The sequence below is a fragment of the Urocampus carinirostris genome, chromosome 3 (genome assembly GCF_059441175.1).
Source record: "Urocampus carinirostris isolate Australia breed hairy pipefish chromosome 3, RoL_Ucar_1.0, whole genome shotgun sequence".
Lineage (NCBI taxonomy): Eukaryota > Metazoa > Chordata > Actinopteri > Syngnathiformes > Syngnathidae > Urocampus > Urocampus carinirostris.
Genome location: NC_142351.1, coordinates 23,424,214 through 23,712,571, shown reverse-complemented (window position 1 = coordinate 23,712,571; position 288,358 = coordinate 23,424,214). Strand labels below are relative to the sequence as shown.

Genomic DNA, 288,358 nt, shown 5'->3' with positions numbered 1-288,358 from the left:
TTCTTACTTTTAACATTTTCATGCTACACTAACAAAAAAACACAGGCTTAATGTGTTGCCGTTCTCAAACTGTGTTGCCTAAGCGGTGGGTAAAAAAATATTAAGTCTAATTGAACTCAGTTGAGCATTGTCAACACATACTTAAGATAAAATATTATACTTTCAACTTTTTAAGGATACCTTAAACGACGCTCCCCCCTTGAACTTCTCATAATTGCAACCTGACAATAGCATAGTAACAACATAACAACTTAAGTTGCTATTTTAGAAAAATGTGTAAAAATAGTAGCTATTCGCGCCAATCAGTAACAAAAAAGTAGCTCTCAGTTTCAAAGGTTGGTGAACCACGGTCAAAGGTTTTAGGGGGTCTTTGTGTTGTGTCTACAGTACTGAACTTTTGATATCAAGCAAAACACGATTGCTCCACCTGACATGAGATCACTTTGTCCAAATTACCTTCCGAAGGTTAGAACGACTTGCGAAACAACCCAAGATAATGAAACTCCGAGTGGTTACGTGACTGTCAGCAACTTGGAATTGGAAGCCAAACGACTTGCAGTCAAAACCGCACAACAGACTCTTTTGCGTTTGGATGCATTTTCAAAATATTCAGAATGCTTGCATGGCTTATGGTTTACTTCGTAGCTGGGCTTTACTTAAATATTTGACTCTGAATGCGGTATGTGTTCTTTTATTGCAATATTTGATCGTTTTAGGGTGGTTAAGAGCCTTATTAGGTGTAAATGGAAGTGCAACACGAGAGAAACAAACAAAATACTGTACTATACAGCGACCTCGCGTTAGTTCTATTGTGGAACGACCCAATGACTCAAACCATCCAAACAATACCAGTATCAGTGTACAACGAAATTACAGACATATTTATGTTGGCCATTTTGATGGTCATTTTAGTATTTCTATTGTCACTCCTACTCCAGGGCAGTAGAGTGCCTGGTGATATGCCAGCGCCCGAACAACGCTGGTACACAAGACGAAGCAGCAAAAGGGATCGACTCACCTGGTGAATATAAATTGGCCAGTTCTCGCGCACCGGCGTGCTGGGGACCCCACCTGGCGGCACCGCGGTCGGGTCCTTGCCGCCCGGGGTTTTGTAACTCTTCTCTACACCCGCTCTCGTCCACCATTCTCGCCATTTCTCCACTTAGGGCCCAACCCCTTTAGTTGAGTTTGCCTGCTCCTCGTCAGGAGCCAACAGAAACGTCAACTTCTCAGCCCACGGGAAGTGTCACGTTTTTGGACCAATTGGCTGCGACAAGCCCAAACCGCTAGCCAATTATCAAGCGCATAGGTGCCGGCTTGCGACCAATGGTGTAGCAAATAGTGGAATGACTTCCTGAGTATGTGTGACCCCACCCGACCGGTTTCTCCACATGACGCATTTGCATAATAAATACGGCAGATGGCGACAAAGCCCTGTCTACGTATCGTCTAGAGCTCAGGGCTAACCGACCTTTGTGACCTTTTGCGAACCAGCGATCCATAAAATGGGTCATTGTGATTTTCCAGGAAATTTTATTTCTAACTGCTACAATGTGTCATGGTTTACCAGGCCTATTCGAAACTCTAGTAACCACAACCTGGTAAGAACATGGTAATAACGTAGTCATAATAATAGTGATAATAATGCATACCAATGGCCTCAAAAGGGGTCTCCATAGTGGTGCCCGCGGGCACCAGGGTGCTCCCTTAGGACAGTTCAGGTGCCTGCAGACCTGTTCTGAGAATAGCTCACCAGGTCTGGGTCAATATGATATGCTAGTTAAATGATTACTTTTTTGTGCTAGTCTATTTAACTCTGTTATAATAAATAACTTGGTAACAACATAGTAGTAACATGATAAGTTGTTATTTTTGAAATTCTAATACAATTCCAATTCATGGACAAACAATATATTGAAGTATTGATATTTTTTCTATTCATGTACAGTATTAAACAATTGCATATATTCATCTTTAGATTGATTTGTTTTACATGAAATACAGCAAACTAAATTTCAACTCATGGGTTTTATAAAGCGAAAGAGCAACAAATGTGTTATTCTTTTTTTAGCTAGCTATCTGGCTACCGTTTTAGCTTTGTCGCCAGCTATCTTCCTACCTTTTTAGATGTTTAGCAAAAATTCCAGCTAGCTTTTTACATTTTTTTTGCATGTAACCAAGCTAACATTTTAAAATTTTGCTAGTTATCTAGATAAATTTTGGGCTCCTTTCTAGCTAGCCATCTGGATTTTTTTTAGCTTTCTATCTGTTTTTTTACTCTTTTAACTATCTAGCTCCGTTTTAGCTTTTTACCTATTTACCTTTATAGCTAAGTATCAATCTACCCTTTTAACTTGTTAGCAAGCTATCTAGCTAGCTTTTTACATTTTTTGCATACTATCTAGCTAACATTTTGTCATATTTTCTACCTATCAAGCTAAATTTGGGGCTCTTTTCTAGCTTTGATTTTAGCTTTCCATCTGACGATTTAGATAGCTTTTTACTCTTTCGGATAGTTATCGAGCTCCCTTTTAGTTTTTTACCTTTTTAGCTGACTACCGAGTTACCTTTTTAGCTATTTAAAAAGCTATAGAGCTAACCTTTTACATTTCTTGAATGCTATAAAGCCAACATTTTATCTTTTTTGGTAGTTATCAAGCTAAATTTAGGGCTATTTTCTAGCTAGCTATCTAGCTTTGTTTTTAGCTTTCAATCAGATGATTTTGATGGATCTAGCTCCCTTTGTGTTTTTTACCTGTTTACCTTTCCAGCTAACTACCAAGTTACCTGTTTAGCTACTAAGCAAGCCAACTAGCTAAGTTGCTCATTAAGAAATGTATATCAAAGTGGGTGCCCTTTGCGCTAATTACTAACAAAAAGAAGTTCTCAGCTTCAAAAAGTTTAAAGTCCTCAGATCTATTCCAATTGAGTTGCGCTAGCAATGGCGCCTAAACAGATTAATACTGGGAGTTACCATTAACCTCATTACACATCAGTTAACTCTCCTACAATTAAACACGAGATAAATGGGATCCGATCTCACAACCGTTTGGTAATTTGATGTGAAATTTAATAAATATTCACGAATGATTTGTGTCAACGATTTCTCTTTTTTTAGAATTGATGACGGTAACATGTATTTAATTTTTACACCACAAGATGGCAGTAATTGCCTCAGTTAAACTTTGCATGGAGAGAAACACTGGGTCGCTAGACTCGCTATTAACGACTTAATTATCTCATAATGTCAGCGTTTGCAATCATTTCATAGTCATCGTGAGTGTTGTAAGAAAACGAACAGTTGGCAAGAAACAATGAGACATTATTTTCCCACGATCGAAAATGGCATCCTAGGTATTTTTGTTTTTGTCTTGCTCAGTTGAATGTAACACTTAAATAAGATTAGGTGTTGAGTGGGAATATTGTATCATAATAGAAAAAAAACACTCGGGAACTTTTTAAAATATGAATTCAGGCCCATTTAATAACTAATCCAATTAAATATTTCTGCATTATAGTGTATAAATTGTGTCAGGTTTTTCCCCCCTTAAAGCAGATGTGGGCAAACGATGGCCCGCAGGCCGCATGTTGACCATCACACTTTTTATTCCGGCCCACCCAACAAAAATGGTTGGAGTAAAATGACAATATATATACTATACTATACTATACACACACATATATATATATATATATATATATATATATATATATATATATATATATATATATATATATATATAATAAACACAGTACTACTAAAAAAGTTTTTTTGTGCTATATATTTTTTGCCATTGTACCTTGTGTATCTACAACAAAAATACTACAACAGAAATACTAAAAAAAAACTACACAACTACATGTAAAATTTCTGCTTGAAAACATGAACAAAAATATGATTTTGATTTTATTCTGAAAATTAAAAAATCTACAAAAGTACGTCAAAATCAATGCAAAACGAAATATCAAATTTAATGCTCAAACACATAGACCTACTTTATTATTTTGCTTTTATTCTAGGGTAAAAAAAACATACTACAGAAATACAACACAAATACTACTACAGCAATACTATACAGTAATGCATAAATCTACAGAAATACTACATAAACACTAAAAAAAATACAAATGCAAGAACAGTATTACATTAAGTATCAATATAAGTGTCTAATACAGGAAATTGATATATTATTTGGCATTTATTTTCAAAAAAACTATTACGACGGAAATACTACAAAAACACAGCTACAGTAATTCTATACATAATACATAAATACTACTACAAAATATTGAGAAATACTCCAGAAATACTAGGAAATAGTATGACAATCACACTACAGAAATACTACAAATACCCTTACACAGAAATTCTACAAAAACATTACAAGAATACAAGAATACAGTAATACTATACAACTAAACATCAATCGATATAAGTGTTAAAAACAGGGACAAAATATATTATTTTGCTTTTATTGAGTACTTCAAAACCAAGTTGATGACACGAATCTTAATAAAAATAAATAAAGAGCAATATAACGTGTAGATGTCTACATGTACATCATATTTATTCATAAATGAAGAAAAAAATGGAAAGGTCTCCAGGACCTTGAGCACATTTTTATACCCAAATGCGGGTATGGGGTTTGCTCTCAAGACATCAGAATTGTAGTTTGACATACAAAGAAAACACACAAAAGTCATAAGCAAGTAACATTAAACAAGTAATAAATAAATCAAACCTGTTTATTTTGGATGCAATCTGGATCGCGTCTTGTGCCGACGTCATAGCTACGCAGCGCGTAAAAAGCTTTTTGACCGCCTGGTGAAATTTTCCATGATGGTCTTTAGAGGGCGTGATGGGACCAACTGTCAACAAGTGTTTTGACTCGTCTTATTTTCAAAGCTGTGCGATCAAACAATGATCAATTTATGCAGGTAAACTTTTAAGGTCAGACTAGGAATGTTTGAAAGCAACAATAAATAGTGAAAGGAATTTTGTGGGTGCAGGTTTTTGAAAGTATGCCCTTTCAGTCACGTCACACACCTGCCGAGCTAGGCCACGCCCCTTGCCTGCAATAAAACTTCTCAGCGACAGGAAGACCTGTCAATTCCTCCCAAATCCACGGCGAGAAACAGTCTGAAGTGCAACACGCACTGGTGAAAACAAAAAAAAGGCGACGACGACGACGACAACAACAACAACAGCATTGAAAAAACATTGCGACACTCGAAGATTTTCCCGACGTGGGCGCCTCATCAGCCCTCCATGCTGGTGCAATCCGGCGGGTGTTAAGATCCATGGAAGTGGCAGGTTTCTACGACGAGGGCGGCTTTGCTATCCACGCGAGAGACGGCATCATCAACCCAGGCGGCTCCTACTGGAGGCTCGGTGACTCGATGACGGAGTTGGGCATCGAGGAGCGGGAGAGAGCAATCGACTTCAGCTTCTATTTGGATCCGGCGACCGTGCACTGCCCGCAGGTTGCGGCGGCGCACCCGCACCCTCCACAGGGCGACGTCTTCTCAGACTTCTTGGCCGAGAACAAGTTGAAAAGATCGAACAATTTCAAGAACTACACGTTTCTCAGCGAGCTGGAAGCGACTCAGCGAGACGGGGCGCGGGACCCTCGGGGGGCTCCTTACGGGATCAGTTACGCAGACCTCCAGGAGACCCGCGAAAGCGTGCTCGCCTCAGAGCTGGCCCGCTACCGAGCCACGGGGAGGAACGACAACCAAGAGGACGTGAAGATGGAGAGCGGTTCGTCAGCTTTCGACATGCGCCCTTATCTGCAGTACCAGTCAACCGGGGGCAGCATGGGCAACATCTCCACGGCGTCGTCCACTTGCTCCAGCCCTCCCGGAACCCCTGCACCGGGGCAGGAGAGATCCCCGAGGTCCCCATCTCACGGTGCTAAGCTCTCCAGCGGGAAAGCCAAAAAGCGCCTGGACAAGGACAGCGAAGAATACCGCCAAAGGCGCGAGAGGAACAACCTGGCCGTGCGTAAGAGCCGTGACAAAGCCAAAATGCGCAACTTGGAGACGCAACACAAAGTTTTGGAACTGGCGGCGGAGAACGATCGTTTACAGAAAAGAGTCGAGCAGTTGTCCAGGGAGCTGGCCACTTTACGCAACCTTCTGTCAGCCACTGGTCAGTGTTAAATGCCCCCCTTCCTTCACACCCCCAAGATACTCCCTCTGCGGACTTACAGGGATAATTCAGAGGTGAGCACCCCGATCCTCATGGGACGCATTCCCTGCATTATTTTGGAGGTTTCCCTTCTTGAACTATAAGGTGATACAAATGATCAGATCTTAAGTAGGCTGATATAGGCTCGTTAACGAGTCTGGTGATTGGAAAAACAGGCATTGGAGCAAGAAAAACCTCCAAGATCATGCCAGACATGCGGACCTCGGGGACTGGAGTTCCCACCTCTGGTAATCAAAGGGGTCGTTTGGGGTGGCGCGGTACGGACTACAAACCAGTTTACAAAGACACTATAAAAAGACTGAAAAGGTGGCTTGTGCATATTGCGCAATCACTCAGACACCACCCTCCCCCTACCTTGGAAAACCATGGCGTGTTTTTCGTTTAATTAATTGTGCGTATGCAGTATTTTTGTGCATTTTTGACCAAAACACGTAAGTGAATTCCGACACGGAATGTGTCGAAGTGGAGCAGCGGCTGCTTGTCAAGCAAAGAGTTGTGCTGCAGTGAAATGATGCAACTCTTCGTAATAGTATGGGCAATGAATGAAATAAGTGGAATTATTTAATATTGACGAGGTGAAATGCATTAATTGTACTTGATATTTTATGGAATTAAAACCATTTCTACTTTTGTCTAAAGGATTTTATTGGGACATCTTTATTTTAAGCTGTTTTCACGAACAAATCGTGTCGACTGTTTTGAGACATCATGTCTGCCATCTTAAAAACTGTGAAAAATGCATACACCTTATTTAAATTGAATTGGCTTTATTGCCGTTGATATCAACATAGTCAAACATTGGATGCAATGAGATTAGACATGCCACTCCAGGATAAACATGTAATAAAGAGAAAATAAGATAAAGACTGTCGGGGAACATACAGACAAAAATACACATAGTGCTTAGAGACTGGCCCATAGTATGATAATAGTGCAATGAAATTAATTAATTCAGTAGAAAACAAACAAATGTTTTTAACAAATTACATGAATGCACTAGTCAGCATTGTTGTGCTCTGTTATGATTCATAATGCCAAGCATACATTTTATTACAGTAAATTTAAATGGCTGAGGTGTGCATGCAACAGTTATTACAAAGCATTTTAAAACCCTCAAACTAACAAAATAGTGAGTTACCCTCATATTTACACATTGATTTGACGCAAACGTCCTCAGATCTTTGCAGATTATAGCCGTGGCGATAGTGCTGACAGCAGCAACTAAAAAAAAGAAGAAGAAAAAAGTCGTCACGCAGTGCAGAAATGTTAGCTTTATCTGCAGCGCACTGCTCTGTCAATAGTCTGCCGGGTCCACTGGCCCGCAGAGGGGGGTTCAAGGTTGTAGGCAAATTAATCAGCAACTAACCTCACACCAACTCAGGTCAGGCTTCAGCCGCCCGACGTGAAACATGCTAATTTTTTGTGTTCCTGAATGCTTCTCAAATTTTACGAGTGAGAAAGGCAGACGCTAAAAACTTGCATGCAAAATTTTGTTTGATACTCTAAATCTATGATCTATACTTTAGCCTTCTCGTACACGGACCTGAAAGTAGATGTGAAGGATCTCAAACAAACACCCTCAATATGGTCCCTTTCCTCACGACTACTGATTTTGTATTGACAAAAGGCCATTAAGGCAAAAGGAAACATTTAGCAGTATGACAGTAATACTGGTATGAGGATGAGTGAGGGAAAAATGTGCAATATTGAAGGTGGATGTCGCCTAAATCAAACAAGTGTGTCCTTGTGGAAAACCAAGCATAACGTGAATGGCAGTAGTAAAGGCTCAAAACATTTACTCATTTATTATAGTTGTTTACTGAATAGACCTAATCTTTAAATCTAGTACAGAAATACTAGGAAGACCATTGAGGAACCTATTTCCAAATGGGATTCCAATAGATCTTTGGAGCATTTATCAATTTAAAGAGGCTGCGAACACAGGGAAAATAGTGAAAAATAGATTATCAGTTATGGTCTTTCTACTACTAAACAAACCATTAGTTGATTAGGCCGAATGATTTTACTAGCACTAGTACGTAGACCTTGAATCAAAGACACAGAACTATTTTCTGAAACGTAAAGAACGATATGCCCGAAAGTGGCATAATAAAAAAATATAAGAAACAGTTGGGCTACTAGTAGCTGGATAGAGCTAGTATTCAAAACTAGTGCATGGAATTGAAGTTTGATAACAAGTAATTCATACTAGTTGAATAGGCCCAATGATTTTACTAGTACCAGTTCATAGACCTTAAATCAAGTACACAAAACTACTTTCTGAAACGTAAGGTATGGTATGCCAAAAGTGGCATAATATAAAAATGTGAGAAACAGTTCGGCTACTAGTAGCCGAATAGAGCTGGTATTCAAAACTATTACATGGAATTTAAGATTGATAACAAGTAATTCATACTAGTTGAATTGGCCAAATGATTTTACTAGTACTAGTATGTAGACCTTAAATCGAGTAAAGAAATGAAATGATCTGCATTTTTATAGCGCTTTTCAAGTCAAGACTTCCCAAAGCGCTTCACAGTGTGCTTCACATTTCCCAATAGCGGCCGTGCAGCCATGTAAGGCGCTAACCTGCTTATTGGGGGTATTAGGGGTTCAGTGTCTTACCCAAGGACACTTAGACATGAAACACGGAGGAGCCGGGATTCGAACTGCGATCTCTTGATCCCAAGACGAGTGTTCTACCTCCTGAGACACTGCCGCCCCCATGTACAAAACTGTTCTCTGAAACGTAAGGTATGGTATGCGGAAAGTGGCATAATATAAAAATGTGAGAAACAGTTGGGCTACTAGTAGCCGGATAGAGGTGGTATTCAAAACTAGTGCATGGAATTTAAGTTTGATAATAAGTAATTCACTTTAGTTGAATAGGCCCAATGATTTTACTCGTACTAGTACGTAGACCTTAAATCGAGTACACAAAACTATTTTCTGAAACGTAAGGTATGGTATGCGGAAAGTGGCATAATATAAAAATGTGAGAAACAGTTGGGCTACTAGTAGCCGGATAGAACTAGTATTCAAAACTAGTACATGCAATTTAAGTTTGATGACAAGTAATTCATATTAGTTGAATAGGCCCAATGATTTTACTAGTACCAGTACGTAGACCTTAAATCGAGTACACAAAACTATTTTCTGAAACGTAAGGAATGGTATGATGAAAGTGGCATAATATAAAAATGTTCGGCTACTAGTAGCTGAATAGAGCTAGTATTCAAAACTTGTACATGGGATTTAAGATTGATAACAAGTAATTCATATTCCCTAAAAACCTTTAAGCATTTAGCCAACTTAATTTATGACAAAGACAGGTTTAAGTAATGGCTAAACATTACTTGTATATCACTGTATTTCTATTAGTGTCTGAAAGTCTAATATATTTGAGGGGCAACTGCATACTTTTACAACAGCCCAAGAAATTGGTATCAAGGATTAAGCGTAACATTTATGCAGACACTACTATACATGACATTTCTACATTACACATTGCAAAATAAGCATAGACATTAAAATAATTTCAAAGCAATAATTAGATGTCGTCTTCAAGAAAATCTGAGTAATCTACAGTTATTAAAATGTTATATTCAGAAGACTAGTGAATTATTTATCTTTTTTTAACAGGAGTCGTATATATATATATATATATATATATATATATATATATATATATATATATATATATATATATATACACCGGTATATGACTATGATATTAACAATTTCTCAACTTTAGTTGGTTCCTTACATATCTCCCTTATTCATCATGTCTCTGGAGGTAATGTCTTAGTTGCAAATATTTATAAAAATCCTTTTAAGACAGGTCAAATATTTGTTGAAGTTTTTAAAAATATTTCAATACCTGTCCTTAAAACATCAACATCAATCTCTTTTTTGACCAATTTTCAAATCCAACATCCATAACTAAGTATAAAATCTGGGCTTTTCGCTATTTTCGTAGCCCTACTCACGGACCTTGATATTTTTAATTTATTTTGTCTTGTTGACCATGCTTTAAGAGTTTCTTTAATCCATTCATTCTGGAGTTTTAACTTCTTCCACATTGCTACTGATATGAATGGTAAGGATTCCACAAGCACATTTGGACAAGACCGCTGCTCCATGTCCACCCATAGTGTATCTTTGTCTTTAGTAATCCACATATAAAGAGCTGTAATCTGATCTTCCTAATAATAATTTCTGATATTGAGTAGATTCGAGCCCCCTTTATCTTTGGTTTCTTATTTTTCCAAAGGAATTTTGATATCAATTTATTCAAAACATTAAATGTGGAGCCTGGAATCACAATCGGAAGAGACTGAAACAGAAATAGCAGTCAATCGAATTGTTTTTACCCTCCCAATAAGACTTAAGGGCAAAATTTCCCATCTTTCCAAATCCTTTTTAATTTCTTACATACATTTCCCATAATTTGCACAAAACAGCTGTGTGGAATGTGGTGTAATAATCACCCCCAAATATTTAAACCCTTTATTTGTCAATTTTAGTTATATATTTTATTTTAAAAGATATAAAATATGTTTTTTTAAAAAAGGCCATCACAAAAGAAATCCCTAAAATTTGATAAATCAATGGTATATTAATCAGTTTTGGGCTCGTTGTTGTTTTTTTTTGTTTTGTTTTTGTTTTTGTTTTTTAAATCACGACCTAAAATGCTTTGTGCTGGTTATAAGTATTGTGCAAAATTGTTTATATACATTTCCCAGGGTGTCAATCAATTAAATAAAAAGGTCTACTGCAGTCAACCAGTGTGCTGGGACACAGTAATCGGCCGTGATGTGCCACAGTAAATTGCCTAATTTTATCTTTGTAAAACAAAATGCCATTGTTCAGTATCTTTGATTTCTTCTAGTGATCATCGGAGTAACTGGAGCATTCATTCTCATCAGTGGCAGCAGATAATTATTTTTTGATAAACTTATTAATGGTATTTGCTCATGTGGTAATTCATTATATTAATGGACTAATTTTGTTAAAGATTGCACAGCAAAAAATAAATAAAATAAAATAGTACGTAAATAAAACATTGCCTGAAAATATTTTCTCAGTTTGAGTCTTATATTTTTTTTCTAATAAAACAAAATCAAATCAAATACAGTAAAACTTTGAAAATGAGTAAAAATGTAATAAAATAAAAATAAAAATACTGACGAAATAAGCAAAATAAATAACTTGTATTACCTCCTGAGGCAAGGTTAACACTACTTATAAGAAATACTTAAACTGTCAATTAAGGAAACAAAATAATTGCAGATAAGAAAAAGTAATGCCAGGAATGAATTTTTAAACATTTTTGGGACAGCTTCAAAATTCTTTAATGAAAAAAAGTGTGCCTTTGCCTAAAAAAAGCTTGAGAAACACTGGTCTGGTTCACAACTGTTTCTTAGTTATTTTACAAATACTCTTCACTAGTGATGGTAAAGCGCTTACCAGTGAATACTTAAGAGGGACATTGATCCAGTAGATGTGTTTCTTTGGAATTTTGCAAAACCTCCCACGTAGGAAAATGGCCTGAAACACTATTTGTCACGTCTGCGCAAAGCTCTGACAGAAGATAAAGCTGCAAATGTGGGGGTGTGTTGGGGTGTCCGTGGTGGGATGCGGAGGTGATCCAGGACAATTCCGAGTGGGGAGCGTTGACAACTTCCAACCCAGCAGGGAGGAAAAAAACACCTTTGCTAGTTTTTCAAGAGAGGCCACTTTCACCTTAGGCCTGCAACAGGACCACGTTTGAGTCCCCAAATAAATCAAGCACGGCTTGTTTCTTCACGAATTGCGGGGAGAGTTCTACTCTCAGCAATGAACAGCTCTGAGCTCTTGGGCAATACGCTCCCCACCCACATTGGAAGAAGCTATTGTTCTACTGCATGCACTGGGGGGAAGAAAAGCTGTGATCAACTTGGTTAAATCTCGGGTCGAATGTGAGAAGAGTTCAGTAAATAGTAGTTGGGTAGGACAATGTTTGTCTTTGGAAATTGGGAGTTGAGAGTAGTTTATAGAACGAAGCAAAAATGTCCATTTTATTTGCGCCTCGCAGCACCTCAAAGACTCGATTTTCGAGTTTTTCAACAGTGAGTCCGGGTCCAGCTGATTTATTTTTTGCTCTGACTTGCTCTATACTGGCAGTGAACTCATGTCAACTCACTTCACTTGAAGCAGCATTCTAGAGGAGGGTGAACAATTGTAAAATAAAAAGAAAGAGAGAGAAAGGTTCGAAGCTTTTAATGCCACTCCCTGTTGAGACTAAACATAAAACAAAGACAATTACGTATTGTGTATTGAAAAATACCAGTAAAGTTCACCTAAAGTTTAACACTACAAAAAAGAAAATTCCGCAGATACACTGAGCAATAGTCACAGTGCTATAACACATCACAAAGTACAGCAACGCGTGAAAAATCACTACACTCTCTTAAACACCATTTTTTAATCGTCTTTGAGGAAGTTCTACGTTGAGTTCTCGATTTACGCCATACATGACCTTAGCAGTTTTTAATCTGAGACATCACGGCCTCGTCTTCCATTAGTTCCTCAGCACCGTAATGTTTGTTGGTAAACAATTTTTTTCTCGCTTTTTTTTCTAGGAGTTAAAACTTATGACATGGTTATGTGCAGCAGTTTGAGTACTGTTGGAAAAATCAACTCCTTTTGACTTAGAAGCTTCACCATAAGCATTTCTTCTTGTTCTTAACATATAGGTAGAGTGCATTGTTTGAGGGATCCTCAAAAAGTTAAAGCAAAATATTTTCTCTATGTACTGTTTAAATTAGGCTTAAAACAAGCTTCTATTCTCTAGCTTATGAATGATCTATATTTCCTGTTGACAATATATGTGTATTATTTGTTATTGCCACATCCATTGTAACCTGGTCATTGTGGAAGGGGGATTATCTAATGTGTAATGGGTGAAGCTTTCTTCATTTTCTTCATGTAGAGGTTCTTGAGTTTTTCCTTGCCGTCCTGTAGGTTTTAGATCAGGGGATGGTGTCATAATAGTCTGGGGGAGTGCTGAAAAGTGACACCATGCTCGTACCCCGCAGTTATTTTTTCTGTCTGTTTATCAGTGTGGTATGAATATGGTAGAAAAAGGCCTGATTATAGTAAAGCTTAAACGTCAATCAAAACCGCAAGAAGAATTTAAAAAAGAAGCGTTTATTCTAGTCAAATGGTTGCATGTTCTTACACGCGCATAATAAATGAGCTGACTGAGGATGCATTCATGACTTTAAGCCAGGAAATGGTGGCAGAGAGTAACAATGTTCCACATGCCATACAGCTCCTTTGATAAGCATATAGGAAAATAATAATATTTTGCTCTTCTACACATCATTCTATGTTGAAGTCGAGTGTGTCAAAATTATAACTGTTACTTGAAAACAAGTATTAACTCGTACGCCAGAAACAAGCGATATATTCTGTGCTGAAAACAAGGATTGTTGTCTTCCACATTGAAAGGTAGTTATCCTTTCAATCATTTAGCAAAATACTTTGATTAAAAATGTTTTTGATATTCAGGTGCCACTCAGTACAATGCATTATTTATGCCTTTTATGTAAAGTCATTGACGTAAATTTCAATTCAATTTAAGAACATTTTGGTTACAGTGCTGGTTAAGTCAAGTCAAGTCATGTTTATTTGTATAGCCCTTAATCACAAGGAGTCTCAAAGGGCTGCACAGACCACAGATTATTGTAAACCACAGAATATTATTACACTATGCCCTGATCTAAAACCTACACGAGGGCAAGGAAAAATTTAAAACTTCATCTTGCGGAAAATGAAGAAACCTTGGAAGGGACCGCACATGAGGTAGTCCAGGATGACCAGGCTGCAACAGATGTTGCAATAACAAATAATACACAGATATTGTCAACGTGAAATATAGGCCATTCATAAGCTATAGAATAGAAGTGTGTTTTAAGCTTAGATTTAAATAGTTCCACTGAGGTTGCAGATTGAATGTCAGTGGGCAGAGCATTCCACAGCATCGGGGCCCGAATGGAGAATGTTCTCGAACCTGCGGATCTCTTCTTGGCTCTTGGGATCACTAGTAGACCAGCATTTCGAGAGTGATTGATCAGGACCGGAACATAGTGGGAAATTATATCTCGGTGTGGGGCTGCTGTCATGGCAACGCCAATGCGGCTCGTCTCAATTGGCCTCGGACGTCAAGCACAAAACTAGTTCACAAATGACTTTTGTTTTTTTATCTTGAGTTTGGAGTTATTGTTAAATAGTGATAGAAATAATGTAGCACTGTGATTTATAAGACAACATTATCACCTCTAATTGACATGTTCTATTTAATTTGGTGAATAATACAACTGTTAAGAAATTCATATTACCAAAATGTTTGCCTTTTTCATTATGGTGGAAGAACTGAATGGCCTCTGCATTCTTTTTAATGGCAAAAGGTAAGACAAGGTACAGTTTAGCCAGTTACTCTACCTATAAATGGCCGAATAGAAGAAACTGGTCGTTTTCGATCATTGTCGTAATTTTTATGCATCAATACATCCTAATGAAAATTTTAATATTTGGTCTGTTATTGTTGCTTTCATTTTTGCCGATATATATTTAATGATAGGTATTGGTTTTCTCTTCATTGTCTTTGCTTATGAGTTCTGTCAAGACAGTAATCATAGCCATGACATGGCAAAGTAAACGATAGCTTGCAATTAAAGCAGATTTTAAAAAGCACATTATACTGCGACGTGAGTGCATGGCTCCGGTTCAAACATTTCAGGAATTTCATTTTTTTCTTCTTCTCCTGTATGCAATGACCCCCACTTGCGTTCCCTCAGATCCCCGAGCTATCTTTTTGCTTGCTTCTTGCTCAAATTCTGACAGGAGACAGGGAAATTCCCACACAGAATGACCTCCTTGCTTCAAAGTTTAGCCCGGCCTCCTCTCCTCATTTTACCGTCAGTGGGCAGTGTTTGTCCGTAACCTAGAACATTGCATCACAGCCCTTCACAAGCCAACTAGTCTCCCAAAAAGAAAAAAAAAAATCTGACAATACAGTCGCTGCAAACAGACAAAAGGACACCTGACATACTGTGTTGGGAAGTTATGACGAGGAAGATTTTTTACTTGTACAAGCTTGTTTTTTCCAAAATACCTAAATTATTAAACTGTAGAGATAAATAGGTAGATAGATAGATAGATAGATAGATAGATAGATAGATAGATAGATAGATAGATAGATAGATAGATAGATAGATAGATAGATAGATAGATAGATAGATAGATAGATAGATAGATAGATAGATAGATAGATAGATAGATAGATAGATAGATAGATAGATAGATAGGTAGGTAGGTAGGTAGGTAGGTAGGTAGGTAGGTAGGTAGGTAGGTAGGTAGGTAGGTAGGTAGGTAGGTAGGTAGGTAGGTAGGTAGGTAGGTAGATAGATAGATAGATAGATAGATAGATAGATAGATAGATAGATAGATAGATAGATAGATAGATAGATAGATAGATAGATAGATAGATAGATAGATAGATAGATAGATAGATAGATAGATAGATAGATAGATAGATAGATAGACAGGTAGGTAGGTAGGTAGGTAGGTAGGTAGGTAGGTAGGTAGGTAGATAGGTAGGTAAGTAGGTAGACGGACGGACACATAGGTCGATAAGTAGATAGACATCTGGATGGATGGAAGAATCGTTCGGATGTCTAGTGACCAAAGATCAAGCCTGTAAACATGGCGTTTGTGAGCAGTCGATTAATTGGGCAAGCACGAGTGCCGCAGTTACAAAAATAGAAGTTCTTTACACCTTTAACTTTGACATCAAATAGATTATGATTTTATTTATGTCAATTACAATAATCAACAAAGTACCAAGGCTTCTTTCCCCCTTCTTCCAAAAGTGTGGTCCATTTCTGCATCCTGAGTGATTACATGTCGATCTCATATGTTGCTTGCCACAAGCATGGACTTACTATGTATGTATGAATAAAACTGTGGCATCTTCTGCCGTGGGAGCAGCAAATAAAATGGAAATGTCCCCGAAAAATACACGAATACACATGTGACTTGTTTGATTGGTCAGCCGGAATTGGTGTGTGTCATCCGTTTCTGTACTACAATTCCACACTTCTTCGCGACGCCAACAAAGAAAAAAAACATCGGGTGGGTAAACTGCGCATGAGCAGTAACGCAAACAAGCAATCAGACCATTCAAATTGGTATACGTTGAGAAAGAGTAATCAGAAAGTGAAAGGATTATACGAACCGTTTCAATCGGACTATTTCCTGCATGTAAGTGTAGCCATTGCTCCAGTAACTAACTAAAAATTGACTTCTGGGAGAAAAAACTATCACACTTCTGCACTTACGTTTGGTTTCCTCTCACTCTCCGTCTCTCTCGTCTTTCTTGGGTCCAACTTCCACCCCACATCTGGTGTCAGTTGTCCTGATTACCCTCCAATCACAGCTCTCCCTCTTCACTATCGCGACGGAAGCTATCAGTTCAGGGGGAGACATAACTTTAAAAAAATATTTATATTATCTGCATCACTAATCCTCAGTACGGTCACAGGGTTGCTGGAGCCCAACCCAGCTATCTTTGGGAAGTGGGCAGGGGACACCCTGAACTGGTTGCCAGCCAGTCCCAGGGCACACAGGGACAGACAACTCACTTGCGCAACCAAAGTAAGGGACAATTTGGACCAGCCAATTAACCTGACTTGCATGTTTTTGGAATGTGGAAGGAAGCTGGAGTGCCCGGAGGAAACCCACACAATCATGGGGAGAACATGCAAATTCTACACAGTAAGGCTGGTAGCTGGATTTGATCTCCCATGACCTTAGATGCGCTAACCACTCAGCCCTTACACACACACACACACACACACACACACACACACATATATGTATGTATATATATATATATATATATATATATATATATATATATATATATATATATATATATATATATATATATATATATATATATATATATATATATATATATATATATATATATATATATCATCTCATCTCATTAGCTGCACCACTTATCCTCAGTAGGGTCGCGGGGGTGCTGGAGCCCATCCCAGCAATCATCGGGCAGTGGGCAGGGGACACCCTGAACTGGTTTTATAATAATAAAAAATATGTATATATATATATATATATATATATATATATATATATATATATATATATATATATATATATATATATATATATATATATATATACATATATACACTTGTTTTTTTGTTTGGTAAAGGGGTGAGAGCTTATGAGCTATGCTTCTGCTAACTCATTTCATGTATGTATTACATGTATTTTGTTTTCTCTTCCTTCGTTTTCTGGTGTATGTAGCGTCCTCATTATTTTCTTTTTTTTTTGAGAAAGTGTTTGACAATTATACGGAAGCCTTACAGTACTTCTAGTTTAACTGTACGGGTCAGGTGTATCGACATTTCGTTCTATGTGCATGGTTACAAAGAATGTCAATAAAAGTAAATTCTATTCTTTTCTATTCTATTCTATTCTATTCTATTCTATTCTATTCTATTCTATTCTATTCTATTCTATTCTATAATAAATGACAACAACAACAACTATCCAAAGACTTTGTTTTCTCTGCCTCAGTGCTAGTACGTTGCCTATCTTGTCACATCCTAAACCTTCTTGTCTGAGTCTTCTGTTATCCTAGTGTACTGAACCTCTTCCTGCCTTTCTGTATCTCGAGTACTGCCTGTTGGTCCTCTTGCCTGGCTCTTGGACCACGGCTGCTGCCTCTGGTGTTGTAGATACTGTTGTCTTGATATCTGACTCCCCGTGTTCCGAGACCTGCACGAAATAAAGACCCCTGCACTCAGCTCTTTTTGCATTGTGCTTCTGCACCCTGACCGAGGCCCTGACAAACTAACTTTACTGCAGTTTACTGAGATGTTGTGACCATTCACCAAGTGTGTTGGTCTAAAATAAATAAAATGATTTTAAAAATATTAAGGGAAATTTCTTTTCAGTGATGAACATTTTTTGTTTGTAAATAAAAAGCACCAACGGCAATGGTTTAAGATTATAATTCAATTCAGACTACTTCATATTCTGACGAAATCATAGCAAGCATAATGGTGGCACTCTACATGTGGAGTCCATCAAATATCTGTTATTTGAATTTGTATGTCTAAATTCTGCCTCTGAATCCCATTTTAATTTAATCATATTAGTTGTATTCGGCAGCATGGCAGCGCAGTAGTTAGCGCATGTGCGGCACAGTTCTGAGGTCATGGGATCAAACCTTCCTGTGTAGAGTTTGCATGTTCTCCCTGTGCTTGTGTGGGTTTCCTCCAGGAACTCCGGTTTTCTCCCATAATCCAAAATCATGCTTGTCAGGTTAATTGGCCGGTCAAAATTGTCCCTAGGTGTGAATGTGCGAGTGAGTTGTCTGTCCCTGTGTCCCTTGCGACTGGCTGGCAACCAGTTCAGGGTGTCCCCTGCCCACTGCCCGAAAATAGCTAGCCTAAATGACTTCTCGTTTCGGTATTGGCAAGCGGATCGAATAGGTTTTGAAAACGGGGAGTTTTTTTTTCTTGACATGTGGGTACACATAAAAGGCAGCAGTGTTCCCAAACAACATAAAATGCTAATTGGTTATTGGAAAATGCAATGTTAAATTAAAGCAAAGTAAATATTCTTTAAAATACAAAATTATGTCAGTCAGTCAGTCAGTCAGTCAGTCTGTCTGTCAGTCTGTCCGTCAGTCGAACTTTAAAAATTGTGGTGTGGGTGTTGTTTGCTTGTTTCATGGTTTGGGCTCTGCAGCAGACATTTCTATTTTTAAGTCTTAAGTACACGTTCACGTGGGAGAAAAATATTTTAGGAGATTGATATTTGATCACATATTCAACTACACATCCCACACAATATATAAGAAAGCATGCGGTAGATGATAATATAAGGAAATTGTGGGGGAAAAGAAATGTTAAATAGGTTCCCAGTAGTATTGTGTTTGTTCATATTTTCACTTCCATTTAAGGCAGATCGATGGACACACAATGAAAAGAAGAAAATTCTTTTCATTCTTCATTAAGAAGCAACTGGTGAATGCAACAAGCCGACCTTTATCCATACACAGGGCAGTGACTCATCTAACCTTCGTTTTAGAGAACTTGCGGTTCAATGAAATGAGTTTTCCAATGATGAGGGCATTTAGGTTACTTGACCTTAAACGGAACATGAATTAAGAATTCCTCCCTGGTTTTTAGGACTGACTATAAAAAAATGCCTTAGCTAAACGCTAACATGAAAATGTGTCGCAACATGTTTGGGACACGCTGTTTCTAAACAGATGAGGGATTTGGTGTTTTGCCTTGTTCGATTGCAGTTTCATGCGCAAAATGAAAGGAGCACTGGACATCCTGAACAAGGCTTGTAACGGGAAACTGGAGCGCCTGAGCTACGGTAAACGGCCACCAACATGATCTGTCTTGAAGTCAACCAAAGTTTCAACATCACTATCCACTTCTGCTATTTGGCCGAAGACGAGTGCTAGAACACAAAACTGGGGAGCAGAAGTGACTTGCGGTCACTAAACAGTACGCGGCAAACATTTCTTGCCCACTGATTGTGCAACATCGGACCATATTTGCAAAATGAACGTTAGTTTGAATATCCAAGAACCGTGCTTAGCTTGATTTCTGCACACGCTCAGTGTGTGTATTGTCTTATTTTCAATAATAAGCCTTCATGTAGCGAGCAAGGTATTGAAACTATTTTGTTTAAAATATATTGGCTGTTATGTTTTTATGGTTCCCCGTCAGCACTATTAATATTTACATTGCGTTATTTATGGATTTACCGGATATTTATTGTGGACATTTATTCTCTGAATTTTGTATTTTCTTTAAATTTAGCAGATGAATGAATGCTCCAAACAAAGTTTCATTGGTCTTTGATAATGATAATAATTAACACAATTCCTGTAATGTGAATGTTACGTGCAAAAGAAAAAGACAAATTTGGAAAAATGTAAAATGTTTTTCTTCCACTACTCATAAGGCAGTTGAACTTAGTAAAAGGAGAAAAATGGATTCCTAAAATTTGTAAAAGATCTCAATCATTTTATAGTTATAATCAAATTTTCTAAATGTACTATTTTAGATAAATATGGCTCATTTGATGTTTTTTATTTCATTTTTCAAGAACAGTACGTTTAAAATGAAGCAACATTTGGAAAAAAATATATTTATGTTGTTTTTTTATATTTCCACCTGCTTTTTCTCCAAAATAGGGGTTTTAACAAAAGAATCATGTAAAAATTATTAAGATGAGATAATAACACAAAAATGATTTGCCACTGAATTTTTGGGCAGTATTTAAAGATGACATACATAAACAAGAACATTAAGAAGCTGAGCAAGATTTAAGATATTTTGGTTTGTCTTTGTTTTTCCAGGATTTTTAATGGGGTTTCTGTACCATCTGCCAGGAGCCAAGCTATTTTAAAGAGGTGTTCAGGTCAAAATGGACAGACAACCAAATTGAAAATAATTAGCTCCAAGCCAAGGGCCGGATTGAATTTTTTCTAAATGACGCATAGTCATCCATCCATCCATTATCCTCAGTAGGGTTGCGAGGATGCTGGAGCCCATCCCAGCTATCTTTGGGCAGAGGGCAGGGGACACCCTGAACTGGTTGCCAGCCAGTCGCAGGGCACATAGGGACAGACACTTCGCTCGCTCATTCACACCTAGGAGAAATTTGGACCGGCCAATTAACATGCATGTTTTTGTATTGTGGGAGGAAAACGGAGTGTGCGGAGAAAACCCACACAAGCATGGGGAGAATATGCAAACTCCACACAAGAAGGTTCGATCTCATGACCTCAGAATTGTGCCGCTAAGCAATGTGCCACCGTGTTGCCCCGCATATAGTCAAGTTACTCTTATTGGGACGTAATGAAAATGACGTAATGAATATTATCCAATATGATAAGCTAAATAAAGCGATATTTGGTATGCCTCCATCTAAAATCTGGAATTTTCAACAGGTACAAAAATACAAAGTCCCCGATATAAAATCCCCATAACATGAAAATAAAATTGAGAAATCTGCAATTACCCAGGCACCATCAGTAGCTGAACATTTCTATTTTAATGAAAGGAAATAACCATCCAATTTTCTATAATTCACTCAACTGAAATCTTTTTCAAATAGAATCGGATTGAAATACAATAAAATTAAATCAAAACATTTACTAACCGAAACAACACTTTTGTATAAAACAGGAATGAAACCAAGATTATCTAAGGGGCCATAGAAAATGTATGGCCACGTCCGGCCCACGGGCCTTGACTTTGACAAATGTCTTTTAAAAGTTCATGAATGTGGGTCTGTTTCTACCTTTTCAAGGTATATTATATATTATTGGCTGACCAAGGGTTAGCGTGTCAAAAGGTGTTTACCATTGCATGTTAAAAGTCTTAGCAGTTGTTTGATGGTTTTAGACACACGGCTTGTGATTTTTTGTCTTTAATTTTTGTTCTTCGCACTTTACTTCATCTGAGAGTTTGCGACAGAGTGCTCTTTTTTGCAAAGTGAATTGCCAAACATTGCTTGTCTATGCAAAAAAAACAAAACAAAAACACTGAGCACAAATATCATCATGGGCTGATATTAAGACAGACGTACTGCAACAGATACCTGCTAAATCTATTGCACCCTGGTAATCCTGGAGGGGGATTAAAACTTGTGAGGCCCCTCCTCAAGGTTTCTTATTTTCCTTGTGCTGAGGTTTTGAGTTTTTCCTTGCCAGCATATTGGTTTACAATCAAGAGATGTTGTAATTGTAACCTGCACAATCCTTTGAGGCATTTTGTGATTAAGGGCTGTACAAATAAATGTGACTTGATTAGACTTTACCTGTGATTTGCCTTCAAAGTTTAATTGATTCACCCAGGACCGAGGTTGGCAACCCAAAATGTTGAAAGAGCCGTAATGAACCAAAAAAATAAACAACAACAAAAAACAAATATGTATGGAGCTGCAAAAAAATGAGAAGCCTTATCAAAACCTATTTTTAGATTTCAAATAAATGTGATGTCGAATCCTTGTTTTAAAGAAAACAATACATATTTATTTCCGTCCCCCATCCTTTTCCAATTTCAAACATTTCTGAAAGGTCTCTAAGGAACCACTAGGGCAGCGCTAAAGAGCCACAATCAGCTCTTGGGTCACAGGATGCTGACCCTCGACCCAAGACAAAAGCAAACGATGTCTTTGGGCTGGAAGGGCGATTGAAAATGGTGATAAGGGAGTCTAAAGGGAACACTCCGTCATCATCGACATTAGTCAACGTTTGCGCAAAAAAATCATTCCAATTTTGACTGTTCCAGTGAGGTGCGGTCCCTTCTAATGAAGAAAACTCCAACGCTCAGCACATACTATATGAATCAACAGTGAATGCCGATTTGTCATTCAAACTTTATGAACTGTAGGCTGACATGCACAAACTAAAAGCCAAGATCGTTGCTCTTTTCCTTCTTAATTTTCTTTTCCTGAATTACCAAATGGACAATGCAATGAATGAAACATCCTGTTTTTGTTGTTTAGTTGTTTTTAGACAAGCCGACCAGATTGACTACAACTTTTATGGAAGTGAAAATGTATCTTGTGTGAAAGAAAGAAGGAGAAGTATGTCTGTTTTTTTGTTTGTCACAGGATTTTATTAGATAGAAAATCTCATTAGAGCAAATGAGCAAATAATAAATCCGAAATGTGTGACCCTTCCCTTAAGCCAGATAGGCAGATTCTGAGTTAGAATATGAGTGCCCAAAGATAGGTGGGATGTGCTCCAGGATCCTCTGCAACCCTAGTGAGGATAGGTGGTGCAGAAAATGGATGGATGAATTAACTTTCTACAGGGATCAGAAATTAATACTTAAAATAAGAAACAAAATCACATTAGCTACTATCTCTCTGCGACCCTAGTGTGGTTAAGCCTCGTAGAAAATGGACGGATGGACGAATGGATTATCCACTATCTACCACACCAGACACTTTAGCCGATTTTAGGTGTTATTTTTCCTGTTACTGGTAGTAAAAATTCAATTAAATTTAAGTATAAGTTTGTGAAATTTTCAACAACAGGTGTTAGAACTGTAAAATGTTTAAACGATTAAGTAGCAAAATGTGTAACAAACTCCCATGAACTGAGACGACATATATTTTTTTCAAAGCTGGTAAAAACATGGTAAAAGCCTTGTGATAACATGATAACTTGCTATTTTAAAATCTAACTGAGTGCCCTTTGTGCTAATTATTAACAAAAAGTAGCTTTCAGCTTGAAAGAAGTTGGAGATCACTGCTTTATATAGTCACAACAACCTAAATCAATAACTGAACTCGGGATAGCTTCAAATTTAGCAATGTTCAATAAATATCACTGAAAATAGCTCATACTCCCTCCTCTGGTTGATTGTTATACTGCTTGCTTTCTGCGTGGGGAGGTGCAAATTTATGGACTCCAGAACATGTCAAAAGCCCAAAGTATCCAGAGTGCATGAAAGACAAAAAAGAGAGTGGTGGGTGAGCGTGTGCATAGTTTAAAGAAAAAAAAGCTCCTTTTTACAATTACAATACATGTCGCAACAGCAAGCGACCTTCATGTTTTGTTTAACAGAAACGTTAACACAAACGAAAATTGTATATTTGAATATAAATATAGATTAGATATAAATAAGGGTCAATCTTCCGCAAGATGCAATTTGATATATTTTGGAAGTATATGCAAATTTGGAGGGGAAGGCGTCTTAGAAATGGCCCTTAGGGTGCTGCCACCCACAAGAGAAAGGAAAAGCAAGCGTTCTGAACGGATGTTTGGAAGCTCACTTGTGGTTTCAAACAAGACTTGGGCATGAAATGGATTTCTGTTTTTCATTATTCAGCTGAGGTTCCACTACGATAGTGCCATTGTTGACCTTATTATTAATAGAGGTACAGCAAGACCTTACTGGCTAACCAAAAGTCTTGACTCAATTAGCATAATAATATTTACGAACGTTGACACTTGAGTTTATGTATAATTTTTTCAAAAGAACAGAACAAAATACAAGGCATGCATTTCAGGCAAAGATATGAAGGCATTTTTTTAAATGTACGGCTTAGTTTTTTTTAAAACGGGCAGGAGTATGCATGTATTCTTTCCTTTTTTTAATTCATATTATTTGTTCATTATGGTTGCGTTTTCCTAACCAATAGCAACATTACCATTCATTTAACTATGAGTCGATAGCTTTTCTGTCAGGACCGGAACAGAGACCCACTTGTGTTGCGTTTCTCACAAGTTTTATTAGAAGAAAGCAAAAGGGTTGCGCCCACGATCCGGGGATTGCTGGACGCGGGAACCAGGTCACTCTAAAAGCAGAAGTGGATCTTCCGTGGTGTGCGATGGCGTGTCGGGACCGGAAAAACGGGTCAGTAGCCGGGACAGGAGAGCAAAAACGTGGTCGGGGTCGGACGCGAGTCGTAATTCCAGGAAATGAGAGTATACGTAGTCGAGGACAAGAGAGGTTGAAAGCCGGGACGGGAGGGTAGACATGGTCAGGATCAAAAACGGGTTGAAACCGGGACAGACAGGAGCAAAAGACAGGTGGGAGTCAGGGTCGAAAAAGGCTTGCCTGGTGTTATTTGAGGTTCGCAGACGGACCAACAAAAGGGGACAGATAGGAGTGGGTTTAAATAGGAACAGGGAGCCAATCAGAGTCCGAGGCAGTTGGCGCCAAAGGAGCGGGTACAAGTGATTCCCATCGGTAATCATGACATTTTCTTGGAGGGGTCCCTAGGCTAAGTGTGGTTTAGAACATGCTGTGTGACAACGTAAACCATCAAAAATCTTTTCTCACTTCAGACTGATGTAGGATATAAAAGAAAATTGTCACTAAACGATACAAAACAAAAAATAGTTGAACTATTTAACACAATCTTTAAAGCCGGGCCTGTTGATTTGAGCATTGAATTGTTTATACTCACACAAGACCAAGTGACAATTTTAAATAAATAAACCAAAATAAATGGTAAAATGTGACTATTTTAGTCACGTGTACAAACAACTCAATTACAATTACGCACAAGGCCTAAAATCTTATTACCACACTGTAAAAGTATAAACCCTCAGCTTAATGTCAAAATTTGAGCTAATTCAAAGTATAGTTTCCTTATTTTATTTTTGATAAAGTGAGAACATGTATGATTGTAACAAGCAACATTTTCTATCTCGCAGCAACTAGATACTTTTATTAATTTTCAGTATTTTTTCAAAACTTGAAAAGGAGCAAACTTATCTAACGTTTGTAAAAAAAATTCTTTCTAAATTTTGTGAGAAAACCGGGTAATAAGAATGAGAATCATACTTAAAATTATCAAGAAGAGTAGAAAAATTTTTTGCAGTTCACTGCTCGCAACTTAAAATGTATAAAGGCTAATTACAATGCTTTGTATTATAATAGTAACCCTACGGTTATTAATTCATAAAAATCGTCATATAATGGGAATGAGAAACCTCAAAGTCAATGAGGCAGAACAAAGATTTCTTTATTTAGAAGTATTATTTCAAAAATGGACGTTTTGTCACGGTTGCCCATGGCGCCCAATTGGACCCGCCCGTTTGGCGCCAGTTGCGGCTTGTTGACTGATTGGCATCCCTCCTATTTAAGCTCAGTGCTCTCACTCACCCTTTCTCAGTCCGTCAACGAACCTCTGCATCCACCAGATGTGTGTTCTGACTCTGTCCCATATCCTGTTTGTGTATCCTGTCCGGTATTGAACCCGTCTATTTCGTCCTGATTTGATATCGGTCTACGGTCTCCAGTCTCTGGTATTGTCCCCGTCTATCTCGTTCTATCTAATCTATGTCTCCAGTCTCCTACATCTGTTATTAATCCTGTCAGTCCCGTTCTGTCCAGTATCGACACTATCTGTCTGGTATCGGCTCGTGTAACTGGTATCGATCTCGTTGGTCTCTGGCTTCCTGTTGTTCCACGCCAGACTTCTGTCTCTCTTCTTCCGGCCAGCGATCGCCGAATCACTGGCGTTTGTGTTAATGTACATGACTGCCCCATTCACGTAAAATAAAGCTTGTGTGAGAAACGTTACGCATCTGGGTCCTCCTCTTTTTCCGGTTCCTAACACGTTTAATTGAGGAATAATCTAAAGATTATAAGGGCAGCCCAGCAGCACAGTGGTTAGCGCGCGTGAGGCACAGTTCTGAGGTCATGAGATCGAACCTCCTGTGTGGAGTTTGAATGTTTGCACATGGGTTTCCTCTGGGCACTCCGGTTTCCTCTCACATTCCAAAAACATGCATGTTAGGTTAAGTGGCCGGTCTGAATTGTCCCTAGGTGTGAATGAGCGAGCGAAGTGTCTGTCCCTGTGAGCCCTGCGACTGGCTGGCAACCAGTTGAGGGTGTCCCCTGCCCACTTCCCGAAGATAGCTGGGATTGGCTCCAGCTCCCCCGCGACCCCACTAAGTATAAGCGGTGCAGACAATGGATAGATGGATGGATGGATAAACATTATAGTACTGTTCAGACACCGAAATGCAACTTAAAGTGCTGCATAAAAACATTCAATGTAAAATAAGATGATGTCAGACAAAGTAATTGCATTTTTCAATATTGCCTCTGTTTTTTTGCGCTTGATCAAAAAAGTATCTTACATATTTGCAGGTGTATAACATACATTTTTACTAATTTTTGTTTACTTTTACACTATTCGATAAACACTTGGATTTTGTATCATTTATATAATAAAACATTCTGTTGTTTTGTGCACTATTTTTCTATCCGTGCAAAACTATTTAAATGGACATTTAAAAAAAAAAAAATTCAAATCCGATTTAGCGATTCATCAAATCTATAATCAACTGATTCCTCGATAATTAAAATAATTGTTAGTTGCAGCCCTAGGAAAAGCACTCCTTAGCCTTGTTTATTTTTAGACCCTCAGACCTCTAAAACTTTCGTAGGCCGATTAAAATGATGTGGCGAACCACATTTGGCCCCCAGACCATGACTTTGACGCATGTGTTCTACATTGTCTTTGATGCTGTGAGTAAATAAGCGCTGTGTTGTGTTTGTAAGGAGCATTTTAATCTTTAATAAGGGCAGCAGTTGGCTGAGGTTCATAGGTATGAAGAAGGGTGGCTCCATGATGATGAAGACACTAACAGAGACACACAGACTTGTTTGTATTAAATTGTCAGACCACCGTACTAAAGCCTACATCAGGGGTGGCCAACCCTGTCCTCAAAAGCCGCATGTCATTCATGTTTTGGAAGTTTCTCTTCTTCAACTCAGGAGCTTGATAATGATCCAGGTGATTGGAATCCCCTGTATTGGAGCAGAGAAACTCCGAAACCATAAAGGACATGCGGCTCTTGAGGACCGGGTTGGTCACCCCTGGCCTACATTGTGGGAACCACCCTTTCTGAACACGGTACAGCCCTGAAAAAAATCGTGCGTAGCTTAAAAGCTTGTTAAATACAAAAAACACTTCAAATTAAGTATAAGTCAAAGTTTAGGGTACTTGACCTGACTATAACCAACCTTATTGGAACATGTTAGTTTTTTTTATCACTTTTGGGGTCACTATCTTTACACTCCATCTAGTTTGTATGACTTCCTGGGTACCAAATACAAACTGTTTTTTCTGTCATATTGGGAATCACTCACAAAACCTCCAAGCTTTAATGCCTTCCTGGGTACAACATACACACAGATCGTATAATTCAGATGAGACCTATATTGTGGAATCAGTTCACACTGGTCACTTCAAAACAGTGCTTTGGATCAATCCACACACACTATTGCACACAGATAGGCTATGTAACCATGTTCACGTTGAATCTGTCTCCTTTCACATCATCACTGAATGCCAGCGAGTCAGAGACAATATAAGTTCATGCCTCTCTCGAAGAACCCGCAGCGTATTACCGCTGACTGTCCCACGTCTGTTGTTGTGCTCCAAAATACATCATCAACAAGCTCGAAAGAACACATCAGTGACATAGGCTTTGTTTACATGCGGTCCGCACCAGCGTCATCACTCCTGACTGCAATCTGCAAAAGGAAGGATGCGGGACCCTCGAAGCGCACCGTTGGGGGAAGCACCGGCGGTAGTGAAGCGTTGACCTACATGCACAAATGTAATCTGCGGCAACCAAAGTATAAATTGTCGCACCAATATCTGTGCATGACGATCGGCCCTCGGCGCGGTCGAAAAGACTTGGACAGGAACTGCGCAATCTCTAACTTTTTAAAAGACGCAAGTGAGCCATGAGCAAGGAAAACAACTTTCTTCTTTATCTTTGCATTTAAGGCCAAAGTCAGAATAAAATCCTTGTGTCAGATTGCGTAAAACAAAGACTGTCATTTGTGATTACACACTTGTGAATCAAAGGCTGTACTGGTGGTGACATGGACTCAACAGGCTTGCCCAAAAGAAGACACATGACGCAATATTCTTCTCACAAAAACAGCAGTTGTTTGGTCCTTCCACTCTATTATTGTAATGAATCTAAATGTATGAAATATTGTCGTCAATTTACGATTCCATTCTAGTTTTTGAATGTCATCTAAATGTGAGCCGAAACTGTTATCGATTACCATTGCAAACGATGATACCTTAAAAAGACTGGTATCGGCACCTGGTTTCTGTACTTGCCCATTCGACAAAAAAGTCATTATGTAATTATGTATGTAAGGTTGAATAAAAAAAAACTATTTCCTTTTTTTTTTAAGGACAGCACCCGTTATTGGTAAGATCAAAATTAATTACTTAAAAATATTTATGAATCTAAATTAGAGGAGAACAAAAAACATGAACTATGAATATGCTTTTTTAATGCCTGTAGGTTGAACATTTTTAATTTATTTTACATAACATAAGGCTCCCCTAGAGAGAGCTGACATGATTTTCTGCTATCCCGCTGCAACAGTTACCCGAAAATCCAAAACCCCCAAAAAGTCTGGCCAAAAAATGAAGAAGAAGAAAAACAATGCCGTTTGGTCACTTTGGATCTCCATAGCTTGTATTCTTCCTTGTGGTTTTTAGCACTCGTTTTTGGTTGCACTGCGCAATACAGCAATGTCCAATAAATAACATACTTTGTCTCTTCAAATAACACCCCAAAACCAAATATTATTTGCGCTGGTTGAAAAAAGATTTCACTTTGTGTTCAACCCCCCCCCAAAAAAAGTGAAGAATCACTGTCCTAGACCCTTAGCGGGGGAATCTTAATGAGAGGTGGTATACTATTGTTATTGTTTTTATTTTGTGTCCTTATATGGCAGCATGGTGGCTGTCTGGTTAGCACGTCAGCCTTAAGTCAAGTCATGTTTATTTGTATTGCCCTTAACCACAAGGAGTCTTAAAGGGCTCCACAGAGCAGATTATTGCAAGTTACAGACTATTATTACACAGTCCCCTGATCTAAAACCTACACGAGGGCAAGGAAACCCTCACAGTAAGTCCTGGGATTTTGCTTTCCCCTGTGCCTGAGTCGTTTTTTCAAGGGAATCGAGTTTCCTCCTACATCCTAAAACTTGAAAAACTGATTGGCAGGTCCACAGTTTCTTTATGAGCGAGAATGATTGTTTGTCTCTGTATGCCCTGCGATTGGCTGGCAAGGAGTCCAGGGTGTCCCGTGCCTACCGCCGAAATTAGCTGGGATGGACTCCAGCACCCCTGCAAACCTTGTGAGGACAATTGCCTAGAAAATTAATAAATGAACAAATATTCTTATTTGCTGTCTGTCTTGTTGTACGTGATGCTGTCTCTTGGCAAGGTCACCCTTGCAAAAGGTCTTGATTTAAAGGTTTGTTTTCCTGGTTTCAGATCAATTCAAAAATAGATTTAAATTCTTAAAGGTGGGGTGCGTCGTTTGAGGTGTTTGAGAATATTTAAGTATATGTAAACAATGCTTAACTGAGTTTAGAGAGCCTTTGACATTTTTTTCCTTCATGGCTATCCGCTTTTATCTTACTTGTAGCAAGGCTGTTCATTTCGCGGAACACATAATGTAGGAGAAAAGAGGGAAATGGGGAAGAGAGGCTTTATGCTCGTCACTACAGTTTTTTGTTGGTGTAGCATGAAAATGGGGAAAGTAAAAAAAGACCTGTTTCATATGCAGTTGAAATGCCAATCCAAACCCCAGAAAAAAAAAAAGAAGAGTTTATTCGAGCGGGTCTAAGTAATGCACGTACTTATAACATAAGGAGCTTGAGAGCGGCTGCAATGGTGACACAGGCCAGGAGATGAGGTCAGCGAATAAAATAGTTCCAACTTCCATACAGCACCTTTAACCTGTTGTTATTTTCAATCACTTAATTTGTTGTATTTGATAAAATTATCTCATCTCATCTCATTAGCTGCACCGCTTATCCTCAGTAGGGTCGCGGGGTGCTGACGCCCATCCCAGCAATCATCGGGCAGTGGGCAGGGGACACCCTGAACTGGTTGCCAGCCAGTCGCAGGGCGCTAAAATTATCATTTCGTTAAATTTATCCATCCATTATCTGCACCGCTTATCCTCAGTCGGGTCAAGGGAGTGCTGGAGCGCATCCCACATATCTTCGGGCAGGGGGTAAGAGAAACCCCGAACTGGTTGCCAGCCAGTCGCTAGGGACAGAAAGAAAGACAACTTTCTCGCTGGGGACAATTTGGACCGACCATTTAACCTGGCATGCATGTTTATGGGATGTGGGAGGAAACCGGAGTGCCACACAAGAACAAGGGGGAACATGCAAACTCTGCACAGGAGGGCTGGTAGCTGGATTGGAACCCATGACCTCAGAACTGTGCCGTGGACAGGTGCTGGTAGCTGGATTGGAACCCATGACCTCAGAACAGGTCACAGGTGCCGTGCCTCCCCCGGTAAATCCTAGATTAAATGCAAATTCTATTCCTTTTATTCACTTCTTACATCTTGGGCTTAATGCCATGGGTGTCTGCAATAACATACTTTTTTTTAAATCCCAATTTGAAACAAAACCGCAATGCAGTGAAAAGTAAATGACAAAATAGAAAAAGGCGACTGTATTTTTATGATTTTATGTTATCAGTCCAATCCTGGCACTTTTCTGGCACACCTTGATGTATACGAACCGAACAGTTACTCATCAACGGCGGCAGTTGTCTTCTTCTTTTGAAATGTTGAAATAAGTGTCGCGGGGCATGAAGACACATGCTACACATGACAGCAAAACTCACACTTCCTGGTACAAATGAGCTTCCGCCATACTGCACGCGCGGAGTGACTCTGACTCACCATTTGCACAGTCACACTTGGAAAGACTCTTATTGCATACAGGAATTTCCTGATCCCGGCTTCCTACGAATAAAGAATTGAAGACTTCATGGAGGCCGGACCCATCCCTCCTTACGGGCCTGAAATCTATCGGGAAGTCCCAGGTTGAATGACCAAACAGCTAAAAACACACAGAGTGTGTTTGTGTGTTGGGGGGTGGCGGGTGGCGGGTGGTCTTCGGGTGGTAGGGGGTCAAACAGGTTGGGGAAAGCTCCCTTTTTAGTTTAACTTAGGACAGTGATTGGCAAACAGGTGTACATGTAACCTTGGATGTACGGGAGAGATACATAGTATGAATGTGGTCTGCAGAAAGCTAGAATACTAAAAAAAGTAAGACATAATAGAAACCCAGTTAGGGATAAGAGAAGACCCATTCACTACTTGTTTTAATTTGTAAAAAAAAGGCTCACTTATGGAAGGATTGTGGAGAAAAAAAACTTACAAAGTAAAAAACATTATCCATTTTATTTGAAATAATACCCAGAAAAAATGCTTAAAACAAACTAAAAATAGAGTGTCATGTACCCCAGTTAAAACTAGGTAGTTCTAGTAATGAAAACATAAAACTGAGATATTTGATTCAGTGAAATGGTTAGGAAGACAGAATATAGACAGACAGACAAGCAGGCAGGAAGTTAGGCAAGCACAGACGGATGGACCGACAGAGACACAGACAGACAGACAGACAGACAGACAGAAACAAAGAAAGAAACAAAGAAAGAAAGTAAAAAGATAGGAACGAAGAAAGAAAGAAAAAGAGAAAGAGAAGGAAGGAACAAATAGACAGAAATGAAGAAAGAAAGAATGAAAGAAAGAACTAAAAAGACAGGAACAAAGAAAGAAAGAAAGAAAGAAAGAAAGAACTAAAAAGACAGGAACAAACAAAGAATGAAAGAAAGAAAGAAACTAGAAAGAAACTAGAAAGAAAGAAAGAAAGAAAGAAAGAAAGAAAGAAAAACAGAAAGAAAGAAAGAAAGAAAGAAAGAAAGAAAGAAAGAAAGAAAGTAAAGGGAGGAACTAGAAAGAAAGGTAAAGGTTGAAGAGAAGTGTTAAGCACTTTGTGGCTTTTGAGATGACTTCCGGTCCCCGGTCACACCTTGATTGTAGTTTTCCTACTGCAGATGAGTTCAGCCTGTACAATCTTGCAGCCTTGACGTCAGCAGAGGGGTGGCGTAGAGCGCTCCATTACTCACTGTGTTTGACTTGCATTCCTGTACAGCGCGTACCAGCGTCTGCCTCTTATTTCCCAAACAGGAAGTTATAGATTGCCAAATCCCCCGTTGAGGACTGGGGAGGGGGCTCGACTACAATGCAGCCTCCCCCCACAATGCGGTGGTTGGTTTGAGCCAATTTGAAATCGCACGTCAAGTGGTGAGCGCGGTTTTTTGTAATGAAATGGGCAGCTGTATTTTGAACAGTTGTGTTCATTTGGCTTCAATGGCTGTTTATTTGTGTGCCTTGCGTCATCTAAATTAACTTTATGACTGCGCTGTATTGTCAAGAAGCACAAAATGATTGAACAAAACCACCAGGCACAGAAAAGTGTGGGCAACGTTCAAACGCCTGCATAGCGCACGGCTCAACGGCGCCACCTTATGATTGTGGGTAACCGAATAGCTTGTCAGATTGAAAAGAAATAGTTGGTTGCTACTTTTGACGCATTTCAAGTGCAACTAATTCAACTAATGGACTGGTGATTTTATATATTTCATTCATTCAATGCTAATTGTGCGGGTGCCAGCCAATTTTGCCATTACGACTCATTTTTGAAGGCCTACAGAAAATCTAGCTCTAGCAATAAGAATTGATTCGATGTATATTTGTTTGTTGGTGGGTTTTCCTTTTGGCACAGCACAAAAAAAAACAACAACATCAAGCATTAACTTACAAGAGGAAACAATTAACTATTTGTCAAAAGTACAATTCCCAGAAAAATGTTACTTGAATAGAATTGCATCGCTACTGATCAGATTTCCAGACTACCAGGTGGACATGAATATGTTTCTAGATTGTCCTATTGTTTAGTAAACAGTAGTTGAACATTGCTAGGTTTCATGAAAATACTCGTTTCCCCCCACCCAAAAAAACTTTCTGGGAAAGGTTGCGTTTTAAGCAGAAAGAACTATAACTTCAGTGCTTTTTTCATATTTGATACCTCCAATATCTAAACAATGCTTTCCATAATCACAAGGACACTTTGCTTGCAAAATAACATTTAATTGCAAAAAAAAATGCATGGACTTTGCAAGAGCCTTTCAACGCCCCAGGTTTCCGGTGCCCACCCACTTACGGTCAATCGCTTGATAGAAGAAGCAAAGCAAAACAAAGAAGTGGGGGGCTCCTCGATATGTGGACAAAGATCTGATCCAAACCCATTTTTGCCATCTAATGGGGATTTATCATAGTGAAATAATTCCCAGAGACGTGATTGTTACTGATCAGCAGTGCCAACACTGAGAATATTTTTTTTATAAACAAAACAAAACAAAATAACATTGCTTCTGAAAACATATATGTTATGTCACTGAATTAGTAACTTATGTGCTTCTACCAAGAGTTTAAAAGTGAGGTGCATCGTTTGAGATGAGTTATATATTCTTCCTATTAAGTATGTGTTGACAATGCCCAACTGACTTCATTTCTATCTTTATTGTACTTCCGTAGTGCAGATGGAAAGATTTGTTGGGCTGGAGAGGGATGAGTGCCACCAAGCTGTACTTGCCCAAGACACACCATAGGAAATGGTGCCACTACAGCACTAGTGGTTAAGGCATCCACCACCTATGTGCATTTATCTTACTTTTGGAAAAGCTGTTTGGGGCGGAACACATTAGGTAGGAGTGAGGGGTGGGGGTGTCGGAGTGACTTCATGCTTGTCACCCCAGGTTTTGTTTCTATTTGTGAGTGTAGCGTGAAAATGGTGAAAGGGGAGGCCTTCAAGTATAGTACCAACAGCAACCTAAACCCCAAGAAAAAGAACAAAAAAAGTGTATTCGAGTGCGTCTAAAAACTGATTGTACCCATCGTGAACGAGCAATGATGACACAAGCCAGGAGATGGCTGCTGCAAGTAAAAATGTTCCAAATTCCGTACAGCTCCTTTCAAGTCAAGTCATTTTTATTTGTATAGCCCTTAATCACAATTAGTCTCTAAGGGAAATTGTGTATCATTTTGCAAACGTCAGTAAACTATTTTGATTTGAATAAACAAAATACGCAAACCATCACACAAACGTGCATTGGTTTGCTCGTAGGTCGAGAAATCAGGTATTATTTTACATAAAACTCTCCCAGAGGGAGCTGATATGTATCTTTTATTAAAATATTCCCATCCTTGTAAAAAAAAAAAATGGCCAAAATAATCAAAAGTAAAATTGTGAAGTTTGGTAATTTTAAGTCTAGTGGTTTGTTTTCATTCATTTTCGGTTGCATTACACAATACAGCAACATCCATCCATCATCTGCACCGCTTATCCTCAGTAGGGTCACGGGCGTGCTGGAGCCCATCCCAGCCATCTTCGGGCAGTGGGCAGGGTACACCCTGAGCTTGCCAGCCAGTCGCAGGGCACACAGTTACCGACAATTCACTAATTCATTCACACCTAGGGACAATTTTGTCCGGCCAATTAACCTGACATGCATATTTTTTGGAATGTGGGAGGAAACCCACGCAAGCGCGGGGAGAACATGCAAACTCCACAGAGGAGTTCCCATCTCATGACCTCAGAACTGTGCCGCCGTGCTGCCCACAGCAACACCTAGTGGAAAGACATTACACAAAATGTGATGAATATATATTTTTTAAAACATTTCAAATTCAAACATATATTTTGGACCTAGTCCTAAAAAAAAAAGATCAAAAAGTAGTTTTGTTTCACGTAAAAGGTTTCTATTAAAAATTGAATGTAAAAAATGAAACTGATTTTGCATTATATTTATTTGAAAAAGCTGACAAATGTACATTTAAAAAAAATACATTTTTTTGAGGTCAGGATATAAAACAGGAGAATTGAGGTGCTGAGGTTCAACCCCTTACCATAACGAAGCTTATTAGTAAGAGCGTGTCGAACAATTGGACAATTATACATTCTAAATACAATTGTATACAGCCTACTCGTTTTTGCTGAATGTTAGCAGCGTAAGTACTGTAATGCCAATTTAGAACACACCTGTTGAATCATGAATGCAGCATGCCAAAACTTAACATAATGATTCAAAACATTTCCAGCTTAGATTTCCATCCAAATATTAGTACAGTGTTGTTTTACCTCCTGTGCTGGTGTTGGCTCTTTTTTTTTAATGCTTGGTTCCCTGCTTGAAACAAAAAAGCGTCAGAACAGGACGAGTTTGTATTGCTGGCAAATAGTTAGGCTCCGTTTGCTTCACTCCATCTATATGTTACATATGAGTCAAAATGTAACATTAATGACCCTCATTCATCCCATCATTTTTTTAGACATCATCCTGATTTGATCGTCACGAGTAACTGAAGTACATGCTGGATTAACTTTGAACAAGTGACGAGCGCCAGTCACTTTTTGCCCACCCATGACAACTAGAATATGCGGAAGGAATACAAAAAACCACAGGGCAGCCAGGTTCGCATTGGTTTTGTTTAAAAGTCCCTGTCAAATGAAATTAAACTTCTTGGAAATATGAACAAACAAAGAGTAGTTCACAACCCTGACAAGTTTTTAATGATTAAAAAACCTACATACATCAAATGCAGCTTAAACATCCAAGCACGTGCGTCTGCTTTCAAAACCCTCCCACGTTTAACTGTCAATCTAATCCTAGTTCCATGAGCAGGAACATGGATACCACTTCATCTAGCATCTTTCCAATGCCTACAATTGACTCCACATTTAAGCGGCTGGTGGATGAACTAATCATCGAGGCCTCTTTCAAACCACAGGGACAATAGCTATAAAGCTGCCATGACATCTACTGTGTCTGTCTCTCTGTCTGATTATTAATTAGAAAAACATCCAGCGAGTAACAACAAAATGTGCACACATTCACTGCAGACAACAGGGAACTGTCATGTGGCCACTGATGCAAACAAAGGCGCATGAATTCTTATTAATTGGTTGAGAAAGGGACAAGACATGTCCAAGCCAAAACGTTTCAGAATTTTCTGGGGCCACACTCCTACTAGCATGGGAAAGATAAAGGAAAAAAAAACACACAAGTGCTGTAGTTGAGTTCTTGTAGATTTTTTAACAACCTACTAAAAACAAATATATCTCTGAATTCACTTAACAGGGTCTTTGAGTCTTCCCTAAATTTGTCAAGAATCAGTTGAAGGTGCCGAAATCTACATAGCTAATGACACACATGCTGCATGAGGCCACGTGTCCGCAAAAACCTATCACGGGCCATCGACAGGGAACAAACAGATAAGTCACCTTTAGAATTGAGCGCTTATCTAAGGGGCACACTGGTGCTTCCCTCCCACATTTCTGCACTCTATCTTATGGCTGGAACTCGGACCTCTCTGATTGGTTTCACACTCGAGTCTGATCGCTTTGAGATTTAAAAAAAATAATAATGTAGAACATATGATGAAACAATTTAACGAATGAGCTGCTAGATGAGGCATAGTTGAACTTCGTGCTGCATGAGTCACATTGATCACAATTAAGAAAGAATATTTTTGCCACGTTAAGGGGAAAAATGTTAAGTCTTAACTTTATTCGTGTAGGCTTATTTCCCTTAGTGTGGTGTTTCTTTCCTACATGACAGATGTTTGCAAACATCAACAGCTGAGATCCTTCATCCAGCCTAAAGCGTTAACCTTTAGATAGGATCAGTTATTCTTTCATCAATATTTTACTGCCGTCTTTTGTCATCTTCCTCCAAATACCCAACAATATATGTGGCTATATTTACAGGGACCTAATATACTGCGAAACTGGCATATTCAACATGTGGTGCGAGGTCGGAAGCATCTCACTGCAGCAGTGGAGCATGAACATAGTTTCTGCTCAATCAATATGATAACTTGTAGTAATATTTGAGGTGCAATTACCAATAAAGTGGAGTCCATTCCAAAAATTACAACGTACATTCGTTGCACTGAATTTTGCAGATCAAATATTGCTCCGTTGGCATTTCACAGCTGCCGTAGGAAATACAGTACGTGCATGGTCCCATAAATATAGCCTCAAACTCTTATCCTAGGATTACTAAAGCGCTTTGTCAGAATGGCGCAACTTTGCGTGTTTACGTCCACCAATGAATGGAGAACGTGATACCTTGAAAAGGCCCTGAGCTTCTGGGACTGAAATATTTGGCCTGGCTGGCTAGCAGGGTAAAAAGAATAAGAGGGGCCAACATCAGTGGTAAAAGGCCCGGTAGCAGACATAAACGCTGAGGGCTAGCGCTGTGCATAGACACACGTTGGCAAGGAGGGGGGACCAAGTCTCTGGCTCTGCAGGAGTTTCCACTAACTGCTGAAGGTCCTTGGCCACTTCATGTTGTTCCAAGTTGTGCTGCAGCTGGGCTTTGGTTTCAGGTATGGAGGTTGAACATGGGAAGTCCATGTGATTATCAAGATCACTAGCTCCATTGACCGGAGGCTGTGGGGAGACCGTGGTTCTTTTCCGCAGGTACGAATCTTGAGAGGCCCTGCAAGAAAATGGCAAAGTATTAAATACTTCACATTTCTATCATGGTCGACCATATCTGGCAAACACTGGCCTTATTTGAGGTAACCACATACTAGGTCTTGAGCATTTGTTTTGTGGCCAGTCTCCATAAGGACAGTAAAAACTTGGCAGGCAAAATGTATATTTGACATGCAGCCATATAAGATGTGATTTGTGTCATACAGTGCTTATATGTGGCCAATATTATAATTAGTGGGTTTATTGATAGGTTATTGCTATTGATTAACAAAATGTTCTTTTGCTAATTATTTTTACATGACATTTTTTCTCTATATAAAAGTAATCTATGTTCATCCTATGTTGTGCATTAAATTACTTACATTAATAAATATATTCCTATAATACTTATACTTAGATTTTCATCGAGTATGACATTTCCCTGTTTTCATTGGTTTAGAAAATTAGAATGTTCTTATCTAGAAGTGTACTTGCTAATGGTGGCCCATTAAGCAGCTTGACGTTCTCTGTCAAACGCCTTCTTGAAATCCTTTTTGAAGCCGAGAGCGACTTTTTTGTTACCAGTTAGAAATCTAATTTCCCCCTCAAAAAAATCCTAATGGCCCATCACAGGCAAGTTATTTTCAGAACCGGTTTGGGGACTAAGGTGTTCTTAGGGGGTGACCTGGTGCGCGCAGGTACAACACTGAAAACCCCTGATCTAGCACCTTCAAAGAGAAGTGATGTGAAAAATAGTCTTTACAACAAGGGCCTCCAACCTTTTTGAAGCTGAGAACTAATTTTTGTTACCAATTACCGCAAAGGGCTGCCAGTTTGATGTGCATTTCAAATATAACTTGTTATTCACGGTTCACTTAACCGCAAAATCATTGACTCAGCACAGGTAAGCTACTTTCAGAGCCAGTCTGTGGGCTACTCTCAGAGGTTAATAGGGGGCTACCTGGTGCCCGTGGGCACCACGTTGGAACCCCTGCTATACAATATATGTCTTTGCCTTCCCTCGTCCAAACAAAACATTCAGACTAATACTGCATTTATGGAGCATGAATCAGACAGCAAAATTTAGACAATTTAGACAAATTTGCCTTTTGATGACGTGGGTGAAAATGTTTGTGTAGTATACTCTACTATCTTCAATGTGAGTGGGCCAGCCCATAAGGGTTGGGACTTATGACAGACATGTGGGACAAAAAATCATGTATTTCTTTCAAAACAAAATGTTAATAATAGGATTTTCAACATTTACACATTCCCTAAAATAAGATAATTTCATGTTCATTGTTTTAATTTAAAATTAATTCAACAATATAATTTAAAGAGAATATGTTTTTAATTCCTATGCTTAGGAATTCAGTAGTTCTATGGGGGCCCTCAGTGGCACTGAAAAACAAGTTTGAGCCCTCCATTGATTTTAGTATTCCATTTCTGTGCTACTCAGTGACCCTGTACATTAAAGTCCTCGAAAAAAAACACCCGAAAATATTCCTTATGAGTCACGCTACAACCCATGATCTTACCCACTTCCTGTTTACCAAAACAATTCAGTTTTAAAGCAATTTCCTTCTGTCATTTCCAAACAAACGACTGGCCAGATAATTAATTTGGATTGCTGAAAAGGGTTTAATTTGTCCACCCGGTGCTTGTAGGAAAAAAAACGTGCATATTATAAAACACTGGAAATCAAATCGAGTGATTACCCCAGAGTATGGATTTGAACCGGACGGACAATCTCTTCAATCTTGGGTAAAAACAATGGCTCAACTTTGCCATTGTGAGGGTCTCTTGGAGGGGGCAAAGGCGGAGGAGGGGTGAATTCAGGAGGATCATCTTCCTCATTTGAGAACTCCCTCCATGACTCCTAGCACACACAAAAATCTGGTAAATATTTATAACATTTATTGAATCAAGATGTTTAAAGGATGCTGCATAAGTAAAGTAAAAGCCCTTGCCTGCAATGACAAATCCCCCTTAAGGTATTTAGCACCTTCAATAACAGCAAGGTAGGAGAAACGGAGTTGATCTGCAGTCTGAATCAAGCCCATACGATGGCGTCTCATCTCTAGCAGTACATCACGGATGCGCACAGAGGATGGGTCTTTGCGGATGGACATCTAAAAAAAATTTTTTTTTTAAATAGAGAAAAAAATGTATTCATTTGTAATTCAGTTAAAGAACAAAACATAAATTAAAGAACGATACAAATTTTGCCTTGGGACCAATCTTTAAGTTTTATGTAGATGTAAAACTTTAACCTGTTAGGAGAGAAGAGTTCTGTTAAAATGTTAGCCTTTTTCTTTAATCATTTTCTTTAAAAAAAAAAAAAGAAGGAAAAATTGTCAGAAATGTGTAAATTAGTTAATAACAAACCTGTTTAAAATATAGTGATGAAATCTAGAACAGGGGTCTCCAACCTTTTTGAGCCCGAGAGCTACTTTTTTGTTACTGATTAGTGGTAAGGGCTACCAGTTTGTAATGCATTTCTACAACTTATGGTATTACTTAGTTGTAACAATGCTATTAACAGACACAAACACGAGAAAATCACTGTGACACATAAATGATGGGCTATTTTCAGAACAAGTCCGCAGGCTACTATGGTGCATTTAAGATAGTAGTTCTACAAAGTAAATTATTTGTGAAATGACATTTTGGCCATATCGCCCACTCCTACTGTCCCTGTTATTTGGTCAGGCTACATGGGCCATCTCCCATTTGTTTTCATACATTCAGGATGGAATCATAGGAGATGATCAATTCTAATTGTCGTTACTAACATTTTTTATTCTGTCTAGCAAATGGTGACTTCACAAAGGACAAGCAGTGTTGTTTTTCTTCTTAACTACTCTAACTCCCAAAATCACAGCTCCCTTTGAGCCACCTATATTTTGCTTTTTTCCCATGTGTTATGAAGTTCTTGTGTGCACTTTAACTAATCAGTGGCCTGTCAACCTGTACGTTTTTGCCGTACAAAGTACGTTTATTATGCATTTTAAGACGTGTACGACGTACAAGAAAATCTGTACGGAAAAACGCAAATTTGTCAATTATGGGTACCATCCAGTAAACACTGACTATCACGAAACGGCAAATCAATCAAGTCTAACGGGTTTGCTGCGGGAGCCTCTATCTCGGAATCGGGGTTTTTTTCCGGTTGCAAACGAAGCGAGCGGTTTGATGCTACTGTCCGCTTGCGTCTGCCGCCTGGGGATTTCCCATCATGCATAATTCCGGAAAAAAATGTGTACGATTATTTTGTATGGGAAAATGTGTCAGTTTGTACAGGAATGGAGCCGTGGAGGTTGACAGGTATGGTGGCTTTTCAAGGCACCACCATTTTTGTTTCAGATTGACAAACATTTTAAATTGTTTTATTAAAATATTAATGTCTGCACATATATAAGCTCAGTACAAACCAGTAATAAGCATGTGTCCACAAGGCAGAAGGTTCCAGAGCGTCCGATGCCAGCGCTGCAGTGCACCACCACTGGACCCCGGTCCGAATTCATACAACCTGATTCCCGCACTTTGAACAAGAAATTAAGGAAGGAAGCTGGAGACTCTGGTACCCCAAAATCAGGCCAGGTGGTATAGTGAAAATGTAAAATTTCACGTGTCTCTAGTGTCTGTGGGGAAGAAGTCACAAAAACCCATTGAGGCAACAAAAAGAAGAAAAAAAAACATTAGGTGGCGCGCAACTTACTGATAGATTTTCAAGCTCTAGATGACGGACTGTGTAGTAGGATTTGATATCTTCGGAAACAAAAGTCAGCTTGAAGTTGCAATCCTCAAAGACTGCATCCCTCTCTTCTTTGTGAGGCCAATATTGTGCGCATTTAACCTACAATCAAGTATTGGTTAGAGAACATTTGGGCAGTAATCTGCAGTTTACAAATGTGCACAAAAGAACACTGAAATTGCTTACAGATCCTTTCTCAATTACTCTGTTTAGCATCACTACACCACAGCTCTGCTGCTCCCAAACCATCTCCCAGAAGTGACCACAAGTGTTCGGCAGGGGTCCCTAAAACACGTTAACAGCATGAAGTCAAGTCATGTTTATTTGTATAGCCCTTAATCACAATAGTCTCAAAGGGCTGGACAGACCACAGATTATTGCAAACCACAGACTATTATGACACCATCCCCTGATCTAAAACCTACATGAGGGCAAATAATACACAGATATTATCAACATAAAATATAGGTTATTCATATGCTATAGAAGTGTGTTTTAAGCTTAAATTTAAACATTTTCACTGATGTGACTTTTCTTTCCCAAACTTTTTTAAGTCATACCCCTGTGTGTAATTCCAAAAAGATGTTTACCTGAGTAAGAATGTAGTTTCTCTCCGCCTCTTCCACTGTTATTAGACTGGCATTAATGTAGTTATTGGCACTCTGTTGCAGACATATTCTACTGTGGTCAACTGGAGAAAATAAAAAAATAGGATTCAATAGGTGTTGGGAACTGAAATCACGATGAATTGAATGCACCTTTTTAACACAACATATTTTGTATTCGAAGGGCAAAACAACCGTTGTTTACCTAAAAAAGAAAATGATCAAAAACTAGAGACACGAGAATACCTTCTGAGTTCATTCATGTTCATACCATTTATCCTTAAAAAGGGTAACAGGGACCTTCTAAGATCAACCCCCCCATAACATCTATTAAGATTAGTTGCGACGATGTGGATCGACTCAGTAAAAAGTTAAGAAACACGAGAGGGACTTCAATTCATACGTGCAAAACTGAGAGCCAACTTACAGGGGCTTACATCCCGATAGCGGTTCCGACTTTTATTCTCAGGTAATTTGGCCACCTTGCAGGGCAGTTCACATGACTGCTGACGGATCTCCTGGAACACAACCAACAACATTTTTGATACAACTTTGAAAGCCTGATGTGTTGATCACGGGGGTGTTTAAATAGAATCATTGGTGATCAGTGAGTCACATAACTAAGTGTCTCCTAAGAGTTTAAAAGAAAAGATTTAATCTTTATGGTGATTACTCTGTCCATAAACAGTCAAAAAAGGACAGAAATATCTACATGATCGTCGTCCTTGCAAAGAAGCACACATTTACAAATGTCTTACTTTGATCATGCTAAACCATAATCAACCTCAGGAAATGAGAAAATTTAAAAACTGGTTCTTGAGAGGAAACAGCAAAACACACGAACAAATTTCCAGTTATTTAAATATGGACAATTTATTTAATTAGACCTAAAAAATAATATCAATAAAAATGTAAAAGCAATTTGGGACATGCAATGTCATGATGATAACTTAGACCATTGGGTTTTTAGACAATAGTATTTTTAAAAGTGTTTTAAGACATTTTAGTCATAATTGTGAGGTATTAGATTAGAATATACCTTTATTGTCATTGTTACAAAATGGGTTAGCATATTGTGACAACGAAATTGGGCATGACACTCCAGTTTCACACATTCACAGTGAGGTAAAAAGCCAAGAAGATAAAGGAACAGAGAAGATATTGTGTGCTATAGAGATACAACAATTAATCGATTAAATGCAATTAATCAATCGATTAGTCATTTAGATACCTGTTAAATTAGAAATGTGCTAAGTCTTCAGAATTCCAGCTTCTCACAATAAATTAACATTCAACAATTTTATTATTGTATTTCATGAGTAAAAATTCATCATTTTGCTAATGTCAGTATGCTATTTTTCAATAATCCTTAATAGTCAATCTTCAAAATTAGCTTTTTATTCTTTACAAAACGTTGACTGATATTAGGGTATTGTTAAAATATGTTATTTTGGAGGTAGTTCAGTTGGGCTCTGTGGCCAGTTCCCCACTTGTATTTCACAGACGGGCCGGATCTGTAAAAGAGTGTCAACCAAAAAGGTTTTAGCTTTAGTTTTCAGTATGATGCCTTAACATTCAGCCTGCTTTGGTAGCCTACCCTACATATTATAATCATGGATGGAAAGGGGAACACATTTATTCACAAACAATGGGAAAAAGATTATCTTCATGTTTGGCATTGAATGCAGTAACTGGTGTTTTCTAACAGTTGAGTGAATGAAGTTTTACACCGGAAACAACTCACCACACTATACAAACTCAAATAAGAGCCACAAAGAAAATATATATTTTTACTTTAATTGTCATACAGGTTTGAAATGAATAAAAATAAATGCAAAATAAAAGTTTAGCAGTGCATAGGCAATAAGATTAGACTACATCAGATAAAATTACTAGGCTGGGCCTACTAAAACTGAGAGTATATACTTTACTGCCCTCTAGCGGCCAGAGGGAACAGATGTCTAGAATTTATTTTCAAAATCATACATTTTGACGGAAATTACCCTAAGAATCACTCCTTTTTATGTACTCGGAAATGTAATGCGGCTGGATTAAATCAGCCAACGCACGGGCCGCATGTTAAACAATGTGTGGTAGAGGCTTCAGCATGACTCCAAGCCATTTGCTTTTACTTTGGAAAGCAAAGATCGGTTGACATTTATTTTTGCAGATCAAAGTATTTGCCTATTACCTGACACGGTTTTGACCAAATAGATTGCAATAGCAGTTAAATTTGTTTCAGAGCACATGGAATGAAGTAAAACTGTTTTAGACTAGTACATCCGACTGATCGAGAAAATAACCGATAACTAGATTTTCTGTACTAAATAGGGAAATGTGGTGGGTTTTAATTAGTACACGTCCGAACAAAATAAAATGGATAGAAAATGAGTTGATTATATCCGCAGCTACATTCCAATACAAACTACATTGAAGGAGGTGCAAAGTTAGTTCTGCTCGCTGTGCACAGTGACTTTTCGAACGCAGATAAGACTAAATCAGCAGTGAGATAAATGTATACACCCCCCTAAACCACAAAAATATCCTTAAAGGTGTATATAATGACTAACTCCCAAACCCCCTGAAATCTCTTTTAAATAAACTCTACCTGGTAAATGGCGCTCCATATCCTGTTATCATCGATTTCCCGAAACTCAGCTTCCATGTTGACGATCCAGCGGCTTGCTCGTTCTTCCCCCGCCGTGAACAACCTCGCCTTGCTTCCAAGTAGATCCTCCTTAGGCTCCAAAAATTTACAGATATTGGCAAAGAATTATCCTCTTCCTGTATATTTGTTTTCAGTAGAGAAACATAAGTGACTTTGATTAAAAAATGCTCTACTGCTGTTAGCGGAAACAAGCCGCAGGCACGCGCCTCCTACGCGGAGTAGCTTCGAGCTAGCTACTGTCGTTGTCGGCGAAACACAACCAGGCAAACACGTAACTCCTCCGCAGTCTTTCTTTGGTAAAGACGGGGTTTTAAACACCGAGATAAATAACTTTAATTAGAAGAAGGCAACAGTGAGTCACTTCACCATTTTCACGGCAGCTGTGTAGATAGACAAGCGGGAGCGCGCACGGAAGGCATATTGGTGCTCGTGCTAGCCGCAGCGTGAGCGCGCACGCGCGACGTAGAGTGTTTACGTTCAGCCAGTGGATTCTGACTGCAATTACTGGACCGAGTAGCTACAGTCGTTAGCTTCCTTTTAAAATGTTCAATTTTTTAATGTGCATTCGACAAAACTCCACCACGGACTGACTGCAGTTTAAATGTTTTTTTTCCAGGCTGTCTCACAGAATCAACTGAAACAGGAGACTTTGTGCTAAAGATAGCTAGCAAATCAACTTAGCTTGACGCTTTTCTGCAGCTGTAACAGAGCGACAGGTACTATGTACACTTATGATCAGCTCCCCCGTATGTGTCGCTTTATGTATTGTCTTCTTCTGGCGGTCGTCTGTATTTCTTAAACGGATGAATAGCGTCTACATCAGCCATCAGCTGTTGTCTGCTGCTAGCTGATGTGCACCTTTAGTTATTGCCTCCCACTGGTGGAAAAAGTATTAAAATCTTTGAACGGTAAGTCATGGTGCAATGCTAAATTACACATTTTCCAAGTTAATCAACGTTGAGAGGTGTGAACAACAATACCAGATAAATTAAAATGGAATTGAAATTCAAAAATAATATAGATTTTTGTCCGTCTATTTTCCTCAATTAACCCAAATCACATGTTGACCAAAGGTGCATGATTTATTCACACGAGTGCATTGCTTGTAGTTTATGCCAGCCTGTTTTAGATGTGTTAAATCGCATATGCAACCAATCAAAACTAAATGGGATTCCTATATTATGTATAAAACATTCCTTAATTTTTAGAATAACAGTTATTAGAGAAAGTAAGATGACTCCCATTTGATCAGATTTTCTTCAAAAAGGACTACAGTGCTCTCACCCTGGCTACCACCTTTTAGACCTGTTGCCCTCTGGTAGTTGCTTCAAGTCTACCAAAATTAGGACTCACAGGCTTAAAGACAGTTTCTTCGCCATCTTAAACAAGCCTACACGTCTGAAAAATATATAGCTTGGCCAAATCAAATCCTATAAATTAACATGTTTGGAATTTTGTTGCTGTTATTGCACTATTTCTTATTGCACTTTTGTTTTGATGCACGTACAACTTAGGCAGGTCTCCAAGCACTACGTCGACAATATTTTTGCAGGTTCATCCCGACATTCTTTTTTATCTTATTTTTGTATTTTAAGACTTTATGGTGTGTTTATCCCTGAATGCCATGTATAATCTTGTTGTAAACAATGATCACTACATTGTTGTCAATGACAGGGAAGACATTTCTAATACTAAAATATCGAAACTAAAATCACAAATTCATCCAGTCTAGTGGCAGTCCAAGACTATGATGAAAAGTAAACATATGTTCTATTCTCTAGGATATTTTCTACCCAAACTTTATAGAACTGTGGCACATAGATTACATTTGAAATAAGGTTACAACACACCACCATATGCATACGTCAAAAAGAAAGTGAATACAATGATTAAATACCATCTGCAACCTAATGGAAGAAAACACAATGATATCACACATATTTCATAAAATCTTTTAGTTTCCTGGTGATCTCTGGTTGTGAATTACGTCTACAGGGCAGATGCTGTGTAAACTGTATGTGGATATATATATATATATCTGTGTATATATGTATGTGTGTGTGTTTATTGGTCAATGTTTGTGATTTTCCTCAAACTCACATCAATTTTGTGTTGTCTGTCATTTAGATTCCTTGAACAGCTTGAGAGCACCGAGTGACCCTCAAGGCGGCATGGCGCCGAAGGACATCATGACCAATTCCCATGCCAAATCCATTCTGAACGCAATGAACTCTCTTCGCAAGAGCAGCACACTCTGTGATATAACACTAAGGGTGGAAAATGCTGATTTTCCAGCTCATAGAATAGTTTTAGCAGCCTGCAGTGACTATTTCTGTGCAATGTTCACCAGCGAGGTAACTTCTTAGAGATTCCTACCATGTCCTATTTTTTATTTCTATTTTCCTTAAAATGAGTATGGCATATTTGAGAGTAAATAAATTACTTAAATAAATAATAGATTGATTAATTAACATAAAGAGATTAACAGTTTAAAATGTATATCAAGATTGCACTGCCTATCAGAGAGCCACATCGGTTTTTATCAGAAGAGCAAATGGAAAAACCTCGTAATCAGTCATTAATCTGATGTTGGCTGCATAAAAACGTATGTAAATTTTCTGTACCATTTGAAAAGTAAAAGTTATTTTATTTCACACACAAGTACTGAATGAAGTTGGAAACATGAGCACGCTTAATGTTAAATTAACAAAGGGAAATTTTGAAAACACAATCCTTGGGACTAAGAACAATAAGTGACAAAAAGAAAGCTTGAAAAAAATGGATTAAAGTTGTAAGATAAAAGAGTAAAAAACACTATTGTCTTAGCATGACTTATTGATAAGCTATCTGAGATTGAGGTGACGTTCAACTGGACCATAAACCCTATTTTGTTCATTTAGTTTTTGCGCCAACAATGCAAAAATTGTGCTGGCTTGGCTGAAGCGCAGGGTTCGATAGTCAGAGGGGACAAGGCTTTATAAAGGTTAGGTTGCAAACCCGATTCATAAAAAAGGGGATCGGTTAGCGGTAAAATGCCCTTCCCGGCCCAGGAATTGCAGCTTGCAATCCTGAAGTCCACTGATTTTCTGCAGCAAACGGTTCAGTGTCTCAACAGCACCAGTGAAAAAGCTGGAGGTAATCTGGTCAGAATGGCAGCTTACTAAACTTGGTGAGTGATTTTTGTTTGTTTGTTTGGCCCTGCCTGTCACTGTTGTGATTGTGGCTTGTTTGGCAACACTAGAAGTACGCATTTTAAGCGTATAAAGAGCTCTTAATGAGCGAATAATTACTTGGAAGACAACAGAGTATAAGACACTTGGTCAAACGATACATTAATCCCGTCTGTTACATTTTGGTTTTGATTTATTTAATTTGGTTTTCCCCGGAAAAATTGTTCAACCTAGTGTTTAGTTACAGAACAGAATGGGAACAAGAGACGAGTGAACTACACCAAATCCTATTTGTCATACAATATAGTCCACTGAATAAGCTTGTTAATGGGAGGAAAGACTTTGTGTGGTGGTCTGGCATTATTGTTTTTGACATTTTCGGTAGGGCATCGAAAGACTGGTGGTCTGCCAACCTGCTAAAGCTCTGGGGTAAACCCTACTAGTCTTGAATGTGATTATGCATGTATCCTATCAATTATAAATTTAAAAAAATGTAAGCTATCAAAATGCAATATTCTGATTAAATCCCCAAATGTGTGTTAGCTTGCAGAAAAGGGAAAATCTTTTGTGGATATCCAAGGTCTGACTGCATCAACTATGGAGATTTTGCTGGATTTTGTCTATACGGAGACAGTGCTGGTTACAGTAGAGAACGTGCAAGAACTTCTTCCTGCAGCATGCTTGCTGCAACTTAAAGGTTAGTTTTTCTGTCTGAGTGAATCACTTCAAGATTGTTGGCATGTACGTTTCAGAGTGACTTATTGAAGATGGCCGGGTCTCCAATTCTGTTTTATCTTTACATTTTATTCTCCTCAGGGGTTAAAAGAGCGTGCTGTGATTTTTTGGAGAGTCAACTTGACCCATCAAATTGTCTGGGTATCCGTGACTTTGCAGAAACGCACAATTGCCTGGACTTAATGCAAGCAGCTGAGCTCTTTTCCCAGAAGCATTTCTCTGAAGTGGTTCAGCATGAAGAGTTCATGCTGCTGAGCCAGACTGAAGTGGAAAAGCTTATAAAATGTGATGAAATCCAAGTAAGTTAACCAGAGAACGTTATTGCCAAACAGTGTGCTATGCTATGATGCCCTATACTTTGTAACAACAGTTGCCTTAAAAAAAATCCTGTATCACTCGTGTAGGAGGAACAGGAGCATGTCTTTTTGATTAAGCAAGGGTTTTCTAAAGCCTTGGACAATCAAATGTTTTAATGATGCCAAGTATAAAACTACAGCTCAGAAACCGAAAGGTTGAAGAGAGAGTTTTCTAAGAAGCCCAAAAGTGTTTATACTCTATACATAAATTAACAATTGAAATATAGCAATTTACAAAGAACGCGATACCAAGAAAATACTTTACAAAAATAATGTTTACCATTGATTGAAAAATCGCATCGTTGCTTAAACATGGTTAAGTAACATCTGCTCAGTTATTACAATAATTCAGTAATATCATGAAATACACATGTTTCCTTCTTTTGAAAAATAAAAACACTTTGAATAGAAGCAATGAGTTCTTAATTCAAACAAGTACCAGAATATGTGGTAATCCCAGCCTCTTATTGATGACCGTTAATCGCAATGATCCCAGTATTGGCTTTCTTCTAGTGGCCATTAAACAATCAATCCAAAGACAATTTTAAGGAAACTAAAAAGTTATAGTTTCTTTTTAATATTTCTTTAACCCTTTAACGGGTTGCTAGACTGTTGATGAACAAATACGATTCTGTACGATGTCATCAGTCACTGACATGTCTTGCCACCTTTCATTAAAAAGTTTAAAATCTTGGGATTCAAGATATGATGACCACTTCAAAATATACTCATCACAGAAACAATCCAATCAGTCTGAAACAAGATACTATAAAGCTGGCGTAACTCACCAGTTACATCCCCTGGCCGTCATAAAATTAGTTTAATGACTGCAAAAACAGTTTCTTTACATCCAGGACAATCCAGAGAATCCAACTGTGTAAAATATTTACTCAAAAACACACAATATGGTAGTCAGCCTCTGACCCTTTGATTGACACTACTCTCGGCCTATAGCAGGCTTTTTTTTTTCACGGTCCACAGCCCGCTTTAGCCTTTACAGGCCTGTTTGATAAAACGGGACAGCCTCCTATAGTTCCAAATACCTTCAGCCTGTAGTAACAAAATCGAATGATGATTGACACATTTGTTAGCCAATAAAAGTCCCAACACAATTTTATACCATTTTCTTGGTGTGTTTTCAAATCAGGGCCGAAAATAAACGTCCGCAACACAATTCGTGATTCATTTTCACGCACCATTATACACGCAAGTGTGCACAATCTTTGATTGACTTCTGGAATAAGAAGTCAAACATCTAACACTCTTTCAAAATGTCTAAAATATTTGGCAAAGATGAAATACACATTTGCAAAGGTTTTAGTGTTGTAAACTAGTTATCTCCAACTGGCCACTTTTGGAAATGCCTAAACCTACCCTTGGAAAAATATGTAAAATGCAATGTTTAGTTTTTCAGATTGTGATCAAATTTGACAATTTACTAGGTAAGGTTTCAAGCTATTATCTCACCTGTTCTCCAGCTAGGATTCACATACCACACTCATCTGCAGGCATTCAATTGCAAAAAATAAAAATCAAGCGAGTATAAAAACCTATTTCTGTGTGTTCCCACTCAAATTACTCAATGTTAATAGGAAAACTTCAAAGTCTTACCTTAAAAAAGAGGCCATCCATATTCTCCAAATGGTTCAAGAACAGCATTAAATTTACTTAGTTTAGTTTAATTTACTTAATCAACTTTTTCAAAAACCCCTTTAAGCATGCAAAACAACTGCTGGCACACAAAAGGAGTGGAAAGCTGGAGATCTCAAAGGAAGAGCTTGAGGAGCATATAAGGGAACAATTCAGCGACCCAGCAAAAGCCATCCCGCTGGATCCCCGGGGTATGTTCCCCAGCCATCTCCCCCAGTCATCCCCTTCAACACTGCTCCCCCCAAACTGAGCAAGGTTAGGGAGGTGGTTCGGAAATCAAGAGCAGCCTCAGCCGCCGGCCCGAATGGCATATCATACAAGCTGTACATGTACTGCCCGGGCGTCCTGAAAATCCTGTGGAAACTCCTGCAGGTGGCATGGAAGAAGAACATCATCCCTTCAGAGTCGCAGAGAGCGGCTACGATCTTCATCCCAAAGGAACAGAACTCTAACACAATCGGACAATTCAGGAGCATTGCACTTTTGAACGTGGAAGGAAAGATCGTTTTTTCCATTATGGCCAAGAGGTTGAACAGCTACCTCACAAGTAACAGCTATATAGACATCAGCTGCCAGAAGGTTGGTGTCCCAGGATTTTCAGGGTGTGTGGAGCACTCTGCCATAATTTGGGAGCAAATACAAAAGGCAAGGAGAGAGAAGTGCGACCTCCATGTTGTGTGGCTGGATCTTGCCAATGCGTACGGGTCCGTCCCGCACCAGCGGATCAGCTTCGCCTTAGACTTCTTCCACACACCAGACTTCATTCAAGGCATTGTGGCCAAGTACTTTGCAGACTTGCAGATGTGCTGTGCTCACCAGGACTTTACTACAGGATGGCAGCAGCTTGAAGTGGGGATAGCAATGGGATGTTCGATACTGTTCATCGCGGCCTTCGAAATCATCCTCATCGGAGCTAGGAAGATGGTTGGCGGAGTGAAACTGCCATCTGGCCAAAGGCTACCACCGTTGCGAGGCTTCATGGATGATGTCACCACCATTCTCCGGACAGCAGCATGCACATCAAGACTGCTGAAGAGGATTGATGAGCTTGTAGGCTGTGCAAGAATGAAGATCAAGCCATCTAAGTCCCGAAGCCTGTCCCTAAGGAAAGGTATCAGGGACGACCATACCATCTTCACTGCAGGAGGAGAGCAGATCTCGCTTCTATTAAAACAACCCATCCGTAGCCTGGGGCGCTCCTACACAGCAGACCTCTCAGACAAGCAGGCGGCAGAAGCAGTGAAGAAACAGCTTGCGGATGGCCTAGCCAGGATTAATCGAAGAGCCAGCTCCCAGGCAAATACAAAGTTTGGTGTTACCAGCACATACTATACCATCAGGTGATGTGGCCTTTGAAGAGGTTCTTTCCTCACTGGCAAGCGAGCTGGATAGGCTGGCAAACTCTTATATAAGGAGTTGGCTGGGGCGGCCAAGATGCCTCTCAGATGTGGGCCTCTTTGGTCGGAACATACTCCAACTGCCGCTGCATTCCATCAGCCTAGGATACAAGAAGGAGAAGGCCCGGATGGTTATGGATTTGAGAGAGTCCTCCGATCATCTTGTTAGATCAGCGGGCACCATGGTTCAAATAGGAAGAAGGTGGAAGGCAGAAGAAGAGGTCGACCAGGCAATTGGCAGGTTAAAACATCGTGAAGTGGTCAGCAGGGTCCAAGTAGGGCAAGCAGGTCTTGGTTGGAGCGACGTGCTCCTCTTCTGGTCAAAGGCTTACAGGCGGGAGAGGCAAGAGATGGTGGTGACGGAAGTGATAAGGACTGAGCAGGAACGCCATACCCTCAAAGCGATTTCCCAGAGCAGACAGGGCATCTGGACAACATGGGAAGGGGTCATGGACAGGCCTTTGTCGTGGCGCGACCTGTGGAAGATCCCTCAAACCAGGCTCAGCTTTCTGATCCGGGCAACCTACAACACACTACCCTGCCCCCAAAATCTACATCTGTGGTTTGGCACTGATGTGATCTGCCCCCTCTGTAGTACCATCAATGCGAGCCTTCAGCATATCCTCTCAAGCTGCAAGATGGCACTTTCCCAAAGCCGCTACAGGTGGCGGCACGATGCCGTTCTAAAGAAGCTGGCAGAGGTAGTCGAAGGTTGCAGACAGAATGCAAACAGTCAGCCAGCTCCTCCATCAAATCACCTCATCCAGTTTGCAAGGGCTGGCGACAACGTTCACAAAAACACCAATGCTCCTCACCCGTTACACTCTGGAAGGCTCCTCTCGCCAGCCAGCGAATGGAGAATGAAAGTTGACCTCAAAAGACAGTTGCAGTTCCCCAGGGAGATCGCCGAAACATCATTGCGGCCAGACATTGTGCTGTGGTCTGTAGCCAGCAAGGCGGTCCTCCTGGCTAAGCTCACTGTCCCTTGGGAGGAGGGAATAGAGGCAGCATACTAGAGGAAACAGGCAAAGTACGAAGACCAGGCAGCCGAGTGCAGGGAGGCTGGCTGGAAAACTACAGTATGCCCAGTGGAGGTTGGGTGCAGGGGTTTTGTGGGCTCCTCAACCTCCCACCTGCTCAGAGACCTTGGATGCACAGGAGCTTGCAACTGGAGAGCAACTAAAGAGCTGTCAGAAGAGGCGGAAAAGGGCAGCTTCTGGCTGTGGCCGCTGGGGAATGATAGGAACTGGGGGGCTTCACGCAACACCTAGGGCATCAGTGGGGTTGGCAGGGAGATTTCACAGCTATCGCTCCGCCATCGGGAGATGTCCTGGGGTTAAATGAGCGAAACATCAATGGTGGTCCCCAGCTGATGACCCAGTCAGGCCTCAGTGTTCAGGGCACACGAGCATTCCAAAGGCGCCGGAGAATGCGCGTCAGGCAGAAATGCCCAGCAGGAAGACCACCATCCTGTATTTCCATTTGTAGGGTACGTCTTGGATTGGGATTTTAGATGAATTATACAGGAATGTTGCGGGGTTAAAACTGAGTCGTTTTTGTAGGAGAAAGGTAATTTTATGTATTATTGGTGTCGGTGTGTCAGTAATGATTACTACTCAAGATTTACAGTGCCCTGAAAAGGTTTTTGTCCCTTTCCTGAACTCGTTTTTTTTTGCATATTTACTACATCAAACCAATTTTAAAATCACACAGAGACAATTCAAGGAGATACAAAATGCCATTTTGAAATGTTATTTTCATTTATTAAAGCACAAAACAATTAAAACCTAACCGGCCCTATGTGAAAAAGTAATAACCCCCTAAAACCGATAGGGAGTTGAGCCACCTTTGGCAGCAATATCAGAAATCAAACGTTTGCGATAATTGCTAATGAGTCTTTCACAACGCTGTGAAGGAATTTTGTCCACAGAATGTTTGTACAAAAGTCTTGACAATAGAAGATGCTATTTGGCAATTGTGAGACGTCACTTTGTGTCCTTTTGTGACAGAAGGGTTTTTTATCTCAGAACCCCCCAATGAATGCCATTTTTGGTCAGTGTTTTCCTTTAAATTGAGTCATAAACACTGACCTTAACAGTCAGTTTTTGCTAGAAAACCCTCTAATCAGGCAGATTTAAATCAATTTTGCAAAGAAGCGTGGTCCAAAATTCTTCCACAGCGTTGTGCAAGATTCATTACTAATTATTGTAAACGTTTGGTTTCTGTTATCGCTGCCAAAGGTGGCCATACTCACGATTATGTTCAGGGGGCCATTACTTTTTCACTTTATTTGAGTGAGCCTCGTGGTCACGGATAGGTCTTTTAAAAATTCTAAATTGAATTGTCTTTATTTTCTTTAATATCAACGTCGTGAAACATTGTATGCAACGAGATTAGAAATGGCACTTAAAGGTGAAACAATTAATAAGGACATTGAAGAGAGAAAAGACTATCAAGATAATTAGTGTGCCTCAATAAATAGATTCAACAAATTTAAAACTGCATTTTGTATTTCCTTGGGTTTCTGTGTGATATTGAAATTGGTTTAATGATCTGAAACCTTTGTGAGTGATAAATATTCAAAAACACATAAATCAGGCTTGATTTAGGCTTGAACCAGCGACCTCCCAGTCTCGGAGCGGGCGCCCTACTATCTAGGCTACCGAGCTGGTAGCCTAGATGGTAATTGTAATTGGTAATTGGTTAATTGTGAGGAAGATAACAAAATAAATGCTCATGAAATGGGGGATCCAGATCACATAATTGTTTCAACTACAAAGTTTTAAACACGCATCTAGGTCCCCAAACTAATTAAGCCTGTCATGTATCTTTGCTGTAAAAAATATTGTACTACGCAAAAGGAAAACCACAATAGCGAGAAGTTGGTCTACGGAGGCAAAAGAGTTTAGCAATATTTTGTCATTCGGTCCTAATTATAATTCTTTAAAGTTGAATCATTATTCTGAATCTGCTTTGTTTGCAGGTGGACTCAGAAGAGCCTGTTTTCGAAGCTGTGCTCAACTGGGTCAAACACAACAGAAAAGAGAGAGAGACGTATTTGCCGGACATGCTGGAGTTTGTCCGAATGCCGTTACTGACTCCCCGTTACATCACAGACGTCATTGATGCTGAGGTGAGGCGTTTTTATAATCCGATTATGTCTTTATTGGAGTGAGCCTCGTGGTCACGTAGATTTTGGCTTGTTCTAGCCTCTGATTCGATGCAGTCTGCCCTGTCGAGATCTTGTTGATGAAGCCAAGAAATTTCACCTGAGGCCTGAGCTGAGGAGCGAGATGCAAGGCCCACGCACGCAAGCAAGATTAGGCAAGTTATTTCTTTTAACATACATTATTGCAACCTTTTTTTGCTTTCACACTTTTAGGTCATCTTCCATTTTCAGGTGCCAAAGAAGTCCTTTTGGTCATTGGCGGCTTTGGCAGCCAGCAGTCACCAATTGACATAGTGGAGAAATATGATCCAAAAACTCAGGAGTGGACCTTCCTCCCAGTGAGTACTGACCTGAAGAAAATATTACCATATTTTCCTGACTATAAAGTTTACTTTTTCTTTTTTACAACCGCATAACATTGGATCCAATAGGAATCAAACCCGGTTTGCAGCAGGAGAACACCAGATACTATACACTAGACCACTAGGGATACAAACAACACTTATTTCATTCACACACTATTTTAGTCACGTGGCAGATATGTTAGTGAAATGAGAAAACAGTAAGTGCTTAATTTCACTTCTTCCCAGCTCCAACTAGACACTGTAAGTGATAAACGTTTAGCGTATGTGAGGCCATTCATTTATTTATATATTTCAGAACGACTGAATTACTTCTTACAATGCCTTTCCTTTCATTCAGTCCATAATTTTGTGTGCTTCGTAAAAACTTTGCAAGTCTGCGATACAATACTGTATTTCAGTGGTTCCAACGACCGGTTTCATGTCTGACACTCTAAAATATAGTGTGATAATGAGATGAATCCTAATGCATCCCTGGTTGTTTATTAACTATGATTTCGCGCGCTCGTCCCCACGATCCAGGTTTAATTTCCCGTGGCGTCCAATGTTATGCAATCATTATCAGTGATATAAAGTCAGTGATGATCGACTGATCATTCTATGCACAAAATACAGTACTTTTTAAATTTATGTTCAACCCTAAACTTTACTGTAGTTTTGATTCCATGCAGCCTATGTGTGAAAAAATATCACAATACACAATTTTTGGGGGGTTTGATTTATAAGCTGGTGCACCTATTCGTTTGGAAAATACGTTAATTTGAAATTGGACTGAAGAGCACTGAATTCATTCAACAGTCTTAAAGAATGTGGTTGCACTACACTGCCAAGTAACTGGAGCTCTGTGTCTAAATGACACAGTCTCATGTGCTGACAGTTTCACTAATGAGCGAATGTTTCACAGAACATCGCGAGGAAAAGGCGTTACGTTGCCACAGTGTCTCTTCACGATCGCGTTTATGTGATTGGAGGTTTTGATGGACGGTCGAGGCTGAGCTCTGTGGAGTGTCTGGACTACACGGCCGATGAGGATGGCGTTTGGTACACTGTCGCCACCATGAATGTGCGCCGTGGCCTAGCTGGAGCCACAACACTTGGAGGTGAAGCTTTGTTTCTGCTCCTAAAAGATAGCAGAGCTTTTATAGGGCTGGGGCCTAAATTCAGCTCTTTTAAATCATGAACAGCACCTTTTGTGAAAAAGAGTTTTATGACACAGATAGACAATATAACAAGTTGTATAATACTTTTACACCTTCAGAACAATCTATTCAAACCAAAAGAATATTTGGTGTTTGTCTTAGCTAGAAGTGGGACCTTTTGTATCCATAATCTCTGCTCAGTAGGAACAATTGCTTTAGATATATTCTCTCTAAATACGCCATGTTTTCCGGTGCAATTAATGGAAGACAACTTTAACTTGAAGTGGCTTGGCGTAAGAAATCACATTTTGGAAAACTACTTCCAATTATTTAACTATAGTGGGGTAAATATATATACTTGAAAAGAAAAATGTTAAGTTAATGTATTCCAGAAAAAAAAAACATTCAAATCAATGTATTTTGGAGTCATTAGAAAAGCCAACAATTTTTTTAGTTTGGACTTTTATCTCAATCTTTTTGTTTACAACTCAAAAGAGGACATACACTAAAGTTTGAAAATAACTGACGTCATTAGAATACCATATTTATTGGTCCTTAAATCGCACTCGTGGGCAACACAAACCCATTTCTTTTATTAGAAATTGATATAAAATGTTTTACTTTTACAAATGGTTTACAAATTCTCAGCTCAAACCTGACATTGTAAGTGACAGAAAAAATGTTGAATATGTGCAGCCATGATTAAGATAATATATTGACATGGTTAAATATGAACACAAAAACAACATTAAATGTTCCAAAAAACTTTATGTCCTAAAAAGTCAGATTTATCATCAGATATACCAAAGAGTTGTTTCCCTCATCATCCATTTTTTGCATTTATTTATATTTTTCAGGACGACAATCTGTTTTATCCATTTGCTAACATTTGTCTCTGGTACTGTGAATACAAATAGTGATGGTGAATTAAAATCTAATGCCTTTACATATGTCATCTTTATAACGGGTGGGCTAGTGGTTAGTATTTGGAGCTCTCACCGCCGCGACCCAGGTTCAAATACGGTAATACAACACTGTAAAACTTTGTGTGTAATGTGCACCCAAACTTTTAGGTCTTATTTAGTTTAAAAAAAACTAAATGTGCGTTATACATGATCAAATATGTTAGTTTTTCTCCCAAAAGTCTTTGAGCACAACCTCTGTACTATGCATTATGGTTTAGGCATAATCTATGTTTCATCTCAAAATTTTCAATTTTGTCCTACTTATGACTCAGACATGATTTATGTTGCCGGAGGGTTTGACGGCAGTCGCCGCCACACCAGCATGGAGCGATATGACCCAAACATCGACCAATGGAGCATGCTAGGAGATATGCAGACAGCTCGAGAAGGCGCTGGTCTGGTCGTGGCAAGTGGACTGATATACTGTCTTGGTATAATATATATTTAATCAGTCACACATTGATATACACACATCTCATTCTCAAGTTGTAATTTAATATTTCACTTCCTTTTTCCTTAAGGAGGTTATGATGGACTTAATATACTAAATTCAGTGGAACGGTATGACCCACACACGGGCCACTGGACAAGTGTAACCCCAATGGCCACTAAGCGCTCAGGTAAGTTTTCAAGAAACTATCACTTTAAATTGGTTTAACTAAACACTGTCGAAATCCTTTAATTCTAGGAGCAGGCGTTGCATTACTCAATGACCACATTTACGTGGTTGGAGGCTTTGATGGAGTTTCCCACCTAGATTCTGTTGAAGTTTATAACATCCGAACTGACTTTTGGACCACTGTGGCCAGCATGACCACACCTCGATGCTACGTAGGGGCAACTGTCCTCAGAGGACGACTCTATGCCATCGCAGGGTAAATTTCCCGGTTCTTGACAACCCCTTTAGCTAAACCTTGTGTAGTATTCACCCGTGGTGAAATGTAATAAACTAAAAGTATTTTGTTACAGTACTTAAGTACAGTTCTACTTCGTCCCTAAGGACCGCCAGGGGCGGCTCTTCACCTTCGTGCAAGTCATTTGTATAACCTGCGATCGTTAGGAATTTCTACAAATTCTGGTCACACTCGCATGTAAGCCTCTTTTGATTTTCCTGCGTTGCGGGGGCATACTGCTATTTTCCGCTTGAAGAAATCGGCATTTTCACCATCCCTATTGCTTTTGGTCATGCGACTATTTTTAGCAGAGAAGGCCGCTTGGGGTATGCTGCTTGCGGCTCGCCTTCAGGTTTACCCTCGCGCCCCTTCAGGTTGCCGAGTGTGGCCTTTCGTTCGGTTTTCGCCACTTGTCATGGTTGTTTTGTTTGTTTGGCCAGCTCCGGGGGTAGCCTGGCTGGTTGCTGCTCCATGCTATCTCCGCATTCGTGTTTGGCCTCTGAGGGGCCCAGTTTGGAAATGTGTGGCTGTACTGACCTATAAAGGCACACCATCCTAATGCCAGGGCGCTGTCTACTCAGTTGCAGTATGATAACAGGTGGAAGCTGTTTACAGCATGGTGTAGGGGCTGTGATCTGGACCTGGTGTCCTGCTCGGAGCCTGCTGTTTTGGACTTCTTGTAGTCCCTCCTCAATGAGCGCCAGGCTCAGTCTACACTGAGGGTATACGCGGCCGCTATCTTGACTCAACACTCTACGTTCGATGATGTTTGTGTAGGGGGCCATGGCCTGGTGTCCTTCTTTCTCAGGGGCACTCAGCAGCTGCATCCCCATACTGTTCCTCCTGTTCCGTCCTGGTATCTCCAACTGGTGCAGAATGGCCTGCGTCTGCCTCCCTTTGAGCCACTTGCTGAGGCAGACCTTCAGTGGGTTTCCTGCAATGCTGTGCTCTTGTTCGCCTTGGCTTCTACTAAGCGCGTTGGCGAGCTTCACGCGTTGTCCATTTGCCTGCATGCCGTAGCACTCAGACGGAACTGGCGTCTCGTTGTGGCCGGATGCCGCCTTCATCCCCAAGGTGCTTTCCGGCTCCCATTCTAACAGGCCTTCCCCCCGACTCATGCGTTCAGCTTCTCCTCCAGGTCAGAGTGGAAGGAGGTCGGAGCTCTTGTGACTTGTATGTTGCGTTACATCGACGCAACTTCTTCTTCGAGTCAACATTTTTTTTGTTGTGGTGGCACGTCTCGGGGTTCTGCCTTGTCTAGACACAACGCCTGTTACAATGGGGTGTGGGGGCCATTTGCTTTTCTTCCGACCGCTGGCGGCCTATGCCTCCAGGAGTGCGTTGCTGTTATACCAGGGCCATTGCCACTTCCTGGGCTGCCCTGAAGAGGGTGTCCCTGGAGTACATATGTGCTTCCGACCCCTGGGCGCCGCTTAGCATTTTCGGCAAGTGATACGAATAACTGATTTGGTATGCATTTCTCGAACTGCGCATGTGCGAAGGTAACAGTCTGTGCTTGAAGTACCACCCCTGGCAGTCGTACGGGAATCACTTTTGTTTTTATGTATCTTTACCTGTGGACATTTATTAAGGGATATTTTTGCTTTTTAACTTCATTACTTATTCAAAATGAAACCATTGTAAACTGTGTTTTATTATGCTGTTTTTCTAAATATTTGTCATGACGGACATCCATTTAAAGGGATGCTCAGCTTCGTATAAAATGCATGTAGTGACGGCATAGTGAGGAACCCATCACAATATTTTGTCTACACCAATGTAAATTACCGTATTTTCCGCACTTTAAAGCGCAACTAAAAGTCTTAATTTTTTTCAAAAGCTGACCATGCGCCTTATAATACAGTGCGCCTTATTCATGGAACAAAATTAATTCGCAGTCTTGCAACTAACTTGCAGCCGCCGACTAGATTTTCCCCCGAACGCAAAGTAGTCCGCGGTGTATGCTGGGATTTATTTACCAGCGTTTCATTGGCTAACCAATGTGTCAATCATCATTTGAATCGATCACTATTGGCTAAAGTTATTCGGAGCCTCGGATAGGCTAGAGGGCCGAAACCAAAACCTGCAATTGGCCGAAAAAGATGTGTCAATCATCAGTTAAATCGATCACTATTGGCTGAAGTTATTCGGAGCCTCGGATTGGCTAGAGGGCCAAAACAAACCCTGCAATTGGCCGAAAAAGATGTGTCAATCATCCGTTAAATCGATCGCTATTGGCTGAAGTTATTCGGAGCCTCGGATTGGCTAGATGGCCAAAACAAACCCTGCAATTGGCCGAGTTTAGCAATGGCGTAGCAAGCTTAGCAAGCTGGCTAAAGTACGCCATAAAGAAACATGTTTCATTAGTCTGTATTTGTACATATTTTACTCTCCTGGATTTACTTCACTCACGGTTGTAAGAAGACCATGATTGCGTATCATTATTGAACGTGAGAACTTAGGTGAGCTATGCGGCTTTATATTTTCCCGGTATCTTGTTTTAGAACGATCTTGATGTTGCTGTGATGAGTTGAGTGAATTCAACTCAATTCCAAGTGTTTATTGTCATATGCACAGTAAAGTTGCGAGCGAAAAAGAAAATAAAAACTAAGAAATGTTTGGCATTTCTTGAATCCCAAGACTTTAACCTTCCGAATGATATTTGAAATTACGCATTTAAGTGACATAGTACGGACACCGCATCCGCACGAGTTCTTGACACGTATTTGCTTCTTTGCAAGCTTTGGGAATGTTAAGGGGGTAATCAGTTGGACTGAATCATCTGACTGTTTTGTCGACGTTCCCATTGTAGCGCCTTATAATCCGGTGCGCCTTATCTATGGAAGATTTAGGACCAAAAACTATTTTTTGGGGGTGCGCCCTATAACCCGGTGCGCCCTATAGTGCGGAAAATACGGTAGGTATTTACCATCAACTAGCCAAGTACGTTTTTTGTTGAAACGCTACGATTCTAAGGGAAAAAAATGAACATAATCTTTGTTTTTGGCTTTTTAGCTAATCAGTGCAAGACCCTTTTAATTTTGCATGCACATTTAAAATTAGGTATCTTTGTACTTAGGACCTATAATAGTTAAAGTGAAAGTCAACTCAATAAAACTCCTAAAACACAAATATAATTGGTAATTTCCAGAAGACTGATAATTAGTGATTGTCATACTCACTTAAAAGCATCCTTAAAATAGATGCCCCAGAGATGGATGAAAAAACAGGTCGATACTGCTTCTTAAATCCGATTTAAAAACATAAAATCTTATTTTAAACTGGCATATTAAAGTTTATGCAACCTAATATTGCTTGAAAATTGCTTGAGTACAACTTCAAATATTTTTTTATAGCTGGATTTATACTTGGGTAGAAACTCAAAATAGTCTTTCATCCATCATTGACTAACAAATTTTTGTTTCACCAATCACAATTTTAAGCAAGTAGAACATTTGATGTGTTTAATGAGATAACTGCCTCATTTGAAAGTGCTTTTAACTCAGGATAATAGTTTGGATCTAGTTTGCTGCGTCTTTATGAATTGAGAAAATCAATTTCAGGTAATAAATGCCATTTATGTTATTGTGTCATTTGTGAATTTAAACTGAGTTCCTCTCACTTTGTCATTGGCAGGTATGATGGGAACTCTCTTCTCAGCAGTATTGAATGTTACGATCCAGTGATCGATTCCTGGGAGGTGGTTACGTCTATGGTGACGCAGCGGTGCGATGCAGGAGTCTGTGTTCTACGAGAAAAGTGACATTTACTTGAGAACTCTGTGAACCTAAGTGGGACAGTGCCATGAAGTAAAAGCAGGCAGTTACACATGGACATATTGCCACTATAATTGTCTGGCAGCCCAAACAAGGGAATTTCCAAAAACTGTGCTTTCATCCGCCGGACGTAAAACCTTCCATCACTTCAGAGATAGAACGAGGATGCGGTCGATTTTAAGAAAGTCCCACCGCCACTTGCATTGCTCTCTCTCTAGTGGCACTTGTTACTGGTCTGTGATGTTATTTCTTTTCTCCAAGTGCAATATACAGGTATTTGTACACATCATCAGAAAGAGATGGTGAAATGCCTTATGATTCTAGCTTGCGTCGCATTGTAAACATTCACGTTGCCTTTCGGTTTAACGGGCCATTTGCTTGTGGTTTAGCAATTGCCACCTTATGAGCAACCTACTTTATCATTCTCTTCGTAAGAGTTGCTTTTAGACAAAGATTCCTTGGTGAAATTACTTCAAAAACATTTAGAATGGAATATTCCACACAGTTGGGATTGTTTGTTTCATTCTTATCCTTCATTTAAGGTACATGTCATGGTATTCCTCATTTTGAATTTGTTCACTTAAATGATTACTGCTACTGGGTAAGACAATAAACACAGAAATGAAACGTTGTCGTTCAGTTGTACAGACATTTAGTCAGTGGAGGGGTCTCCAACCTTTTTAAATCTTCGAGCTGCTTTCTATTATCAGCATAAACGGAACCGAGTTTAATATGCATTTCTGAGATCACTACTTATGTTGCAACTATGTTATTACCGGATAAGTTATTGGAAATAGAGTTTAAAAGGCTGTCATTTTCAGATCAGGTACGCGGGCACCTCAGCTATCCACAGGGGGCACCATGGTGCCCGTGGGCACCATGTTGGAGACTCCTGGGACAGAGACTCACAAAAAACAACATTCTGGAAAGGCAGGCAAGGGAGGTAATCTCCCATGATTAAATAATCGTAAAGTCCCAGTGTATAATATTTGACCACTAAATGGCAATGTATTGTCGAATGCAAATGAAAACCAGTGCCAAGAGCACAGCGTGGAAGTAAGATGCCAGAAAAACATGGTGGTGATGTCTAGGTAGGGATTCTACTATGTAAAAGAAATACAAATTTTTCGACATGAATTTTATAAAAATTAACAGTGGTATGATAGTTCATAAATTTTTACTTGACATTTAAATCTTTTTTTTTTTGCTGTATACAAGTTTTTCTACCACTAGATATACACTGTCCCATTAAAAAAGTGGCTTACTAAAATCTACTACACAAAATCCAGTACTTAAATCTCTTACAAAAAAAAAATTATGTCCATCTGTGTCGCCTTTACTAGACAGCCATTTTATAGTATTTCAAATATTGGTTTGAATAATTAGGAACGGTTTACAAGACGAGACCAAACAGTGTCCAGCTATTCTCTTGTTCAGGTTTAGATACAAAGAAACTTTCCTTCGGAATACAGAGATGAGGAGGGTGGGGTATGAGTGGTGCGGGAGATTGGGAATAGTGCGTCTAGTTAACTTTGTGTTATTGTTGCTATTCTTATATCATAACTTATTGATAATATCATTACAATTGTTGTTATAACATTAGTGTATTTGGTGGGGAAGATGAAGGGGTAGGAAATATAAGCATTTGCTTCTTACTACCTTTTCGAACATTATGTAAGATTATTTTGTTTTTGAGTTATCGTTTTTGTTCTTTTTTATTTTGATGTTCGAATAAAGCTTTCATTCATTCATTCAATTAGAAAAACAAAAATTCACCCATTTTGCCGCTGATTTTAATTGGATACTACATTTCACTAAGAGCGTTGAATTCCATCAACGAGTTGAAGACATTTCTCTGATTACGCCTCGTTGTTCAAATGTATGCGCACTGCTGTTAAGGCTATTGCTCTAAATGCATGTTGGAAAAGCCATCGTTTTTTGATGCTGTATAAATATACAGTAGAATACAGAGATGCGGACCGTTTGTGGCCATAACAACTTTTACATTTCAAACGTAGAATCCTAAGCTAAAAGATACACATATTTATGTACGTCACTGCCACAACACTTAAGTAATTGTGAGCAAAGCATAAAATGAACTATTTTGAGCTTGGATATATATTTGTTTACAATGTTATGAATTAAATGAGTTTGACGTAACGAAACGTGCACGGCAATCCTCCAATAAAAAGCCTCTATTTAGAGGGGAAAAGGTGTCACCTGAAAGGTATTCATCCGCTTAAGTATGAACCGAACACAATCGACAACGAAAATGTTGACTCATTTGAGTTCATCAAAACAGACCATTGTACCCGTTTCTCTACATAATAATTGTTATGGGACAGTAAAAGTATAATAACTCAAAGAAAAAGCAAGTCAACGTGTTGAGGTTTACATGCCTTCAAATTTCTGAACAGATAAAACCTTAACTGCCTAATGGCAAATTGGTGGTTCAGTTGACAATCATAAGCGCTTGGTCATCACTTTTGTGAATATATATATTTTAACTATTACAGTTTTTACGTGAATTCTTGCAAATGGTTTCAAGCGCAAACATTTACGTTATGGGTAGGTGACGTCACATGTAACCCTTAGGGTAACAGAAAGGCATTCAGAGGGTAGATAGAGTACGTGAGATTTTGAAATACATTTTAAAAGGTAAAACTAAAGCAAAATAATGGTATTTGCTTCCCGTTTACCCATTATAATAATAAACTTGCAACATAGGTAGGTAATTTGTGTATTTTTTACTACATCTTTAAACTGTTCTTTTAGTAAACCAGGGATAACAATACTAAAATGGAGTCACATTATCTGATACAGCAGATGACATATAATTTTGCTTATTTTAGCAAGTATTTAAAATAGAATAGAACTGTCTTTTTGTCATTGATAGCAACGTGGTGAAATATGCAAAGAGATTGGACATGACACTCCAAGATAAACATGTAATAAAGACTTTAAAGAGAAAAAAAGATACAAGACCGTCAGAATAAATAGGTAAAAATATTGACAACACAGTGCTTGAAAACTGGCCCAAGTTATAATAATAGTGCAATGAAAGAATAGTGCATTGTGACATATAGTGCACTGAAAAGTAGTGAAATAACAATGATAGCAACAGTAAGTCCTAAATAATTTGTAAGGTATAGACCAGGGGTCTCCAATATGGTGCCCGTGGGCACCAGGGTGCTCCCTAAGGATAGCTGAGGTGCCTGCAGACCTGTTCTGAAAATAGCACACCAGTGCTTGGTCATTGTGATTTTCTCGAAAATGTTTTAGTAGGTTGACTGAGTCTAATCAACTCTACTTCCAACAATTAATCTGTTAATAATATATTAACAACCTAGTACCATGATATATTTGTTATTTTAGAAACATATCAAACTGGGTGCCTTTCATGCTGTTTAGTAACAAAAAGTAGCTCTCAGCTTGAAAAAGTTTGGATACCTCCTGTATACATTATATGATGACTTCAAAATGGTCTACATCCCCACCAATATCGAGTGTTCACTTTAAAAATATACTGTCTCCACCAATGCCAAAACCAAACCTATGCCCTTGAATTAGGGGGTACATGAGATCATAATTTACAGTTTAAAAAGTAGAACCAATGCAAAATTAGAGTAATTGCTTCCTGTTTATCCCCCAGAAATAATAATCTTGGAACAAAGGCAGGTAATTTGGCTCATTTTAAGTGTTATTTTAGTCATTTTACGACAATTTAAAACTTTTATTTCTACAAAACTAGGGGAAAATACTCAAAAGAAGCTTAATTATGTGGTTTTGCAAATAGTAGATTAATTGAGTATTTCTTACCAAAATGATAAAATATGAATTATGTGTTAAACAAAATAATAAAGCAAGATATTAATTAATATATATTTTTTAAAAATCACACAATAAAATGATAAAACATGAATATACATGTTTTAAAACTGGAACCCTGTACTATCTGTTTCATGTGGGGGAGCAAACCCTTACCTGAAAAAAACAGCCTGGAGAGGAATAGGTACTGCCAAGCTGTACTTGCCCAAGACACACCACAGGAAGAGGTGCCCCTTCAACTTTCGTGTTTAAAGCAGTGGTGTCCAAACTTTTCAGAAAGCGAGCCAAATTTGGTCAGCTAAAAATGTGTGAGGGCCGACTGTTCAGCCTGGCAGACTTCGAACAATCTTTAATAAATTCACCCTCCATAAAAGGTTTGCAAGGCTTGGCGAACAGCGTCGCGACCCCGACCAGCGTCGCGACCAGCTACCTCATTTGTGTCATTTTCATTTGACTCGCAGGGTCTCCTGAAAAAGCACTGCTGTGCCATTAAAACACCTTTAAGTTGCTACACCTGTTCACAGCGTTCGTTTCCAGTTAGCTTTCTCTAGTCAGCATTATTCGTCTGGCAGCGTCTCTTGGTATTATCCATCCATCCATTATCTGCACTGCTTATCCTCAGTGGGATCGGTGGGGTGCCGGAGCCCATCCCAGCTATCTTTGGGCAGTGGGCAACCCCTGCAGGCCAGTCGCAGGGCACACAGAGACAGACAACCATTCACTCGCTCATTCATACCTAGATAGAATAGAATAGAATAGAATAGAATACAATACACCTTTATTGTCATTGTTACAAAATGGGTTAACATATTGTGACAACGAAATTGGGCATGACACTCCAGTTTTACACATTCACAGTGAGGTATGAGCCAAGAAGATAAAGGAACAGAGAAGATAAGGTTATAAAACAAGGGGGATAAGGCTATAGTTATAATTTACATGGTATTTACACAAGAAATGTCGGCATGTGGGATGTTACATACAGTGTTGTCGTGATACCGTTGGTATCGTAAGGGTTGTGCAATATTGCATTTGGTGCAAAGTCATCATAGTGCAAAAAATAGTCAGCATATGCATTGGTGCAAACATAGACAACATAGTGCAGAAAAAAGGAAATGGTCAGACATTGTGCAAGGTGAGCAGTAAACGTAGTGCAGTCGACATGTGCAAGAACATAGACATTAGTACCATTATATTCGTATGAGGTAGTGTTGGCACAAGTTTTCAGGTTTTTTGTGCTGTGTCTGTTTTGAGCAGTGAACAAACATAGTGCAGACAGCATGTACGTGAGTACCATTTTACATTCGTGTGAGGTAGTTTTTTGCAACAGTTTTCAGTTTTTTTGTGCGGTGTCTGTTTAGGGTGGTAATGGCTGTGGGGAAGAAGCTGTCTCTGAGTCTGTTTGTTTTTGCTTTGTGTGACCTGTAGCGCTTGCCGGAAGGCAGCAGGTCGAAGAGGTGGTGGCCGGGGTGAGAAAAGTCCATGATGATGTTTTCTGCTCTGCTGAGGTAGCGAGAGCAGGCAATGTCCTCCAGACTGGGCAGAGAGCAGCCGACGATTCTCTGGGCTGTTTTGATGATCCTCTGGAGCTTTTTCCTGTCTGCTGCTGTGCACCCAGCATACCACACCGTGATGCAGTATGTTAGGATGCTCTCCACTGTGGCTTTGTAGAAGGACACCTGCAGCTGCTGTTTTAGGTTATTTTTCCTGAGCAATCTCAGGAAGTGCAGTCGCTGCTGGGCCTTCCCTACCACCGCTCTGGTGTTTGCAGACCAGGAGAGGTCGTCGGATATGTGCACACCCAGAAATTTGAAAGAGTGGACTCTCTCTACACAGTCTCCTTTTATGGTGAGTGGTGCTGGATTCCTGCCATTCCTTCTGAAATCCAGAATCAGTTCTTTTGTTTTTGTGGTGTTCAATATGAGGTGGTTTTCCGAACACCACGTTGAAAGTGACTCCACCTCATCCCTGTATGCCGCCTCGTCCCCTTCAGAGATGAGGCCGATCAAGGTGGTATCGTCAGCGAACTTAATTATAGTATTTGTGGGGTGGGTCGGTGAGCAGTCGGAGCTGTAGAGGGTGAAAAGCAGGGGGCTCAGTGCACAACCTTGGGGGGAGCCAGTGTTCAGTGTTAGGGTGGGAGAGACGTGGGTACCGAGTTTCACCGACTGTGGGCGGTTGGAGAGGAAGTCCATTATCCAGTGGCAGATGGAGGGAGAGAGTCCTAGGTGTGCAAGTTTCTCCACCAGGATCTCCGGGATAATGGTGTTGAAGGCTGAGCTGAAGTCCAGAAAGAGCATTCTGACGTAGCTCCCCCGGTGGTCCAGGTGTTTCAGCACGGTGTGAAGTGCTGTGTTTATGGCGTCGTCAGTGGAGCGGTTTGCCCTGTAGGCAAACTGGTGGGGGTCCAGTGTGAGTGGCAGGGAGTTTTTGATGTGCCGGGACACTAACCTCTCGAAGCACTTCATGACCACAGGCGTAAGAGCTACAGGCCTGTAGTCGTTGAGGCTTTCCACTGCTGACTTTTTGGGGATGGGAATGATGGTGGAGGTTTTGAGGCAAGGTGGGACGGTCGCCTGTGACAGGGACCGGTTGAAGATGGTGGTGAAGACCCCAGCCAGCGGATTGGAACAGTCCCTGAGTACCCTCCCTGGTACTCCATCCGGGCCAGTTGCCTTCCTGGGGTTTATGGTATTCAGCGCACGCCTAACTTCGCGCTCCTGAAATGTGAGAGAGTTGCTGCTGGTTGTTGGTAGGTGTGATGTGGCTGTTTGTGGCCTACCAGCTTCAAAGCGAGCGAAGAACTGATTAAGGTCCTCAGCTAGTGAAGCCTCAGCCTCAACAGCTGCCAGGTTGTGGCCTCTGAAGTTGGTGATGTGTTGGAGGCCCTGCCACATCCTCCTCGGGTCATTTCCAGCGAAGAGGTGCTCGATCCTCCTTGTGTAGACTGCTTTTGCTTCCTTGATGCCTCTCTTCAGGTCAGCCCTGGCCACCCCGTAAAGAGCCTTGTCTCCAGACCTGAAGGCGGTGTTGCGGTGTTTGAGGAGGGTGCGCACCTCGCTGGACATCCAGGGTTTTTGATTTGGGTAGTTTTTGATTTTTTTATATACTGTGACTTCATCCGTGCAGTAACGGATGTAGGATAAAACCGTGTCAGTGAATTTCTGGAGGTCATGGTGTTCAAATACCTCCCAGCAAGTTTGATCAAAACAGTCCTGCAGCTTGGAGAGGGCTCCCTCAGGCCACGTTTGTATTGTCCTCGTTACAGGTTTAAAGATGGGCCAATTTCCCTGACCTGCATGTTTTTGAAATGTGGGAGGAAACCAGAGTGCCTGGAGGAAACCCATGTAAGCATGGGGAGAACATGCAAACTCTGCACAGGAAGGCTGGTAGCTGGATTTGAACCCATGACCTCAGAACTGTGCTGCGAATGCACTAACCACTCAACTGCCGTGTCGCCCCTCTTGATATTATATCCTTTGAAAACGGACAGTCTCTTTGCAATTTTGGCAGTTGTTTCAAATTTCTGTGAAAAAATACTCAAATTTTGACTTGTCCCGGAAGCGGTGGCCCTCACAATCAACTTTCCTTTTTTTATTTACAGTCTCCACGTCGGAAATGGGGTGTGCTACAATTCTCACTGAAAACCAAAGGCAATGTGGCCAAAGGGCAACTGCCATCACCTGGTTAAATGTTTTTTGTTTTTTATCACGGGGCGTAATTGGCCCCCGGGCCGGACCTTGGAAGTACATAGGTTTAGGAATCCGTGAACAGTGATATCTCATTTCATCTCATTAGCTGCACCGCAGTAGGTTCGCGGGGGTGCTGGAGCCCATCCCAGCAATCATCAGGCAGTGGGCAGGGGACACCCTGAACTGGTTGCCAGCCAATCGCAGGGCACACAGGGACAGACAACTCACTCGCTCATTCACACCTAGGGACAATTTAGACCGGCCAATCCACCATGTCTTTGGAATGTGGGAGGAAACCGGAGTGCAAGCACGGGGAGAACATACAAACTCCGCACAGTAAGTCCGGTAGCTGGATTTGAACCCACACAGGAGGTTCCCAAGACCTTAGAACTGTGCCGCACACGCGCTAACCACTGCGCCGCCGTGCTGCCCGAACAGTGATATAATAGTCGAAAATAGTCAGTGAAGAACAATTTCAGGTGATACTTGTCTCATAATGTTTCGCTGAGAGTACATACATAAATAAAAATAAATTGATAAAACATCGCACTTGACACCAAAGCAAATTGGTGTCTAGTTTTTTGGGCGGACGTGCTCACTGCCTTGGAACATTCTCTTCACTGTGCGTGGACGTGAGTGCGCGTGGACGCGTGTGTTTGTGTGTGTCAGCTGCCTCATCTCGTGTCGATGTGGACGGGCTGCCACTGGGCCTTTACGGTTAATAACGGGATAAAACAACTCAGACGCACACAGTTACCGTGACCTGCCCATCACAATGAACCAGCCTCGACCGGAGGAGTTCAAGCCACCCCCGGAGTGCCCAGTGTTCGAACCGAGCTGGGAGGAATTCGCAGACCCGTATGCCTTCATCAATAAGATTCGTCCCATCGCTGAGAAAACCGGAATTTGCAAAGTTCGGCCGCCTCAGGTGAGCGTGCTTGCAGAGGTTCAAGGGGCGCTTCGGACGTGGATGCTCCCTTTCGTCGAGACGCTTGTCGGAGGATGAAGCGCACGGGGATTTAAAGGGACTCCTCAACATGGCGGATGAACGGCTAGGCTCATTCTTTGTGCAGTTGCGGTGCTCGGCTTCGTTTTCGGTAGCGTCAGGGTTGTGAGAAGTCCGCTTTAGCCTCTGCTTTGGACGTTTTGCAAGTTCGACAAGCGTGTCCCGAGTGGGGTCGTGTTGTTATTCGTCGTGTGTCAACAAAGCCTCGGCGCTTTGGTCAGTTGTTGAGCTGGGGTGCTAATGCTAACTAGTAGAAGCTGTCATGATGGAGCGCACGGTGCTGTTGTCCGAGGACCTAGGCGGATATGCGGAATGCATCCTTGTGCGGTCTACGAAAAATATGATAACAAAGGATACTATCGCCCTTTAGCCAAGATCAGCCAATAAATGTCTGTGTGAATTGTATGATGTATTCACTATAAAGTAATGCGCTGTGGTAATCCTGTCATCACTCGACATTAATAGCCACTTTATTCACATTTTCACAACAAGGCTCCGTATACATGTTGCTGTCAATTAATGAATGCACACTTTTCAATATTTCCAAAGCGATCTGCTCAAACTGCTGCGAGTACAGTGGGTTATAAACAATGGTGCATAATTACTACATTTATAAAACAATCATCCCCATCTAAATGAAAGTATATTTCTTCGAGCAACACAACCGAGACGGGTTGGTTGCAGTTTTTGTTTTTCGAGCAACGTTTCTTGCAAGAAACTCAAGAACCAGTCTCATTGGGTGTTGGCCTCCATGTTTGCTTTGTGGTAATCTGGCCCAGTGACTGAGAGTCTTCCATCTGGCCATTTTGTGTGGCAATGGGGGGGTATTCTTCTGACTTGTAACAAAAACTTGGGCCTCCCCTTTTAAAGAAACCCTGAAAATTTAGCCTTTTCCCCCTGCCAGTTACAAACTGAGAAAGGTCAGAGTCTTGCTTCTCAAAAGCACTTTCGTGTCAAAGTTGGTGTCCAAAATAACATTAAATTCTTTGTCATCAGTAATGACACAATTCAAGTGAACAAATCCATGTTAAGAGGAAGAAAAATAAACTGCCCCCTTTTCTAGCCTCAGACAAAGGTTCATGTGCTGATATTGCTCTATTACTGTTTAGGGTTGGCAACCTCCATTTGCTTGCGATGTTGACAGACTCCACTTTGTCCCTCGGATCCAGAGGCTCAATGAATTGGAGGTGAGTATAAGTCTCTCCTTCCTGTCATAAATTTGTCAATTTAAATTATGGGTGTGTTTTTCCGTTTCTACTTTAATTGGGTAGGATATAGAATAGAATAGAATATACCTTTATTATCATTGTTACAAAATTTGTTGAACATATTGTGACAACGAAATTTGACGTGACGCTCCAGTTACACATTTTGACTGTAAAGATAAAAGATTAAAAAAAGATAAAATAATTTGGATATATATGAACAGCAAATATTTACACAAGAAAGTGTGTGCATGTAAAAGCAGAAGATGGTGTGTTACATTGGGTGTTTACTTACAGGGGATGTTGATCGTAGTAGTGCAATATGCAGTAGTACAAATAGGCAACAACTGTGTCTATGTCCCGTGACAGGACATCATTACTAAAGATGTTCGGCAGCAGAAGATGTCGACTAATATCTTAGTTTGAATTTAACCAAATGAAATTTATAAAATGCATTGACTGGGAGGTCGCTGGTTCGCGCCTCGGCCGAGTCATACCTAAGACTTATAACATTGGTAAAATGGCGGCGCCCTCTGTTGGCTGCGGCTGCATCAGCTCGCTACAACGGGTCAGGTGTATCGACATTTCGTTCTGTGTACATTGTTACAAAGAATGACAATACAAAGGAAATTATTATTATTATTATATATTGCTGATGTGAATGGCAAACACATTTACTTAGGCTCATTTTGGGGATCGATAGTTATATATTTCTCCCAGCTTTGAAATTTGTGTTCAAATTATTTCAAATCATTTCTATTTCCTTTTAGGCTCAAACGAGAGTCAAGCTCAACTTTTTGGACCAGATTGCCAAATTTTGGGATTTGCAGGGATGTTCCCTGAAGATTCCCCACGTTGAGAGGAAGATTTTGGATTTGTACCAGCTAAACAAAGTTGGTGTCGTGTAACTTGGCCAATTATAACTGTTTCAATTCCCTGCTTTGAAAAAAACCTTCCCGTTATTGTTATTTCCCCGTCACAGTTAGTAGCGGAGGAAGGCGGATTTGACATAGTCTGTCGGGACAGGCGATGGACAAAGATTGCGATGCAGATGGGCTTCGCCCCAGGCAAAGCTGTTGGTTCACATCTGAGAGTGCATTATGAGAAAACCCTCTACCCATACAATCTATTTCAAAGTGGTGCCAATCTACTTGTAAGTTGCATCTCATGTCAACATTGTTTTTTCCTGTTCAAACTGATGTGTATATATAAACAGTGGTGCCTTGATTTCTATGTTTAATTGGTTTCTTTCACTATTCTTGAAACAGTTTTATCTGAAACAATTTTCTCCGGTAAAATGTTTTGTGACAGACTCTAAAGTATCCCAGGACAATTGTTTTCATGTATTTGAACTTTATTGTACTAAACCATCAGTATTGATACAAACGGAATTCTCTTTGGACATAGTGCAGCTCCTTCTGGTGGGCCAGCCTTGGCCACCTGTTAAGGTGTATGGTACAGACATCCAATCTTACATACACCAGACTGTTGGCTGCAGTGATTTTTACTATTTTAAATATTACGTCTGTGTTTTATGCATGGTAGGACAGTGAACTTTAAATGGGAGGTTTGTTTTTTGTTCGTTTGCTTTTGTAAGAAATGTTCACAATTCACGAAAAGCTTGTTCATTACAACCACTTAATATTCAAATCTCAATAAGTACATAAAACAATCTGGTCAATAGTACCGTATTTTCCGCACTATAAGGCACACCTAAAAGCCTTTATTTTTTTCAAAAGCTGACCATGCGCCTTATAATACAGTGCGCCTTATTTATGGATCAATTTTAAAATTGCAAAGTTTTCCAACTAACTTGCAGCCGCCGACTAGATTTTCCCCCGAACGCCAAGTAGTACGCGGTGTATGCTGGGATTTATTTACCGGCGTTTCATTGGCTAACCAATGTGTCAATCATCATTTGAATCGATCACTATTGGCTAAAGTTATTCGGAGGTCAAGGGGCGGATCATATTTATCATGTACAGGCTGGCATTGGCTTAAACGGCAAAACAAAGCCTGCAATTGGCCGAAAAAGATGTGTCAATCATCAGTTGAATCGATCACTATTGGCCAAAGTTATTCGGAGGTCAAGGGGCGGATCCTTTTATCATTTACAGGCTGGCATTGGCTTAAACGGCGAAACAAAGCCTGCAATTGGCCGAAAAAGATGAATGTGTATAGCACGTGGCTGACGGCATAGAGAAAGCATTTTTTTCTATTCTGTATTTGTAAATATTTTATTCTCCTGGATTTACTACCCTCACGAATATAAGAGGACATTGGCTGCACATTATTATGAACATAACTACTTCGGTGAGCTACTCCGGGTTTTATATTGTCCCTGTATCTTGTTTCAGACTGAACCCAATGTTTCTGTGATAAGCGGTGCAGATAATGGATGGAATGGAGTGTCTATTTTTAAATTAAACTCAATTCCAAGTGTTTATTGTCATATGCACAGTAAAGTTGCGAGCGAAAAAGAAAATAGATACTAAGGAATGGTTGGCATTTCTTAAATCCCAAGACTTTAACCTTCCGAATGATGGAAAGATGCATTTGAGTGACATCGTACGGACACCGCATCCGCACGTGTTCTCGACACGTATTTGCGTCTTTGCAAGCTTTCGGAATGTTAAGGGGTTAATAAGTTGGACTGAACTATCTGACTGTTTTGTCGACGTTCCCATTGTAGCGCCTTATAATCCGGTGCGTCTTATGTATGTCAAAAATAGGACCCAAAACTATTTTTTCGGGGTGCGCCCTATAACCCGGTGCGCCTTATAGTGCGGAAAATACGGTACTTTATCTCAAGGCACCATTGTAAATACAAAACTGTTACTGTAATTGTATGCATAATGTTTTTTTTGTGTCTCCTTATTACAAAGTGTTAACGGGACGCCTCTAATTGTGTTTTGGAGGAAACAGTCTTTCAATGTGCTTTTAATGCTTCAAATTGGGTGTCCTTTGGAATATTCAGCTCTTAAAAAGACACCTAGTCAGAAAGTGATCGTTTGAGTCTTCTATAAAGAAAATTATTTGTGCTGCATATATTGAGAGCTTATTTTTGGATCGGTAAAGCATGACCACCTAGAACAGGTCACTTGAAATAGTTGAATTACATCAGCTCTCTCTTGCCTCAGACACCAGAGGCAGCTTCCAAACTGATGCGTTTGGAGGCTGATCCAGAACTTGACAAGGTAGGCGTGCTCTACAGTGAACAACGTATCTTTAGATTAACAATATGCATGTTTTTTTTTCCTCTGGGTTAGGAAATGTTTTATATAACTTGTATATATTTTCTTAACTTACAATTATTAGGTTAAAAAAAAAATCTGTGACAGTATTTATCTTTTTCCTCAAATATGCACTGTACTCCTTTTTCTGTAATTAGTCAGTCTGACATAAATGAGTTCTGTTCAAGTGTATCACAAGGTTTTTGGAACCATGGCATCCATCGGTTATTATCAAAACATTGAAGGCACAACACTCATTTTTGAGGGGGTTGGGGGAGGTAGTTAATGTACTTATTTTGAAATATTCAAAATGTAATAGATTTCCTTTTTTTGCCTTGACACTGCTGCCTGATTTCAAGTCTGGCCTTCACTGGTTTGCATGCTGCTGCATTGTTTTTCTTGCACGCTAACCACATCCTACTTTTGATCTTTGTCTCTCTCCTGGGTCTACATTTTACTTACGTTGTTGCTGTATACTCCACAACTTACTATCGATATGGACCACAACAGCTAGTCAAAAAACGGGTAGCGCTTTGAAAATTCGATAATAGGTTTCATTTTGATATGGAAATCAGAAAGTTTTCAGTGGTTTTATTTAAAAAAATAAATAAACAATAGAATACAAATAAAAACTTTGCAACTAATGTTTGAACCAAAACAATATTACATTTATCCTAATGAACACAGCCTTATGCTGACATCCTTTTTAGACCACACATCTGTGGCAACTTAACAGCAATAACAACTAAATTAATTTCCATCAACTTCATATTTTTTTACTTAATAGTGACCTATAACTTAAACCTGTCCATTTTGTGCTTCAGTGTGTTCAAAAGCCACTATCCTCAGAGGAGACTTCTGAAAGTATGGATCTGATTGATACAAAAGATTCTAAACTGCCCGAGTCAATTCCAAGACCACCTGTCCAGATGCTCGATTCCTGCCCAGCTGCTCGCAGAGGAAAACGTATGAAGTATGAGGTAGGGGTTTATCCCTAAAATGCATATTTAATCACTCTCCTCATACATTCTAAAAAGTACACAATTGTTAACATTATGATTTTTTTTTGTGATGGGGAGAAAAACATAACCAAGGTGAATTATATTAGAACGGTTTTGATCATTTATGTTACCTTTAACCTGTACATCTTGTACTGAGGAGGTAAACAAACCTGCTATAATCTGATCATATATTTGTCTACCTCCTCTTATTGGTGTGATTCGGACCTTTTTCAGTTTAACCAAAAGCTTGAAAAGTCCAGGAGTCCTAACACACTTGCCATAATTTCGGGTTTTTATGCTTCCTCTCAAATTACTTTTTCTTATTTGGTAAAAGCCTGAATTTGTTCTTTTGTTTTGCCAATGCCGACTGATTTTTGGAAGCATTTATTATTTCAAATTCTGTGTCAAGGCCTAAGAGCCACCAGAATCAAAACTACCCAAGGCATTTGAATGTCACTGCTATGCTTCATCTTGTACTTTATACTTCAACCGAAATAAGTTTTTGGTGCCAAACGCACCTCATGGTCTTAAAGCGTTTACGTTGATTCTTGATTTCAATTCTATAGAACACATATAAAATAGGGCAGCACGGCGGCGCAGTGGTTAGCGCTTGTGCGGCACAGTTCATGTCATGGGAACCTCCTGCGTGGGTTCAAATCCAGCTCCAGACTTACTGTGCGGATTTTGTATGTTCTCCCCGTGCTTGCGTGGGTTTCCTCCGGGCACTCCGGTTTCCTCCCACATTCTAAAAACATGCATTTCAGGTGAATTGGCCGGTCCAAATTGTCCCTAGGTGTGAATGAGCGAGTGAGTTGCCTGTCCCCGTGTGCCCTGCAATTGGCTGGCAACCAGTTCAGGGTGTCCCCTGCCCACTGCCCGAAGATGGCTGGGATGGGCTCCAGCCCCCCCGCGACCCTACTGAGGATAAGCAGTACGGCTAATGAGATGAGATGAGACATATAAAATAGTATCCAATCAGAGATAGACTAAACTTTTTTTGGCCAATCCAATAGTATGTGTTTGGCACTAACCCAACTCTGCCTTTCACCCCAAAACCATTTTATCAGTTTTGTCTTGACGTTTTCTAGCCATTATCTGTCACAGTTAACCTTTTTCAACTACTAACATTTTCTATCTTTCCTTTAGTCTTTTTGCGTGAAGACTGAACCAGACGAGTCAGGTGAGAGTCGACCAAATTTGAGAAGAAGGATGGGCTCATTTGTTGCCAAGCCAGAACCAGGTTTGCTTCTGCTTTGGTACATCAACAGCTTTGGTTAGTTTTGAAACAAACAAATAAATGTATCTGTCATTGTTGCCTGTCTTACAGAGAAAGAGATTCCTATTCAAGTAAAACAGGAGCCAGTAGAATTTAAGGAGCCTGAATTTGTGGATGACAAACTACAACACTACAAAAAAAATAGTGCACCTGTTCCTCCAAATCCTGTAAATACAAACCTTCTTTGCGTACATGAACACTCCGTTTTTCCAACCCCATAAAACGAGGTTTTCAAATCTTTAAATTAAATTATTCTTAAAAACTAAATACTGTCAATTCCGGACTATAGAGCGCACCTGATTATAAGCCGCACACACCACATTTTAAAGGAAAACCGATTTTGTACTTACACAAGCCGCACCTGTATATAAGCCGCATGCGCCCACATTAAAGAATGTAACACAAACACAAAATTAACCCAAACCCGACTAAGTCCCGTGATTGAAACTGAATGTCCTTCATAAAAGTACACGGTCCAAAAATCACAGCCGGCAAAATGAACAGAAAATAATACCAGTACTCAAGGTTTGATGCAGACCTGCAGAGTCCGGGTCCCGTTGAAAGTAATCCAAGGAAAAAAGTGTATATTTCCAAAGGTAAGGGTGGGAAGAATATATATCCACTATTGTCTGCCGCATCCACAAACACTCACCTTTACTGGTCCCCACTTCCCGCCAGCCCGCGTTTTTTTCGCCCCTTCTTTTTTATTCGCCCGTGGGAAACATAACAGAATAAGTGTCTTAAATAAAGACATTACAAAATTATACAGTTGCAAATACATATTATGCATGGTTACACATATTTACAAAGAAAGACGGTACACCGAGTTTTCAAAGCTTTAATAATAATATCTTTCATCCCAAACGGTGCCTGTAACAGGTAGCAACACCCGAGCAACACAGTAAACGGGTCTGTTAGAAAAAACATACTGTACTTGTAAAAATCACGGTAAACCGTCCTCATCTTCTTCCTTTGAACTGAAGCCATCCAAAAGCAACTTTGTCATATAGACGTCGTCCCACGCTCCCTTATTCCAAAACACGCTCGCAACACAGTAAACGGGCCTGGTAAAAAAAAACATACCGTACTTGTAAAAATCATGGTAAACCGTCCTCATCTTCCTCCTTAGAAAACTTTGTCATATAGACATCGTCCCACGCCCCCTCTTTCCAAAACACGCTGGCAACACGCTCGCTCCTTCTTTATCGGACTGCTCGATTGCTTTTAGCTTAAAAGCTGCGTCATGTGTCTTTCTTTTTGCATTTTGCATGATGAAGGTATGTTTACGCTAATTTAATTTACTGTACGCACAAGCCAAGAAGTTGCAGTCTTCCTCTGCGCATATATTCCACCGGTCTAAATCTTACCTTTTGTACTCGAGCAGCGCTGGCGGCCGTTAGAAAAATTACATAAATTGGCCGCATCACTGAATAAGCCGCAGGGTTGAACGTTTGGGGAAAAATGTAGCGGCTTATAGTCCGGAATTTACAGTACACAAATAACATGCATAATAGCATGCACTTTGAACCCAGCAAAGGACAGAGAGGACTGCATGTTAAAGTAATGTTTCTTTGACACAACTGAAAGATTTTTTTAACTCTTATATAGAAACCATATCAAAAGATCAGGGGTTAATGTTTAAATGTTTTTAGTTTTCTCTGCCCACTCTTCTAATGCTTCTCACTAATAACATTTTCCTTTTTCTATAGGTGGACCTGGTTGTGTGTATGGTTTGTGGGAGTGGAGGGCATGAAGACCGCTTGTTGTTATGTGATGGTTGTGACGACAGCTACCATACATTTTGCCTCATTCCTCCTCTCACTGATGTTCCCAAGGGAGACTGGAGGTGCCCCAAGTGTCTGGCTCAGGTGAAGATCAAGCATGTCACCGATATCAGGGAAGAAAAAAAGCTGGAAAATAAACTGAATTCATTTTCTTTTTTTAGGAATGTAGCAAGCCTCATGAAGCATTTGGCTTTGAGCAGGCCTTCAGGGATTACTCTTTACGCGGTTTTGGTCAAATGGCAGATGCATTCAAATCCGATTATTTTAACATGCCAGTTCATGTAAGTCAAATATGGGTTGCACGAAGCATAATTGGAGTTTTTTTCTAGCAATATGTTTGGGGTTTTTTTGTGTGTATTTTGTAGATGGTACCTACAGAGCTAGTGGAAAAAGAATTTTGGCGCTTGGTGGGAGCCATTGAGGAGGACGTTACTGTTGAATATGGCGCAGATATTGCGTCAAAGGAGTTTGGGAGCGGATTCCCTATTCACAATGGGAAACTAAAGCTTTCTCCAGCTGATGAGGTAGAAGAATTAGCATCATCGAAATCGATTTAAAAAAAAAAAAAGAAGATTTGATTGCTCTAATTCCCTGTTTGTCTGCATGTTTATCCTCCATGCAGAAATACCTCAAGTGTGGCTGGAACCTCAACAACATGGCAATGATGAATCCATCTGTCCTCACACATGTAACAGCAGACATCTGTGGAATGACATTGCCATGGCTTTATGTTGGCATGTGCTTCTCCTCTTTCTGTTGGCACATCGAGGACCACTGGAGCTACTCCATCAATTACCTCCACTGGTATATAACACATCCTGAAACGAGCAGCACTCTATCTTTGACAAGAATACAAAGAAGAGAGTTAAATTATTTTTGATCTATTCACTCCAAGGGGGGAACCCAAAACCTGGTACGGAGCTCCTGGCTTTGCTGCAGAGCAGCTTGAGGAAGTGATGAAGAAACTGGCACCGGAACTGTTTGATTCTCAACCGGACCTCTTGCACCAGCTGGTCACAATCATGAACCCCAATACCCTGATGGCTCATGGTGTCCCGGTATATTTTCTACACTTTCAACATAGCCTAAATAAGTGCATAATATGGATTTTAATTTTTGTTTGTGCTTCAGATTTATAGAACAAACCAATGTGCTGGTGAATTTGTGGTCACCTTTCCAAGAGCCTATCACAGTGGCTTCAATCAAGGCTTTAACTTTGCAGAGGCAGTCAACTTCTGCACTGTTGACTGGGTAAGGGGAGATTTATTTTGGACATCTTGACATATACAGGGCCTTCCAAAAGTCATTGCAGTATTCCCTTATTTACCGTGCGGGTTACACTCCCACAGAAATCCGTGATAGGCAAAGTTTTTGAAGTAGAAACTTTTATTTTTTACAATTTTTACACAATCATGCTGGTTTAAGATCAGGTAATTGTGTAATTTTGTAATTGTAATCCTGTGCAGTCCTTTGAGACATTTTTGTGATTAAGGGCTATATAAATAAATGTGACTTGACTTGACTTGAATCAAGTTCTTTGTTGTACACCTAAACTAAAGAACAGAGCATTTTAAAGGCTCAAGCATTTTTTAACAAATTAAAACACTGTATATATGTCAAACAATAATAAGTGGGGAGACTGTTTAGCCAATCAAAATGCAGAACACACAGCACGATGAAAATATGTGAAGTTGCAAAAACATAAAAAGTAAACCGCCTTTTGGCGAGGGATTACTGTAAATACTTCATGTTTGATTTCAGGCATTATTTGGACAGTCGTGAAGCATCACCATTTGACGGCTGATGCATTTTTACAAACATAAAATACAATCTTGTTGCTCCTGGTTAAATCATTGAAATCAATTTTGTCGCATGGCAAAATATTCTCTTTGCCCATATGGAGTTGCACAGGTTTCCGTCCTATCCTTACACTAGGGATTACACATACAAAATCTGCAAAACCTTTAATGTCAAATTTTCCTGGCCTCATCTCTGTCCCAATAGTCCTTCATATGAAAAATAGTGCAGAAACTTTTACACATATTTGATCACATTTTTTTCCGTTCGGAAAATGTACACTTTCAAGAAATTTGCAGTTGTCTTTTTCTGTTGTTCTAGATGTCTCTTGGTAGACAATGTGTCAATCACTATCGCACACTACACCGGTACAATGTCTTCTCTCACGATGAGATGGTTTGCAACATGGCAGCAAAAGCAGAAACACTTGATGTTGTTTTGGCATCTGCTGTTCACAAGGACATGGCCATCATGATCCTGGATGAAAAGGAACTCAGGGAAAAAGTGACGAAAATGGTGAAGTAACATTAACAAGGAGGCACACTTGAATATGTCCTTAACTGCTCATGATTGGTTTGGCCTTCACATTTATAGGGGTTGGTGAAGTTGCAGGAAGCAAAATACGATCACCTCCAGGATGATGAGCGACAGTGTGCTAAGTGCCGGACCACCTGTTACCTTTCTGCCATCACCTGCCCTTGCAGCCCAGGAGTACTGGTCTGTCTTTATCACATTAGTGACCTGTGCTCCTGCCCAGTCACAAACTATACACTGAAGTAAGTCTGAAGTATGTCATTACTCCACAAATCCTACTTTTGTGTGAATGTGTGAATAATGTTTTGACTTTTCGTATTTCCTTTTGTAGCTACAGATACACACTGGAGGATCTGTTACCTATGATGAACGCCTCTAAGCAGCGTGCTGAACAGTACGATGAATGGGCCACTCGTGTGACCGAGACACTGGAGGCTAAACTCGAAAAAAAGAAAAGTAAGCCAACAAGTGGATAAAAAAAACAATATTCAGACCAGTGGTCTCCAAGGTTATTTTAGAAATGTATATTAAAAAGTGCTGCTTTGCGCTAAATTGGAACAAATAGTAGCTCTTAGCTTAAAAAGGTCAGAGACACCTGAATAAGACAATCCTAATCATAGTTGTCAAATCTGATAGTAAACTGAGTAACACATGCTCTCTTTGCAGGCTTGACAGTTTTTCGAGCTCTTATTGCTGAATCAGAATCGCAGCACTTCCCTGAAAACGACCTATTGCGCCGGCTGCGTTTGGTCACCCAAGATGCGGAGAAGTGCTCATCAGTAGCGCAGCAGCTGTTAAACGGCCAACACCAGACCAGGTATTTTTCTTGTTAATCCATTAACAATGTAAAAGTCATCAATGTCAATTAATGTTCATGAAGCTGAATTGACCTGTTTTAAAGGTATCAATGTGGTATTGTGAAATCCCGGAGCCAGTTGACTGTGGAGGAGCTTAGATCATTTGTACGGCAGCTGTATAACCTCTCCTGCAGCCTCACTCAAGCCCCCTTGCTAAAGGTATATTAAGGTGTACTTTCTTGTCACAGGACTTTGTATAAAGAGTTTTTACACTCTCTTTTAAGGAATTATTAAACCGCATCGAAGACTTCCAGCAGCACAGCGAGAAGGTCCTGGCTGATGAGGCTCCTAGTGTGACTGAGATTGAGAGCCTGTTAAATGTCAGCTTTGACTTTGAGGTGGATCTGCCTGAGATGCCACTTTTGAGAGAGCGCCTCGAGCAAGCACGCTGGCTGGAGGCAGTGGAGCAAGCCCGCATTCAGCCCACAAGCCTGACTTTGGAAACCATGCGTAGACTTATCGACCAGGGCATAGGCTTGTCACCACACTCTTCCGTGGAGAGAGCAATGGCACGCCTTCAGGAGCTGTTGATGGTGTCAGAGCACTTGGAGGACAAAGCAAGCACTCTTTTAAAAGCAAGGTAAAGGCCACAGATCAAACACTGCATTATGGTCTTTTCATCGATTTGCAAGGGTGCAAACACTTTCCATGCATGGGGTGCATATTCTAGCTCCATTATTTAAATGTACTTATAATTCTTCTTTGTAATACCAGTCATGTCTAAGGCTTGGCCTGGGTCTTTTCAATGATTTTCTCAATTGTTTCACATGATGTCAGTGCACCTGATTTTGCTTCATTTTAATTGCAGCTAGTACAAAAAGCTGTGGCTAGAATATTCAACCAGATCAACAAAAAGTGAGCATCATGTTTAGATCAGCCCTTATATCACTGGTGCTGTTAAGCATTTACTGTCACAAGTTGCTTGTAGAAGCATGGTTGTTAAGAATGTGCATCTCTCCATCTGAACTTAGAGCCTTTACTATATTTTTGATGTTCATTTGCCATTTGTAGTCTCCATGCTTAGTTCTGACATTTGAGTTCATCATATCAGGTTTTGCAAACATGTTGCTTCATACAAACAGATTTCAATAGATTTTTTTAAGACAACTGCAATTTTAGGTCCAGACCTTTACCTGTCTCTATCTTTACTTTCCTTGTGTGAAACGGTTATCCATACTCACTTTCCAGTAACAATCCTGATCATGTATAATTGTATACTGTTTTCCCGTCAGACCACCACACTCTGTTGAGACCCTGAGTGCTGCTGCTGAGGAATGTTCTGGCTTTTCTTCTCACCTCCCAAACTGCCTCCTTCTCAAAGACACCATCAGAAAAGCTGTGGAGTGGCTCCAGGAAGCCGAGGAGCTGGTGGTCAGATCACACTACATGTTTTAACCTTATTCTTTTTTCACACTCACGTGTAACTCACAATCATGTTGGTTTTTAGGGTAATGACTCCCTGCCTTTGGTGGACGACTTATCTGATATGGTGCTCCGAGGTCAAGCCATTCAAGTTCACCTGGAGCCCTTAGAGAGACTTGAGTCTTTAATGGCAGAAATAGAAAACTGGAAAGAATCTGCTGCTTCCATTTTTCTCCAGAAAGATGCATGCCATACCCTACTTGAGGTAAGGCCTCCTTCCATGCATCTCCCAAAGAAATCGGCACTACAGCTATTTGAAAAATGTGATGCTCAATATTGTTTTGGTTTTTTTCAATTACAGGTTTTGTGTCCAAGATGGGAAGTTAGAAATGAATGTTCTCCCAAGAGAAAGGGCAAAAAAGCGAAGGACTCGCCTAAAAGTAACAAGAAGAAAAGGTTTAACACTCTTGGTGATTTGGAGAAAGCACTTTCAGAGACCAAGGATTCTGCATCTGTTGTAAGTGGCTGTTAACTAAAAAATCCATTAATTGCCAATTTTGTCTTTTTTATTCATAATTCATATTCCTAAATACTGTCCTGCACATTAATCCTTCCTCTCCCTTCAATACCTTATCTTAAATGTATTAGGTAAGAGGTCATTGAAATGCTTTAAAGCCTTCTCTTAAAAAAATCATATTTGATGGCACTTCAGGACTTTTTTAGAAGTTATAAGTCTTTTGTATACATAACAACTTTGAAAGTTAGTCTATCACGTTAAATAATTTTGGAAAATTATCAAGTCCCCCAACAATGTAACTGACAGAAGTTAATATATTTCTTACATTATCTATTATTATAATATATATTCCTTTTTTGCTACTGCAGTAAAATTGACGAAATCTTTCCTCATACTTTCTGAATGGCTATTCTTTATTTTTAGAATGCCACTCTAGAGGTTCTGCGGGTCAGGGAGATGGAGACCTTTTGTCATCTGAGAGAAGTAAATGAGTCAAAGCTTCTCCCCACTGCAGACTGCACCGACTTGAAGGTGTGCATCTGTCAGAAGACGCTCATGGGAGCGATGCTGCAGTGTGAACTCTGCAGGGATGCCTTCCACAGTGTGTGCGTCAGGGACAAATCAGATCTCATCGATACATCACCATGGCTGTGTCCCCATTGTCAGAGATCTAGAAAACCGCCGTTGAACAAAGTTTACCCTCTGCTAGCATCTCTGAGACGTATCAGGGTTCGACTACCGGAGGGTGACGCGCTACACCACCTGGTTGAGAGGACAGTTAACTGGCAGTGTCGTGCACAACAGATTCTACAGCAATGTCGTTTGGCCGAATTGGAAAAAGGATCCGAAACTCCTCCAATTCTGACCCTTTGTGCATCAGACTCCTATGAAACGCATAGTAACACTCAGGTCAATCATCGTACCCTTGAGTTAATTTCGTGTTTAATTTTGTACCCTTTTTTGGTGATGAACTTTTTTTTTTAAATACAGGCCCCCTGTTTGACTCCAGAGTGGAGCAAGACAAATCATGCTCAGACTGTCTTCTATACTGAGCAGAGATGCATTCCACTCCAAGGTTAGCAATCACTCCTTTACATGTAGGTCAGAGCCAACGAAAGGAAAACCTTGGTGTCATGTATTTATCTGACAGGCTTGAATCAGGACCTTGAACAAGTGATGGTGGAAGGGCTCCTTCTGCAGTTGTCACTGCCAGAAATCCAGACCCTGCACCATGTTTTATTGGACAGAGCCATGAACCAGCACGCAACGTCTCCAACTCGGGACCATTTGACAGATTGTGATTACCGTGTTCAGTTACACTCTCAGGGAACAAATCTCAACCAGGTAAATAAATAAGCATCAAAGAGGTTTCAGATTCCTCTTTAATGGGTGTATCAATGAGCCCCTGGACAGTAATTTATTTCACTATTTTAATGGTCACTTTCACGTTTTCCGTACATGTGGTATTACTTAAGATATACAAATTTGTTTGCCAATATGTTTAGCCTGCGTCATGACCTCTAACTATCAGCTATAATGTGACATGAATAAGTGTTAAAAGAACAAAATGCTAATTACATATTTTTTCAACCTAAGTTTTTTTGTATGGGAAGTACTGAACTGTTATGTACTCTTTTCTGTACATGCCTTGAAATTTAATGATTTTAATATTTTGCTTCAGGTTGGGTTTTTTCTCCATTTAAAAAAAATCTTAAATAAAGAATTTGGACTACAGGAAAACATATTTTCCTTTTTACTGACTTTATTAATGTGTTTTTATTTCAGCATGCAAAAGTTCGAGAGGCTTTGACGGTCCCCGACAAGAAAGCTAAGAGGCATTTGGCGCAAGATGAGGACCGCAGGGCACGTGACAGAAAACATTCTCTCAAAAGACAGAAGATTAATCAGAAAGAATTAGCACGCAGACCAGCATCAAACTTGTCCTCGCCGCGGTCCGATATTTCGCCTTCTGATGAGTCTGGGGAGGACATGGCTGTGTGTCCCGCAGACAGATGTCAGCTCCCTGAGGGAAATGAGGTGGGAATATGTTCTCTAAATGATTAAATACATCAAATGTGAACATTTGATTACATTTTCTTCTTTTTTTCAGGTGTACTGGGTACAATGTGACGGAAGCTGTAACCAGTGGTTTCACCAGGTGTGTGTTGGGGTCACGGCTGAAATGGCTGAGAAGGAGGACTACATTTGTATCCGATGTACAGTGGGAGGCGTACACATGTCTAAATGAAGAGATTTTTCCCCAATCCCCCAAATGACAGTTGTCGGGGTTCCACCAGTCTAACCCTCACCTTTGGCCCATTTGTCCAACCCTTTTGTAACAACGGTGCTATCTTCTCGTTCACTTGTTGTCCAGAACTTTAATTCTTCTGTTCCTTTTTTTTGTATTTTTACATGCATATTATACATATATAAATATTTACTTCTTAAGAATTGTTTGTGTTGGTGAACATGGAACAAAAGCAGGATGTGATGTGTAGTGCATGGAATGCCATTACATATGCACAAGGGAGTCTTATACACCCAGTAAACTAAAATGGTTTATCTGGGGTTGATATTCTCTTCTCTCAAGCCTCATTGCATGCGTAGCAAGATTTTATGATGCTGGAGCCCAAGTTTTCTCCACACCTTCCCCCGTTTTGAATCAATTGTTTAGTACATGTATCTTAAATATGAACATTGCCAGTTTTGTAGAATAGTTTTATTTATCTGAGCAATAATTTCTGTCCTCATAAAATAGATCACTGGTGTTACTGCATCAGCAATGGTGTGATGAAAAGAGGTGTATGCGTGGCAGCTGTAACAGTAGATTGAGAGATGAAACAGCTCACACAAAATGACAGTGTGTAACTTGGTATAGCTTACTCTGTGTGGACATGGCATAGTTTATATTGTGGAATAAATTCATTTTGTTCTATGGATACGTCTGTTTGTGATAAAACATTAGTTTTGTTGTTTGTGTATTGCAACAAAACAGGGATTTGATTTGTTGCATGAAATAATGTTGTGCCCATGTAGATTACAAAAGGCTGGAGAGGCGGGGAATTCACCCGATACTCGTCTGGTCAGTCTAGCAATCATTTTTCATAAAGGTTCAATGGTGATAGTCGCTACAGTTTCACCTCCACCTCAAATTCCCAGTCACATGATCCACAAAAGTCATCACTTCATATTTTGCTGTGTTGTGTTTTTTTTCTCTGGGGTTTCCTTGCTAGAGTCGTTCTTTAAAAGAGGAAATCCAACCACAGAGTCAAGTCATGTTTATTTGTATACCCCTTAATCCCAAGGAGTCTCAAAGGCCTGCACAGACCACAAATTATTGCAAACTGCAGACTACACCATCCCCTGATCTACAACCTACACGAGCGCAAGGAAAACTCTAAACCTCAACACGAGGTAAATGAAGAAACCTTGAAAAGGGACCGCGCATGAGGTAATCTCCCTCCGGGATGACCAGGCTGCAACGGATGTTGCAATAACAAATAATAAAAAGAGATTTTGTCAACATGAAATATAGGTCATTCATTAGCTATAGAATACAAGTGTGTTTTAAACCGAGATTTAAACATTTCCACTGAGGTTGCAGATCAAATCTCAGGGGGAAGAGCATTCCACAGCACCGGGGCCCGAATGGAGAACGCTTTCAAACCTGCGGATCTCTTCTTGGCTCCTAAGATTGAGTGGTTGTTTAAAGTTTTTCTCGTGTGTTAGGTAGATACTACGTTGCTCAGCATTATTTGGCACACCTAACAATGTTTGAAAGATCTGTTTTTTTTTTTGTTTTGTTTTTTGCAAAATCAGGAATACTGTACTGCAAATTACCACAAGAAATCTGGGATATTAGTTGCCAAACACAATTGGAAATTGTAACAAAGTATTTTTAAACAGATTTGAATAAGAATATTTTGCAAAATAATACATACTCGGAAAATAGCATAGTGGGCATGCCACTATTAAAGTCACTGGGGTAAAAGAAAATACCGTACTAGATTTAGTTCTATTTGTTGTGGTATGAATTATAATTTATACATTAGATAATTTGATGAATCTGAATTTTTGTAATTGTTTTTTTGTTATCAAACCTACGATTGTCTTGTGAGCTGAACACAGTCTTAGAAGTTTCGGATCAGTCGACATTTTTTAAATATTTCCTAGTTTTTAATGATAATCAAGTAAAATATTGTTAACGTTTAATAATGTTAAACGGGTCATTTACTAATATGTGATGCAGCGGGCATGTTTCACCTTGTGCCATGATATTTAAGTATTGTAAAATACGTGCGATGCAATTTAATTAATTTAAATGCACAATTGCTGACTGATGTAAACTGATAACGTTCGTGATTCGTCCTATTTGATAATAACCAGTTGTCAGACACTGATTTATTACCAACGACAGAGAATTCCATTTATATCGATACCATTAGTTTGCAGCTGAAAGTAAGTATATTTAAAGGGACGCTGTAACAAGTGACCACGAGATGCGATGCATTTTATAGTGCAACCGAAAACAATACAAACTACAGACACTCAAAGTGAAAACCGCACAATTTTTCCTCATTTTTTTGCCCATCCTTTCACAAGGCTTTTGGGGGGTATTTTTAGCAAGAAGGTTGTGGACAATCATGTCAGCTCCCCTCTAAGTTAGCCTCATGTTATGTAAAATGGATACAAATTCCCCAACTTTTTTTTTAAATACGCATTTAAATAAAAGTACCGTATGTGTTCTTGCTCATTCAAATCATCATTATTTTCTCTAAATGAATAACGTTTTTAACTACTAGGAGAGGTTGAATAATGCACAATGTCCCTTTGTAATTGGTAGCCCAAATCAGTTTCAAGAGCCTGTCAAATGGCCACAAAAATTCACCAACCTGAAATTGAAATAATGGTAAATTGCCATGAAATGTATCCTATATTAATGAAAGACTATGGTTAATTGTTACTTGCGACCGCAATCTCCTGGCTTGTGTCATCATTGCAGCCTCTGTCAAGCTCCTTATGTTGCACGTGCAAGTATGTGCATTTCTTAGACATGCTTGAATAAACTATTCTTTTTCATCTCTCTTGGGTTTGTGTTTGGACTGAACTTGAAACAGGCCTTTTCTTATTTTCACATGACCGTCAATCTCAGCCAATTTCTCCCTTTACTAACTATTAAAATCCCCCTTATTAAGCAATAATAAACTGTATATACACAAAGTGGCACCTATCTACTCAAACAATATTCTATCATTCAATATGAATTCCAGTTAAATAAACATTAATAACGGTAATAATGTTATTGTTTTTGTGATAATTGTAGACACAGAAATTGAGGCACGGTCGGATAAAGTAAGCAGGGCAATGAGAATCGCGGAAAGTAAGTCATTACCTGTTTGTTTAACATAACACTGAACTCCAACTCCCTTCCTGCGACTCTTATCCCTGCCCCTTGTGTCATACGACTCCCCCTTACTTTCTGTGCTTACATAATAATTATTATTATCATCATTATAAAAGATCTACTAGCAAGCACCAGTAGGCTAGTCGCATACTTACAGTCTATAATAGGCATAGGTCTACATGGACCACAAAAACACACCAAAAAAAATGTGTCTGTGTCGCTATAAATAAGATAAAAGCCTTAAATAAGCCTTATAATGAATGCAACACACGCTACATGTATCTATATTATCTACATCAGGTTTCACAAGTGTGCTTTCAAAATAGTTGACAAATAAGGGGCAGAACACAAATTAGATGATGCACTTGCAACATCCACTGCAGCCTGGTCTCTCTGAAAGGAGGATTATCTCAGGTTTTGAGTTTTTCCTTGCCCTCATGTAGGTTTTAGATCAGGGGATGCTGTAATAATAATCTGTAGTCTGTAATAGTCTGAGGTCTGTGCAGCCCTTTGAGACTTCTTGTGATAAAGAGCTATACTGTACAAAGAAACATGACTGGACTTGACTTAATGATGTCTTTGGTCCAGTCAGTTAATTTTCATGGCTTGCAGTCACATACAACTCCTACGTTGCTTTTTCTCTTGGAATTGCAGAAAAATTGTGTTCCTTAAAATTGCGATTCGTGCACCCGTAATCACAACAGTAGGGCGTGTTTTTTGTTATTTGCTAATTGGTACTCTAAAAACACAACTCAATATAAAAACCAAGTCTCGCTTTACTCAAACTATTACCACTACTCCCACTGATTTGGGTCGACAATTCGTGCGCATACTGTCCTGATCAGGTGATGACGTAGGCTGGAAAAGGGTCTATACCGCATACATCATTTAAAATGATCAAAACCATATAAAATACAGGGAACGCGTATGAGTTGATAGTGTAGCATTGAAATAGTGAAAACATACCTAACAAATACTGTAGAAACATTAAAAAACACAAGGGTGAACATGAACCTACCCTCCAACCGACCCATGTCAACACCGGTCCTCCTATCTAATGTGTTTCGCCCCAAACAGCCTTGCTAAAAGTAAGATAAAAGTACATAGGCGTGGTGGGAAATAAAAATGATAAGGGCTCTTTGAACCCCGGTTGTCATTGTTAACACAAACTTAATAAAGAAAATATTCTACTTTCAACTTTTTAGGGACACCTCAAACGATAGACCCCAGGTTTAAGCTATTTGGTTGGGATTTCATGAATGAAACGAGCAATTTTTTGCATTATGTTATCGCTAAAAAAATACATCCTTAATTTCTATTTAGTTTCTATTTCTCCCACATATTTTACGTTTTGACTATATAAACACTGCATATGCAGTATTGAGAAAAAAAAAAGATTGAAACCAAAATCCAGCACACAGTAAGTGGACATTTAAATGAGCGCATGAACATGGAGAGCTGCAATTGGCTGATCTTGAGCCAATCACCGACAGCTGTCTCCGTTCTTCCGCACAATTGCCCAGTATGATTTAGGACACCTCCAAATACACGCAGCGAACCTCAGTGAGTATGTTCTAAAGCTCCCGTGGGGTCGAATTCGGCGTTTTTTAACAAGTTTGTTTGGTTTTCAATACAAGTATTTATTAGTTCATGAGAGTTGACGTTTCCAGCGCGGAAAAGAGTTACCGTTCGATGGCGTGGGAGTTTTTCTCCTGCGGAGAGGAAGTGTATTAGCATACAGGCTGCTAACCTTAAGCTAATGATTAACTATACAGTACAGTTGTTGGCGACACAAATACCCTTTGACAAGTGAATCTGTGTTGTGTTAGTCGACGAGTCGCTAATTTTCTTGCATAAAGTATTCCGTTTTAGTTTCGTAGTTCGCGAAATGCTGTACAGTACAGTGCAGTGCAGTATAGTACACTGAAATAGTTTTGACATTACGCACAAAACTTGGCATTTTCATCCATGACGTCATTCCAAAGTTCTGTTCTGTTGCCACATCGAGTATTCGCTATTTTGCGAGGCGATTTTGATATTTTATTGTAGACAAATGCAAGTTTGGGAAACTAAAAGCCACACCCTTCCTTTTCGTGAACGGGTTGACTAAAATAAAGTACTACTGCTCGTGCTTTAATCTGATATATTTTCAGATTTTTTTCCAAATAACTTGAAATGTAATCCAAATAACATGCATGCAGTTATAATCTGTATACTATGCAGTTGTTGAATGATTGACATCATCAGCTGAATTTAGAGAAATGTTTCAATTTCTGATTAAGGGCTTCCAATTTCAAGCTCTGTGGCCCCTGCGGACCCTTCACCACCTTCTTTTGTCATTTGCACACCCAAAGATCTCCCAGATGTAGAGGGAGTTGACGTCTGCAGCGGCTGTCTACACAGTATGTGTTTCCAATGCATATATATCTTCAATGATTCCCGCATGAAGTTTTTAAAGAAATATTAATCCACATTCAGGGGAAACCTGAGCCCCCAGAGGAAGTCATGAAAAGAAAGTCAAGTCACATTTATTTGTATAGCCCTTAATCACAAAAATGTCTTAAAGGACTGCACAGGATTACAATTACACAATCGCCTGATCTTAAACCAACATGCGGGCAAGGAAAAGCTCAAAACCTCAGTGTGAGGAAAAAAGAAACCTTGGGAAGTGGTAATCCCCCTTCCAGGATGACCAGGGTGGAATAGCTTTAGCATTGACTTACAGTACACAAACCTAGTAAACATCAATAAAAGAGAACACTAGATAACATGTAGAAAGTGCTTTTACATTGCACTTAGAAAACTGCATTAGCCCTTTTAATAACCCACTCATTCTGTATATAATTGTTCGATAAATTGTTAAAAATGCACATCAGTGGGCTCGATTTAGATTGAATTTATTGACTACAGCTGTCAGTTTAATATATTGTTTAGAAAAAAACTACTTATGTAATTCAATGGCCAAGATATTCACTGGGCACTTTAAATCCAAAGCATTGTTGTGGACTATGGGCTCACTTGTGCCGTGAATGATTTGAATGTCACAGTGGTGCCTGTAGCCTGCAATCTCCATTTTCAGTTGTTACATGCCCTTGAGTGGGGTGATCACAATGAGTCATTGTGGAGCCGTCCTTGCAACCATTGGTGGTGTATCGCACGTCACTTTTAGAATTGCAAATGCTGCCCAAATGCAACAGAGTGTATTTGTATATTTCCACTTTGACAAGAGCCACGAAGACCTAGGATCTGTGCGTGCACTTTGAAATAAGTTCTAAATGTATTTCTCCCTTTATCTCTTCGTGACAATATAATGCTAATATTCTACATCATGCGTCACCAAATTAAGGGGTTTTGGGCATGACGTGACTGCTTGGCGCACAAGAAGGAAGGAGAAGAAGAACCCTGTCCAAACTGGAGATATGACAGATTGGTTTTGCTGTTTCAGTATTTCGGCCAAGAGTTTTTAGATTTTAGGTATTTCAGCTAAGCATTACACATGTTCAGTTTTAGGTTTCTACCCAAATATTTTCATTTTGCTGCTTCCCTAATAAATACATAAACTTAATCAGTTAAATATTACACAGCCAGCAGGGATCTGTCTGTCTCTTGAAACATTTGTAATATTGTCATCCTTATCAAATATATTTCCTTTAAAATTTTGGTGACAAGTTTTAAGATGGAGTGAGAAAAAAGTGTGAAAAAATTTGAAAGTGATTCAGGAAGTAGATCCTAATAATTATTTCATAATTTAAAATTTTCATTTATATTTTTTGTAGAACTTTCACTTTATTTTCAATTACAATTCTAAAGACTATTCTTTTAAAACGCTACTTTTTTGAATTTTCAGCTTAGCCCTGAAAACAGTTCATTAGGTTGACAATGGTCACAATTTTCTTGTGGATTTAAAAAAGAGTAACAAACCCTTTATATGCCTTAACATTTTCACAAGATATCGTGATTTGGATAGGTTGCATAAAATCCCCATAAATAACCAATCATACAGTCAACTTATCTCATAATTGGTGTATCACATTGTTTGCAATGTCGAGGCAAGAGATATTGTGTAATTTTGACGAATTGATGTGGACAAACTTGGCTTTTAAGTTTATCAGAGTTTTTTCAGAGGACCACACTAATTCATATCTGTTGTTGTGACTCCTTATTGGCTAAGCAGTTTGTTTTGTGTGAGTTTTTAAAAAAATGTTACATAACTTTGTCTATTTGAATGCAGACCAATTACCATTTATTTGCAGGGTTGTCAACAGATTATGAAGCTTCAAGAGGTCCTGGAGGACCTTTGATCTTATTCCTATCATTTTTCTGTTAGCTAATTAGCATAGGTTTCAATGCCCTGCCATACAACAATTTCACCTTCCTTACCTCAGAACCAGTTCATGTTGTATACTGGGAGTAATTACGTCCATTTTGTAGCTCTTCTGTCATTGCTACATGGTGCGTTACTGCTATATAAATGCAGACCATTTACCATTTATGTCAACCTTTTTTAACATTCAGTGGCATTCACTGCTAAAACATCTTGGATCCATTTTAAATGGGCTGCCATTGACGGATAATAGAAGAAGAATTTACTTTTATTGTCATTCTTTGTAACAATGCACACACAACGAAATGTCGATACACCTAACAGGGCGCAGCCATTTTAGTCATTAGGTGACCAAACCCCCCAATTCCAACCCTTAATGCTGAGCGCCAAGCAGGGAGGCAATGAGTACCAATGTTGTAAGTCTTAGGTATGACTCGGCCGAGGCTTGAACCAGCGACCTCCCAGTCTCGGAGCGGGTGCCCTACCATCTAGGCTACCGAGCTGGTAACACCAAAGATTTATTTTAAATTGTCTGGCAGTGAATGAATTCAGTCACAATCTTAAACCTGAATTTTAAGAGCTATTAAAGTTACTATCGAGCATTTTCTTTTCAAGAGGCAACTCCCCATCATAACAATTCCCATGGCAGTGGGTGGGGAAGGGCTCGTTTTAGTAGCCAAGAATGAGCCAATACAAGTTGTGATCTTCATCGTTGTCATATCTTCTTCGTCGACCTGTTGCTGCTTTTGCGTAAATGTCTTTCGTGGCTGTCACACAACCCATAAATGCACTTCCCGTTTTGGGGGGAGTTTTTTTTTTTCTCATTTGTTAAAGTGAATTTTGCTCTACGTATATTTTTCTGCGGCTGAACATATTGCACGCACCCTGTGACTGACAGTGTCTTTTGGCAGACCCTCGCGGTGTCCACCGAAGTTGCTCACCATGCGCGAGTACAAGCTTGTGGTGCTGGGTTCAGGAGGCGTGGGAAAATCTGCACTGGTGAGGGAAAGATGGTGCCACTTCCACATCAGTGTTGTTTTCTTTTAATGCTTGACTAAACTGTGATTGTTTTTTGAACAAACATTTATAAAGGCACACGAGCCGAAAATATGGTTTTGAAAAATTCTGAAACTTGAATCTTTTTTTGTAATTGGTTGAAAATGAACAGACACTAGTCAACAGGAACCTAAGATTTACATGCGTTTTCACATTAAAGTGGCAATGCAAAGGCCCATTTTATTCATACGTATATTTTTTCAGTGGAAACTTTTGTTTTGGTGATAAATTCTGCCAGCAAGTCAGACTAAAACGGGTTCGAACAAAAATCATAGCTATTTTTTTTGGCTGTAGGAAATATCGTGCATCTGCTGAATCCTTTATAAACAACAAAATATACTTTTTGAGATTAACTATAATTTGCTGTGCAAATAACAGAATTGCCTCAATCATTTTTGTCAACTAACATGCAGATTGTGACGCTTTCTATGGGAAATCTCAATTTGATGTTAGTCTGAGGATTTTTCAATCACAAAAAAATCGTCCAGTTTCATTCTTTGCATGTCCCACCACTTTATAATATTTTATAAAGAAATCCTACATAAAAATGTTATTTTTCTGCCTATTCCCATTTGTATAAATACAATACAACATTCTGGTTAATTGCAACAATTGAAATGGAGTAAAGCAAGTAAAATGTACACGTTTTCTAGTACAATGATCTTGTTACTCTGGGAGATTAATTTCCTCGTTTCTAATATTGTTCTTATTTTAAGAAAAATTTGTAGTCAAGCAATATATACTTAACATGAGTGAATTTATCAAATTGTGTAATCACAAATAATTTGCTCTTCTTAAATAGTTTTGCCATTAAAAAATAAAATCTGGAAAAATACTAATAGTAAGTTTTTTTTTTTTTTTTTTTTTTTTTTTTTTTTTTTTACATTGATCTTATTTTAATTGTGTACTGACTTTTGTGTACGCCTTTTTTTTTTTTTTTTTGTCCACTCCAGACGGTCCAGTTTGTGCAAGGGATTTTTGTGGAAAAGTATGACCCTACAATAGAAGACTCCTACAGAAAGGTAGAATGTATTGAAAAAAATATGCTTGTTATACTTTTATATTATTTTTAAATAATGGCCAATATGATTTTTGTGAGCTGTCACGTGTATCTTTGTGTACTTGATGTAAATGTACCCTCCAATAATGCAGTGTGTTGACTTATGAGAGTATTTCTAAATCACAATTTTATTTCTAATTATGACTAAAGACTTTGTTTTCTTTGGCAGCAAGTGGAAGTTGACGGACAGCAATGCATGTTGGAGATCTTGGACACAGCTGGTACAGTACGTGGACCCCAAACCACAAATTCTGCAAAGTAAAATTGAGCAAGTGCGTTGACGCATGTATGTTTGGCATTGTCGTGCTCTGCAGGAGCAGTTCACGGCCATGAGGGACCTGTACATGAAAAATGGGCAAGGTTTTGCTCTCGTCTACTCCATTACGGCGCAATCGACCTTTAATGACCTGCAAGACCTTCGGGAGCAGATCCTGCGAGTAAAAGACACTGAGGACGTGAGTGTGTTACATTGAAACCTGTAAAGCCCATTTATTTTATAAATAAGGGAATCCACTTTACACATTTAATTGATCAAAAATGCCCACAACCTCACTTTTAACCCACAAACGCTAGAGGAATCATGTAATGCACTGTTTAAGAAATATCTATCTATCTATCTATCTTTCTACCTTGGTCATATCCCTCAAGAGGGGTGACTGACAGCAAGACACACACATAGATTAACAAAGAAAATAAAAGGGAAATAAATAGCAAAAAAAAAATAATATATATATATTTTTTAAATGGCCGCTTTCTGGTGTCCCATTTCATCTGTAGGGACGAAAGCATGACGAACTTGGGTTTAAGAAATATAGTACAGTAATATTATGAATACAAATTCCAACATTCGTTTTTACTCTGGTTTAGGACATTTTAGGGGTAGGACGATTATGCTTTGGTCGCAATTCGATCTTATCACAATATTAAGGTGGCAATTAAATTTATGACGATTCCCAATAATAGCAAGTTTACAAGTATTGCGGTTTGATATAATTTATGATTGCGATTTAATTTTTTACTTGAATCATACACACCTGGGCCAAAAAAACCATTAATGATTTTCAAACTATGCACCTCAGTGGGTCAGTTTGTCCAGAAGCTGAAAAAACAGCCACAACGGAAACATTTTTTTACTCGTAATCGTTGCCAATTAAACCAGTGTTCATTTTACCTCAGAAAAGTGATGGGTCCCGGGGACTCGCATGCTCAAAAGTCTATGGGTCCCAACAGAGATCTATGGGTCCCCAAAATTTAGTGTTATCGAGGTTGAAATTGTAAATCGGCGACAAATATATAAATAAATCTATAAATCTACATATTTCATTCCGTTTTAATTATCACACTTAATTGGTAATACAAAGCAGTTATCACTTTAGATTTTTCAGTTCACAAAAATACTGTACGCACACCAGACGCCTTTTCATAGTTGTTCATATGTTTGGCATGACCATTCAAGATGGCGACAACAGTTGCGTATTTTCACAAACTTGTGGTGTTATTAAAAAAAGTTCTACCCATATTCAGAAGTGTCCTCTACTATGCTGCCTTACAACACTAAGGCCGCACTGCAGCATATGACACATTTTGAAGAAAACTGAATGCTTTCTTATGTGTCTTTAAAGTCGTGAAAATATAGGAGTAAACTTGAGAAAAGCAATGGAATCGATAAATATCCCTGCCCTCGCATGTCTCATCAGTTCATAGTTCATTCAGCAGGCGGCCACATACTTTGTGCGTAGCTACAAATGTCAACTGCATCTCATTGTGTTTGTTGTTGTTTGGCTCCAGTGGGAGGATGGACGGCATGCTAGGAATGGTTTACCAATTCAAAGCAGCTCGTTCGTGCAGTAATCACTTCATTGTTTTTAAATGAAGTCTTAACACTCAATAGTTGCCTTTGGTTAAGCAGGTCCCCATGATCCTGGTGGGGAATAAATGTGACCTGGAGGATGAGCGTGTGGTGGGCAAAGAGCAGGGTCAGAATTTGGCCCGTCAGTGGAACAACTGTGCCTTTTTAGAGACATCAGCTAAATCAAAGATCAATGTGAACGAAGTAAGTTTGCTCGTATCAAAGCTGTACACTTGCTTTGGCCAAACCATCGAATGTTCCTGCTCACCTGCTATCCTTGTAGATTTTCTACGATCTGGTTCGACAAATCAACAGAAAAACCCCAATGGAAGAGAAGCCCAAAAAGAAAAGAGGCTGCACGCTGCTGTGAAGGCCTTTTCACACGCACACATTGACACAAATGGGCTGCAGGCCAGGTGAGTGTTTATCAAGATCGCCTTCATCACAAGCGAGTGCCAACACTGGATTTTCATGTAATCCTTTCCTTTGCAGTGGCCACAACAATAAAGTGCTATTCAATGGGTTTATTTCCTCACCTGTATCAGAATTCATGTCTGACCTCCACATCAGCTATTAATTGGATTTATTTCTTATTGAAAACAAATGTAAAGTGATTTTTCTTGTTTCTTTTAAAGATTTGAACCACTTTGTATTTTTTTCCAGGGTGCTAATTTGGGGGGACAAATTTGTTAACCGCCATTCCAGACAATTCACATTCAAGGGGTTTTAGATAGCTTTTTTTTGACTCACTATTGGCTAAATGACTAAATGGAAACCATACTATCAAGTGAAAAGCCGAGGACCATCTGACATTCTACGTCCTTCCTGCAAGTTTGCAGGAGTCGCCGCTACATGTTTGGAGTTTGCAGGAGTCGTCGCTACATGTTTGGAAAACCTTTTTCGATTTTTTTTTTTTTTTGGTGTTTGTTCTTTTAAAATGTTACATGGTGACATCATGTATGATTTTGTGCATAGATGACAAGCGCTTTGATATTTTGTCTTTAAGTCCATCAATTTATATGTTGGCTTTAACATTTATGCACTAACAGCGGCCGTGACAGTGCATTATTGTTTTTATCTTCGTCTCCCACTTTGATAATAATGTATATCCTAAGTGTCTTGGTTTTATATTGAGGCGTAAGCAGTCGGCGTTCAACGAAATGTATTCCACTTTATTGTGCATTAAAAAGCTGAGGATGTTGACGTTTTATAGACTGATTGGTGGGGAGGCTGTCCTCCGGTTTGTGTCCGAATGATGTAATGAAATATTTTACTAAAGTACTGCATTCATTGCTGCTTGTTTCTCTTTAAATGATTAAAATTTAGTACATTATAATTTGCGTGTCTTGGTGTTTAAAACTGCTTATTTGTAATGGGGTTAATTAGCAAGGCAAGTGCATTTAAATTGAGGGTGGTCTTGTACCAATACTAGATTTCAAGGCTGATTACATCCTTTTTTATGGTATCAGTATGAATTAAATATTTCCTTTTAGGAACCAAGATTTTGGAATTAAATAAATTGTATACTACCATAGTGGTGCACTGGTGGATCACCTTAACCACTAGGGTCGTATGGGCAGCATTTCCTGGAGTGTGTCTCTGGCAAGTACAGCCCAGTGGTGCCCATTCCTCTCAAGGCCAACAAATATTTCCACCTGGTCTCAAACTGGGGACCTTTTGCGTGCTAGGTGAATGTGCCAACCAGTGCACTGCGGAAATACTATACAAACTATAGCAAATGTTACAAATTAGACATTTTTCATGGATTTTAGTTTTTTTTTTTTTAAATGTATTAATTTTTCCCTGCGGGGAGATCATTTTACATACTAGTGGTATTGAATGGTGTTCTACAGTTGGGTACTAACATCTGCTAAAGAAAAACGTCAATACAATTTGTTAAAATATCTCCATCTGTACCGCTTATCCTCAATAGGGTCGCGGGGGTGCTGGAGCCCATCCCAGCTATCTTTGGGCAGTGGGCAGGGGACACCCTGAACTGGATGCCAGCCAGTCGCAGGGTACACAGGGACAGACAACTCACTCGCTCATTCACACCTAGGGACAATTTAGATCAGCCAACTAACCTAACATCCATGTTTTGGGGAATGTGGGAGGAAACCAGAGTGCCCGGAGGAAACCCACGCAGGCACGGGGAGAACATGCAAACTCCACACAGGAAGGCTGTGGCAGCTGGACTTGGACTTGAACCCTGAACCTCTGCACCGTGGGGCTGCGCACTAACCACCCATCCGCCGTGTCGCTACAATTTGTTTAAATAACTTTTTTCTATTAATGCAAACATCTTTCAAAACAATTTTGACCTAAAAAACACTTTATGCAGGTTTTTGGGGTAATTTTACCCACAAAAAACTGCATATAATACATTTTAAAGATACAAAAGTTAAATCTGTTATGTCTCTATATCATGACTGGCTGTAGCAATATATGCGGAAAATTCAATTTATTCTTTGTGAATAAATATTGTGCTGGTAATAATGCTGTACTGCTAAAGATGAACACACCTCATGGAAAAGGATGTATGGCCCTCTGTCCTCAAGTCTGCACTTAAAGGGACATTGTGTATTTAGAAGATGAGTCGCCAACTTTTCAAAGCTGTAAGCTACTTTGCTACTGGTCGTTTCCTATGATACTTTTTTTTTAAACGTGTCATTACTAGGTTGTTACTACGTTATTACTATGTTATTACCGGTGGTAGTTATTAGAGGTTGAAGGTACATTAAGTTTGGTTTATTTTAAAAAAGGACAAGTATGGGCCATAAACTCATGTCACGTACTATAACATTTTAGCCAAAGCTAATTCTCAATGGCTGTCCCCTGAGGAACTTTTTCAGAAAAAGACACATAAAATACACAATTTTATAAAACGGCACAATTGCAGAGGCTACAGGTGGTCACATATATGACCTCTATTTAAAAAGTCTTTAAGTTTATGTTTTAAAAGGGCCCAGTTGTGTAATATTTGACCAATAGATGGCACTATATTGCCTACTGCAAACAAAAAACAGTGCCAAGTGAGCACAGCATAGCAGCAAGATGCAATACAAACATGGCGGGTTCCTACTTGGTTTGGATTCTGCCATGTCAAAGAGATACAAATTTCTCAACCTATAAATATTCAGGGCACCTGTGTGATACGGCAGGGGTAAACCAGCGAAAGCTGTCGTACCCTGCTGTTGAACAGAAGAGTGTGTTGTGTCACCCTGACCCAAGTGACATGGCCGTTTTTTTGTGTCCTGTTTCATCTGGAGGGACGAAAGCATGACCAACTTGGGTGCCGAGGTGCTTAACTTGTTTGGGCATTTGGGTTGGCCATGGCCCAAACATTTTTGTGTGTTTTGCTACATTTCCCCTTTTTTATGTTCTTTGTTCTTTTTTTATGTGTTTGTCTTGCTGTCATTCACCCCTCTCGAGGGATATGCCCAGGGTGGGTAGATAGTTCAATATTGATAAAATTAACATTGGTAGGAGACTTATGTATTTTTGCCCATTATTCAAGTTCATGTGTTTTTCTTTACTCCGTGGATTCCCGAAAAGTCTTAAAAGGCATTAAATTAATAATTTTAGGTGTTGTAAAAGGATAGTGGGATGTTTGGGCGCGTTCTAAGGGTTGGGAAGGGCACCTGTATGATGCAGCGGGGGTAAACCAGTGAAAGCTGTTGGGCCCTGCTGTTAAACAAAAAGTGTGTTGTGTCACCCTGACCAGAGTGACATGGCCGCTTTCTTGTGTCCCGTTTCATCTGGAAGGACGAAAGCATGACAAACTTAGGTGCCGAGGTGCCTAACTTGTTTGAGTGTTTGGGCAGTTGGGTTGGCCATGGTCCAAAAATGTTTGTATGTGTTTTTTTGCTATTTCTTCCCTTTTTTTTTCTTTGTTATTGTATGTGTTTGTCTTGCTGTCGGCCACCCCTCTTGAGGGATATGACCGAGGTAGATAGAATAAATTCATTATTTTTTTAAAAAAAACGTAATTTATATTAAACCATTTTAAGACCGTGGAGTATTTCAGATGCTGCATTGTTTATATTTTTGTTTTGTTTTACTTTGAAAATATTTAATTATTATTATAATTATATATTTAATCAGTTTCTGTACTTTACTAAGGGAAAGAGAGTTTTAAGAATGCTATCATTTCTGGGGGTGCTTGGGTTGAATTTGTTGTTGCTTGTTAAAAAAAAAGAACAGTCCGAATGCGCCCATGTACTAATTTATTGTACAGCAAATAGTTTACTGTTTCTTTTCGTTAACAATTTACGTGTTTTGGTTTTTTGTGTTGTGCTTAAAAAAGCCACAAACAAAAAAATACAGTAGCAGAATTTAAAACAAAAGTGGGGTTCAGTGTGCTATTGTTTATTTCCTCAATTAGTTAACTTTTGTGGTTAAATGGTCTGCATTTATACAGTGCCTTTCAAATCACTGAGGACCTCGAAAGCACTTTACATTGCACTTCTCACTAACCCATTCACACACACTCACACACCCATAGAGGTGCCAGCCATGCAGGGCTCCTACCTGCTTATCAGGGGGCATTAGGTTTGCTGTGTCTTACCCAAGGACACTTAAAGATTTAACTCGGAGGAGCCGGAAATCAAACCTGCGACCTCTCGGTCCCAAGACGAGCGCTCTACCTCCTGGTCCAAATGAATTGTTCCCATCATCAGGTATTAAATCGCGACTCGAATTTCCAGTTCCAATATTTGAATGAATGAATGAATCGGATCCCTTAACCACACACGTTGTAGAGACACCATTTCCTGTGGTGTGTCTTGGGCGAGTATAGCCTGGTGCTGCCCTTCCCTCTCCAGGCCAGAGATTCGTAGACTGTTTTAGTTACTGGTACATTTGATTATTATTTTTTCAAACCTTATCTAGGTTTGGCATGTCCCATCTATTAGTTTTAAATGTAAATCCCACCCGCCGCAGCCGATCCCCAATTATCTGAGTGCCCCCCTACCACATGAAGTGGTGCCCCTACGACCCTAGCGGTCAAGGGAGACACCTGCACCTACTGTATTTTTAAATACCCTTTCTCCTTCATTCAAGAATTGCAGAGACCATGAAATGTCTCCTATCATTTGCAGCATTCAACCATCTGACTTGATCGATAAGCGACGTTTTCTCCTCATCCCGGTGTTTATTGGTCCAGGCACTTCCTTTCTCCTCTCTTCCTCCTTCTCCCCCTCCCAAAACACGCTAGTGATGGAAATTCCAGCGCTATGTAGAGAACCGGCTTGTTTGGCTCGGCTCACTCAAAAGAGTTAGCTCTTTCGACCCCAAACGGCTCTTCAAATTTTCTGTGATGCTTTAATCCAGGGTCGGGGATATTTTATAACCAAAGATCGATAAAAGCAAATCTGGATTTGGATTTTATTTATTTATTTGAGAGAGAGAGAGAGGGGGAGAAAGCCACACCAAATATTTAAAGACAAAATTGAAAAAAAAAACACCAAACGATCTCTCCAAACGAAAGCTAATTCTTCAGCACATTTGATTTTATTGTGTGAGACGTTTGATGATTTGGTAAAATCTATCAAATAACGATAATAAAAATAATAATAATAATGGTTTTGTCCCATATCAAAATAACACCCTTAAAGTGTCTCCCTCAGTGTTGAGGCTAATTTTGACCTAAGTAATGAAGGGAGTAAGAGAAGAGAGAATGAATAGCATTACGAGATATCCGTCCTTTCCAAGATCCGGCATATGAATCCGTTCCGTTCACGAACGACATATAACTAGTACACATCTCTGCCTAAGCTGTACGAGCTCTCCCCCCAACCTCCCTCTCCATCATCCTCCCATCTTCCTACTCACTCCCCCCTTCGATAAACATGGCTGCGAAATCTGACGGCTCGTCTGTCTCTCCGCGAACCCAAACCCCGGCCAACTGTCTCCCCGGGCCTCTCCACAGCGCGTCCGCCGTTCATCGCTACTCCCCGTCGGACTGCTGCTGGACGCTGGCCGCTCTTCTGGTCTTCTTCTCGGACGGGGCCTCGGACCTGTGGCTGACCGCCGACTACTACCTCCGCAGGGAGTACTGGTGCTTCGCCCTGACTCTCGTCTTTGTGATCGTTCCGTCGGTGGTGGTGCAGGTGTTGAGCTTCCGATGGTTCGCTTACGACTTCTCCGACACGCCGGAAAGCAGCACTGTGGCCGCCGCCGCCATGGTGGTGGCCAAAGACGGCGACGAGCGGGGCGCTGGCCGCACCGCCGACGACGGGTCAGTTGGGGCCGGGGTAAGGGTAGGGATGCTTCCGGGAGAGGCCGCCGTGGGACGAGCCCGGGGATGCTACCGGGTGTGCGTTTGGTTCTTCCAGGCCGTCGTTCACATCCTCCAACTGGCACAAGTATGGAGGTAAGACCTAGGAGGATGTTGGCGACCTATACACACCCTAGCCTTTGTGTGGGACAGTGTGTTTGACTTGAACATCAACGTCTGTGTTGTGGGATCCTCATATGCAGCTAAATCTATCCAATCGCACTTAATAGTAGCAGCCTACTCAAATTATCCTCAACTAAATAGAAAATTTCACGGATGACCTCGTGGCACTCACCGTAGTAGTACGTCTTGACCCTATATGATCACTTTGATATAAAACTACTTCGCTAACTGGGCACGTATTTTTAAGGCATTCTCGCTGCCGATTTAGGGGCGAGTTTCCTTTATCGCAATGGTTTCACCTGCCTAGTCAGTTTTCCATACCTGTCAACCTCCACGGCTTCATGCCCTTACAAAATGTTGTATTTTCCCTAACAAAATACAAAATAATCTTACACCATATTTTTTTTCCCAAACGTGTTTATGTAGTTTTGTTATGTCATATATATTTTTAATTAACATTTTGTTGTGAGATACTGAGTTGCTCAACATGAATGATGTTTATCATAAAAAAAAGTTCAAAAATGAAGTAGGTTGGATGTTCACTGTAGAAGGAAATCTTATTGAAATTATGAATTCATTTTCTGCTTTAAATTATTGTTGGTAATATACTGAATAAAGGGATAACCACAAACCTGTCTTTTTTCATTTTCTCCTTTTATACTTCCTTTTTTTCTTAACTTCTTTATACAACATAATTCGTAATATAATGCATCAAAGCAAGTGAGCCGTTTGAAAGCCGGCTCTCTTTAATGAGTTGAGCCGAAAAAGCCGGTTCTCTAAAAAGAGACGGACTTCCTTTGACTACACAACTACCACATGAAATCCGAGGCGGCAGACTCATGCGCAAAATAGCATCAAACCGCTCGCTTCGTTTGCAACGGGAAAAAAACGATACAGAGATAGAGGCGGCGAACTCGTTTGACTTGATTGATTTGCTGTTTCGTGATAGTCGGTGTATACCGGATGGTACCCATAATTGACAAATTTGCGTTTTTCCGCACAGATTTTCTTGCACGTCGTACACGTCTTAAAATGCATAATAAACGTACTTTGTACGGCAAGAATGTACAGGTTGACAGGTCTGGTTTTCCAACTCACCTCTCGAATTTCCAGTGCTGCAAATGTCACCCTGCTTCTTTACACTACGTTAGCGGTCGGGAACCTATGGCTTGCGAGCCAGATGTGGCTCTTTTCAAAAGTAACTGGCTTGGAGATGAAACAACGACCATAGTATTGTTCTCTGTGACTTTTTAAATTTTTGAATATGCAAAGCCAAAGTAGCATAATAAATCACTCGTTTGGTCCAAAATATATAGGGGAAAGTATCAACTACAGTTTACACTCACAGTGTTACACCAACAAACCACTTTTTACCTGTGCATTTCTAAGAAATCCTTCATATGAAAGGCCATCAAACAATCTGTTCACTGTTGAGACACTTCATGATAAAGCCCCACAAAACAAACCGTAAACACACGAAAATGTCAGCCAAGCATCCAGAGAAATTAGATAAATACATCCATATCCTTCTTGTTTACAGTATTTTGTGACATTTTTCAAAAGAACTCTGATCACACCTTGTTTTGAAACAATTATTTACAACAAAAAGGATGGTCAGACTGAGCCTTAAAGATTTTCAGAAACTGCAGGAGAGAGACACATTTTAAGTGTGGGTGGACAGAAGGTTTGGTGGTTTTATTGAATTTTCCCTTAAAAAGTGTGCTGTGGCCCTAAAATACAAGCCTTTTTTAAACTAAATGGTTCTATTCTCAAGCTTCCTGATCCCTGCGCTACAGTGAAACCAGGGAAAAGTTGACAAAAATTGTAAAGATCCACCACGATGCACATATTGTCCACAGGATTTTTTGAAGGATATTTGTACCTTGTCACAATATGTCTGGGTTGCTTTCACATTGTAAGTGGCAAGTTACAAGCCTTGAGGGAGGAACAGAAAGTAGTTTACTAACCTGAGGGATGGGCAGTAGTGAATAACATGGGACACCTGACTCTCCTCCGAAGGAAATGCCAGGTTCAAAACTATGTCTGGATGAAATAAGAGACTCTTTTTGAGTTACGAACAAACTTATTTATTAAAGAAAAGTAAGCATGACAGACAAGTAAAGCACTCTTAGTTTGCCATGCAATAAATCCCACGGACTGAAGCGTGAGCACCTTTATTATTCTGTGTCATGGATTCTGATTGGAAGATAGAATAAACCACGTGCATGTAAGAGTATTCTGATTGGTTTGGACAGGAAACACATATTTAAATACAGCGTATAATGTTGGTCGCTAGATGGCGTGTGAGTTTAATAAATGAGTAATAAGTATAGTAAAACTTTATAAACACAATGCGTCTCTGTACTGTCGCTCTTGAGCAGACTTGTAATGTGGGAGTCAATGCCATCTTGATTAACCAGCTAGCAGACCCCAAAGAAAAGGAATGAGGAGCAGAGCATTTGTGTGGAGTTTTGGACACCACAGTACTGAAGTTCATTGTTTGATAACAGATAGGAGTCACCTGAGAATCTTGCCAGTGCAGTGGCCTTCAGTTTGTAACTTTTTGAATTAGAGACAAATTCTTTTGAGGCTTGGGAACTTATTCTCTTTACCTTGAAGGTGCTCGCCCCTGAAAACAACTCAAAATACACTCATTGAGTATTAACGTATAAAGATCACAAAAGTAAGATTAGATATTGTGTATAAGAATATAAAAGGCACATTTAGACCTTAATTTTCTTACAGAAAATTCCTCGGAATTGCTATACCCTATTAGTGTATTACAGTATACCCTACTTGATTGCTTAATTTCTAGCCCATACACACTACTCATATTTCAATTTACTTTGTAAATGCGACGAAGTAAGTCATTAAACAAATATAAAGTCCTGAGGCACCACGGCAAGACTCAAATGATTATTTTTAGAATCAGTTTTTCTCATACATGACTTTGTATCACCATTGAAAATTTGAGGAGTTAGTAGTTTCTCTTGTTTGTTAGTTGTTTCTGTTTTTCTGGACCTATTTTTGTGCTTCGAATGCTCAAAAGTATTTGTGATTCTAATTTTTGCAATTTAATATGTTTTGCTTGGGCACAAAAGGCTCATTTTGACTCAAAACTGTGACGAAAGTAAAATTAAGATTATGTAGAGAAATTAATGTGAATCCCCCTCATATTAATTATTCTCCTTGTTGGTAGGGTGTGTGAACTAAGAGCAGTCCCTAGGGATACATAAATACTTGTCAGTTTTCCTGCCATTTACTTTCAGATACCAATTCCCTTTTTTAAGTGTGTCTCAGTGGAATTTGCTGACTCTCCCGGAATAAAACAAACCGCTTCCTCTCTGGCGAGGCTGCTAGTAGGTCTGTAGGTCAGCGATTCATTCAGATATCAGAGGCAGTTCTCAAACTCTGGGCCCCCTGATCACTTTTGACAGCCTCGACTCATTGGCGGGCTAGAGGAGGTGTTTCTATGGGCTGCGGTGGCGGCAGGCTGGCAGACAGTTGGAAGCTCTTTCATCTGATGATGTGTTTCCTGATGAAATAAGATGCAAATCAATCGCTGGAATGAACGGAAACATTTCCTGTGATTCTCCATCGTGCATTTTCGTCTGCGTAGACATATCGGTATTGATTCCCCACTTCCTCCAAGAGATGTGTCTGTATGTGTAGCAACACATTAAAAAGCTGAATTACCGGTAATGGCATTAAAACAGCGGTGGTGAAGGTTTTATTTGTTGCAGTCCGGTACATGTGCCTATTAGGAAGATTACGTTCCTCCTTCAGGCTCTGCTGTGAACTCAAGAATGATCCATCATTCATAAATAACAAGGGTGTGCCTCGAGGGCCACTGTCCTGCACCGGAGTTTAGTTGCACCACGATAGTTGATTTAAACCACCCGGATCGTTATGAAGGTCTTGCAACGCTTGAAAACTAGCTGATTTTTTATATCAAGTAGGACTGAGGTTTTCCAGTCCCGATATATGATACCCATGGCTGCCAGATGGGCCATCAAAACAACAATTAATGCAAATATTAGCTTTTGGAACAAAGCATCCGACAGGAGACATAGTCACTTGTAAAATTAAAAACAAAATGAGAAAACGATTCAAACATTAGTAAAACGAGAAATACTAAAAAAATACTATGGAAATACTACATAAAATTAACTCAGAAATACCACAAAATAGTACAAAAATAAAACTACAGTAACAACAAAAAACTACAGAACTTCAATAAAAATCCGACTTCAGGAATACTAAAAAAGCCCTAAAAAACCCAACAGTAATACTTCATAAGTAAAACAGGGACCTAATATACGATTTTGCTCTAATTGTGGTCGTTTCAAAACCAATTTGCTGAAACTAATCTATTTTTAAAAAAGTATAACATGTCACATGCGGCCCCAGACTCCAAATAGTTGCCCACCCCTGGAGTATATCATGGAATGATTTCTCCTAGGTATACAAATTAACAAGTAATAGGGGGACCCAAATCTAAATTTGCTTAGGGCCCCATGAAGGCTTGGGCCAGTCCTGACATGAAGAATTGTTTTTGAAGTGTGATAGAGAAAATCAATACTAATTTTAATTTGACCTTTTTAGCAGTTGACAGACTTAAAAGTATTGAAACCATAAAGAGTGTGAACACGTAGTTACCTAAATATAAAGCACATTGAACTCCCAATTTTTCAAAATTTTTCCGAAAACTTTTGAAAAATCAAATTATGTACTGTAAAACAAATATTTTACTCATTGGCTCATTCTAAGTATTTATCTTACTTCATTTTACTTTAACATATTTTTGAGAATATTCTTTACTCAGTTCTATAGAAAAATAAAAATTTAAATGACTAATATTTTCTGCAAAGGAAACAATACTTTCTTCTGCAATGCAGCATTAAATTTGGAAAAGGGTAAATAAAAACAGCTGTTGTTTAAATTACTCGATACTTTTACCTTGAGAAATGTGTACCATATTTTGTTTAAATAAATATGTCAGTAATTGTTGACTCTCTGGGAAAAATACTTTAAATTATTTTAAGAATGTTTAACTTATTCTATGTTACTCATGATATTAAAATTATTTCTTTAGTAAATTAAGAAAAATATTTCTAAATATCAAATAATTTGCTATTTGCAAAAAAAAGAAGAAAATAGTTTTTCTTGTAGATCATTTGGATAATTTTAATTATTTCTTATATTATTTTTACTACACACATTATTTTTCGCCAAATAAGAAAAACATAATTATTCTAGAAAAGCAAGATGAAAACTGCTAAAATACTAAAAGTCATATTTGAAAGAGCAATATTATGTGTAGTTTTGCTGCAATGATACTACCATCATTTTGTTCAATGTTATTATAGGGACACAATCTAATGTTAGCTTCCCCACTTCCTGGAAATTATTTTCTTCCTATAGTCTAATAGTGACTCATTTGGAACCAATCTAGTTTAAGTTGTGCATGTTCTAATCTATCATGTGAAAATTTTCAAAGAATGATCACTTTCCACAACTGGATGCCACGTGGAGTGCCAGATGGAGTACAATGACACTTGCCAAACATTCCAAAGTGAAGGCTGCAGCCTCAATTAGGCACGACGTGTGTTATTGTTCTATTTTGCAGGATCGTGCTGGTTTGTGATTTGCTTTGTGTGCCTTTTACACATTTCATCCCCGAGGTGAAATTTGTTTAGCTGGAAGCAAAACAACAGAGCTATATGCAGACTCCCTCGTGGTTCACCAAGCTTGGGGATTTCAGGGCCTTGTGATGCTTCTCCCTCAAGGTGATGCTTGGTTTCATTGATTGGCCCGCACGAGTGTCTCACGTGAAATACTGTTTGTGTTAGGCGTGTGTCTCCCACTTGCTGTTGTGGCAGAAGTTAGCAATCAGAGCAGGGGTTGGAGTTTGAGTTGGAGTTAGTGCTTTGGTTGGACTAGTGTTAGGTTGACGTTAGGGTTTTGTGTCGACCTAGGGTTAGTGTTTTTGCCCTTCTCTACGGTTTCAAAATGTTTGGGATTGGAATTCACCTCCCAAATGCAAACAATATGGCCTTTAAATTATCCTATGCCACTAGTACCTCAACTGGTAAGTGCCTTACATACATGCGGTTGTGAGTTCCATCCTCAGTCAAGCCAGTTGACAGTCTAGGGTTAGAATGGTAAGGGTTTTCCCATAAACTTTTAAAGAGTTTTAGGGCTTCAAATTCTACCACTAATTGAAGCCAATTAACCCTCCGAGTCATTCCGCAATACTGGTTGGACTAAGGGTTCAGGTAGGAATTAGGTTTAAGGTTTTGGTTGGAGCAAGGTTTAGGGTTGAAGCTAGTGTTGGGGTTTTAGTTGGAGTGAGAATTCTGGTTGGACCTAGGGTTCGGGTTGGAGCTAGGGCTGGGGTTTTGGTAGGAGTTAGGCATAGGGTTTTCTTTGGAAGAAGGGTTAGGGTTTTATCCCTGAACTAGGGTTGACATTTTTAGGGTTTGGAATTAACTAACCAATTGCAGAGAATTTAAACTTCTAACGATTCTACACTGGTGGCTAACCTAGGAAGATGGTTACTGTATTGGGGGGATCTTTCCTAAACTAGAATTTTAAAGCGTTTTTAGGCTTTGAATTGAGGCCTATTTCTGAACCATTCCACATTATTGGTTGGAGGTAAGGTTAGGGTTAGGCTTTCGTATGGAGCTCGGGCTATGGTAAGGCAGGGGTCAGGAACCCCTTGACCCAAAGGCCTAAATAAGGGCTAAATATTTTTATTTATTTCTTTTGAGACAGCCATATTGAACAACAAAATTGGGGTAGGGGTTGGAGCTAGTGTTAGGGTTGTAGTTTTGTTTGAAGGAAGGGTTTTGGTTGAATCTAGGGTCAGGGATTTGGTTGATCATGGAGTTAGGGTTTTGGTTGAACTTTACTGGAACCGAGGGTTGGGGTTGGAGTTAAGCCTAGGATATTTGCATTGAGCTGTGTGCTCATCTGCCATTCAATCTCCAAACTGGATTGAGTGCTTCTATTTTGCTCCCTTGCTGTTTTTTGCGGATTCAACCCCCGCCCTAAAAAAAACAACAACAAAAAAAACCTGTACATGTGTGTGCTGAAATTCAAAGCGCAAAGCAGATTAGTCTTCTCTGCAAATCCCATGTACTAAAAACAATGCGTTTAACTTCACTTTGGGAAATCCTAACAAAATTACGTCAGTGTGATATCACCCCCAGGTACGTACGGGCTTTGTATTTGGGCGTGCAAAGCCGGTGGCACAGAGAGCCGGAGCGGAGGCACTACTACTGGCGCATGATGTTTGAGAGCGCCGACATCAGCATCCTGCGTCTACTGGAGTGCTTCCTGAAGAGCGCCCCCCAGCTTGTGCTGCAGCTCTCCATCATGATCCTCACCGGTCAGGTGCTGCCTCTTCAGGGTGAGAAAGCGCCTCTATCAAACTCTCGCCTGTAAGATTACAATTGCACTGTTAAGGATTAAGTGTGTGTTTGTTATATAATATTACGGCTGTGTCAATGTCCGTTTAGAATTTTGCCCTGATCAAAATAAATCCAAACTTCATTTATTTTTAATTTTTATGTTTTTCATCAAATCAAAATTTACTTGTAAAGCACTTTTCACCAAAAGAATTGGCAATTGGAGTGCTGTATAAAAACAGTCAGTGTACAATAAGAAAGAAAATCCCCTCCCAGAGGTTAAACTAAAAACTAAAAAAATAAATAATACAATTTATAAAATAAATTCAATTACCCATGTGAGGAAAGGGACTTCAGGGGTGCTCAATCCACACTGATAGGGATATCATGGAGATGGCCTGAGGAATTTAATTTTTAGCCATCGAACAACACCCTACCAGTGTGGCCCCCGCACCCAATGAAGAAAGATTGAAATATTAAAGATAAAAACAAATTTTAAAAACAAATGGGTGTGAACTCTATCCAAGCCTTTTTTGTACTATTCATTGATTAGTTAGCATGATAATTTAGAAAAAAATGAAGGAATAAAAGGAGTAGTCATAGGAAGAGAAGACAATAGATAGCATTGTTTGCAGCAGATATATTGACTTATTTAACTAAACCCGACAACTTTTCCTAAATTGATAGAATTCCTAGAAATGTATGGTAAATACTCATGCTAAATAATTAATGTCACGAAAACACCGGTCCTGCTAATTAGTTATGTTGCAACACTGGAATATTAGCATTTTTATGTTCAAACTTTAGCAAGCCTGCACCACTGGTGAGATCTAAACCAGTATAAGTAATAAATAACTGCATGGGCATGATGCAATTTAGCTTCTAAGGTTGACTTTTCAGTTTTTACACATAAGACAGTAGGTAAAAATAAATTTCTCAATCTGCACCTTTAAACAGATCTGCGTCAAATGGGTTCTGTACGTGCACCCACTTCAAAGTATCATGGAAATCAGTTAAGTAGTCTTTGTGTGATTCTTATTAACTTACCGACTAACCAACAAACTAACATGTCAACCAAAAACTAAAGCTGTTCTTCTTATAACCTCTTGCACTAATGCTTTGTATTTGGTTGTGGAAGGGTACCGCGAAGTTTTCTATAGAAAATAATACAAATCCAATCTTACCTTTAACTTTGTTTCTCAGCAGAAATCTTGCAGTATTGCAAAAAAAGGAAAATATTCCGCCTGCAGATCTTTTTTCCAACTATTAAAGTTCTCATTTACTATAGCATTTTATTTTCACAATTACCTTTTTCATTGTACTATTTTTTTTCAATAGTTTTTTTTCACCATTTGTAAATGTAAATGTAAACGGTCTGCATTTATTTAGCGCTTTTCGAGTCACTGAAGACCTCCCAAAGCGCTTTACAATGTGCTTCACACTTACCCATTTACACACACTAACTCACCGATTGCAGCGCCAGCCATGCAAGGCAACTACCTGCATAGCGGGGGCATTGTGGATTTGGTGTCTTGCCCAAGGATACAAAAAGATTTTGCAACGTTAACACATCTCCTGGATCACTGTGCTAACAATAATCTTAAAATGAAGAGAGCATAAAACCACTGCAAACCTAGTAAGACCTGTCCCAAACAAGGAGAAAAATAATCAGAAAAGCAACCAAGAGGCCCATGAAAGGGTTTAAAACTAACAATATAAAGATGTTAAAATTACCAAGCCAAAGTCCAGACCTCAATCCTCCGGAGCATTTGTGGAAGGAACAAAAAATGCTGTGCATAAACAATCACCATCAAACCCTAACGAACTTGAACTGTTTTGTAAGGAAGAATGGGAAAATATTTCTATTTGAAGATGTGCAAAACTTATAGAGACCTACCCAAAAAGAAGAGTGGCAGTGATTGCAGTGATAACTCAAAGGGGGACAATATTTGTAGCATGAATTCAAAGATGAATAAAGGTAAAATAGTAAAATGAGAACAATAAAGAATCATTTTAACATTACACAATACAGTAAAACAAATACTTGAAATGAGTAAACATTTCTGGTAGGCTAAGCAAATTTAATTGTAAAATGGTTATTTATTATTTTTCAAAAATTAACAACATTTTTCATACTTATTTTTGGTTTTAAGATGGACTTTTTGGAATATGTATCTGCAAAAGAAATTATTAAAAGATTGTCAGTCAAAAATTGAATGAATATTTATGTGAAAAATACATTAAATTAAGAAAAATAATACTTAAAATAAGATTAAAAATATCTGCAAATAAAGAAAAAAACAATTTACCTGGGATTTGATTTTCTTTCAAAAAAAATCTGGGTTTATTTGTTCTGTTATTATTTTCTGCTGTGGTTCTTTGAGGTAAGTGCAACATTTGGCTGAATTTATTTACATTAGGCAATTTCAGTATTAGCCTAATGGGCCTATTTAAAATGTACATACAGCTTTTGACACCTAATCAGATGATATAACTTTGTAAAACATTTGTGTTTAACCTTCAGGTACCACAATATCTATATTTTTCTAATTTTTTTCATCTTCGTATGCTTCTGCAGGGATGCTAACACTGAGGCTAATCTTGCGTATCTTTTCTTGGCTATTTCATTTAAAACGTCACTTTCAGTGGTCATCATCCAGTCCAATCTCACTACCCTGACTGTGTCTTCTGTAGGTCTGTCAGCATCTGCCTCTCTAATGTCCCTGGCCTGGATGGTGGCTTCCTATCAGAAAGTCTTGCGGCAATCCAGAGATGATAAGCTCCCCATGAGCTACAAGGCGGTCACGGTTCAGATCCTGTGGCATCTCTTCACCATCGGAGCTCGAGCTCTTGCCTTTGCACTTTTCGCCTCTGTGTTCCAGCTCTACTTCGGCATCTTCGTGGTGGCGCACTGGTGCATCATGACCTTTTGGATCATTCAAGGCGAGACGGACTTCTGCATGTCCAAGTGGGAGGAGATCATCTACAACATGATGGTGGGCATCGTGTACGTCTTCTGCTGGTTCAGCGTAAAGGAAGGCCGCACGCGCTGCAGGATGCTCACCTACAGCTTGACGGTATTCGTGGAGAACGTGGCTCTCACCTCCATTTGGTATCTCTACCGCGGCCCCCGTTCCTCAGAATTTTACGCCGTCATCATGGTGTGTGTGGTGGCCAGCAGCTACGCTTTGGGCACCTTCTTCATGTTTGTTTATTACTGCTTGCTGCACCCGGATGGCCCCGTCTCGGGGTGGGGCTACGCGGTGGAGAAGCAGACTGCATCCGAAGCCCTGGCCTCCCCTACGTGCAGCCTCCCTCCTGATGTGGTGAGCAGCCCTCCTAGGACCTTACAGAGAACTAAAGACAGAGATCAAGGCGCTGGGGTGGACGGAGACGTGTTCCAGGTGCGCCCGCCCCGGGGGGCCCGGGCAGCAGTCCGCCAGCCTTCTCCTAGGACAGAGGGGCCCGTCATCCGAATAGACCTGCCCAGGAAGAGTTACCCCGCTTGGGATGCTCATTACATCGACCGGAGGCTCCGCAAAACCATCTTGGTGCTGGAAAGTGCCGCTCCTGTCGCACCGCGGATCCAATACCGCTGTTTGGGCACGCCCAAGGAAGTAATGGAATACGAGACCACCGTGTGAGCTGACTGACAGTCTGATCATTTCTTTCATAACTTGAAGAAGTGTGGTTAATAATGCCAAGTGCTATGGCGTTGTCAGTGGAGGTGCCAACTACAATTGAGGATATTTGGTTGTCTCTAAAACTTTTGTCCAATCTTTAATGTTTCAGTTAAAAGGATTTTACCAACAAGCCAAGCGATACATTTGTTAGGTAATGTCAATTCTATGGGCAGCTTATTCAATTCAAGTGCAGTAAAAAAAATCTAAATGTCACTGTGTTTACTTTGAACTCAAGGCTCCAATATTTGGTCGTAGCGCGATCAAAGTTATAGCTTTAACTCTGTTTTATAAGTTGTTTTAACTCTGCTTTAACTCTTAATAAGTTATAGAGCTTTAACTCTTGAGTTAGAAATGTATTGTTAAAAAATGTTTTAGGATTTTTTTCACTTTAAAATTTTAACTTTTACCTATAAAATAGAAGTTAACACAAAGAATATCCGAACACTTATATTTTGTATGGGCAACTACTAGTTTGAACACAAAAGCATTGATTATTAGTGTGTTATTAGTGTAGACCCGGGGTCACCACCAAGGTGTCCGCGAGCACAAGGCAGGTTCTGAAAATAGCTCACATTATGTTTTTTCAGGAAATTTGATTTCTTACTGGCATGATGTTTTAGCAGTTGACTGAGCCTATTTTGACTCGACTTCCAAAAATTACATCTTGGTCAAAACATAATAACAACATAATAATACAGTGTTGTGGAATGTCGATAATAACTAATGATAAGTATGTAGGTATTTGGTGAAGGTCGTGGGATGACGTTGTTGCAAGAGGTCACAAGCTGATATGCTGAGGAGCCGGTGCGACGACCTTCACGAGATAGCTTAACATTATTTGAGAACACTATAAAAGCCAATGTTGAACGTCTGGAACTTTGAACGTGTCCCGAATGCAATAAAGCGCGTTCCCTTTTCGCAATATCTCCTCTCTGCGTATTTTTGGGGGCGACGCCCAACGACGTTCTCTCCAAAAACAAACATGATAAGTTGTCATTTTAGAAATGCATAACTGGTAGCCCTTTGTTCCAATCAGTAACAACAAATAGCTCTTAGCTTAAAAATGTTGGTGACCCTTGATATAGAGTGATAACAGCTCTTTTTTTTTTTACGCTTTTGTTTTTAAATTTTCCTGGCTTTTTTTGTTCCACCTAGTACCTTTCTGCCCTCCATTGTACCTGAGTCATATCATTCTTGCTGTTCTGTGTCCAACTTAAAATTTGGAAGAGGGGAATTCCCCCAAATGGTAAAACTCGACCTTCACATAAGCTGGCCCTTCGGGAAATATCCCGTTCTTCCCAATTAGTCACTCATTGGACAAAAGGACGTTTGAACTGAAACATTTAAGACTTGGACAAGTTTTTTTGTCCAAAAGTTTTGAGACAATCAATCTAAGTAGATTCAAGGTTGTAGTGCTTTTCAGGTTGTGTCCCTATGTGGTTACAGTCTGTTCAACTCCCTAATGACTTGAAGAAGTGCGTACTCTATGCTCATTACAATGTTGTCAATACGCATACTATGGTTAGTTTATTTCTCAGGTTGAGGGCTGACATAATTCAAGGTGCCTGATACTAACAACTGCAGCTTGAACAGAAACATCACTTGCTTGACAATGATGGTGAGACACTCCTATTAAATATGGCGCGAGTACATTGTGATTACCATTTAGAGGGGAATCTGTAGGGGTCGGCTTCCTCATAATATCAGGATTGAATGTAAAAACAGTAGAAAACATATTGGTTTGTGACATGACATGAGCGGGGTTTTTTTGCCCTGTGTTGGATATAAAACATTCCTTTGTTGGGGTGAACTGGGACGGTTCTGAAAAAGTATAGTCTAACTCTTCAGCGGCCTCTGTAATTTAAGCACATTTTTGAGGGGTAGTGTCCACATGACACAAAAAGATACAAAATGTTAGTGTCTATGTACACAAAACAAGAAGGATGTTAACAATGTTGTTCTGTATCAATATTTTGTTGCGTGAGTATGAGAGGAGTTTTAGCTTCAAGACCTGTGACTGCAGCAAAGACTGGCTAAAGTAATGTCCAGGTTAGGCATGTGTTTTTATCAGGGTTTTTCCTATGGAAGAAAATCGGGTGTTGGAAAACTATTTTTATGTTTTTTTTTCCAAGGAGTTATTGGGATAAACACTGTCCAGACACAAACCGGTCCAGAACTCATTCAGCACCTTTAACTGTCTGATGGAAGACATCGACAGGGGGTTTATGGTGCTAATTATAAGACTCAGTCATGTATTGTCAAGCACACTGTATCACTTCAAATAAGCTTGGGTGGAACTGTTCCTCAACAGAGAGCAAAAATCAAAAAGCCTTAAAACTGGTCACACCAGACTGTTGCGCAAAAGGAGAAAACGATAACTCAAAGGTCTGTTGCTTGAATAAAAGCAATGTGTTTATCTGACATGCCTTCCTGTTTTTTTCCCACCGAAAATTGTAGGAAATGTTTAGTTCGCAGTCACTGATCATGTTGCAAATAATTGATATAAACTTTCAGGAAAACTATCGTAAAATGAAGTATTTTTAAGTCAGTACAGTATTTTTTATGATACAAGCCATCTGTCAGTCTGACTGTTGCAACGCTTAAAGAAACAGCTATTTTAAATGGAATAGATAGATACTTTATTCATCCCCGCAGCGAAATTCACACTTCTAGCAGCATCCCTGCGCTGGAGAACAAAACAATAATAAAGCAAAAAGAATACAATACACAAATACCCAATGTGACGTGTTAATACCCAATGTAGCGTGTTATATAGAGTATCTAGATAGTGCTACACAGAATACACACTGCAATAAAAATATGGTAATATGCAATGTGGGGTGTGTGGTTTAATGTGGGCCTTTACTCTGTCGGGTGGAGTTAAAGAGCCTCATGGCATGAGGATGAAAAGATCTCCTCAGTCTATCCGTGGTACAAGACTGTGACATTTACATAAACAATAAAGCAAGTATTACTGGCTTATCAGTGGCCGTACGTGCATTTCACACCTAGGCCTTCAGTAAGCGGAATCAATCAAAGCCATAGTGACTATTTTATGGCTATAAAACATTTACTGCAGCGACACATATAAAAAGCATTAATAATAACCACTTATAATTGTAATAATATCCCCATTTTTGTTCTGATACTTCAATTACCGCCCCCTCAATCTTGGTTTGTGAAAACTGTGACGTTTCCCAAGGCCCGCTAGCAGGCGCTGGCCTGACCAACTCTAAATCTGATTGGCTAAACCAACAGCTTCAGCCAAAGCTGATGTGATCTATCACGGCCTTCACATGTCTTTGTAAAGGCCTCCGGGTAGATTATTTGCTCTGGCAACAAGTGATAGCTGAAATGTAATTTGTTAAATGCTTGAAAATGAAAGCACATATCTGGAAGCAGTGCAACCAGGCGTGAAACAATGAAAGGAAGCTGAATGCAATTTTGAATTATTTAAGTATCCATTGCCAAAATATAATAAACATAACATGATTTAGGTGGGGCAGCACGGTGGCGCAGTGGTTAGCGCATGTGCGGCACAGTTCATGTCTTGGGAACCTCCTGCGTGGGTTCAAATCCAGCTCCAGACTTCCTGTGCGGAGTTTGTATGTTCTCCCCGTGCTTGCGTGGGGTTCCCCCGGGCACTCCGGTTTCCTCCCACATTCCAAAAACATGCATTTCAGGTGAATTGGCCGGTGTGAATGAGCGAGTGAGTTGTCAGTCAGTCCCCGTGTGCCCTGCGATTGGCTGGCAACCAGTTCAGGGTGTCCCCTGCCCACTGCCCGATGATTGCTGGGATGGGCTCCAGCACCCCCGCGACACTACTGAGGATAAGCGGTGTAGCTGATGAGATGAGATGATTCAGGTGTTTTTAGGGCATCAGAGAAGGCCTTTTCAGGTCCTAACAGCCCAACACTGTTCCATATATATTTTTTATCCTCTTATGAGGGGATGTACCAGTAGTTTGATGGAATGTTACTGGTATCAAAATTTATATATCCTGATATAAAAAGCCCAAGAGTGCCATAGTTTAATTAATAAAAATGAAAATGTAATTAATAAAAGTGTCCTTAAAACAAACCTTCAATTAATAAAAACAACCTTTTAATATATCAAAAAAGCTTTGGCAAAACATTTTAATTAAATTGGTATTATAAATATATTTCACATAATGCAGGTAACGAATGGATAGACATACATTAGAAGTAATGGAGCACAGTGCGCATGTAGATGGTAGAATACTGTATATGCATCGGTCGTCCACAGTTTGAGATTCCAAGTGAAGCACACAGATTTTGGGTGTGTCTGCGACAAGAGATCAAAAATTGCCGCGGCTTCGAAATGAATGTTCATTATTATTGTTGATAAAATATAATTACATTTTGTTCAATTGTTTATTTCCACGACAGTCCACGAGGTTGGTTGCTGTGGAAGTTAATAAACAAGGGCTGCAGCTTGGGCATCCAGTTTGATAAGAATTTCTTAAAAGGCCACTTAGCCAGATTGCTTGATAATTAGATAAAAAGGAGATAGTTTGATAGAAAAGTAAAAAACTCAATGGGAGCTAGATAGCTAGCTATAAGATCAAAAAGCTAACTAAATAGCCAGATCAAAAGCCAAATTAAAAATAAAAATCAGATATTGTTAGCTAGAAAGGAGGCCATATTGTATCTAGATAACTGGCCCAAAAAAATAAAATATTACCTAGACAGCATGCAGAAAAATTAAAAAGCTAGCAAATAGCTTGCTAAAAAGTTAAAACACTCAGGAGAATAGCTAGCTACAAAGCTAAAATAATAATTATAATAATAATTTCCTTTGTATTGTCATTCTTTGTAACAATGTACACAGAACGAAATGTCGATACACCTGACCCGTTGTAGCGAGTCGATGCAGCCGCAGCCAGAGGGCGCCGCCATTATACCAATTAGGTATGTCTCGATCGAGGCGCGAACCAGCGACCTCCCAGTCTCAAAGCGGGCACACTACCAAGGGTAGTCAGATAGTGAGCTAAAAAGTACATTTTTTACTCATTCACTTTATGAAACCCATAAATTGGAATTTAGTTTGTTACATTTCCTGTCAAATGAATCAATGAAAGATAAATAAATAAATGTGTTGAATCCATGAATAGATAGCTACTGTATTTTGCTTGAAAATAATTATCAATACAGTACTTGGCTATTTTTGCCCATGGAGCACATGCACTGGAATTTATCTATTTCTGACAATTCATCATGTTACTGTTTTTATTTTGTTATAAACGGGTTAATTTTTTTTAAAATAGGGTGAAATAGAGTGAGTCGAACCAATCAAAAGTAATTTTACTTGAAAATCACAATGACACAGCACTGGTAAGCTATTTTAAAGAACAGAACTGTTCTTAGGGGGCACCCTGGTTCCTGCAGGAGTAGAGTATTCGGTGTTGCAATGATAGTGTCATGATTACTCATTGCACTCACCTGTGCCCGCTCGTTTGGTGCCAGCTGCTGCTAGTTGCCTGATTGATTCCCATCCTATTTATACCCAGTACTCCTGTCACTCCTTGTCAGTCAGTCTGCGAACCTCTGCATACGCAAGGCAAGCACTTTGACTCTGGCACCCGTCGGTCCCGGTTTCATCCGTATACTACTCGTCTGTTCCTGATTCCCCGTTTGTCTCCGGCTATCGACCCGACTTGTCCTTTTGACCACGCTCTGATCATTACTTTTGCAAATACACAATAGTTTAAAAAAAACAATACATTATTCCACACATTGGTCCATGTACAACTCTCTTCCAATTCTTGCACTCTTGGCAGTATTCTTAGCAGTTTATTTTATACTGTTGAGAATTGTCAGAACCAGAACAGATGGTAGACCCAAATGCGTAATGTTTCACAACAAACTTTATTGCAGAACGGAAGCTGAGAGGTCAGGTATGGGAAAGCAATCCGGCGATCGCTGGGCAGGAGGAGCAGGGAGCTCACAGGATCAGAGCATGGTCGGAAGGCGAGAACGAGTTGAGTAGCCGGGACGGGCTTTCGGTGCGTGGTCGATGAGCAGAAACGGGTCGAGTAGCCGAGGCAGGAGATCGGAGCGTGGTCGATAGGTGGAAAAAGTGAGGGAGCCGGAGACGATCGGAAAGCCAGGGGCAGACGAGAAGGATACAGGTAAGGACGGGACAGATGGGAGCTAGAATCATATAGTGCTTGCCTTGCGTGTGCGGAGGTTCGCTGACGAACTCACCAGGAGTGAGTGGAAGCGTTGAGTTTAAATAAGAGGGGAACCAATCAGACAATGAGCAACAGCTGGCGCCAAACGAGCAGGCACAGATTAGGGCAATGGGTAATCGTGACAAAAATAAAATATAAGCATAATCTTACCATTCATTTTGTACACATTTTCCTCATCACACATTCCCTATGATGTACACTGTATATCACTATTTTGTGCATGATTGACTGTAGCATTCACCCTCTCTTTGACGATTAAGCTTAAAGAGTCTCACGTTTTAAACACATTTCTCCATGAGTTATTTTCCTCTTAATCAATACTGTATGGTTCTCTTTTAACCAGATGAAAAAGTGGGACACCTAAAAAGTTCAACTTCTAATGTGTCAATCAATGAATTCTTCTCCAGGTTCGTGACGATTATGTTTTGGACTGGAAAACATCCGTCCATCAATTGAAATTTCCATTCCTGAGGTCCAACTGCTCTGCTGTGGGGAAAATGTTCACCTGGCAAGTCTGTAACAAATCGGGAACCAATGGCTCGCTAGCCATATATGGCCCCGAGATTAAATAGAACTTGTGCAATTACTTGGTCTATTGTTGTTTCCAGAGTCGATTTTCAGAGCCGATAGTAGCATTTGAGAAGCCAAGACAATACTGATGGTTCTATCAAGGATGCATGGGAGACAGTTTTATCAACAGTTTAGAGTCAATGAGTCAACACTAACATACCCTGTTGTGGCTGCAACTTGCTAAATAAAGCTAATTAAACAATCTATGTTCATTGTTGAGACACTTTATGATGAAAATCCACAGAACAAACTTGAACCTAAAACAAACTTTTTACCCAAAATCTCTAGCAAAGCTCCTAGAGCAATTTGATTGGGTGAGCAGTAAAAATGGGCAGAGGTATACACTGGGCACTTTGCTCCTCGCCCAGTCCCGTCTGTACTGAAGATAGATACGTTGGTATCATCGTTTGCTATGTTTTGTGCCATTTTTACAAAATAACTTTTTGAAACTAATATTTGAGAAAATAGTTGTAGTATGTGCAGCCCTTTGAGACTTCTTGTGATTAAGGGCTATAAAAATAAACATGACTTTACAAAAATGGCAGTCAAAATGAGAATCAACACTTTTGAGTAACTGAGGGAAAGAGATTAATTTTAAGTGGTGTATTTCTATTGATATTTGGCACGGGCTCTTTCATAGATTTTATCATCAAACATCACACGGTGAAATAAAATGTGCTGAAGAAGAAGCTTTTGTCTAGAAAGTGGGTTTGGTGGTTCTGTTGTATTTGTCTTAAAATATATGGTATGGCTCGCTTTAAAAGAAAAATCTAAATATTTTCGCTTTTGTGGCTCTTTGGCTCAATAAGGTTCCCAACCCCTAGCCTGTAATATGGTACAACACTATACAGACATTCCTTTTTCCTATGCGTATAAGGCCGAGAACTGGTTTAACATTACCTGAGTCAGGATGTGTCCTTCTGAAACTTTTTCACAATATTACACCAAAGTAATTTTTCCGGTACACCTATATCATCAGATCTGATAGTAGCAGAATTTATGCACGCAAGTGTTGTTCGTATTATTTTTTATGTGAATAATGAACAACTCAGTAAGAATACAAATTATTATTATTACTTGAGGCAACTGAGGTATTATTATAAACTTAGATTTTAGTGTGGCGGTGACGTGTTACCACCAAATATTGAACAATTAGTTTGTCCCCACCAATATTATCTGATGTTTTTTGTTTTTTTTGTCATTGTCGATTTTCCATTATCCATTATCCATTATCAGTTAAATCATGATACACCTCACAGCCAACAGGCCGAGACACTTGATCCTAGCCAAGAGGCTAAGCCAAGATCCTAGCCAAAAGGCCAAGAAGCAATCAGTGCGAATGCACCGTTTCCGGAAATACTGCAATACCAGGCCGATGCGTGGAGTGGATGGAGCAAGCTCCTATTCCATCTCCCCATTACAAAAATCAATCAGATCATAGCCAAAAGGCCAAGAAGCGATATCTGATAAGAACAGATACTACACTTGATCTTAGCCAAAAGGCCGAGATAAGAACAGATACTACCTGATCAGTTCAAATAAAAAGGGGAAGGCGGATTTCTTCTTCGGAGGGGGGACATGACAAAAAAAATTGAGAAGCACTGCTCTAAGTTAAGGTCAATGTAAAATCATGTGTTGTTAGTGCTAAATGTTTCATTTGAAAACAACTATCAAATTAAAATATGTTTAAAAGAGAATGTTTAAACGCAGAAAAATAATGCTAAATAACATAAGTGATGTCGTTTGGCCAACTGAACCAATCAACCCCGAGATTAAAGACAGTATAGCGTTTAGACAGCAACTCTATCCAATCAGTTACTTAGAAATGGGAAAGTTTTTGCCAATAGGGAAGCGAGAGAGGCGGGTCTTGCTGAATGGCAGCGCCCACTTCCTTGTCTCTCGACGCCGACTAGCAATCACTAGTTGGACGTAGAATGGCAACGGCTGTATGCGGCCTTCAGTCCCTTGGCAGCAGCAGCAAAGCGGCCAAAACACACCGAGAGCACCGAAAGAAAACTAGGGATTCCAAAAGAAGACAGGCGGCCGTTTTGTTCCTCAGCAATATCTCACTCGACGGACGGCCTCAGTCTCAGTCCAAGCAAGGCAATGCCTTGCGAAAAGCCCCCGAGGAGCCGCTGTTGTCCCCGCTGACAGACAACCAAGGGTCGGCGTCCCAGTTTGAGGAGCCCGCTCCTTCGGCCAGTAGCTCTTCGTCCAGTTTCGCCGGTGTCTTCGCTCCTCCGGGGAAGTCTTTCGGGGCTAATGAAGTGTTTTTGGAGTGTGGGGGTTCGGCCGAGGGCCTGGATACCCCGCTGTCCCCGTTGACCGGCGGCCACCAGTCCTTCGTCTCCCGTGGCCGTGCGACCCCCGCTGTGAGCCCACTGCCCGCCGCCCAGGCGCAAGATTTTCGACCCAGGTTGGTGTCTTGTCATGTAGCATTTCCTGACAGTTAGGAATAGAAACTATACACATTTAACTCTTCAATTTGGATGTTTGATAAAAAAATAATATCTAAATACAGTGGAACCTCGGTTCTCGATTATAATCCGTTCCAGAACCCTGTTCGAAAACCGATTTGGTCGATCACCGAAAATCGTTTTTCCAATTAAAAGTAATGTAAAATCGTTTTAATCCATTCCAACACCCTGAATGTTTAACATGAACGTAAACATTAGCGTAATCTTCCGTACGAAAGATTACGCTAACATGAACGTGTAACAATAAAAAAAGAATTATGAATAGGATTTCTTTCCTTTGTGGTGGACGGTGGGGAGAGAAAAATCCTCAAAAGTTTTTCAACCTCTTCCAAAACTTGCGGCAGTTGCTTGCTTATAGCGCTAACTTCCTTAGCCGCATCACTCGATTTCACAGCCTCCTTATTCTTTACTATCGTACTGATAGTAGATTTAGCCATGCTGTATTCACTAGCAAGATCGGAAATTCGTACTCCTCTTTCATATTTAGCTATTATGTCTTTCTTAAAGGCAATAGTTGGACAAACAACTTGTCTTTTTTCACCTGTCCTGCTTGCACCGACCTTCTTCGGAGGCATAATTAGGGGCTAAAACACCCGTACGCCGCTCAGCATCACACCCTAGCGTACCGGCGTTCGAACTCCGATTTTTTGACCAAACAGTGACTCAAGAATTTCTCGAAATTTTTGGTCGAACACCGATTTGTCCAAACTGAGAGGCGTTCGAAAACCGAGGTTCCACTGTAGGTGATGTTCTATGTTGGCCAATACATCTGTTTTGCAAAACAACTCGTCAACACTGTTCACGGATCCCTTAACCACCAGTGGTGTGTCTTAAGTTAGTTCAGCTTGGCGGTGACTATCCCTCCCCAGACTGGTTTGCTCCCCCCACATGAAACAAAAAGTACTGGTTTCCATGTTTACCAGGAGCAGTAGAAGCCTCCTGATCTCTCTCAGATACAGCACCTTCATCATCCAGTCTCAGTTGTTCTTTAGTGCAATGCGTCATGCCACTCTTCAGAGATGAGCTGGACCCCCGCATTGACGGTCAGCGACGTGACGATACTAATACTAGATCTTAAATCAATTGGGAAAAACTGTTGAGTGTCATATCTTACAATATGCGGCTTTCAATTTTTTTGTTGAAAAGCAAACTGTGTACTTTAATGTAATTACAGTACTGGTACGTGTCTGGCTGTGAACTACATATTCCAGTGACGTGCAGTGAGCTTTATGTCTGGGGAGGCACAGTAAGATTTACAAATGAATAAACCTTTTTATTTATCATTTGATTGGCATGGCAATTAAGCAATATTACCTCAGTTATCGCGGTTGTTGGGAGGCAGAACCCGCTGCAAAACCGCAAAGTAGCCACGCCCCTATATCTATCACTTACTGGTCAAATTTACCATGAGACGAGGACCTTACCAACTGATAGAGAGACAGCAAATGGAAACCAGTTAGGTTCTAAAGGTAAACACATATACAGAAATGGGTTGATTTTGCGTTTAGGTAGCATGACAATGGGCCTCACGAACTTTCCAGCTTGAAACACAATCTGTGAATACACCAAGAGACACAAACTCTTCTCATCACGATCTATACACAGAGTGGAGATACAGTGAGGAACGCAGAGCAGTTGTATGAAAGATGCTTGGGCTATGTGAATTGTCCACTCGGCATCCGAGATCTTAAGAGGCGCTGGCTAATCGGCTTGAATCTTGGCTCTCTGAAACGTTCCTTGGTAGTGCGGCAAGCATCCTTTGGATTTGTTTATTACTTTCAATATTTTAAATAGATTTTTATTCTAGATTAATATTTTTTGACTCACAAATCACTGAATCAGCAATTACAATTTTACTTTTAATCAGTCAAATTTGATTGTTGGTCCAAGAAGCGTCAAGATGGACATGCGTCGTCAATTTTACATCTCGATGTACAATTTTCCTAATAATTCCCCAAATACTTAAATGCGTGTACTTGATCTGCTACTGCCTCGCGCTAATGTTCAAGCCATGTGGATGATGTCACAGGTTGAGGAACGCATCCGGTTCGCCTGGACACAAAGTGCCAAAGAAGGTCCACTTCATCAAGAGTATGAGGCAGTATGATACCAGAGGATCCAGGTGAGGCGCATACATTTGCAACAGTGTAATATTCATTTTGTTTTGGCATGGCCTTGCATCCACCAGCATCGCTCTCATGAGACCCAGATCCAAACAAATGCTGCAAGGGGATTATAATAAGACGGGTGCTGCCTCAGTGAGGCTAATCATCCTCTGTTGCTTTACTAGGAAAGTTCAGTGAGTGCATGTTGCACCCTGTTTTGACAGTAACTTGAGTCCCTTCAGCTTTCAGGCCATCCTGAAATATCTCCCAATCGCATGCCATGTGGTGTGGGGCTTATATTTTGTTCTGACATCTTCACTTTTCACCTCATGCTCATTACAAGTGTTTCTTCCTGTGGGAAGTGGTGAGAAGATGAAGGGCACAAGCTCATGTTGATGACCTGCAGCTTTTATGTTGTGCTCAAGCTGTCAATTGTTGTTGAACCAAATGTGTCAAGTGGCCCATCCAGGAATAAGAATGTGCTTCATGCAGTTGTTGTGGTCCATGAGCTTTCCATTTGTCCGCATTTAGGGGCCGTCTGAATTTTAAAATACACTCCCAATGTTAGATTGAATTTCGATTTGTTGAACGAAACTTAGTTACTTGGCATTTTATAAACTATAAAAATGCTTCACTAGTTCAATACATTTAATTTGACTTTGGATGCTTTTGTTTACGTTAATGAACTGTGCTTATGCACACAACCACCATATATTCCTGACACACTCCCCAAAAATATATTTAACCATATTTGCACTGTATGTTGGTCATTCTAAATATACTTTCTTTATTTTACTATTCAAGTACTGACCCGCGGGCCACATCCAACCCCAATCTCAGTCCCTGAGATGATCTTGATTCATTAATATATTGTACACCGGGAATCGTGTATTTGTTTTCACTTTGCATTCTTTCTCTGTGTACCTTATTTCATTTTAGTTTAGTGAATGATAGAAAATGCCATAGAGATTTTAACCCACTTTTGCTAATATGTAAAATATAGGATACTGATGGTACTGAACAATACAGGCTACTTCCATTTAATGGCGATTTTTATAAAAATAACATTTGTTTTTTGTATAGATTGCTGACAGAGCCATAGGGAAATGGCTGTTTATTTATCTAATCATATTGGAATATAATTGTTAGCTTTTCAGTAGGTTCAATTAGATATACTAGAGTATAAGCATCACATTAAAATGTTTCAAAAATTAATCGATCTGAAAAACAGGTCAAAACAAATAGTAGAATAAAGAGAAAGTATGTAATTCATTGTTTTTATTTAACCAGAAAAACATGTTAAAACTAAGAGTACTAAAATAGAGAAGAATAATAACTAAATAAGTAAAAACTTAGTCAATGGGGTAGGATTTATTAGTTTTTGCGGTGATTAAGATCCACAATTATATTGTTTGCACTACATAAAACCTTTTTTGGGTGTAATTATTTTTCTTAAATTGCCAATGACCCAATGATCGCACACAATGCAGCCATCTCTATTGGCCTGAATTACTTGCCATCTTGGCCTGTTGTTTTTGCCTCAAAACCGGCAACTGCACAGTATTGTCAAACGGAGTGTAAAGCCAATTCGTCACGCCTAATAATAATTCCCTCCAGTCAAGTAAAAATAATGGATTTTATCATTTCTTATGAGACCCGGATCTGTGACGCAGTGGCTGACTCGGCCATTACCAGGACAGCATGTCATGGGCTGTAGTCCGTCTACTGACGCGTCCGTCTGTTGTGTGCATGTACTTGCTGTGCCCTGCAGGATCATGCTGATTTGTGCCAGGCGGTCGTTATATGCCGCTTTCTCAGTGCTGCCCTATGGAGAGATTGCTCAGCTCAGGTACACGGGAAAGCACGTTCCCCCTCCCTCCATCATCATCATGCGTCCATCTGCTACTCGACTTCTTTTCTGTTTGTAATCATCCAAACGTTGGGGGACCACGCGGAAGGAGAAATGACCGGCCTTGTTATTGTCCGTAAACAGTGATGTTAAGCTGGAGATGCAGAGGAGGCGGTCCTCCTTGGTGGCGGCTGACCTGCTTCCTTCGCTTGAGGGCATGGAGCTGGGCGCTTGTGACCAAGTGAGTGTGCAAGCACGACTGACCAGAGAAGTGGTATCAAATCAAGTGAAAATAAACCTGTCTTGTTATGACACATCATCAAGGCACTGCAGCTTACATCATCCAGGCTGTTGCAATCTTTATATGAAATGCTTGTCTTGGCTTTTACTGAAGTCACTTTTTGTTATTATTTACATCTTAAGGCGTCTCTTCTCACATATTTATGAACCCTGCAAGATCCAGTGTGGTAAAATACTGTATTTTCGTGACTAAAGTCCCAAATCGGCCAGAAATTTGATCATTAAATACGATGGATAAGCTTGGAACTGCATACAGAATTTATACGATTGCTTTACTACGCTAGGTTTTAGGGTAGACTACCATATTTTGCACCAATTGATCAATCGAAAAGCATCACTGACCAAAATCGCAAACCATTATATGCAGCGGGAATAAAACCCGGGTCATGGTGGTTAGAGCGGCAACACGTACCACTAGTCCATCAGTGATGCAGATGAAATACGGAAAAGCATTCGGTTTTATCACACTATTTTTACTCATGGTGCCAGAAAGGGATGTTAGAGAATGGAAAAAATCAAAGTCGATTAGGTAAATGATTGCTTTGTCCGATTCATCCAAATAGTTGATGTCCTCTTCCTGTTTTTTTTTGTGTTTACATCTTTTATGAGAACTTTGTTTTCTCCGATCTCTAACATTGTTATCTAGCTCCGTAAGTAAAATTCGTGTGATAATGAGACAATATCTAATGCCTTTTCATGTGTCACGTTTGTCAGTAGTTGTTTAGTTGTTACGTTTCACCACCTCGACCTGGGTTCGATTCCTGTTATATACAATGGGTTGCAAATTTGGCACCTTGTAAGTCAAGTGTGCCCTATATATGACAAAAACTATTATTTGGTGGTGCGCCTTATATTCCGGTGCGTCTTATATTACGGAAAATACGGTATTGAATGTTCATTTTTTTTCCATAATCTGTTTTTGTTGTTGACTTTCTCTACATTAACATAATCATTGGGTGCTGTTGTTCAGACTCACAATGATTCTTGGTGGGCCATTTGTGTATAAGCCCAGTTCCAGGTGTAGAACTCAAGTCAAGTCAAGTCAAGTCAAATTTATTTATATAGCCCTTAATCACAAAAATGTCTCAAAGGACTGCACAGGATTACAGTTACAAAATTACACAATTACCTCATCTTAAACCAGCAAACCAGCATGCGGGCAAGGAAAAACTCAAAAACCTCAGTGTGGGGAGAAAAGAGAAACCTTGAGAAAGGACCTCACATGTGGTAATCCCCCTTCCAGGATTGAACAGGGTGAATTACAATTAGCATTACTGTATTCAGAATAGTAAACACTAGGTAAAATGTTGAAAATGTCCGGAAAGAGCATGACATCAACGACGACGCCAGCTGGTAAATGCAGGGGTTGACATGCTGCAGGTCAGACCCCGGTCCGTTGACCCATCCCAGATCATCCTTCTCCTTCGTATCAGCCAGGCAGGCCTCAGAAAAAGACAGGACAAAACAGAATACAAGGTGGGCATCAATCATATGCTTTGGAATAGAAGTGTGTCTTAAGCCTCAATTTAAAAACTTCCGTTGAGGTTGCAGATCTTATCTCCAGAGGCAGGGCGTTCCACAACACCGGGGCCCGGATGGAGAACGCTCTCGAGCCCGCAGACTTCTTGGCTCTCGGAGTCACAAGTAGACCGGCATTTTCCGAGCGCAGACTCCGTGCAGGAACATAGGGGGAAATCAAATCGGAGAGATAAGAGGGTGCAAGCCCATGCAAACATTTATATGTTAATAAGAGAACCTTAAAGTCACATCTTAAGTGGACTGGGAGCCAGTGCAAGTTGGCCAATACAGGTGTAATATGCTCAAACTTTTTAGTCTTAGTCAAAAGTCTAGCTGCCGCATTCTGAACCAGCTGCAAACTTTTAATGCTAGACATCGGGAGACCAGAAAGCAATACATTACAGTAATCAAGCCGAGAAGTAATAAACGCATGAATTAAAATCTCTGCATCTGATTGGGACAGCATTGAACGAATCTTCGCAATATTACGGAGGTGGTAGAAAGCTATTCTAGTAATATTTTTCACATGTAACTGAAACGACAGGTTAGGATCAAATATAACACCTAGATTTTTGACCGAGTCACTATGGGTGATATTACATTTGTCTAGGTTCAGGGTAATGTTTGAAAACAAATGACGACAGTGAGCTGGACCAATAATCAACATTTCAGTTTTTTCTGGGTTAAGGCGTAAAAAATTATTTGACATCCATCTTTGAATCTCAGTAAGGCAATCCTCCAGATTTCTAAAACTTAAATGTCCAGTTTTTTCCAGTGGCACATACAGTTGAGTGTCATCTGCATAGCAATGGAAACTAATATTATACTTGCGGATAATGTCACCAAGCGGGATCATATAAATACTAAAAAGAAGGGGGCCAAGTACAGAGCCTTGAGGAACACCACAAGGGACATTAGATTGTTTAGAGGTCATATTGCCATAGTTAACACATTGCATCCTGTCTGACAGGTAGGACCTAAACCACGAGAGTACAGTTCCTGAGATACCAATGCGTTCTAGACGAATCAATAATATGTTGTGGTCGACCGTATCAAAAGCAGCGCTGAGATCCAGCAGCAGTAACATTGATGAGGCACCAGAATCTATTGTTAAAAGGAGATCATTGGTTACTTTTGCAAGGGCTGTCTCAGTAGAATGATTTGCTCTAAATGCTGACTGGACAGTTTCAAAAAGGTTATTTTCTGACATGAAGTCATTTAGCTGCTGTGCAACGACCTTTTCAAGTAATTTCGCAAGAAATGGCAGATTTGACACTGGCCTATAATTACCTAGGCTTTCTGGGTCAAGGTTAGGTCGCTTAAGCGTGGGTTTAATGACGGCAGACTTGAAGGCTACAGGAACAATACCCGAGGATAGCGATATATTAATAATATTTAAAACTGATGGTCCTAAGATCTCAAACAGATCCTTCACCAGTGAAGCTGGAAACGGATCAAGCAGGCACGTAGTTTGTTTGGCCCTACTGACCATCTGTGTTAGATTATCAAGGGACAATTCATTGAAACTGGAGAATGTTTCTAAACAACCGCTGACACAGTCCATACCTAGCACCTCCACATCTTTGATATAGGAGGAGGAAACAGAGCGTTCTTTTAAAATTTCATTCCTGATTAGTTGAATCTTTTTATTAAAAAATTCCATAATGTCATTAGCAGAATGAGTGCAACCATTTGGGTTAAGTTGTTGTCTGGTAAGTTTCGCCACTGTGTCAAATAAAAATTTTGGATTATTCTTATGTTCAACAATAATCTTAGAAAAATACGAAGCTTTAGCTGAGGCAAGAGCTACTTTATATTTCAGCAAACTGTCACACCAGGCCAGTCGAAAAACCTCCAGCTTAGTAGTGCGCCATTTTCGTTCAATTTTTCTGCAACTTTGTTTGAGTAACCTAGTTTCTTCAGTAAACCAAGGTGTATTCTTCTTGGGTCGGAATTTATACTTTAGGGGCGCCACAGAATCAAGAACATTTACCAAAGCAGTATTGAAGTTGTTTGTAAGTGAGTCAACAGACCCAGTGTACGAAGGGAAGGCTGCAGTTACCATAGGTAATAATTCTTTTAAGGCTAACACCGTTTTAGGGCGGATATTGCGACTGCTAAAGCCTATATTTTCCTTATCACAGTAAACATTAAACAACACCTCACATTTAACAAAATAGTGATCAGAGATGGCATTAGGATACGGTAACACTGTAACATTTGAGGCTACTACGCCACGGGTCAGGACAAGATCTAGAGTGTTCCCATCTTTATGAGTTGGCACATCAACTATTTGATTGAAACCAAATGTATCCATCAGTGACTTAAATGCAATTGCAAGTGAATTTGATGGGGAGTTTATGTGAACATTAAAATCACCAATAATTACAACATTGTCCGCATACGTAACTAAGTCTGTTAACAAATCAGAAAATTCTTCCAAAAAATTTGAGTATGGTCCAGGTGGGCGATACACAACAACTACATAAATTGGTGTTGACATTAAGGACCTCATAACAAGTGCTTCAAACGTTTTAAAGCTAGTAGGGGTATTAGAAGTAAATTTCAACCTATTTTCCGATATAAGAGCAACACCTCCACCTTTTTTGCATGGTCGTGCCAAGTGCGCACTCACAAAGTTAGGGGGAGAAGCCTCATTTAACACTACAAACTCATTTGGTTTCAACCAGGTCTCACAAAGGCCAATAAGGTTAAGATTGTGTTCATTAATAAGGTCATTAACAAGTAAAGCTTTGGAGGCTAGTGATCTAATATTAAGAAGGCCAAGCTTCAGCACTGTGGACTGAGCTGAAACCTTTCGCGAGTTTTGCACCTTAGTGGTAACCACCACAGGATTCGACTGCCGGTCCCGGGTCTTGTGCCTTGCATGACGGCAGATGCGGCCCGAATTCCATACCACAGGAATATTGTTGACCGGTGGAGTAGCAGGATGACTATTGGTAGAAAATAATGTTATTTCTTCTCCCTCCTCACCTAACAAGGGAGAAACAGAGGTAAGAGGCACAGAAGAAGATGCTATAGAATAGTATAGATCAGGGTGTATGGTGCAGTCAGTAGAACACTCTAAACTAGAAAAACTATGTGAATTGCATGAATCTAGCATAGCGCTAGTTAGCTCTAGCGTTACAGACTCCACACCCATGGTAACAGGTTCACTAATCACCTGTGACCTGGCCTGCACTAGTGTATCCTGTCATGGAAGGCTTAAACAGTAATCTATATTTTTAGAAAGAGTGAGAGCACCTTCCCAGTTAGGGTGAAGGCCGTCTCTCCTCAGCAGGTCAGGTCGGCCCCAGAAATCAGGCCAGTTATCCACAAACCTAAATCCCTTCTGATTGCAAAAACTTGCCAGCCATCGGTTTAGCGAGACTAGTCTGCTAAACCTCTCATCATTGCCTCTCGCAGGCAAGGGGCCAGAGACAATTACTCGATGCCGACTCATCTTTCTGGCGAGATTACAGGTCCTAGCAATATTTTTCTTTGTAATCTCAGATTGTCTCATTCTAGTATCATTGGAGCCGACGTGAATGACTATATCGGTGTAGCTAGCCCTGTCCTGGTGTCTAGGTTTGCTCGTCAGCTCCCTCAAATTAGCCTCAATGTCGGGTGCTCTGGCCCCAGAAATACACATAACCGTGGCTGGGGTGCTAAGCTTTATGTTACGGGTGATGGAGTCACCTATAACTAGGGTGCGGGAGCCAGTAGACCGGGGTGGAGTGGGACTAGCTAGGGGGCTGAACTTGTTATGCGTCTGAATTGGCTCACCGCGATTAGCATGCCGTTTAGGGCTAATGCTAACTCTCACAATCTGCAAAAAAAAATTCTGAGCAACCAAACTTTCATATTTATTTTTTGTGTTATTTACTATATCAAGCGATCAATCATGCAATGGTTGTTTTTTAATGAGGCATAAACATTTGCACCTATCTGTTCTGGTGATGAATAAAACTACCTGGGAGAAATTTCAAAATCTCATTGACACAGCATTGTAATATTACAACATTCTCATAAACCTTTAAAAATATATATTTTTTGCAAACATTTCAAAACAAAATCAAACCGTAACATTGAGTTGCCATACCTGATCTCAAGACAAAAGCTATTTTTCTTACACTGTGAGACGTTTGATAATATCATCAAATATGGTTTGTTGGATCCCTTAACCACACGGGTCGTAGGGCCTCCATTTCCTGTGGTGTGTCCTGGGTAAGTACAGCCTGGTGGCGCCCATCCCTCTCCAGGCCAACATATGTTTCCACCCGGTCTCTAACCGAGGATATATTGAATAAGAATATTAATGCCAGAACTTCCATATGTTCCATATCAACAAATATCCCAGTTAAACTACTTTTCCCTCCCGCAGTTACTTAAGATCGTTGAGATTCATTTTGACCTCATTTTTGTCAGGAATAATGGTTTCAAAACAAGAGAGCAGATTTCTTTGTAAAAATTTCACAAAATCTTGCAAAAGATACGTATGTATTTACCTTCAGTGATGACGTGGTTGCAGTCCTAACATTGGGAATCAAGAGGTGATTTCTCATCCTCCATTCCTTTTTTTTATAGATGTGAATCTTCGGCATCTTTCAAATCTATAAACATTTGTTTCTAAAGTGCTCAAACGCATTATTGATCATTCTCCTTTTTTTTAATAACAGCTAACTATATGCTAGAGAACATATCCAGGAAAGGCAGAAGGCAGACATAACACTTGCATGTGTATTTTGATGCATCTAATTGGCCTAAAAACCTGGAATAAATCCTAATCACTTCTCTTCTTACCATACTTAAAGGTAGAAATGTGCTACAGCTCTCCTGACGCTAGCAGTAGAAACAGTCTTGCACTCCCGGCTCAATGCATTAAAACGTGAACTTTATCTCTCATCATGAAAAGAACCACACCTGACTCATGAGCTATACATTCTTGAGCCCCGATCTAAGTGGTTAAAGCATTTTCTTTTATGTTTTTCAAAATCTTGGTCTGACAGGGTTAAGAAGTTTATAATTCCTCTCAACACTTTTTGACCATGTGCTCTCTCCTTTAGACGGTTTCCTACGCTCAGTTCCTTTATCCAACCAACGCTTTGGTGAGACAGAAGGTGGGCGCCGTGCCAGAAAACGGCACAGCTCAAACTCCGCCGACTCGTTCCCGTGGCAACGGCCCCAGGACCTTTACCCTTGCCCGCCCTAACAGCACTGTGGCACAAGAACCATGTACGGGTATCGAGCGCTTGCATCGTGCAATGAATTCCACCGCGAGACCTGCGTCCTCTCCTTTCTGACCTTGCAAACTTAGATTTTTGTTAAGTTCTTGGACTTAACAAGATTGCAACTCTTTAACCCTCAGATTCGGAAGAGGTGACGGAGTACGACCCCAATCTGCTCAGTGATCCTCAGTGGCCCTGCGGAAGACACAAGCGGGTTCTCATATTTGCATCTTACATAGTAAGTGCTGATTTCTGTCCTCCTCCCCACTCGATTCAAGAGAATACGATATAACGTTATTTCTAATGTTCGTAAAAAGAGAAAGAGTAGGTATAGGGCAAAATAAAATTAGGAATTTACAAATTCCATTTTTCTTCCATACTGATACCCATGTTTGAAGTATTCACTGATACTGATCCCAATAGGACATTAACACAGTATTAAAAAAAATACTTTTATTTTTAAATTAAACCCAAACATATTATTTTCCTTAAATTTGCTTGAATAACGACAAAACAATAAATCCTGATTTAGAGTTCCCGACTAAAACAACCTCTAAAGTGCAAGTGAATACTTGATTCAGCCATAGTCACAAATACCAATGGTTAAATTAAGGTGCCAGATACCTATTTTTGTATGCGCTCATCCTTAAAAATGACATAATTGAATATTAAAGTCACAATATTGAGGGGCAACTGTTCAAAGGATGTAGTGTTTTTTTAGTTCAGAGCAAATATATTCAAAAAATTAAATACAGGTTAGATCACAGTGTTCATTACCTTTGCTGGCATGGTACCTTTAAAAAAATAAAAGTGGTATCAGATGTATTTTTAAACCCGGTTTTTGTAATTAAGCTCAAGTTTTAAGAATTTCAATTTTATCGTTTATTGTTCTCAAATTTGGTAATTATTTGATAAATTCTTGATGTGTATTTTTAGATCTTACATATTAGAATGGGAAAATAAACCAAATATTACATTTCAGTATCACAACTTTCTATTCTGTTACAAAGAGCAAATTTAAATTCAATCCGTTCTCCCTAGTATTAGTTTTGTTTGGGTGTTATTTAAAATGTCCCTTAAACAGTTGCTTAAAGATAAATTGTTATGGTGATCTGTCAATATCAAATGTAGCTTTACTTTCATGTAAAAAGAAATTACTATTTTGGGAGAGGGAAATAATAGTGGGGATTTTTTTAGACTAGGAAATGTATTGGTCATTACTTTTTCGATTTTCTGGATGTTTTAGAAATCTATGAGTTGTAAATGAATTGGTTTTTCAAGGTTCAAATGTAAATAACAATAAATAATATCTTAAATAGACCAATACAAAAGACATAACACATTTTAGGAAATATTGTCCATAATTGCCTTTTTGTGATTACTTTATTGATAAAAGGATTCAACCACATTTAAGAACAGTCACATTCCTAGTATAGGCCATCATTACAGAGACTAAAATGGCTGCCCAGGCTCACAGTTGTAGTAGTTACAAGATCTTCTGATATTAAACCTACCGGTAAATGATGGCAAAAAAAACAGCATTAGGAAATATTAGAAACAGAGGGACCACACATGAGGTAATCCCCTTCCAGGACAACGAGGTTGCAATGGATGCTGAGTGGACACTAATAGACCAAATATAATAAACATCAACAATAAACATAGACAATAATTTAAATTGTTTAATAGTCCAAGACAGGAACAAAAGAATTTCCAATCTCCTCCATCTGTGCAGAAGTATCCAGGTGATACCATGCATCAAGTCCAGATCCTGGTCTGCTGACTCAGAATACATGCTATGTGAAGCATCCAGGCTTATTTAGCCTGCTTGCCATAAAAACGGTGTGGGGAATGTCATGCTTTGGGGATATTTTACATCTGCAGGTACATTGAATCTTAAACTTGTGCAAAAAATGTGAATTCAGTTGTCTACCAGGAGATCTTGGATCAAAATCCTATCAGTGACAACCCTGGACCTTCCAACAGAACAATGGTCCTAGGCGTACCTCAAAATCTACCCCAGCTTGGTTGTAAAAGGAGGCCGGGAAAATATGAAGTGGCCATTGCAATCACCAGACTTAAATCCCATTGAAAATCTCTGGTGGGATTATAAGAAGGCAGTGCGCATGCCAAAATGTTAAAGATTGGAGGTCTTTGCTTGTGAGTAATGGACAAAGATACTTGTACATCACTGCAAAAAAGCTTGTAAAGCTATGCTTCATATCTAAGGATATAATTGAGGCAAAAGTCTTTTGTATCAACTACTTAAGTTAGTTAGATATACTTTATAGACCATACTAAATTCACACTTCGAGCAGTATCCTTGTGTTGAAAAAATAAAATAATAAAATAAGATATAGAATACAAAAATACTCAATATAACGTGTTGATAAGAGTATTTAAATAGTGCTTCGGGAAATACACACTGTAATAAAGATAGGGTAATATGCATATGTGGGAATGGGGTTTAATGTGGGCTTTTACTCCCCCGGGTGGAGTTAGAGCCTCATGGCATGAGGAAGAAATGATCTCAGTCTGTCCGTGGAACAAGACTGTGACAGCAGTCTGTCGCTGAAGCTGCTCGCGTTATGCATATCTAAGGGGTTGAATAATTTTGCAAACGATGTAATGAAGGAAAGGCCACCAACTGGCATAAACACTTTTTGTTGTAATTTCAGTGAGTTGATTTGATATTTCCCTAATGTGATTATCAAAAACCTGAAAACCAAGTATCAAACTTGCAACACCTTCAGTAAGGGTTGAATAATTATTACCAGAATTGTAATGTCATTTCTACCCTTGCAGACGACCATTATTGAGTACGTCAAACCTTCAGATCTGAAGAGGGACATGAACGAGACCTTCAAGGAGAAATTCCCTCACATCTTGTTGACCTTCAGCAAGATTCGGAGGTACGAGCTTTTTCGGCGCGCTCTTAAGCAATGAAAAACAATAACAAGTAGCACTTTCCTCCTCATCAGCCTGAAAAGGGAAATGCGTACCGTAAGCGAGGAGTGCGGTCTGCAGCCAGTCACCACGGCCATGGCCTTCGTTTACTTTGAGAAGCTGGTGCTGCAGGGACGCCTCAACAAGCCCAACAGGAAGCTTGTGGCTGCCGCATGCGTGCTGCTGGCCGCCAAGATCAGCAGTGACCTCAAGAAGCACGATGTTAAGCAGCTCATTGATGTGAGGCCATTGATGATTATGATGTGAAAAGTCTAACCCGGCTGCTAATCGCATGTCCCGCCATATCCCAACAGAAACTGGAGGAGCGTTTCCGCATCAATAGGCGTGAGTTGGTTCCTCTCGAGTTCCCCGTGCTGGTTGCCTTGGAGATGGGCCTCTACCTGCCTGACAGCAAGGTTATGCCGCATTATCGTCGTCTCGTGCAGCAGGGCTAGCATGAAGGGTCGTACGAGCCCCCACATTTCTTGTACTTTTTGGGTGCGCGTGGGGTTGACCAGTTTTAACTGAGTTTGTCCAACTGTGACGTTGGTATTTTGAAGCCGTTTTTGAGCTTTTGTTCCGGGTACTGCTGTACACACCTTTGTGATGATAGGGTGGTAACAAAAGCTTAAATGGGTTGTCAAGTTTGGAGTTTGCACCTTGATGACTTAAATAGAATTTTTCACAACTTTTTTTTTTTTTTTAAATAAAACCTTTTACACTCACTGACACTTATGCAGTTTAAGACATTGAACTCTAGATTGTGGCGCTTTACAACTCTGTGGTATTCTATTATGTACTTCATGGCAGCTCTGTTTACTGTAACGTGTGTTCATGTTGTGTGTGACACTGGCACGTGTTTGGTTTCTCAGGTATTTGCTTTGACATGTGTAACTGTCATGGTGAAAAATGATGTGTAGATGTATTGAGTGCTCCGGTGCAGGCGGCAATGCTCGTTGTCGGACACGGACGTGCGAGCATTAAAGTGCCTATGCCTCTAATGGATGTGATATTTCGTAATTAATGTTTCAGTCCAAAGAAACAAGTGTCGTAAAACCTCTGACCACTATAATTGTTTGTGAATGTTGGTGGAAAACTTGTCAACTAAATAATTTTGTATTGTTGATATAATTAAAATTTATATTTAAATTGGCCTTTATTGGTGTTTTGTGAAGGGGGGTCCATCATAAACTGCAGTATATTTTTGTACATATGCTGTCAGCATGAAACCAATCATTTGTTTCAAATACCTGTTCTTTTTGGCACAAATTCAGTATTAGTAAAAACCTAAAACTCTTTAACCTGTGACCACTATTACTTTAAATTTTTGCACGGGAGATTAAAATGTCTGAGTGATTTTAAAATATGTTACACTTATTAAGGCTTATGAGTGCATGTGAGAATTATAACCCTCAAATCCCATCAAACAAAAATTAGTTATAACATACACAAATTAGTGCTACTCTTAACAGGTGGTGTCCAACCGTCACTGGGCATTTCGACCCTGAAACACAACGCCCTCAAGTTGGTGGGCCGGCAGTGATGGCCAGTCACTTTCCATCTTCTGGTCCCTAGCTAAACTTCTCCCTCCTAATCCAGAGCCGGTTTACCCCACCAGGGTTGTGTGACAGGGGACTCTGTGGTCGAGAGGTGCGGCAGATGCGGAGAGGTCTCCTGTGCTGTGGGGTGCTTCCTGACTGGAGTTCTCCTGCGTCTCACTGAGTGTTTCAACCATGCGCTGCATCTGTTTTTCCCTTTCCCACATAGACCTGGGTTGATGTACCTTGAGGCGCCTTGCATTTTTGCGTTTTCGCAGTAGCACTTTGCTTCTAACATCCCCCGGTAGTGTAGTTTGGGTAAGCCGTCTCGTCATTTATATTCGTGCCATAGCCGTTGCCATTGAATCGGTCCTCCTGAGTCTCTCATCCTCGCCCCGCTCTCGGGAGACTGGGGGTATTGCTTATTGTTCTGTTCCGTAGCAATGGTTGGCGCCCTCTTGCGAGTGGTGTGGCTGGGGTTGCTAGCCTCACACACTCGTGCCAGACTTTCCTGGAGATCATCTGTCTCCCAACGTCACAAATCTTCCTTGGTTGCCACCCAGCCTTTCCTTGAAGTGACCCAGGCTTATCCAAATTATAACATACACAAATTAGTGCTACTCTTGTCACACAAAAAGTTAAAAATACATACAACAGTAATTTGGCATTTTTTTAATAGGAAAAATACTTTAGGTACATACAAGCTGTACATTAAACATCTCAAGAAAATTATCTTCCTATGAAAAACAAAGCTTGATAAACAGGTAGGTGGCGTACTCATTTAGAAAAACAATCGACCCTTAACGGCTTTATAAAACCAAAGCTTTTTCAACTTGAAATCAAAACATTTTATCCTAATTTCTTCCAAACATAGTTTACATTTGTTCTTTTCCACCTCTAATTGGCATTAGACATTTTTTTGCCACATTATTTAACAGAAGCACAAAAGGTTTGAATTGAAGACATCCTTATTGTGCAGCATACTGCTAAAGTGTCTTGCACGCTCAAGAGTTCTTTTGGTTATAAGGTCAATTTGATCCAACCAAAAAGGAAGAGGCAAATTTATACAATCACAATTCCTGATCTGTGTGCATCAATTGTCAATCCAAATCCCAAGTCTATTACTGATGAAAATTCCAGTCTGGATAAAAATTGACGCTTATAGTAGTGTTGCAGTCTGGTAAACTAGACTGTCCCCTACTGTGTACCCTCCTGTGACCAATCGACTGCTCACAGGCACCTCTTAATCCAAAGGAAACACTAAAAAGGTTTGCGGGTAAAATCAAACATTTTCAAAGCATCCAAAGAATTTACCTTTCACGTTAGGTTTTGCTATAAAACTAATCAAACGCCATCTTCCTTGGTCCGATTACTCAGTCCAAAATCCTCGTCTCCCATCAACGCGGGTTTATCAGCTTCTGGTCCTCGCTAGCTCCCGTTGACGCTGCCGAGGTCTTGACTAGTGGTCCGGTTACTCAATCTCGGCTGCTCGTCAGTGCTCACTCATTCAGGGACAGAATGATGTCGTCCTCAAGGTCGGAGTTGTCGGAGCTGTCTATTTAAGGAATAGGAAACAGATTTACTGAGGAAAGTTTGTTAGTCTGAACCTTTACTGTGACTTTCAGGAGTGTTAAGTTTAAACCTTAGTAGAAACTCAAAATAAGTAAAGACATCAATGGGTTACAAACTTGCAAGGAGGACAGGGAGAGAAGTCTTCACATAAAGTCCCACCTGTTATAAACATCACCCTCTTAGCCCTTTGTATTAAATCTTCAAAGTTACAAATAGTCACTAAAAGATGTGGAAATCAGAGAACAGCAACATGACTGTCAATTGTGACTATGACATAAATAGTGCATAATAAAGTTACGAACCACAGTGGGAAAGTCAAAACAACGAACTGTGCGCGATAATTATAAGTAAACGAACGGACTTCCTTTGCAAATTTCTTTGCAGATGACCGATAGTAAAACCAGAATAAATGATCGACTCATTATTCCCTCTTTTTGATATTACAGCACAGAAACCAGTACTTAAATTAATCAATTGTTTATTGTAACATACAAATTAGTTAACGTAGAGACAAGGTCTTCATTAAGCATAACTGAGAAAGAATGGACCAAGTTAAGACATGAAAACATGTGGGAGATAAAATGACAGTAGTGGGTAAGAAAAAGCCCCAAGGATGTCCTAAGCAACTACAATTCTGTTGTAAAAATGATAAAATACATTGTGACATTAACAGAAAAATTCTAATATTTGTATTAAGCCAAATAGTTATTTAATAGTTATTAAATTAATAGAGATTGCTAAAAAGAAATTTCAAGCGTGATAAATGTATTCTGTTTATAATGGTCTGTTTAGTCAACCACATATTATGCAAGTTCTCCTAAGTTCTCCTTATCCGTACAAAAGACAACTGTCCACGACCTGTCAGTCAGTCACACTCCAAGCTGCACTATGGCCAAGACTAAAGAGCCCTCAAAGGACACATGAGACAAAATTATAGACCTGCGCGAGACTGGAAAGACTGATTTTGCAGTAGGTAAAACGCTTGGTGTAAAGAAATCAACCGTGAGAGGCATCATTAGAAGACATACAACACCACTGAGGATCTCCCCAGATCTGGGGCTTCATGTAAGATCTCACCCTGAGGCGTCAAAATGAGAAGAACAGTGAGCAAAAACCCCAGAACCACACAGGGGGACCTTGTGAAAGAACTAAAGAGGGCTGGGACTACTGTAAGAAAGCCTACCATCAGTAACAAAATGCGACGCGAGAGACTACAAATCCTGCACTGCCAGATGTTTCCCCATGATAAAACCAGTACACGTCCAGGCCCGTCTGCGGTTTACGTGAGAGCATTTGGATGATCCAGAAGGGGACTGGGAAAGTGTTATGGTCAGATGAAACCAAAATAGAATTTCTTGGAAGAAAGGTTCTCGTTTTGGGAGGAGAAAGACAACAGAATTGCATCTGAAGAACACCGTACAAACTATGAAGCATGGGGGTGGAAACATCATTCTTTGGGGCTATTTTTCTGCAATGGGACCAGGACGACTGATCCATGTGAAGGACAAAAAATGAATGTGACTTGACTCGAATTGTAAGTGAAAATCTCTTTCCATCTGCAAAAGCATTGAAGCGAAGGTGTGGCTGGGTCCTTAAGCACACACAGCCAGGGTAAAAAAGGAGTGGCTTCATAAGAAGCATTTCTAGGTCCTGGAGTGGTCTAGCCAGTCTCCAGGTCTCAACCCTATGAAAAAAATCTGTAGAGGGAGTTGAAGGTCCGTGCTGCCCAACAGCAGGCCTAAAACATCATAGCTATAGATGAGATCTGCATGGAGTAATGGGCAAAAATTCTAGCAACAGTGTGTGAAAAGCTTGTGAAGAGTTACAGGAAGCATTTGGCCAATGTTATTGCCAACAAAGGGTACAACAAAGTATTGAGAACTTTTTGGTATCTACTAAATACTTATTTTGCACAATAATTTGTAAGTCATCAAAAATCAAACTATGTGGTCTTCTGCTTTTTTCCCACAGGTTTAGGTTTATTATGTTGACAAACACAGGCTTCTCCATTTTTAAGCGGTAGAACTTGCACAAGTAGTGGTTAACTAAATACTTGTTTGACAGATAAGAAAGAGATTGCATTGGCCACTTTGTTATTTTGACAATAATGCACCGTTTAATCATTGTCACCATCCTCCATTAATGTTGCTATTCTTTGATTTTGTGCAACCCTGTGTTTTGTAGCTGAGGAGAGTTAATGAAGGAAAGTGCTCCGAGGAGGACCTTTTAGAACAGGTTGGAATTTCTTATTGGAGGGTTTGGTCCTCTCCTATTCTCCTTCCAAGTTTAAAATCCAAAGATGTCTTCTCTCCTTATTGTGAGAGTCTACTAAGCTTAACTTATCAAAAAAATCTGACAATTAATGGCTAAAGAAAGAAGAGACTGTACCGTTAACAGTCAATTCCTGGTCCTCGTTATCGGTGTCGTCATCGTCGTCGTCGTCATCATCTCCTTCCAGTTCCTCTTCGATCAGGCGGACGACTTCCTCGTCGGAAGGCGACAACTCGTCGTTTCCGTCTTCGTCGTCTCCTCCGTTCTCGTTTTCGAGCTCCGCGATGAGAGGATCGGTATCGACGTCTTCGTCCTCGTCAGAGTCGTCATCGTCGTCGTCGTCTTCCTGATCGTCGTCCTCCTGGGGAAAAAAATCGTTGCCAAAACAATTTCGAATACTTAAGAATCAAGTGTAATGCAGGTATGGATTTCAATGTTTTTCATCACTGTCGCACGAGGCCTACACTAGATAGATGACAAAACAATGCTGTTTTAGTCTATGAAGAAAATGTGTTTGATTTTTTCACAATAACATTCTTTTAAACGGGAATTATAACAAAAGTTTTTAAGCAGATTACTTTTCCCTTCTTTGATTGTAAAACAAAAACGTCTAACGTACATGAAAAAGAATGTATTCCAAGGACAGCACAAAAAGGCTGGAAAGCAAAATAAGTGCAAGGACTTTTCTTGCGCTTTTCTCCACAAAAACTCTTTAGAAATTGTTTTTTCAGTACAACAGTACTGAAATGCAATGTTTTTTATGACCTAGTGCAGAGGTGGGGAACAAGTTTGACACAAAGAGCCGAAATTTTTAATTGAGAGTCAAAGAGCCACACCATGCACTGTCCTGCCATGACAGACAGACACACACAAACACACACAATTAAAAACATTATTTCCCATAACACACTCCTACCTTTTAATACAACAATTATTGTTCTTGTGTTGATTTCAAGGAAAGTGTCCACCCTCAATACACAAAAAACCTAAACATGAAACAAGGCAAAGAGCCACAGTATATAGAAAATATGATGAGGCAAAGAGCCGCATGCAGCTCTAAAGCCACGTGTTCGCCACCCCTGACCTAGTGTGTTAAGTATCTTCAAGAGGTTCACAAAACATCAACATTTCTGAGGATTCAGGAAGAAGAAACAATGTATTTCAACAGAATTCCCTGTTAGGCTATTAGCATACCTGATCCTCTTCATCCTCCTCTTCTTCTTCAGCCAGTCTTTGCCGACCAACTTCATAAAGCCGACAAACCGTGTCCGTGTTAATGGAGTCTTGGTTCTATGGAACAAGGACACTAAATTGGTAACTACTGTGCATCCTCAAAATCCAACATGAAACAACTTACTTCAATCACAGCCAGGTAGCAGTCCTTGGAATCCGTGCACAGATCAAAAATATTCTTCTTGACGTCAATAGTTGCTAGGAGGTACACATTTTTTAAATTGAAAATGTAGAAAAGGATGATCGACAATAAAAAATAATCCGTGATGCGCTGTAAGGTTTGTGTCTGGAGACTTAAAAATGAACCTTCATCTTAATCATTTGATTGGCAAAGCAAGAAAGGATGCTAGACAAACGTTTTTTCTGAGCTACATTCAACTTATGAACATTTCAATGTAGGTATCACTATCAGACAGTCAATGCGAAGCGAAAACCATGACTTGATGGCTTGAACTGCCGTTAGCTTGCCAATTCTATTGGTCAGGGCTTAAGTGTGTCCCAAATTAGAATCCTTGGTCTTACTATCAACTTTTGCCATGAGGCAAGAGAATTATATGCCTCAGACACTCAGCACAAGAATACCTTACATACTAATCGTATCAATCCATCGATTTTGAGAAATATAAAAAAAGTGAGGTTAAATGAGAAAACACTGATTAAAAACATAACCATTTAATATATTTTTAATGTTATATTTCCAGGTTGACAGGTGAGACAAAGCCTCATCTGCCTCCTCTAACTGCATGTCGCTGAATATTATAATAATAATATTATATTACCAATGGGTTTGTAGTCTGTGGCATTGAAAGTCCGGAAGGATGACCCAAAAGGACTCTTCATCTGCACCTCCATTATGTCGTCTTCGTTTTCTGCCTGTAGAATGGCTGTAGGTGTACAAGGGCTCGGAGTGAGATGTGTGAGAACTGATAGCGGGGCCTGTTTTAAATGCTGAATATTCGTTTACCTCCGTAAATGACGGTGCCGTTGTTGTTGAAGACTGTCCTGCACTGGTCAAGCGCAGGGACTGTATGAAGGAGGTGGAAGGTTCGCAGATCCCACTTACATCTCAGATTAAAGAATATGACTTTCTGTATGATGAAAAATACAACTCCAAAAATGTATCATCAACCTTCCCCCTCGCATACCAAATACCAACATTGAAGTGGGAAGGATTTTTTTTAAGAATCAAAGATGTGTCAACCTTACGTTCCATGGGCTAGATCAGGCCCACAAGACCAAACTAAGAAGCACAATGAGCAGCATCACATCAAAAAAATCACTTGTAGTTTTCAAGATGTTCTGGATGTCGCTCCCAAAGCAAACCAACCACAGTAGCTGTTTTTAATAACTAATATTTATGAACCAGAGAACAATTAAGGAAACACTCATTTCAATGTTATTTTAGCAAGCTGTGCAAGGCATTACGATTGCACTCTCATGTAGTGTCTCTTTTAACCGCAACCCCTTTTACTTAACTACTCTCTTTATCCCGAGTAAAGGGAAATTATCGGTGGGCGTTATGAATTAAAAAATATTGAAAATAAATAACACTTTAAAAATAGCAGCTGGGTGTTTTTGCAGCGGTTTAAAGAACAATGTTGGTACATCTTTTTCATGGCCAAATTCAAGCACTTTTTGGGAACATTTAAAGCCAAATTTTTCAATTCCTCCAGTACAATTAAAAAGAGAAATCCGGTGTGAATATTGTAATTTGCATATCCCCAAATATATCAGGGATTTGCATATGCGATTTTTAATCTTGCATGTGCATCTCTCTAGACATATGATTTTATATTCTGAGTAAGTTGCAAATATATTTGTAGATCTGAACAATACATTTGTGACTATAACTGAGACACACTTGTCCCCATGTAGAGGTCGAGTAAAAATGACAGTACAGTGGAACCTCGGTTTTCGAACGCCTCTCACTTCAAACAAATCGGTTCTCGACCAAAAATTTCGAGAAATTCTTGCTTCGCTTTTCGTTCAAATTATCGGAGTTTGAACGCCGGTACGCTAGGGGCGACGCTGAGCGGCGTACGAGTGTAGATTGCCCCCACCCCTCGTGAAGAACTGTTGTCACGGCAACGCACACTCCTTTTCTGTTTTCGTTTTTCAAAAGCGGTGAAGGGAGTGTTATAACCCCTAATTATGCCTCGGAAGAAGGTTGGTGCAAGCAGCAAAGTTGCTACAGGTGAAAAAAGAGGAGTAGTGCGTACAACTATTGCGTTTAAGAAAGAAATAATAGCAAAATATGAAGAAGGCGTGCGAGTTTCCCTTCTTTCAGGAATACAGCATGGCTTCTGCCGACCGGTAAGAAATCCTATTCATAATTATTTTTTTTGTCCTTTAACCGCTCACCACTTGTTGTGGGGACTTGGGTGCTAAATGACGTGTAAACGACCTGATTTTTTTTATTTTTACACGTTCATGTTAGCGTAATCTTTCGTACGGAAGATTACGCTAACGCGAACGTACGGTTAGCCTGGGTTAGCTTTACGTTAAATATTCAAGATAAACATTCAGGGTGTTGGAACGGATTAAAACAATTTTACGTTACTTTTAATGGGAAAAAACGGCTTCGGTGATCGTACAAAGAAATGGAACGGATTATGGTCGAGAACCGAGGTTCCACTGTAATATGTATTTTACACTTTCAGTTGCAGGAAGTTCTTCCCATTACCATTTACCGGTGAGAAACACTGACAGCAAAGTTCCTGAATTAGGGTAAATATTCTCCTAAAAAACAAAAAGAAAAACAGGAAAATACTTTAAAATCATTAAAGTTAGTCATTTAAATATTTTGTACCTGTATTAGTGTATTATTTTAGTCACTTATAAGTTTGCACGAGTTTCCCTGGGTTAAACAGTAGTGGAAATAAATCAATTGTTTGTTTTAGAAATGCACGGTTAATATACACTTCAAGAGATTACATCTTGGTGAAGGAAAGACGTTAAGAGTAACCCCCGCCCCCTTGATAATCGTTATAAATTCACTTTATACATACTACTCCCCAATCCGAATTTAACTGTGAGCCCCTAAAAATACACAGCTCAGGCACTCTTTTTATGCCATTCATTTACAAGTCCGGCCAGCTGTTCTTTCTACTATATGTCGTAAGCTCAAATGAGTTTGACACCAGAGTTTTAAAGCATTGAAAGGATACAATTTCGGTGTTGATGATGACCTCCAGGCCGTTGGGGTGGAAGACGCCGCTGATGTTCATGTTGAACTTGTCAAATTTGTGGATGGCCTGAGCAGAGCGCACGTCCCACAGCACGCCGTCGTTTAGCACAAGGTCGTCCGTTGGGTTGAAGGTGGCGCAGTTCCTCTTGTAGTTGTTCGCCAAATCAGGGTTGTTGAGAGTCAGCGTCATCTGGCCCGTCTGGGTGTCGTAAATCTAAAAAGAAAAAGACGAGCTTGAATGAGTTGCCATTTGTGATGGTCAGGATTTTTTTTTTCTGTGCATACGTGCGCTAGTTGTTCCTCAGTCCCAATGACACGATCCTGTGAGAGCTTGCTGAACTCCACATAGTGGTCACCAAGAAATGAATGCCTGCACATAAGGGGAAAGTTTTTTTAGTGGTGAATAAATTATCTCAGAGTAAATGCATGCCTTTTTTACAGGAATTGTAACCCTTTTTCGTGGCAAAACTCAAGTTCTTTATAAGGACTTTCAAAGCAGATTTTTCAATTTTTCCAGTATCATTAAAAGAAAAACATCTGGTGTGAGTCCTATTTTACAGATCTACAAAGAAATCTATTCACATACGTGGTTTTTAAATCTTGTGTGTGCATTTATTAAGACATATGAGTTTAAGATCTTGAGTAAATGGCAAACCTATCAGTGGATCTGAACAATACGTGTGTAAATACTTTTAAGACAATTCTCTCCCATACAGATGTTGCGTAAAATGACGGTAATATATAGCCTACATTTTCTGTTGCAGGAAGTTCTTACTATTACTATTTACCACTGGGAAACGCTACCTAAATTTTTTTTTGCACAGCCCATAAGAATGTCCATAGTTAATACGCAATCCTTGCACTATTACATATTTCATAGTGCCCTGTGTAAATGTAGCATGCACCTGTCCTGTAACAGCTTCATATGACAATGCCATACAAAAATAATGCCAGCTGCCGTTAACCATGAGGGAAGAATTGCAATAGCAAAGCAAAGCCACCAGATATCAGTGTCGGTGAAATTTTTAAGCAGACTTGATAACAATTTCAAGCATTTCACACAAAATTCAAGCACTTTCCAATCCTTGAAACACAACACACATGCATTTTCAACAATTTCCTGGATCTGTAGGAACCCTGATATATAATAAAGCACAATATCCCAACGACTAGTGATACATCATTCGCCAACAAGTCGGCTTTCAGAAGTGGACAACAGAAGCTAGCTCTCGACCAGTCAGGATCAAGCTCTCCACGTTTTTTACTCTCTGGCTTTGTTTTGTTGAAAGCACACGTGATTGGTCAATATGCATGGCGACGTACACAACTCTGTCTGTGAATGGTTGTTTTATTAATTGAATAAAGGCACCCTTGGGCTTCCATAGAGCCAAGGGGGAATGGGCGGCAGGATTTAGACACATACACACTCAGCACAGAAATTTTTTCCAGAGAGAAGAGACAATACAGAGGGCCGAAAGAAAGTAAAGGAGAAATAAGTGAAACAAGGAAATGAAGACAAATTTGGACTCTGTTGATTAATGGCTCCAAATCAGAATGTAGTCAGCAAGACTCAAATTTCATTTCGAGCCAGCTCAAACAGGAACCTCCACAAGCACTTAAAAACTTTAAACTCAAATCTGAAGAGTCGTTTGGAGCTGAAAAAGCACGCTCTTTTTAAGTGAGCCGAGCATAAGGAAGCGGTTCTATAAAAAAAGCCGCAATTCCCAGAACTACTAACAACGAGGGATGAAGAAGATAATTGTCACTCATCTACTTTGCTGGGTAAACCATAAAACCAAAAACATGCAAAAACTGTATTAATCATTTGTAGTCCTATCCCTTGTGGTATGCAGGCACATATTATGAACATTTCCATGCTTGTTGTATTTTCAATCAAAAAAGGTGCATTGTAAAGTAAACACTTGGGAGCTCAAATTTCTCATCGGTTGTGAGAACATGTGGATGTTCAACATGGCATTGTGCTGTGATTTTTATGTTATTGCATTTAGGAGAAAACCATGTACTTTTACACACAAAGCATGCTATGTACATTATTTGGACATATAGACATTCATTGTAATTCATATTCTTTGACTTGTCATTAACCTTGCGTATTGCAGTGGGATTTGGGTGTTTTTCGATTTGGTGCCGTGGAGTCAATTGTATGCAAAGTTTAAAAAAAAAAAAGCCCAAATATACGACTAATAATATTGATAGTAATTTGGCCTGCAAATCAATGACGGCAGCCCCCATTATGCAGGAATTGCACACCAGGGCCCATCGCATGCACTAGAATTTCTTTTCTACAATGTTGTTGCAAAAGTGTCATTAGCTTAAATTGTGTGTGTGCACGCAAATAAAAATGTGTTCGACTCTCAACTACTATTGGTCAGCTGTTTAAATCAGAGTGGATCGTGACCTTTCCTGACTTACTTCATGATGAACACGGACTTCATCCCCCACAATGCAGACGTTGGGTAGTTCCAGGATGCCGAAGTTAGAATTAAGGAGCCGTCCTGAAAAACCACAGTGAGAAATTTATGAGTCCTGTGATTAAGTGCGGTAGTGCCTCATTTCCATACCCGAGAAGGCTCCAGGTTAGTGATGGCTGAGCTGTGGCAACTGTAGCTGGCCTCCTCTTGGCCCGAGAACACATTGTAGAGTTTCAATTGTCCCGTGCACGTCCCGAGCATCAGGAAGCGTTCCCGAGCTGAGAAGGCACAGCACGTGAATCCACTCGCGTCTTCATCAGCTTCCCTGAACACCGAGATTGGACGGAACCTGAAAATACAATGGACTGAATCAACTTTTGGGAGCATTGTTTTAGTAAACTAAACGTCCAACTTACAGGTGATAATTGTTTCCACCAGAATGACATTTATTTTGCAAGGTAAGGCATCAATCACCATTTGACAAGGCTAAGATTTAAAATTGTAATGATGCCTAATGTTTAAAATCACAGGATGTGTCCTAAAAGGCAGTGGTTGGCAACAACTGGGCCAAAGACCGGTACTAAGCCGCACAGAAACAACAACAAAAAAAGGCTTTATTTTTTTGCTTATACCTCATTTATTTATGTATACATGCATTTTCCCACTTTTTCTCACTAAAGTTTGGGTGTGTGTTATACCGAGGTTTTACGGTAGTATATCAACGTAATTGAGCAACGATTGATGAGTTGACAAATCGCTGATCTCATTTACTCAGCATTGGACGCAACGGGAATCGAACCTGGATCGTGGCGGTGAGATTGCCGAAACCTAACCATTATGCCTCTAGGCCTGGAAATTACAGAGAAAAGGAATTTGATCAGATCTAATCGCAATATTTTTACTCAAGGTGCAACATTGTATAACATTGCAATGGAGCATTATGAGAAATAATTCAACCAAAGGTTCTACAACTTTGTGCCGTGAGTAAAAATTGTGTGATGATTAAATAAAATCAAATGCCTTTTCTAATGTCTTGTAGATCCATAGTGGTCTAGTAATTCCTCTTGATTTTGACTTATCATTTTTACTGTTATTACAAATACTAATCGGACAGGGCCTCGAGTAAATACTCAGACATTAAATGTAAAGCGTGCATGGTCACCTGCTGAAAATGAGATGTCTGTCAAAGCAGCCTCCGTCGACTCCTCCATATTTTGGATATATGACCCTCCTTGTGTTTCGGGACGTAAAGTTAATAGGCGCTTGCCGTCTCTGTTTGGGCTCGGGGCATTGATGGGGGGTGAATAGTGAAAAAGGCGGGCAAGTGGCAACGGGGTTTTTACAGCGCGCGTGCTGTTCCCGCAGATACTCCGTGATGATGCCATCCAGCGCAGGCGGGGATGGCATGTGCCTATCAAATTGCTTCTTCATGGCTGGCGTCTGGCTGAAGGCGCCGTGGTCCGACTTCTGGCGCAGAACTCGAGGCTTTTTGCAGCCAGCGCCACTGCACCACGTATGGCGCTCGCGTGTGAAAATGATTCGGCCAATCAGAGGGGAACCGTTGCCACACTGAGGAGCCAGCGTAGAAGGCAAAGCTGCCGTTGAAGGCGGCGCAAGTTGCGACGTGGAAGGGCGCGCTTGTAAGAGGCTGGGTGAGAGCGTTGATGAATGAGAGGGGTGGTTGCCTAACCTGGGCACGACACCATTGGCCATTCGCGGAGTACGGGGTAGGGCAGGAATGGATGCGGAAGGGGGCGTAGCCGGGACGAAAGGGGAGACTGTGAGCGAGGGATGCGACATGCATGCCATAGGTAGATCGGCCTCCTTGCTGAGGGCGGAAGCAGTGTCGTGAAGGCCCTTAGCCACAAGGTGGTTCCTAATCAGTAGCAGCAGCTCTTTTTCTGGAAAGGTGATCCGGGACTGGGCCACTACGCTCGCTCTTTGAAGCCACGCCAAGGACACATCTGTACCAATCAGCAAGGGCTTTCCTGAGATACGTTCCATGAGCTCAGCTGCGAACTTGCAGAACTTGACGTGCTCGCTGCGTTTGTCCTGGAGCACAGGCTCCTTCATCAACTGCTGGATGTGGCCGCTGCTGAACAAAGGCAGCTTGCTGATAATCTGCCTGACAGACGTGGACCGAGAAAGACCAACCAGGGCCTTGCAAGCCAAAGCTCGGATCTGGTCCGCATCAGTTATAGGCATCTTCACAGTTAGCAGGGACAGCAGAACCTAAGGAATGGGTAAAAACACACACAAAATGGGTCAAATATTTAGTTGAATGAGGTTTGGTGATGGTGTTTTAATGAAATTTTTATGAAAAGGGCACCTGGTCCAAACAATTAAAATGACCATTACCACAGCAGCTGAAGGGCAATACCCCAGTTAGTGATAAAAGAAATAAGGGCTAGTAGACTTGGTATCATACTTTTCTGTTTCAAATAAACTGAAATACAATCCCAATTGAATACAAAAATGAATAGAAATCAATGCTGATTAGCAGCCAGATTTCTAACCAATCTGTACTTGCAACAGTGCCCGTCCACCTTATTGGCTACCCTCTACGCAGAGAGGTTGGCAACCTTTTTGACCAATTAAAGCACTCTTAATTTTAAAATGAAATTCAAAACTTCAAAACCCGCTTTCCAGAAAAAAAAATATATTCACCGCATTTTTTTTCACCGTGTGACATTTGATGATTTGATAACATTTATGAAATCATAATGCCAGAGCCTGTGTCCCATATAAACAAATATACCTCTTAAAACTTGTCTCGCTGCCATAGTTAGTTTTTTTCTGTGGTTTTTCATCTTTAAGTGTCTCAACAGTGAACATAAGATTATTTGATGAGCGTCGATAAAAAGAATTCCATAGACACATACATCAAAATCGGGATACGTTAATGTAACACTGACTGTAAACTATAGTTGAAAATGCCACATATATAAAATGGACCAAACCCTTTTTATTACGAGCGTTGCAGAAGTTTTGCAGAGAACCGCTCTTGCAAATTTTTATTTCAGAGCCAGATGTACGCATGACGAGCCATAGCTGGCTCGGGAACCATAGGTTACCTACCCCCGCCTTAATGGGTTCTTTCGAACCATGAAGATGCCATTGCACTTTGAAATTATATTTCATTGTCAGCAATTCACTGAAATTCAAAGAAAAAATAATGTTGGGTATAAATGCAGATCATTTCATTTCATTTCATTATATGGTATTGGTATCTATGGCAACTCAAAAGATGAATTTTTTGTCTTTAAGTGCAATCGAATATTCGTTGGAAAAGAAATAAATGGGAAAAAAAATTTGAGACTCAAAGAGCCACCTCTGTATAAATAAGTAATTTTGTCCTTAAAGGTGCTTTACGGAATTTGAAGCTTTTCCTCTTGCTGATGCCATCTTCTGGTTCGTGTCATAACTGCAGGCCTTGTCAAGCTTGCGCATGCAAGAACGAGCATTTCTTAGCCACGTCCGATTAAACTTTTTTTTTTCTTTTACATTTTTGGGAGGTTTTGGTTGCTAAACTGACAATTTTTTACACCTAACTAATTAAAAAAGGCATCTTCTTGCTTTAACCATTTTACACTAACAAAAATACTGAGATGACAAGCATTTAATCAATATCCATAAAACCCCCCGTGACCCAGACTAGTTAAAAATACGCTAAAAAGCAGATTGGGCGGCAGTAGCTCAGGAGGTAGAGCGATCGTTTTAGGATTAAGGGATCCCAGTTCGAATCCCGGCTTGTCCGTGTTACATGCCGAAGTGTCCTTGGGTAAGACACTGAACCCCCAATACCCCCAATAAGCAGGTTAGCGCCTTACATGGCTGCACAGATCACGGCCGCTATTGGGAAATGTGAAGCACAATGTAAAGCGCTTTGGGAAGTCATTGACTTGAAAAGCGCTATATAAATGCAGATCATTTCATTTCATAGGCATGGAGTACAATAAAGTATAAGGGCTCTTTAAAACCACTTCAAAGTTGTTAAAACATAAGAGAAAATATCCTTCTTTCAACTTTTTAAGTACACCTCAAATGATGCAACCCATCTTTAAGAGAATGGTAACATTTAAATTACAGGACAAAGGTAAAAGTACCAAGACCATACAAAATGCAGTACGGTATTTAGATGTCACAGTACCCTGGTACCAAACTAACCATGTGAACACTAAGAATACTATGAACACTATAAATGGATACTTGCCTTGTGTCAATAGCTATGCATTCAACAATGTACACTTTTGACAAGAATCCAAAAGTGTACTACTGCATTGTAGCTTGAGTTAGTTCTTTGCCACCTAACTCAATAACAAAAGAAAAAAAAAAATCAAATGATTCCTGTGAAGCAACCAACCTTAATACCGTTGTTGGACTGCACCACATTCCACATTTTGGTGAGCACGTTCTCGCTGGCTTTGGTCATATGAGGGAGGCGACGACGGGGAGTCCCCGCGATGAACTTCCCAATGCTGGACATGCGTTTATCAGGAGCGCACACGCAGTTAATGACAACCTGAAGGGCAGACTTCTGGATCTCGGCATCGTTCACAAACACTTCCCCTTCAGCCACCGCCAAGACAATGTTCATTCCTGAAAGACAACTTAACTGTGAAGTTATTGCGGTATTAAAAAAATCACCCAAAACGCAACGACACATTCAGAGAATGGAATTGTCGAAACTAGAGTGTTTTGCTGTTCCCCTCTCATCTGTGCACGCTGCAGTAAGGCCCTACGCTAGTAAGATACCTGCGCTAGAAATGGTAGACCCGTTTTCATCGACAACCGCAACAGTCTCAGATAGCAGCATTTGAGTCTTTGGTACAACAGTCAGGATACTTAAGATGTCGAGCGCATAGCGGACAGTGTCACTCCTGCAGGGAAAAACAGAATATGTAAATCCCACACACACCATACTCAAAAAAGAGAACAATGAATCACACCTTCCATAATAGGTCCTCCAGTCACAAGCTATTGAAATAAGTTGCAGGAGGAGTTGGACACAAGAAAGTTTATGGAAGACTTCTGCTGGTTCCCAATACAAACGAAGAGGGCCGTGCTCAATGAGAAACTCCATCATTTCTACCACCTGCTCGCGACTGTAACTGACCGCCTGTGATTAACAACACAAGGTAAATAAGCCTGGCCAAACAGCTTTAATGCATTTCAAACATTTTACAGAAAATACCTTGTAATAGGGCTGGGAGTGAATAGGCGCGCCCCCCTCTGTCCGCTGCAGGGACTGCTTCACCTGCTCCACCTTGATGGCCAGATGAGCCTCGAAGTATCTGCGCAGCGCCATGCAAGCATGCTTAGCAGTCTGCCTGCTTGAGAAAATCTCGTCGTCGCTCAGCAGCGCCCCCTGGTCGTCGGGATTTAGGATTTCCAATGTGCTGATCTGAGATTAGCCAAAGCAAAGGTGAAATTTAGCATTCTGGGATAAAATGTTTTTTTTTTTAATTTGGTTGCGAACCCAAGGCTGTGATGGAGATCGTATGAGGCGAGATTATTTTACCAGATTAACGAGACGTCGCAGTCCGTCTTGCTTGTCGAAGAGCTCAAGCACGGCACGGAAAGAGAAGGAGATTGAAAAGAACATGGTGGCGTGGCAGCATCCTGAAGCGTGAGAACACTCCAGCAGCCACAGTGTGTAGCCAACCACATCTGACAGGACTGAGTGGGGCAACATGCACACCTTGGGAGAAAAAGACAAACCAAATCACAATAAATGATAACGATACCACTGCTTCACACAAGATGATTTTGTAGGAATGGGACCATCTCCATTTAAAAGACTCAATATTTTATTCATATTAATTTAGGAATTAAAAGATTTGGTGGAGGGAATGTAGGAGATACTTTTTAGATATAATTTCTTTCTTCATGGTCAAGCAATAAAATAACTGCTTTGGAGTGGGGCAGGAGAATAAAATATGTTTAGATGGTTTGCATCATACTAAACCAATAACGCTGAAATCGTGATTTTATATGCATTGGTTGTAAATGAGTGTGAACCACGTCTGTGTTATATTACCATGGTGTGGGTGTCCATTGAGATGCAAATATACAAACTGCACTACTAATAAAACGCGAGGTAAAAAAAACAAACAAAAAAACAATTGCTAATATTACAACCTCCAAAAGCCAGTTAAAAATTCCTCTCTAAGAGGAAAGTAAAACTATCAAACAAGTTTGCACAGGCGTAATCCCTTTGGGCTGGGCCGTTTACCTCCACGTTTTTTTCAAATTAAAAAAAAAAACACATTCCTACAATGGTGAACTGGAGAGCTTTCTAACACGTAAGTAGGCCTCCTGCTGGTGATTGGTATATTTCTATTGTATGAAAAGCTTTATTTAAACCTTGAGCAGTTGTGTTCGCTTTAAAAAAACACCATTAAATATTTTGCTACGTGCTCAGATTTAAGCATTGCTTTATTTTGTTACCTTGGTCTCACTTCTGAGAAGTGGAAAGCTCATGTTTGTAAACTGGGATAGTAAAAGCAAGGGCATAGGTTTGATCTTGGCATTGGTGGGGAAATTGCACATTTTTTAAGTGATCATATAATATTGGTGGAGGGGGGGATTGCTTAACATTCGTGGGGACATGTCCCGTCTGTCCATGCCAAAACCGTCCTTGGGTAAAATATGTTGCGTATTCCCTGTGGCCCAACACACATGTGTGATTATATATATATATATATATATATATATATATATATATATAAATAACACACACACACACACACACACACACACACACACACACACACACACACACACACACACACACACACACACACACACACACACACCAAGTGGTTAACGCATCTGCGGCAGTTAAAATGGGTTCAAATCCAGCTACCAGCCTTCCTGTGAAGAGTTTGCATGTTCTCCCCGTGCTTGCGCGGGTTTCCTCCACGCATTTTGGTTCCCTCTCACACTCCAAAAATCATGCATGTCAGGTTAATTAGCCGGTCAAAATTATCCCTCTGGATGTGAATGAGCAAGTGAGTTGTCCGTCTGTGTGCTCTGCGACTGGCTGGCAACCAGTCAGGGTGTCCGCTGCCCAAAAGCTCAAAGATAGCTGGGATGAGCTCCAGCACCCACGCGACCCTAATGAGGATAAGTGGTGAAGATAATGGATGTATACGTATCATATATATAAAATAAGGGTGTACATAAGTAGAGGATGACCTTCTACATGAAACAACAATAATGTACCTTTTTGATGCAGTGCTATAACACCATTCGTTTTGTGTAGTTGCATGATATCTAATGTTTTTGAAATACCCTTTCCATGGCATCCTGGTTATAGGCAAGGTAATAGAGGCACAGGGACACGCCAGTGGCTGCCATCGAGGGCCGTGGGATTTCCAGCAACTTCTGAACTCCTCCATGAGCCACAAACTCTGCAGCGAACTTCTTGTGAAGCAGAAGTGAAGCTAAATACTGTGAAATAATAACATCAAAACTAAGAGTGAGTTTCAATGGAGTTTTACAGAGTGGTTCACATCAACTTTCACACTTCACCTTAAGAGCCTCAAAGGTGAGCTGTACATCGTTGGTCTGCTTTAGATCCATATAATGCATAAGCAGCTCTCGGGCTCCCATCTGCATAAAAACTGCTAGCAACTAAAGGTAGAAGAAGGATAAAGACATAAATTAACATATCCAAATAAAAAATAAAAAAAATCACGAATATTTCAATCAAAGAGTCAAAGAGTAAAAAACAAAAAACAACCAACCTCTTGATATTCTCCAAGAGGGGTAAGATACTGCAAAATGAGCCTCTGTTCTATCTCAGGGGTCAGAGGGTATAAACGATAGCTGTTGCCGATCACCCAGGGGCTCATCTCAGACCAACTGCTGTTGGAAAGCTCGCTTATACTCCTCTCAGGGTCTGACAGGGAAAAATTCAAATTGTGCTTGGTGGGCCTGCCATTCTCCTTCTCCGCTTTTCTTTTGAGGTAATTGCCAGCATCAGAGGTGCCGAGGTGCAGAAGCGAACCTGAAGCCGAAATTGGCTTCATCATGGTTCTGACGGCTGGACCGGCATGGTTATTTGTCTTGTGAGGGGCGTTGGGATGAAGCGGACGATTACTTTCGGACTCCAAGGCAGAAAGGTTAATGTTCCCATCCACTTGTTGCTCCAGTCCTTCCGTTTCAGACCCATTTTGGCCAGGCAGCAAGGGCTTGTCAAACTCCCCATCGACAGTCTCCTCGTCCAAAGGTAGCAACGAGCCGCTCGGAGTCTTTTTGGGACGTTTGATTTCCCTTTTTGTCTCAGCATCTTTATCCTGAAGCTCACGCAAACGATGCAGCATCAAAGGCACCTGAAAAACAAAACAAAATGAAGCTGTTTAGGTCTGCCGCAATCATAGATAAGTCACTTTAATTTTTTTTTTTTAAAGTTTGTTAATCCTTCCGGCCTTGATGAATTGAGAAAACTTAAGAGCTTATACACAACAGCGGCATACAGAGCGAATGGAAGAATGGCGTCCCACACAATATGAGTCACCGATCATTTTAAAAACTGCATGGACCATGCAGGTTTACTTAATTGCAGGGGTCAGCAACCTTTTTGGTGTGAAGTGCCACTATTAAATTTCCTTGTAAATCCGTGTGCCACACCAAGATTAATGACTAGCACAACATTTTTTTTAATATCCAACAAAGATGTAATTTTAAACCATTCCAAATACAGTGGGACCTCGGTTATCCCGGTTAATGGGGACCAAAACCACCCGCGAAAAGTGAAAATCTGCAAAGTAGACCCTTAAAAAAATGCTTTAAAAAAAAAAGATTTTTTTTTTAATTATTTTATTCTATTATCATTATTATTTTTTAGACCTGCGAAGCTCTGAACCCGCGAACGTGGAACCATGAAGTAGCGACGCCCCTTCAAAAATGCTTAAAAACAAATTATATACATATATATTTTTTTTTGTATTTTTTTATTATTTTATTATTATTATTTTTTAGACCTGCGAAGCTCTGAACCCGCGAACATGGAACCACGAAGTAGCGACGCCCCTCAAAAAATGATTTAAAATAATAATAATAATAAATTATTTTATTTTATAATTATTATTTTTTAGGCCCGCGAAGCTCTGAATTTGTGAACATCGAAGCGCAAAGTAGCTGTATACCATTGGATAAACATTGAACTTGTATAACTGAATAATTGATCTTCCACTATTCTTGTTCATAAATAAACTAAAAAATGAATGTGTTCAACATGTGGAAAGGCCTGTAAACATCCATAAGTTCAAATTTCTACAGCAAGAATTAAATAGAAACAACCATTTTTCATCAACAATAAACTCAAAAAACAAGTGATATGGACAGCTACCATACCATTCATCAATTAAATCTTATTGCAGCAAATATCAAAACTTGAAATAAAAGCAGCAAGGCAGAAGGCTACTTGAAACTAAGTGCAACAGAAATAACAGCTAAACAGCAGTGAGCAATGTGATAGCTTGCTTCAGTGGTGGTGTTTTGAACATTGACAAAGGTTTTCAGGGTCTGTGTTTGTTTGCTGTACTTGGACACAGCATGTTTCAATGCCGCCGCCTTGTCAAACTTATCCTTGAATTAATGTTCATGTTTCGTCTCGTAATGACGTTTAACACTTGATGTGTCAGGTTCAATGCTCTTGAGGCATAATGCACAAACAGCACGGTTAATTTTTTTGCACAAAGCCCAAGTCAACTGTCAACGGTGGCTGGAAAGGCCAAGAGTTTTTTTGGCTGGAGGAGCGGTCATAATTTGTTCATTTATCGCGCGCCTTTATTTCTGTGGCTGGGTTAACATAGGGATCTTTACCGCAAGGCGCCACGCAGACACACACTAACACATGGAGCAGAGGTGCTACAGTAAAGTCCCTTAAAAACACTGCATGCAACTTAAAATGTCTAAATTTCAGGTAAAATGCGCTTTTTTTTAAGTAGTCATCAATATTTTTTTGTTTGTATTTGTTTTGCCATGTGCTCCCGTGGCACTGGCTAACCCCTCGCGTGCCACTGCGGACACGCATGTCATAGGTTGCCAACCCCTGCTTTATTGCTTTCAAGTTGACGCTCTCATCGGCACACGCATCTATAAGGGGGATCAGGCAGAAGTAGACACAGCTTTTTGCCATGTGTCTTTTTCTGAAAGTGTACTTTTTAGGCTGAAGCAGGTTTTAAGAATAAATACTTGCCAAAGTATGGAAAGTTTAAAAAAAAAAAGACGTAAATAAAATATTACTACCACATGTATACACAATATTGTATACCACATTTTATGATGATAAAATGAAATAGTGTTTTTTACTTTGAAATTGTAGCTAGATGTCAACTTTAAATAAAGTTAAATCCAGAATCTCAAAAATATTTATCACTGTTGGAAAAACTACAGATTGCCTGGCTTAACATACATTTCAAAAATAGAAAATACTGAGTGATTTACCATTTAGAAAATGTGGTTTGGTGTCATTTTTATTTATCTTATTTACAAACTCTTTATCATAACAAATCAAATTGAGTTGTTTTTGACATCGAGTACATGCACAATGTTAGAAAACATTTATGCATTATACAAAATTGTCATTAGCAATTATTATCACCAATTTGCTGAATTTATCATCCATCAAAATCTGTTATTGTGACAGGTTTAGTAATAGAAGGGGGAAAGGTCTAAGTTACAGTATTTTAAACCAATAATGTAAACTAGAATATGTACAAGAGGCTAGAATTATTATTATACAGTCCTCCACTGACCAAAACAGAGTTCTCTTCTCTATAGTTGGCTGCAATGTCCTGGTTCTCCATCGCGCCTGCCAGCAAGCCCGTAGCATAAATCCTGAGCGGCTGCTCGGCCTCCTGTGCCCACTTGAACAACCTTTCAACTATCGTCTCCTGGAAAGAACCAATTAAACATTTCAATAATGTAATACTTAAAGAATACAGTGTGCACATCCATTGCGTATGTCTTTGATCATGGCTTTGCTCCTTTTATTATTGTATAAATTCTACGAAACATTTACTCAACATCTACAATTTTGATATTGGATAAAAGAAAACACTTTAGAAATGGAACTTGCTTGCCAATTGGACTCCGACTCTACAAAAAAGAACATCTGCAAAAAGCTCCTGAAAATATTCTATGAGACAGTAGTGGCAAGCGCCCTCTTCTATGCGGCAGCGTGTTGGGGAGGCAGCGTCAAGAAGAAGGATGCCTCTCGTCTCAATAAACTGGCTAGGAAAGCGAGCTCTGTTGTGGGCAAAGAGCTGGACAGCCTAACAACAGCAGCTGAGAGACAGGCACTGAAAAAGCTGAGGTCAATCATGGACAATCCATCACATCCGCTTCACAGCATTATCTCCGGACAGAAGAGCAGTTTCAGTGACAGACTGCTGTCACTGTCTTGTACTACGGACAGACTGAAGAGTTCTTTTCTTCCTCATGCCATGAGGCTCTTTAACTCCACCCGGCAGAGTAAAGGCCCACATTAAACCACACCACCTACATTGGATCTTACTGCATTATGTGTAGCACTATTTAGTTAATCTATATAACATGCTAAAGTGGGCATTTGCACGTCACACTGGGTATTTGTATATTGTTTTCTTTTGGCTTTATTATTGTATTGTTCTCAGCTCAGGGATGCTGCTGGAAATGTGAATTTCCCTTAGGGGATGAATAAAGTATCTATCTATCTATCTATCTATCTAAAGTCAATTGCAGGTATACAGACCGTTTTTATCTCACGTCAAACTTTTTATACTATTCCGGGAGTATTTTAACAATTAAGTTATTATGTGACAGACAGCTCAGTTAACAGCAAAATCCTTATTCTCTCACTGTTGTCATTACCATTGGTAATTTTGCTAACTATCATATGGTGAATCATTTTACAAGTCTATTTGTAAACGGAAAAAATGTGGCAAAATGAAAGGGTTACAAGAAGCAATATTCAACGAAGCAGAAATGTTTAAGGCGGATTCCAATTCATCTGTCGGCATTATTGTGTTTTGAGTAAAATATTTTACACGGTCGGATTCTATGGATTGTGCTAGATTTAACAAAGCAATTTTTGCGGACATTGAAAGAAGTTGAACACGGCCAGAGGATGTTATGGTGAGGTTACTCAGGTTTTATAGTTTTCTGGTATCTTGTTTAAGACCGATTGTGATGTTTCTCTGGTGAGTGTATTTTGAATCCCAAGAGCCTAAGCTTTCCAATGATATGTGGCATGACGCATTTCAGTGACTAATGACATTGTACAAACACCTATTTGTTAATCAAAAGTCTGGCGGCCCACCGGAATGTTAAGTGGTTAAGGTACCGAATATTAAAACTCCGTGTACTGGGTGCGGCGTATCATCAGGTGCAACTTAAAGTTTGAATATTACGGTACGTAACAAATGGTATTTTAGACAACAGTAAGGAAAAAAAAAAGGAATGGTACCAGAAAATTTTGAAAGGTAGTAGTAACAGGAATGTACCTTTTCCTGAAAGACCACTGCTGTCTCCAAGCCGGGCATGATGTTCTGAAGCAGGCGACAAGCTTCTGCATTGAGGGCAAACTCTCTGCTGGCCATCACATAGCTATTCACCAACTAAGTGAAAGAATTAAAGTTATAAAGCTATTTCAAGTTAAATTTCATTGTACCAAATATTTTAGTGATTAAATGGGAAACTGTTAAAGCAAGCTCAGCATGGACAAAACACCCTTGAGGACTGTCATTTTTTCATTCACTTTGAATTGATATAGTGTGTGTCAAAGTATGCACACTCATATCATTACCAACATTAAATCGCATGTGTGGTCCTTTTTGAGGCTTTCAATATATCTCATAACGTATTTGGCTGCAATATTGTAACATGAAATCTTTGTAGTAAATCAAGAAAAATAATTTCAAAAAATAATTCTATAATAAAAGAATGGTAAAATACATCGTTTTTCTGACAAACAAAAAGACATTTTGTTTTTAAAAGACTGCAAAATAGAGGAGAAAAAAAATCTTAAATCACCCAAATTGAGCTTTGTACTATCCCACTCCGAAATTAAACCCATTATGTTCATCCTTACTGTGTTCATGAACTCGTCATTTTTAAATAGAATCTTGAGCAAATGTCCTAATACGCATTCTGGATCAGCTCTCCCTAACGACAAAGAAGGACAAGAGGCCATATAAGTCAATGTGTTACAGTATATTCAAAATGTGCAAAAAATATCCCTTTCCATCTTACCTGGGTGACGATCATCGAACGGGTCTGGGTCCGCTTTGTGGTACTCCTCAGTCTCCTTCTCAACCAGCTCAGAGATTCTGTAAGTTATATCAATATCCCCCCTTTAACCTAGATGGAATAAAAACTGCTCTTATGTTGAATCGGAGGGAATCACTCACTTGGTGAGGATGCTAACCAGCTCCTGAGTACTGCCTTGCTGTTCTCGCTCCCATTGTTCAAGTAGTGCTGTCAGCTCTGCCTTGGAGTCCACACTGGCAGATGCCGACGCCATAACTTACACTTCTGAGCAAACATAGAAAGATCAACATGAGATCTAAAACATCATCCTCGCATTATCTTTTAAAAGCGCATAGGTGCTACTACATAGTAACTTAACGATCTGAGAACACAGAATAAAACTCCTTTGTGGTGCATCACAAGCACAACACTCCAAATGAACCGGAACATATTTTTGATTGATTTAATAAAGCAAAAGTTAAAGTAGCTATGTGCCGGTGGGGCACGGTTCAGAAACAAAAACTTAATTCAGAACCATTTAAAAGCAAGAAAGTCGCAAGAGGGTGGAGGAAATAAACACAATGTAAACAAGATGCGATCTTTGCGTCGCTACGCATTGGCTAAACAGGGAAGCTAGGAGAAGTTTAACTATTCATGACGACGTAAACGTACGCGCTTTAAGACCATGTAATGTATCTCCTTTCAACTTACACGTCGCACTGTGGTAAATAGTCCTTTCAAACAACAGCGACTGGTCTGTTCACTACAATAACTGTTTGCATTAGCCGAGCGCTAGCGGCACCGCAGGGACATTGGTTATTTGGCTAGCTAATTGCTAACTTCACCTCGTTGATCCACTCAGTTTTTCTTTGTCAAAGCTCTCTATGGCTGAAAATCGTCGCTGTCGATCCAGAACCGAGAGCCGCCAGCAAACGTTGATGTGGAAACTTCAGAATCCAACCCGGAAAAAAAATATTCTGCCTTTTAAGTTGATGGGTTACTGTCATTATGGCGAACACGTTCTCGACGTCATCGCAGCTGCGACTGTCGACTTATTATGACGACATCACATGATGCAAAACATTAGGAAACTACAATTTAATCAATTTTCTCATCGACACAGAATGTTTATGCTTATACATGAGCAGTCTTAAACAAGTACAAAACATTTTAGTGGTTTTAAAATACATTCGTCTGGAACACTGATACAAAATGACATGCTGATTTAAAAAAATAAAGATGAAAGTAGTATGAAACACACAATTTGAAATATCCAAATAAAATGTTACTGTTGGAACGCTAATGCAGTCTTCATCTCATCTTGATTTTTAGAAACATAACTGTACTGATAATTGATAATATGATCGATGCTTGTGTAGCATAAATATGAACACGTGGGCCGTTACATCACTGTGCAGCAACAGGTGGCAGGGTAGTTGTCTGCACTGACTTGAAATTCATTCCCATAGACAAAGTAAACATTTGTTTTTCCTTTCCAGGAGTAGGTCACTTTGGTCACAGGAATCAGTTCGATAGTTTGACGCTGGGCACACAAAAGGGTTGAACGTTTTACTCAAAACGACAGACATCAATTGGAACATTTATTATGAAAGCATTGTGCAGAAGAATTACATTTGGCTTGAAAGGATAATGATGCGCAATAAAAAAAAAATACCTGTTGAAGAATCCGAGAGGTCTGAGAGAATCTACCCTGATGTTCGTTGATTAAACGCTGTGCAGCATTCACAACAGATGGGTCTGGGAAACCCATCACTGGGTAAACCTGGAAAATTTCAAATCAAATAACAATTGATAACTTATCTTATTGGGCAAGCATTCTGGATGTACAATGGACGTAGGGCAGTTTTTTTTATGTCACTACTGAAATCAACAAACTAGCATTTTTTCCCCCCGAATAATGGACATTGTTTCTCGTCAACATTAAAGATAAAAGACATTTTTTTTTCTGTGGTTCCGACTTGTGCCGCTATCGGGGTGTGAGTGTGTGTGTGTGTGTGAATGGGTAAGTCTGGAGCACATTGTAAAGCGCTTTGGGAGGTCTTGAGTGACTTGAAAAGTGCTATATAAATGCAGACCATTCACCATAAAGTTACAGGCTTAAATTCTTGTCATAGTTGTATTATTTGTACACCATTCTGAAGCGTCTCAATGTCAAATTACAAAAGAAAGATTTTGTGTTTTAAAAAACTAAGCATTGATGATCAAACAATTACTGGGAAATGTATGATGGAGCACAGAACACCTACTCTGGTCCCCGCTTATTGTCAGTTAACTTTAAAATTTGTTTATCTAATAAAACACATTTGGAGGAACATCTTGGTGAAGGGCTTTTTCTTTCTCAGAAAACAAATCACTAATGGATGGATGGATGGATGGATCCCATGTGGCAGAAAATGAGCGCACAGACCCTTATTGTGTAAATCAATGAGGACAACAGACTTTTGCTTTGTTCCAAAAAGCAGCTGAACCATGACAGGTTGCAAAGTCCAGCTCGGTAGCCTAGATGGTAGGGCGCCCGCTCTGAGACTGGGAGGTCGCTGGTTCAAGCCTCGGCCGAGTCATACCGAAGACTTACAACACTGGTACTCATTGCCTCCCTGCTTGGCGCTCGGCATTAAGAGTTGGAATTGGGGGGTTTTGGTCACCTAATCCAGTCCAAAATGGCTGCATCGGCTCGCTACAGTTTAACTGTACGGGTCAGGTGTATCGACATTTCGTTCTATGTGCATGGTTACAAATAATGACAATAAAAGTAAATTCTAAAAAAAAAAAAAAAAAGTTAACTCTGGAAAGCATGGATCTCATCATCTCTCAGCGTTAACGGTCAAAAACTCGCTGCCCTGAGATTTACAATTAATATAAACAGATTGATATTGCTTCTTAACTCATTCTAAAAATGAGTAATATAATGTTTGGACTAGGAGAGGCCCAAAAAACGTAATATTGTTGGGAATTCTTCAGGTTGAATTCTACTTTATAATAGGGGACGATCGGAAAAAGTCAAATAATTTGTAGTAAATAGATAATCTTACTTAACATTTAAATTTCAGACTTTTTAAGACCCTTTCTAGACCACATCCAATTAAATTTAAGAGCAATTTAGCACCTATTTTGGCATACAGACGCGGCAGGCGGGCACCGAATCCTGACAGATCCTGGCACCAAGGGGGGAACTGGCTCCCGACCTGGACTAAGGGTGGGACTGCGGCGGCTGTGCGCAAGGACCACGCGGCGGTAGGGGACAGGTGTGGACCGACACAGGCGCCGGGGCGAGACACGAGCCGCCGCCGTCAAGAGGACGGGACAGAGTAATGATCAAGACTTTTTAAATGCCTTAAATCTGTGGTTATAAAATGTAAGACTATATCAAGTTTTTAAACCCCTGTACTTTTTACCCACTAAAGGTTTCTGAAAGGAATTTTTGCAAAGCAGAACCTCTGATCTCAATACTGCTTGTTTAATAAATACAAACATAGAACATACTACATTTTGCAGGCAGGGAACTTAAAAGTTACCGGTTCCTTCCCATTTTCTGCTTTTAAAATAGTAAATGTCACAACACCTTAATCTAAGTCTCGAAAGCTAAATTATAAACAAAACAAAAAACGTGTTACCAAGTACTGAGTGTCCCTGAAAAGCTCCTTGCCAGACACTTTACTCAGGTTGTCCAACTTAAGTCCACTGCATTGCTCCACAACATAGTCATCAGAATTGTTAGTCCTGAAATCCATAAAATAGTTTTGTTTAATTGTATTTATGATGAGGCTAATTGCAAGAGAAATAAAGAAAACGGCACCATTTAACAGTGAGGTTGATGTAGACCAAAAGCTGCTGCTTTCCACGGCATGTGGTACATTGCTTGAATCCTTGGCCCTGGCATCCGTGGCAGCTGTGTAAGAATTACATATAGTTCAACATTAATTACATATCCCCCCAAAAAACAAAAAGTTTTCCGCTAAAAAGTTTTACATACTTTTCACGCCCCCTGCCAAAGCAATGACTGCATCGCTCATTTCCGTGGCGGAAACCAGCACCATTGCAAACCCAACAAACTTTCTACCAGAAAGGAAAAAATCCAGCACTTAGTCCGAATCATAACATGTGTCTTGCAATTAGGACATACATTGCCTGCACCGGTGCAATCTTTGCAAGGTGTGCGCCCCAATCCCATGCATGCATGACAGGCCTGTTGATAAAACGATTCTCATTAGGAAAAACACGTGCTGTCTTGTTTGAACTTACTTCAAATTAACACGAGAAAATTATGAACCTTCATAGATGAAGTGTATGGAACTTTGATGGTCTGTTTATTGTCTGTAAAATAACTTGGGGCCGTTGCAGGAATATCCCAGGGCCCAGGAGGGGGTTGGGAGTATGCATCCACAGGCTGGCCTGATACAAGAGAAAATGAAATTGAATTTCTCTTATTAAAAGTTCAATATCTAACAGAGAGCACATCTGATTGGAGCAATTAAAAAAAAATCGCTCAATGTTAAGTTAAAGTGAGTACTTTTTAGGGCTGCAAAATGAAAATGGTATAGAAATAGTCGACAATGGAATTCATTGTCGACTATTGTTGCCAGACACGTTTTTCCAACAGAGTGAGGCTTATGAGATGATTTTAATCTGCAGAGAACCGCGAATCTGCAATAGCGTCATTCTTTCAAACGCTAACATAAAGAAACGGTGGCGCCAATTTCAAGTAAGTGTACTGAAACTTGAGGGTTTTAGCCTCCATCCAGCATGCACAAAGATTTAAAATAAAGCATGTCAGAGAGTTGAAATAAATGGAGTCTGACTTGCCTCTGTAAGATTCAAGCAACATTCAATCCAACTACTACATGCATTGTATATTTTACACGCATGTATTTTGCTTTAAAAGAGAGATTGAGTGTTGTGCTAGACTGTGCCTGATCAATGTACGGTGTTTGATATTAAATTCATGCAGTCTGAATAACAAATGTCACCTGTTAAAATGTCAAAAATGACGAATGACAATTGTTAATGCCATCAGATTTCAAACTGTTGAGAATCATTAAGTTATTTTGTTATAATACATTGCAGTTGACTACTGATTATACTTCAGAAAATGCAAATATTTATTTCATTTATTGTTTTATTGCTGCTAATGAGCCTGTTCTTGGTTTACAGGGGAAAATAAATATTTACTTGTTTTTTTTGTTTGTTTTTTTGCCTCTTAACTATTTGTTTATGGATTTATGTCTCTACAGACGAGCACAGTGTTCAAGTGGTTTTAGATGGGACATTTTTATTTCTTTTTTTCGTACAAATCCGCTGTATGTCTAATAAAATATGTATATGTTTTTATGATCATTTTCTTAATAAGTCAACTTTATGCTTATTTTGAGAAAAAAATAATTATTCAAATATCCGACTCACTTTTTCAGTAGTTGGGGACTAGCCAACTACTAAAATAGTTGTTAGTTGCAGCCTTAGTATTTATTGACTAATTTTTCATGTAATTCTTAATTTTAAATGGCAAGTAATTGTAGCTCCCTAGCAAGCCGTTTTATGAACAGAATTTAAACAATAAAACTAAAACCTTGCCTGGAGCAAAGTCAGACATTGAAGAACACACCGTTATATGGCTCATGACTCCACTCAGTCAGTCTTGATTCAGTGAAGGTTTCCAGTCGATACTAAAAGAAAAAAAAGCAATTAAGAGTAAGACCTGAAATTGCATGATCTAATTGAAATTTAATGTTTTCTAATGATGTTTTCATGTGTACCCTGTAGGTGTTGAAAGCCTCCATGTTGGTAATGACGCCGTCTTTGGCTGGTGCTGAACTATAACAACAGTTGCTGGAGGCCCAGAGAGCAAAAGCCTCGCGTGCTGTCGTCTCACTTATTGATGGAATACTGCAACAAACAGGGGGAATGACATTAGTGCTTAAAGCGGTAGTTCCCAAAAGGAGAATTTTTTTATTGTTTCCTAACAGTTATATGAAGCATGTGACATTTAGGTAATTAAAAAAAAGCAATAGTAGTAAAACTAATTAAAAAGTTATTAATTGTGATTATTTTTCAAGAATAGTATATGTCCATAAAATGAAGGTTATTTTGAGTAAATTATTTTTGTTGTATTAATTTTAATTTTTACTAATATATATATATATATATATATATATGTATAAAGGGCAGCACGGCGGCGCAGTGGTTAGCGCGTGTGCGGCACAGTTCTAAGGTCTTGGCACCCTTCTGTGTGGGTTCAAATCCAGCTACCGGACTTCCTGTGCGGAGTTTGTATGTTCTCCCCGTGCTTGCGTGGGTTTCCTCTGGGCACTCTGGTTTCCTCCCACATTCGAAAGACATGCACTTCAGGTGGATTGGCTGGTCCAAATTGTCCCTATGTGTGAATGAGCGAGCGAATTGTCTGTCCCTGTGTGCCTTGCGATTGGCTGGCGACCAGTTCAGGGTGTCCCCTGCCCACTGCCCGATGATTGCTGGGATGGGCTCCAGCACCCCGGCGACCCTACTGAGGATCAGCGCTGCAGCTAATGAGAGGAGATTTTATATATATATATATATATATATATATATATATATATATATATATTACTTATGACACCATAGGGAGAGCTACACTTATTTTATATGTACACAACAAAGCATCATTCCTTGTTTGCAGATATACTTGATTACTATGTAACATTTTTGTTGTTTAATTGTGTTTTCACTATTTTCTGATCACAAGAAAATTGACACGTAAACAAAAAAAAATAGTTTCAAATGGCGGGTAATTTTGGCTATTCAAAGAATTGTTTTCTTATCTCATCTCATTAGCCGTACCGCTTATCCTCATTAGGGTCGCGGGGGGGCTGGAGCCCATCCCAGCCATCTCCGGGCAGTGGGCAGGGGGACACCCTGAACTGGTTGCCAGCCAATCGCAGGGCACACAGGGACAGACAACTCATTCGCTCATTCACACCTATGGACAATTTGGACCGGCCAATTCACCTGAAATGCATGTTTTTGGAACGTGGGAGGAAACCGGAGTGCCCGGAGGAAACCCACGCAAGCACGGGGAGAACATACAAACTCCGCACAGGAAGTCTGGAGCTGGATTTGAACCCACGACAGGTTCCCATGACATGAACTGTGCCGCACAAGCGCTAACCACTGCGCTGCCGTGCTGCCCTTTGTTTTCTTATTTGACTAAATATTAAAACGTGAAAATGAAAATGGTACAAATTAGCCAGCCTCTCAGCCAACCCAACAAGAACCTTCTGCTGATTGTACAGTACTCCATTTTTCTCAATTTCTAACTGGACTTTTGGCTGTACATACAACTTTTAGTTATATTCATGTTTGTTATATTTTTGTGTATTCCAAAATATTCAAATGATGACAAGAACAAGGGTCCACAAACTAAGCGATAAGCTTGAATACTTTTCTAAAAAAATATTACTTTATATCCCTGACCAACCTAATTGCCCTGTTTGGGTTTTACTTGAAAGAAAATAGAGTTCACAAGGGGTATGCAACCCAAAAATGGCTGGAAACCACTGCTCCATGAGATGTGTTCTTCACACACACTTTGCATTTTTTAAGAAGAAAATGAAAGGTTTTGCCATTACTTCCATTGAGGTTGTTCAGGTCCAGGTTGAGGTTGAGGAGTTGGGTGTTCTGGCATCGGCGGGGGAAGAAATCCACCTATTTCAGGGAAAGAAAGTGAGTTTTCCATTCATTACAAGGCTTTATTGTGATACAGAGTCAATAAAACTTATTAACCATTTGATCCAACCCTTATTTGCATCAAAGCGCAGCATCATACTACAATTAGGTCAAATATTCATTTTGAAAAAGTTGCTAAATTGTACTTAGCAGATGTCCAATACGATATTTTTGTCTTTAGTTTGAACCACAATTACCGTATTTTTCGCACTATAAGGCGCACCGGGTTATAGGGCGCACCCCGAAAAAAATAGTTTTTGGTCCTATATTTGACATACATAAGGCGCTACAATGGGAACGTCGACAAAACAGTCAGATAGTTCAGTCAAACTTATTACCCCCTTAACATTCCGAAAGCTTGCAAAGAAGCAAATACGTGTCGCAGACACGTGCGGATGCGGTGTCCGTACGATGTCACTTAAATGCATCGTTCCAAATATCATTCGGAAGGTTAAAGTCTTGGGATTCAAGAAATGCCACCCATTCCTTAGTTTCTATTTTCTTTTTCGCTCGCAACTTTACTGTGCATATGACAATAAACACTTGGAATTGAGTTTAATTTAAAAATAGACACTCCATTCCATCCATTATCTGCACCGCTTATCACAGAAACATCGAGTTCTGTCTGAAACAAGATACTGGGAAAATATATAGCCGGAGTAGCTCACCGAAGTCGTTGTGTTCAATAATAATGTGCAACCATGGTCCTCTTATATCCGTGAGTGTAGTAAATCCAGGAGAGTAAAATATTTACAAATACAGTACAGAATAGTAAAATACGGTTTCCTCTATGCTGTAGTTCGACCTAACATGCTAATCACATTCATCTTTTTCGGCCAATTGCAGGCTTTGTTTTGCCCCTTTAGCCTATGCGAGCCTTTAAATGATAAAAAGGATCCGCCCCCTTTACCTCCGAATAACTTTAGCCAATAGTGATCGATTCAAATGATGATTGACACATTGGTTAGCCAATGAAACGCCGGTATATAAATCCCAGCATACACCGCGGACTACTTCGCGTTCGGAGGAAAATCTAGTCAGCGGCTGCTTGCATTAGTTGCAAGACTTTGCGACTTAATATTGATCCATATATAAGGCGCACTGTATTATAAAGCGCATGGTCAGCTTTTGAAAAAAATAAACGCTTTTAGGTGCGGCTTATAGTGCGGAAAATACAGTACTCTAAATCTAAACCTTTCAACTGTTTTCATTCAATGTAAATAACAGGGTGTATTGTGGTGACAGCCAACTCATTTATTGCATGTGAGTTTCACAGAGCACAAACACAGCCCATTGCTGTTGGGGCTCGTCTCAAAGTGGATTCTATTGTATAAATAATGATATTTGTTTTGGTTGGGTCGGGCAGCAATGTGTGTAGGCACTGGTCTGTTGTCATTTCAACAATGCACAGAGGACTATTAATTGGGTTACTCAGAGTTCACAAGTCCATATTAATTTTTTTTGGGGTTGTTCTTCTTTTAACTTTGCCAGATGTGTAAGCTGAATGAGACTCTATTGTAATTGTTGGTCCAACAAACAAGAAGGCAAAGTGGAATTTTTTTCTTTTTTTTTTATTCTCCAAACGCCAAGTGTCCAATGCGCCTAAAGAAAAAGTGTGTATTATTGATTGCCTCCTTGTGGTAAAAAAAAAACTTAATTTAAAAAAACAATACCGATTAAGAAAAAAAAAAGAAAAAACCCATGCACTATCATGCATTTTTAAATACTCGTAGATCAAATCATTTGCATTTATTTTACATCACTTGTATGCCATTTTGCTGCTACGGATACCCAAAAAACTAAAGCTTGCAAAAGTAGAGGCAAAAAAAATATTTAAGAAAATGGTGCGGTTTGGAGGGCAGCACGGCGGCACAGTGGTTAGCGCTTGTGCGGCACAGTTCATGTCATAGGAACCTGTCGTGGGTTCAAATCCAGCTCCAGACATCCTGTGCGGAGTTTGTATGTTCTCCCCGTGCTTGCGTGGGTTTCCTCCGGGCACTCCGGTTTCCTCCCACGTTCCAAAAACATGCATTTCAGGTGAATTGGCCGGTCCAAATTGTCCCTAGGTGTGAATGAGCGAATGAGTTGTCTGTCCCTGTGTGCCCTGCGATTGGCTGGCAACCAGTTCAGGGTGTCCCCTGCCCACTGCCCGGAGATGGCTGGGATGGGCTCCAGCCCCCCCGCGACCCTAATGAGGATAAGCGATACGGCTGATGAGATGAGATGAGGTGCGGTTTGGTTGCTATGAGTCTCCGTAGTTTGTATGAGTGTGTGTATATATATGTGTGTGTGTATGGTAGAAGAGTTTATTCGAGCGCATCTAAGATATGCTCCTTCTTGAGGAATGAGCCGACTGAGGCTGCGATCATGACTTTAAGCCAGGAAATGGCGGAACTGAGTAACACATTTTCAAATACTGAACAGCACCAGACATTAGTTTTTCCTGACAAGTGCCAGCTATAAATCGTTCTTTTCCTAAAGCTAGCTATTAATTATACGATTCTCTCCACATAAGTAAAAAAATAAAATTCTTATTTACATATATATTTACATCAAACTGCCAATGAACTGAGTTTTAACTTGTTAATTTACTTTTATTCAACAGGCACTGATGTACTTGTAGTGAAATCATATCTTACAGACATTAAATAGCATAATTCCACAGAAAGACAAAAAAAAACTGAAAGTACAAAAACTACAGAACATGACAATGTAGCATCGTAAGGTAGCCTGGAAAGTTCATCTACTGCAATAATCATGTGAACTTGCCGTCATTACATTTTATTTCAATTGCTACTTATTTTTTATTTTATTTTTTATTTAACCATTGTGTGTGTTTCTGGTGCTGGGTGGGGATTTTATTGTTTTATTGTGCACTGTTTGTTTTATATAGCACTTTGAGTGACAAATTATTGGCTAAAGGTTCTTTACAAAAAAAGTTTTTGATTTAAAGATAGAAATACCCGTCCATCATGGCGCCACCACTTGGGATACCCGGGTGTAGATGATGTGATTAAGAATCATCTTTTTCCTTGAATAATGTTGAGTTTGTCACTGATTATAAAATCAGCAGAATATATTGTTTCTCAATCAGACGCATTTATTTCAAACGTAAACTTTGATCCAATGTTTGGGTTTTATGACTGATGAAATGAAGATATCGACTGACCTCCGCCAGCTACTGTGCCTTCGTAGCCGGGCATGTTGTCGAACATGCTGGCTGGTGGAGCGCTCGGCCCTTGGGAGTCGGGTGCGGCTGGGGCAAACATTGCTGAAAGAAACCAGAGGAACCAGTTTGAGGAAAACTTTACATTAAAATTGTTATTCAAGTACGCCAATTTGCGATATTTGTAATGACACACGAATCAGAAACCCTCATAGGTTTTGACTAAGTTGGCGTCCAGGTGAAGTTTTTATGAGGCTCATTCACCTCTTCACTAAGGTAATATGTACGTGACTTACCTTTAGCCTCTGCGTTGTTAGAATCCATTACGGTAATGTTTTTTTTTCTTTAAAATACAAAATACTGTATGGTAGTTTGCACCCCGTGAGCGTAAATCGCTTGTGTTTTCCGAGTTTTAGTAAAGCACCCCGCAGTTGACTCAGGGCGTTAAATCCACGGTGTGAAGACATGCAGTGACGTCACATAAATTGTGACGTCACATAAATTGTTGCACGGAAGTGTGCGATTACATCGTTCCTTTAACCGACACAGTCCTGGTTAAGAAACATTTTAGTGAAAAATAAAACATCATTGCACATACGGGGACGACCGTCGGCTGTTGATTCGTAACCCGGATTGGCCATCCCGTAATATGGTTTTCCGTAGTTGCTGAAAGCGCAAAAACGAAAGTGAACTGGAGGCCATAACGGGACCATCCGTGATTTTTTACAAAAACCTTATTTTCAAACACTCACTCCATGATGGGTGTGTTATAGGCCATGTAGATGCGTTGAATATGGCCTGAAAAGCAACACAACGTTAACAGAAGCTGGACCACCGTTCATCATGTGACAAACAAAACAATTATTTACCTTCTTGATCACGTGACGGAAAAGACAATGTAAAATCAAATGTCCCGTTTGATTCGGTCGGTTCTAGGCAGGGAGGGTTTCTGCGGTCAACATCCACGATGTGCAGTCAAAGTCGAATTTCCAGGCAAGACCGGCCCCCTTAGAGGAAAAAAGCAAAAAGGGGCACCCGCCCCGAGACTGGGAGGTTACAGGTTCGAGCCTTGCTGGAGTGCAATTTAAGATTACACGATCGGTACCCATTGCATCGCTGCTCAGTGCCCCTGATGCAGGGCTTCGAATTTGGGGGTTTGATTGATAAAAATCCTGAATAATCCAAAAGTAAAAAATGTAAAAAGGGGTGTTCCGGAAGTGCGCTCACGCTTGGTCCATAGTTAATAAGTAACACATTTTTATTACCGCCCCCAAAACACACACACAACAATGATAAATTAAACAAAAGAAGAAAGCCCAAAATGCATGAAAAACAAGTAAAGTCAAATTAAGGCGCAATTGTGAATGTGCTTAATTGCTGTTGAGATTGTCATGATTGTTTTCTGTTATTAGTGTCAATAAATTTGTTCAAACCAAAAAAAACCTGCCCATTGTTCAAGTGTCAAGTTCCTTGTGTTAAAGTGTGCCATCACTATAACTACTGTATCACTATAACCATCCATCTGTTATCTGCACCGCTTATCCTCAATAGGGCACACAGAGGCAGACAGCTCAATCACACACCCACACCTAGGGACAATTTGGACCGGCCATTTGACCTAAAATGCATGATTTGGAATGTGGGAGGAAACCAGAGTGCCCGGAGTAAAACCATGCAAGCACGGGGAGAACATGCAAACTCCACACAGGTTCGACTATCACCATAACGTTTATTTATTAATTAAAAACCTTTTGAGCACCACAGTGCAGAAAGACAAGACATTACACTGAGCACCGGATTCGTCGCTGAAAAAAAGAAATCAGACCAAATATCAAACCCAAGTATCATGCGAAATCTCTTTATTCTGTAACAAGTCGAGTCAAGTAAAGTCTGGTGTATTTGTAAATCCCTTAATCTCAAGGAGTCTTAAAGGGCTGCACAGACCACAGACTATTGCAAACTAAAGACTATTATTACACCATCCCCTGATCTAAAACCTAAATGAGGGCAAGGAAGAACTCAAAAACCTCAACATGAGGAAAATTAAGAAATATGTTTTCTAAATAGTTTTCAAATGTAAAATTTGAATGTGTATTTTCTTAATTATCATTAATAATAAAGTAGTGAATAGTGTTTACAATGAGATTAGACATGGCACTATGGGATAAACACGTAATAAAGAGGAAAATAAGATCAATAAAATGTCAAGATTATAGGTAAAATATCTACTAGGTAGTGCTTCGAGACTGGCATAAATTGTAAGTGCATCAGAACATAGGTACAGTACAATGAAAAGATGTGCATCGTGACAATGTTGCAATGAAAATAACAGAAAAACAGGGTTGACTTTCTGGAAACTGATGAAACGTGATGCAAATCCAATAGTCAGCATAAATAAACATGTGCAGATGTTGCAATTATTGTAACTGCCAGTGCGCGCGAGAGAGGGTGAACAATTGTAAAGTTATTTTTTGCCTCTAAATGAACCACATGTATCAGTTGGACTTGTGTCTATTTGAGCTATCGGGTCACGTGAAGAAATAATAAAATCCAAGTGATTGATGTACCCCATGCACGTCTCCCCACCAAAATCAAGCAATCATTGTATTGTGCCCACCAATTTTATAGTGATTACTTTTGAAATCGCTATAGCTCACTCAGGAAATGCAACCTTCAAATTAGTGAGTTTTTTGTTAAAGGTAGATATCAATTCTACATTCTAATATTTTGAAGTTCTCAACAAATTGTATGCCCAAATGATATACATTTTCAACTGTAATTTGTTGTCGTTTTTGTATTTATCGCCTGCTTGTTTTATTTTTGTTTTACTCTTGTTTTATATTCTGTGTGCAGCGACCTTGGGTGTTCTCAAAGGTGTTTTAAAATAAGACAAGTCAAGTCGTGTTTATTTGTATAGCCCTTTATCACAAGAGGTCTCAAAGGGCTGTACAGACCACAGACTACTATTAGAAAATCCTCTGATCTAAAACCTACTTTACATACACTGTATGTGGTCTATGAGGGTCAACCTCAGTGTATTGCTCCCTTTATTAATGATTGCAATTGCCCTTATTGTGAAGCTTACTAACACAAAGCTGTTTACTCACAGCAAGACAAAAAACGAAGATAATTAGAAAGTTTATTTCCCAAATAAACACCGCAAACAGTTCGTTTATCATCGTACCTACTTATTTTCCCACGTTCAGTAAATTTAGTTTTGTTTATTGTACGTAGCAGTATATATATATATATATATATATATATATATATATATATATATATATATATATATATATATATATATATATATATATATATATATATATATATATATATATATATATATATATATATATATATATATATAAATATTTCGTACAAAAATTGTTATCTGGCGTACACAATTTATTGAAAATGTACAAAAAAGGTATAAAATACGGGGAAACGTATTCATTTAATTTATTTCAGGCGCTAAGAGGCGCCGCACTATGCCTTTGAATGTTGTGGACTACATTTCCCATAAGGCTTTGTAACACTTTGGTATTTCCTTTTCCCTTTTCCTGTGTCGGTGGAGTCCTCTTTGGATATTCATCGGCGGGTGAGTCGATGAAATCCGTCTTAATCCACACAATTTATGCACTCTAAACATTGTTTTGGTACTTGTAATAAATGTTAGACATTTGATGAATGGGCCAATGATTAAATTAAGTTTCCTGAGCCGCCCGGAGTATTTTGTCGCATGATGGACCTCCGCTAAAGCTACTCCCTGTTTTTTCCTTCATGCATTGCTATCGTTCATCATAATAAACACGAATATCTCGAAGTACCGGTAGTGCTGGAGCCACTATCGAATTGCATACATTTAGAGTTTGTAATAACACAGCTGGGTCATTGAGTGTCGACGTGAGCGCTGAACATTAGCTAAGCAGCTAGCCAACAGCGCCGTCAACATGCACTCAAAGCTCGGTCATCAGTAGTCAATGTTCAGTCTCAAATTTTTGGTGTTCCCCTGGGTTAAGGTGACTTAAGGATTCTGTGGAATATAAACTTCGATTTTGCATAAAGGGACAGCGTGTAAAATTTAGTGCGTCCTAGTTCAAATAGCCTCAATTCAGTTCTGATTAATAGCTAAATTACATGAATTAGCATACAAATGTTGATTTTAATGAATATTCATACGTCTAGAAATGTGTTTTTCTATTACATAGTGGAATCTATACCTTTTTCTGATGTCTTGCTTTCTCTCTGTGGTCAATTGGTACCGTTTTTGTCCGCACAAGATAATAGTGCCATCTTCGTTAAATGTCAACTAATGTACCTATAAGATCTCACGTTTGTTTTGACAGTAAAAATGGCGGCCATTCGACCCCTCAAGAAATGCAAAATTGTCAAGAAGAGGGTTAAGAAATTCATCCGCCATCAATCGGATCGCTATGTCAAGATTGCGGTAAGTTCCTAAGGGGAGAGAGGTACTGAGAAGTGAAAATAACACCTTTCTTGTTTGCTTGTAGAAAAACTGGCGCAAGCCAAGAGGTATCGACAACAGGGTCCGCAGGCGGTTTAAGGGTCAGATGCTAATGCCCAACATCGGTTATGGTAGCTGCAAGAAGACAAAGTTCATGCTGCCAACCGGCTTCAAAAAGTTCCTCGTACACAATATCAAAGAGCTGGAAGTTCTTATGATGAGTAACAAGTAAGTCAGAAAAGTACAAATTATCATGGTGAGCGTACCTTTTGGCCGTTCAATTTTCCTTTGGTAAGAATACTGAAAAGAAGAAACTGTCAGTTTTTAGTTTTTTTCTATTTATATATGTTATTTTTAAGTATTGAAATTTCAAATGGCAATGAAAACCTTTCCCAGGCCAAATGGATATCTGAAAGTGGACGCGAGGGAGGCAGCTTGTTGCCATGGCGGCAGCGGTAAAAGTATCGGCAAAAATTGAACATCTTCCGAGTCATGGAGAAATTAGCTCTGAGAAACCCTTTACATTTGGGTTTGATTATCAAATATTTGGTTATTAAACACATATGATAAAAGATGGTGTTCGTTTTCACAATTAGAAATTCAATCATCCAAAGCAGACTAGGTGTTTCCCTTTTTTTGTTGACGTACACTATAATATAAAACGAAAAATAGATCGTTTCTTGTTTTCAGTCTGTATAATGTCCCAGACAGTTTTTCTGAAGATGGTGATTTCAATTGAATTGTGAACACCTTATCTAGTCAAAATGGTAAATGGATAGTATCTTCTGATATTTAGTTTTTTTTTTTTTAATTAGCTCAGAAGGTAGCGCGCTTGTCTTGGGATCAAGAAGTCGCAGGTACGATTCCTGGCTCCTCCGTGTTATATATCGAGGTGTCCTTGGGCAAAACACTGAATCCCTAATGCCCCCGATGACGCTGCTATCGGTTAGTTAGTGTGTAAAAGGGAAAAGTGTGAAGCACATTGTAAAGCGCTTTGGGAGGTTTTCATTGTCGTGAAAAGCGCTATATAAATGTATACCATTTACATTTAGCTGTAGTCTAAACCCACCTTTTGGTAAGAAAAACTGCTTGTTGGACTAAAGTTCAGGATGCCCTATCTGCCCGGACAGCATAGCAGCATCTTCATACTTGTGATCATTCTGTGGTTTTCAGGATGTAATTGTGTGAATGTCTGTTGATTTTTTTTTTTTGCCATTTTTCTCAATTTCACCATGCCTCTGTGCAGGAGTTACTGTGCGGAGATTGCCCACAACGTCTCGTCAAAGAACAGGAAGCTGATCGTAGAGAGGGCAGCTCAGCTCGCCATCAAAGTCACCAACCCCAACGCCAGGCTCAGGAGCGAGGAGAACGAATAAAACGGCTGTTGATAATAAATATCGTCAAATAGAATCTTTCTCATTGTTTTTTTTTTCTCTGCTCAGATTTTTCAACGGCTTACCTTTTTTTGTATAGCCATTAATCACATGAAATCTCAAACCGCTCCACACATCTTGATAGCGTGCTTTATAACTAAAAATACTTTCCCTGTTGCTTCTGTGGACCTGCAGCAGTGTCCATAATGTAGATTTTGCGTGTTGAGTTGGAACCCTATTGAGAAAGTCTTCATTGCGATTCGGCAGCCAGGCTGTTCCCCTCTGTGCTTTGCCATATGCCATCTGTCACTCCGAGGGCAGTATGCACACAAAACCAATTTCCATTTTAAGCAAGCGAGATTTGGACAACACTTGACTGTGGAAGTGTCATTAAAAACGGATAATTCTGTTGAGTGGGACAAAAATCTGGAAATTTGCACCATAGATTTCTTCCGGTGATCTAGAAAAAAATGTCAGCAAGATTAGTTTTTGGGAAAGGCCACTTCTCAGCCAAGCAATTCTCCATAAAGGTCTCTCAACCTGATCTTCTAAAGAAAAGCATCCATGGAGGAAAGCGGAGGATGTTCTCTTTTTCGCTCAGATGTCGTCTGGGTGTCATGCGAGGGAGGACGAAAGGTAAATACCTGAATTACTCAACGTTTTGGGCAGCTATTATTTTTTGGGTCAAAATCCAACATTTTCAAATGTAAACCTGTGGGCATAACAGCTCATTTTTGGGGGTGCACCCCCAAAATATAACAAATTTAAAACCTTAATAAAGGAGAGAACAGTATCGGCTTAAATATGATGAAAACCTAGAATGTAAAGTAAAACGAAAGTTTGAATGACGCTGCGTCAGAAATACTTTGAAATGGTTCCGTCCATTTGATCACGAGCACCTCGTTTGGCTTGTCATTTGCAGTGGAGGCTCTGGTGAATGAGAATATGATATACACGGTGATGTGTAGAACTACTATTTTACCTCTCAATACCATGACTTTGTTATCAACAGATATTAATTCATTTTAGCGGCATCACAGTGTGTTTCTGCTAACCATTGAATGTCCTAAAAGTCTTAGTGTGTGATATTTGACCAATAAATTGCCCTGTACAGTATTATCTATTTCGAACTAAAACCAGTGCCACATAGTAGCAGCAAGTTGCCAGTGACCTTAGGTAGGGTTTCCACTATGTTTGAGAAGTACAACTTACACTATTATCTTTATATGAAAATAAACATTGCAACGATAGTTCAGAATTTTTTCCTGGTATTGAAATGAATTTCTTTTTTTTTTTTTTTTTTTTTTTTTTTTTTTCCAAAAGTTTTTGAACCACTAGGAGGCACTAGACATGTAAGTGAGATGGGGGTTTGGGGGTGTAACCTGCCAGACACTTAGGGTGCTCAGCATCCCCCAAACTGAACCCCAAATCGCCTATATGTTGCATTAATGCCGTTTTTTTCAGAAACGTGGCCGTTTGGTTACGAAATTGCACATGCACCATGTCGCCACACGGTGGCAGGCACGATGAAGCAAATTATGGATGAGGAAAAATAGAGCGCTAAGCATCTGATTTATTTCCCCTTTACGGGTTTGACACAATGTCAATGTTTTTGTGTGCGTTTACGTACGTTTCTGTACGCGTTTACGTCCATGCTGATTGTTAAAATATGATATTGTTTACTGTTTGTTCCACTTCAAGTGTAAGAAATCTGTTGCTGGCGAGGTGCCCTAAATAACTCAAGGTTATATAACACAACTACCTGTCTGTTCTTCTCTATTTAATGGACTCGAATGCTGCTCAAAAAATGTCAAATCCTTTGACTCAGAACTTATTTTAAAGTTACGGGAAAAGTTACTTTCTTTGGTAATTAGTTACTTTTACTATAGAGTAACTCAGTTACAAACCCAGTTACTTTTTGGAAAAAAATTAGTGAGTAATTTTAACCCACCACCGACCTTAACTAGCCTGACAATCACATTTTCAGAGCACTAATACAATTTTGAAGCCAACATACTTGTTTGCACATTTAAGATGCAGCGCAGTTGTATATTTCCTAATCATTTAATTGATTGGTGATAACATATTTACTTATCATTTTTTGATCCGACAGAAATAATGAGATCAAAGCTAAGAAAATACATAACTGAGGGTCAATTACATTTTAAAACTAGATAGTGACAATACCCTGCAAATGAGACTTAACACCTGTGTTTCACGCAACAGAAAAAGTATTTTGTTTACACATGTTGAGCACGGCCAAACACAAATAATGTGGAAAATACACAGTATGTCACAAAAATGAGGACACCCCTCAAATTTCTGGAGAGATATTATAGTGTTCAGTAGAACAAACTGAAGAACTTTGACACAATGAAAGGTCATTTGAATAAAGTTATTAAAGCTATTACAGCAGTGTAAGTTCATTTTAACCCTAAATAAAAAACTAAATCTAGACGTCAAAAACTAAACCCCTTTGCAACAAAAGTGAGTACACCCGAAAGTGAAAGTTCCTGAAGTGAGTATTTCCCGGCTAACGCCCACCTCTTTAATTTCTACAGCAATGCAGACAGCACCCCTGAATGCATCTTTCTTCACACAGCTCCTTTGTACAGTCAACACGAGCTCTGTTCTGAGTGTATCCTGATTTTTTTAAAACACTGGAGGATCTTGGCCACAGTACTGCAAGTCAACTGCAGGGTGTTGGCAATCATCTTTTAGCCTTGGTCAGCCTTATGAAGCGCCACAATTCATTTTTTAAGGTCCTCAGAGAGTTCCTTGCCATGGTGTGCCGTTATGGGAGATTCAGTGACCAGTATAACAGAGTGTACTTTAAATTGAACACACTTGCTTCCTATTCATAGACCTAGCAAGAGTAACACGTCACATAGTATTTTGGAGGGAAAATGACAAGCAGTGCTTTGTTTGGACATATAGGGGTGTACTCACTTTTGCTGCTAGGGCTTAGTTATTGATGACTATATTTTAAGTTTTTTTTAAGAGGGAAAAATGACTCTGTTATATAAGCTTAACACGGACTTCTTCTCATTGTGTCAGAGCGATGTTTCTTTAGTGTGGTTCTAATCAACATTATTATGAAATCTCTGTGGAAATGTGAGAGATGTACTAACTTTTTTGACATACTGTATAAAATATATATTTTATTATATTGAGGATAAACTTAGTGAAGTAAAGTGTTTTGAATTTCATTAGAAATGCAAATTGTTGAGCATTAACAAGACAGGTATGTATTATGTGACCACTAGACGTCGCTGTATTGTGCAGTGCAACCAAAGAAACAGTACTACAAAGCACAAGGAAGAGTAAATACTATGGAGACTCAAAGTGACCGAACTGCAACACATTTCCATCTCGTTTTTTTGCTAAGTCTTTCATAAGCTTTTTGTTTCTTTCGGGTACTCATAGCAGCAAGATTACAGGAAGGCTTTTGTAATGTAAAATTTTGCAAATTTCTGAACCTACGAGTATTTAAAAAATATTCTTTTTAATATGTATTACATGTATTTTTGTTCATTGATTTAATCATTACTGATTTTAGATGAAGATTACGTTTTTTTTTTACAACTAGGATTTGTTAACTTGTACGCACTTCTTTATTTTTAATTTTATTATATTTTTGATATGTTTTTGTTGCTCAGTGTATCTGATCTGAGGTCATACATCATAGTATCATTGCTCCTTTTTTATTCATGTGTGCGCGTGTGTGTGTCTGTGCATGTATTTGTGCTCTTCAGTATATCATTTCATAATACTCCGGCCATTCCTGCACATTTTTGACTCCCTGCTTATTCAAGCAGACAGGAAACCCACAGAGGTGAATAGCAGAAGTAGCTGCGTGATGCCTGACTTCATCCTCATCGAATCAGTATTCTAGAACTGAAGGCTCAAAAGAATATGGGGGGCTTTGGTGGTGGCTCTGACAAGCATGTGGTCTGCCCCTGATTTGCCAGCTCATTTTCCTTCAACAGATATAGTTTCACTTTAGCCAGTGCCTGTCTTCTGAAGAAAACTAAAAGAGGAATGAGAATTACATTAGAATAGGCAGACTGTTACAAACACCATTATCTATCCTCCGAGTAATTTTACGGGGATTATTCTCCCGAATCATGGTAGGTGCTGTTTTGGTGGTATAGCTCAACATGCAAAAAACCCACACCATAATCAAGAAGCGTGTAGGGCCCAACAGGCAGCATCTCCTCCCAACCCGCCTACCCAACCAACTCCTGAGGTCCCGGTAGCACCCTGGCACACCAATCCCACCCCTGGCAGCAGAACCTGCCAAAGAACTGGCCCCAGAGTCAGGAGCGACATCACTGGGACGTCCACACTGTCCCTTTATAGGGAATACAGTAATCCTTCGTTTTTACCTGGGTTTCTGTTCCAAAATAGACCCGTGATACTCAAAATCCACCAAGTAAAAGCCTTTATTAAATACTGTTTTATATATTAATCCAAAGAACAAGCCCTTTCTACAGCCTCAAGCATTTATTCAACAAAAGTACTGTACTTTATGAACGTGATCTTTTTTTAAAGCCCCGATGTTTAACGTTAGACCACTAGATGGCACAGTATTCTCTAATGCGAACAAAAACAGTGCCAAGAGCACAGCGTAGCAGCAAGATTACAGACAAACATGGTGGCGACTTCTAGGTAGGGAAATTTCTCGACCTATGATTTTTTTAATGAAAAAATAACATTAGTGTAATAGTCCATGTGTTTTTGCCTAGTGTTCGAATCAATGTTTTTTTTTTTTAACTGAATAAAAGGTATTTGTACCACTAGGAGGCAGTAAATATTACACCCTGTCCCTTTGATTAACTTCTATACTGTCAAATCATAATTTTAAAAGTAATCTTGCTGTTATATTGCAATACTGATTCCGAAAAGGGGTGGGAATAACTTCTGGACACCATGTTTTTACTCCTTAAGTATATTGAGAAGCCCAAATTCGTCAATGATAGAAATCATCTTCCTCTGCCTTTTAGGCCTGGGTAGCAGGTGCTCCTGTCGGCCCAGACGTTTGTTTTTGTTGTTGACATAATGGCTTTAACAGAAACTCAAAATTGAAAAAGATTTGTATTTCATGTTGGTTTGTCTAGCTATTTGACATATGTTTGGACCTTAGACCGCAACTTTATTGATGCCCAGACACGCAGAGGGAGAAAAGAGGTGGGGCGACTATCAACTCAGAGAACAGTTAAAATCCACGATGTGGCGAAAACGCGAAAAATAAACTGCGATACAGTGAGGTTTTCACAATTCACTGATCCATTAATCCAGGGATTCAAGGGGGCACCACTTCTTTTAGTGTGTCTTAGGCAAGTACAGGCTGGCAGCCCTCATACCCTACCATATCGTTTTTTTGGCTAGGGGTTTGCTCCCCTACATGAAACCTACATGGTTTCCAATATCAGGAGTAGCCTCTCGATCTGACTCATCATCTAGTCTTCAGTTGTTTTTTGGTGTAAAGCATAGGTGTCAAACTCACATATAATTATATACAGCCCGTGAAATGATTTAATATACATCTACTATAATGGCCTGGCAGATCTGAATCTACAGGTCCCATAATTCAGCTCTTCAGCCGCCTTGCTGCTGCTAGTCTTCTTTTGAAAATTCCCACATCAATCGAGTCAGCTGTAGCCTGACGAGAGCACCCACTTTAAAACCTACTGACAATACATCAGCCAGTTGAAAAAACAAGATCGGAAGGTGCATTAATAGTGAGTCTTTAGTGTCGGAAAGCGGAGACCTAAAGCCCAGGGAAGAACTCCTATCCATCACGATGTAACGGAAGGCTAAACGGAGAAAAGCAGGATGACTTTTCTGGTGCTGTGGATTACGTGGAAAAGTTGATTCTGAAAACTGAGCCTTTCAAAACCGAGAGGCTGAATATGTTTTCTGACATTGCCGGTAAACTTATGTGCAAATGTGGCCGTTACAAAGGAATATAATGTAAAACGACACTATGAGACAAAATATCATGATACGATGAAAAGCTGAAAGCAGAGCAGGAGATACAGAAGTTAAAGATTTACAGAAGAATATGAAGATCCAGCTGATGTTTTTCACCAAACAAAAGCCGAAAGTGAAAAGCACAAAATAAATTTGTATTTCGATTTTTTTTGCATTTTGAATTTGTATAGTTTTGACCGGAGATATTTTTATGGAGAGCAAAGTATTTTAAGTGATTTAATATTTAAGTTTAATTATTGGTTAGCGCGTGTGCGGCACAGTTCTGAGGTCATGGGTTCAAATCCAGCTACCGACCTTCCTGTGCGGAGTTTGCATGTTCTCCCAATGCTTGCGTGGGTTTCCTCCGGGCACTTCGGTTTCCTCCCACATTCCAAAAAAACATGCATGTCAGGTTAATTGGCCGGTCTGAATTGTCCTTAGAGGTAAATGAGCGAGTGAATTGTCTGTCCCTGTGTGCCCTGCGACTGGCTGGCAACTAGTTCAGGGTCTCCCCTGCCCACTGCCCGGAGATGGCTGGGATGGGCTCCAGCACCCCCGCGACCCTACTGAGGATAAGCGGTGCAAATAATGGATGGATGGATAATGGATATTCTTGAATAATATTCCTGTCTTTTTTTTATAATCAAATTTATGTTAAAAAAACGTCAAGTTTTAGTTTATTCAATAAATATTTATCCTGTTCGGCCAGTAGCATTCCCTGCCCAACTGGAATGTTACCGGTGCTCCGGATCGGCTCCCCCAGGCCTGAGTTGCATGTGATACGCTGCCCTACCCGACTCAGGAAGTGACAGGCATGGAGGAAACGTGGCAAATGTTTCGACAGGTGTGACAATGTTTGTGCCAACAGGTCTCCTACCTTCAGTTGTCAGACCAAATGTCTCTCTCATCGATGAAACCATATAATCACAAACGATTACCCTTTGGGAATTGTACGTATGCTGTCCAGTGCAAGAAATTGATATGTAAAGTGTGTGTGATGGCATATAATCGGGGTTGTTTGGTGTGTTGGGAAATGGATGGAAATTGTGCGTGTGCTTGTTGGGGGGAGGGCGCAGTGACAGTGGTGTGCTCCCGCCTCATTGAGCCCCTCTGGCAAAGAGAGAGAGTGTCTCTGTGCGTAAGAGAGATACATTTATGTGTGAGTCTGTGAGCACACGAAAAGGCGAATGATAAATCCAGTAGAAAGAGACCAACATTTTGCAAGAGAATGGCGAGAACGGGAGGCAATCATCTCCCGGTTTTGGATTTTATAACAAAACTGAAACTGCTAGACTTGTTTTTCGTGGATCGAAGCACAAACTGAAAGGATAAAAGCCAGTGTCGTAAGGAGGCCCAAGGACGGAGGATGGGGTCCCTCTGGTACCCGAGCAGGTGAAAGGTCCTGGTCGCCAACGTGTTCCTCAGGTGGGCTCCAGAGCAAAAAGGTGACCTCTCAAAGGGTGCTGCAACCATGCTGTGTGGTCTGAGGAGAGACTCCAAGAACGGTAATGGTAAGAACGAGTGTTGTGAATGCGGAGACTAAAAATATTCCAGGATATGCGAGTGTGTGCTGTGGCCCTGTGTACCAATATAGACGTGAACTGATCTCATCGCCACAACTCTGACCTCCCCCCTTTTGCTCACCTGCCACATCTTTAAATGAACCGTGTGTAACATTTAGTGCCTCCTAGTGGTACCAATTGGGACTGATCAAGGAAAAGCAGGGAAAAACGCGAGGTGGGCTGACCCAAAAGCACACAGTGAGGAGCCAGGCTAACTGGAAACCAACAACGAAAAGTAGTAACTGCTATGGCGACCAAGGCGAAGCCGGACAGGAATAAACAAACCAAGGGACACAGCAAAACTAACTAGCGCTAACACCATGCTAGCCAATCAAAAAACATGCGGTGAACGGCCAGGCTTATCATTAACAGAAAGCAGCAACGGCTACGGCAATAAACGCAAAGCCAGCCGGGAATAAACCAAGGGACATGGCAAAACCGGCGCCAACCCCAGCCTAGCAAAACAACCCATGAGCGCCAACAGGGTGCAAAAAAAAAACAGGAAAACCCTCAGCAGCCCTAGTGCTAACAGGTAGCAAGCGTAATATAATTAAGCCAACAGCAAGACAAACTGAGAAAAACACAAACAAAAAGCCACAGTTACCTACCTCCAAGTAGAAATGAGCCGCATTCAATGGCAGTTCACTACAATCGCTGTCTGTTTCGAAGCTCGCCTCACATGTTGTGGTAATGGGATTCGTCCTTTTGAAGGTGTACTTAATTGACGTCACAGCTCTATAGCAAAAAAGCTGGATCAGTCAACTTTGAGGCTAAATTTGTCAAACCCCCCAGGGCAAGAAATACTTTGCAAGATTTTTTATAATTTTTGGGATGAACACAACACGTTCTGTGCCTAATTGAAAAAAATACCCGTTTAGGAATATCCTTAACCTGCATCATAATGTGTTGTTGTTGTCATTTCTGAATATGCTTTACAAGTACTGCAAGGCTTCCTAATTATTGACAAACAATTTCTCAAAACAAAAACATGTCAAGTAGAAAAACAAATGTGGAAGCTACATAAACCAGAAAACTAAGGAACAGAAAACAAAATACATATTCAGAAAGGAGCAAGCAGAAGCATAGCTCATCAGTTCTCACCCCTTTACAAAACAAAAACAAATGTATATATGTATATACACATACATATACGCATACATATACATACACATACACATACACATGTGCATATATACACCGACATACTGTACATACATATACACAGCCTACATACATTTACACTCATACAATCCTATATGTATACTTGTACATTGGCCAATATGTATCCATATATTTACACACACACACACACACACACACACACACACACACACACACACACACACACACACACACACACACACACACACACACACACACACACACATATATATATATATATATATATACATATATGTATATATATATATATATATATATATATATATATATATATATACACAGTGGAGAAAATAGGTAATTGAACAGCCTGCTATTTTGCTATTTCTCCCACTTAGAAATCATAGTGGGGTCTGAAATTTTAATCATAGGTGCATGTCCACTGTGAGAGCGATAAACTAAAAAGAAAAATCCAAAAATCACAATGCATGATTTTTTAACGATTTATTTGTGTGATATAGCTGCAAATAAGTATTTGAACACCTAAGAATGTTAATATTTGGTACAGTAGCCTTTGTTTGCTATTACAAAGGTCAAACAGTTTCGTTGAAGATCGTTCCATTGTTTTACACTGATTATACATATTCAGAAACTTTTCAATGTTGTTTTTACATTTAAGATTTTGAAGCTATGTCTTCCCCAAAACTGATAGCCTCCCTCCCGATTCCTAGATATGTTCGGAATATTTTCTTGGAATAACATGTGTTTTGCCTTATACATGATATTTGCAGATTAATATGATACTTTCAACTGTTTGGATTGTTTATGAAATAAAATTAAATAATCTGCATTCATATAGTGCTTTTCAAGTCAAGACTTCCCAAAGCGCTTTACAGTGTGCTTCACATTTCCCAATAGTGGCCGTGCAGCCATGTAAGGCGCTAACCTGCTTATTGGGGGTATTAGGGGTTCAGTGTCTTACCCAAGGACACTTCGACATGTAACAAGGAGGAGCCGGGATTCGAACTGCACTCTTTTGATCCCAAGACGAGCGCTCTACCTCCTGAGCCACTGCCGCCCCAAAAAACGTGTGTTCAAACATGAAACAGTTAATCGACTCATCTTATGATTATTCATAAAAGAATCCGTAATTAGACTCGTCATGGCACGCAGCTCTTCTGGCGAACCCGGCTGCTTATTAATCAGCTTCAGTTGAACATCTCGGGGGGGAGTGAAGCTTCTTGTAAAGCCTCAGGGATGATGAGGGGAGGGGGGTCTTGTGTCACAGCAGCACAGTGGGGGCCCTTGACGTGCAGCATGTTGGGGTCCTCGTATCCCGCAGCCGGCGCCGGCTTTTGACTGTGGCGACAGCTGCTGGACTGTCAAGGCCCCCAGGAACGCGCGTGGTATTCAGTCCGCCATAACACATTGGCAACTCGCTCTGTGTATGAGCGCTCTTACCTTTGGGCCAGATATTTGTGCAAGGATGTGTGTAAAATACCACGTTATGCAAATATCGCTTTCGTGGGGGAAATGAACAAAGACATTTCATGGGTTCTTATGACTCCCGGGCGTTGTATGAAAAACTAAAAGAGTTTTCTTCTTGATTCTTTGTCTGCGGGCAAGAGGTTTCAGGACACGACCGTTTGCTGGGTTTTTCAGTGGATGGGTGAACACAAGAGGAGGAGGACAGGCAGTAAGTTTGACTCCCCTCGGGGGGTTAAGTCGTTTCTGGCCTGTAAGTGGGGTGCCCAGTGTTGGGCTTGTTTATTAAAAAAAAAAAATCATAGTTATAGTTACTCACTACCGCTTCCAAAAAGTAACTGAGTAAGTAACTGAATTACTCGGTAGTAAAGGTAACTAATGACCAGGGAAAGTAACTACTTCCATTACTTTAAAAAGAAGACGTTCTGTGTCAAACAATTAAATAAATTTCAGACTAAATACGAAACACCGCGTTTACCTGTAAAGATGGGAATTCAGACTGTTTTATGGACCGGGATTTTGGGGCTCGGCTCACTGAAAAGAGCCGCCTCTTTCAGATCACAAACAGCTTTTTTGTTTTCTATTGTCATGATGACCGATTTGGATCACCTGAGCCTGCTCGTCTGGCGCCAGCCGCTGCGGGATACCTGATTGGTTCCCTGTCCTTTTTAAGTCCAGTCCTATCACTTGCCTGTTGTCAGTCCGTCAGCAAACCTGTTTCTACAAGGCAAGCATTTTGCCTCTGACTCCCCTCAGTCCCGTTTTTTGCACCGGTATTTTCCAGCCTTCCGTTCCTGATCACCCCGTTCATCTCCAGCTACGACCTGTTTTTGACCCCGACCACGTTTACTCTCCCGTCACGGCTTACGACCCGTTTTTGATCCCGACCACGTTTTTGCTCTCCTGTCCCAGCTATCAACCTGTTTTTTTCTGTCCTTGACACCGCCATCTCCTGCTCCGGAAGATCCACTTCCGTATTTGGATCATGATCCAATTGTGTGAGCGGCTTGCTTGCCGCGTCCAGCGAGCACCGGATTGTGGGCGCTGCTCTTCCTCTTTCTATCAATAAACTCGTGGTTGATGCTATGCATTTTGGGCCTGATTACGTTCTGGTCGTGACAGTTATTTTTGTAGCTTTAATGCCTACATGACCAATTTTTATGTAGCTTTATGCACAGAATTACTTAAAAAGGGGAGAAACAAAGAAAAATACAATAACAAAAGGGAAAGGAGTGTAAGCTAAGACTACATTTTTACATACTGACATTACCAGTGAAAACCATAGGGAGTGTCATTAAAATATTAAAAATTTACCAAATAAAAGATAAAATACAAAATAATTTTAACATTTCATGTTCAACAAAGGCAGCACGGCGGCACAGTTCTGAGGTTATGAGATTGGTAGGTTTATTGTTCTATATTCTTTATCAATTATCCATTATCGGTCGAATCATAATACGCTACAAAGCCAAGGGGCCGAGACACTTGCTCTCAGCCAAGAGGCCGAGTCAAGGTCCTAGCCACAGAGCCATGCAGCGATCAGTGCTAATGCACCGTTCCCGGAGGTACTGCAATACCGGGCTGATGCGTGGAGTGGACAGAGCAAGCTCATATTCCATCTCCGGATTGCAAAAATCCTATGCCGAAATATCTAGATTCTCATGATCGGGGGGAAATTAGTGAGTAAGATTACCCCGTTCCTGAAAATATTACGCCGTCACGTAGCAGTATTATTTATAACGGCGTTATTCCCAACACTGATGGTGCTTCTCTCAGATTTGGCTGTTAGGTCTTGGCTTACTCACCAGAAGATGGCAGATTCAAAACGTGCCAGGAGAGGTGCCAACTCACGTCTTCCGTGAAGCCCTCGGGCAAGGCACAAACCCCTCAACTGCGTGGCCTGTAGTTTTGCATTCATACTCTATGTCACTGGTGTCAAGGATTTGGCCTGCAGGCCGGACCGGGCCCAGCAAGGGTTTTAATCCTACCCGCCAGACAGCGCTCAGAGAAGCGTGAGAGAAAAACGAGCTGCACCCAAATATGTCCACTTGTTGTCGCCAAAGCCAGGCGCTACTCGTAAAGCGACTGGGGCTGAATTTCACTTGCCCTCGCTCCTTTTTTTTTTCTCTCTCGCTCTCTGTCCCTCTCTTTCTTTCATTTTTTTCCTTTTTTCCTCTACCTGGCTGGCTTCCTTTTAACTCTTTTCTCTCCCTCTCTCTTCATCTCTTTTTTATTTATCCATTTATTTCTCTCTCTCCCCCCTCTCTCTCTTTTCCTGTTCCTCTCTTTTTCTCTTTCTCCCTTCCTCCCTCTCTTTCTCTCTTTCACCCGTCCACCCTCCCTCCCTCTCTTTCTATCTTTCTATCTTTCTTTTTTCTCTTTCTCTTTTTTTCTTTCTTTCTTTCTTTCTTTCTCTTCCTCTCTCCATTTTTATCCAGATTGAGCTCTCTCCCTCTCACTGTTGTGCTTTTTCTCTCTTTCTTTATCATTTTTCCATCTCTATCCCTTTCTCGCTCTCGCTCCTCCTCAGTCTCCTTTGTTCTCTCTTTATTTCTTGTTACTTCTCTTTCTTTATCTCTTTTTTTCTCCTCCTTTCTTTCTCTTTAATCTACTAGTCTGGTCCACGTCAGTTTTTTTTTCCTAGCATGTGGTCCCCAGCTAAACTGAGATTGACACCTTGCTCTATATGCTCTGTTTGCTGTAGCGTGTGACACGCAGCGAGAATTGTTTCTGGTGCGGCACAGTCAGAGTTACAAATAGATGAACCCTACTTCTTATTCATCATTTGATTGGCAGAGTGAGAGAGCAGTATATAAACTGGAGCATAGAAAAGAAGCGTTTAATTGTATTGCCTGAACTGATAAATGAATTCAATGGCCAACCCAAGTGCCCAAACACCCAAACAAGTTAAGACCTCGGCACCTAAGTTGGTCATGCTTTCGTCCCTCCAGATGAAATGGGACACCAGAAAGTGGCCATGTCACTCGGGTCAGGGTGACACAACACACTCTTCTGTTTAACAGCAGGACTTGACAGCTTTCACTGGTTTACCCCTGCCGCATCATACGGGTGCCCTGCCCATCCCTGAGAACGCGTCCAACATCCCACTATCCTTTTACAACACCTCTCCACTCATTCCTATCACCAACAAGAGCTCTAGCATCCACTATATTTAGACCTCTTTCCTGCAGTACACTCATAACACCATCCATCCACGTCAATCACGGCCTTCCTCTTGGTCTCCTTCCATTGACTTCTGCTCTGTAGATCCTCTTCAACATGTGTCCAAACCAACCGAGTACTTTCTCATCAACACGCTTGCTCAGTTCCACGACTACTCCAGTTCTGTCTCTCACAATTTCATTTCTCATTCTATCCAATCTTGTCACTCCTAACAGACTCCTCAAACACTTCATCTCAAAAACATTTAATTCCCTTCTCAAATCTGGGTTCAGGCTCCAAGTCCCTGCACCATACAACACAGTCGGCACAATCACACTCTCATACAGTCCCCTCTTAACATCCATACTCATACTATTGTTGCTCATCACTCTCCTCAGAGCACCCAAAACCTTGCTTCCTGGATTCACTCTGTGCACTACCTCACACTCCATTCCACCAACTGCAGCCACATCACAACCCAAGAGCCTAAAGCTTTCAACTTCTTCCAGCACCTGTCCATGCAACCTTATTTATAACGCCATGCCCACACCATCACGTGAACACTTCATCACCTAACTCTTCCCAACATTCACACATAACTTATGCCTATCATACACTCTTCCAAACTCGATTACCAACCTTCTCAATGTTTCCTCAGAATCAGCCACAAGCGCTGTGTCGTCTGCAAACGACAACTGACTTACCTGCCACACCGTTCCACTGTTATCAATCATCTCTACACCTCTGCCAAATACTCTTACATTCACCTCTCTCTCCACACCATCCATGTAAACATTGTACAGCCATGGTGACATCACACACCCCTATCTCACACCAGTCAACACAGGGAACCACTCACTTGTCTCACTCCCTACTCTTACACATGCTATGCTGTTCACATAAAAACTCTTCAATGCTTCCAACATCTTTCCACCCAATCCATACATTACCATCACCTGCCACAACGCCTCTCTATCGACTCTGTCATACGCCTTTTCCAAGTCCATGAAAGCCAAATAAACATCCTTACCCTTTGCAAAATATTTCTCACACACCTGTCTTACTGCATACACCTGATCCACACATCCTCTTCCTTTTCTGAAACCACTCTGCTCCTCCATCAACACCTCATCTGTTCTTACTGCAAAACACATACAATAAAGTTATCCATTCATTTAAACAAATTTGACAATTCTTTTATACACAACAAACATTAAATACTGGGATCCGCTGCGTACGCCAATCTCCAACATCAAATCAGACAAAGTCTTTTGCCAGAAGCTCACGGTACTATATTCTCTCACTGACAACTCACCGACCAAACAGCAATGTAAACTTCAATTTAATGAAAATTAAAAATTAATTTTAGAAAAAATAGCTTTGTTCTGGTTCCTATTAATCCCCTGCAGGTTGAGTTGATTGTGAGGTCACCCGCATGCCTTTATCCATCTCAAATATTTCTCCTAATTCGTTTTTTGCTGAGGTTAAGGGACGAACCTCACCCCTACTAGTCGTTCTGGATACCTCTGATCGTCGTCAAACTATTTTGTTACAAAACACTGTACAAGCATGTGGAACACATGTGGATTGTTTTTTGATACAAAGATGGCTGACCTAATTCGGAAGACAAGGGCTGTCGTCTGCCTCACCTTCCGATTGGCTGTCGGATGTATAAATTCCTCCTAATCGCTTCCCGAAGAGATGCTACGTTCAGCCTCCGTTTGGGGGTACGTGTAATGTGTCCAGAATTGATGTTACTTTCATTGTTCCTGACAAAAGAAACCCACCACCCCAGCAACCAAAAACACCCTCCTAGCACTCAACCGTTTGGAGAGAGTGAAATTCTCACTCCCTGCTGAGCAAATTACGCCTTCATTGTTGGAGCTGTTCTACATGACATGGAAGCCATGATTATCTCTATGCAGAAATCTGTCCATTAACCACATGCTGATGCATCAGGCCCTGTCGCTCTGGCTGAATAAACATTTCTGTGTTTCACAAATGCCTTTCAGGGGTTCTTCCTCCATCATTTGTGACATTTTCATATGCTGGTGAAGAGCTAGGCTGGAGCTGCTAAATCGGGAACTTTCAGCTTAATTTACTTAGGGAGTACAGATTTTACCGACTATAATGTGCACCAAATATACCACAAATCGGCCAAATTTTGAGCATGCATTTTTTAACGTGGCGCTCTTTGTATATGTAAAAAAAATCAAATGCACAACGGTGTAAAATCGGATTTCGACTATTATTTATCAGTGGACCTCTATTGCTGATCATGATTACATAACAACGATGGCAACAGGATCGAACCCGGATAGGGACAGGTAGAGCCCAAGACCCTAACCACCAGGCCACATTGACATAGATGATGTATCAAACATGTTTTAGTCATGGTACCCGATACAAATGTTAGAAATTGAAAAAACAAACAAACCAGAAAGTAATTGAAAATCAATATCAATTTTGTTTCCGTTTGTCTTCAATCCAAGCATTGTAAGTGGTGAAAGGCGAAAGGACATTTCGCTTTTTCTTACTTTATATCTCTTTCTCTCTCTTTCCTATACTCACTCTTTTGCTCTTCTCTCTTTGCCCCTTTCTCTCTTTTTCTCTTCTCTTCTCTTATTCTTTTTCTCTTTCTCTTTGTCTTTTTCTTTCTCACTTTCTTTGTCTCTCTCACTGTTTCTCTCTCTCTCTCTCTCTCTCTCTCTCTCTCTCTCTTTCTCTCTCTCTCTCTCTCTCTCTCTCTCTCTCTCTCTCTCTCTCTCACTCTCTTTTCTAATTTCCTGGACCAAAACGAATATTTGGACTTCGAAAAATAGAGCTGAAGGGAAGAAATGCAGTTGAGGACATTTATTACAAAGTTTCAGAGTGCACTCCGGACCTGTCGATGGGAAGCGCCCTCCCAGGTGTGCGCACCCAAGAAAGGCTAGGAAGAATGTTTTTCTCCCTGTTTATAGGGAAGGGGTGTGTATTTGCAAAATGGAACATGAAACTCTGACAGGCACATCTGGGATCTCACATTACAAGGCAAAAAAAGGGGTACTCCTCTACAAGACTTATTACTGCACATGCTAGAGACGTCAAAGGTTGTATGATAAGATAAGGGTGGAAGACCATCGCTAGAAAAGTCCTGATAAGAAAGGATACACCTTGTAAACACTCCACTAAAATATTTGGATAAACATACACCTATACGGGCAGCACGGCGGCGCAGTGGTTAGCGCGTTTGCGGCACAGTTCTGAGGTCATGAGATCAAACCTCCTGTGTGGAGTTTGCATGTTCTCCCCGTGCTTGCGTGGGTTTCCTCCGGGCACTCCGGTTTCCTCCCACATTCCAAAAACATGCATGTCAGGTTAATTGGCTGGTCCAAATTGTCCCTAGGTGTGAATGAGCGAGTGAGTTGTCTGTCCCTGTGTGCCCTGCGACTGGCTGGCAACCAGTTCAGGGTGTCCCCTGCCAACTGCCCGAAGATAGCTGGGATGGGCTCCAGCATCCCCCGCGACCCTACTGAGGATAAGCGGTGCAGATAATGGATGGATGCACCTACACACCTACAACAACTAAAGCAAAGCAATGATGGGATGATTGAACAAGAAACTTACTATAGCTGGAAAACTCATGTTCTGATGACAACATAATCAGTGACGTATTTTAATAATCTAACAGTGGCAAATGTTGTTCAATAAGTGCGGCCATGTCTTCACTTATGTATTTCAGGATGACCAAATTATTTCCCACAATGCCTTTTCCTTCCACCAGTTTAGAATCTCATGCACTCTGTAAAGGCTTGTCAGTCGGCAATACAATAATGTATTTCTGTGGTCCCTAACCTTTTCTGTACCACAGACCGGTTTAATGTCTGACAATATTCTTGCTGCCCGGCCCAATAGTAACATCAACAATGTAGTGGATAGAGTCTGCTTCACTCCCTTCTGTGATCCGAGTTCGTTTCCTGTTGCATCCAATTTTAGAAATTGTGATCAGCAATATGTTTTTACTGATCAATCTATGCTCAAATATGGTACTTTTTTGTTTTGAGAGAAATCCTAACCCTTGCCATGGTTTATTTTGTATGCTTCCTATAGTCCGGTGCGCCTTATGGCGCAGAAAATTCTTTATACAAAAAAAAGCTACTAAATTATTCAACTTCATCACAACCCCCCTCACCCTCTAATTCAACCAGCCCCCGCATCACGCAAGGTGCAGTTCACGGTAAGAAAAGTGCCAGCATCTGTCATGAGGTGCATCATGCTTTGTTCATTTTGGCCATCTGCCGCAGACCGAGATTTTTTCCCTAATCGAGCGTCGGTGCCTGCTAACATGCCTCTGTGCTGTCTCCTTAGATGAAGGACCGTACGCAAAAGGAAACAAGCCATCCGGGGCGTCTGACCAAGCACATCTTTCCCAAAGGCACAGCCTTTCAGGTACAATTGAGTCAAACATGACTGCTGCACTTTGTTTTCCATCTGCGACTTGATGCATGAAGATGCGCTCACCTGCTTACTTAAACAGTTCCAGAGATGAACAAAAAGAAACTTCTCTATGGCCTGTGTGCCATTAGAATAATTCTAGATCTGAATCCTTTCAGCTATCTGAAAGAAAGAGTCTTAAAACACTCTTGTTTGGTGTTTCCAATCTTTTAGCTTTTGTTTTCATGGATAATTTAGTAAAGATGGTAGATGGTCTGCATCTATATAGCACTTTTCAAGTCACTGAAGACCTATCAAAGCGCTTTACAATGTGCTTCACACTTACCCATTCACACACACTCACACCGATGCAGCACATTCGAAAATGCCATTATGCGGGTCTTCATGTCTCATCTCATCTCATTAGCTGCACCGCTTATCCTCAGTAGGGTCGCAGCAATCATCAGGCAGTGGGCAGGGGACACCGTGAACTGGTTGCCAGCCACAGGGCACACAGGGACAGACAACTCGCTCGCTCATTCACACCTAGGGACAATTTGTACCGGCCAATTCACCTGAAATGCATGTTTTTTTGGAAAGTGTGAGGAAACCGGAGTGCCCGGAGGAAACCCACGCAAGCACGGGGAGAACATACAAACACCGCACAGTAAGTCCGGTAGCTGGATTTGAACCCACACAGGAGGCTCCCAAGACCATAGAACTGTGCCGCACACGCGCTAACCACTGCGCCGCCGTGCTGCCCGGGTCTTCATGTCTTAAAACAAAATGTATCAAGTAGTCTCTAAACATGGGCGTAACCAGCCTGTTTCCGGGGAATCTCGAGCGCCCCCAAATTCAACCTAATAACCCCCAAGAAATGATTCCATTTTTAAAACCCTCTTTTCCATAGTAAAAGCCAGGACATGCTTAAATATGATAAAAAAAGCTAGATAAAAACTGTAAGAAAAAAAAGGAAAATAAACCAAAATATGTGTCATGAACCGGAATAGGATCAGGACCCAAACACGTGACGTTTCTCACACAAGCCTTTTATTTTACCAGAAATGGGGAGTCTTGCACGTTCGGCAGCAGTCTGGCGTGAAATGATAGGAAGCCAGAGGCCGACGAGATCGATACCAATTGCCCGAGTTGATATCGGACAGATGGGATCGATGCCGGACAGGACGGGACAGACAGGATAGATAATGAAACAAGATATCGAAAATAAACAGGACAAACTAGACGGGAACGAAAACTGGAGAGAATAATAAACAGGACAAAAATAGACGGAAACGAAACTTGAAACCGATAATAAACAGGCCAAAAATAAACGGCAACAATACCGGACAGGGAATACCAACAGGAAAACAGGGCCGAGTCAAAACCCAGGTCTTGCGGGGCAGAGGTTCGTTGACGGACAGACAAAGAAAAAATGAGAGCACTGAGCTTAAATAGACGGAAAGCCAATCTGTCAGCTGGCGCCACACGGGCGGGGCCAATTGGGCACCATGGCAACCGTGACACAAAAACAATATTGCCATAAATATTAAGCAAAACACTAACTACCATATAAACGTGATTTTTTTACGTCACTTGTATGTCAAGAGATATCTATTCATTTTACGTACCCCCAGAATCAAAAACCTAGTAAAGGCTTGACTAAAAATTGAAAAGAAAATTAGTGCTGTTTGGCCATTTTGAGGCTTTGTGGTTTGTATTCTTCCTTGTGCTTTGTACTATCTTTTTTGGGTTGCACTACACAATACAGCCACATCTATTTGTCAAATATTACACAGTGTCCCTTAAAAGCATTTTTTTATAATGACTTGAAAGTGACATGCACAGATTTTTATTTTTTTCTTCTGCAAGGGCAAGCTTAGAGGTAGCAAGGGGAATTTAGTAATACGTGTGTAAATGTGATCTACAAATGACTTATTCTTTTATGCACATATGTTTAGTATTCCAACTACAACACAAAATGGCCACTCTTGACCTAAGTAGATCGTCCCCAAAAAATTATAAACAATATATTCCATCTAGAATGACATATTTTCTATTAGAGAGTAGAGTTTGAGGAGCCCTAGTACTATCCTCTATATGTCATGATTACTGATGTGATGCAACTGTGCCCGCTCATTTGGCGCCAACTTCCGCGGGTTCTGATTGGCTCCCTGTCACTGTTTGAACCCAGTCCTGTCAGTCCCATGCTGTCAGTCCTTCTGCGAACCTCAGTGTTTACTAGGCAAGCCTTTTTCGACCCTGACTCCCACCTGTCCCGTTTTTTGGTCCCGTCTGTCTCCGCCTACGACCTGTTTTGATCCTGACCACGTCTGCTCTCCTGTCCCTTCCGCTTTCCTTCAATAAAACTTGTGGTAAATGCTATGCTATTGGGTCTTGTTTCCGTTCTGGTCCTGACGGTATATCTGTGCACACCACATTAAAATATCCCCAAATAAAAATGCATCCGTTCTAAAAAATGAAGAAGTGGGGTACGTAGATTAAGGTGTGCTTAAAAAGTTTAAAATTAAATATTTTCTCTGTTAAGTATCTTTTAACAATTCCCAACTGAGTTTAAAGAGCCTTTACACATTTTATCTTACTGTGCCTGTCTTCTTTTATCTTACTTTTATCACCGGTCACACAGCACGTTAGGCTGGAGGAAAGCGGGTGGGGGGGATGGGGGGAAGAGAGTGATTTCTATTATTGTAAAAATGTGTAATAATAGTAATGTTCTTTATTAATTTGGCCAAAGAAAATTTGGCCAAATCTTATCAGAACACAATTTGGTCAATGGTGTTGTTTTCCTATGGGACAGTTAGACAGGCACTGTTTTTAGGTTGTAGGTCTGAACACAGCTAACTTGATTCTCAGAAACGGCTCTGCTTGTTACCCTGACTTTTAGGAGAGGTTAGGATCCCCCAAAATGCAAATTATGGCTTATGCTTGCAAAACAAAATCAAGGATTAAAAGAAGATTCATCTGGTTTGAGCATTCTGGGACAAATGCCCTTACTCTTTTTTTCTTTTTCAAAGCTTATGCTGATTTAGAAAAATAACAGAGGCAAAAACTGAAAAACGATGTTTTCTTTGCCAACTACAGAAGAATACCGGGGGGTGACCACAGTGGACTTGATGAAAAGGGAAGGCAGCAACCTGGGCCTTACCATCTCTGGGGGCTCCGATAAGGACGGCAAGCCCAGAGTGTCAAACCTACGACCAGGTGGGCTGGCTGCCAGGTGAGATCTTCATGTACTCTGCTGCGATGCGACGGAGAAGAGCATGCAGCCTCGCCATGCTGTCCGGACCACTTAGATCAGCTTGCCATAACATGCTTATGTTGCAAAGTTGCACTCCCTCACGTGTAGGACCTGGTGGTTGTGTTAAGTCAGCTTAATGCCAGCAGAAATTGCCCTACAACATTTCCTTCTTGCTTCAACAAAAAGACATTGCACAGGAAAGATGTCTCAAAAATGTTAGCGGCCCTAAGTTACCTCGTGTTTTAGTGGTTGACTGTGCTTGTTTGATCCCTTCTTCTCATAATTCCAACCCGGTAATAACATAGTAATAACATTTTAACAACATTGTATGAACATAAGTTGCTATTTTAGAAAATACGTATCAATCTGATAGCTGCTTGTGCTAATCAGTAACAAAGACATAGCTCTCAGGTTCAAAAAGGTTGATGACCTCTTCCTGCTATTTATATTTATATATATATATATATATATATATATATATATATATATATATATATATATATATATATATATATATATATATATATATATATATATATATGACCTTTTGCCAGATTTCAAACATCAAGATACAAAAACGGTATCATGCTGGTTTAAGATCAGGTAATTGTTAGGTTTAAGTCCCATACATTTATGATAAAACGCTCTGAAATAAAAGAAGATATAGAGAATCGGTCATAGAGAATTGGTTATTTTATTAATCATTATAATGAGAGCGGCGGAGACCGGGCTGTTACAAATCTCCTCCCTCACTCTGAAGAAATCTCCGATCTCTCCCGTTTTTTTATCAAGGTTCTTGGTGAAAAACAACTTGAGTTATTGCATATTCCAGGTCAGGGTGCACCCACTGGTATGTGAGACAGACTGCACAAAAAACAACCCATGGCCTTGAAGAACAGCTTACGGCTGAAAACTCTACAAAAAGGGCTGAGAACACTTATAACATATTAATGTCAACTGTAGGATAAATATATGTATATAATTCCAACAGTAATTGTGTAATTTTTTAATTGTAATGCTGTGCAGTCCTTTGAGACATTTTTGTGATTAAGGGCTATATAAATAAATGTGACTTGACTTGACTTAATTCCATGTGAAGCATCAACAATAAGTGGGACACAATCAGGAAGTGGAACACACTTTATTGGATATTTTAAACTTTTTTAACAAATAAAAAACGAAAATGTGGGTGTGCAAAATTATTCAGCCCCTTTACTTTCAGTGCAGCAAACTCTGTCCAGAAGTTCATTGAGGTTCTCTGAATGATTCAATGTTGATTTAAATGACTAACGATGATAAATGGAATCCACCTGTGTGTAATCAAGTCTCTGTATAGATGAGCCTGCACAGTGATAGTCTTAGAGGTCTGTTTAAAGCGCAGAGAGCATCATGAAGAACGAGGAACACACCAGGCAGGTCCGAGATACTGTTGTGGAGAAGTTTAAAGCTGGATTTGGATACAAAAAGATTTCCCAAGCTTTAAACATCCCAAGGAGCACTGTGCAAGCAATGATATTGAAATGGAAGGAGTGTCAGACCACTGCAAATCTACCAAGTTCGGGCCGTCCCCCTAAACTTTCAGCTCATACAAGGAGAAAACTGATCAGAGATGCAGCCAAAAGGCCCATGATCACTCTGGATGAACTGCAGAGGTCTACAGCTGAGGTGGGGGAATCTGTCTATAGGACAACAATAAGTCCTATACTGCACAAATCTGGCCTTTATGGAAGAGTGGCAAGAAGGAAGCCATTTCTTAACGATATCCATAAGAAGTGTTGTTTAAAGCCACCTGGGAGACACACCACCAAACATGTAGACCACAGGTGTCAAACAGGCAGCCCGGGGGCCAGATCAGGCCCGCTAAGAGATTAAATCCGGCCCGCGAGGCAACACTCAGAGAAGCGCAAGAGAAAAACAAGCTGCAGGTTGAAATATGTCAACTTGATGTTGGCAAAGCCAGGAGCCTCGAACAAAGACACTGTACTTGTATTTATTTCTCTCTCTCTCTCTCTCTTTTCCACCCCTTTTCTCCCACTCTCTGTCTCTCTCTTTCACTCTCTGTGTCTCTTTTTCTCCTCCTTTGTTGCTCTTTGTTTCTTTCTCTCACTGTGTCTTTTTAACTTCTTTTGCTCTAACGTCCTTTTTTCCTTTTGTCTCTTTTCTCTTTCTCTCTTCCTACCCTTCGCGCTTTCTTTTCTCTTTTCTCTCCCTCTGTCTTTCTATTTCTCTTTGGATTTCTTCCTTCCTCTCCCTTTCTTTTCCCCCTCTCTCATGACTTTTTATCTCTTCTGTTTCTCACGCTCTCTCCGTCTCTCTTTTTCTTTCTTTGTCCCGCCCTCTCTCCTTTTCCCTCCCTCTTTCTCTTACTTCTTTATCCCTCTTTTTATTTCTCTTTGATCTACTAGTCCGGCCCCCAGCAGAATGTTTGTTCTATCGTGTGGCCCCCGAGTTAAAATGAGTTTGACACCCCTGATGTAGACGAAGGTGCTCTGGTCAGATGAGGCCAAAATCGGACTTTTTGGCAACAATGCAAGACGTTATGTTTGGCGTAAAAGCAGCAGAGCTCATGTATATATATATATATATATATATATATATACATATATATATATATATATATATATATATATATATATATATAGTTCTCAGGTTCAAAAGGTATAAATTCAATGGTCTGAATATATGAAATTCAATATATAAATAATCCATTAGGAGATATCAATAAGAATAATAATTATCGCTACAATGGGTAATAAATTGCTATATAATTGTATCTGTTTGCATAACACTTTTTGTATTTCTTGAAAGGTCATGTGTAACATTTTTTATATAATTGTAATTATCATTATGATTAATATTATCTTGTTATTGTGAATATAACATTTACAAATATAGAAAAATAAAAAATGAATATAATCATAATGATAATAGTCAAAAATGATAAAAAAAAAACAGGAACAAGAAATAAACCCTTTTTAACAATATACACAGGTCCCAAATTCAATGCATGCGGGTCTAACCTGCCATGTAATAAAAGAAAAACAAAAAAAATATCAATGAGTCAGCAGGATCAATTTTTGCCAAATAGTTATGAAATGATGCTAAATGGTTAGCACATCTGGCTCACAGTTCAAAGTACTCTGGTTCAATTAACCTCTGGCCTTCTTTAGAGGGGTTTGCCTGTCTTGAGCTGGATTTGGTTTTCTTTGTGCACTCCAAGTTGCAAAAATATGCATAGCAGGTCGAACAGTGAGTCCAAATCTTCCATAGGAATAAGTACAGTATATGTGTCAATGCTTAACTATGCATGTATTCTCTGAGATTGGCTGGCAACCAGGTCCAGGGTTCCTCTGTCCATAGCCCCAAGTCAGATGGGATGGGCTGCAGAAACCTTTATGAGGACCACACATGTATGTAGAAATACTTGTACTTGTAAGCTTTTACCCTGCAAGAGCTTTTATCTTTGTAACTACACTCCAACCCATTTTGCCAAACTCAACTGAACGACAGCAATACGTTGTGTAAAAATTCTCGTTTCGTGATGATTAAGCAGCGTGTGACATGCTTGATGGACGTGTGGCTTAATTTACTGTGTGAAGAGTCATGCGGGCGGAGGGAGGAAACGGCAGTGACATTGTGTGATGAGAGCTGACTTGATGACAGGACAGTCAGCTCTGCTTGTTAGCATGTCTGCACGCCTGCCTGTGGCATCTATTGGCAGCAGCTGGTGTTGAGAAAGGAAAACGGTATAAAGAATTTATAAATTTTTCAAAGGAACCAACACCAAGATGACTCCTGCCGTCTCAAAGCTAATTACATTTTGACATACAATTATTTTCCAATTCGTTCACATGTTTAACAGCTGCAAAAGTGGTCGATGCAAAAGGAAGCCAGCATCTTCAGATAAATGACATGCGTCCTGTAACACACACACACTAGGAGCGACCAGCTGAATGTAGGAGACCACATTAAATCGGTGAACGGCATCAACTTGTCCAAGCTTCGTCACGATGAGATCATCAGCCTTCTGAAGAACATCGGAGAGCGGGTTGTCCTGGAGGTTGAATACGAGCTGCCTCCGTTACGTATGTCAAATCTGTTTATGTATTCTTTATCATGTTCTGAAAATATCGGTTCCAGTTTGGTACAATTTCTCATCTTCTTACAGTGCAGACTCCAGCAGGTGTTATAAGTAAAACAACAGAGGTGTGTTTGCCCAAAGAAGGCAATAGTTTTGGATTTGTCATGAGGGGTAAGTCCATTACCATCTTATTGCATTCTTCTATGAGATCATATATCATGATATTTTCTGGGCTTCTCAAGGAGGGTATCACGAGGACTGGCGCAGATCCCGTCCTCTGGTGGTGACCCATGTGAGGCCAGGAGGTCCCGCTGACAGGTATGACCAATATGACACAGTGTTCTCGTTTGCCCGCGTCCCCGCGTCCTAGACGCATCATTTTTGCTGGGGACGCATAGTGTCGAATCAACGTGCGTCCCCGGGACGCAAGTTTTTTGACACAAAATTGACATTATTACCCGATTACTTTTTTCTTTTAACAAAGATTTATCGCACTCCAAACTTTTCGTCAGGCAGATCCGCCATTGTTGTTTTGGTTTCGCGTTCGAGATTTCGTCTGCACGCCGATCTCGGCAAACGAGATCTCGTTGCTTCGAGATTACGTCATTGTTGTGGTGCTTGTCGTCGACGGAAGGTTAAGTATGCCTGCGATAACACAGTATTAGGTAAAAATCAACACAAAATTGGTCATTTATCAGTGTCAGTAATAAGTCGAAACATAATGCAGAGAGCGATAACAACGGCAATAATTCCAGCAAGGAAAGCATGTGTGTTGAAGCGAACGATTCGACGAAAGAAAATAAACAAAAGAATACTCCTAGCAAGAAAAGGACTTTTCCGCCAAAATGGACTCAATTATATTCCTGGTTACGCTATGAGTAGGATGATAATGGAGGCTACATGTTCTGTGATGCGTGTACCCAGCGTGACAAAAAAACTGGATTGCATAAATCATTTTGCAATACGAACTTTCAGAAGAGCACATCCGATGGGCACCACGACAATGAAAACCACAAATTAGCTATGGAAATTCAGTTGCTGCAATTGGACCTTACAGATGGCATTACAACTGTGGTGGGACAGCAGACCACGAACATATGAACTGAAAACCTGAAGTGATAACTGCCTTGTATTACCAATTAACTGTGATGATTAAAACTGCATGAATATATAGACTAATATTTCAGCGATATTATTTTGTATAATGTACAATATTTTTGTGAACTGAAAACTCTTGAAGTGATAACTGATTTGTATTACAAATTAACTGTGATGATTAAAACTGAATGAAAATATAGATTAATATTTCAGCAATATTATTTTGTATAATGTCCAATATTGTTGTGAACTGAAAACTCTTGAAGTGATAACTGTTTTGTATTATCAATAAACAGTGATGATTACAACTGAAAGAATATATAGATTTATATTATATATTTGTCGCCGATTTACAATTCAATATAACACTAAATTTTGGGGATATCTGTTGCGACCCATAGATTTTTGAACATGCGAGTCCCCGGGACCCATCACTTTTCAGAGGTAAAATGAACACTGATGACATCGGTGTATGTTTTTTTTTTTTGCGGCACAAACATCCACCGCTCTTTGCACAAGATGCGTTCTTGGCTTTATTCTAAAGAAAACAACTACATTTTTGTTTATTAAATAATAAATGGATTTTTAAACAAGACACCTTTTGCACTGTTTGCAAATCGCTATTTTGGGGGGGAGACTACCAGAAGCGTTACCATCAGACCTAAATAACTAGCCCACATACTGTATCGTAATTATTGGGTGGTAAACAGAGGATTAAGGTGCAGGTATCTACATGACCATCTACCCTGAAAAACTGTTTCATATTATACAGTATCTTCTTTCGCCCAAAATCTCAGATATTGGATCCAAGACTATTGCTCATGCTCACATCTATTCCTATTCCACTCATGCTCTTCTACTAACCAGCATTTAAATACAACATGCATTGACTACTTGATAAAAAAAAAAAACAGTTCGTTAGAAGAATTTTGCTTTCTATTTTGGCAAGGGATAACTCAAATTTGAGTGGACTAGGACTAGAATTTTGATTGATAAGCCTTACCAAGCTGTGTAGCGTTTTAATTTAATTTCAAAGTTTTAAAGGCTGCAAAACAAAAGAAAATTATATAATTATATTTAGTTTGACAGTGTAATTACTGGGTAATTTAAAAATACACACATTGATTGATGTGATACGATAAACAGTGTTTATTCGACAGTAAAAAAACACTTCTAATCTAGTCGTCAAGTTATGCAATGAAGGGAAAATTTGTGGGGGCAAATTAGGGAGGAAACAAACGGTTAAGAGAATCTGAACTGTTCTAATGGGTTAGATTGGATGCGACTTTTAAAATCTTGGCCCGTAAAACCCCAATGGTAAATCTAGCAGTTTTGCCCAAAAATGTGATAGCACACTTCACAGCAAGGATGAAGGTGTTAAACCTTTATTTAAAGTTTCTGTCACCGGACCTGTGGATAAGGTTTGTGTTCCTGCATGTGGAGGTGCCATCCTATTGTTCCTAAGTATAGAAGTTTTGTTAATTTTTTTCCAATAAGGGTCGGATCTCATTTGTTACTCTTGCTAATCTCTGTTTTACACTGAAATTATATATTATTATTATTATATTATGTAAACATATTTCAAGATGCTGACTATTATTTCTCAGTGTGCAGGTTTAAATGTCATAAAGAATTCTAAAAGCCAGATATTTTGCAGTATTTGGCTTCCTGCAATGTGTTTCAGGCAAAAACTGAGAGAATGCGGTCATAGAGTGCTGCTGTTGCAGCTAAGATGAAATAAAAACCTAAAACGTAAAGGGACACTGTGTATTATTCAGTGCCTCCTAGTGGAAAAAAATCTTTCACCCTGTAAAAAAACAACATTGATTTGTATTCCGGGCAAAAACACATGAACTATCATCCAGCCATCCATCCAGCCATTATCTGCACCGCTTATCCTCAGTAGGGTCGCGGGGTGCTGGATCTCATCCCAGCTATCTTTGGGCAGTGGGCAGGGCACACCCTGAACTGGTCGCCAGCCAGTCGCAGGGCACACAGAGACAGACAATTCGCTCGCTCATTCACACCTAGGGACAATTCGAACCGGCCAATTAACCTGACATGCATGGTTTCTGAATGTGGGAGAAACCGGAGTGCCAGGGGAGAACATGCAAACTCCACACAGGAGGTTTGATCTCATGACCTCAGAACTGGGCCGCAAACGCACTAACCACTGCACCGCCGTGCTGCCTTATGAACTATCATACCAATGTTAAAATTTTTTTTTTTTTAAATCATTGGTTGAGATATTTGTATTTCTTTTGCACTAGGAATCCCTACTTAAGTCTGCACCATGTTTTTCCAGCATCCTGCCGCTATGCTTTGCTATATCACTGACCCTCGCTTGCACAAGACACCACAGTGCCATCTAGTGGTCAAATATAACACGTTGAGGCTTTTATCGACTTTAATCAGAACATTTTTGGGGGGTAAAATCCTCAAATCACGCCTCTAAAAAATTTGCAGGTCTCCACATTCAGTGCAGCTTATGTACTGTGTATATTTTTTACCAATCTTTTTGAGAACTAATACTGTAGTCCAGAAATAAGGTAACTCATTATACAAAAAGCAGAAGCTGACAGTGCAGTCTATCCAATGTTTATGCTGGATAATTTTATCCTCTGTCATTTACTTGATCAAGATTTCATAGTCTTGCCCATCACTATATGGTCTTAGTCATGGGCATAACTAAGATAGATAGATAGATAGATAGATAGATAGATAGATAGATAGATAGATAGATAGATAGATAGATAGATAGATAGATAGATAGATAGATAGATAGATAGATAGATAGATAGATAGATAGATAGATAGATAGATAGATAGATAGATAGATAGATAGATAGATAGATAGATAGATAGATAGATAGATAGATAGATAGATAGATACTTTATTCATCCCCTAAGGGAAATTCACATTTCCAGCAGCATCCCTGAGCTGAGAACAGTACAATAATAAAGCCAAAAGAATACAATATACAAATACCCAGTGTGACGTGCAAATGCCCACTGTAGCGTGTTATATAGAGTAACTAAATAGTGCAACACAGAATACATATTGCATTAAGATTCGGTAATATCCAATGTAGGTGGTGTGGTTTAATGTGGGCCTTTACTCTGCCGGGTGGAGTTAAAGAGCCTCATGGCATGAGGAAGAAAAGATCTCTTCAGTCTGTCCGTAGTACAAGACAGTGACAGCAGTCTGTCGCTGAAACTGCTCTTCTGTCTGGAGATAATGCTGTGTAGTGGATGCGATGGATTGTCCATGATTGACCGCAGCTTTTCCAGTGCCCGTCTCTCAGCTACTGTTGTTAGGCTGTCCAGCTCTTTGATAGGATTAAATATGATGAAAAATGCTAGGTATTTGTTTTTTTAAAGAAGTAAAACAAAACAATAATGTGAAAAACACAACTGCCTTGATATTGTTCTGTGCATTTAATTTCTAGCGCCACTCTCTTACCCCCCACTCGGCTTTTTAGCCCGGCTAGTCTTCTGTAAAGGCTCTGGTGTATAACGGTGAGAGTATGTCATACAGTGGTTATGTTGCACAAATACTTTACCACCCAATACCATGACTTTGTTATCATCAACAGATTTTAGTCCTCATTTTAGCTGCATTGAATTCAATGCAAGAAAGATCAGCCTAGCTTAATTGTTGCGTATGTGTAAGCTATGTGTGTGGTCATCCTCCCAGCACCAACATGGACATTTGCAGTCCTGTAAAAAACACCATGTTCCAGTGAGAGTCTCTTACCCAAGGTAACCACCAAGAAAATACACAAAACCCCCTCCTAATTTATCTGTATTTGGTTGTCAGCGCTACCCAGTGGATCAGTTTGAAATGTAATGTGATGTTCACAAATGGGAAGTGACACTCTTGAATAGTGTTGAATAATCCTAAATAACTTATAGTGAAAAGAAAATCATAATAACCAGCAAGACATTCTGGGTGCTCAGCACCTTCAAAGCTCTGAATCTGTAGTCGACCTTGGTTTTAGTGCAGATACAATTTTCTAGGTAATTCCCTTTTCAAAACGGTTAGTTTGTGATATTTCCATATCAAACTTGCATTGAGATAGTAAAATACTTTTTTGCTTTCTTTGCTCACCTCTGCATGAAATCAGCACGCTTAACAAACCCATTGGAACAGAAAGGCGGCTTAAACATCCCCAGGCGAGCGCAGCGTCACGCTTTTTCTTGGTTGGGACTAACACATGGTCGAACTCCAACTCGCCTCGGTGTCATGCAGAACTATTTCATGATTTTAGCTTGATCGGTGTTTGTGTTTTCCCCCTCGCTCGTTTTCCTCCAGGGAGGGCACGTTGAAGGCCGGCGACAGGGTATTGAGCGTGGACGGCATGCCTTTAAACAGGGAGAAGCATGCTGACGCTTTGACCATGCTGATGCAGAGCAGCCAGGAAGCTTTGTTCCTGATTGAATATGACATCTCTGTTATGGGTGAGCACACACACACGGGGGGGAATATGCAGAAACATGGTAGGGCAGTGTTTCTCTGAGGGTAAATAACGTGGCCGTTTGGCTGCGCCGACGAGGGTGAGGCTCGGCGCTGGAGATGCCACTAGGGGAGTCACTCAGGCCCGAGAGCCACACGGAAAGCGAGAATGGATTACTGTTGTTGTTGTGTGTGTGTGTGAGTCTCTATCTTGATGGCCTTTGTTAACAAGCATACTTTCCTTGTGTGACCCATATAAAACTGCTGCATATGAACATTTGACAAACATTATGTGCCTCAAAGCTCCAGTCATGCTACAGTGACTCAAACTGCAGGGATACAGTGCATAATGAATGTAGATAATAATGTAGATTCTGGTTCCAATGTTACACAAATTGGGTAAAACAAATAACCGAACAAAAATAATAAATAATTGTTAAAAGACAAAAAAGAAATATTTATTGTTCTTCTACTCAAAGGTTGAATTCGGTTTATGTACTACTTTTCATAATTTTACTTTATTTTTACATTCTCTGGCAAAATATTAGAAATCTTACTTAACGTGTGTAAAATGATGCTATTCTGCTTATTTTAAGTATTTTAAAAAAAAAAAACAATCTTAAAACAAGATAAATTATGTTTAAAATGACCGGGCCTATGGAATAAAAAACATTTTTTTAAGGGGGCAGTGTGTAATATTGTGTGCCTCCTAGTGGTACGAAAAACTTTCATCCAGTAAAAAAACCATTGATACTCATACTAGGCAAAAATACATGAACTATCATACCAATGTTATTTTTTATAAAAAGTCATAGGTCAAGTCAAGTCAAGTCATGTTTATTTGTATAGCCCTTGATCACAAGGATAAAGGGCTGCACAGACTATTGCAAACTGCAGATTATACCATCCCCTGATCTAAAACCTACATGAGGGCAAGGAAAAACTCAAAAACCTCAACTTGAGGAAAATGAAGAAGCCTTGAGAGGGGACCGCACATGAGGTAATCCCCCCTTCTAGGATGACTAGGCTGCAACAGTATTTCTTTTACACCGTGGAATCCCCACTTAAGTCGGTGCCATGTTTGTCCAGCAGGATGTGCTGTGTATTACTGGCTCTTGCTCATAACAACACATTGCCATTTATTGTTCAAATGCCACACATTCAGGCTTTACAGGGACAGTGTGTAATTATCTGACCACCGGATGAGGCAGTACTGTGTCGTGCAACCGAAAATTAGTGCTAAAAGGCACAGGCTAGAATACATACTACGGAGACTCAAAGTGACCAAACCAAATCATTTTCCTCCCATTTTCTTGCGTAGCCTTTAGAACATTTTGGGGTTTTTGGGTACCCGTAGTTATTAGATGACGTACATCAGCTCATTCTAGGGTAAGCCTCATTTTATGTAAGATAAATGCAGAATTATTGATCCAAGAGTATTTCTAAAAAATGCAAGTTTCGAAGATAATCCATGTATATTTGCTAATTTTCTAAATCAATATTAAAAAATACTTATTGTCCCTCTAAAGATATGACTATATTCATTATTTTGTAATTATTTTTCTAGATTATTCTTTGCTGCATTTTTTTAGTGTAATGGACACAATTTAATTCTGCATCAATTTCACTCAGTGTATTGAGTCAAGGATTTGCTTTCATATTCAAAGACTAGTAATTCCAAGTACTGTATATTAAGCCAATTTAATCAAGTGTATTTCTCATTAAAAATATTAAACCTAAAAATGGGCTGAGCTGTTTTTTTCACCATCCAGTCGAAATACAACCCCCCCCAAGAAAACCGACCCAACTTCAAGTAAAAGTAAACGAATTTACTTGTAAATTAACCAATCTGATGGATCGGAAACACAACTTAGCTTTTTTGCAAATTAAATATAAAAAATGCGGGCCTGTTTGCATTTTGTTCGGTTTTTCACTAGCATTACCCCCAACAGCCGATTCTTTTGGATGTAAGTCTTTTAGAATTACTATTTTCAATAACTATTGTGTCTTACTTTTTCAAGAAAATCTTTCATGAAAAAAAACATTGTCATTATACTTTGAAAAACACAACCCCATATACGTAAGATACATTTCAGCTTTTGTGCAAGGACTACACTCAAAAAAGAAAAAGCATTATAAAATACAGTACCGACAGTGCTCTATTGTGAAAAATTATCAGAATTATTGTTTAAAAAAACATTATTATTTGCCAAATAATCTTTAGACTCAAAAAATAGGCAATTTCAATATTTTACAGTAGAATTCTGATCAGATTTGTGAATATATGAGTAAGAAAGTGCCTCTATTTTTTAAAATGTACAATTCTCAAAGTGAAACGATACTTTCGTAGAATATAAGAAAATGTTGTGGCAAAATTATTCTGCATGTCAGTTTGACACTAATTTCTGACATGAGTCATGACTCAACCAGCCGGAACAAATCTTACTACTTCGTTTTTTTTTTCTAAACATTATCTCCAAGTATTATTATGTGGATACTTTCCAATTTCGACAAAGGATCGTGCAAGGAACGGCTGAAAAGACTATCATTAATCAAAGTTGCACTATTTGTTGCAGAGGCGGTGCAACTGGCGTCAGGTCCTCTGTTAGTGGAGATTGTGAAAGGGACCTCCTCCAGTCTGGGCCTCTGCCTCACCACATCCATATACAGGAATAAGCAAGTTCTCATCATCGACAAGATCAAGCCGGCAAGCGTGGCGGAAAGGTGAAGGCACTTCAGTGATAACTATGACAACTCCGAGGCATTCAAAATATTCCCAGATTGGATATGTTGTGCTGTCAGATGTGGAGCCCTGCACGCCGGCGACGCCCTGCTGACCATTGATGGAACCAGCACGGAACACTGTTCCATGATGGAGGCCTTGCAGCTTCTGGGGAACACTGGCGACGTGGTCAAGCTGGAAATTCTACCGTCCAGTCAGAGCAGACTTCCTCTTCGCCCACAAGACACAGGTAAAGATCATTACATATCAGTGATGGGCTGTTAGGGCTTGCAAGGCCTTCTCTGCTAGCCTGAAAAATATCTGAATCTTGTGCTGTTAATTATTTTTAGTACATAAATACTGATGCTGTTTTTTGTTCTTTGCCTAAATAAAGCCACACATGATAGTAAACATAGAAGACAGTAATTCTAAATTGTCTATCACCTTCCTTTCATTGCTTCTCCCCTGCATGATCTTCATCAAGACATGTGGTTTAATATCCAAGCATTTAACCAATCAGATTTCAGGATTACTTGCTGCTAGGTTTAGGAATCTGCCCATAGAGCTTCAATATTTTTTAAAAAGGCAGCCCTGCAGCTCAACATCATTGTGATTTCCCTGTGGGTACATGCCAATAACATTTAGAAATTATTCAAATTTGGATTCGGAAAGGTGTGGAGAAACATTAGCAAACATAGGGGGCAGTAATCCACCAAAACGATCGCGCCAACTGCCCACTGTTAATATTAATGTGTTTTTTTTTTATTTTATCGCAGCTGTAACTGCGATAAAGATTTTATAGCCATAAAATTGCTATTATGGGTTGGGTTGATTCTGACTTGTAACACCTTGAAAAAAGAGAAATAAAGAAAAAATAGACAATAGAAGAAAAATCTAAAAAGAAAAAAAATCTTTAATGTAGAATTCAAGCGACTCAGAATCTCTGAAAAACACACAACACACGTTAACTTAAGGTATTAACTATTCTTGGCAACATCAAATGAACTATGTAATACAATGATAAACTTTACATTCGTTGTGAAATTCAATTAATGAAAAACACAGGAAACATAAATTTGAATATTTTTAGATGTACAAAAAACTTATACAAAACAACTTTAAACTTTTTTATTCTCAACAATTTCAAAGTCAACAACACAAAATCCCTGGAAAAAATGTTTTGCTTATTTGCTTATTGAGCCAAGTTGTTGGCGAATAGCACATCACTAATTCAGACTGGAGTGAAGGCGTAGGTGTAAACTAAACAATTTGCCACTGAAACTTGGAAGGATTCAGGTCAGGCTTCTGCTCAGTCTTACGATTTTACTTCTAGGCCGAAAGTGGCGGACAAAACCTTTTCCCGCTTGCAAAAGTCTTGCTCGCTTTGTACTTGTCCGACTTTCACTATTAAATGAACACAGCAGTATTATTTTCCTTCAGCAGCTCTAATGGCTGTTGGTGCAATTGTTTTGTTGGGTTACCGCCTCCCCCTAGCCAATCATAGTTTATGAAACCGGTGACACCAAATAAGAAACTGATTGGCTAAACCAACAGCTTTCTCGAACAGTTATGATTATGCCTCAGGGCCTTCAGGATTTTATGGAGTGAAAACAATCTACTCAACACAAAAAAATGCAAAAAAACTTCAATGTATCGATGATTATTTGTAAATTCTTTAATCATAGAAAAAAGTTTAGAAAAACAAATGAAGGTTCAAGTGCAGTCTAGTTTAAAAAAAAATCATAGTTTGTATAATTGAAAGCTAACAATATTTTACAAAGCAAGCTTAAAGTCCCAGTGTGTAATATTTTATCACTATATGTCACCGTGTTGTCTGGTGCAAGGAAGGGAGCACCGGCTGGATGCCGGACAAACATGGCGGCGACTTAATTGTGGATTCCACTGTGTAAAAAAGAAAAAAACTATGATTCTTTTGATGAAAATTGACATTGGTATGATAGTTAATGTATTTTTGCCTTGTACTCAAGTCAAGTCATGTTTATTTGCATGGCCTTTAATCAAATGAAGTCTCAAAGGGCTGCACAGACCAATAACTAGTGCAGACTGCAGAGTATTATTACAGCATGCCTTGATCCAAAACCTACATGAGGACAAGGAAAAACTCAAAACCTCAGCATGAGGAAAATATCGAAACCTTGAGAACATGAGGTAATCCCTCTTCCAGGATGACCAGGCTGCAACAGATGTTGCATTAACAATACACAGATATTGTCAACATGAAATATAGGTCATTCATATAATATAGGTTACAAGTTTGTTTCAAGCCTAGATTCAAACAGTACCACTGAGGTTGCAGATCTTTCCACAGCACTGGGGCCAAAATAGAAAACGCTCTCAAACCTGCGGATTTGTTCTTGACTCTTGGGATCAGAATTTTCAGAGCAAAGGCAAGAATATATTCAAATCAATGTTTTTCTTTTTTTTTTTTTTTACCGTAAAGATTTTGAACCACTAGGAGGCTTTAAATATTTCACTTTGTACCCTGAAAATTTATAATTTAAAGAAATATTTTTTTCTAATGAAAATGAAGAAAAAGGGATCAAGTTGTAGTTCGTGTTAGACCTAAGATTTATGGCCCGAGCCCGAACCCGAACCCGAACCCGAGGCAATTTCGGGCCGGGTCGGGCCTGAAATGTCAGTCATACGGTCGGGTCGGGTCGGGTTCGTTTTTTTTTTTTTTTTTTTTTTTTTTTAAATTAATTAATAATTATAAATATATGTTCATTAAAAATATATACTTAAACTATGTATGGATACTAGACCAAGGAATACTTGTTATAAAATAAATAATTTGGATAAAACGGAGAAGGAGCTGTAATTGCTTTTAACGGAGCCAGAGCATGCTCTGCTCTGTGCACGTGACGTGACGTGAATGAATAAAATCACGCTTTATTGTTTAAATAAACGCGTTATATAGACTAGGATCTCCCAATTATTATAATTAGCTCGCTTTATTGTTTTAATAAGCGTTTTATATAGAATACGATCAGGGGGGGCGGGGAATTTGCATAGGAGTCGGAAAAGGGCACAACACGTCAACACCCCCTCAATGAAAGTGCTGCGCTAAAATCTTAAGGACGTACTACTACTGCTGCTGTGGATTATGGCCCAATGATCAAGTCGTCAAAATGACGGACGCCCTTAAATGTTTTCGCTACCTCAAAAAAAAAAAACCGTCAATGACAGATTGTCGCTTAATGTAACATCTGCAGTGCAGACACAGAAATATAAAAGATGTAAATGTTTATACAGTTTTATTTAACTTAGGCCTAGATGTTGTAACAAAAGGCAGAGTTTAATTTGTTATCATAAATCACCCCTCCTTATAAATAAAATATGTAATTTCGGGCCCCTTTCGGGCCGGGCCAGCAAATCCAGTTAATTAGTCGGGCTCGGTCCGGGTCGGGTTTAATACCCCTCGGGCCTGCGTCGGGCTCGGGTGCTTTTTTTTGGCCCGATCTTACCTCTAGTTCGTGTCTCAATTCAGGTCAGTATTTTTTCCTTGTCATGGTTTTTATCCAATGATGTTATTACAAGAAAAAAAGTAACACTGCGCTGCTGTACTGCAGTTCAATGAAATGCAATTGAGTAAAATCCCAGTACCCAGTACAAATTATGTAAATACACACAACTGTGCTTATTGACAAAATTCTTAAAGTGTATCAACAGCAATTTAATTAGTATTATTCCTTTGTTTTTTGCATTTGTAATGCATGTTGATAGACTTCAACGTCATACATTTTGCAGTATAAACATGTTAACGTAAATGTTCATATATTTCATTTGGACTCTTTAGAATATATACATCTAAATGTAAATTTTTATGTATTTTATTTGGACTCTGAATGATCGTGTATTCATGAAATCATAAGTAAAACAATTATATATATTTCAAAACATACATACATACATACATATATATATATATATATATATATATATATATATATATATAATTGTAATAAGTAATGCATTTCACTTACAAAATTTGGAGGTCTCCAATTTGCGACTGCCCTGCTTAGCATCGTTAATTTCATACTGACATGCTTCATTTGACTTCTGGATAGCAGTGTGTGCCAACAAATACAAAGCACTTTTCTGGGATCGACTGGTAAATTGCGATCAACGTAATCAGCACCCATAAAATTAGCAATAATCCCTGTGCTTTGAGCCTTACATGAGCCTCCAGATGGTACAGAGAAGCACTAGCACAATTTTTCTCCAGACTCGTGTATTTCTGGGTAAGCACACTGAAGAAGGCTTGAAGTATGAGAAAAAAAAAATCAAGTTTGTAATTTTCTGCTTAATTGGACTTTTTTGTTTCACAATAACCAAAGCATCTTCCCATTCAATCGTTTTCCTTCAATGTGCAATACATTAAAAGTCGTTAGCATTTCCTCTGAAGTCGATTTGCGGCCATATTGTAAAAATAAAACCCAGTTTTGACAGCTCATTTAGTCTTAAGAAGCAGGCCATAAAACGCTGGGTGTTAAATCCCTGTGGGGGATGGGTTTTAGATTGATATGGCCACTGTGAGATTAGGATTTGTTTTTAAAGCAGGAAAGAAAGGCCACTTCTTAAAGAATATCTTCGAGGTAGGTTTAGCATGAACAGCCAAGAGCTCCCCATGATGCTTCAGCGCGATGCATTTTACGTTAGAGTTTCTCACGAGCAGTTCCTACATATGTGCCGGTGTCGTCATAGGCGGCTGCAGCAAATCCACCTCGCACGTGAGCTAGTTTTCGCAGATTAGACCCTCGCAGAGGAAGCAGCAAGGATTACTGTCACATTTAGCGTGTGCTGACACACGGTTTAATACATCTGCAAAGGAAGCTAATTATTGAAGTTCTTCCCACACAAATGTCCACTGATTTCAGGAGAAGGCTACCAGTTATCTAAGGCCAAGTGTGCTTGTTAGCAGGAGTTGTCCGATGCGACATGAAACACTACACATACATGGCGGCTTTGAAATAAGAATGATTCGATTTTACAACTTATTTGTTTGGCACTTTGTAGTTTGGCCGTTTTTTTTTTAAAGATTGTTAGCTTAATGTTAACAAATACATTATTTGAATTTACAACTCGCATTGTTTTGCTCTGTTAAAGACTTTTTTGCGATTCTCAACTTCCTTTTTTTTTTTAAATCGACCACAATCATGTTGTAATTAGTGCACTGCTGCACTGTTTTACTAATAATACAAATCAATGTATTTCACTGACGTGTGTGAAAGGTGTCGGGTGAGGTACAGTCAAAATCAAATAAACCTACGTCTTAGTCATAATCTGATTGGCAGAGTAACGAAGCAATATTGAACTGAAACATTAAAAAGGCTTGTTACTGTGTTACCTCAACATATAAATATGGTGTCAACTCAGAATACCTTGACGGTAGCCTCTTCAACCTCAGTCTCATATAAAGACATCCACATACCACATTCATGAACCCCAGTATGCAAACGACTGTGCTATCCTCGCACATATCCCAGACTCTATGAAGCACACCCTGGACACAATCTCAACTCACCACCAATCTTTTGGCCTTCAGGGTAACACCAAGAAAACCAAGGTTATGGCTAAACTCTGTAATGTATCCCCCACATCCGTGAATTTCCACATCAATGGGAATCCGTTCAAATTTCTTAACCATTTAATATATCTGGGCTCCACAGTCTCCCCACTTGACAGTGAAATAACACTAGTAAGGCCTCATCCGCTTTTAGACGCCTCCGAAGAAGGGTGGGTGTTCAACAACCGCAACTTGAAAACCATCACCGGAGTTGCTGTCTATAAAGCAAACTGTGTCTCTACCTTACTGTATGGGGCATAAGATGGACGCCATATAGATGCAATATAAAAAGCCTGGAAACGTATCATATCAGATGTCTTCAAAAAAATTCTCAACCTGACCTGGGAAGACCGAATCCGACATATGGACAGTCTATCAGCAACCGGCCCGATTAGCATGGGAGCAGCTCTTGCCAAAAAACATCTGCACTAGGTTGATCAGACCATCCGCATGCCCGGCTACCGTCTCCTATGCCAAGTCCTTTACGGACAGCTGACCCCATCGAAGCAAGCTGCTGGTGGCCAGAAACAGCGTACAAGGACTACACAAAAGAACTCTTGAGGCACTGCAACGTCAACCTTGGCCACCTCGAGAACCTAGCTCCAAGAAGACCAGCCTGGAGAGACACCTGCAGGAAGGCAACTGAAGTAATAAACACATTTTTAATTCAAAAGTAGATTAGAAGATGCACACAGCGACATTAGCAGGCGGAAATTTACCTCAACTCCTCCATTTTTGTGTGGCTCCAAATTGGCCTCCATGACCACATGAGGGGGCAACATCAGAAACACTGACCTTTACCTTAAGATACATACTAATTTGATTAATAACATTCATAACACAATGTGAAAATTCTGTGATTTTGAGAAGAAAAATCCACACATTTTTAAGTAAAATGAGAAATAACTTTAACACTGAATACATTTAACAATTTAATTTAGGTTCAATTTTATATTTCCAAGGCACAGAGCCATCTTCCTTCACTGACTGCACTGATGTATTAAATTCAAATAAAGCTACTTTAGATACTAACAATAGCATACCTGTCAACCTCCACGGCTCCATGCCCTTACAAAATGTTATATTTTCACTTACAAAATACAAAATAATCTTACACCACATTTTTTTTCAAACGTGTTTATTTATGTAGTTTATCATGTTATATTGTACATGTGTTTCGTTATATCATATATATTAATTAACATTTTGTTGTGAGATACTGAGTTGCTCGACATGAATGATAAAATAAGTTCAAAAATGAAGTCGCTTGGACGGTCACTGTAGAAGGAAAAGATACATGCAAATATAATTAAGTAGAATAATAGATTTTCTTATTCAAATTATTAATTCATTTTCTGTATTAAATTATTGTTGGTAATATACTGATTAAAGGGATAACCACAAACCTGTCTTTTTTCATTTTTTCCTTTTATACTAACTTCTTTATACAACAATAATGATTCGTAATATAATGCATCAAAGCAAGTGAGCCGTTTGAGAGCCGATCTCTTTAATGAGTTGAGCCAAAAAAAAAACGTTCTCTAAAAAGAGACGGAGTTCCTTTCACTACATAACTACCACATGAAATCTGAGGCGGCAAACCGCTCGCTTCGTTTGCAACGGTCAAAAAAACGATACCAAGATAGAGGCTGCCGCAGCAAACTCGTTTGACTTGATTGATTTGCCGTTTCGTACCCATAATTGACAAGTTTGCATTTTTCCGTACAGATTTTCTTGTATGTCGTACACGTCTTAAAATGCATAATAAATGTACTTTCTACTGCAAAAACGTACAGGTTGACAGGTATGCAATAGATACATTATTTATTCAAAATAGGTGCAACATTCTTGGCTTATGGATACTTGGCAGCCATTTTAACGGACAGCCTTACAATTAAACGTGTGAGTGGCAATGGAGGCAACTTTAAGTGTGGCTACTTTTCCCTCAGGTCCCTTTCCTCCCTTGCTTAGTCTGTGCCTTGCCATAATCATGCTTTATTTCTATTTCCGTACTCTTTTTTTTATTATTGCATTTTAACCATTAAGTGTGTCTGTGTATTAGGTGTTTTCAAGTTTCAAGATGATTTTATTGTTTTATATATAGTATACTATACACAGCACTTTAGTGGAAATGTATTGCCTGGAAACTGCTTTACAAATAAATCTATTTTGTTTTTCTAAAATTAGGAAAATTGTAATTAATATATAGTCATTGTAAAGCTGATAGAATTTAACCTTCTTACGTCCTTTAATTTCATCATTTTTCTCACTCTAATTTTCTCATGGCAAATGTGAAAGGGCTACATGAAATCACATTGGGGGTTGGATTTGGGCCGCATGCCTGGAGATGGACACGCACTCTTCATTAAGAGGTAGCATTCAGCTGCGCCCATTAAGGATTTACGCTCCTTGCTGCAGGACAGCAGCATCATGCCCAGCGCTCAACTTGCACACAGCATTTTTGCATCTTGGGGCTTTATGGAAAATGAGATCCTTAACATGATTTCCAATTTCAACGCTGTGTTTTGGAAGTTTGCCAGGAAAAGTAAGGTTCTGTATTCTCACTTTCCCTCACTTTCCATCAGCGACTGTCAAACCTTCTTTACGCATCAAACCAAAGGATTAAGTGCGCCATGACGAAAGGCATTAAATATCAATTACTCTGCTGTGAGTAATCCCTCCAGGCGGTGTGTGTTTTGGTACAATAATAGACTTCTAATAGAAGTGTGATTTAACAGGAAGCGCTTAGAAATGTAAACGACACTGGAGTGACTCTTCCTTTACTCACAATTGCTTGTTTGCTGCCTCAGTCAAAGTACAGAAGAGCAACCATCATCACTGGGACCAGAGCAGCAACTTTCCACATGGCAGCCATGGCAAGACATGGAGTAGCCCGAGCCACCCACAAAACCAGCCGGACCACTGCAAACGTAAGTGATTCTTGGAACACAACCTCATCACTATCTACCAGACAATAAATTGAATTGGATTGTCTTTATTGTCGTTTATCATTTCTGTGAAACATTGTATGCAATTCGATTTGACGTCAATACAAGGCTGTTCAATCACAGAGAATCAGCAAAGGATTACATTTCAGTCATTTAAAAGTGATCTAGTTCATTGATATTGGTTCATCCATTAATGCGGCGTGAGTCACTGAGTTGATAGTGGAACTTGTACTAGATCAGCGATGGGCAAACCTTTGCCCGGTGGCCACATACAGCCTGTTCGGGTTCTTTAGCTGGCCCGACAAACTAAATTAGTGATATATATATATTTTAAAACTTATATATGATTGTAATAGATGATACCTTTCACGGTCTGCACAAGAAGCTGGGTGGTTGGCACGCAGACCCATAGTGCAGAGGTCTAGGGTTCAACTCAAGCTACCTCAGCCTCCCCGGACAGAGTTGGCATGTTCTCCCCATGCCTGCATGGATTTCCCCCGGGCACACCGGTTTCCTCCCATGTTCAAAAGACATGCATGTCAGGTTGATTGGCCGGTCAAAATTGACGCTAGGTGTGAATGTATTACATCATATTTAATCCATTGGCTGGGAACCAGTTTCAAGCCAAGTAATCACAGGGCACACAGAAACAGACAGTTAACTTTCACTCTTACCTAGGAACAATTTGGACAATGCCAATTTATCTGCTATGCATGTCTTTGAAATGTGGGAGGAAACTCGAGTGCCCGGAGGAAACCGATGTAGGTAAGGGGTGACATTGCCAACTCCGCAAAAGGAGGCTGGTAACTGGATTCAAACCCAGGTCTTCTGAACTGTGAGGCTAACATGCAAGCCACTAATCCACCGTGCCAGCCGCTGTATTGCCAGATTAAAAAAAAAAAAAAAAAACCTTCAACCTACAATCATCTTTTTTCCTCCTGATCTGGACCCTCAGCTAAATCTTTGAACCCAATGTGGCATGTGACTCAAGGTTTGCACAACGGTGCACTAGATCAGGATTATGATAGCTTTTCATTTGACTAAACCGGCATATTTTACCAGCTCGGTTCCTTAGTGGTAGAGATTTAACCATAAAGCTGAGAGGTAGAGGGCTCACTCACTACCCAGCCACATCATACTAAATTAAATCAAGCAAAATTCTCTACTCGTGAGTGTTAATTGCACTATAATTTTTTCATGATATTTGCCAACATGGGTAATAAAAAATGAACATAAATCAAAGGGGAGTTTAATCTGGTACAAGTGCAGCCTACAGCTAACAGGAGACCATTTCACCCAAGACTAAATCTCAATCCCTGTGATGTAGACCACCTACAACTATTTTGGTTATATAAGTATGAAAAAAACAACAGACAAGGACTAAAAATTTTACCACTAGGGCAATTCTTTTTAAATTTAGGGTCATGAGAAGTGACTGGGGCATCTCCTTCGGTAGGGTCTGGTGGAACAAAGATGGCGCACCTTACTGTATTGGTTCCTCCTATAGGTCTAACAATGTCAAGGATTTAAATCTTTAACTTTTGAGTGAAAACTTTAAATTTGCTTTTGACCTTTGTGTTTAAGCTGCTTTAATTTGGGTAAAATGGTGCCTACAAAGCTGATTTTAGTTAAAGCACATTTGAAGCTGATGTAATTGAGTTAACATAGCACCAAAGCTTTAAACTTTTAAATTAAATATACAGTGTATTAACTAGCTACACATGTGGGTGGCACTGGCATATGGAGTACAGATCCGGCAGTATGTACAAATAAATACCTACATATGCCATATACACGGCGGATGGGTGGTTAGCATGCAGCCCCACAGTGAGGCGGTCCAGGGTTCAATTCCAGCTACCACCGCTTCCCCATGCGGAGTTTACATATTTACCCCGTGCCTGTGGGCACCCCAGTTTCCACCCACATTCTAAAGACATGCATGTATATTTAGGTGTGACTGAGGGAGTGAGTTGTCTTTCTCTGTGTACCCCATGACTGGCTGGCAACCAGTTCAGGGTGTCCCTTGCCCACTGCCCAAAGATAGCTGAGATGGGTTCCAGCACCAAATGCTACCCTACTGAGGATAAGCGATACATAAAATGGATGGATGGATTTGCCATCCAAATGTATCAACATATCATCCGTATAATTGTAGTCATTGTCAGAAGTTGGGAGTTTCCTTTAATCCTCGAGGAACAATGACAAGCGAATGTAGTTTGGTCCAGTACAGCAGCAACCACCAATGACAAGAACTAATAAATACGACTTTCATGTATGTGTTGCAATCGGGCACAATTCTCTGTAGTATGACAGTGTTGTCTACAAATATTGGGCTAACATTTTACGTCAAACACACTTTTTTTTTCTTTGGGCACAGTACTAAAAAGGGGTGTTCGTCTTCGTAAGCGCTATTTGACAGTAGTGCAAGTTGTTATTTTAAAAGGTTGCGTCTTCTAAAAACATGTGACTTGGGCGAATTTGGAAAATAGCTGAAAACCATGCAGCTGAAAACTGCTTCAATGTGCAGTTGTACAGCGCGGTTGGCGTTCTGCTGTCAAATGTGACTATGCCAAATTCCTCACGCGGTTTGTGCCAGGTGTGCATCGGGCTGAGTGAGATCACAAAGTTGCTGTGTAACACTCATTATTTGATGTGAAAATGAAGCAAAGAATAATACTGTTAATGAACCTACCGGTAATTAATATCTGCATGAAAAGCCACTCTATAAACCATTTTGGAATATTTTAAATGCGTCATGGAAGCACAATGTCAAAACCAATAATTACCCAACTTCATGCAGATATCTTGATATCTGAAAATATCACAGCAATCACAATAATCACATTTAGATTTTGTAGACACTAAACCACTTCCTCTCCAATATTCTCACTTGGTGAAAAGAACTGTATATCCCTCGTCAACTGCCATTAAATTGAATGAGGAACCACTAATTTAGTAAACAACATGATTAATAATAAAATAAAGGATGAGCTAGGTTCAGACAAGATAAGGAAACGATGCTCCATGTTGTGGATAAGTGGCTTGCGATGTCTCGTGTGTGCAGCTCTGGTGAGAGGTGGCTTCTCTCCTTCCTCCACAGCCACTTCAGGATTTAGCAGCCAGGGGAGCAGCACGCTGCCCTGCCCAATTGTGCCCACCGCACCCACCAGCCCTCGCACTTCAACTGGCAGGAGACGCAACAGGAGGAAGGACCACAAGAGCTCATGTGAGTTTGTGTTAAATTCAAGCTGTGTTCAAGTCCGCTGCAAATTTGTATCACCCAAATGCATTGGAGTGAAAATTTTAATCTGGACCAAGTGTTCAGTCCCTTTTCAAATGGAATGACACCGTAAGGATTCCATTGCATTTCATTGTTGATCTAAGTGATATAAAAGGGACACTGTGTAGCATCTCACGACTAGTTGTTGCTGCATTGCTCCCTTTATTTCAGGGGTCTACGCCTCAATTTACTTAGGGGCCGCCATAGCTTGGGTCTGGGTAAGGTTGTGCCAAAATCAGGTTTTCCACAAGACCTCTGATTAAAAAAAAAAAAAATGCATTGTTTTCAAATATCTTCTGAAAAAATGCTACACAAAATAAGATCGAAAAAAACCATCAAAATTTAATATAACAATAAAGTAATCAATCAGAAAATGAATCCATAATTTGAATTTGATATCTATTCAATTACTTACCCTTTTCCCTTGTTTATCTACCTCCTTCCCCTAAGACTTTCTTGGAAATGGGTAATTTACTCCCTGATTACCGCTGGTGAACTGAAAGCCTCACTTGTTGTAAAATAACATATTTTTTCTGTTATCCTTTTGTTTTTTTAGTAATATTAAAAAAATATTAAGAGGACACATCATCACTATATTGTGTAGTCCACCTCAATACGAGTGCTACAAAGCAAAAGGAAGAATATAAAGGAAACTCGATGATTCAACTGCACAATTTATTTTTTTTTGTTCAGCCTTTCACATTTTTTAAATATATTTTTGCGGGGGTACCTATGTTGGCTCCCTCTAGGTGAGCTTCATGTTATATTCACAATGACCTTTTATTAAGAGCACAAAACCAAAACTCTCATCTCTCATTAGCTGCAACCGCTTATCCTCAGTAGGGTCGCGGGGGTGCTGGAGCCCATCCCAGCAATCATCGGGCAAAACTAAAAGAGAAAAATACTTGGAATGAGCAAATTTTCTGCCAATCGGGCACCAATTTCTGGAGCGTATAGAGGAGTTGTCACTGTGGAAAAATGTAATATTTTTTCTCTATTTTTTTTCTATTCGAAATTTACCACCATCAAATAAATCTCTAAATTTAAAATAAAAAATATAATAAATAAATTCATGTGAAAGGACATTGTGTATTATCTACGCATTTTAATGGTTAAGAAAAAACTTTTATTGATTGAAAAAGAAAAAACACTATTGATTCAAATAATAAGCAAAAATTCATGAAATTTCATAAATGTGAATTAAATAAATACTCGTTGGTCAAGAATGTTGTATTTATTTTACATATGAGGCTCACCTAGCAAGACCAGACAAGATTGCTTCTAAGGGTACCCCAAAAATAAGTGAAAGGCTGGGGAAAAAAAGAAGTAAAATGATGCGGGTTGGTCACTTTGAGTTGGTGTTCTTCCTTGTGCTTTGTAGCACTTGTTTTCCTTTGCACTACATAATACAGCAACATCAAGTGGTCAAATATTGCACAGTGTCCCTTTAAACTATTATTTTTTTTCTATGCTCAACAAAACAAATGGAGACACTACATAGTGGTACATGGCTTTCCATCACTTCGAGTGGGTGCTGTTTTATTGGTCCTCACGTTGCATTTATGTGTGGATTTTGTCTCCTCCCTTACCTCAGTGTCCCTGGCATCCAGTTCAGTGGGACCTGGGGGTCAGGTTTTTCATGTGGAAGTGAGCGAATTGGTTCTGAGGGGTGACCCGCTCACAGGTTTCGGGATCCAGCTGCAGGGGGGCGTCTTTGCCACCGAGACCCTTTCTGCTCCCCCCATCATCCGCTTCATTGAACCGGACAGCCCGGCCGAAAGGTAACGCTTGGATGCTGAACGCGGCCGACAAATCGTACAACATTGCGAGTCACCTTCAACTTGCAGCGCTAATCATTCAGTCAGGCAATGACACATCAAGCAGGCTAATTTTAGATTTATAAATATTTGGTTTGAAGGCAGACTTACTCCAGATTCATCACACTGACAAGAATGAGGCTGGCAGACGAATAACAAGATTTTATCTTTGTTTGTGCCAAACAATCTCTTGTTAAGCTCATCGACAACAGTGTGGATTATGCTCGACTCTGAATGTGTTTGTCGTTTTCTCCTTATTCGATTAACAATATTAAAAGGTACTTTGTTATGTTATTCCACTTATCTCCACCTCTCTTCCTCTCCTAATGTTGAGCACCAGCTTGGCTGCAGACAGGTAAACCTTACAGAAAGGCATAAACATAGCCCAGAAAACTATTAGCTGCTCTCTGCCTAGTCTGGAAGTTTCCATCTCAATACACCGTAGCAGAGCCAACAACATTACACAATGACTCATTTTTCCCTGCTCTCTGGCAGATGCTATAATCCCCTAAAACAAAGACTAACAGGTTCAGAGACGGTTTTATTACCCAGGGGCATCACCGCCCTGAACAAAATAATGAAAATGTTGTGTGTCCGCGTGTGTGTCCGTTATCTGCACTGCTTATCCTCAGTAGGGTCGTGGGGGTGCTGGAGCCCATCCCAGCTATCTTCGGGCTGTGGCCATGGGACACCCTGAACTGGTTGCCACCCATTCGCAGGGCACACAGGAACAGACAACTCACTCACTCATTCACACCTAGGGACAATTTGGACCAGCCAATTAACCTGACATGCATGTTTTTGGAATGTGGGGGGAAACCGGAGTGCCAGAGGGAAACCCACGCAGACAATGGGAGAACATGCAAACTCCGCACAGGACTATTTGATCACCTGATCTCAGAAATGTTCTCAGACGCGCTAACCACTCAGCCACCGTGGTTATTTAGCATGCCCATTTTTACCCACAGGGGGAGCAGAACAAGTACCGCAATAGAAACAAGGCTCAATCTTCAGTGGTGAAAAAAAAAACTAGTAATTTTTTCTCTTTTATAGAAATTCTGGGACGTTTTTCTGACAAGCCTTTTTCAAACAGACCTTCATACATTTATACTGTTTGCCTTTTCTTTCTGTATCACAAATGATTTCCTCTCTGTCCCAGCTTTTGCGATGTGCCTCTTTGGCCTGACCCAGAGTGTTACAATCTTTTTCTTGTGTAGTGCTGATGACTGTTTTGCTCAGGGTCACCTTACCTGTGTGACCATTTAAGTCAACCAGCAGTCGGGCAGCCGTGTCGCCCAGAGATTTTAGCACCAAAGCCTACATGCCAGGTTAATCTGCTGCAGAGATGTTGCTCAGATCATAATGCATGAGGGGATTTCTTTTTCTTTTTTCAAATCGGGCATGAAGTAATTTCCTTGGATAGGCTAATTTTTCAGGGAGTGTAGAATATTCACAAGGTATTATGGTGACCCAAGAATTTCAGCTCCATTACAGTAGGTAAAGTGTAGAAATAAAAACATTTAGTTTAAAAAAAAATGCTAAAGTTTCGTGTTACCTATGTGTACAGGTGTGGGTTGATCCATGTTGGGGATCGACTGTTGTCTATTAACCGCATCCCCACTGAAGACGGCACTTTGGAAGAGGCTCATCAGCTGCTCAGGGACTCCGCTTTGGCCCATAAGGTCACTGTAGAGATTGAGTTTGATGTTGCAGGTACATTTGATTGCACATGTCCAAAAAAGGGCTGCGTATAGTCTTCACGGCATTATGTAACGATCATGTTATCTTGTTCATTAGAGTCTGTGGTGCCCAGCAGCGGCACGTTCCATGTTAAACTCCCCAAGCGAAGAGGAATGGAGATGGGGATCACCATCAGTGGTGAGTGTTTCTATGAAACTGTCCATCAGGGTACAGTATTGGGCTGATCATTTTGCACTTTTCCATCACCACTTAATCAGCATTCCGAGGGTGTAATAGCTTCTGTCACTAAGAAGCTTGCGTGGAGAAAAATAAGAATGTTTTTAACGTTACCATGACCAAAAGCTACTGACAATATATGAGGTTCTATTTACCTATTTTAAAAAATATATATTTACAAAACCAAAATCAGAACTAGCAAAAAGCAGACACTTGGTGCTTTGGTAAAAGTACAAATATATTGTCGAAAAATGACAATGTTAAATTTAGTACCATTTAAAATCTGTATTGAATGTTTTCTTAACGTGTCATATATTGTGAAGCCAATCATAATCACTATTTGTATTCTTGATAAGAAAATGAAGCACTTGCAGTATGTTTTTTGTACTTGTAGCATCATTTTCTAATAGTTTATCTCAACAACTGTGTAGGAAAACAAGCAGTCACCCTATTTTGAGTATGCATTGAGTAAAAAGTACAAATAATGGATTCATCAAATCTTATTCTAAAAAAGTCAGTCATTAAGAATTGTAATAAAATGTACACATATCAAGGGCATAGGCAGGAACGGCCAAGCCTTCCTGGTGCCCTAAGCAAAATTAAATTTGGGGGCCCCAGTTACTTGTTAATTTGCATACCTACTAGAGCTCATTCTACGTTCTCCTCAAGGGGTGGGCCACTATTTGGAGTCGGGGGGCCAAAGCAGTATATTAGCAGTATTCTAGTATATTTTCTTTAGTACTTCCATAGTAATATTTTTGGAGTAAATACTTCTGTAGTAGTATTTTGTAATATAGTATTACTGTAGTATTATTTTTGTAGTAATTCTATACTTTTTATTTTCAGAATGAAATCAAATGATATTTGAGATCCCTGTTTTAAGCACTATATCTGATATTTAGTTTTGGAGTTATTGTGTAGTATTTTTGTTGTATTTCTGTAGAAGTATTTTTGAGTGGACACACAAAGTGACAATGTTGGCACCAAAAAAATTAACCACTCTTGGGGCCCCCTAGTGGCTGCCGAGCTCTAGGCATGGATAAGTGGGGACGTAGCGCATTTTTTAAAAACTCACAAGATTGGTGGGGACACATCTCTCCCATCCATGCCAAAATTACACCCTTGACTCATACAGTAGCAAATCATTTGTGTTTTTTTTAATAACTTTTCATATCTACTTTTGAGCATTTTGGCGTTGTATCACTCTTTAAAGTCTTCAAGTACACTGGGGAAAAAATGTTCTGTTGGCTCATTTTAGGTAGTTTTATTTTTTCACTTTATTTTAAACTTGAAGATTATGCATTTTAAAGCTAAAAGCATTTGTAAAAAATGGTGAGATAAAAATACAATACTTAAATACAATATGCATTTTTTACTTGTCTTTTGAAATATATTTTTTACCCTAAAGTTCGAACTATAAAGCGCACCTGATTATAGGCCCCACCCAGTACATGTTTCAAGGAAAAACATTTTTTAAATATATAAGCCGCACCTGACTATAAGCTGCATGTGCACACATTAAAAAATGAGATATTTACAAAGAAAGACTGTACAGAGTTTTAATAAAGTACTTTACCCTAACCCCTTAGCCCACAGGAGGGCCGCCGGACTTGAGATGAACAAATGTGTCTGTAAGATGTTACCAGTTACTGTAATGCGTCATGACACATATCATTGGAAAGCTTAAACTCTTGGTATTGAAGATATGATGACCATTTCAAAATTTACCCATCTGGGAAAGATAACGATCAGTCTGAAACAAACTATAAAGGCAAAGTAACTCATCATTACGTCCCCTGGCCGTCTTCAACTTCACTATTCACTCTATATACATCGGACTTTAAGTACAACTCTGAGTCCTGCCATGTGCAAAAGTTTGCCGACGACACTGCGATCGTGGGATGTATCAGAAACGGGCAGGAGGAGGAGTACAGGAAATTGATTCAGGACTTTGTCCGATGGAGCGACGCAAACCACCTGCACCTGAACACCACTAAGACCAGGGAGATGGTGGTGGACTTCAGGAGAACTAGAACGCACCCGGTTCCTGTAACCATCAAAGGACAATGTGTAGAATTTGTCCAGACCTACCGATACCTGGGTGTGCAGCTGGACAACAAACTGGACTGGACTGCCAACACAGAAGCTCTATGTAGGAAAAGGCAAAGCCGACTTTACTTCCTCAGAAGGCTGGCCTCCTTCAACATCTGCAAAAAGCTCCTGAAAATATTCTATGAGACAGTAGTGGCAAGCGCCCTCTTCTATGCGGCAGCGTGTTGGGGAGGCAGCGTCAAGAAGAAGTATGCCTCTCGTCTCAATAAACTGGCTAGGAAAGCGAGCTCTGTTGTGGGCAAAGAGCTGGACAGCCTAACAACAGTAGCTGAGAGACGAGCACTGAAAAAGCTGAGGTCAATCATGGACAATCCATCGCATCCACTACACAGCATTATCTCCAGACAGAAGAGCAGTTTCAGCGACAGACTGCTGTCACTGTCTTGTACTACGGACAGACTGAAGAGATCTTTTCTTCCTCATGCCATGAGGCTCTTTAACTCCACCCGGCAGAGTAAAGGCCCACATTAAACCACACCACCTACATTGGATATTACCGAATTTTACTGCAATATGTATTCTGTGTAGCACTATTTAGTTACTCTATATAACAAGCTACAGTGGGCATTTGCACGTCACACTGGGTATTTGTATATTGTATTCTTTTGGCTTTATTATTGTACTGTTCAGCTGAGAAGCTCACATTTCGTTCTGTATATACGTGTACTAGAATGACAATAAAGTAGATCTGAATCTGAATCTGAATCTCAGGGATGCTGCTGGAAATGTGAATTTCCCTTAGGGGATGAATAAAGTATCTATCTATCTCTATCTATCTATCTAACTTCTTTGAATGTCTGAGAAAAGAGCTTTGTTACATAGAGGACAATCCATAGTATACAACCGTGTAAATTATTTACTCTAAATCACACAATAATGGCAATAGATAAATGTGAATCTGCCTTAAACATTTGTGCTTTGTTTGACATTGATTCTGCTATTCCTTTCATTTTGCCACATTATTTCTGTTATCAAATAAACAGATTTGTTAAGTTATTCAATATGGTAGTTAACGCTCGCCTTTTGATTGACACCTTTTCCATGATGAGGGTCTGTTCATGCTAATTTTATTCATGCGCCAAGTTACATTAAACTTGTGTCTTCCTTGACACATATATTTCACCTATCTCACTCTTACTTCTCTGACGCCGCCTGCGGCCGTTAGAAAAAAAAACATAAATTAGCCGCATCATTGCATAAGCCGCAGAGATGAAAGCCTGGGGAAAAATGTCCAAATTTTACAATACTTTTTAGTTTTTTGTATTCAATGACTGTTAATAAAATAGGTAATTAACAAAGTATTTCTCTGTGTATGTTTTTTTTAATAATAGCAAGTAAGAAGCCCGGCAAGCCGCTCATCATTTCTGAAATCAGAAAAGGAAGCATAGCACACAGGTATGCCATTTATTTATATCAATGTCGCAACACACATCACAAAGCGCGATTATCTATTGGAGCAGTGGTTTTCAACTGGTCAAACTTCAGGACTCTCAATCGTATTGTAATTACAAGCAGCAAACCCTAACAAATCAGGAAAGAAAATCTAAAACGTATTGAATGAAATGATTGTGCGGTTTAATAGTAGAATATATTCGCCTTATTAAAAAAAAAAAAAAAAAAACGACCAACAAAACCAAAACAAAGTAGTAAAATTCCCTGTTAAGCTCAATTAGCTTGTTTTATAATTAAATCCAAAACACTTTAGTTCAGTAACCTCAGACTGAGCAGACTCAAACACACAAACATTAATGCAAACGTACGAGCACAGATATATATATATATATATATATATATATATATTTATAAGCATATACAGCAGTGTCTGAAACTTTTGACAAAAAGTTACCGGACACCAAGGCAGACAACTCTGAAAAGTTGCCTACCCAGCCATAAAGTTGCCTGCCCCATTTTTCACAACTTGAAACACAATAAGACAACTCATCGCAAAAAACCCCGTTGTTGCAAAGTATTAAGGATTGATAATCAGAATATATAACAGAACAACACCTTAAAATTAAGTTTATTATAAATCTACTTATAACATTCATTGCATGTATATGACATCGCTATTTTTCATCTGCCATCAGTATGTACCTGTATTTACTCATCTTCATTCATGCAATGTTAGCGTTGCGTCGTCTGCTACAAGCCACGTGAATTCCTCTTTCCACAAGGCTTTTAATGTACGTTTACGTTTTGTAGCGTCATCAATTTTGTTAGCTTCTTTTGAAAATTTCCTCTGGGGCTGAGGTTTTGACTTGATTCCTAACCATTTTTCTCTTGTTCTCTGTGTATCTACTTTGGAAATAGATATGCAAATGCACGACCTTATGATGCTCGGGAGAGTCCGGAAGCACGAAGTTATTCGATGCAGGCTTCTCATTGGCTGCAGAGTATGCAAATTATCAAATGAACCGAAATTTCCAAATCGGATTAAAGCAAACTTTTTTAACAAAAAAATCCCCCCCCCCCAAAAAAAACCAGCCCAAATATATTTTTTTTTCTTGAAAAAGTTGTCAGCCGCCAAGGCGGAGACGTTTTGTAAGTTGTACGCCCAACGTGGAAGATGCACGTCCGGGCAGACATTATTTCAGACACTGATATACAGTATATGAGTATTGAACAAAACACATGGAGGTTACTGTCATATTTTGTCCTCAGAAGAATCAAATCCATCTCTCATTTTCTCCGCTGTATCTGTGTTTGGCCCTGCTTAAAATGTGTAAGCAAACTTTACCGGTCTTTATCTACGGTGTGAAATGGTGGGTGACATCTTTCATATCCAGGGCATTATCGCACTCTGCCATTGAGGGGTGTACATGACCCCCAATATTTTTTCTTTCTCAGCATTATTTTGCAAAGGCCCAGACCCACCAGTTGATAATTACTGCATTAGAAAATGTATAGCAAATCTATGAAAGACTAATTGGATTGAGCGCACAATGTAGTTCAGTAGAGCAGTGGAAGCATGTTTGTGAAGGGCTCAGTGTTGATTAGGGCCGAGGGTGAGGTCGCGGTCACCCATTACGCGAGGTAATAGGATTCAAAATTGTGACTCCGGATGAAGATACTGAATAGCTTTTGTCCTTGTTGCGGATGCAGGACGGGGACTCTGGAGCCCGGGGACAGGCTGCTGGCCATCGATAGTGTTCGTCTGGAGGACTGCACCATTGAGGACGCCATGCATGTCCTGGATCAGGCTGAAGACATGGTCAAGCTTCGAATACAGAAAGACGAGGACAACATTGGTACAGAGCACATCGGTGACTCTCTCACATTTATGGAGCCCAGGCACTCGATTGAAAGATTTCCCATATTATTTACAAATATTTTATATTTATGTATATACATTAAATATAGTTTCCATGTGTTTAGGTATCATTTTTTTGCTTTACTGAAGATGAAATATTTAAAATCAATCAAACCTTAAAACTAGCAACATCGTATGCCAGCTGCCATATCAGACGATCACTTTTATTAGAAAACAAACTATAGCAAATATATATATATATATATATATATATATATATATATATATATAATAAATAAAACTAACAAGATATAGGAACATTGTTCTTTTAAATGTGTGGGGTATATTTTACTTGGTTTTAAGAGTAAAATAGAAATCAACATGGCAACTCTTTTGTATTTTGTTTTACTATATTCTTTGTAAAATACTTTCAAAAATTATAATCTAATAACAAATCATTACAATGAGATTTTAAAAAAAATTCTATTACACTACATTTTCAGATAATATGATAATAGCCAGTTTCTGTAGCCGGGGATCGTCGCGCCAAGGACCCCTCCCTTGGCCGCTACCCAGGTCTCTGCGCACCCGTGGTGGGGGAAGATGCCGGCCCGACCCGGCAGACCCAAGCGTATTGTGAGGGTCTGTTGGGAACGGCTGGCAGAATCTCCTGTCAGAAGAAGTTTCAATTCACACCTCCGGCAGAACTTTGCCCATGTCCCGAGAGAGGCGGGGGACATTTAGTCCGAGTGGACCATGTTCCGCGCCTCCATTGTCGAAGCGGCTGATCGGAGCTATGGCCGTAAGGTAGTCGGTGCCTGCCGCGGCGGCAACCCTCAGACCCGTTGGTGGTCACCGGCAGTGAGGGATGCCGTCAAACTGAAGGAGTCTTATCGGGCCTTCCTGGCCTGTGGGACTCTGGAAGCAGCTGGCAGGTATCGGCTGGCCAAGCGTAATGCGGCTTCGGCGGTTGCCGAGGCAAAAACTCGGGCATGGGAGGAGTTTGGCGAGGCCATGGAAGCCGACTTCCGAACGGCTTCGAGGAAATTCTGGTCCACTATCCGGCGTCTTAGGGGGGAAGCGGTGTGCCATCAACACTGTGTATAGTGCCGATGGGGCGCTGCTGACCTCGACCCGGGACGTTGTGAATCGGTGGGCGGAGTACTTCGAAGACCTCCTCAATCCCGCCGGCACGTCTTCCTATGGGGAAGCAGAGCCTGAGGACTCTGGGTTGGGCTCTCGTATCACTGGGATTGAAGTCACCAAGGTGGTCAAAAAACTCCTCGGTGACAGGGCCCCGGGGGTCGATGAGATCCGCCCAGAGTTCATTAGGGCTCTGGATGTTACTAGGAACCAAAATTGCCCTGGATGTTCCGCGTTGAGAGGAGCCAGTTGAGGCCTCTGCAACATCGCGTGGACATCGGGGACAGTGCCTCTGGACTGTCAGACTGGGGTGGTGGTTCCCGTCTTTAAGAAGGTGGACCGGAGAGTGTGTTCTAACTACAGGGGAATTACACTTCTCAGCCTCCCTGGTAAGGTCTACTCAGGGGTACTGGAGAGGAGGGTCCGCCAGGAAGTCGAATCTCGGATTCAGGAGGAACAGTGTGGTTTTCGTCCTGGCCGTGGAACACTGGACCAGCTCTATACACTCTGCAGGGTGTTTGAGGGTGCATGGGAGTTTGCCTGTCTGGTCTACATGTGTTTTGTGGACTTGGAGAAGGCATTCGACCGTGTTCCTCGGGAGGCCCTGCGTGGGGTGCTTCGGGAGTATGGGGTACCGCACAGTCTTATCCGGGCTGTGCGGTTCCTGTATGCCCGGTGCCACAGTCTGGTCCGCATTGCCGGCAGTAAGTCGGATTCGTTCCCTGTGAGGGTTGGGCTCCGCCAGGGCTGCCCTTTGTCACCGATTCTGTTCATAACTTTTATGGACAGAATTTCTAGGCGCAGCCGTGACGGGGATGGAGTCCGGTTTGGGGGCCTCAGCATTGCGTCACTGCTTTTTGCAGATGACGTGGTGCTGTTGGCTTCCTCAGGCCGGGATCTTCAGCTCTCGCTGGAGCGATTCGCAGCCGAGTGTGAAGCGGCCGGGATGAGGATCAGCACCTCCAAGTCCGAGGCCATGGTACTCAGTCGGAAAAGGGTGGTATGCTCCCTCCGGGTCGGGGAGGAGGTCTTGCCCCAAGTGGAGGAGTTCAAGTATCTTGGGGTCTTGTTCGCGAGTGTGGGTAGGATGGAACAGGACATTGACAGACGGGTCGGTGCAGCGTCTGCCGTCATTCGGACCCTGTACCGGTCCGTCATGGTGAAGAGGGAGCTAAGCCGAAAGGCAAAGCTCTCGATCTACCGGTCGATCTACGTTCCTCCCTCACATATGGTCATGAACTTTGGGTCATGGTCGAAAGAACACGATCCCGAATACAAGTTTACCGAAACAAGTTTTCTCCGCAGGGTGGCTGGGTTCTCCCTTAGAGATAAGGCGAGAAGCTCAGTCATCCGGGAGGGACTCGGTGTAGAGCCACTGCTCCTCCGCGTTGAGAGGAGCCAGTTGAGGTGGCTCGGGCATCTAATAAGGATGCCTCCTGGACGTCTCCCTCGGGAGGTGTTCCGGGCATGTCCCACCGGCAGGAGGCCCCGGGGGCGACCCAGGACACGTTGGAGAGACTATGTCTCTTGGCTGGCTTGGGAACGCCTCGGGGTCCCATCGGATGAGCTGGAGGAGGTGGCTGGGGATAGGGACGTCTGGGCTTCCCTTTTAACGCTGCTGCCCCCGCGGCCCGACCTCGGATAAGCGGAAGACAATGGATGGATGGACGGATGATAATAATAAATGTAGATAATAATCTAACAAAAATGGTTAGAAGTACAGTTTTTTTTTATGAAACTTGACTATTTTCAATTTATTTTTCAACCGAAACAATATCACAATCAATGGAGAAAATGAGCATCCAGTGGTACAGGATTTACTTACGGTATATAAATGATCTTTCAGTGTACATTATTTGCAACGACCGAATTGTTTTTGTCAGTCGTTTGTGAGCTTGTGTGATGAAAGATGAAAAGTGACCAGCGTTTTAGTGAGTAAACATTTTGTTTCCTTTTAGATGAGCTGGAGATGTCTGGTTCTATCATCTACACCGTAGAGCTGAAGAGATATAATGGACCACTGGGGATCACTATCTCGGGCACCGAAGAGCCTTTTGACCCCATCGTCATTTCGGGTCTAACCAAGAAAGGCCTGGCAGAGAGGTGAGACATGGGTTGTAGGAATGATTAAAGAAGTCATGTCAAACACGAGGCCCGTTGGATTTGTTTATTTAATCCAGACCGCCATAAATTTCAGAGTATGTCAAAGAAAAGCAAGTCTTTAGGTTATTTCTATCCAAAGTTTTAAAAAGTACACCAAGTGCTCCCTCTGGTCGCTACAGTACAGTAAAGGATACACTTATTTCATGAACTAACCATTTTAAAGCAGTACGAGCCGGCAAAAATAAAATGTTTTTTTTTAGCTCCCATTTGAGTTTATATAGTTTGATATGTTGGTCCACGTGTAAAACTGCATTCACTCAATTATTAAAATAAACCATTTGATGCATTCAACGGAATACAAACAAAATCATTTTTTTCCAATTGTCTCTGATTAAACGCATTTATGCTTAGAAAAGATCCCTGGTCATCCATGATTCTAATATGTAGGCTATGCTACTAAAGTAGGCTGAATGACGAAACATAATACTGAAAAACCCAGAACCAAACTGAGTTTGACATCCATGGATTAGAGATAAGACAGTAAACAATGGCTGTCTACATATTGTGTGTATATGCCAAGAATCTTCTTTGTATATATTTTTTGCATCCTTCAGCACTGTTAATCTCTTTTTTCCTCCCTCCAAACGGTTCAGGACTGGGGCCATTCACATTGGTGACCGCGTCCTGGCTATCAATGGGGTCAGTCTGAAAGGCAAAACGCTGAGCGAGGCCATCCACCTCCTGCAGATGGCTGGGGAGTCCGTCACCCTGAAGATCAAGAAGCAAGCAGAACGCGTGTCTGCATCGCCTCATGCTCACGGCAAGAAAGCACACTTATTCTTAAAGGCTTTGACTGTGAAATCAGACTTCGTTTCAGGTGGCAAGAAGGAGTTTTACTATATATTGGGCGCCTTTTTTTAACAACAATCTCTATTGTTAGTTGTAAAGATGGTTAATGAGCCAAGAGAATAGGAGATGATCTCTCAAATGTATTTATATTTTTCAATAGGCCGAGAGATTTAAAGGAATACTTTACAAAAAACTGTATTCTGATTTTATGAAATCCTTACTATTACAATTGAAAGATGTGAGACATTTGTGGAATATGCAATTCCTCATGGATATTTTTTTACTTTATTTAATTACTTTAATTGTTACCCATATCATTTAGATGTTAACATTGTTTTAATTGTTTTGTAATTCCTAGGTTTAAGTGTTTCTTTTACGTGTTCGGTGACCTTGAGACATGAAAGGCACCGCTAAATTCAATCATTATTTAAATGCAGCTGTCGAGTTTCGTGCAACTGTAACAATCGTAAAATATATATAGTAGGCATGATCACATCATGCCATCTTAATTTCAGTTATTGAAGAACGTGTTTTGCTAAAATGAATAGTGACTACTTTGTTTTTTTCTCCTTTGAAATGGCAGAGAAACGAGCTAAAGTTAGCCATGCTAGCAGGCTTGTTGTCCGCCTTGGTAATACGCTATCATACTGTCACTGGCTTTTTCTTCTTTTTTTTAAACCTGGATCTCTTCATTAAAAAAGACAGCAATGCCACATACATAAAAAAAAATCGGGAAATGGAGTTTAATAAACTGCTTTACCCTACAAACATTTAACCAGCTTGTGCCATAATGTTGGGCGCTAACATTCAGCCACAGGAACATGCCCCTGCTTAGTACCATGGGAGAAAAATATTAAAGAATCTGTTCGGAATATGGAACCTTCTACCTCTCTACTATCTCCTGTTTTGTGTCATCATTGCAGCCTTAGTCAGCTCCTTGAAGCACGTGCAATTCGATGTGCTCCAATAAACGTTTTTTTCATACTTCTTGGGGTTTAGGATTGGAGAAAGGGCCTGCTTAGAGTAGAGTCCAAACTCTACTTGAAGCAGGCCTTTTCTTACATTCCTCATTTTCATACTACACTAACAAATGGAGAGAAAACAACCCCTGGTGATGAGCATGACGTCACTGTCCAGCACTCCTCCAGACCCTTAACCGCCTACCCAAAGTTTTACGCTACCAACAGCTTTGCCAAAAATAAGATTAAAACAGATGGGTGCAGTGGAAAATAAAGCATAGGGGCTTTTATAAGTCAGTTGGACATTGTTATCACAGTCTAAACGAGGAAAATATTAAACACCTCAAACTACGCACACCACTTTTTAAGAAAATAATAAATTAATGAATAAATAAATGCAGTTTTTTTTCCATAACCGACACCCGTCTGATCCCAACTACCTCAAGAAGACAACAATCATCACCATCAACCTTTGTCACTTCCAGAATATGATGCGAGGCGAGTTCTGGACAGGGAAGCTGGCTTTCTGAGCGACCTTGAGGACGAACTGATGGACCCTCAGCGACTCGGCAAACATTCTGAGATGTTCTTTGGCGCGGTGCCCAGTATTGACTCGGCAATGAGCTCCTGGGACGGTTCTGGGTGCGACGCTGGCTACAGCGGTCAAGGTGAGCCTCGGGTGCCTTTTCTTTCTCGAAACAGATCTGTTGAGTCTCAAATGGTTTCATAGGAACATTTGTTCAAAAAGATATGCTACTGAATCCCAATGAATGGAGGAGAACTAAGTACAGGAGCCCCATGGGGTCCAGCTCTGCAGGACTGCTACAACATGCAGGCCTCTACGACGGGAGGCTTACTGAGGATGATTGGGACAAGATGCCCGGGTAAGGGAGCAAAGGCCTTCTGCTTCACTTGCTGTACCGTTGCGTCCTTTTTATGTCAGCCCAGCTTCAGTTCTCTTATTGGACTTTCTGTGAGCTTCTTTTCTTTTTTTTTCGGTTTGATCACTGTGAGTCGCAGCGTAGCCGGATATTGAAGCGCTACGGCAGCGATTGTTTGACAATTGTTTTCATGTTTTGTCTGCTTGTCCAAACTGTCGTTGTTGTTTTTTTTGTTCTTCTTTCTCAGGTATTCTCTCTCTGATCTGCTTTACTAATTACCCACAAGCTCTTTGGTGTGTCGCAGCAGGACATGTCAGGCACTTGTCTCCTTGTACCTTCTTTTTGGTCACATACTTTCATGTTCTATTCTTTTTCAATGTCAAATGGGGTGACTTTGTATGTAGAAAACAAATAAATGATGGACTCTTCAGTGTTTGAGATGTGTCCAGAGTGGTCTTGAGACTTGCAAAGAGACTCTCCTTCACAAAATCCAAAGGCGCTACGTTTCCCTCGCTTCCCCTGAAGGAAGTGCCGGCCTCAAGACGGCAAGGCTGCTCTCATGTTGTGGTTCCTGCATTGTCGCAGATTCATCAGCCCCCCACATTTCCAAGGCAACCTGAATCAGGATGATAGCTTCTGGTCCCAGGCTCTGCAAGACCTGGAGACTTGTGGCCAGTCGGAGATCCTCAGGGAGCTGGAGGTAGGCCCTCATTCCCAATTCTCCATCCTTCATGCCTAGTTTCTTGTCCTCCCTGCCTAGTTCCCAGTCTTCCCTCCACAGTTTTCTGTCCCCCTCTACAGTACTCCGTCTTCCCTTTTATGGTCATAACCGATGAGGCTTTTCGATAGTCTCTTGATCATGTAATCTACTTTAAATGAGACACAAGACCCCTGTTGCAAAGACATGTGTGGTTCATGTCTGGTGAGGTACAGCCTTATTTCCTAATAAATAAGCTTACGTCCAATTCATCATTTGATTGGTTAAGAGACTAAGTAATGTATAAGTGAGCACAGAAAGAAATGTTTTGTTGTCTCATAAACAAAGTCTATGCTCTGTTCATTTTAAATAAAAGCGTCAATAGATAAGTAATCCTTAATTAGAAAAGACGGTCTATGCTCGTTAATCCTATCTCTAACTCTTGTTTGGGGCTGAGATGTGCGCCAAATGAGAATCCTAGGTCTTACTATTGCCCTCTGCCATCATGCAAGAGAATTGTGTGCCTCACTCTGCATCTGCATATGTTCAGCACAGTAATACATTGTACACTAATTGTATTAAAAATATTTAGAACAATATGTGAAACGTCAGTAATTTTGAAGAAAATCCCAAAGTAGTAATCTTAAATAAGATAAAACGACATCACTAAATAAATATAACCATTTGTTGTATTTTACATTTTCTACTTTATATATCCTGACTGCACTCTTTGCAAAGCTCAACACTTACAAAGAACTCCAGTTTTTTCTTTTCTTGTGACAGGCCTCCATGACAGGTAGTGCTTTGAGCCTATACCTCGAAGAAACTAAGACAGACGACGACTCATTTTTTCTGTCCGAGATAAGCACCGTAAAACGAGAGGAAACGCAAGTGGCGCCAAATAATAAGTTTGAGGTGTTGTCCGGTTGCGGAAGAGGCTCCAACAGTTTGTCGTCCGTGACGCTGGCCGTCCACAAGGTAATGGGTGTTACTTTTAGAGACTTGCAGTGATTTGATTTTAAAATTGTGGTGACGTAGTTTACCTTAATATGAAAATTTGTCTGCGCCAGTATTTCCCCAGAGGCACAGTATTCTGTATGCATCTTTTTGTCCGGATCGGTGCCCTTCACAGACTGACCTTAGTGAATCAGTGCAGTTTGTCCGATGTCATATTTTGAGTTGTAACTACCAAATAGTTATCAGTGAAAGTCATCACAGCAACAAATTAAATCTGTTTGGTCATAACACGGATTTGTCGACAGTCCCAACATTTGAAAATACCTTGTAAGATAAGTCGATGGGAAGACACTTTCATGCATTTTTTGGTTTTTTTGTTAGTTCAAGTTAAAATATTTTTTCTAAAAATTAGACTGGTGAAGAATCAAACCTTTTTCATTATATCTAACATCCATACAAACAAGTTCCGTTCTGTTTGTCTTGCAGTACTTTGAGAATTTGTGTACAGCTAAAAAGCACCCAATTAGGTATTTTTCTCCTTTAACGCTGAGGTAATGCTTTAATCCTGCCCTATTTCTTAACCGATTTCAAGGTTAATGTTTTTGAATCTTCAACTTTTAGCCGCGCTAAACAGTTCTTTAGTTTTTTGTTATTTAAAAAAAAAAAAATCAACACAAAAGTATTGTTAATTTTACTTTTTTTTTTTTTTTTTACAATTTTCAAAATGCCTTTGAGTGCTTTATACCCGCTTTTTTGAACTGGTGGGAGAGCTAGCTGGCAAATTCTGCATTTTCTATGTCAAAATTAAAGCTTTAAATGTTCTCTTGGTTAAACCAGGTTTGAAGGTTTAACTCTGGTTTAACTTTTCGATATTGATAGGATTCATTTAATTTAAGATTCACTGTCTACATGATATTTATCTTATTGCTCCGTGAAATTCAATCTCAAGTCACCAGGGCTATTTTAATTGTGCTACTTAAAAAACAAGTAGTTAAGCTGTGATATTAATTTCATTTGAAAGAAAAGCTGTTATATGTAGCGTCTTGTGTAGAATTTTCATTATACTACAATAAGGCCTTGTAACAGAGTACAGAATGTGGAATAAACCGTGTTAACAAACTATGTAGATTGAATATACTTCAAAGTATTTCTAAAGCTGTTCGAATATATTGAGGAAACCTTAACCGAATACTAAACATTCCCAAAACGCCGTTGGAAGTGCCTGAACTATTGCGGCATTACCGTTTTGTGATTTTAGCACTACCCAACAATAAATAATCTGTTATATGTGCACAGGTGACCATCAAAAAAGACCTTGAGAGCCATGACTTTGGATTCAGTGTATCTGACGGGCTTGTTGAAAAGGGAGTTTTTGTCAACATGATCCGCCCCAAAGGCCCGGCTGACCAGGCTGGACTAAAGCCTTACGATCGTATACTTCAGGTGCCTCCTTATTTCCCTCAGCCCAAATGAGAATGATCTTGACCTCTAGTGGATCGCAGTGCCAGGGAGTGGCGATGCCTCCAGCTAAAATTTTGGGGAAAGAATACAAACTAATGTGTCATCACTCCTAACCAGTATAATTTGCATGACGTGGGAACAGGTAGAATAGCAAGTGACAAAGTTGGTTTGAAAACCTTATTTTAGCATGGAAGAAAACAAACATTAACATTTTCTATGCAAAAGTATTACAGCACTCACCTAAGTTTAGTATAAAAGCTAATAGGAAATGGGCAGATCTTGTGTTAATTGTCGAGTCTATAAAGATATAAACCCATGGCTGACCAAAGAATTCAGGCAGAGCAGGAATTGAAGTTTAAAAAGGCTACTGCAGTAGGAGAACGTTTCGCCAGCCGGAGCAACGTGTCCCGTTCGGCTGACCGGATCTTTCTGACCACTTCCGGTTTCAGTAGATTCATTTATTGAAAAGTCACGCATGCGCAGTACATACAATGGAGTCACGCATGCGCATTACATACAATGGAAAAAGACTGAAATGTGTGTGTGTGTGTGTGTGTGTGTGTGTGTGTGTGTGTGTGTGTGTGTGTGATTACTTGTGTATTAGAAAATAGAAAAACAGGTTAAAACAGTTAATTTCATAGCAAGTTAATTTGTAACATAGGAGTCTTAGAAATACACAATAACTAAAAGTAGCTTACTTTACATTTATATCTGGACTATTTACCGTGTTAGATGATAGGAAACTTTAACAGGTATTTTTTTTCCATACTTCTAAAACCTGAAAGATAGAATGTCAAATGCCTCGACTGGTAAATATTTAGCACGGCTATGTCATCTATCTATTGCATATGCAGTGGACACAAGATCAAATCCTTGTTGGAGACATTCTGACAGCTTTAATTGATAAACATTTTGCACACATTAAAATTCTGTATGCCGCACAGTGGCTGGGTTGTTCAGGGTTCGAGTCCAGCTAGCGGAGCCTCCCCGTGAGGAGTTTGCATGTTCTCCCCTTGTTTGCGTGAGTTTCCTCCGGGCACTCCGGTTTCCTCCCACATTCCAATAATGTGCATATCAGGTTAATTGGCCGGTCCAAGTTGTCCCTAGATGTGAATGAGCGAGTGAGTTGTCTATCTGTGTGTGCGCTGCAACTGGCTCTCAACCAGTTCAGGGTCTCCCCTGCCCACTGCCCGAAGATAGCTGGGATGGGCTCCAGCACCCCCACGACCCTACTGAAAATAAGCGGTGCAGATAATGGATGGATAAGATTCACGATCCTCTTCAGAAGCCATGCGCTGCCCTAAAAGCATATGGTAATATAATACTGTAATACATTGGTAGAAAAGCACATCCTGTAAACACGAGTAAATACAGTACAGTATAGGCAAAACAAGGCAAATTTTATATTTTTGTGTGTGGCCCGGTACCGATCGACCCACGGCTCCTACCGGTCAGAGGCCCGGTGGTTGCTGCCATGAATTTATATTTCATTTAACGCGTTCTTCCAGGTAAACCATGTGCGGACCAGAGATTTGGACTGCTGTCTCACTGTGCCCCTGATAAAGGAAGCTAGAGTCATCTTAGATCTGGTCATCAGCAGGGGCCCAACAGAGACTGGGACCTTCAGGGGGCTTCCCGGCAACCGTAAAGATCCTTCCATTTCACTTCTTTGCTTTTCTGAGCAGTGCACCCACAGCATTGCCTTGTGAGCACTCATGTAGATGGCCACAGACCCCTCTCACACACACATGCACACACTCACACACCCCTGTTGGTCAGGGTGTACCTGCTGAAAGTTCCTCGCATCCTCGGCACAACCGGTGTTGATCACATGTTTTTTTGGGTGTTACCCACCACCCCTTTATCACATTGCTAAGTTACATGACATCACTCCCTCTCCATCCAACTATTTTTGAATCGACTCTCCCCTCACTAGCATGAGCACATGCACACACAGGGTGTTTGCACAATTAAAGGGTCAAAGTGTGCTGAGGATTCATTTTCCTGGCTTACTGCCCAATGTTTCCAGATACAAGTACCCCGAATAGAATTCTCAACTGCTGGCAGCCAAGTGTCATAAAAATCACTGTGTATACGTTAATCTTACGAACGCTTGCTAGAACACGTCTTGTTTTTTTCTGGATGTCCTTGGGAAGTGTGACCGCAAGTTGTTAACTTTTTCACATATTTTTTCCATCACCACATGCACAAATTCACATTAACTGACATTTTTTTTGCAGTGGGGCTGTTTTTTTGTGGTGTTTTTTTTAAGCACAACTTTATCACACGTTGTCAAAACAACCTCAGAAGGTCCCCCTCATGTTGTTTTGTTTACCTCGATGTTTTTTGTGAGCGTGCGCTCCCTTGAATACACTTGATTCTAAATGAGGCGTCGACGTCCCGCATCAATCATTGTGTGCCAGCCTTGAAGACCCGCGCATCACTCATCTCTTCTGAACTTAACAAAAGTTTGCAGAGGCCTATTTTTTATATATGAATCAAATGTTCGGATGCCATTATTCTATTTTGGTGTAAGGTAACATTTTTTTTCCATGCATGTAATACTTGAGTGGTATATTTAATGTGAAGTTTTATTTGTATATATATTTTGAATGTAATCTGAGCTTTTTTTTTTTTTTAATAAAAATTTAAAACCTGTGACTAATATATTTGGTTCTATGAGAGAAATGGGTGTTTAATTTTTACACCACATGCCACCATCAGGCGTGACAATGTTTGGGAATGATGGCATTATTCTGAAAATGTAAAAATGACTGCTAACAATATTTCTGTCCATACATTTTTATTGAATCATATTCTGGTCTTAATATATATATATTTTTCTGTTACCTGTATTGTAACCTGGAACACGATGAAAGGTGCTTCAAAACATCCATTAAAATTGCTGTTTACATAGCTGAAAACATTACTATTATGTAACCGGGTGCAAATGTTGTCTTGGAGAGGGATGGGCGCGGCCAAGCTGTACTTGCCCAAGACACACCACAGGAAATGATGCCCCTGTGACCTGTGTAGTTGGGATCCAACCAACAAACCAAGCAATAGGATCTCCAATATGACACCTTTCAGTACTTAACATATACCATTAGTACTAATACATATCGCTATTTTATGAGTATTTAAAAGAAATATAAATTTAATAGGAAAGTCAGATTCTCAAATTTGTGGAGAACTTCAGCCATACATGTTTTCGGCGGTTGATACAGATGTTAACCGTTTCAAGCCCCTGTATCCGACTCATACAAATACTTGGGATCAGGACTTCATCCCTATAGGTGATCTTTCTTTGTTGCAATCCCTTCAAAATAAGTTCTGAGTAAAGACATTATGTCCTAGCGTGATTAAGTGTTGATCAAAAAATACACTTTTTCAAAGAAAATGTGTTGCAAGCCGTTATGTTCATTTTCAACATGGGTATCACACTTAAATGTAGCGAAACCTTACCAAATATATGTATTTACTGACTTGCGGTAATGTTTGTGTCTGGTGAGGCACAGATTTACAAATAAATGAACCTACATATGACACGTGATTTGATTAGCAGAGAAAGAAACATATAAACTGTGACAGAAAAACGAAAATTTCAAAACATTTTGTCTTAACTGTTAAATACATTTTACACTGCTCCTTTACATTTTCAAGTATATGCAACGAGGAAATGACTGGATGCCTTGACTCGATGTTAGCCTGCTAATACCTTGACTTATTCTGAGGTGTGTTCCAAATGAGAAACCTTGGTGTCACTATCGCCCTCTGCCATGAGGCAAGAGAATTGTGCGCCTTATTCTGCATCTTCATTCAGCAGTTATGTTACATACTATTTGTATTGGTATTAATAATGTAGTGTGAAAATTCAAGAGTTTTGAGAAAAAAATCCAAAAGGTGTGAAATTAAATCGAAAAGAACTAACACTGAATTAATAACGACTTAATATAGTTTTTATTTTATACTTCATTGAGTTGAGGCACAGCCTTACCTGCTTCTGACTGCACGTCACTGGAATTAATTAAAAAAGTTAGACAAAAGTGAATTGTACCTGAATATAGTGAGTGAAAAAGTTTAAAAAGCTTGATATTTTATTGCTTTCATCCAGAAAGTTTCATTGCATTTCAAGGTTTCATTGCACATTTAATACCTGTTATTTTATTTACCACTGGTGAAAATCGTATCATGTACGTGTTGTGTCAGACGTATTTTTGCTTTGACCTAAAATAGACTCAGAAACAAAGTTCATGAAGTTTCGCTCTGACTGGACAATGCTCTAATCAAACATGGAGTGTTTACATCAGAACGCATGTGATCAAAGATCATTTATAGGCCGTGTTGTTCCGGAATAAGGGGCGGTTGTGTTTGTGTGCGTGCAGCCGTATGCGTCTGTCTCAATCCTTTCAGTTCCTGCCTGATGGATGTGTTAGTTTTATAGCGGGTCATATACTTGACTTATTAGGTCAAGCGTTAACAAGCTACAACAAGGAGTGTGAAGGGCGTTGTGAGTGGCATGGGAAATAAAAAACAAGGTTCCCGTAAAGATTACATAGTACCTATAATGAGAGAAGAACTTTAAGCAGTTAAAGTGACATTTAAGGTAACCTACTCAGGTCCATGTGTAATTCAACAATGACGAAAATATTTTCCCGATCTTGTTCTGAACCAAAGTACCCTTTTCTATTTTGAAAAAAAAAAAAAGAGGAACAGAACCTGCAGGAATAGTGATGGACAGTGCTTCGGTTTAAATTTTTAAAGTTATCAAAATGCTTTGAAAAGAATTATTTTATTTGAATTTTTAGCGCCGTCTAGTTTGACGTTTCTAACAAGTTTCCCTTGTAAAATAAAATTACACTTAAAATCAGCAAAACTATCTGCCGGCAGAACTCTTTTTTTTTTTTTTTTAAATACAGTACTTCAACTTGTTTTTTTCAACATAACAAGGGGAAGAAATTTGTATATTGAATTGAACAAAGTGTCATGGCACGTAGTCAGGAAACATTGAATTACGACAATGTATTTCGAATCTTAAGGAACTTTGACAAAGATATGAACACTTTTCTAATAAAGCAGTTGACATGCCTTTTCACCATGCACTTGCAAGATTGGATGATGACAAGTTCAAATAAATGCCCTGCCATAATTTATTTTCATATTTTTTACTGACTGGTAGTTCTCAAAAAAAATAAGAAAAATAGTCCTAAAAATTAGCAAAATTATTTTTGTTTGGCAGATAGTAAAAAAAAAAAAATCGTAAAATGAAAAACTAATCTTTGAAAAAATATTAATTTTCTATAAAATAAAATAATTCATTTAGTAAAACTAAATCAAAATGAGCAAAAATGATCGGCCTGATCGGACAACTTTGCACATTATATTCTGCATAAAGGTTTGAGTAAATATAAAATTCTCAATTCAATATTTTCTCAAATTATAAAAAGGTTAAAACTAAAGCAAAAATAAGAAATTAAAACAAGGAAAACCTAAGTTTTTGCAGCATGCATTTTCTTTATTTGATATATTCCTTAAAACGTTTATTTTAACAAAATTTGCAGTTATAACATTTTAGTAAGTGCTTGCAGTTAAAGTATTGAAAGGTGGGAAATGCATAAAAGAATGATCAACTGGAGCATGTCCAATAAACAGTTTTTATTTGTAAGTATGTGGAAATGATGCAATCTGCATCTAACAGAGACAATTGTGAGATACAAACACTTTGGTACATTTTGATTTTTAGTGGAAGAAGCTGCGGTGAATCTGCTTTTTTTTTGCTTCACATACAATTTTGCGCTTTGAGTAATTCATAACATTGAACTTTAACAAGTTGCTATTCCTACATCAAATTGTTCACAATGCAATTAAAACACTTCCGGGTTATGGATGAAGTAATCGGTCATGTTGTTTGTATAAGTACAAAATTGTTCCAAAAGGCAAATGTGATTCGAAAAACAATTTTAGTACTATGAAACAGTGGACTAAGAACCAGAATTAAGAAAAGACTCTGGTGTTGAAATGAGCACAATAGAGCCGTCAAGCTGTTTTGGAGAAAAAAAACACTTCTACTTACATAATTATAACAATTTATGTATGAATCCAGCTATATCAATATTCATTACTGCACGTCGTAATCACCTTGATTTATCAAAATTGATAAAACTGGACAACGTACGGTAAAATATTAGCTTCTGAAATGTGTAGTTCTAGCGCAACTAGTTTCAGCAGCAATAAAAAGTACACCAACAACAATTAAAAACAAAAATAAAGTGCAAAGAGGTTTAAAGAAAAATGCACTGGGACTGGCCTTAGCAGTCACAAAAGCAGTGAACAAATACTCAAAAATGACCTTATTTGTTTATATTCTTATTGTTGTTATTACGATGAGGGAGATTCATGTCAACGTACTTATAAATGGACTTGACCAAGGCCTTTAATATGAGACGTGTAAAAGCTGCATGTATTGTGTGTGTATATACATACATACATACACATACACATATATATATATATATATATATACACATATATATATATATATATATATACACACATACATACACATGTCACCTAAAAGATGAAGGATCACCCCGAGAAGAGATCTATTTGATGAACGTGACAAAAAAGCTCAGTAACAAAACGGTCGTAGTCATCTCAGGTGTTCACACATGGTTTACTTTTAAGTTGGTTGAGTTTAAGAAGTGATCGTTTCATTTTTGCTTTTCGCCAGAAACAAACAAATTCTGAATATGGTAAACAGTGCATCATGTTTTATGTTAAAAATACCAAACTGCCTATCATCAGTGCCAACTAGGGCAACAATAACAATTGATATGGTAAAAAGTAAAAACAAAACAAAAAAAAATGACAAGGATATAGAATTCTCTTCATAGATATCAAAGCACAGAATCTCTAAGGTGAATAAGCGACGCTACCGACATTAGCAAATACGATAAGAACATGGAAAGCACATCAATGTTGTTCCTCTCACGGAGAGCGCTCACATGGTTGTTTCTACAATGGTGTGGGGGGGCTTGATGGAGCCGTTATTCCCGTTGGGGTCCAGGGGTTGCGTCAGCTCGCTGCTTTTGGTGGGCATGTACTCTTTGGGCCGGGAGCTCACGCCTGATTTGGCTGGGGCCGCAACCGCTTTGATACGCTGCGTGGGACAAGACAGGAAAGGTGATTATTTGAAAAGCGCTATATAAATGGAGACCATTTACTATTCGTCATTATTGTTGCCTTTTAATTACACACTGCAGCAAAAAACAACATTAATCTTTAACTAAATGAAACAAACTATTTGCACACAAACAGCAGTACAATAACACAGGACTTAAACATATACATACTCCCTTGGGGCACATGTTTGTTATCGTGGTATTGTCACCGATCGCATCGAATCACACCTAGAGTCTCTAATTAGCATGAGTGAATGTGAGAATAAGCCAACATATTTAGAGGAAACCTATTCAACACATTGAAACAACAGCTGTTGGCTCCAGACCAGGGGTGGGCAAACTATGGCCTAGGGGGCCACATATGGCCCGTCAGGCATTTTAATCAGTATAAATGTAAGATTTTTTTCATAGTAAAGTACTACTAAAAAAGAAACTGTTGCTGCTCTTGTCCTCAGTGTCCCTTTCTCTTACTTGCATCACCTCCAAAATGTATTGCATTGCTTATTATTTATCTTTTTTACCTTAAAAATAAAATTCTGACCTAGCCCTATTGCATTTCGAGGTTTTCAACGCATACCATCAAATTGAGTGCCTAAAACTGGAGCTCAATATTATATTTTGCTTTGATTCTGACCATTTCAAATCCAAATTTTATTAAATATATTTATGCATACACATCATATTAATGTATGAATGTATATGTATTTGTAAATACACATTAGAAGATAAAATGTATATTTTTGCCTCATGCATTGCCAAATTAACAGATAGAGACTGTATTGATACAAAAAACAAAAACAAATCAACTGAATCTTTATTTCCGCCCTGGCCTCATCGCTAGATTTTCAAACCCAATGCAACCAGTGACTCAAAAAGTCTGCAAACCCCTGCACTAAACCATTCGTAAGCATTTGGATAAACATTTCATTCATGTGTAATTTTTAACTCTGTAATAGAACCATTCTGTATTTGTGGTGGAACAGCGAAATCAAGGAGGTAGTTGGAACATGGCAACCAAAGATAAGCTTAGTTGAGCATAAAGTGGGAAATGGCCTCATTATTAGCTTCCTTCAATATATATATATTTTTGAATCGAAATTGTTTTTCCAACTAAATAACAAAAACTTCAGTTTGATGAACAGCCAGTGAAGCTTTTGTCTGACCTAATTACACCGGAAAAAAGGCTAGTTAAACTCAAAAACGCCCAAATTAATACATTATTACTATACATTTCTTGTTTAATTTGTTTTCTTTTAATGTTTGGTTTGTTCTAGTTTTTGTTAGTTTCGTTTAGAAAAATAGCTGCAGATGCATAGTGAAGCACGTAATTCTCTTGCCTCATGGCAGAGGGCACTAGTGAGACCGAAGATTCTGATATGGGTAAAAACCTCTTCCCAAAACAATAGAACTAGTGATAGTATCAACAAAATGAATCAAGTTTAAACATCCAGTATTTTTTTTCTCATTGCATGAACTTTTTCTCATAAATGAGGATTACCTATATATTCAAAAGGAGAAGCTCGTTGACTTAATTTATAAAGTTAAGGTTAGGCAATAAAAACAACCGTTTCCGTGTTAGTTTATATATTGCTTTCTTGCTCTGCCAATCCAATAATAAGACGTAAGTTGATTATTTTCTAAATTGACTCTACCCCACGAAACACGAACCTCACTGCATGTCACTGGAATCATACCTAATCTGCAACACACTAAAAATATACTGGTGCCATCTACGATATCAACCTCCGCCATATACCTAAAATGTTATTTCCGGCTTTATTTGCAAAGAGGCGTTACACGCTCACGTTCCTCTTTTGTGTACTCACTTCAATAAGGGGTCCCTCGGACTGCAAGATTTTGATGACCATCACCATTGGGATGCAGGTCATTGAGGCCAAAGCCAAGCACCAACCCAGGCCGATGGCCCAGTCAGGGTATGCGTAGACTTTATTGTAGGTCAAAGGCTTGTATTTGACCAGTGAGAAGACAAAACAGCCCTGAGGAGGACAAATACAAGAGTCCCGTTATCAAAATGTATCAACATTCACTAAATAATAGTAAATTGCTACAATTTACTAAAGTGAATGTACTACCATGCAGAGAACTGGCGTGATGATGGTCCAGCTCCATTTCATCCACGGGTTTGGTCTGTAGCCAATCATATCCTCAACTCCATCATAGAAATTATCAACTCCTGCAAAACATTGATAGAAAGAAGCCGCTTATTATTGAAGTATGACCTCCAAGATATATACTTGTGTTGAAATTGCTTTTGGCTTTACAAGCTCTTATCAGTATGTGAAAACATCGTATCTTGTAACATTCATATAGCTTGACAACCACCACCCAGTTGAGATTAGTTCTCTAGGTCATTTTTTCCCCACAATAATTTTGATAAAACACACATACAAACCACCCCCTACATGTGCGTATTTTAAAAAAGACAAATTAGTGGTTGAATGACACAAAATATTGCCAAAGTAAAACCTCAGGAAATAAAAATATTAGAATAGAATACAGCTTGGTCATGGAATCATATGCACAATAACTAATATTACCACCTAATACACATATCCTTTTCGTCAGCTATTGTCAATAACACACTCCTACACTTTAATGGTTTGTACTGTATGTAGGTCTGCTTGCCATTCATTCATAGACTTAAGTTGACCAAAATGCATTTTTGACAAATAAGCTTAGGCTTTTGATTAAATGAGTGGAAATGTTCAAAGGATAACAACAAGATGTCAGCTCTGAGAAGTTGGCCTTTAGCCACACAGACCATGGCTATGAAACTTTGGACAGCATTATTCCGCTAACCGGCATAAAAACTGGAGTTCAATGGGTTCTAAGAATGGTTCTTCTGTGCTTTTTCTCCACTCCTTGATGCAATACACCGTAGATTTTATTTTTGTTTCATTGCTATGGATGTAGGCAGTTAATGTATGTCAGTTAAGACTAAGAAACCTTTTGTCGTAACATGATATAAAAGGGAAAAACAACACAACCTAATGACCGCCCTAAACTATCAAAATGGTGTGAACACTTTTGTTTTCGGGAGTTCATTTGTGTTTTTCAGGATCATTACTTTGACAAAGAGTTCACCAAAAAGCTAATCAGTCGCGTCAACTTACCATAAACCCAGGCCACGGCAATGCATTCAAAAAACGCAACCCACAAAAGGCACACACCGCTGGCTGCATAGTAGTCAAAGAGTTGGAACACGTACATGCCTCCCTGGGAAGAAAAAGAGTGGCATCAATCCCTGCACCGATGTGAGAGGCTGCAATTGAAGACAGTTGCAGAGATGGAAGACAACATTAAACCCGGGGGTTGCCAAGGATCTTTAATGTAAAGCGGGAGAATGTCGGCGTCAGGCCAGCAGGATGAAAAATGTTCAACAGGTGCCGCCATCTCATTCAAGTGCAGGTGAACTACCGCTAATAAGATGAACACTCATTTCTCCATATTTGGATCTTGACTTAAAGGCCAAGGGAAAGTCAAGTGACATAATTCTGAAACCTTTTTTGTTTCTCTAAAAAGGCTGACCGCAGGCAAAAAGTGATGACTTACCTTGGTTACCATGGCAAGTCCCAGTAGGTAACTCATGAAGCACATGATGGCAATGAAGATCTCACGCCGGTAACCCTTCCTGAGGAGGGCTGGATACAGATCCACAATGGATGTGATCTGTCCTTCCACTTCAACAAACTGCAAAAACAGAAAATATAGACAGACTAGAATAATGTTATCCGTGAACGGTCAAGCGACAGTTTGCAATTTAATATTAGAATTGAATTACAGAACAGGCAAAAAAAATAAGCACCGACAGCCTTTTAGGGATTTATGAGAAGACAAAAAAAAAAAAAAAAAAAAAAGAACTTTTAATTCTGTTTCAGGGTGCCGTGTTTCCAGACTAAGGGGAACCCAAAACCACAAATTGGCCAGAAATTTGAACGTACGCCTTATAGTCCGGTGCACCATATATACAGATGAAATTTGAAATGTGTTAACATATTTGTGCCATTTTTGATCAGTCAATAAATCACATTGCAACAGCAATCAAACCAGATAGCAATGTCAAGAGGACAAATTTAACCACCAGGCCACCAGGAACATAACTTTGAATGCAACGGAAACACAGATCACAGTATGGAGTGCAACGGATCCCATTCCATATGCCACTAAGAATACAGACAACACGTTAAAATGAATTAGGTCTTATCTCATATTACACCATTTTTAGTGACAGATGATAGAGAAATTATTGTTTCACTTTTTTCTCAGCTTAAACGAAGCATTCTAATTGACAAACTTTTTTAGTACGTGCACCCATGCGTTTATATATTTCAGGATGACCATATATATATATATGTATATATATATATATACACTGCCATTCTCTTCAGTTCAGAACGACCAAATTACATCCCACAATGCCCTTATCAGTTATCATTTCAGAATCACTTGCACTTTGTAATGACTTTGCATGTCGGCTGTACCACAAAACGGTTTAATGTCTGAATGTTCTCGTGGCCCGGCCCAATTATAAAATCAACATTTTGGCACCATGACTAAAAATGTGATGATGAGATGAGACCTAATACCTTACCATGTGTCGTCTGTATCCCTAGAAGTCTAGTGAATGGGATCCCGCACAATTTATGCCGTGATCTGGGTTTGATTCCTGTGCATTCAATGGTGATCAGTTATGTATTCTGACTGAATTTTGCGCAATAACAACAGTTTATATTTTTTTTGCCATTTTAGCACTGACAGCAGTTTTAATTTCCATGCGCCTTTAAGTCCGATTGGATTATATGTCACACGGGCAACTCCGCTGTTCCAAGGGGGCACCACGTTGGAGACCCCCTGGTGTGGACTGTCAACCTCAGCTTTTTGGAATTGTATAACCCCAATTGTGTAGTAACAATTTTCAGTTATAAATGAGTTAACTTGGTTTGATTTCTTATGCATTATTCAAGCTAGAATATTGCTTTCGTACAACGAACATGCGTTCTGATTGACAGGGTATGTTTCCTTTCTTGATAGTTGGAATTTTTCATGTGCTTAAGCAGACAAAAAAGGTAGATAGGAAAAATATTTGAAATTATTTATTATTAAATACAAAGATATAAGAAAATTGAGGAAAAAATATAAATAAATAAATACAAATTTAATACAACTTAACATTTTAAAACAAGTAAAACGTTCCAAGTACTGGTAAATATTTTCGTTACAATGGTAGACAATTAAGCTCATAACATGATTTATCACAGTCTTTTTTTTCAAAGTGTTTGGAAACACTCATGTCAAAAAGAGACCTTGACTTTTCATTTTGTCACTCAGGTATCTGTCATGTCATACCTGACTATCCAGACCAAGTAGCAGCAGCATGATAAAGAAGAGAATGGCCCAGAAAGTTGGCAGTGGCATCATAGATACTGCTTTAGGGTAGGCGATGAAGGCCAAGCCAGGACCTGGAAACAGATTGGGGAAAGGGGGGGGGAGAGGTGGTAAAGGAAGATGTCAATAACTTGTGCTTGAATTTAACATAGGACGACATAAACATCATAAAAAGACTGAGCTAGTGAGGCTAAACACACTCCCTGTAATCTAGAGGAAGTGAGACCTAATCTAAACAACGTATCACTTGTCCAATGAAGGGGGGGCTGTTATGTCTGCGGAATTATCAAAGAAACTGCAACAGATGTTCTTGTGCTCTATATATGTTTATTGCAGGACAGCAATAAAGATAAGAAATCAGATACAATCTCAAGCAAAAACATTATGTAGACCTCATTGAACCAGACTATTTGTAGAAGAATCTCAATTGATCGAACAGTGCACCTGGTCACCTGCACTTTGGCCGTAAAACACTCTTAAATCACAGGAAGGCGCACCCAAATCCTAAAATACTACCCAAAAACCGTGATAATCTTACATTTCATATGAACAGATTAGGTGCGTGTGATTGAACCAAAAATGTGGTATGCTGCTACTCATTCAGTCCACAGGCAAGCCCCGATCATTCAACGGAACTCAATAGTAAGTGTGTTTTGTCAAAACTGGCTTCTATAATTCATTTACAGTTAACTTAAACAGTTTGTCCTATTAGAATGAGATACTGAGTATTGTCTAAGTAAGGAGTGGGAACATTTTTCCTCCATTTATATAAATTCGTATAATGACAACTGTAATAAAAAGATATTATTTCCTCACCATTATCATCACACACACTAGTGCCCTCTGCCATGAGGCAATTTGAAATGTGTTAACACATTTGTGCCATTTTTGATCAGTCAATAAATCACATCGCAACAGCAATCAAACCAGATAGCAATGGTAAGACGACAAATTTAGCTAGCCACTCCTTGCACATCTGTTTCTCTGCACTATTGTACTTACAGCGTTATTGTTACAGTGTTATTGTTACTGTTTACCTGACTTGTTTACCTGACTGCCCTTTTTTGCACATCTGGTTAGCTGCTCCTCTTGCACTATTTGCGCTACTGTAAAATACTATACATAGCCATAATTATTTAGTATATTATTAGTACTCAATACTCCAACTCAATACAACATTTTATTTATATCTGTACATTCAAGGAAACTGCGCGGGTCAGATGTATCGACATTTCGTTCTGTATACACGTGTACTAGAATGACAATAAAGTAGATCTGAATCTGAATTAACCACCAGGCCACCAGGAACATAACTTTGAATGGCCTGTACTATAGTGCGATTGTCATAGGAGAAAATGTCTAGAAAAACCCTTTATATCAAGAATCCTTAAACAACATAATAAATCAATGACTCCTTTTACCGACTGTGCTTATACATTTCAGTATCAACTATTTTCTTTAGACGTTTGACTGTTCATTTTATTGACATGTTTGGCTATTTTTGTAACCACTTCAACACCACAGTTGGTAGCAGCATTCTCCTATATGATGTGTAATATTACAGAACATTTATTTTCACTTTACGGGGTCTTTTTGGGCAGTAATAGTCTTGATTAATTATTTAGTTGTTTCTTGATGATTAATTGAGGATATGTTGACATGGCGTAGCAACATCACGAGTGACCACTTGATTTTTTTTTCCCAGTGTTATCAACATAATATCTGCTATGTCACAAAATAAACAAGTGCAAATACACACAAGACATCAAAATCACACAGCCATGATTACATCTTTGGGGGTCAAAGAGACTCATTGGTGTCGAAGCCAAGCAAGAGTCAATTAACTCCAGTTGCAAGCATGCTCAAAGACGATGATTTGCACTCAAAGCATTTGTCGATTAATATATGAAGGGAAATTAATCCCAAAAAGAAAGCAAGTCATCCACCTCTGGCGATTCACAGCTTGTTAACAGAACTAGGGAAGAGAAGGAGAAACATCAATGGCAGTGGGGAGTATGAGGCCAACGAGTGCATGCGAAGCTTAATCTTCTGAGTTGACTCTCAGAGCTACGACAGGACACAAAGTGCTCGTATGTGGCACACGACAACACCTACGAGCAAAAGGGAAGCTGCGAGGGTTCGCTTGTTAACGTGCTCTCGACCCAATCCTCTGGCACCTGACCTGGAGTGTGCAATTGCCGATATCCCTACATTTCAGCAGCGTAAATTTGGCCTTGTTTGATTTTGGCTAAATCTCCAATTGTCTTTTCTGTTTCGCAGTAGCGCCCACCATCACTACTGCCGTCACCTTGGACCCTCGTACCTGACTCTGCCACATCGGCAATGTCCACCCCTTGTTCTTGTGCCATGAAGCCCAGGACGGAAAATATTGCGAAGCCAGACACAAAGCTGGTACCGCTGTTGAGGACTCCCAGCAGCAAACAGTCCCTATGTCACACATATTTCATGAAGGTTGTTAATGAACACACACGGAACCGAAGTTCCCATTTTCTTTCGAAGCAGCAGTCTGACGCGTCGCGGTCGCATTGCCGCGACCAACCTTGCTCCCCGAGTAGTTGCCTCTCACCTGTAGCAGTTGTATTTGTACTTGTTGTAGCTCCCCAGAGACGTCATGGCCCCCAGGCAAATGGCGTAGGAGAAAAAAATCTGAGTCCCCGCATCAATCCACACCTTGGAGTCAGCACAAGAGAAAGCTCTTGGTCACTTACACGTTCAAGGATTTAAGTCAAATAACTCATCGTGACCTTGACTCAATGTTAACTCATTTTCAAAAGTAATTCAAGTTTTGGCCCAAATGGTTAGGTATTTTAAAGATTTTTGCAATATTCTCTTAAATATTTTATTTTTAAAGTAAACACAATGTTAGAAAAATAATGTACTAAAATTATTCCAGATTTTTCCTGCACACTAAGGACAAAATCATGTGAAACAATCAATATACATGTCAATCTTAGATTGTAAGTAATATGAGACGCCAAACAAAAGTAGACCCCCTCCTTCGCTAAAAAGGAACCTCATGTCGGAAAATAACACTTTTCATTATTAACTCAAATAAAACATCTCATCTCATCTCATTAGCCGTACCGCTTATCCTCATTAGGGTCGCGGGGGGGCGTGAGCCCATCCCAGCCATCTCCGGGCAGTGGGCAGGGGACACCCTGAACTGGTTGCCAGCCAATCGCAGGGCACACAGGACAGACAACTCATTCGCTCATTCACACCTATGGACAATTTGGACCGGCCAATTCACCTGAAATGCATGTTTTTGGAACGTGGGAGGAAACCGGAGTGCCCGGAGGAAACCCACGCAAGCACGGGGAGAACATACAAACTCCACACAGGAAGTCTGGAGCTGGATTTGAACCCACGACAGGTTCCCATGAACTGTGCCGCACAAGCGCTAACCACTGCGCCGCCGTACTGCCCCAAATAAAACATGAGATTGAAAAATGTTGATTCTTTTCTTCACAAATACGCTCATGTTCTTATTTTCCAGAGGGCTAATACGACTCATTTATGAACAATAAATCATTGTCAAACTTTTTTTTTAAACTAACAATTACAACTTGAAAACGTTCAATTTGCTATAGTTGCATACACTGTTTGACATCTCATTACTTAGACATTGTTTTTCGAGCAAAAGAATGAAAAAGTTGAAAAGAAAAAAATCTCAAGTTCTCCTTTTCACACATGAGGACACTTTTGCCAGTGTTAGACACAAACTTATTCTATATAACTACATAATAACTCAATTTTACAATCACCAATTTGAATAGGCCTAAAATCCTTCAAAAGTCAGACGATTTTTGCAATATCATAAACAAGTTAAATACCCTGGTGCTGAAGGACCCATAGAAGATTGGATTTAGCTACTTGGAGTTGTCAGTGGCTGGGAGCTTCAGTAGCTAAATTGGCCGCAACAGTGAAGTCAATTCAAGTCATGTTTATTTGTATAGCCCTTGATCACAAGGAGTCTCAGAGGGCTGCACAATACACAGTGTTGCAAACTACAGACTGTTATAACACCATCCCCCTGATCTAAAACCTGTAAGAGAGCAAGGAAAAACTAAAAACCTCAACATTAGAGACCCGAGGAAAGCAGATATTTATCGATTTTGTTATTATTTATGAGGGATGCCTTGACATGAAACCTAGCTAAAGACAATAGCAGAGGCCTTAAGTATAATACTGTAAATTTTCACGAAAATAAGTTCAGGCCTTTGGGAGCCTATAAATCACAAAAGAAACACGCACGCACACATAGAAATCAGGAATTATGTAGTTTAGATTTTGATAGATTAATTTACTTTATTGAAGAAAAAAACAGAATAAATGCAATTAAAACACATTAAGAGCCAATGACAGCGAATAATGTCCAAAATACACTTCAAATAGACTAGCAGTGAATTTTTACCATGGTGGTCAGGGATTGAATAATTTTCAGCTCAACTTCAAATACGTTCAATAAAGAACAAAATGAGTTGAAAACAAACTAGTTGTAGCAAGTAAACAGTATATCGGTGATAAGTTGTTGGTAATAATTAATATTTTGTCCAGCAACACAATCCAAATTCTAAATGCCAAAAACTGTCACAAATGGGACGCGGGGCACTCGTAGATCAACATTTTTGCTCTTTCACTGCAAGCCCATTTAACAGAAAAGTACAGTTGTACGGCCATAGCAGTCGATAGCAATGGGTATGTATATTCTGTATAGGCAACCCTATTGATCGAATTGTAAAATCCGGTTTTCGGATAGGGAAAAAAAGACAAAAAACATTTGAGATTATTTTCAATCTCACCTCTGGGTCCCGTAGGCGACTTAGGTCCGGGTAAAGGTAGAACTTGATGCCTTCCGATGCCCCGGGCAGGGTCACTCCCCGTACCAGCAGCACAATCAGCATCACAAATGGGAACGTCGCTGTTATGTACACCACCTAGAAATGACAAAAGTGTCAGCACTAACTGGCTTACCGTAAGGTATGATAATGGTATTTTCCAACGGTTTCAGAATACAGGAAAAGATAAAGACATTCGCTAAGAACTGCAATCATGTATTATTTTAACATAAAACTTTTAGAAGGGTTCCTTTCCCTTCATCATGGCCCAGTTTTGAAATAAACAATGATCATCAAAGACCACCTCCCTTGGTCTCCTTACTCACTTTTCCGGTGGACTTGACTCCCTTCCAAATGCAGAAGAAGCAGATAACCCACACCGCTAACAAACAAAGTGCGAGATCCCACTTGAGTGGACCAATGTCATCGATCCCAGAGGAGATGCTCAGGACGTTGCGTCTGCAGGTTGGATATTGTTGCTTAATTTTTTACATTTCAAAAAACTTCAAGTCAAGTGAGAGACAAAACACTCACTCCCAGAATTCTGTCACAGGGGAGGTAAAGTTGGTGATGTTGGCCGCCAGCCAGAGAGTCTTGTTCTTCCGAACCGTGTCCTCCACGCATTGTTCCGTGTTCCAAGGCTGCTTGCATTTGGCCCAAGGAAGTTCAGGCTGAAAGCACTGAAATAGGTAATAGAGTCCCCAGGCCAGGATGACTATGTAGTAAATATTCAGCAGGGAGACTATCACTATCGAGGCATAGCCAATACCTGCAAACAAGAAATAGAGAAAATGAATATTTTATTGGATGTTTATCAGAGAGTTGATGCTCAAATTGTTGAACACTGTCAAACAAATGGGGGTAAAAGCACCCGCCCGAGACATGAAATTACTTCAAAAGGGTATTTTTAAAGGGCCAGTGTGCATCAGTTTGCAACTCCTAATGGTGGAAAAAAAAAGCATGAAAAAAACGATATTGTTTTAAATGATGAGCGAAAATACATAGTCTTTTTATAAACATGCATTTTCAAAATATTCATTGCTCGGAAAATCTGAATTTTACATAACATGATCCTTTGCCTAAATAGAGTTGACATTGTCTGCCATCCTACTGCTATTGGTACCCAATAACCTCAAAAAGAGTGGGCAAAAAAACAAGTAAAATAAAGCTTTTTGGTCACTGAGTGTCCGTAGTTAGTATTCTTCCTTTTGTCTTTTATCATTCGCTTTTGGCTGAACTACAGACGCTCCCCTACTTACAAACATTCGACTTACGTAAAACAGATACAAATATTTTTTTCGGGATGTCAAAAAATATCCGCACAATGCTGCAAGTTAGATTTTGTATTGTGTGCATCTTTTTCCGAGGAAAGTACGGTAGTGCTGCTTTTCGCTGCTACTAGCGTGTGGCGCTGTAAGGTCAACCATCATCCACACGGAAGTAAAAAAAAAAAATCCGCTTCCTCTTTCTAGTTCGTATGTAAACATACAGTGCTACGAGTACTGAATATCCAGGCGCTCAGAACTTTATTGTTTTATATCTCGTACATACATTCAATATGGTTGGTGTAAGGAAGAGGCAAGCAGTTTCTCTTGAAATTAAAGTGGAATGAAAAAGCTTAATGTGGTTGATAAATGGTCGGAACACTTTTTTGGGCCACTTTTTACCACGGAGGAGCACCTCTTGAAGCACATCTTCCAAAAGTAAGTTGCACTTAACTTTATTTATGTTTATAGAGCATATTATTTTAGTACAAAACAATACGGGTTACTTACATAAGCCTTAAACATACTTCTATAAACCTTAAACATACAAAATATAGCAATGAAGCAACTTACAAACAAATTCAACTTACAAACGATCGTCTCATTCGTTAGTTTTGCAGCGTCTGTAAACAATTCAGCAAGATCTAGTATAAAAATAATACACACAGTGCCTTTAATATATCACCTCTGCTATTGTAAAAAGTCTCCTCTCCATTATTCTTAAAATCGTTTTTGCATGAATGTAATGTTTACCCAAAAAAATTCACCCCCCCCCAAAAAAATGGTCCAAAATGGAAATACGTTATTCTGAAATAGAGTCGACATTTAAAAAAATAAAATAAAAGTAGCATTACTGCAAAATCACAGAACTGATTCCACTTTGAAATTGTCACATCATGTGTTAGTTATATTATAAGGCTGGCTTTGAGTATTCTTTCTTGTTTTAATCAAAAAAACAGGTTGAAATATATGATAAGAAAAAAATACACAATTTAGGGTTTTATTTGACTAGGAAACAAGTTTTAAAAACACATGGCAAATAAAAGATACAGTTCTGTTTTATTATAAATTAAGATTAGTGAAAGCATGTATATACACACAAACACACAATAGATAAAAACAAGAAAAATAATACTTTAAAAGGGATGGGTGCAGTGCACAATGTCAAAGATTGACTGTAAAGCAGTTGTTTAGGGATACTTTGCTACAAAATATAATTCAACCACAAGCCACTGCAGTTTCGATGTCTTCCAATCACCCAAAAGCTCTTAGCAACGTTTCCACAACCGTGCAGGAAGAACAGCGCCTTCTTACATTACCATTACTAGTCATGTCGACCTGCCAGATACGACCTCCCATTTTAGCCCCCTCGCCAACGTCCGCCTCATCCTGAGGGGAAATTTGGCTCTTAGGCTGCAAGATTCTTCTACTGCTGCTAACTTAGTCGGCGGCAACCATAAAAATCCAAACAGCTGCCGAGTTGTAACTTGCTGTGGATTTAACACTATGCACTTCAACACCTTTCACACACTTCCATTAATTCAAGCTATTGTAAAAGGGGAACATCTATATTCCATTACATATGCAGCATGTGAAAATGTTTCATTAAACATGGAACCTTCAAGCAGGATGCTATTTTGCGGTACATGTTAAAGGCCATTTACTCTGGGAACAGAATTTTCATGTTCGCAAATGCATCCATCTGTTCTATTCTGTTTCCACATTTGAACATATCTGTGTGCGATTATCAGTCTTACATTTACAGACACAATGTTTGTGTTTCAGTGGAATGAAGACAAACTGAGGTGCTTGTTTATACCGATTTTGTTTAAACATTGGGACAGTAACACTTATCTGACATATTTCCGAATGGATGTAAGACCAGAAAACATTCCAGAAGAATATTTAACTATTGGTTTCTACTAGAGGTGTTTAATGTTTTACAGCCACTTGGATTTTTTTTTATATACTTGGAGGGACATTGTGTATTATTTGACCACTAAAGGCCACTGTATGGTGTAGCGTGCCCAAAAAACAGTTCTGAAAATCACAAGCAAGAATACAAACTATAGAGCCAAATACGCACCAGTTTGAATCTTTTTTTGTCCAGCCTTTGTAAGGTTTTTGAGTACATGTAGCAACAAAATGGCAGATACTGTTATTAGGTTAGCTTCTTTTAAGTGGGGCTCATCTTATGTAGAATACATGCTGATAATTTTCGAGCAGGGGTCTTCAAACTCTTTCAAGCTGAGAGGTACTTTTTGTTACCACTTAGCACAGAGGGCACCCATTTAAATATGCATTTTTTTAAAATAGCAACTTAGCTAGATGGCTTGCTAGATGGCTTAAAAGGTAGATTGTTATGTAGCAGAAAGGTAAACAGGTTAAAAACTAAAGGGGGCTAGATAACTAGCAAAAAATAATAAAATAAATAGCTAGCTAAAAGAGTAAAACTCTTCTTGATAGCCAGATAGAAAGCTAAAAACAAGGCTATACAGCAAGGTAGAAAGGAAGCTAAAATTAAAAGATGGCTAAATAGCTCGGTCAAAAGCTAAAAATATAGGAAGATAGCTAACTACAAAGCTTAAAAGGTAACCAGATAGCTAGCTACAAAGCTAAAAGAATAACCCGATAGCTGGCTAAAAAAACTGCACATTTTTTTGTTCATTCACTTAAAAAAAAAAATTCTGGACTATAAGCCGCTACTTTTCCCCCCAAACGTTCAACCCTGCGGCTTATTCAGTGATGCGGCCAATTTATGTAATTTTTCTAACAGCCGCCAGCAACGCTCGAGTACAAAAGGTAAGATTTAGACCGGTGGAATATATGCGCCGAGGAAGACTGCAACTTCTTAGCTTGTGCACAAATTAAATTAGCGAAGAAATATCCTCACCATGCAAATTGCAAAAAGAAAGGCACATGACGCAGCTTTCAAGCTAAAAGCAATCAAGCAGTCCGATAAAGAAGGAAACAGAGCTACAGCACGTAAACTTTACTTTGCGAGCGTGTTGCTCACGTGTTAATGAATAAGGAAGCGTGGGACGACGTCCATATGACAAAGTCTCTTTCCCATACTGGGGAAGACGACTTTGATGACGTCAGTTATAAGGAGGAAGATGAGGACGGTTTACCGTGATTACTACAAGTACGGTATATTTTTTTAACAGAGCCGTTTACTGTGTTGCTAGTAGCGTTTTGCTACCCTTCACAGGCACGGTTTGGGATGAAAGTTATGAAATATTATCAAAGCTTTGAAAACTCTCTCGGTGTACCGTCTTTCTTTGTGAATATGTGTAACCGATGTATAATATGTATTTGCACCTGTAAATTTTTGTAATGTATTTATTTGAGACACTTATTCTGATATGTTTAGCAAATTAAAAAAGAGGGGCGGTGCAAACGTGGGCTGACGGAAAGTGGGGTAAAGGTGAGTGAGACCTGTTGTTGCGGCGGACAATAGCGGATATACATTTTTCCCACCCTTACCTTTGACAATATAGACTTTTTTCCTTGGATAAGTTTCAACGGGTACCCGGACTCTTCAGGTCTGCATCAAACCTTAAGTACTGTTTGTGTTACATGTTTTAAAGTGGGCGCATGCGGCTTATATACAGGTTCGCCTTGTATAAGTACAAAAGCGGTTATCGTCTTAAAATGTGGTGGGTGCGGTTTATAATCAGGTGCGCTCTATAGTCCGGAATTTACGGTAATTGGAATTCATTTTATTGTATTTACTGTAAAATAAATCAAATAACAGATGAATCTATATAACACACACACTGGAGCCATATGCCCCCCCTAAGTGGGAGGTGGCTAGAGAACACATTCACATAAAAACATTTGTTTATTATTACATGTATAGATTCTCAATTCTATTCTCAGAATTTTTAAAAAATACTTATCAATACTTTATTTGACCTTAAAGTGCATGAACTGGAATTTATTTGAACCTCTAAAATAACAAGTTATCATATTATTACTGTGTTATTACCAGGTAAATTATTAAAAATAGGGTTAAATAGACTCAGAAAACCATTTTTTCCCCAAGATAATCACAATGACCCACCACTGGTGAGCTACTTTTAGTAAAGTTCTGGCACCTCAACTTTCTATTAGCTTGTGTATCTTTTTTTTTCTTTTTTTTTTTTTTTTTAAATAAAGCAATATTGTTTTTCTTTTATGAACAAAGTTTTTTTATTACCACTTGGTAACACATCGTCCCATTGATTTAGCACACCAAACTGAATGTTCTATCTTCAGTTTTCTTTCTGCTTTTTAAGAGAAATCGAAAACTGGCTTTCAATAGATTTGGTTTGGAAGAAAATGACAAACTTTATGAAGAAAAATGCTAATCCTGCGCAGCATGTAAATATAATTGTTTTAAGGCCGCTGGATGCTGAAAAGTATTCCATGGGCCACAATTTGTTCCTGAGCCACACTTTAGGTATTGATGCTTTAATCACAAGATACTAGAAAATACACAACAGTCTCATCAAGTAATTCTTTGAGATCAATGCCTTTTTAGCAGTCAGAATGTTTCTTTCATCTTATCACTGATGTAGTCCAAAAGGGAAAAGCGTGTTCAAAACAACACAAAATTAGGACTGAAGGGGCCTAGATATTTTCTCCCAATTTGTTTGTGTAAGGCTTTTGATCTTGATGTTCGCTGAAATTTCCCGACGCATTGTCCATTGTCCTTCTGGCGATCCTGAAAAGGTCGTCCGAGTAAACAATGCGCTCTGTTGTTGAGCAACTCAACTAGGGTCCTCCATTCATATAAACGGGGTCAGTGTCTATGATGATTTTGCGTTATTTATAGATAAATTCATTGTGAACCTCAGTACACTTCTCCCCATTAGCCGCACTATAGTATTTATATACTAATTGTATGCAAATTCCTCACGATGCTAATGTAGCAGATCTGATACATACAATCCCTAGCAAAAAGTATGGAATAACCAGTCTTGGGCAAGCCCTCACTCAGACAATCAAATCTGTTGAAAAAACTGATCACAAACAAGAAACAATCGTTAAGTCATTCCAAAGTTCAACATATTGGATATCAGAAACACTAAAAGGAAATTAAGAAAAAACATTGCAATGTCAGTAAATGTTACTTTTATGGGGTAAGTGTAGGGAAATAAATATGGAATCACTCAATTCTGAGGAAAAAAACATGGAATCATGAAAAACAGACAAAGAAATAACAATCGAAACATATCCCTAGTATTTAGTTTCACCACCTTTGGTTTTTATGATGGCTTGCAGTCTCTGGGGAGTAGACTTGATGAATGACAGTTTTCTTCATCAATCTTGTGCTAACTCTTTTATTGGAGTTGCTAGAACCTCTTTGCAGGTCGGAGCCTTACTGTGGACAGTTTTTTTTCAATTTCCACCTATTGAGATCTGGGCTATTTTCAGGCAATGACATAGACTGGATGAGTCTTCCTCCAAGGAATGCTTTCAGTTTTTTCTCTGTGGCATTATACAATGTCCTCTTGGAAAATGAGTTCATCAGCCCCAAACATTTTTTTCAACTGAAGGAATAAGAAAGCTTTCCAAAATGTCAATGTAAACTTGTGCCTTTATTGCAGATTTGACCTCTCCCCATGCCTTTGCATGACATGCGGCCCCATATCATTAAGGACTGTTGTCATCCACAGTCCAGAATTGTCTCTCCTTAGCCCATTGCAGTCTTGTTCTTTTGTGTTTAAGTGAAAACGATGGTTTCCTTTGAGCTTTTCTATATGAAAATCCCATTTCCTTTAGGCAATTTTGCACAGTTCTTTCACATACATTGACTGCAACTTCCTCCCATTTCATCTTCATTTGTCTTGTTGTGCCTTTTCTGTTTTCAAAACATATGGACAAGTTGTATGCTTCACGCCTATATGTCTTCCATGGTCTACCAGTACGCTTGACTTTGATAACCTTCCCATGCTATCTGTAATTGTTTCAATATTTGATACAGTTGACTGAACAGCCCACATCTTTGGCAACCATACGAGTAGAGTTAACCTTCAAGAAGTTTGAAGATCCCGTTTTGGGGCTTAAAAGGAATCTCTCTTGTTGGAGCAATGATTCTTTCCATTCCACTTAGTCCAGAAGGCCTACAAGGTGTGATAACTACACCGTTTTTAACTGCTGACAAAGAACAGACTTGGTCTAAGCCAGGTGCCCAATTGAGGAAAGGAAATTGACTGGGCGTGTCCATATTTTCAACTGATTCTATATTTTATTACTTAGAATTGAGTGATTCCATATTTAATTCCTTGCACTTGCTCTATAAAAGTAACATTTACTGACCATTGCAATGTTTTTTCTTGATTTCTTTTAGTGTTTCCGAATGCCAATATGTTGCAATTTGGAATGACCTTACAGTTGTTTCATGTTTGTGATCAGAGTTTTTTTCTCCAGAATAAAATGTCTGAGTGAGGTCTTGCCCAAGACTGGTGGTTCCATACTTTTTGCTAGAGGTTGTATTGTGAGGATGCAAGAAAAAATATTCTTTGATGGAAAGACAGCAACTATGTTCAGAGATGCGACCTTGTTTTGTTTTTTTCTGAATATGCATCACTCAGACATGGAGGCTCGGGTTTTATGGAGGGTGGGGGGACCTGTAGAGAGGACACGGCGCTACTGTGCATGTAATGCATTGTGTACGTGTTCTGCAACATGGGCACAAACAGAACGTGACCAAAACAGCATGTCATAGTCTTTGGAAATTCATAACAAAACAGTGCAGTGGCTACAGATCATGCAGAGCTCATCGCTAGGCAACTTCTATTTTTTTCCTGTCTTGTCTGTTTCCATGACAACCAAGAACCCATCAATGTATTGTATACACACGACCTGCATAGCATTTGTGCTGTGATCACCAGATACCTTTTTAGGCATGCTCGTTTAGTTCTTTTTCATTGATAATTGATTAAATAGATCAATGATATTTTTTTGGAATTGTTTTGAAGGGGAAAATTCTTATTGGGGGAGTGACAAAATATAGTCACATATCTGGGGAGAACAAACTTTAGGTTGATCTGAGCTCCAAAGAGCATTTTCCTGAGTCCTGATTTTTTTAGCGTCAACATTCGACAATCCACCATAATAGGACAATATGATTCCATTCCACTGACATTACTATGTATTGATGTGAATGTAAAATAGTTGCCATTAATGGAAAAAAAAAAAACCCTACTCGGGTAAGTTTGGGCGAGACCAGGGTTGCACTACAAAAAGTAGAATAACAAAATTGTAGTAAAATAAGCAAACTAATCCCCTTTCACAGTCAGAATAATCTGCGCATTTTTAATGATCATTTTTAGTTAACACAATAGTTAATTTTACACTTGGATCAGTTTTTAATTAAACTGAATGTATATAATTCTATTTAAGTAAAAAAAACACTTATTTCTATTTATTTTACTAAACGTTTTCAAAAAACGCAAAATAAGAAAAATTTGCAATTTTGGGTCAATTTAAAGCATATTTGTTCTTAGTGTATTATCAAAACAAGCTAAAAATCATTAATAAAAAAAAGTAATACAAATTATTAATAATAACCACAATAATAAATCCATAAATTTTCTCAAATTATCTTAAAACAACCATGATGGATTCAAGTTTTTGCATTTCTCAATAATCAGAATTTTGATCGTGTTCAGGGTTCGGAAGAGTTATTAAACGCACGTAAACCCTCAAAAGCTACGTTCCCAAGATCATTTACAGAATAATAACGATTCATTGGAACCAATCTTGGTTCTTTTTATTAAATGTTAAGCTGTGGCAAAAACTGTCCTACACTGCAAGCAAAAGCAGCTCTTGAAACTCTTGAAAGAAAATGTAACTCCTATTGAGTCCATGTTGCACCAGGAAGCCATTGAGAATTGTGCAGAAATGAAAGAGAGGAGTCATAGTACAACTTGGATCTTTTCCCACTAACACCTGATGTTCTCTCACGCCACAACATAGTGGCTGGGAACGAGTCATATAGACTAGCAAAGTTCTTCAATGTCAAACCCGTTTACTGTTTGCTGAGCAGTGGATGCAGAGTGCGATTGGACTGACCGGTGAAAATGGGGCAAATCTTGCTCCAGCAGGTGATCCCTCCTTCAGAGGTGTACTGGCCCAGTGCCACTTCCAGGAAGAACACAGGCAGGCCTCCACCAACCAGGAAGATGAAGTAAGGGATGAGGAATGCACCTGGTGTATGGAAACGGGATTGTGATCATTTCTCACCACGCTCTCATCGCCGCATCTCCAACTTACCTCCACCGTTCTTATAACAAAGGTAAGGAAATCGCCAGACGTTTCCTAATCCGACGAAACCCCCGGCTACGGACAAAACAAAGTCGAGCTTGCTGGCCCACTTCTCCCTCTGTGGTGCCTTGCCTTCCGCCTCGTCTTCGGGCCTCGTGCCGGGGCTTTTCCCAGGTGAGGGTTTCAACGTGTCTTTGTGGAAGTCCTTCAGGCATTGAAGCTTCTCTTTTTGGGCCATGCTGCAGGGACAGGAACAGAATAGATGTAAGAGGGACGAGGCTGCCGAGCATTAATGAGATAATATGGGCTCCTAACTGCGTTACAGAATGCTGTGTAATCAGTGGGTACATGATATTCAGTGGCACGGTGCTAATCTTGCTAATCTCAGCAGCTGAGGCGTGGAGGTCATTTGAGACTAGAGAAATGTTTGGGTGCCTGATTTAAATCGAGACAAGCCGACTTATCACATTAGGTGCATCAAAAAGGAATCAATGCATTGTCAAATGGCAGGTCTAGAGCACGGGTCTCCAACGTGGTGCCGGTGGGTGAAATTTTTTTTTTTACCAGTTGACTAAGTCTATTTTACCCTGATTCCAATTATTAATAATGATAACACAGAGGCAGGCCGTGGATTTCACACTGAGGCCTTCTGCTGCAGTCTGAATTATTTATGCGTCGTACGCAAATGAACAGACTATGAGCCAGGCACTGCTACGATTCCATGGGTCCAACAACTAATGGGTGATATGTGATTAGTTTATTATCTAAATATTAAAACACACATCTGAAAGCAGCACAACCAGGCAGAAGCATAAATGGAAGATGACAGACAATTTGGAATATTTAAATAGCTCTGATGGACAAAATATAATTAACATGTAATGGATGTCTGTGCAGTCCTTTTGAGATTTCTGTGACTAAGGGCTATACCAATACACATGACTTGACTTCAGAGAAGACCTTGAACTACTGTATTAACATAGTAACAGAATAAAAAGTCAGTCTAGAAATGCAAATCAAACTGGATGCTCTTTGCGCTGGCAAGGAACAAAAAGTTGTTCTCAGCTTGAAAAAAGTTGGAGACCCCTGGTCTGGAGGGTATCATTCAGTTGGATAATGATTTCTATTAGCAAATTTAAAGTTGGATAGTGAAATTCTTTAATTGCTGAAGTTTGATCTGAATAAGAAAAACATTCTTGATCCACTGGGACATTTTACTTATTTTACCAAAAATAACTTAAATTATACATTTTTTCTTATTTTCTTTAAACCATTTCTGAAAACAAATCTGTAAATGTGGGGGGGGAACCCAGATAAAATTAGCAAAATTATATACCAATGAAAAATTGAATTAAGTGATTTTCTATTAAAGTAATATTAATATTTAATGAGCAAAGTTATCTACAATCTGCCAAATTTCTTACTTTGGCGCAATAACTTAAAAAAGATGTTTTACTTGGGAAGTTAAAATAATTTAGTTTTAAAAATCATTAAATTATAAAAAATGACAAAAACAGTGCGGAAGTCACAACAAAAATTCAAAAAGAATTATAATAATAAAGTGAATGCTGTACTAATGTTATTTTTCCAACTATAACTTGTTTCTTGAGGGGTAAAACAAATACAATAAAATTAGCCTAAATATCTACCATTTACTTAATTGGATGACTGTCATTTTTAAAAATTATTTTAAAAATTAAGTTAACATAATAAACTCAATGCTGTACTATATTTTTCAAACATTTCCTAGGGGACTAAAAAAAAAATAAATGCAAAAGTATCTAATATTTACTAAATTGGATGACTTTGTAATTTTAAAAACATTTGAGCGTATTTCTTGAGTAAAAGAAATCTTAAAATGGGCACACAGCACAGAATACTTTTTACCATTTTACCCCCAAAAATAAATGAACAAATATTATAATGTTAAAGTTAATGCTGTTCGATTGATATTTTTCCAACATATTTAACTAAAAAAATCTAAATGAGCAAAATTATCTATTGTCCGCCAAATTGTATAATTTTGCTCATTTTTAGAATCAATTTTCCTCAATAAATTAGTTATAAATATTTAAAACAAATCAAAAAATGGTCCTAAAACATTTTCCTATTTTACTCAAAATATAAATAGAGAGTATTATGATAATAACAATAATTATTGCTGTACTACTGGTTTTTTTTTTACATTCAGTCATTTGACTTAATTCTTGACTAAAAATTATTACAATTAGCAGAATGATCCATTTATTTATGTTACTCAAGAAATTAGAGTTAACTTTTTCTGCCTATGGATTCTGATTTTTCTTTCAAGTAGCTATTTCATATGGATTATTTCTTTGCCTTTTGAGTACATTTGCTTTATCAATCTGTCACGGTTTCCCATTGCCCTCAATTGGCCCCGCCCGTTTGGCGCCAGATGCGACTGATTGGCTTCCCTCCTATTTAAGCTCAGTTCTCACTCACCCTTTGTCAGTTCGTCAACGAACCTCTGCACCCGCAAGACGTGTGTTTTGTTTTGACTCTGTCTGGTATCGATCCAGTCTATCTCACCCTGTTTGATATCGGACTCCAGTCTCCAGTGTCTGGTATCGATCCAGTCTTTCTCGCCCTTTCTGATACCTTGCTATAATCTTCATTATCGGATATCGTCCCCGTCTATCTCGTCCTGTTTGATATCTAACTCCAGTCTCTGTATCAATCCCGTCTGTCTCGTCCGATATCTGTCTCTAATCTACTGTATCTGATGTCAATCCTGCCTATCCCGTCCGGTACCGACCCCTTCTGTCCAATATCTGCTCGTGTAACTGGTATCGATCTCGTCGGCCTCTGGCTTCCTGTTGTTCGACGCCAGACTTCTGCCTTACTTCTTCTGCCCGGCAATCGCCGAATCACTGGCGTTTGTTAACGTGCATGACTGCCCCATTCCCGTAAAATAAAGCTTGTGTGAGAAATGTTACGCATCTAGGTCCTCTTGTTCTGACACAATCGATTAATTGTTAAACAAAAGCAATGTTAGATGACTTTGAGAAATATTACACCAAGATTATAATACTGTAATTCCGTGAGATAACACGTTTTACTTTTCACGCTTTTACTACTTCACGGAGTTGCGTTGTGTTCTGTATTCTGATTGGCTAAACGGTCTCCCCGCTTATTATTATTAGACGGTACAGTAGTTATTTGTAGAGAAATACACTAGAAAATAAAGTTAATACAGTACTTTTATTTGTTACAAATACTTGACCCTGTGAAAAGGGTTTGTTCTTTAGTTTTAGTTTATAATACTTCACAATCATTGCCCGTCACGGACTGTCTTCATTGTAATTGGTATTAACGTGAAACATTGAATGCAACACGATTAAACACGACACCCCAGGGTAAAACATGCATGGATAATCAGGCCAAAAGATAATAAATACAACGTACTGGAATGAAAGATGAGTACATATTTTAATATATTTCAATATCATTGATACATCACTGTTGTCTGGCATTGAAGTGTTTTATCAAGAAAAATGTCGTTTACATTTCTTGTTTAAGAGCAAGAAAATTAACAATATGTTCTTCACTGCTGACAAAACGTGACGTCTATCTTGTGCCACTTCCGTCATGGGTCCAAAATTAGAGAAGCTGATAAGACCTAGCCCTCTTACATTAAGGTCACTCACTTTCCAGGAAAGACAGACTTTTATCGGCGCATGCATACGATTTGAAGCACTGCATAACTTATCCCAAGCTGAGAAACTTCTCATTGCTCACGGGTCAAAACCAGATTGAGTAATATGAGGTGATCACCGTTGCGCCAAATCAAATAAAAGAACAACAACAAATAAAAGCCATCCCAAATTTTCCACCCTTCCATCAAACTTTAATCAAACACACAGGGACTCGGTTGTCTCAGCTTACCTCAACAGCCCTCTGTCCAAGTGTGAGTACCGTGTCATCATTTTCTGCCATTTTTCTCTCCTCATTATGCATGACAAGTCAAACTGTGTGGCTTTCCAGCCTCATTACATAACTGGATTGCACCCACACCATTTCTCATCCTCTCGCTCCCTTTCCCCTCTTTTGCTCTTGTAAACGCTCCTGCACCTGCTTCTGGTGCTGCAGCACTCGCTGCATGCTACATAGGACTTCAAGTCAAAGGGAGTTTTGCAATTTTAAAATATTTTCTTTTTTAAAAAGATTTTAAACAATATCAGGTAATGGTTGATATCTGTCTAATTATGGCTCTCCATTTTTAGAGAAACCACCATTTCTATGTCATAGACCATTAAGAAAGATACAAAACACACTCTTCTGTATTAATTGGAATATATACATAGCCTTTCAACTAACCGTTTTTGCGTAAAAAAAAACGACAACTAAAAAATCTCTCCAAACAACAAATCCTTATATTAAAGTAAGGAAAAAATAAACTTACATTTCCTTCATGGCTGCAACAGTATCAAAAGTTTGTGGTCGTCAGCTGTCACCATTCCTCTGTACTGAGTGCATTTATGCCTGCTTGGGTCACTACAAGTGGAGCTGACAGCAGGGCCCGCCCCATGGCTAAAGACAATTAAATCCAAAGCAGGGATTGGATAAAGCTTTGCTTTGACAGACAACTCAGGTACAAACATGGGAGACTGTAAATTTCCACTTCTCTGTGTTACACACACACACTCGCACACACACACGCACCAGATTTAGAGATAGGTTAGATATGCAGAAAATAAATCAATGGAGATAAGAGTTATTTAGGGGAAGGATCTCTACCCTGTAAAGAAGGGACCGGGAAGTTTTTTACCCCAAAGAGCCATAAAGGCAAAAAGGTTTTGATTTGGAGGGCCACACCATATATTTGAAGACAAATTACAACAAAAACGCCAAAGCTAATTCTTCTGCGCATTTTTTTCCACTGTGTGACATTAAAGGATTTGACAAAACCTATGAAATAAATATGCCAGAGCCTGTGTCCCATATCAACATAAATATACTACTTAAAAATTGATCTCCCTCATGCAGTTACCAGAGAGTGTTGGGGCTTATTTTGACTGCCATTATTGTCTTAAACAATGGTTTGAAAAAAAGGTACAAGCAAAGTTGTTTTGTAAAAAAATGTCACAAAATACTGCAATCAAGGATACCAATGTATTTCCTTTCAGTGCAGAGGGCGCTGGGCAAAGAAGGGTGTGCGTGTGCCGTGTATAGCTCCGCCCATTCCTATTGCTCTAAGTGCTTGACTAGAGCTTTTGGGTAAAAAAATTCAGTTTGGGTTAAAGTGTGTTTTGTGGCCTTTCATCGTAAAGGGTCTAAACAATAAACATAGATTGTTTAATGAGCTAACAAATAAGGAATTATTTGGCAATTTACAGCCACAACAGGATCTGTTGGTGTGACACCTTGACAGTAAACGGTAGTTAATGTTCCGTCCTATATGTACACTGGACCAAACGCCTTGGATATAAGCTTAGTCTCATCTTCTCATTTGCGTCAATTGACACTACATGTATGAACATATTAAGTTCTATTTTATCTCCGAGCCATATGTACTCAGGAACGGAGCCATTAGTTCCCGACCACTGCACAAAACCGTGGACTTTCATCAGCAAAAAAAAAAAAAAAAAAAATTATATATATATACATACAAAAAAATTAAATAAAATAAGAAAAAGGTGGATCTACCTGTGCCTCAGTCAAAAACTTCACATATTGGCAGCACAACTTGGTTGCGTATCCTCTCTGCCTCTTTCTAATTGCATGAGGCACACAAGACATGTAAATTTGTCGCTTGATCCCAGGAAAAGGAAAAAAAAAGGGGGAAGATTTTTTTCTTATTGTACACGGTAGATTTTTACACAGCACTTAAAGTTGCATCAGAGAAGTGCTGTACAAGTAGATTTTGATTTGATTTGATAGGCCTACAAGCAAATTAACACACGCCCTTTTAAGGGGAACAATTTGTATTTGACCACGATACGTCCATGCATTGTGTCATGCAGCCAAAAACAGTTCTCAAAAGCACAAAGAAGAATTCGAACTACAGAGACTCAAAGTGATCCAACCAAACAATTTCCGCCCCTCGTTTTATATTTGCCCAGCTTTACACAAGTTTTTGGATTTGTGTGTACATGTAACAGCAAAATGCCCGAAAATCATCTTCATGGTATGTGAAAAAAATGCTAATTTGTCGACCCACGAGTATTTTAAAGCTCCAGTGAGTAATATTTGACCAATAGACGGCCCTGTGTTGTCTTATGCGAACAAAATCCAGTGCTACAGACCACAGCGTAGCAGCAAGTTGCTAGATAAACATGACTGTGACCCTAGGTGTGGATTCCACTATGTAAAAGAAATACAAATGTCTTTACCCATGCTTTTTTACAGAATATAACATTGGTATAATAGTTCAGGGTGTTTTGCCTAGTATTCAATTGTAATTCAATGTTTTTTTTGTTTGTTTCTTTTTAAACTAGGAGGCACAAAATTTTACACACAGTCCCTTTAAAAATTCACATTTATAATATGGCTCATTATTTTCTGAATCGGTATTGTTTTTTTAATGAAAGGTTGGGTATTTTGTATCTCTAGAAGGTATTACATAATACACACTGTCCATTTAAATGACTCAGTTCCTAAGATGAATTTTCACATCAATATTTTTTTTTTTATTTAGTGTGGAAAAATAACCGTTGGTCATGTTTATTTGTATAGCCCTTAATCACAAGACGTCCAAAAGGGCTGTGCAGACTACTAATACACCATCAATAATAATATTTATTACACCAAAAAATATAGATACTATAGAAAAACTACAAAAACACTACTACAGTAATACAATAATACAGAAATACTACTACAGAAATACTATAAAACAAAACTACTACAAAATACTACAGTATTACAGTACTATGATACAAAATACAAATAAACAAATTTTACAACAGAATTTCTACAAAAAAACTACTAAGGAAATACTACAAAACTACAGAAATACTACAAAAATACTACTATGAAAACACTACAAAATAATTCAACAGAAATTTTACAAAAATACCAATGCATTGATACTATTGTACAAAAATACTACTACAGAAATGTTACATAACTACTACGGAAATACTACAAAATTACTATTACGGAAATACTACAAACTTCTACGGAAATACTACTACAGTAATACTATGATACAAAATACAACAGAAATTCTACAAAAAAACTTCTACGGAAATACTACAAAACTACAGAAATACTACGGAAATACTGCTATGAAAACACTTCAAAATACTTCTAAAATAAATTCTACAAAAATACCAATACATTCATACTATTGTACAGAAATACTTCTACAGAAATATGACAAAAATACTGAAAAAAAGTAACAGATTAATACTACAGATACTACAGATGAAGGATTTTTTCTCACTTGTAAAAAAAACATCCTACGTTTTCATTTGATATATTTTATGCATGGAGAATTATTTAGGACATTTTCTAAGTGTTGTAAAATATTCCCAAAAATATCCAAAACAGGTTTGTGTACTTCCATCCATTATCTGCACCGCTTATCCTCAGTAGGGTCGCGTGGGTGCTGGAGCCCATCTAAGCTGTCCTCAGGCAGTGGGCAGGAGACACCCTGAACTGGTTTGCCAGCCAGTCACAGGGCACACAGAGACAGACAACTCACTCGCTCATTCACACCAAGAGACAATTTAGACTGGCCAATTAACCTGACATGCATGTTTTTGGAATGTGGAAGGAAACTGGAGTGCCGGGAGGAAACCCACGCAGGCACGGGGAGAACATATAAACTCCACACGGGGAGGCTGCCGTAGCTGGACTTGAACAATGAGCTTCGACACAGTGTGGCTGTCCGCTAACCACCCAGCCGCCGTGCAGCTGTGGTTTGTGTACTCATGGTAAAAAATACCTGTCCGGGAATAAGTTAAAAGAAGTTATCACTGTGACGTCATTTGCAATTGCCAGCAACGGACAAAATGGTCGCCCACTAAGTTGCTTTAACATTTGACCAAATTCGACTTGATTTTCACAATCCTCACTACATGCTTATTAATGATCATTTTAATGTTGCCATAGTGACTTGTAATTTAGGTATATATTTAGAAGTTGTTATTAATTGAAAGTACAATGGATTATGGGTCTGTGGACAATGGACCGTCATTTACAAACTTGCTCTGAAGTTATATTTTGCTGAAGGGCTTATCTCATTTCCATAAATTGATATATAAGTTAGAGAGGGTTGTTGTTGGAAAAAATGAAATCAGTGTGGCCTGAAGGAGCAGCCTTCACTCTGTGAAGTTCTTTTAACTATTTGCGCCGTTCACTCCATGTAGCACAATCTCCACCGTAGTTAAACCAATATTTTGCCAACTTTTTATTTCTAGAAAGAAAAATGACAATAGCATACACAATATCGTCTATGTTAACACAGCTAGGCACTAGAGCAGGGGTCAGGAACCTTTTTGACCCAAAGAGCCATAAAAGCAAAGAATGTTTAAAAAAGAAATTGAGAGAGCCACATCATACATTTTCAGACAAAATTGAAAAAACTGCCAAACATGCTCTCTAGACAAAAGCTAATGCTTCAGCACATTTTATTTCACCGTGTGTCATTTGATGATTTATTCAAATGTATGACATGATAATAATGCCAAATTCTGTGTCACAAATCAATGTAAATATGCCCATTAAGATATGTCTTCCACCTTCAGTTAAGAGTGTTGAGGCAATTTTTTTTCATGAAATTTGTCCTTAATAACGGTTTCAAAACAATGTTCATGCAAAGTTCTTTTGAAAAATGTCACAAATTACTGCAAACGATAAGCATATCGTCATATTCACTTTCGGTGTAGACTGTACTGAGCGAGAGAGAGAGACTGAAGTGCCTTGCGCTGTGTGCAGGGATCCGCCCACCTGTACTGCTCACCCAATCAAAGTTGTTTGCCAGCGTTTTTATTCATCAGTTTAAATGGTTTCTTATCGAACTTCCGCATTAAGTTACTTCGGCTTTATATGGACCAAAATCGGGATGCAATCACTTGACTTTGGAACGCCACAGAGAGATGTGCAATAGTTACATTTTATTTTGGAACCATACGTACTCATGAAAAGAGCCATAGGTTCCCTACCCCTGCACTAGAGCAACGAGTCACTCGCAGCGACACAAAATCAAGCCAGTAGTCCCCAGCATCGAGTCACCAGCATTGAGCCGCTAGTCATTATCCACTAGTGAGGATAAAATTTCAATTTACATTTCAAAAATCAGTTTGATTTGTAAAAATTACTGCACCGTTTGATTTTCACAGCATTGGACGGTTTGAGTTCAATTTTAAAAAGAACTCGTCCTTCTCAAATATGCTGTTTAGCCCACAGAATTAGCCCATATGATTCTTTTGCTATAAAGTTTTAAGAAGGATTATCCCTCAGGAGGTAAAGCGCTCGTCTTGGGATCAAGGGATCCCGGTTCGAATCCCGGCTCGTCCGTGTTACATGTCGAAGTGTCCTTGGGTAAGACACTGAACCCCTAATACCTTCAATAAGCAGGTTAGCGTCTTACATGGCTGCAATACAAGGCCGCTGTTGGGAAATGTGGAGCACATTGTAAAGCGCTCTGGGAAGTTATTGACTTGAAAAGCGCTATAGAAATGCAGATCATTTCATTTCACTAGATGTCGCTGTATTATGTATGCAACCGAAAAGTGCAAAGATGAATACAAACTACGGGGGACCAAGTTACCAAGCCTCAACATTTTTTTCTTTTTTTGTTTTTTGTTTTTTTGGGTAGACATAGCAGCAAGAAGCTCCCTCTAGGTGAGTTTTATATGTCAAATAAATACACGTCTTTTTTGGCAGAGGATTTAAAAAAAATGCATGTTTATATGACAGTTCATGTACTTTTGCTTAAAATTTGTTTTCCAGTAACTTAAATGTTTTACTTTTGGGGGGGACTAAGTAACACACAATGGCCCTTAAAGCTTTTATCCCAGAGGAAAAGCTTAAAAAGCTATAATTTCAAAAGGTTACAAAAGTTACAAAAGGCATTACAAAAGGCACACTAGTTAGATCACCATTTACAGACCCAACTAAATTTCGCAATCAACATCTTTTTCCCATGTTTTGTAATTTAGAGGGACACCAATATTTGACCACAAGATATCCCTTTATGGTGTAGTGCAGGGGTCTACATCACGGTGCTCGCGGGAACCAGGAAGGACTACCTGAGCAGCCCGTCGACTGGTTCTGAAAATATATCATGGGCCAATTGTGATTTTCTAGAAAATTTGATTTCTAACTGGTTTGACGTTTAGTATATGAACAAGCCTATTTTGCCATCTATTATTATTATGGTAATAACATAGTAACAACATCGTAATAACGTTGTAGAAATGCAGATCATACTGGTGGCCCTTTGCACTACAAAAAAGTAGCTCTCGGTTTCAAAAAGTTTGATGACACCAGGTGTAGAGCAACCGAAAATAAGTGCTACAAAGCACAAAGAGGAATACAAAAGACAAAAACTCAACAAAGTAACCAAATCACACCATTTTTCTTCCCGTTTTCTTGGCCAGCCGCTCACAAGCTTTTTGGTTGGGGGGGTACTCATAGCAGAAATATGGCAATCATTTTTGCTTATTATTCAAATCGATATTGTTTTTAATGATTGACGTTATCTTATCAGTACGAGGAGTTAAATAATACACAATGTCCCTTAGGCAGCGGATAATATTTAATTATTAATTCAGAAAAAAATCTAAATGAAATCGAATTGGAAGCTTTTGAGTTCAATTAGTTTCAGAGGTGCAGAGGTCCAGGGTTCAAATCCAGCTACCGGGACCTCCCCTAGCAGAGTTTGCATGTTCTCCCCATGCCCGCGTGGATTTCCTCCGGGCACTCCAGTTTCCTCTCACGATCCAAAAACATGCATGTCTGGTTAATTGGCCAATTGTGAATGAGCTAGTGTGATGTCTGTCTCTGCGACTGGCTGGCAACCAGTTCAGGATGTCCCCTGCTGGGATGGGCTCCGGCACCCCTGCAACCCTACTGAGGATAATCGGTGCGGATAATGGTTGGATGAATTTTTAATATACTCTGGGTCTTATCGATGCTGAAGCCTCCCAATTTTCAGCTTCACACAATGTCGTCACAAAAATAATGAACAGCATGCTTTAGCAGAGGGTCCCCTCTTCACACGCTGGCATTCTCTATTAATGAGCATGTTGTAGCACTTGAGGTATGCAGCCCGCTTTGAATCCTTCTCCTCAATTGTGCCAATGCCATGGCACGTGCTTTATCACTCGTGCATTGTAAACAAGTCCTGTATGAGCCTAAGAAAACCAAAAAAGGAAACACAGATGCAAATTCTTCCAGTCTGCGTAGACGCCTCTCAACGCTCCAACGCGCCCACAATGGCTGCTGTGCGACAATCAATTATAAACTAATAGGCTCCTCGACAGGATTTGCACAGTTTAACATGAGAACACGAACGAGTGGACGACAAGTACGATCTCCCTCTCACACACGCACGTTTGCACGCACGCTTGACCCCTGTAAAGTCCTCACGACAACATAATCCATCGTATTTTGTCCCATGTCATGCTCTATGGACTACATCTGTTATGCAACATTTTAACAGTCACTGTGTAAACTATTATGCAGCGGGAGCATGAGCTTCACGTCCATGAATGATTTGGTGACAGAGAAAATGAGTCTGACTGAAAAATAAAAAGATTTTAAGCTCAAGGGCACTAATATTTCTTTTATGTGGCTTTGCAACCATGTCCAATATACCTTAAGGAGCAAAATATTTGCCTTTCCTCAATTTATTACTCACACTATGCCAAGTGCCTCCTGTTTTGTATACAGTGTTTTGCGCACTATGAAGCGCAGCGGATTATCATCAAATAAATAGCCTTTTATGAGATATTTTTCATATAGAGGGCAAACTGGACTATAGGGCACATGGAATTAAAACTACAGTAAGTACATACATTTCATTTAAACATTTATTTGACATCTGGTTTCGCCAATAAAATTCATTTTAGCGACAAACAACATTTTAACCCCAAAAGGGCACTCAAGGACAACTCTGTTTCTCAAAGCCAGAGCAGTTACCGTATGCAGTAGCTTTTAATTGTAACCATGCATTTCCAATTGTATTCACCAAACTTTCATGGTGCACGTTCACATTTCCGGCCAATTTGGGGTTTTGGGTCCAACATAAAGGCCGGAAAAGATGGTAATGTGACTAATAGGCAACAAAAAAGAGTGACTTCAATTTGACGGAGATCATATATGTTGATTGGATATAATTCTCCATACGTATCAACTCTTACATTTGTCTAAAACTGTGACTAAACAAACAATATATTTTGAATTGGTTAAACACAAAGTTAGCTATGCAAGTCTGTATGTTTGGTTATGTCTCAGAGACATCAATTAAAATGTGCAATCCGCATGTATTAAATCAGATTTGCAAGCTTTAAAATGCGCAATGTTTATTTTAGTGGGATAAACAAACATATCACGTCAAGAAGGTTCCATTCAATCATTGTCTGGATCGGAGACAATCGATGCAGACAATAATTGATCGGGTGGATCGATTATACTATAATTCCTATTCAAAATACAAATAACGGTAATAATAGCCAATTTTCGGCTGGTGGCGTCACTCAGACACATTTTGGAACAGAAACACAATAAATAAAACCTGCTGCGTCTCATTTCAAAGAGAGTGAGCATGCATAATAATATCAGAATCAAGGATCATTCATCACATTCAATGTCATCTTAAATATTTATTAAAAAACGGATTTTTACCTGGCAACTACGCTTTTCGCAACTCTTCTCGTTTGTCAAGTCAGCGTTGATTGAAACAATTAAGGCAATTTTCCCGCGTGACCATGACGCGCGTAGAGCCGCTTGCCTTAATATCAGTTTTGAGTGGAAAATCACCAGCTTCTCCGCGCAACAACCTCTTAAAGCGACAGTCTCCCCAAACGCACCTGACTCGCTTTGAGCGCCCCCCAAAAATGGACCACTGCGTTATTTTGGTTTTTATTTTGATTTCTTTTTTTCTCTTTGACACAATTCGGACGAGCGACGCGACGCAAACACCGGCCACGGACGCCTTCCAGCTTTGTTCTTGCTCATCAGAGCATTCTAAACAAGCTTCCATGTTAAATCCCCAAAACAACGTCTGTCGTGGGAAAATGGAAGTCGAGCGGCTATGCGTGCTCCATGTGAATCCCAAAGAGAAAATTAGAGGTCGATAAGTTTCAATTTTTACATTAGTCCTTTGTTTTAAATTATTTTTGGGGATGACGCTGGTGAACTATTTATTTGTTTATTGTATGTAGTCCATCCATCCATCCATGCATTATCTGCACCGCTTATCCACAGTAGGGTTGTGGGGGTGCTTGAGCCCATCCCAGCCATCTTCGGGCAGTGGGCAGGGGACACCCTGCCAGACAGTCGCAGAGTTGTATGTAGTCAATAATGTCCATATAAACTGTAGAATATAACAAATGGGATTTTGAAAAAGCATTGATTTGATGACTACAGTTTTGCTCATGTGGATCATGGCAATAAGGGAACTGAGGTTCAAAAACAAAGCATCATTTGCATGAACATTTAAACAACTGGAGTATGATATAATTCCCTCTATCCAAATATCAGCCACAATAAAGAGTGTTTCTCTTAAAGTTATTCTCTTTTATATAAAACAGTGTCCAAATTTAAAGTGGACCTGCGACAGTCTTGTTTAATGCATTGTGGTCCCGTTTGTGTGTTATTTTTATCTTCTATCTTGAAAACAAACAAAAAAAGAATAATTTTGAAAAACGAAACAAACACATTACTTATATATAAAAAAAGGATATCCAAGTTCTTTATATTGGTCAGTTATTTGTAAAAATAACAGCCACATATGTGGAATGACAGTTACCTTAGTTTACAGACTTTAAAGGGACACTGTGTAATGTTTGACCATTAGATTATTTGACCATTAGATTTAACTGTATTGTGTAATGCTACTGAGACATTACTGCTAAAAAGTACAAGGCAGACTACAAACTATGGAGACTTAAAGTGACCAAACTGCATAGTTTGTGTTCTCGTTTTTTCGTCCTGCCTTACGCAAGTTTTTTTCTCTAGATTTTGGGTGGTACCCTTAGCAGCAAGATAGCAGGTAATAATGTCAGCTCCCTCTGTGTGAAACTCATGCTTTGTAAAATAAATCCACATTTTTCGACAGACAAGTGTTTTAAAAGATGCACCTTTATATCATAGTTCATGTATTTTTGCTTTTTATTTTTTATTTTTTTTAATTAATTAGGTATTTTACCACCAGGCGGCACTAAATGATACACACTGGCCCTTTAAAGTTGTTCTACTAAGCTTTTCGTTCTGCTTTTATATACAACACAGCGAGTTGCTAATGAGTCAACAGTGTCCTATTTATGTTTTTTTCCCCTCTTCGACATTGAAAACAACAAATTTAATTTGTAAAAGAAAAATGACAATACTTATTAAAAGGAACAAGTGATTCTTGTTTTGTTTTTAATATCGGGTCTGTTATTTTTGAAAATAACACCCACACCTGTCGACTGAGTACTACCGTATTTTCCAGACTTCTTGAACAATTTTGCATATTACCTATGTTTTTTAATAACCTTAACTACATTTTGTGTATTGTTTTTCACTGAGATTCGATCTACAACCTCAGTGGAACTGTTTAAATTAATTAAAACACACTTCTATTCTATCGCTTATGAATGACCTATATTACATGTTGACAATATCTGTGTATTAATTGTTATTGCAATATCCGTTGCAGCCTGGTCATCCCCCTTGGATTACCTCATGTTTGGTCCCTTCCCAAGGTTTCTTATTCTCCTCATGCTGAAGTTTTTGAGTTTTTCCCTGCCCACATGCCAGCTTCAGATCAGGGGATGGCAAAATTGTGGCCTGTGCAGTCCTATGAGACATTTTGTGGTTAAGGGTTATACAAATAAATGTGACTTCACTTGACAGACTCTGAAGGGACACTGTGTAATAGTTGACCTCTCGTTCTTGCTGTCTTGTGTAGTGCAACAGCAAACGAGTTCTAAAAAGCACAAAGAAGAATACGAAAACTAGTGAGAGTCAAAGTGACCAAACCACATCATTTTTCTTCTCATTTTTTTGCTTAGCCTTTCACAAGGTTTTTGTTCCTTTGGGGTAAACCGTAGCAGCAAGCTTTCTCCAGGTGAGCCTTTATGTTATGTAAAATACAGATTTCTTGACCTACGAGTGTTTTTAAAAATATGATATCTCATGTATCATTTGCTTATTATTCAAATCAATACTGTTTGTTTTTAATCAATGACATTTTTTACTACTAGTAGTCGCTGAATAATAGACAATGTTACTTCATGTCAACCTCTCTTTTCTTTCACAGTTAGCCGTCGCCATGAAATATACAGGTACTGTACTCTGAAGTGATTTATGTAGGAAAAATTGACATGGAAACATTGTACTTTGAGCGCGTCAAATATTGGTGATGTTTTAATCCAAGACAAAATCTAGCACCAGGTCGTCTTCATTTAAAAACTATCTACATATTTAAATGAAAGTCATGCATCCTTCTCTACATGCTGTAACAAAGGCTTAATGTGTGATGCCACCAAGTCACACAGAAGTGACATGCGGAGAGTTGCGTATCAGGTGACTTGCTCATCATTTGATTGGCAGAGCAAGAAAGCAATATATAAACTGTCAATTGCTGTTAAAAGAGTTGATAAAAATTGTTAGAACCTCACATTATTTATTTGCTGTTAAAAGTGTCAATAAAAATTGTTCAAACTCAATAGGAAAAAAAACATCTTACTGTCTTATCCTAACTTTTAAATGAAGTCTATGCGCTTCCACTTGAAAATGGCTCAAACTCTCTCATCAAACAAGAAAACACGTGTGTTACAGAAAGTTCCGTAGTCTCTGTACAATTTGATGGCACATGTATTATGAACTGACCGATAACGGATAATGGATAATGAATAACGAAGATAGATCAATAACCCTTTAAAACCCCATGTATATAAATATAAGGCCTGGTTCCAGTTTTCCCTTTTTCCTTCTAGTTTATGATAGGCATTTGGTTCTAGCTTTGTATTTAACGGGGCACTGTGTTAAATTTAACTACCAGGTTTTGCTGTATTGTGTAGTGCAACTGAAAACGAGTGCTACAAGACACAAGGAAGAAGACAAACCATGGAGATGCAGAGTGACCAAATGCACCATTTTTTGCATGCCAATGTAGTTTTGGGGGTTTACCCTTGGCAGCAAGGTGGTAGGATATTATGTCAGCTCCCTCTAGGTGAGCCTCACGTTTTTATGAAAAATACTAATTTCTAGACCTGTTCAAAAACATGTACAGTGAAGACAATAAGTATTAAAAAAAACTCTTGCATTGTGTGATTTCTGGATTTTTCTTTTTAGTTTATCTCTCACAGTGGACATGCACCCATGATGAAAATTTCAGATCCCGCCATGATTTCTAAGTAGGAGAAATAGCAAAATAGCAGGGTGTTCAAATACTTAATTTT

The 288,358-nt window shown here is 39.6% G+C and overlaps 13 protein-coding genes and 2 pseudogenes across 20 annotated transcripts in view; 8 read left to right on the top strand and 7 right to left on the bottom strand.

Annotated features, from left to right (window-relative positions):
• The window catches only part of peds1b (plasmanylethanolamine desaturase 1b), a 10,121-nt gene extending 8,775 nt beyond the window's left edge, over positions 1-1,346 (bottom strand). The window contains exon 1 of the mRNA XM_088331178.1: positions 1,019-1,346. Coding sequence (XP_088187304.1) covers positions 1,019-1,154 — 136 coding nt within the window. The 5' untranslated portion in view covers positions 1,155-1,346. The remainder of the gene's footprint in view (positions 1-1,018) is intronic.
• Positions 1,347-4,956: 3,610 nt separating this feature from the next.
• cebpb (CCAAT enhancer binding protein beta) lies at positions 4,957-6,852 on the top strand. Its single transcript, XM_088331177.1, has one exon. The coding sequence runs from the start codon at positions 5,302-5,304 to the stop codon at positions 6,160-6,162; it is 861 nt and encodes a 286-aa protein (XP_088187303.1). The 5' UTR covers positions 4,957-5,301; the 3' UTR covers positions 6,163-6,852.
• Positions 6,853-35,504: 28,652 nt separating this feature from the next.
• On the bottom strand, positions 35,505-45,714 carry ptpn1 (protein tyrosine phosphatase non-receptor type 1). The gene is made up of 9 exons (XM_088331176.1): positions 45,164-45,714; positions 42,983-43,073; positions 42,541-42,641; positions 42,137-42,235; positions 41,915-42,052; positions 41,628-41,837; positions 40,164-40,325; positions 39,912-40,072; positions 35,505-38,215 (listed from the first exon to the last, which is right to left on the bottom strand). The coding sequence occupies exons 1-9, from the start codon at positions 45,218-45,220 to the stop codon at positions 37,924-37,926; spliced, it is 1,311 nt and encodes a 436-aa protein (XP_088187302.1). The 5' UTR covers positions 45,221-45,714; the 3' UTR covers positions 35,505-37,923.
• On the top strand, positions 45,643-63,462 carry klhl12 (kelch-like family member 12). Of its 3 annotated transcripts, none has more exons than XM_088331174.1 (12): positions 45,643-45,939; positions 47,351-47,577; positions 48,937-49,090; positions 49,210-49,427; positions 55,515-55,664; positions 55,741-55,855; positions 55,932-56,038; positions 56,967-57,162; positions 58,439-58,597; positions 58,688-58,786; positions 58,855-59,041; positions 62,696-63,462. In XM_088331174.1, the coding sequence occupies exons 2-12, from the start codon at positions 47,395-47,397 to the stop codon at positions 62,820-62,822; spliced, it is 1,695 nt and encodes a 564-aa protein (XP_088187300.1). In that variant the 5' UTR covers positions 45,643-45,939; positions 47,351-47,394; the 3' UTR covers positions 62,823-63,462. The 3 variants fall into 3 exon arrangements, with proteins under 3 accessions (XP_088187300.1, XP_088187299.1, XP_088187301.1); XM_088331173.1 differs by lacking the exon at positions 45,643-45,939 and adding an exon at positions 45,956-46,131; XM_088331175.1 differs by lacking the exons at positions 45,643-45,939; positions 47,351-47,577 and adding an exon at positions 47,599-48,392.
• A 7,514-nt stretch (positions 63,463-70,976) lies between these two features.
• Positions 70,977-87,868, top strand: kdm5bb (lysine demethylase 5Bb). 2 transcript variants are annotated; one of them, XM_088331171.1, is made up of 28 exons: positions 70,977-71,283; positions 72,471-72,548; positions 73,337-73,459; positions 73,549-73,719; positions 75,707-75,763; positions 76,624-76,779; positions 77,947-78,040; positions 78,128-78,243; positions 79,786-79,944; positions 80,022-80,141; positions 80,226-80,384; positions 80,483-80,664; positions 80,756-80,918; positions 80,992-81,111; positions 81,979-82,173; positions 82,252-82,433; positions 82,523-82,647; positions 82,858-83,008; positions 83,093-83,207; positions 83,273-83,628; positions 84,281-84,419; positions 84,496-84,675; positions 84,772-84,927; positions 85,351-85,836; positions 85,918-86,002; positions 86,078-86,271; positions 86,713-86,964; positions 87,038-87,868. In XM_088331171.1, the coding sequence occupies exons 1-28, from the start codon at positions 71,131-71,133 to the stop codon at positions 87,173-87,175; spliced, it is 4,605 nt and encodes a 1,534-aa protein (XP_088187297.1). In that variant the 5' UTR covers positions 70,977-71,130; the 3' UTR covers positions 87,176-87,868. The 2 variants fall into 2 exon arrangements, with proteins under 2 accessions (XP_088187297.1, XP_088187298.1); XM_088331172.1 differs by lacking the exon at positions 75,707-75,763.
• A 3,936-nt stretch (positions 87,869-91,804) lies between these two features.
• rap1aa (RAP1A, member of RAS oncogene family a) lies at positions 91,805-99,956 on the top strand. Its single transcript, XM_088331170.1, has 9 exons — positions 91,805-91,894; positions 92,614-92,733; positions 95,567-95,654; positions 96,665-96,733; positions 96,941-96,997; positions 97,086-97,226; positions 98,681-98,824; positions 98,904-99,036; positions 99,113-99,956. Exons 3-8 carry the CDS (start codon positions 95,598-95,600, stop codon positions 98,988-98,990), a joined length of 555 nt encoding a protein of 184 aa, XP_088187296.1. The 5' UTR covers positions 91,805-91,894; positions 92,614-92,733; positions 95,567-95,597; the 3' UTR covers positions 98,991-99,036; positions 99,113-99,956.
• Positions 99,957-104,385: 4,429 nt separating this feature from the next.
• xkr7a (XK related 7a) lies at positions 104,386-117,220 on the top strand. 2 transcript variants are annotated; one of them, XM_088331168.1, is made up of 4 exons: positions 104,433-104,993; positions 112,235-112,434; positions 113,390-113,452; positions 115,136-117,220. In XM_088331168.1, exons 1-4 carry the CDS (start codon positions 104,470-104,472, stop codon positions 116,074-116,076), a joined length of 1,728 nt encoding a protein of 575 aa, XP_088187294.1. In that variant the 5' UTR covers positions 104,433-104,469; the 3' UTR covers positions 116,077-117,220. The 2 variants fall into 2 exon arrangements, with proteins under 2 accessions (XP_088187293.1, XP_088187294.1); XM_088331167.1 differs by lacking the exon at positions 113,390-113,452 and having other exon boundaries at positions 104,386-104,993; positions 115,127-117,220.
• A 7,013-nt stretch (positions 117,221-124,233) lies between these two features.
• Positions 124,234-124,414, bottom strand: LOC148369227 (U2 spliceosomal RNA; annotated as a pseudogene).
• Positions 124,415-124,784: 370 nt separating this feature from the next.
• On the top strand, positions 124,785-140,476 carry cables2a (Cdk5 and Abl enzyme substrate 2a). Of its 2 annotated transcripts, XM_088331165.1 has the most exons (9): positions 124,785-125,315; positions 127,406-127,498; positions 129,253-129,330; positions 129,475-129,571; positions 136,215-136,383; positions 136,517-136,614; positions 139,182-139,288; positions 139,358-139,562; positions 139,637-140,476. In XM_088331165.1, the coding sequence occupies exons 1-9, from the start codon at positions 124,834-124,836 to the stop codon at positions 139,775-139,777; spliced, it is 1,470 nt and encodes a 489-aa protein (XP_088187291.1). In that variant the 5' UTR covers positions 124,785-124,833; the 3' UTR covers positions 139,778-140,476. The 2 variants fall into 2 exon arrangements, with proteins under 2 accessions (XP_088187291.1, XP_088187292.1); XM_088331166.1 differs by lacking the exon at positions 129,253-129,330.
• A 1,040-nt stretch (positions 140,477-141,516) lies between these two features.
• On the bottom strand, positions 141,517-165,803 carry dcaf1 (ddb1 and cul4 associated factor 1). Its single transcript, XM_088331163.1, has 25 exons — positions 165,643-165,803; positions 164,959-165,082; positions 164,801-164,877; positions 164,640-164,713; positions 164,053-164,166; positions 162,325-162,462; positions 159,307-159,894; positions 159,092-159,193; positions 158,852-159,010; positions 157,077-157,256; positions 156,750-156,959; positions 156,505-156,674; positions 156,311-156,435; positions 155,919-156,154; positions 152,718-153,787; positions 151,706-151,904; positions 151,557-151,639; positions 149,409-149,493; positions 149,104-149,337; positions 146,901-146,994; positions 146,716-146,820; positions 146,061-146,134; positions 145,898-145,993; positions 144,821-145,064; positions 141,517-142,415 (listed from the first exon to the last, which is right to left on the bottom strand). Exons 2-25 carry the CDS (start codon positions 165,069-165,071, stop codon positions 142,360-142,362), a joined length of 4,626 nt encoding a protein of 1,541 aa, XP_088187289.1. The 5' UTR covers positions 165,072-165,082; positions 165,643-165,803; the 3' UTR covers positions 141,517-142,359.
• A 77-nt stretch (positions 165,804-165,880) lies between these two features.
• Positions 165,881-179,915, bottom strand: ssuh2rs1 (ssu-2 homolog, related sequence 1). Of its 3 annotated transcripts, XM_088331159.1 has the most exons (15): positions 179,900-179,915; positions 176,549-176,686; positions 176,432-176,477; positions 176,278-176,345; positions 175,683-175,784; positions 172,417-172,492; positions 170,569-170,698; positions 170,418-170,478; positions 169,089-169,210; positions 168,942-169,004; positions 168,792-168,874; positions 168,615-168,707; positions 168,433-168,538; positions 166,473-166,580; positions 165,881-166,340 (listed from the first exon to the last, which is right to left on the bottom strand). In XM_088331159.1, the coding sequence occupies exons 3-15, from the start codon at positions 176,455-176,457 to the stop codon at positions 166,200-166,202; spliced, it is 1,179 nt and encodes a 392-aa protein (XP_088187285.1). In that variant the 5' UTR covers positions 176,458-176,477; positions 176,549-176,686; positions 179,900-179,915; the 3' UTR covers positions 165,881-166,199. The 3 variants fall into 3 exon arrangements, with proteins under 3 accessions (XP_088187285.1, XP_088187284.1, XP_088187287.1); XM_088331158.1 differs by lacking the exon at positions 179,900-179,915 and having other exon boundaries at positions 176,549-176,787; XM_088331161.1 differs by lacking the exons at positions 176,278-176,345; positions 176,432-176,477; positions 176,549-176,686; positions 179,900-179,915 and adding an exon at positions 175,976-176,162.
• Positions 179,215-181,554, top strand: rpl32 (ribosomal protein L32). The gene is made up of 4 exons (XM_088331162.1): positions 179,215-179,277; positions 180,026-180,126; positions 180,191-180,372; positions 181,391-181,554. Exons 2-4 carry the CDS (start codon positions 180,031-180,033, stop codon positions 181,518-181,520), a joined length of 408 nt encoding a protein of 135 aa, XP_088187288.1. The 5' UTR covers positions 179,215-179,277; positions 180,026-180,030; the 3' UTR covers positions 181,521-181,554.
• Positions 181,555-181,863: 309 nt separating this feature from the next.
• LOC148369221 (glutamate receptor-interacting protein 2-like) lies at positions 181,864-247,443 on the top strand. The gene is made up of 24 exons (XM_088331164.1): positions 181,864-182,153; positions 199,169-199,249; positions 202,334-202,469; positions 206,430-206,575; positions 206,659-206,742; positions 206,814-206,889; positions 211,985-212,130; positions 214,702-214,849; positions 214,928-215,097; positions 223,245-223,364; positions 226,447-226,608; positions 228,257-228,443; positions 230,047-230,192; positions 230,277-230,357; positions 233,840-233,903; positions 235,611-235,756; positions 238,860-239,004; positions 239,658-239,824; positions 241,298-241,480; positions 241,543-241,696; positions 242,279-242,393; positions 243,174-243,368; positions 244,644-244,790; positions 246,317-247,443. Exons 1-24 carry the CDS (start codon positions 181,988-181,990, stop codon positions 246,515-246,517), a joined length of 3,366 nt encoding a protein of 1,121 aa, XP_088187290.1. The 5' UTR covers positions 181,864-181,987; the 3' UTR covers positions 246,518-247,443.
• On the bottom strand, positions 193,203-193,339 carry LOC148369222 (U2 spliceosomal RNA; annotated as a pseudogene).
• Positions 247,444-250,448: 3,005 nt separating the features above from the next.
• Positions 250,449-284,717, bottom strand: slc6a6a (solute carrier family 6 member 6a). Its single transcript, XM_088331157.1, has 15 exons — positions 284,595-284,717; positions 276,199-276,326; positions 271,785-272,014; positions 271,584-271,718; positions 262,789-263,023; positions 262,581-262,713; positions 262,219-262,353; positions 259,983-260,086; positions 259,719-259,843; positions 257,357-257,469; positions 255,563-255,700; positions 255,124-255,226; positions 254,083-254,183; positions 253,816-253,986; positions 250,449-251,967 (listed from the first exon to the last, which is right to left on the bottom strand). Exons 2-15 carry the CDS (start codon positions 276,207-276,209, stop codon positions 251,809-251,811), a joined length of 1,893 nt encoding a protein of 630 aa, XP_088187283.1. The 5' UTR covers positions 276,210-276,326; positions 284,595-284,717; the 3' UTR covers positions 250,449-251,808.
• Between the last annotated feature and the right edge of the window lie 3,641 nt (positions 284,718-288,358).

What these genes read in the sequence shown, in the direction of transcription:
- slc6a6a (XM_088331157.1), bottom strand. An exon ending in TACAAATACAACTGCTACAG is followed by an intron (nt 259,844 to 259,982) that starts GTGAGAGGCAAC and finishes TGTGTGACATAG; the next exon opens with GGACTGTTTGCTGCTGGGAG. An exon ending in TGCCGATGTGGCAGAGTCAG is followed by an intron (nt 257,470 to 259,718) that starts GTACGAGGGTCC and finishes ATCTGTTTCCAG; the next exon opens with GTCCTGGCTTGGCCTTCATC.
- dcaf1 (XM_088331163.1), bottom strand. Translation starts at nt 165,071, where the DNA reads ATGGCGTCGGCATCTGCCAGTGTGGACTCCAAGGCAGAGCTGACAGCA. An exon ending in CAGTGGTCTTTCAGGAAAAG is followed by an intron (nt 162,463 to 164,052) that starts GTACATTCCTGT and finishes GGTTCTTTCCAG; the next exon opens with GAGACGATAGTTGAAAGGTT. An exon ending in CTGAGGAACAACTAGCGCAC is followed by an intron (nt 149,338 to 149,408) that starts GTATGCACAGAA and finishes TTTTCTTTTTAG; the next exon opens with ATTTACGACACCCAGACGGG.
- ptpn1 (XM_088331176.1), bottom strand. Translation starts at nt 45,220, where the DNA reads ATGGAAGCTGAGTTTCGGGAAATCGATGATAACAGGATATGGAGCGCC. An exon ending in CTATCGGGATGTAAGCCCCT is followed by an intron (nt 42,642 to 42,982) that starts GTAAGTTGGCTC and finishes TATTTTCTCCAG; the next exon opens with TTGACCACAGTAGAATATGT. An exon ending in GAAACTACATTCTTACTCAG is followed by an intron (nt 42,236 to 42,540) that starts GTAAACATCTTT and finishes AACGTGTTTTAG; the next exon opens with GGACCCCTGCCGAACACTTG.
- rap1aa (XM_088331170.1), top strand. Translation starts at nt 95,598, where the DNA reads ATGCGCGAGTACAAGCTTGTGGTGCTGGGTTCAGGAGGCGTGGGAAAA. An exon ending in TAGAAGACTCCTACAGAAAG is followed by an intron (nt 96,734 to 96,940) that starts GTAGAATGTATT and finishes TTTCTTTGGCAG; the next exon opens with CAAGTGGAAGTTGACGGACA. An exon ending in CAAAGATCAATGTGAACGAA is followed by an intron (nt 98,825 to 98,903) that starts GTAAGTTTGCTC and finishes CTATCCTTGTAG; the next exon opens with ATTTTCTACGATCTGGTTCG.
- rpl32 (XM_088331162.1), top strand. Translation starts at nt 180,031, where the DNA reads ATGGCGGCCATTCGACCCCTCAAGAAATGCAAAATTGTCAAGAAGAGG. An exon ending in ATCGCTATGTCAAGATTGCG is followed by an intron (nt 180,127 to 180,190) that starts GTAAGTTCCTAA and finishes GTTTGCTTGTAG; the next exon opens with AAAAACTGGCGCAAGCCAAG. An exon ending in GTTCTTATGATGAGTAACAA is followed by an intron (nt 180,373 to 181,390) that starts GTAAGTCAGAAA and finishes GCCTCTGTGCAG; the next exon opens with GAGTTACTGTGCGGAGATTG.
- cebpb (XM_088331177.1), top strand. Translation starts at nt 5,302, where the DNA reads ATGGAAGTGGCAGGTTTCTACGACGAGGGCGGCTTTGCTATCCACGCG.
- kdm5bb (XM_088331171.1), top strand. Translation starts at nt 71,131, where the DNA reads ATGAACCAGCCTCGACCGGAGGAGTTCAAGCCACCCCCGGAGTGCCCA. An exon ending in TGTTGCCAAGCCAGAACCAG is followed by an intron (nt 78,041 to 78,127) that starts GTTTGCTTCTGC and finishes CCTGTCTTACAG; the next exon opens with AGAAAGAGATTCCTATTCAA. An exon ending in CCAAGGATTCTGCATCTGTT is followed by an intron (nt 84,928 to 85,350) that starts GTAAGTGGCTGT and finishes CTTTATTTTTAG; the next exon opens with AATGCCACTCTAGAGGTTCT.
- cables2a (XM_088331165.1), top strand. Translation starts at nt 124,834, where the DNA reads ATGGCAACGGCTGTATGCGGCCTTCAGTCCCTTGGCAGCAGCAGCAAA. An exon ending in TATGATACCAGAGGATCCAG is followed by an intron (nt 127,499 to 129,252) that starts GTGAGGCGCATA and finishes TGTGCCCTGCAG; the next exon opens with GATCATGCTGATTTGTGCCA. An exon ending in TCATATTTGCATCTTACATA is followed by an intron (nt 136,615 to 139,181) that starts GTAAGTGCTGAT and finishes CTACCCTTGCAG; the next exon opens with ACGACCATTATTGAGTACGT.
- xkr7a (XM_088331168.1), top strand. Translation starts at nt 104,470, where the DNA reads ATGGCTGCGAAATCTGACGGCTCGTCTGTCTCTCCGCGAACCCAAACC. An exon ending in TCAGGTGCTGCCTCTTCAGG is followed by an intron (nt 112,435 to 113,389) that starts GTGAGAAAGCGC and finishes ACCTTTAAACAG; the next exon opens with ATCTGCGTCAAATGGGTTCT. An exon ending in TCATGGAAATCAGTTAAGTA is followed by an intron (nt 113,453 to 115,135) that starts GTCTTTGTGTGA and finishes TAGGTCTGTCAG; the next exon opens with CATCTGCCTCTCTAATGTCC.
- klhl12 (XM_088331173.1), top strand. Translation starts at nt 46,074, where the DNA reads ATGTGCACCTTTAGTTATTGCCTCCCACTGGTGGAAAAAGTATTAAAA. An exon ending in GTGCAATGTTCACCAGCGAG is followed by an intron (nt 47,578 to 48,936) that starts GTAACTTCTTAG and finishes AATGTGTGTTAG; the next exon opens with CTTGCAGAAAAGGGAAAATC. An exon ending in CGACTCTATGCCATCGCAGG is followed by an intron (nt 59,042 to 62,695) that starts GTAAATTTCCCG and finishes TGTCATTGGCAG; the next exon opens with GTATGATGGGAACTCTCTTC.
- LOC148369221 (XM_088331164.1), top strand. Translation starts at nt 181,988, where the DNA reads ATGTCAGCAAGATTAGTTTTTGGGAAAGGCCACTTCTCAGCCAAGCAA. An exon ending in CCGGCAAGCGTGGCGGAAAG is followed by an intron (nt 214,850 to 214,927) that starts GTGAAGGCACTT and finishes TTGTGCTGTCAG; the next exon opens with ATGTGGAGCCCTGCACGCCG. An exon ending in GATGGGGATCACCATCAGTG is followed by an intron (nt 230,358 to 233,839) that starts GTGAGTGTTTCT and finishes TTTTAATAATAG; the next exon opens with CAAGTAAGAAGCCCGGCAAG.
- ssuh2rs1 (XM_088331159.1), bottom strand. Translation starts at nt 176,457, where the DNA reads ATGGCCTATAACACACCCATCATGGA. An exon ending in CCTGAACAACCTCAATGGAA is followed by an intron (nt 170,699 to 172,416) that starts GTAATGGCAAAA and finishes TGTTTGTTGCAG; the next exon opens with TATTCCATCAATAAGTGAGA. An exon ending in TCAGGGACACTCAGTACTTG is followed by an intron (nt 166,581 to 168,432) that starts GTAACACGTTTT and finishes GAAATTTTCCAG; the next exon opens with GTTTACCCAGTGATGGGTTT.